Source organism: Mytilus edulis, chromosome 12 (genome assembly GCF_963676685.1).
Source record: "Mytilus edulis chromosome 12, xbMytEdul2.2, whole genome shotgun sequence".
Classification (NCBI taxonomy): domain Eukaryota; kingdom Metazoa; phylum Mollusca; class Bivalvia; order Mytilida; family Mytilidae; genus Mytilus; species Mytilus edulis.
The window spans coordinates 79,442,876-79,731,233 of record NC_092355.1 but is presented as its reverse complement, the minus strand read 5'-3'; the positions used below and the strand labels follow the sequence as shown (position 1 = coordinate 79,731,233).

The 288,358-nt window shown below is 32.9% G+C and overlaps 4 protein-coding genes across 4 annotated transcripts; 1 reads left to right on the top strand and 3 right to left on the bottom strand.

Annotated features, from left to right (window-relative positions):
- Window positions 1-26,965: 26,965 nt before the first annotated feature.
- Window positions 26,966-29,973, top strand: LOC139499195 (putative nuclease HARBI1). Its single transcript, XM_071287872.1, has 3 exons — window positions 26,966-27,709; window positions 28,731-29,020; window positions 29,777-29,973. Exons 1-3 carry the CDS (start codon window positions 27,169-27,171, stop codon window positions 29,969-29,971), a joined length of 1,026 nt encoding a protein of 341 aa, XP_071143973.1. The 5' UTR covers window positions 26,966-27,168; the 3' UTR covers window positions 29,972-29,973.
- Window positions 29,974-31,479: 1,506 nt separating this feature from the next.
- Window positions 31,480-33,238, bottom strand: LOC139499194 (myb-related transcription factor, partner of profilin-like). Its single transcript, XM_071287871.1, has 2 exons — window positions 32,567-33,238; window positions 31,480-31,653 (listed from the first exon to the last, which is right to left on the bottom strand). The coding sequence occupies exons 1-2, from the start codon at window positions 32,988-32,990 to the stop codon at window positions 31,511-31,513; spliced, it is 567 nt and encodes a 188-aa protein (XP_071143972.1). The 5' UTR covers window positions 32,991-33,238; the 3' UTR covers window positions 31,480-31,510.
- A 36,243-nt stretch (window positions 33,239-69,481) lies between these two features.
- On the bottom strand, window positions 69,482-285,408 carry LOC139497868 (uncharacterized). Its single transcript, XM_071286107.1, has 9 exons — window positions 285,319-285,408; window positions 284,699-284,770; window positions 132,575-132,605; window positions 128,378-128,689; window positions 118,960-119,808; window positions 89,268-89,455; window positions 83,986-85,221; window positions 72,546-72,998; window positions 69,482-71,289 (listed from the first exon to the last, which is right to left on the bottom strand). The coding sequence occupies exons 1-8, from the start codon at window positions 285,406-285,408 to the stop codon at window positions 72,546-72,548; spliced, it is 3,231 nt and encodes a 1,076-aa protein (XP_071142208.1). The 3' UTR covers window positions 69,482-71,289.
- Window positions 166,995-188,444, bottom strand: LOC139498140 (uncharacterized). The gene is made up of 4 exons (XM_071286470.1): window positions 188,196-188,444; window positions 174,137-174,367; window positions 171,986-172,127; window positions 166,995-167,861 (listed from the first exon to the last, which is right to left on the bottom strand). The coding sequence occupies exons 1-3, from the start codon at window positions 188,336-188,338 to the stop codon at window positions 172,034-172,036; spliced, it is 468 nt and encodes a 155-aa protein (XP_071142571.1). The 5' UTR covers window positions 188,339-188,444; the 3' UTR covers window positions 166,995-167,861; window positions 171,986-172,033.
- Window positions 285,409-288,358: the final 2,950 nt, after the last annotated feature.

Genomic DNA, 288,358 nt, shown 5'->3' with positions numbered 1-288,358 from the left:
CAACATGAACAGAACCCAATGAAAGGTATGTGTTTTCGCTTTCTACCTGGGTTTATTGATAAGATAATGTTCTTTATATATTAATAACAATTACTTAAATCTTTTTATAGCCATTAGTTTCGATGCCATATCGTATGCATTATGTTTTCATGTTTAGATACAGACAAACATTTACTTCGGTGCAAAAGGCCCATGATAACATTTATATATACCACAAATTTATTTCATTGCCATATCAAACGTTTTATTTCTGTCAGGCAAACGTTGTTAGCCGTGTATACAGAAACTTTTTGTAAGCCATTCCTATGATGGAGACAGTTAAATATCGAATACTGATGTTCCTCATTAGTTGATTATTATGTAGATATTCACTTTATCTTTTAGTTTCATTCTTGCTTGATCCAATTGTCCATAAAAAATAAGGCCAATTTAACCTAGAGATGAAGAAAGAAAGAGAAACTACTTACATCAAGGCATCTAGAATCTGCTTCCAATATTGGCTATCAAGTAACAACTTATGATATCTTCAAAACCACAAAAAATGTAAAGTACAAATCACACATATCATGAAACTTTTAAAACATATTCTGTAAAGTCAACCTCGTATGTTAAATGTCCGAGTAATACTACACAGCGCATCTTCTTACTAAATGATTGACAAGATATTTGACTTTATTTAAATCATTTACGTTCGGGTAGATATGAATGCCACTTCTTTATCATGAAGTATTTAACATATTGAATGACAGTTCTGTTTGTAGGACAAATAAAAAGTAGTTATAATATGCAATCTTCTATCAACTGGACACTATTGTGGGAAATCTATAACGGATCTATAAAACCTTAAAATAAAATTAAAAATGTAATGTCATGCATGTTTTTCATTTTCATAACATATCCAAACAAAAACTTGTTATAAGACTCAAACCTGCGGAAGCTGTAAAGCTTCGTCTGCACCTAATTAAAAATGATAGACTAATTGGAGGTCCAAAGTTGTGAGCAAAGCTCTCAAAATTATTCAACGCCCCTTTAGAAAATGGGTGGAAAAGGGGAAAAGATTTGACAAATATTAATGTAATCAATCTGAAAATCAAAATAGAAGACGTTTATGTTAACTTGATAACTATATGTTACACTGTTAATAAGGCAGCAATACATAACAAACAAAAGTACAAAACATCCTGTCAAAATTACGTCTGCAAAAAAAAAAAAAAAAAAAAAAAAGAAACACGTTCATGCGTCCGAAGCTTTTTTCTAGATTTATCTTCATCTATAACGCTGAAGCCGTATACTTTATAGTCAATGGTTTGCCGGTGCCTTAAGTGCTTCAGTATACAGACTAACAAATTCCACAGTCAACAAACAATATTGTAAAGGGAAGGCAAAATCAAATCCCTGTAGAAAAATCAATTATATTTCGGTTTTTCAAATTATAAAAAAAGATGAACAAATATGATCACGTACATCATGTACAGTGTGCCCACTGAATAATCCGAGGAGCGTGTTATTTTAGACAGGTACCACTTATTTATGTTATTTCGAAAAGACAGAAAAAAATATTTCAGTCATTCCTTTTATTTTAATTCCAAATATCACTTAAAATCATCAAGTCCATAATCTGATAAACACTGTCAGCCAACCAGAAAAAGCCTTAGTTTACAAAATTAAATAATTATAACATTGATCACAAATTGAACAAGTAAACTAAAAAACAAAAATCCAATTGCTCGATTTCGCTTTCTATTTCTATTTATGATGATGGAGGTGTTAAACGACCTTGACTGGCTTTTAAGCTCTCGCACGGTCGGTTTATATCTATAGTCATGTTTATATCGCTTATATGACCATTGGAGGTCTTTGGAGGTCAAATCAATAGTTAAATAGATGGCGTCAAGACACACAAAACGAAGCTACATTTTTCGGGCCGATGCCCTGTAAATTTCTTTATTTTAGTACGTTTTATAATTTGGATAAATGTTTTACATGGTTATAACTCAAATATGAGACATTGAGTCAAACCGGGGAACATTAATTTAACTCCTCAAAGGCGTTTTCAGTGCTGGTATCAAATTTTGTTCTGTATGCAAAATTACACATTCAAATGAAATTCACGGTACCAAGCCGCAAAAATACTTCAAAACAGTCTTTCGTCATCATTTGATATAACAGAAACCTGTGGAGAAATTACCCCTTGAGTAAACCTTCAGTTATCTTTATATACAGGAATAGAATAATGATAATATACTGTATGTTAATTATGCGTGTCATTAAATTACATTTCAAAGTAAACAATTGAAATTGACAAATTGGTGAAAATAAAATATTTGAAGAATTCAAAGAAAACATAAGTACAATTTTCGGAAACACGACATCGTCATTCATCCTTGTCAAACCACTCTATGTGCCCAACAATTAGATTATTTTGTCAACAATTAGCCCAAGGCTTTGTCATTATTCAAACTGTTAAACGGGATGCTTACTTTAACAAACTAACGAGATGTTACCTATGTAAATGGATTTAATTAAACCGGGAGGTACGACAACACGTTTCTCAGATTGAAACACTGTACAACGTATCTGAGACATCTGAAGACAATAACCGGTTGTAGACTTTGTCATGCACCGTGATCAATAATATTGTCATTTTCTGAATCTGAAGTGATTACAAAATATCATAGAAAATACCATAGTAGATATAGTAATGTTTGATTATCAAAAGTAAAACATCTCAGGGAATGTCACTGCTCAAAATCAGGAATGCCCCAAAAAATGATTATTAAAGTCCTTGTTCAAAGCCAAGAATGCACATAGACAAACATCGCATATCAATGCATCGTATCATATAATCTTGCATTTGTACTCTGCCAAATTCATTTAAACATCAACTGAACTACCGGTTAAGCGGTTAGTCGGTCGAAAGATTATCCAAGTAACCGCTTAGGCAAAACTGTTCTATTTGATAATTTTGAATATTATTTGTAATTAATTTTGTTTGCTGAGTTTCTATTTTGTATTTGTTTGGCTTTTTAACTATTTTGATCTGAGCGTCACTGATGAGTCTTATGTAGACGAAACGCGCGTCTGGCGTATAAAATTATAATCCTGGTACTTTTGATAACTATTTACACCACTGGGTCGATGCCACTGCTGGTGGACGTTTCGTCCCCGAGGGTATCACCAGCCCAGTAGTCAGCACTTCGGTGTTGACATGAATATCAATTATATGGTCATTTTTATAAATTTTCTGTTTACAAAACTTTGATTTTTTCGAAAAACTAAGGATTTTCTTACCTCAGGAGTAGATTACCTTAGCCGTATTTGGCACAACTTTTTGAAATTTTGGGTCCTCAATGCTCTTCAACTTTGTATTTGTTTGGCTTTTTAACTATTTTGATCTGAGCGTCACTGATGAGTCTTATGTAGACGAAACGCGCGTCTGGCGTATAAAATTATAATCCTGGTACTTTTGATAACTAACTACTAACTACTAACTACTATCTAGTTGAAGTTCATAAGTGTGATGAACACACACTTACTACAACTCTCGATGACACTTACACTTTTTATATATAGCTTGAAACCTGTAATATAACCATTTTAGATAACAGCAAAATGCTTATATCCCAGACTAGTTCACAAATGAAAGATTCACTACATTGTTCCAAAATTTGAGGAGCTAATGGAGCCTATTACTAGTACTTCTAGAATAACACGATCGAATACAGTTATCAACGAGGTGGCATTATTATCCATACAACAATGTTATTATACACAACTGCATACTTAATACCGGGATATCCGACCTAAGTATTAACTTAATGAACTAACAAATTCGAAATCCAACAATTACACAGTAGCGAACATAGATAGAGAATTTAATGCTCGGCATATCTAGAGAACGATCTTAAGATATAACACAAAAGGTAAAACAAATTTTTGTTGGTTCATGTCTGTCATACATGTCATATGTGTTTTTTGTTTTAAATTAGGCCGTTTGTTTCCTTAATTTATCTGTTTAATATGTGTTCATGGCAGTGCCTTATAGCTAACCATACGGTACGGAGTTTTCTCATTGTCCATACAAATTGCTCTCATTGCTTATGTCCACTTCGTTTGAGCTTGAGTGGAAAGTTGTCTAATTGGAAATCAGACCATATCTCCTTATGTGTATACCTTCACTATTCTATCACAACTTACCGACGACGGTATCTGAATAAAAACATACTCGCAAGGTTTTGGTTGAGTAGGATAGGTTATAAAAAACAACAAGTCTGTTTCTCATAACTGCTATCTGAAAAATCTTAACCTGTTATCAAAAAGTTCGATACATATAACCTAATTCAACAGATAGTATAAATAAAATGAATTTAGCTACACGACCATTACAAGATATAAAGGCAAACAATCAATATCTACAACATCAAAGTATGATCAGTTTAGTCCTAATAAAATGAAGGGTATGGGCAATAGCTTGAACAATGCAGCAGACAACCAATATTTGATTTATTTATAAACATGATAATTAGATTTTTGAATTACCATTAGCAGCATAAGAGCTTCTTAAACAGGAAATGACAATATTTGTTTGTTATAACCGTAGTAAATACAAAATACAGAGAAAAAACATGAGTAATCTGTTTTAAATTTTGTCATTGTGTTGTTTATATTTGATTTCCCTTGGTAAGTTTTTTCTCTCTTTTTACTCTCATGATGGCCTTCCGAATCACAACGCAATCTAATTAATTTATCATTTGTATGTGACGTTATTACAAAACGTTGATTACACATCAATGGTTAAATGTGTAAACTGTGTTAAAGTCTTCAAAAAGAGGGACGAAAGATACCAGAGGGACAGTCAAACTCATAGACTGAAAACAAACGCATGTCCAACAATAAAGAGACCAACAGACAAATAATAGTACATATGACACAACATAGAAAACTAAAGACTAAGCAACACGAACCCCACCAAAAACTGCGGGTAATCCCAGGTGCTCCGGAAGAGTAAGCAGATCCTGCTCCACATGTGGCACCCATCGTGTTGCTTATGTTATAACAAATCCGGTAAATAGTCTAATTCGGTAGGTCACATTCGTGCAAAGGTAAGGGTATTGTAGTTACGACATACAATGTAAGGAACACATCCGATATCATCTGTGAAACGGTTATTACATAAAGGTCAACCAAATCGTGATGACGTCCGTAAAATTTACGATGAGATGATTTTAACTGCACCATTTGGAACTCTTTGTTTGATAGCGAAAATTGATACCCACAAAACATAGAAACATAAACACGATAAACAAATGATGATATGAATTTATTGGAGGTTCATTTTCTTAAATAAATTTGAAATGTATTAAATATTTTTTTAATTAAATATACAAATGAAATGATAATATACTGTGAATTCATTATTATTTGTTTTATACCAGTTTTCGTGGTACAGATTAACCATGAAATTTAATGTTCAACGAATAAGAAATTTTCTAAAGGCTTGTATGCAGACTTTGGCAAAGGCACGAAATAAATTATCACAGGACATGCAATTTTTCCTTAATCGACAAAAATTGATACCAACAAAAATAAATGAATCCACAGTAAGTAATAACTCTATTACATTTGTCAAACCCCAAATCATATAAAGACACATCATTACATCTGTCAAACCCCAAAGCATAATTATAAAGACACACAATTACATTTGTCCTACCCCAAAGCATATAAAGACACACCATTACATTTGTCATATCCCAAAGGATATAAAGACACACCATTACATTTGTCATACCCCAAAGCATAAAAAGACACACCATTACATTTGTCAAACTCCAAAGCATATAAAGACACACCATTACATTTGTCATACCCCAAAGCATATAAAGACACACCATTACATTTGTCATATCCCAAAGGATATAAAGACACACCATCACATTTGTCCTATCCCAAAGCATATAAAGACACACCATTGCATTTGTCCTACCCCAAAGCATATAAAGACACACCATTACATTTGTCATACCCCAAAGCATATAAAGACACACCATTACATTTGTCATATCCCAAAGGATATAAAGACACACCATCACATTTGTCCTATCCCAAAGCATATAAAGACACACCATTACATTTGTCCTATCCCAAAGCATATAAAGACACACCATTACATTTGTCATACCCCAAAGCATATAAAGACACACCATTACATTTGTCATACCCCAAAGCATATAAAGACACACCATTACATTTGTCCTATCCCAAAGCATATAAAGACACACCATTACATTTGTCATATCCCAAAGGATATAAAGACACACCATTACATTTGTCATACCCCAAAGCATATAAAGACACACCATTACATTTGTCATACCCCAAAGCATATAAAGACACACCATTACATTTGTCCTATCCCAAAGCATATAAAGACACACCATCACATTTGTCATATCCCAAAGCATATAAAGACACACCATTACATTTGTCCTATCCCAAAGCATATAAAGACACACCATCACATTTGTCCTATCCCAAAGCATATAAAGACACACCATCACATTTTGATATCTGATACATATATCTTTATGAAAGTTTTTCTATAGTTTCAAAAATAAAACAGTGTTACTTTATTTAATTTGCTGTTAATAAATACATATTTTAGGGAATATTTCCGTATGATGTATCTATATTGAAATTTGATTATCATGTCTGGTATTATTTTAGGACAATAGCTTTAAAAGGCATGCCAATTTAAACAAAAATTGATTCAAACCTATGTACAAATAAATGGTTTCAGTTAGGAGTACAAGCTATTCAACTTTAATCGGTAATACTTGGTTTAGTTGGTAGTAGGTGACATACCCCAACCCGCTAAAAACGTTTAGAGAAAAATAAACCAAAGAACACGCATCTAGTTTTAGTTGTTCAAAAACGTAAATGTAGGTCATGTAATAATAAAATAAACGTAGGAGAGTATATGTTCACACAACACGAAGAAGCCAACTGGTCGGATAATAACTAGGCAACGAAGGACAGTATATGTTCACACTACACGAAGGAGTCAACTGGTCGGATAATAACTAGGCAACGAAGGACAGTATATGTTTACACTACACGAAGGAGTCAACTGGTCGGGTAATAACTAAGCAACGAAGGACAGTATATGTTCACACAACACGAAGGAGTCAACTGGTCGGGTAATAACCAAGCAACGAAGGACAGTATATGTTCACACAACACGAAGGAGTCAACTGGTCGGGTAATAACTAAGCAACGAAGGACAGTATATGTTCACACAACACGAAGAAGCCAACTGGTCGGGTAATAACTAAGCAACGAAGGACAGTATATGTTCACACTACACGAAGGAGTCAACTGGTCGGGTAATAACTAAGCAACGAAGGACAGTATATGTTCACACAACACGAAGAAGCCAACTGGTCGGGTAATAACTAAGCAACGAAGGACAGTATATGTTCACACTACACGATGAAGCCAACTGGTCGGGTAATAACTAAGCAACGAAGGACAGTATATGTTCACACTACACGAAGGAGTCAACTGGTCGGGTAATAACTAAGCAACGAAGGAGAGTATATGTTCACACTACACGAAGAAGCCAACTGGTCGGGTAATAACTAAGCAACGAAGGACAGTATATGTTCACACTACACGAAGAAGTCAACTGGTCGGGTAATAACTAAGCAACGAAGGACAGTATATGTTCACACTACACGAAGAAGTCAACTGGTCGGGTAATAACTAAGCAACGAAGGACAGTATATGTTCACACTACACGATGGAGTCAACTGGTCGGGTAATAACTAAGCAACGAAGGACAGTATATGTTCACACTACACGAAGAAGCCAACTAGTCGGGTAATAACTAGGCAACGAAGGACAGTATATGTTCACACTACACGAAGGAGTCAACTGGTCGGTAAATAACTAAGCAACGAAGGACAGTACATGTTCACACTACACGAAGGAGTCAACTGGTCGGGTAATAACTAAGCAACGAAGGACAGTATATGTTCACACTACACGAAGGAGTCAACTGGTCGGGTAATAACTAAGCAACGAAGGACAGTATATGTTCACACTACACGAAGGAGTCAACTGGTCGGGTAATAACTAAGCAACGAAGGACAGTATATGCTCACACTACACGAAGAAGCCAACTGGTCGGGTAAAAACTAAGCAACGTAGGACAGTATATGTTCACACTACACGAAGGAGTCAACTGGTTGGGTAATAACTAAGCAACGAAGGACAGTATATGTTCACACTATACAAAGGAGTCAACTGGTCGGGTAATAACTAAGCAACGAAGGACAGTATATGCTCACACTACACGAAGAAGCCAACTGGTCGGGTAATAACTAAGCAACGAAGGACAGTATATGTTCACACTACACGAAGGAGTCAACTGGTCGGGTAATAACTAAGCAACGAAGAACAGTATATGCTCACACTACACGAAGAAGCCAACTGGTCGGGTAATAACTAAGCAACGTAGGACAGTATATGTTCACACTACACGAAGGAGTCAACTGGTCGGGTAATAACTAAGCAACGAAGGACAGTATATGTTCACACTATACAAAGGAGTCAACTGGTCGGGTAATAACTAAGCAACGAAGGACAGTATATGCTCACACTACACGAAGAAGCCAACTGGTCGGGTAATAACTAAGCAACGAAGGACAGTATATGTTCACACAACACGAAGAAGCCAACTGGTCGGGTAATAACTAAGTAACTAAGGACAGTATATGTTACACTACACGAAGGAGTCAACTGCATTTAATTATCGACGAGAAAGAAAAAGAATACAATAGAAAGTGACAAGTTTATAAAGTTGAATAAAGTAATCTATATATTATATATATATGTATGGGGTAGTGACCTTTCGATCATACCTGGATTTCAAGTTGTAATAAAATGTGGTTTAAAGCATAAAATAATATGCCTACGCTAGGTCATTACTTACCATTATTTAAACTACAGATGATTCAAACCTTTAATTTGTGTTGTCATGTCAACACATGGTCAATTAGGGGTTTACTGTACAATTTTCTAATTTTTTTAATCAATAACAACTCTAGATCTTCGTTTATTAGAATGAGATAAATATCATTTACTTTTTTATTCCTTTAAATAAAAAAAAATCCTGTTCGAGATGGGGAAACAGCCTAGTTCTTTCAAATAAAGATTTTTGATTTTTGATAATGATTTTTGAGAGAGACATGCATTGCCAGGCATTTTTTATATAGATTAGACCGTGGGTTTTCCCGTTTGAATGGTTTTACATTAGTAATTTTGAGGCCCTGTATAGATAGTTGTTCGGTGTGAGCCAAGGCTCCGTGTTGAAGGCCGTACATTGACCTATAATGGTTTACTTTTTTTAAATTGTTATTTGGATGGAGAGTTGTCTCATTGGCACTCACACCACATCTTTCTATTTCTATATAAGAGGGGAAAAAAACAATTATTCTAAAAAAATTGTTAAAACGGTTGACTTTTTGAATAATTTGCTATATATATAAAAATATCGTGAAACAAAAGAACACAAATAGCATCCCTTTCATATAGCTAGACTCATACATGCACATACTTATATATGTCTCTGATATAGCTTATAGGATAAATTACTTACAAAGTGACTTGCGTGTTTTATCTTTACTTTATGCAATTATTGTGACATTTCCTTTGCAACTAGACTGTTCTTACGTTTATATAAAGAATACTTAGTGAGGTTTATTTCACGTTAAATATGTGCCAAATGCCGTGTTTATACCTAAACGCATCACAAAAGAATATTCATCTTCAATTGGATCGGTACAAATCCTAAAAATATCAGCAGAAAATTAACAATTTTGAAGGTAATTAAATTAGATGATGCACACTATAAGGTTATTCTTGGCGTATAAAACTTCTCGTGGTGTCAGGATTGACAAAAAGAAAGAAAAAAACCTACTATACCATTTATATTTATATATATAAGAAGTGATTATTATTCCATTGTTTACAGTAGTGTTTACTGATATGTTAAGTGATTATTATAGTCATGTCGCTCTCGAAACATTGAAGATGACTATGTGAAGCAAAGTACTGATGTGTTTAGTGATTATTATAGTCATGTCGTTCTCGAAACATTGAAGATGACTATGTGAAGCAAAGTACTGATATGTTAAGTGATTATTATAGTCATGTCGTTCTCGAAACATTGAAGATTGGACTATGTGAAGCAAAGTACTGATGTGTTTAGTGATTATTATAGTCATGTCGTTCTCGAAACATTGAAGATTGGACTATGTGAAGCAAAGTACTGATGTGTTTAGTGATTATTATAGTCATGTCGTTCTCGAAACATTGAGGATTGGACTAGGTGAAGCAAAGTACTGATGTGTTTAGTGATCATTATAGTCATGTCGTTCTCGAAACATTGAAGATTGGACTATGTGAAGCACAGTACTGATGTGTTTAGTGATCATTATAGTCATGTCGTTCACGAATCATTGAAGATGACTATGTGAAGCAAAGTACTGATGTGTTTAGTGATTATTATAGTCATGTCGTTCTCGAAACATTGAAGATTGGACTATGTGAAGCAAAGTACTGATGTGTTTAGTGATCATTATAGTCATGTCGTTCTCGAAACATTGAAGATGACTATGTGAAGCAAAGTACTGATGTATTACGTGATTATTATAGTCATGTCGTTCTCGAAACATTGAAGATTGGACTATGTGAAGCAAAGTACTGATGTGTTTAGTGATCATTATAGTCATGTCGTTCTCGAAACATTGAAGATTGGACTATGTGAAGCAAAGTACTGACGTGTTAAGTGATTATTATAGTCATGTCGTTCTCGAAACATTGAAGATTGGACTATGTGAAGCAAAGTACTGATATGTTAAGTGATTATTATAGTCATGTCGTTCTCGAAACATTGAAGATTGGACTATGTGAAGCAAAGTACTGATGTGTTTAGTGATCATTATAGTCATGTCGTTCTCGAAACATGGAAGATTGGACTATGTGAAGCAAAGTACTGATGTATCACGTGATTATTATAGTCATGTCGTTCTCGAAACATTGAAGATTGGACTATGTGAAGCAAAGTACTGATGTGTTAAGTGATCATTATAGTCATGTCGTTCTCGAAACATTGAAGATTGGACTATGTGAAGCAAAATACTGATGTGTTTAGTGATTATTATAGTCATTTCGTTCTCGAAACATTGAAGATTGGACTATGTGAAGCAAAGTACTGATATGTTTAGTGATCATTATAGTCATGTCGTTCTCGAAACATTGAAGATTGGACTAGGTGAAGCAAAGTACTGATATGTTTAGTGATTATTATAGTCATGTCGTTCTCGAACATTGAAGATGACTATGTGAAACAAAGTACTGATATGTTTAGTGATTATTATAGTCATGTCGTTCTCAAAACATTGAAGATTGGACTATGTGAAGCAAAGTACTGATATGTTTAGTGATCATTATAGTCATGTCGTTCTCGAAACATTGAAGATGACAATGTGAAGCAAAGTACTGATGTGTTAAGTGATTATTATAGTCATGTCGTTCTCGAAACATTGAAGATTGGACTATGTGAAGCAAAGTACTGATGTGTTTAGTGATCATTATAGTCATGTCGTTCTCGAAACATTGAAGATTGGACTATGTGAAGCAAAGTACTGATGTGTTAAGTGATTATTATAGTCATGTCGTTCACGAAACATTGAAGATTGGACTATGTGAGGGAAAGTACTGATATGTTAAGTGATTATTATAGTCATGTCGTTCTCGAAACATTGAAGATGACTATGTGAAGCAAAGTACTGATATGTTAAGTGATTATTATAGTCAAGTCGTTCTCGAAACATTGAAGATGACTATGTGAAGCAAAGTACTGATGTGTTTAGTGATTATTATAGTCATGTCGTTCTCGAAACATTGAAGATGACTATGTGAAGCAAAGTACTGATGTGTTTAGTGATTATTATAGTCATGTCCTTCTCGAAACATTGAAGATGACTAGGTAAAGCAAAGTACTGATATGTTAAGTGATTAATATAGTCATGTCGTTCTCGAAACATTGAAGATGACTATGTGAAGCAAAGTACTGATGTGTTTAGTGATTATTATAGTCATGTCCTTCTCGAAACATTGAAGATGACTAGGTAAAGCAAAGTACTGATATGTTAAGTGATTATTATAGTCATGTCGTTCTCGAAACATTGAAGATGACTATGTGAAGCAAAGTACTGATATGTTAAGTGATTATTATAGTCATGTCGTTCTCGAAACATTGAAGATGACTATTTGAAGCAAAGTACTGATGTGTTTAATGATTATTATAGTCATGTCGTTCTCGAAACATTGAAGATTGGACTATGTGAAGCAAAGTACTGATGTGTTTAGTGATCATTATAGTCATGTCGTTCTCGAAACATTGAAGATTGGTCTAGGTGAAGCAAAGTACTGATATGTTACGTGATTATTATAGTCATGTCGTTCTCGAAACATTGAAGATGACTATGTGAAGCAAAGTACTGATGTATTACGTGATTATTATAGTCATGTCGTTCTCGAAACATTGAAGATGACTATGTGAAGCAAAGTACTGATGTGTTTAGTGATTATTATAGTCATGTCCTTCTCGAAACATTGAAGATGACTAGGTAAAGCAAAGTACTGATATGTTAAGTGATTATTATAGTCATGTCGTTCTCGAAACATTGAAGATGACTATGTGAAGCAAAGTACTGATGTATTACGTGATTATTATAGTCATGTCGTTCTCGAAACATTGAAGATGACTATTTGAAGCAAAGTACTGATGTGTTTAGTGATTATTATAGTCATGTCGTTCTCGAAACATTGAAGATGACTATGTGAAGCAAAGTACTGATGTGTTTAGTGATTATTATAGTCATGTCGTTCTCGAAACATTGAAGATGACTATGTGAAGCAAAATACTGATGTGTTTAGTGATTATTATAGTCATGTCGTTCTCGAAACATTGAAGATTGGACTATGTGAAGCAAAGTACTGATATGTTAAGTGATTATTATAGTCATGTCGTTCTCGGAACATTCAAGATTGGACTATGTGAAGCAAAGTACTGATGTGTTTAGTGATCATTATAGTCATGTCGTTCTCGAAACATTGAAGATGACTATGTGAAGCAAAGTGCTGATGTGTTAAGTGATTAATATTGTCATGTCGTTCTCAAAACATTGAAGATGACTATGTGAAGCAAAGTACTGATGTGTTTAGTGATCATTATAGTCATGTCGTTCTCGAAACATTGAAGATGACTAAGTGAAGCAAAGTACTGATGTTTTTAGTGATCATTATAGTCATGTCGTACACGAAACATTGAAGATTTGACTATGTGAAGCAAAGTACTGATGTGTTTAGTGATTATTATAGTCATGTCGTTCTCGAAACATTGAAGATGACTATGTGATGCAAAGTACTGATGTATTACGTGATTATTATAGTCATGTCGTTCTCGGAACATTGAAGATGACTATGTGAAGCAAAGTACTGATATGTTTAGTGATTATTATAGTCATGTCGTTCTCGAAACATTGAAGATGACTATGTGAAGCAAAGTACTGATATGTTTAGTGATTATTATAGTAATGTCGTTCTCGAAACATTGAAGATGACTATGTGAAGCAAAGTACTGATATGTTTAGTGATTATTATAGTCATGTCGTTCTTGAAACATTGAAGATGACTATGTGAAGCAAAGTACTGATATGTTAAGTGATTATTATAGTCATGTCGTTCTCGAAACATTGAAGATGACTATGTGAAGCAAAGTACTGATATGTTAAGTGATTATTATAGTCATGTCGTTCTCGAAACATTGAAGATTGGACTATGTGAAGCAAAGTACTGATATGTTAAGTGATTAATATAGTCATGTCGTTCTCAAAACATTGAAGATGACTATGTGAAGCAAAGTACTGATGTGTTTAGTGATTATTATAGTCATGTCGTTCTCGAAACATTGAAGATTGGACTATGTGAAGCAAAGTTCTGATATGTTAAGTGATTAATATAGTCATGTCGTTCTCAAAACATTGAAGATGACTATGTGAAGCAAAGTACTGATGTGTTTAGTGATTATTATAGTCATGTCGTTCTCGAAACATTGAAGATTGGACTAGGTGAAGCAAAGTACTGATGTGTTTAGTGATCATTATAGTCATGTCGTTCTCGAAACATTGAAGATTGGACTATGTGAAGCAAAGCACTGATATGTTAAGTGATTATTATAGTCATGTCGTTCACGAAACATTGAAGATTGGACTATGTGAAGCAAAGTGACATTCTCGAAGCAAAGAACTGATGTGTTTAGTGATCATTATAGTCATGTCGTTCTCGGAACATTCAAGATTAGATTATGTGAAGCAAAGTACTGATGTGTTTAGTGATTATTATAGTCATGTCGTTCTCGAAACATTGAAGATGACTCTGTGAAGCAAAGTACTGATATGTTTAGTGATTATTATAGTCATGTCGTTCTCGAAACATTGAAGATTGGACTATGTGAAGCAAAGTACTGATATGTTAAGTGATTAATATAGTCATGTCGTTCTCAAAACATTGAAGATGACTATGTGAAGCAAAGTACTGATGTGTTTAGTGATTATTATAGTCATGTCGTTCTCGAAACATTGAAGATTGGACTATGTGAAGCAAAGTACTGATATGTTAAGTGATTAATATAGTCATGTCGTTCTCAAAACATTGAAGATGACTATGTGAAGCAAAGTACTGATGTGTTTAGTGATTATTATAGTCACGTCGTTCTCGAAACATTGAAGATTGGACTATGTGAAGCAAAGTACTGATGTGTTAAGTGATTATTATAGTCATGTCGTTCTCGAAACATTGAAGATTGGACTATGTGAAGCAAAGTACTGATATGTTAAGTGATTAATATAGTCATGTCGTTCTCAAAACATTGAAGATGACTATGTGAAGCAAAGTACTGATGTGTTTAGTGATTATTATAGTCACGTCGTTCTCGAAACATTGAAGATTGGACTATGTGAAGCAAAGTACTGATGTGTTAAGTGATTATTATAGTCATGTCGTTCTCGAAACATTGAAGATTGGACTAAGTGAAGCAAAGTACTGATGTGTTTAGTGATCATTATAGTCATGTCGTTCTCGAAACATTGAAGATTGGACTATGTGAAGCAAAGTACTGATATGTTAAGTGATTATTATAGTCATGTCGTTCACGAAACATTGAAGATTGGACTATGTGAAGCAAAGTGACATTCTCGAAGCAAAGTACTGATGTGTTTAGTGATCATTATAGTCATGTCGTTCTCGAAAAATTGAAGATGACTATGTGAAGCAAAGTACTGATGTATTTAGTGATTATTATAGTCATGTCGTTCACGAAACATTGAAGATGACTATGTGAAGCAAAGTACTGATATGTTTAGTGATTATTATAGTCATGTCGTTCTCGAAACATTGAAGATTGGACTAGGTGAAGCAAAGTACTGATTGGTTTAGTGATTATTATAGTCATGTCGTTCACGAAACATTGAAGATTGGACTATGTGAAGCAAAGTACTGATGTGTTTAGTAATCATTATAGTCATGTCGTTCTCGAAACATTGAAGATTGGACTATGTGAAGCAAAGTACTGATGTGTCAGTGGCGGATCCAGAACTTTTCATAAGGGGGGGCCCTCTGGTTGACCTAAGGGGGGGCCCGCTCCAGTCATGCTTCAGTGATTCCCTATATAATCAACCAAATTGTTCCCACGAAAGGGGGGCCCGGGCCCCCCAGGCCCCCCCCCCCCCCCCTGGATCCGCCTATGTGTGTTAAGTGATCATTATAGTCATGTCGTTCTCGAAACATTGAAGATGACTATGTGAAGCAAAGTACTAATGTGTTTAGTGATTGTTATAGTCATGTCGTTCTCGAAACATTGAAGATGACTATGTGAAGCAAAGTACTGATATGTTTAGTGATTATTATAGTCATGTAGTTCTCGAAACATTGAAGATGACTATGTGAAGCAAAAGACTGATGTGTTTAGTGATCATTATAGTCATGTCGTTCTCGAAACATTGAAGATGACTATGTGAAGCAAAAGACTGATGTGTTTAGTGATCATTATAGTCATGTCGTTCTCGAAACATTGAACATGACTATGTGAAGCAAAAGACTGATGTGTTTAGTGATCATTATAGTCATGTCGTTCTCGAAACATTGAAGATGACTTTGTGAAGCAAAGTACTGATGTGTTTAGTGATCATTATAGTCATGTCGTTCTCGAAACATTGAAGATGACTATGTGAAGCAAAGTACTGATATGTTTAGTGATTATTGTAGTCATGTCGTTCACGAAACATTGAAGATTGGACTAGGTGAAGCAAAGTACTGATGTGTTTAGTGATTATTATAGTCATGTCGTTCTCGAAACATTTAAGATTGGACTAGGTGAAGCAAAGTACTGATATGTTTAGTGATTATTATAGTCATGTCGTTCACGAAACATTGAGGATTGGACTATGTGAAGCAAAGTACTGATATATTAAGTGATTATTATAGTCATGTCGTTCTCGAAACATTGAAGATGACTATGTGAAGCAAAGTACTGATATGTTAAGTGATTATAATAGTCATGTCGTTCTCGAAACATTGAAGATTGGACTAGGTGAAGCAAAGTACTGATATATTAAGTGATTATTATAGTCATGTCGTTCACGAAACATTGACGATTGGACTAGGTGAAGCAAAGTACTGATATGTTTAGTGATTATTATAGTCATGTCGTTCTCGAAACATTGAAGATTGGACTAGGTGAAGCAAAGTACTGATATATTAAGTGATTATTATAGTCATGTCGTTCTCGAAACATTGAAGATGACTATGTGAAGCAAAGTACTGATGTGTTTAGTGATTATTATAGTCATGTCGTTCTCGAAACATTGAAGATTGGACTAGGTGAAGCAAAGTACTGATATATTAAGTGATTATTATAGTCATGTCGTTCTCGAAACATTGAAGATGACTATGTGAAGCAAAGTACTGATATGTTAAGTGATTATTATAGTCATGTCGTTCTCGAAACATTGAAGATTGGACTAGGTGAAGCAAAGTACTGATATATTAAGTGATTATTATAGTCATGTCGTTCACGAAACATTGAAGATGACTATGTGAAGCAAAGTACTGATATGTTTAGTGATCATTATAGTCATGTCGTTCTCGAAACATTGAAGATTGGACTATGTGAAGCAAAGTACTGATGTGTTTAGTGATCATTATAGTCATGTCGTTCTCGAAACATTGAAGATTGGACTATGTGAAGCAAAGTACTGATATGTTAAGTGATTAATATAGTCATGTCGTTCTCAAAACATTGAAGATGACTATGTGAAGCAAAGTATTGATGTGTTTAGTGATAATTATAGTCATGTCATTCTCGAAACATTGAAGATGACTATGTGAAGCAAAGTACTGATGTGTTTAGTGATTATTATAGTCATGTCGTTCTCGAAACATTGAAGATGACTAGGTGAAGCAAAGTACTGATATGTTAAGTGATTATTATAGTCATGTCGTTCTCGAAACATTTAAGATGACTATGTGAAACAAAGTACTGATATGTTAAGTGATTATTACAGTCATGTCGTTCTCGAAACATTGAAGATGACTATGTGAAGCAAAGTACTGATGTGTTTAGTGATTATTATAGTCATGTCGTTCACGAAACATTGACGATTGGACTAGGTGAAGCAAAGTACTGATATGTTTAGTGATTATTATAGTCATGTCGTTCTCGAAACATTGAAGATGACTATGTGAAGCAAAGTACTGATGTGTTTAGTGATTATTATAGTCATGTCGTTCACGAAACATTGACGATTGGACTAGGTGAAGCAAAGTACTGATATGTTTAGTGATTATTATAGTCATGTCGTTCTCGAAACATTGAAGATTGGACTAGGTGAAGCAAAGTACTGATGTGTTTAGTGATCATTATAGTCATGTCGTTCTCGAAACATTGAAGATGACTATGTGAAGCAAAGTACTGATGTGTTTAGTGATTATTATAGTCATGTCGTTCACGAAACATTGAAGATGACTATGTGAAGCAAAGTACTGATATGTTTAGTGATTATCATAGTCATGTCGTTCTCGAAACATTGAAGATGACTATGTGAAGCAAAGAACTGATGTGTTAAGTGATTATTATAGTCATGTCGTTCACGAAACATTGAAGATGACTATGTGAAGCAAAGAACTGATGTGTTAAGTGATTATTATAGTCATGTCGTTCACGAAACATTGAAGATGACTATGTGAAGCAAAGTACTGATGTGTTTAGTGAATATTATAGTCATGTCGTTCTCGAAACATTGAAGATGACTAGGTGAAGCAAAGTACTGATATGTTAAGTGATTATTATAGTCATGTCGTTCTCGAAACATTGAAGATTGGACTATGTGAAGCAAAGTACTGATATGTTAAGTGATTATTATAGTCATGTCGTTTTCAAAACATTGAAGATGACTATGTGAAGCAAAGTACTGATATGTTAAGTGATTATTATAGTCATGTCGTTCTCGAAACATTGAAGATTGGACTATGTGAAGCAAAGTACTGATATGTTTAGTGATTATTATAGTCATGTCGTTCTCGAAACATTGAAGATTGGACTAGGTGAAGCAAAGTACTGATGTGTGTAGTGATTATTATAGTCATGTCGTTCTCGAAACATTGAAGATGACTATGTGAAGCAAAGTACTGATATGTTTAGTGATTATTATAGTCATGTCGTTCTCGAAACATTGAAGATGACTATGTGAAGCAAAGTACTGATGTGTTTAGTGATTGTTATAGTCATGTCGTTCTCGAAACATTGAAGATGACTATGTGAAGCAAAGTACTGATATGTTTAGTGATTATTATAGTCATGTTCTCGAAACATTGAAGATTGGACTATGTGAAGCAAAGTACTGATGTGTTTAGTGATTATTATAGTCATGTCGTTCTCGAAACATTGAAGAGGACTATGTGTAGCAAAGTACTGATGTGGTTAGTGATTATTATAGTCATGTAGTTCTCGAAACATTGAAGATGACTATGTGAAGCAAAGTACTGATGTGTTTAGTGATTATTATAGTCATGTCGTTCTCGAAACATTGAAGATTGGACTATGTGAAGCAAAGTACTGATGTGTTTAGTGATCATTATAGTCATGTCGTTCTCGAAACATTGAAGATTGGACTATGTGAAGCAAAGTACTGATATGTTTAGTGATTATTATAGTCATGTCGTTCTCGAAACATTGAAGATGACTATGTGAAGCAAAGTACTGATGTGTTTAGTGATTATTATAGTCATGTCGTTCTCGAAACATTGAAGATTGGACTATGTGAAGCAAAGTACTGATATGTTTGGTGATTATTATAGTCATGTCGTTCTCGAAACATTGAAGATTGGACTAGGTGAAGCAAAGTACTGATGTGGTTAGTTATTATTATAGTCATGTCGTTCTCGAAACATTGAAGATTGAACTATGTGAAGCAAAGTACTGATGTGTTTAGTGATCATTATAGTCATGTCGTTCTCGAAACATTGAAGATGACTATGTGAAGCAAAGTACTGATGTGTTTAGTGATTATTATAGTCATGTCGTTCTCGAAACATTGAAGATTGGACCATGTGAAACAAAGTACTGATATGTTAAGTGATTATTATAGTCATGTCGTTCTCGAAACATTGAAGATTGGACTAGGTGAAGCAAAGTACTGATATGTTTAGTGATTATTATAGTCATGTCGTTCTCGAAACATTGACGATTGGACTCTGTGAAGCAAAGTACTGATGTGGTTAGTGATTATTATAGTCATGTCGTTCTCGAAACATTGAAGATTGGACCATGTGAAACAAAGTACTGATGTGGTTAGTGATTATTATAGTCATGTCGTTCTCGAAACATTGAAGATTGGACTATGTGAAGCAAAGTACTGATGTGTTTAGTGATTATTATAGTCATGTCGTTCTCGAAACATTGACGAGGACTATGTGAAGCAAAGTACTGATGTGTTTAGTGATCATTATAGTCATGTCGTTCTCGAAACATTGAAGATTGGACTATGTGAAGCAAAGTACTAATGTGTTTGGTGATTATTATAGTCATGTCGTTTTCGTAACATTGAAGATGACTATGTGAAGCAAAGTACTGATGTGTTTAGTGATTATTATAGTCATGTCGTTCTCGAAACATTGAAGATTGGACTATGTGAAGCAAAGTACTGATATGTTTAGTGATTATTATAGTCATGTCGTTCTCGAAACATTGAAGATGACTATGTGAAGCAAAGTACTGATGTGTTTAGTGATTATTATAGTCATGTTGGTCTCGAAACATTGAAGATGACTATGTGAAGCAAAGTACTGATATGTTAAGTGATTATTATAGTCATGTCGTTCTCGAAACATTGAAGATTAGACTATGTGAAGCAAAGTACTGATGTGTTAAGTGATTATTATAGTCATGTCGTTCTCGAAACATTGAAGATTGGACCATGTGAAACAAAGTACTGATGTGGTTAGTGATCATTATAGTCATGTCGTTCTCGAAACATTGAAGATGACTATGTGAAGCAAAGTACTGATATGTTTAGTGATTATTATAGTCATGTCGTTCTCGAAACATTGAAGATGACTATGTGAAGCAAAGTACTGATATGTTTAGTGATTATTATAGTCATGTCGTTCTCGAAACATTGAAGATGACTATGTGAAGCAAAGTACTGATGTGTTTAGTGATTATTATAGTCATGTTGTTCTCGAAACATTGAAGATTGGACTATGTGAAGCAAAGTACTGATATGTTTAGTGATTATTATAGTCATGTCGTTCTCGAAACATTGAAGATGACTATGTGAAGCAAAGTACTGATATGTTTAGTGATTATTATAGTCATGTCGTTCTCGAAACATTGAAGATGACTATGTGAAGCAAAGTACTGATATGTTAAGTGATTATTATAGTCATGTCGTTCTCGAAACATTGAAGATGACTATGTGATGCAAAGTACTGATGTGTTTAGTGATCATTATAGTCATGTCGTTCTTGAAACATTGAAGATTGGACTATGTGAAGCAAAGTACTGATATGTTTAGTGATTATTATAGTCATGTCGTTCTCGAAACATTGAAGATGACTATGTGAAGCAAAGTATTGATATGTTTAGTGATTATTATAGTCATGTCGTTCTCGAAACATTGAAGATTGGACTATGTGAAGCAAAGTACTGATATGTTTAGTGATTATTATAGTCATGTCGTTCTCGAAACATTGAAGATGACTATGTGAAGCAAAGTACTGATATGTTTAGTGATTATTATAGTCATGTCGTTCTCGAAACATTGAAGATGACTATGTGAAGCAAAGTACTGATGTGTTTAGTGATTATTATAGTCATGTTCTCGAAACATTGAAGATGACTATGTGAAGCAAAGTACTGATATGTTTAGTGATTATTATAGTCATGTCGTTCTCGAAACATTGAAGATGACTATGTGAAGCAAAGTACTGATGTGTTTAGTGATTATTATAGTCATGTTGTTCTCGAAACATTGAAGATTGGACTATGTGAAGCAAAGTACTGATATGTTTAGTGATTATTATAGTCATGTCGTTCTCGAAACATTGAAGATGACTATGTGAAGCAAAGTACTGATATGTTTAGTGATTATTATAGTCATGTCGTTCTCGAAACATTGAAGATGACTATGTGAAGCAAAGTACTGATATGTTAAGTGATTATTATAGTCATGTCGTTCTCGAAACATTGAAGATGACTATGTGATGCAAAGTACTGATGTGTTTAGTGATCATTATAGTCATGTCGTTCTTGAAACATTGAAGATTGGACTATGTGAAGCAAAGTACTGATATGTTTAGTGATTATTATAGTCATGTCGTTCTCGAAACATTGAAGATGACTATGTGAAGCAAAGTATTGATATGTTTAGTGATTATTATAGTCATGTCGTTCTCGAAACATTGAAGATTGGACTATGTGAAGCAAAGTACTGATATGTTTAGTGATTATTATAGTCATGTCGTTCTCGAAACATTGAAGATGACTATGTGAAGCAAAGTACTGATATGTTTAGTGATTATTATAGTCATGTCGTTCTCGAAACATTGAAGATGACTATGTGAAGCAAAGTACTGATGTGTTTAGTGATTATTATAGTCATGTTCTCGAAACATTGAAGATGACTATGTGAAGCAAAGTACTGATATGTTTAGTGATTATTATAGTCATGTCGTTCTCGAAACATTGAAGAGGACTATGTGTAGCAAAGTACTGATGTGGTTAGTGATTATTATAGTCATGTCGTTCTCGAAACATTGAAGATCACTATGTGAAGCAAAGTAGAGATGTGTTAAGGGATTATTATAGTCATGTCGTTCTCGAAACATTGAAGATCGGACTAGGTGAAGCAAAGTACTGATGTGGTTAGTTATTATTATAGTCATGTCGTTCTCGAAACATTGAAGATTGAACTATGTGAAGCAAAGTACTGATGTGTTTAGTGATCATTATAGTCATGTCGTTCTCGAAACATTGAAGATGACTATGTGAAGCAAAGTACTGATGTGGTTAGTGATTATTATAGTCATGTCGTTCTCGAAACATTGAAGATTGGACCATGTGAAACAAAGTACTGATGTGGTTAGTGATTATTATAGTCATGTCGTTCTCGAAACATTGAAGATTGGACTATGTGAAGCAAAGTACTGATGTGGTTAGTGATTATTATAGTCATGTCGTTCTCGAAACATTGAAGATGACTATGTGAAGCAAAGTACTGATGTGTTTAGTGATTATTATAGTCATGTCGTTCTCGAAACATTGAAGATTGGACTATGTGAAGCAAAGTACTGATGTGGTTAGTGATTATTATAGTCATGTCGTTCTCGAAACATTGAAGATTGGACTATGTGAAGCAAAGTACTAATGTGTTTGGTGATTAATATAGTCATGTCGTTCTCAAAACATTGAAGATGACTATGTGAAGCAAAGTACTGATGTGGTTAGTGATTATTATAGTCATGTCGTTCTCGAAACATTGAAGATTGGACTATGTGAAGCAAAGTACTAATGTGTTTGGTGATTAATATAGTCATGTCGTTCTCAAAACATTGAAGATGACTATGTGAAGCAAAGTACTGATGTGTTTAGTGATTATTATAGTCATGTCGTTCTCGAAACATTGAAGATTAGACTATGTGAAGCAAAGTACTGATGTGTTAAGTGATTATTATAGTCATGTCGTTCTCGAAACATTGAAGATTGGACTAGGTGAAGCAAAGTACTGATATGTTTAGTGATTATTATAGTCATGTCGTTCTCGAAACATTGACGATTGGACTCTGTGAAGCAAAGTACTGATGTGGTTAGTGATTATTATAGTCATGTCGTTCTCGAAACATTGAAGATGACTATGTGAAGCAAAGTACTGATATGTTTAGTGATTATAATAGTCATGTCGTTCTCGAAACATTGAAGATGACTATGTGAAGCAAAGTACTGATATGTTTAGTGATTATTATAGTCATGTCGTTCTTGAAACATTGAAGATTGGACTATGTGAAGCAAAGTACTGATATGTTTAGTGATTATTATAGTCATGTCGTTCTCGAAACATTGAAGATTGGACTATGTGAAGCAAAGTACTGATATGTTTAGTGATTATTATAGTCATGTCGTTCTCGAAACATTGAAGATTGGACTATGTGAAGCAAAGTACTGATATGTTTAGTGATTATAATAGTCATGTCGTTCTCGAAACATTGAAGATGACTATGTGAAGCAAAGTACTGATATGTTAAGTGATTAATATAGTCATGTCGTTCTCGAAACATTGAAGATGACTATGTGAAGCAAAGTACTGATATGTTTAGTGATTATTATAGTCATGTCGTTCTCGAAACATTGAAGATGACTATGTGAAGCAAAGTACTGATGTGTTAAGTGATTATTATAGTCATGTCGTTCTCGAAACATTGAAGATACTATGTGAAGCAAAGTACTAATGTGTTTAGTGATCATTATAGTCATGTCGTTCTCGAAACATTGAGGATGACTATGTGAAGCAAAGTACTGATATGTTTAGTGATCATTATAGTCATGTCGTTCTCGAAACATTGAAGATTGGACTATGTGATGTATGTGATGCCAAGATAATTACGATCACTTTTAATTCAAAGTTTTTTCTTTGGTATCTAATAAAAGACCTGAATTTGGTTTACTATTTTCATACCAGATGTCAACATATACATGCTTACATTAATAAGAGAAATAAATTGGATCGGTACAAATCCTAAAAATATCAGCAGAAAATTAATAATTTTGACGGTAATTAAGTTAGATGTTGCACATGTTAATGTTATTCTTGTCGTTTAAAACGTCTCGTATTGTCAGGATTGCCCAAAAGAAAAAAAACATCACTACTATACCATTGACATGCCACATGTCAACATACACATGCGTACATTATTAGGAGAAATAAAACAGACCAGCACAAGTGTTTGTATTATGAATGTTGCATCTATCACACAATTCTCATGCGTGTTTAAATTCTTGGTTTTACAGACATTCTGGTCTTGGTTATGCCCCCTCTGCGCCACGGAACCCAATGAATGTTGGCACTGATATACGATTCTAGCAAGAACACACCGTTGATGTTGGTATTAGTACATCTTCCATGCCACCAACCACTCTTCTTGTCGATAGAACACGACAAAGATGTATGTATGGCGTTTTACCTGTCACACTCTTCTTGTCGATAGAACACGACAAAGATGTATGTAGGTCGTTGTCCCTGTCACACTCTTCTTGTCAATAGAACACGACAAAGATGTATGTATGTCGTTGTCCCTGTCAAGTGTTGAAAACATCCTAATATTCGTTGGATTCTTCTGCCCATCTATCATTGAATCACCTGAAAAGATAAATTAATGGATGATTGTTTGGTGTTAAACGCCCCTCTCAGTGCTGGATTCGAATTCATAACCTCATGTTGACAGGCTTGTGATAAGTAATTTGACAATTTAGAACTCCCGGCGATCGATGCCCCTGTAAATATAGATGTAAAATACGTAAATTAAATCAACAGTACATTACCGATGCTTAAATAAGTCTGAATACAACAGTGAATTACATTGTTTTGGATTTTTTTTCTCGAGTACATCAACCTAATGTTCATGAACACGTATCGTCTGATGTGTCCTCTTATTACCAGACATTATCTATAAATCATTATAGCAATGGGAATAGCAATATTCTTCGTAAACGATCTTCAGCTACATGTCATTATGGCCCTCTGAACCTAGGAACCGTTAGTTTTTATATCTATTTCATGTGATATAGCAAATTTTACCGAAATTCTAACTAAACAGCAGTTTGGGTAAATGCTGGTGAAAAGTAAAACTAATAAATAAACCATATGTAAAAGAGGGACGAACGATACAAAAGGGACTGTCAAACTCATAAATCTAAAATAAACTGACAACGCCATGGCTAAAAATGAAAAAGACAAACAGACAAACAATAGTACACATGACAGAACATAGAAAACTAAAGAATAAACAACACGAACCCCACCAAAAACTAGGGGTGATATCAGGTGCTCCGGAAGGGTAAGCAGATCCTGCTCCACATGAGGCACCCGTCGTGTTGCTTATCGTGTTGTAAGGATCTTTATAAAGAAAGAAATCAAAACGTTATAAATTGCATGAGCGCTTCTTTGGATTTACCTTCATCAATAATGCTCAAAGCCGCAAATATGAAAGTCATTGATGTACAAGAACCGAAACAGTCAAATAGCTTTATGCCAAAAAGGGACCTAAAAATAGCTAAATCCATATATAAAGAAAATGTTCGAATCGTACCTAGAAATAAATCGTAGATAAAATGTAAATAGTATTACATGAATAGTTTATTGTGAGAATATAATACAATCCGTTATTATCTTCGTATAGTTGATGCGTTGTCATCGGTTTTAGTTTGTATCTCGAATTTGTTGTTCGCTTTATCGATTGATGACTATTGAATACCGATTCACTATTGTTGCTTTTATTTGATATTGAATAACAAAAGAGGTACACAACGGCATTATATTGGAAAAATTCTGAAAATGTTTTATTAGATTAAGAAAGGTATTAAGCAGATAAAGTGGCCTGCCAAGCACAAACAATATCATATAACTAAATCAATTGACATAGAAAGTGCACAATTAAGTATATGGTTAGAGGCTATTTTCTCTGTTTTTCTAATTCGATAGCTTAATTGTGATGATATGTTTTGATAATATTCTTAAATTAATTGTGTGAAAAAGCCTGCTAAAATACTTCACTTTTCTTGAATAACCCGATAGTCATTTAAAGTTATTAGGTCAATTCTACAATATTATGTAATTGTGATAATGTATTACTCATTTTTTTTACAAAACACTCGTATTGATACGATTTACAAACGGACAATATCATTTGAAGCCTTGTCCACACAAACAACAACATAATTATCTTGAAGAGATGATAGACATTTCATTTCCTCTATATCTCTGAAAACGGAATTTGGTCGATCATTCACACAGTTTTTCAACTCATGAATTCGATTTTTTATCAGAGACCTGATTGTTTTGACCCATTCTGACAAAGTATCCAGTTTGACAAATGTTCTGGCGTAGTCCTCAGTAGAATCCATAATTATCTTGAAGTAATGATTCGACTTGATGTGTTGGGCTTCTCTAAATTTAGGACCACAATATTTCACCTTTCGGAGATGTTCATGCTCAATAAATGTTTCGATCCCCAGTAATAACGTGCCCAGATGGGCTCTGAATATAAGTCAAGTGGAAACACCAGGGGTCTGTTGTTCAACTTGTCGTTAAATTAAACGAGTCGTTAAATTTTACTAATCACTGCGTTAAATTTAATCAGTCCATTATCATGTTGTTCAACTTGTCGTTAAATTTAACGAGTCGTTTAAAATTGTCAAAGTGTCGTTATATTTAATCGACCTCATTGAGGATGATTAAATTTTAATCAGTTGATTAACCTCAATCTAAGATGGCTGTCAATGTTTTGTTTCAACCACCTGTTGTAAGAAGAGAGCGACATTTTCGCGGTTTTGACCCTCTAGAAAGGGAATTTTCTGATGAGGAGCTAAGGCAGAGATATAGATTTGGCAGAGAGACCATTGGGTACCTGTCAGATTTAATGAGAGGGGATCTGGAGCGTGGGACAAACAAGGAGACAGCCCTTTCAGTGGAACAACAGGTTATGATTGCCTTGAGGTTTTATGGAAGTGGATCACACTTGCAAGTAGTTGGGGACACGATGGGATTTGACAAGTCAACTGTGTCTCGGGTGATTGACCGTGTGACAGATTCATTAGTTGCCATGAAGGATGACTTCATATCGTGGCCAGATAATCAGAGGAAGAATGTGATAAGGGCTGGTTTTTATGAAAAGGCTGGTTTTCCAAACGTGGTTGGATGCATTGACGGGACTCACATACGGATTACTGGGCCTAGCATTGATGAACCAGCATTTGTTAACCGAAAGGGGTTCCATAGCATCAACGTACAAGCTATTTGTGACCATGAAGGTAATTTAAAACACTGTATTATACCTATTTTATGTTTACAACATGCTTTGTGTGCGTCCTTTTTCTTGACATCTTCATTCGTCCTTGACCATATATACATGGCTGGTTTTCTGTTGAACTGGTTTTCAGCTTATATGAAAATCGATGGATAAAGAAAGACAACTCAATCTTGACATATACTTTCTATTGGATTTGTAGACTCGATCATGAGTTGCTTTTTACCAGAGACATATACATGATATACATGATATATACACATAATTTGTCTCAGTTTTTACCGTTTCACTTTTAAATATACTGAATCGAATGAACTGCTAAGAGTTTATGAACATAAATTTATTGATCAAAATAGTTATAAAGATTTGCCCACCCACCCCTTATCTGCTTTAGGTAGAATTTGTCACAGTCAGGCTTATAAACTTGTGAAACGTCAACAAATAGTGTGCCCCATGTAGTTTGAAGAAATTCTAGATCTACCTCAAAATGTTTCTGTGAGAAGCCCCCCCCCCCCCCCCCAAAAAAAAAAAAACCAACTAAAAAAAAAAACCATACAAAACTGAAAAACACAAAACAAAAAAATAAGTGTCCAATCTGTCATCCAAATATCAAGTTCGCCTACCCATTCTTTTCGGTTGGGAAATAGTGACCAGTCCTTTAAAAATAAGCCAGTCATTGTTCAATATATTTTTTTTAAATGTTAAGGGAGCATATTACTTCGATCCTCGATGTATTGTTTATCTGAATTGTTTATACTATACATATTTTGCTTTCATCACATTGCAAATTCGGCTAATATTTTAATGACTCGAACTATAATGAACAAACTACATGCATACACATAAAAGAAGAGGTGGTAATGATTGCTAATGGGACATATCTCCACAAGAGATTAAATGACACAGAAATAAACAGCTTTGGGTCACCATACTTATTCACAATCACTGACTCGCCGTTTGCCTTGACAAATGAATTATGGAACTACTTTTTTCCACTTTTTTAATTATCATATTTTTGTTTAAAGGTAGATTCACCAACATCAGTGCTAGGTGGCCAGGATCAGCACATGATTCTCATGTTTTCAGAACCTCAGCCATAGGACAACATCTTGAGAATGGATATCGAGGAATTGGACAAGGTGTATTGTTAGGAGACAGTGGCTATCCCTGCAGACAGTTTTTGCTGACACCATACAGACAACCAGCTGCTGGTAGAGGTCAAGCAAGGTTTAACAGAAGACATTGCTCAACAAGGTCAACAATAGAAAGGACATTTGGAATATGGAAGAAGCGTTTTCACATTCTAGGATCAGAGGTACAATTCAATTCTTTACAAATAAATATAGTAGTAATATGTAATATGCCCTTATATTTTAAAAGTCATGTTTTTTTTCTTGTGAGACTGCTGTCTACTAAATCTCTCATTAGTACATTTTTCGATTTCTCTTTTCAGTTAAGGTCTTCATAATGGTCCCCTTCTCTGTCTTTTGGTTATAGCTACTGTACGTTTTTTTTTTGCTGACCACAGTTTGGTTGCCTATAATTGCTTACATCCACTTCATTTTAACTTTGCAGGATACATACATTTAAGTTATAAAATTAACAATCACTCCAAATCTCCTTATTTTTATTACGTAATAAAACCCGAAAATAAAAAATGAAAAATCAGTTGTATATTAAAGGGCTGATAAAACTGACCTCAGTTAAATATCAAGCCAGGACAAGAACACAATGATCGACAATTTATCACACAGATCAAAACCCTAAAATTATACGGATAACAGGGATCCAGTTGGAAAATTGGTAATGTTAGTTCGGTTACTTCATGTAGTCCTGTTTGGGGTAACTGCTCCAAGTTAGTCATTACTGTAACTTTATTAAATCGTGAATGCTACAGTACATCATCAGTTGGACAGTTTGTTCAGCTTTATGTCTGATTTGGTCCTTTTTTTAATTAAATTATAGTGTTTTTGTAATAAATTTACTTATTCATGAGCAATGTTAATTCATGCTACATACAAATAGTAATTCTGTCACACTTTAAAATAAACGTTTTTAAATTGTATTCCAGATCCGAATGAAACCTGATAAAGCTTGCAGAATCATCATTGCTTGTGGTATTCTGCACAATATTGCCATCATGAGGAATGAACCTGAAGTTGCAGAAGAACAATTGATTGACAATCAACCTCAGATGCCACCATATAATGGTCCACAGGACGGAAAAGGCATACGGGACCATTTTGCTACCACTTTTTTTGCCTAATAAATTGCATGTTTTTATTTTTCCATATTTTCATAAATTGTCTTTCATTAAAAATATGAGGAAATTTGAAAATAGTAACAAATCTTTGTATGATCAGTTTGAATATGACCTACCGAATTAGACTATTTACCGGATTTGTAATCACTTAAGCAACACGACGGGTGCCACATGTGGAGCAGGATCTGCTTACCCTTCCGGAGCACCTGAGATCACCCCTAGTTTTTGGTGGGGTTCGTGTTGTTTATTCTTTAGTTTTCTATGTTGTGTCGTGTGTACTATTGTTTTTCTGTTTGTCTTTTTTATTTTTAGCCATGGCGTTGTCAGTTTGTTTTAGATTTATGAGTTTGACTGTCCCTTTGGTATCTTTCGTCCCTCTTTGACAATGTGTTGAGAGAGGAAGTGTGCATTTTCGCGACTTCAATACTGGTATAGTAAATGGTGAGCAGTTAGTCGCCTATGAAATCAAAAACCCAGTAGCCAGGAAACTGTTTTTCAGTACAAGAATAAGAATATGTGGTATGATTGCCAATTGATTATATCAATTACCATATGGAAAAAAAATTATTATTTAAATGCCCAAAAAAGGCACAAGCCATGGCCGACAGTGCAAGGACTGTATAGCCAAGCAAGGTCATTTAAAATTTTTTGATTCATGTATCACTTATTATTTTTTGAATGATGGAGGTGCAATATGTGGCTTAATTGTAATTACTGGTCTATTTTCTTTTACATAGGAGTGTGCACACAAAATTAAATGAATGTGTTGGCCTCATAGTAATTTCTGAAATACAAATCAACAATATAACAATGAATTTAATACATTTAATACATAGAGGCAAGTGCCTGAGAGAGTGTAACTGGTTCAGAATTGCCACCCACTAACTTCTGCAACAGCTCAATTTGTAGTTCCAGTTTGTTCCTCTCCAAGTCCATATGCACTTTCTGCTTCTCTTGGATTTCTAGTTTACCTTGCAGTGCACGATACTGCATGTCGTGAATATCCTGCACTGTTTCCTTTTTCAAAGGTGTTCTCACTGTCCTACAAATAATAAAAACATAATGAATTCTGTAAAAGATCGATTAATTTTACATCTCTTTTTATTGATCGATTCAACGTCATAGTTCCATCAAATAACCAGTCAGAATATGTCACGTTTTCCGGCTTGAAATATGTGAATAGGTGGGGGGAAACTGTCAGAAAAATATATGAAAATGTAAAAAAAGAAAACTTGAAGTATTGACCAAATAATCTAGCGCAACCTGTTTCCACAACACATTTTCAAAGAGTTCTTGTATACATCCCCATAGTACGGTAGAAAAATAATTTTTTTTAAATCTAAAATTTCGGGAAAATATTCATTCTACTTTTTTGTTCTTTTGTTTTTGTTGAAGGTGGCTTACGGTGACCTTCAGTTGTTAATTTCTGGTCTCTTGTGGGGAGCTGTCTCATTGGCAATTATACCACATCTTCTTTTTTTACATTTACAACTTACTTCTTCCTATCTGTTTGTTCTTGAATATGTGGAACGACTGTTTGTGTCAGGATGGGGTCATATCCTGAAAGCAGAGACGGACTTGGTGGACTGGAGGGGGTGGACTGTCCCTTATCAGAGATGCTGCAGATTCATACAAATCCTGGCTGGCATCTTCTTCCGGCAAAGTGGCATTGATAGATGGTTGATCTGTAATAAATGAGAACAAAATTATTCGTTGATACTGTGTTTGGGTATATTTTATTAATTCTAAAAAGGGGGGGGGGCAATTGAAAAGGCATACTATCATCATTCAATTAAATTCAGATACAATTACTTTAAATTTCAAGATAAAAATATTGCACAAGACTAATTAAGACCCTATTTCAACCCTTTTCAGATTATCAAGGGTCTCAGCTATAAACTAATATGTGTTCCTGTCTAGGTTCAGTCTGCAACAACAAATTGATCAACTTTATTCCGGATTTATGACAACCAGTCCGTATCTGTTTTAATATTATAAATCATGACTGGTTTTCGGTCGAAATTAGCTATTGCGGTTCCCTTTAATCAATCAACAGATACCAGTTTAAAGACGACTTGGCGGGCACCTGCAGCCACTTGTGAACTAATGTTGAAAATAATACTTTAAAACTGTTATCAGTTTAAGCAAATGCAATCTTTCAATAGTATATCAAGTGGAAAACCTTCAAACCAACAAGAAACACGTTGGCAATCATTTAATGATCGAAAATATTGGTTAAAATAAATTGTTATCAGTCACGTGATATCAGTTGGGAATTCCCCTACTTGTTGTGACGGCGGAGCAGACGAAACTTTTACCAAAATTTAAGAAAGGAAACTATGTATCCCGGTATTAAAAAGGATACAAATATTTGTGTTAATTTCATTGAAAATTAACAATAACAATAAAAAGAACCTTCAAAACAAAATTTAGCCAAAAAATGTTTGTTTTTATATGATAAATAAAAACATGTTAAGTGAAACTGATCAAGTTACTTTTTACAAAGTTCAATAAGAAGGGTAGAGCCTTGAGAAGTTCTAATTAAGGGGAAAACACATTTGGGGATTTATTTCAAAGTGTTAAAAAATATTTACTTACTTGTCTGGAATGATTCAGTTTCAAGTCCACCCTGAATCCCCCTGAAGCTGGTGGTGTCCTTCATAAGATCGATAACTTTTCCTACTGCAGAGCTAGGTTGTTTTGGAGCTGGTCCTCCCCCAGTTTTGAACAACTCACTCCTGTGAGTTGTGTACACAGCCTTGGCCACTCTTGTGGTATTCCTCCACTTGTTCCTAACTTCTGTGGCTGTACGGATGGCAACTCCAAGAGAATTAACTTTTATGGCTATGTCATCCCATACCTTCTTCTTCAACTGGTTGGTCACTGTATTAGTAAGTTTTCCATTAATTACACCAGAGTGTTTCTCTACTAGTTGCTGGATCAGGTCTTCCTCTGCCACAGTGAAGTTGGTCTTCTTCAGTCTTTTAAGTTTACTTGGGTTTTGTTCAGTAGATTCAGCCATTGTTGTACAGACAGGATGCTCCAGAACAATGCATGATGGGTTGGTTTTATTTAATCACTTGATTAATCAGTTGATTAAATTTTAACGCATTGATTAATCAGTTGATTAAATTTTAATTCATTGATTATTTAATCGACACGTTAAATATTGTTGAACAACAGAAAATAAACGACTCGTTATGTAACGACTGGTTAAAAGATTTAATGACTCGTTAAATTTAATCAATCGTTAAAATAACGACAAGTTGAACAACAGACCCCAGGTTTCATAGTTTTTTGTTATGTATTGGTTTTTTTTTTGTGGAAAATAAAGTGGAATTGTAGATGTTCAAGATGAATTTATTCAAGTTGATCAACCATGTTTCATTTGATGGTAACTATAAATGTGAGGCGGTTTCACATGAAAAAATATCGTTTCTGTACTGTTACTTTGTGTCAATTACTTATATGTTCGAGAATATTGTATAGTCCTTCAACAAATTAATACACAGTAGGATCAAAAGGAAAATATTTAACATGTTCGAACTACATGTAGTCCATATAGTTGACTATGCGGTAGGGTAGGAATGTATTCAGAAATATGCTTATGCCTTGGTCTTCATTCGAGCAGTTGTGAACATTATGCCAAGTTTATAGCGTTTATTTGGATGTATTAATTCGCGGATACGTCCGGCTAGAATGATAATGTTATCCAAAGCCTCGTATAGAAGGGAGGCGAAAGACACAAGAGGAGTATCAAACTCAAAAGCCGAAAATAAACTGACAACACTATGGCTACACAAGATAAAGACAAACAACATTAAACGAAACGAAACTAAAGACTGAGGATCACAAACCAACCAGAAAGTGTTATGATGCTCTCTGTGTGTTATGTCCAGATATACTAATTATTTCTTACTACTATATGAAATATTTGCCACTGGACGTCATGCAAAAACAAAATTTAACAATCAATCATTCAATTGATTATCAAATAATTTTCAAATATATTCCATTTACACATGAATTTACAATTTTATTGCATTCATCGACATGCATAAAACTACTGGTAAAGTAAACCTGGTTTTCTAGCTAGCTTAATATCTCACATGTATGACTGTCACATAAAGTTCTATTATATTGACAAAGATGTGTGAACAAAACAAACTGGCATAACAGGTAAAAATGTCAAAAAGTGGGGTACAGCAGTCAACATTGTGACATCAACTATATCACTTTAAAAAAATAATAAAATATGTATAAAAAAAAACACCAAAAAGGCGTAGCGACAAAGAACATAAGCAAACATGAGAGACAAGAATACAAAAATTTACCATGGCACCATAATACAATGATGAGATGTATAAGTAGAGAGCCACGTCAAATAGTAATTACCAAAAAAAAAGACTAAACAGTTAAGATGATGAACAACGTCAGTACCCAGAATCTATAATTCAAGACCATCGTCTATTATTTGTGAAGTTGATATTATATTTATTTATAAGTGCAAACACATCAAACAAATGGATAACATCTGACCTATTCCTGACTTTGTACAGGCATCTTATGTAGAAAAGGGTTGATAAAACCTTGTTTATAGCTTGATAAACATCTCACTTGTATGACAGTCGCATAAAATTCGTTTATATTGACAACGATATGATAACAAAACAAGAACTTAACCCTAGTCAAAAACTAAGACTGGGGTTAAGTTTGATTTATAAACAAATTCCACACAAGTCATGCAAGATGCTTAGATTACAAGTGCACAAGGGAACTTAATAATTTGCGAATATAAGTTATAATTAGGATGCTTAGATTACAAGTGCACAAGGGGACTTAATAATTTACAAATATAAGTTATAATTAGGAGTACCTGCGGTTCAACTGTAACCTGTAATTGTGAGTTGGTAGTTAGTGCTTTCATTCCCCACGCATATTGTATCATAGACGGCATATGCTGAAGTCCTAATAATATCTTCTAGGTCAAATCGGACTTTGTAGGAATTATGTTATCGAAGAATGTAATTGAGATTGTCATTTCCTTTTGAAATAGATAATAATTTACTGATTATAAGTGTAAATATTATAAACACGCTATTATCATGGATTTATTTTTGCGATTTTTAGTCAACATTGTTCTCGCTGTTTAATATTTGCATTTGAATTGTTCGTCTGTTATTTTCCTAAAAAAATAATTAAGCGCCAATAAGATATAACGGATGTTCATATTAAATGCAAATTAAGTCATGTAAGTCTAGAAGCAAAATAAGCTAACAATATTGATATTCTATGAAACTACTTTTCGAGATATTAAAAGATGAGAAAAAGCTGGCTCGAACTTATATTAAGCATTGGCTTTACTTGGGTTTCACATCGTAGAAATTTGCTTAAATATTGTAAAATATCCTTTTGTGATCTATTGAAGTCTTTTATGAAAAGAAAAGTGGGTAATATAGGTCAAAATTTGTAACCTACATAGTAGGGAAAACACAAGGAATCAACACATTTTACAAAAAATCCAAAATCTGACAAAATAACATAAAATACACATATTTTCGCCGAAAGTTTTTAATACACTTTTGGATGCTTCATTGTTGTTGTTTTGTACTTAAGAGAATGTTGTCTTGCGACCGTCCGTATTGAGATATTTTAAATTTTATTCATTTACCATTTTATAGACTCTTTTTGAGAATTGTTAGACTTACATCATAAAACAAATGTGTCAGTAGTTGAACACTTTTTTTTAAAAAGATTATCGAGGTTGTTTAACGTTCAATGACGTACATCCTTAATATGCTATCATTCACGCATGAACATTTGGTAAACTTAAGCTCTTTCAAACAATGTAGGATACGATAACGACTTTACTATGTGTCCAAGAAAAGCATATACCACTATAATACAAAACCATCCATGCAACAAAAAAAAAATGACAGAACAAACATTGTATCAAAGTTTTATCAACGCCAATACAAGAGTGGCAAAACCCATAAGTTGAAAATGAACTGACACCGCCATTACTAAAAAAGGAAAAAGACCAACAAACAAACACTAGTACACAAACATCATACAAAACTAAAGCCTAAGCAACACAAACCCCACCACAGCTGGGGTGATCTCATGGGCTCTGGATGGGTAAGGTGATCCTGTACCACATGTGATACCCGTTGTGATGCTCATCTTAGTACAAACTCGATTATCAGTCTAATTCGGTAGGTCACATTTTTCAAACGGACAGGATTGTAGTTACGACATAGGGAACATATCCGATGTCTTCTGCGAAGCGGATATTCCATAACGCATAACGGTGAACCAACTTGTGATTAGGTCCGTAAAATTTAAGAAAGGGATGATTTCGTCAACAATTGGAAATCTTGGTTCGATAGCTTCCTTGTGAACTGCAACCCTCTATCAAGGAAACCGTGATAAGAAATAAAAGACCGGGAAAATCGTGTCAATTGGAAGATATATACTCCGTATGCAAGCGCTACTTTAACGTTGCTACATAGAAATGGAAAGTTAAGAATTGGGAAGCTGTAATTATCTCTCTTGTCGTAAATATTTGTTTTTAACCGAGCCTCATTTTCAATTTGATATAAGTCAAGATATGCGGCAAACTAAACTGTTTCCTTTATTTCAAGTTCGATAGAATAGATACGTTCAACATAGTAATCAAACTTTGAATCATTTAATGAGAGAATAACAAAGATAAAGAATACTACTAACTTCTTTTCTTTTTTCCTAGGAAGTTCCTGTAAGAAATCAGCCTCACAAGAATAAAAGAACAAGTAGGCATGACGGGGGCACGGTTGGTTACCCATGAAAACACCGATTGTTTGTTGAAAAAAGCCATCAAAACGTTACAAATATGTTGTCAATAAAGAAAGAAATCAAGCATCTTAATAATTTCAGTTTCAGAAAACAATTTGTTTGAATTAGAGTGATTTTTACAAAGTAAGATGTTTCCCGCCATAAGACAAGATACTTGTATCTACACCTACGTTAACCAGTCTTTTTATGAAACAAAGCAAAACCAGCTCTATAGTATAGTATAGGTTACTTAACTACATATTTTAGAAAAAAAATTAGCATCTTAAAACATGCATTGAAATACAGTCTTCTTCAATGTCGCGAACATGACGACTAACGATAAATGAAGGAAATAATTAAGGTGCATTTAAGATTGGTTGTCCAACTACATGTATTAAATAGAAACAGATGAGTGACAAAAAAGTATATAATTAATCAGTATAAGTAATATAATGATCTTTATTAATAAGTCTTGTTAATGTTTCCAGTATTGTATCAATTATTTTGGGTTTTTAATTCGACAAGTTTTCGAGTGTCAATCATTTCGTTTTAAATGCAACACAAGTTTTTACTTATTTGGAAATGCTATAAATTATGTTCATTTGACGCAAATGTGACCTCATCATTTTCATTGTAATAGTTTGTTTTAGGGCCATGATTGTGCTATTGTTCAACTAGTTTTACGAATTTTCAATTACATGTTTAGCTTAGAGCGTTCATTACGACTAAATTCATGACAAATTTGTTTGACACATTGAAGGCTCTATGACTTAGTCTAATTAAGTTTTTGTGTAACTGTGTGATGTTGCTATAAATGATGAATTGTTTTTGTTCGTTGCCTTTGCAGTGTTTAAAGTCACGTTAAAACATGTTTACGACTAAAAGCAGGACAACTTGCATTGCTTGTAAAATAGATCAGGATCAAACGTACCTCGATACGAAAGAGGTTTAACACCTCAAAGTTGACAGATACAAGTGATCACTGCCGTATACGGTGCAGGGGTGTCATCCTGGTTTGCCCACTTTTAATTTCATGTATATGTAAACATAGAGGGAATTGTTGTTTTAACAATTATAGTTTATTTCTGAATTAAAGTCATATTTTTTACCTTTTATTTTACCTGTAAAATTAAAAAAGAATATTTATATTCTGCTATTTAATCAAGAAAAATGTGCAAAAATTTTCTATATTATATATATTTTTGGCAGGATAATGTATTTCATTAAAAAAATTAGGAAAAAATGTGTACTAAAATGAATAATCAACAAATAGTTTTTATTATTGGTACATTCTGAAAAAAAGTGAAAAGTAAAATAATGAAACTAAAGATTTAATAGAATAAATCTCATTTGAATATCTTTTGATTTATTCAACTTCATTTTTTTTTAAATTTCAATACAATACACTTTTTAAAAATTTAGTAAAATATAAAATTATCCAATTAAATTTAACAACTAGAATATAAATGCAACTGTTCAGTAGCCATTGATCAACAACACCAGTTACAACCAGAAACAATATATATAGACTAAGAGACAGCAATCAACAACGCAACACAGACAGTATGTGCAGGGGTAACCGTGAAAGGCTGCTTCTTCCACTTCACCCAGTGTATATGGCGAAAGGCACAGAAATATGGACTACAGTCCTATTATAAAGAAAGTGAAATCATTACTTAACTGATACGACAAGCTGCAGTACTATCGGTAGCTCTTGTTCCATCCCACCTTGTTGACGATGATTGGCTAAACACTTTAAAAGACATTGGAGAAGCTGAAAACATACCCTCTACAACTTCCTTTACAGATTACGTGACAGAGTTTTGGGTTGAAAACTACCGGTTTTTAAGGAACCACTATAACACAGAAGGACCCCGCACCATGCATAAATCACCTGGAAGGATGGCACACCAAACTTAAGAAGCGACTCAAACACGCCCACCCCAACATCTACGAGATCATTGAGCTACTGAAGAAGACAAAGACACTAACAGAATGCAACATTATCCAGTATGCAGCATGAGGAACCCGCCCACCTTAAAGACGACGATACAGAGTAATAGACACCAGACTCATAGACAGATACCAACAAGGACCCATCAACGTGGTAGATTACTCTGACACAACATCCCTTCTTCTCCATTTGAACTGAACAATGAAGTTACTCATTGTAAATTGTGAATTTGTAAATATTAAATGTTTTGTTACTTTTGATGTATATATAAAAAAGTGTATTCCTCATCATTTTACATATAGTGCCCTTGTTACTTATTTTGTACTTAATTGATTTCCCTATGCAATGCATTTATAAAACTTATTAATATATTAAATTATGTTTGCAATAAAAGAAACTCAGTGTACAAATATATTTCTATCTTGAAAATCATTCAGACACAGATTTTTTTTAATACTTTTCTATACAAAAAAAAACAACCTGAATATCTGAGAAAAAAATATCTGATTTTCTTTCAGTATTTTTCTATACAAAAAAACAATCTGAATATCTAGAAAACACTTACAAACTATATACCTAGGTTGGAACAGACTATACAATTGTATGCTCATTGAACATTTTGTCTTTGGTTTTATCAACTAATAGATAATTGGTAGAATTAACAGTGGGCAAACCAGGAGTAAACCGGTGCAGGAAATGCTTACATCTTTACAACTGACATTGCTTGTCGAAAAGACCAGGATCAAATGTTCCTTGATACGAAAAAAGTTCAACACGTCAAATTTGACAGATACAAGTGATAACTTACATTCAACCATTTAGACCACTTTGTTACCGAGTTACATATTGCCCAATCAGCCTTTATCTAGTAGCATGTGCTTGCTACTGACAATATACCAATTCTTCATTTCAATTGTGATTTTTTTATCAATCAAGAGAAACGGACGCATTGAATATATAGTATGTTATTTTAATTCAGAATGAATTTATAAAGTTTTAACTTTTTTTTTTGCGTTTATCACATGGTAAAGACTGAAATCTATGACGTGTTTGATTAACGTAAATAGAGAACAAGTAATAGCTTTTAAAAAAGCTAGTCGTCTTTTAGCTGATGAAAATGGAAAGTGTTCTCGCTTTGTAGATTAATTAATCCAGAATAGCCTTGCATATCAATCAACAAATTTACATGTAAGGTCACACGTTATAAAGTATTATATCGTTTAACATATGGTGTGTTTACAAAACTCCAGGAGATTCGGCTATTTATAGATAAAAGTATCATGATAAATGACCAGGCAAAATCGAATTGCTAAAATAGAGAGGACAATGCCGATACTCTACGGGATTGAAATACATTTACTAGGTTTGGATTGTCATAATCAATCAACGAATTTTTAATTATTCACGTCTCGTAATATCTTCCAATCAGGTATTAAGAAGAGTTTAGCCCGCAGACTGTTCATCGTTCAATTCTTAATAACATCTCCTAGGAGACGTTAATGATAAGCCATACCTATGGCAAGCCATTTTTGTATTTAATCTATTTTCAAAATATCTTTTAAAGTTAAAAAGATATCTTTAAAACTAAATAAGATATTTTGTTAAGTAATTGAGATATCTTCTAAGTTAACTAAGATATCTTATAAATCAAGTTAAATATATTATGTATTAAAGGCTGCATCCAAACACAAATATTTTTACACAGAAATTTTACACAATATATGACTATGTCCTTTAATCACCTGCTCCTGCATTTGGATAACTACATATTAATCTTATTTATGTGCTTCAGCCACAAGCAGGACTATAATATAGTAATTCTTGTTTAAGTATTAGTTTATGCTTGTGTTGTAAAATGTTTAAATTTTTCAGATTTCTTGAAGTGTCCTTTAAGCACCTGCCCTTGGTGACTCCTGCAGAGGTAAAAGGGGGGGGGGGGTTGATATCTCACAAACATGTTTAACCCCGCCGCATTTTTGCGCCTGTCCCATGTCAGGAGTCTCTGTTAGTCTTGTATTATTTTAATTTTAGTTTCTTGTGTACAATTTGGAAATTAGTATGGCGTTCATTATCACTGAACTAGTATATATTTGTTTAGGGGCCAGCTGAAGGACGCCTCCGGGTGCGGGAATTTTTCGCTACATTGAAGACCTGTTGGTGACCTTCTGCTGTTATTTTTTTCTATGGTCGGTTTGTTGTCTCTTTGGCACATTCTCCATTTCCATTCTCAATTTTATTAACAATACTATTTGCTAATATGCATCAGCCACGAGAAATGGACTTAACTCAAAGTTTTTTTTCTATAATAAATGCTTCTGGTGCACGGTCAATAATCACTAAACATACAGGTTTTGATATGTGACTACATGTATTATTTACTCAATTTATATTTCATGTTTTTTGTCAAACGTTTTTCTATTTTTATTTTTGTTTATTGTCTTAGCAATTGTGTGATAAAAAAATCAATGTACTGATTATGCCCGTAATGGGTCCACTATTGGAAATAAAATATATCTTATCTTATCTTATCTGTATTAGATAAGATATCTTTTACAAAAGTCTAATAATATATCTTATTTAGGTTATAAGATATATTATTTGTTCAAGAAAGATCTCTTAATTATATAAGATTTTTTGGATTCAAGATATCTTATAAACTAAATAAGAAAATTGAGAAGGGAAATGGGGAATCTGTCAAAGAGACAACAGCCCAACCATAGAACAACCAACAGCAGAAGGTCACCAACAGGTCTTCAATGCAGCGAGAAATTCCCGCACCTAAGGCGTCCTTCAGCTGGCCCCTAAACAAATATATATACTAGTTCAGTGATAATGAACGCCAGAAGAAACGACACAAGAAACTAAAATTAAAAATAATACAAGACTTATAAAGGCTAAAGGCTTCTGACTTGGGACAGGCGCAAAAATGCGGCGGGGTTAAATATGTTTATGAGATCTCAATCCTCCCCCTACACCTCTAGCAAATGTAGACAAACGCATAACAATACGCACATTAAAATTCACTAAGTAAGTTATATTTTCAGATAATTAAGATACCTTTATAGATAAATAAATATCTACCAAGGTTGATAAGATATCTTTTAAATTATATTAGATATCTTTTTTAATTATATAAGATATTTCATTAACTTCAAATTAAATAAGATATATCATATAGAATAAAATATATGTTATATTATTTGTTAGATATCCTATTTACTTACTAAGATATCTTGAAATTGAATAAATATAAAAACGTTTGACATACATACGTACTGAAATGTTTGTTCTTGTTCTGATTAATCAAACTATTAAGGTTCTTGTTCTGATTAATCAAACTATTAAGGTTCTTGTTCTGATTAATCAAACTATTAAGGTTTTTGTTCTTATTAATCACTATTAAGGTTTTTGTAATTTGACTTTTTACAACATAAAAAATGTAACATAACAAATTCTCTGAAAAGTTCAAGCTTCAAACTGAGATAATTATCAGTATGCAATTATCTGAGAATGTTAATTTCATTTCATTCTGTTGATAGTTAGAAAAAAATGCGAATTCAAATCCCCTACCAAGCAAATGTTCTCCTGCTATATATCCAAATCCAGTTTTGTATTCATTCCAGTCCCTATAGAAATCCACACTTCCATTGTATCGTCTTTGGATTGTCTATATATACAAGTTATTTTTAAACATAAACTAATCTCCTGAGACAACCACTTCTTTACAAATGTTGATCTGAATCGCTCTGAACAGATTTATCAGCAATATATTCAGTCATGTGCGGCAAATCAAGAACTGTTCGTTATTGTATTGTTTATTTATGTATTTCTCTGTCCTGAATGTTCCTGTATTTATTTGTACTGTCATGCAATGCTGTCTTTTTAGTGTTTTATTCAGCATTACCATAATAGCGCGACGTTTGACTAGACATAAAACAAGACTCAACCCACCATTTTTTTTCATAAAAATGTAGTACCAAATCAGAAAAATGTCAATTGTTATCATATAGTTCGTTTCTGTGTGTGTTATATTGTCGTTTGGTTTTTTGTTGCACTTCAGTGTTCATGTTGTTTTGATGTTTTCCTCATATAGTTTATGTGTTTCTCTCGGTTTTAGTTTGTGACCCGGATTTGTTTTCTCTTAATCGATTAATGGCTTTCGAACAGCGGTATACTACTGTTGCCTTTATTCTTACAATTTTTTGCGGATAAAATACCTAATAATTTACTGTTCGGACTTTTAAATGATGTTGAAATCGAAATAACCGAAGAAAACAATGCAGGACAAAACAAATCTGTTTTCGTAATCGGTGATCACGTAATTGATTTTCAAGAAAAGACAAATAGTATGCTTGGTAGTCTGTAGATTGTAATCGATTAACGTAGCCTTTGATAAAACTCAGAATAATGCTCTACATAAAAGACATACAGGTCAGCTACCCAAATAGAAGACAAACACGAAAACCAAAGTCGGGATAGAAAACACACATCGTAGATACCAAGCTTCAAATTGAGTACGCCGATAAAATGTTTTAATACAGCTGAGAAAACCAAGAATGACAAAAAGTATTGCCAACACCTTGGCCTTGCAATGATTCAAAAATGTGAATAATGGAGACACCTTGTGATTCATTACACTATTAGAACAAGTCTACTATTTAAATGGCGCTATTGGTGCCCGTATAAATACACACAACCCGTCGATTAACTTGTTTTCTTCCAGACATTAAGAAATGTATATGTTACAAAGGACAAACTTAAAGCTTACAAATGGCAAATTGAGGATAAGAAATGATCACATTACAATGTGGTGTCACATTGCATACCATAGGATCGGCATGTCTTGCTCCGCTAGTTAACATAATACCTCAAAGCTTTTGTAATAGTTTATAAATCATTCATTTTCTTATTTGTAGTCATTAGAAAATTACTTAAGGAATGACTGTAATATTTTTTTCTGTCTATGAAGATATAACATAAAAATAAATTGGTGCACACTGAATAACGCGCGTAGCGGGTTATTTAACAGCGCACCACATTTTTTATGTTATTTCGAATAAACAGAGATAATAATACAGTCATTTCTTATAATTTAATTATCAATTCCATTTTAAACCGTAGAAAACCATTAAAAAACGTTGATGACGTCACGGTCACACGACTAAATTATGTCTATGGGCTGATAACAAAATAACCTCAGCGCATCAGAAGACGTGTGTCATCAAAAATTAAAGTATTTCAAAATACTACATGAATCCGTAGAAAGAATAGTAAAATGACTGCATATCCAGGGTATATTGGCGATAAAATAAAGGAACCAGCAGGGATTTTCATGCTGCATTGAATTATATAATCATTTTTGGCCTCCGGCAGTTACCTGCGCTTTCCTTGGTTGTTATCTCTTTCACATATCCCCCATTTCCATTTTCAATTTTATTCCAAAACATATATGAATCGGCATTTCTTAGGTTTATACGACCTTTGAAATATATACAAATACAGGTACTCTACTACGTGTGAAGAGCTAAACGTTTTAACATGACCAAGTCTTCTGTTTTAACATTTTAGAGATTTCTCTAGAACTAAAACTAAAAAATTTCCAAGGAGATTTAAGTAAAACATAAAGGCATATACGGCTGTCAAAAGTCATAAATCGATTTATCTTACACAAATCCGAGTTACATGCCAAAAACTATGAGAAACACATCAACCATGCGAGGGGAAAAACAAGAACAATAAAAACACTGAACTGCTACAAATACAAACGCCAACATTCGTAGGACTATGTGATAACAACTGCCATATCTGTTACTTGGTACAGATACAATAGATATAAGAAGATGTAGTATGAGTGCCAATGAGACAACTCTCCATCGAAGTCACAATTTATAATTTTAAACCAGTATAGGTCAAAGTACGGTCTTCAACACGAAGCCTTGGCTCACACCAAACAGCAAGCTACAAAGGGTCCAAAACTGACTAGAGTAAATCATTCAAACAGGGAAACCAACGGTCTAATAAATACGAGAAACGAGAAACATTTATGAACCACATCAACAAACGAGAACCACTGAACATCAGGTTCCAGCAAACAAAGCCATATATTGATAAATAGACAAAGACATAATAGAGTACAAATTTAAATAACGAAAATACCGAATTTCTAGGAAAATCAAAAACGGAAAGTCCGTAATCAAATGACAAAATCAAAAACTTAAACACATCAAACGAGTTGATAACAACTGTCATATTCCTGATTTGGAACAGGCATCTTCTTATGTAGATAATGGTGGCTTAAACCTGGTTTTATAGCTAGCTGAACCTCTCACCTATAAATGACAGTCGTATTTTTCAAAATAGAAATGCAGTAAATTAAGAAATACTAGTAGATATGATAATTTTTTGTTTTCTTTATTTACAGAAAAAATTAGCTTATCGTCCACCCTCCGTGATCAGTGTCCATTTCACAAAAAACGATCATGGTAGGTCCATTTTAAGGTTGGATGGTATATACCCAACTACAAGTTCCCGGAGGTAATTTGCTGCAGTCGGCCAGTGTATTAGAAAAGAACATTTCTGTGAAAAAAGCAAATGACTATATACTTAAAATATGAAGATACGAACATTTTGATAACTTTGTATCTATTTTTAAAATTCTTTCAAAACTAAATCATTACACCTGTTTCTTTTATAATAAAACATTTAGATTATTTTCAAAAGTAGTGACTGTATATAAACTTCATCTTTATGTAACTGTAACTATAGTAATAAATGTTTCGTATATATGCATGGTTTATGTGTTTAACGCTTTATCAACTGTATTCAAGATTTAAAATATATAAAGTCAATAAATAAATATTTGCTATATAAATAGTTATAAGTTTGAACCTTTTACAAATGCCATGCCGATCTTATATGTTCCAACTGTCGTAACCGACCTTTGGTAGCAGTACACAGTTAGGGAAAAAACTTAAAATTGACACTCATAATTTTTAACTACCCTCTTCATGCTCTTACTTTCTAACAAATAAGGCTTAATATTTGTGTTATGCATGTGTCTATTTATGGAAAGAGCATCTTCCATTGATTTGATTTCAAATTTTGAATAGTTGTGATGGTGAAATATAATCTCTTTTTGTTGTCACTATGGCAACAATCTGCATTTAGTTGCTACAAAACATTGCCAAAAGGGGGAGGGGCGTGAAAATGCCATTAGAGACTCAAAAATTTGGTCCAAAGGAGAATTTCAATTCATTAGAGTGACACCTTTCCTGAAATTTAATTAAAAAGATCGAGGGTCAAATCTCAAAGGTACCAGGATTATAATTTAGTACGCCAGACGTGCGTTTTGTCTACATAAGACTCATCAGTGACGCTCAGATCAAAATATTTATAAAGCAAAACAAGTACAAAGTTGAAGATCATTGAGGATCTAAAATTCCAAATAGTTGTTCCAAATACGGCTAAGGTAATCTATGCCTTGGATAGGAAAATCATTAGTTTTTCGATAAATTCAAAGTTTTGTAAACAGGAAATAGTATTAGTATATGAACCGCTCCATGGTAAATGTCGTTAATGGAATATAATTACTTTGTGTAAACTCCTTTATGTTGGCGAAACTCGTCAAACATTATGTTAAAGGATTAATCAACAGATTAATCATCATCTAAGAGTAAAGATCCTCATTACTAACGTAAGACAAAGCGTAGCAATGGACCAAAACCTTACCATAGGTCCAATTTAAAAAGGTCTTCAAAACATAGAATGCATTCTGAGAGCTTTGATGACATCTGTATCATCCACTTGGGGTTTCTTTACAGTAGAACTATTCTTTTTACTGTCTGTTTATTGTGTAAAATATTATAAAGATTATGCATTCGTCAAAGGATGCATAAGTACATTTTATCAATTATAAAGACTGATCAGTATACCACATGATGCAGATCTTTTTTCTTTTTTTTTTCTTTTTTTTTTGTTGTTTTTTTTTAACCAGTAAGATCGGGATCTTTTACATGATTTAAAAAAGGAAATTCCTTCCACTTCAGTTTAATATAATAAATGAATCGGTTCTATCGACATCAGCAACATTCTTCATTACAAAAAAGAATAAGAAAAAATATGTAGAACAAGAATGTGTCCTCAGTACACGAATGCCCCACTCGCACTATCATTTTCTATGTTCATTGGACCGTGAAATTGGAGTAATATCTCTAATTGGGCATTAAAATTAGAAAGATCATATCATAGGGAACATGTGTACCAAGTTTGAAGTCGATTGGACTTCAACTTCATCAAAAACTACCTTGACCAAAAACTTTAACCTGAAGCGGGACAGACGGACGGACGGGCGGACGGACGAACGGACGCACAGACCAAAAAACATAATGCCCCTCTACTATCGTAGGTGGGGCAAAAAAAAGGAAAAAAAAACCCTTCAAGATTATGTTCAAATTAAATTCTGTCGATTTCATCGTTATACTATACTATAGATAGTTGATGTAAGGATAACTAAATCGTGTATCCGTGTAATATGAACATGCACGAACTTAAGGTATGAATTGAGATTTAGAAACGCAATTCGATTGTCAGAGGATATATAAAGGAGGAAAAATGGAAAGCTGACAACTTGGAAAGTAGAGAATATTACGATCGTAATACACTGTAATTTGTGTCAATATCGAGGAAAAGATAACTTAATGATGCTGACCACACTAAGTAAATAACTAAAAAATAATTATTATTTAAATAGATTGGACTAAATGCAATTTGGCATTTGCGTGTAAAAGACAATGATATTAGTTTGTTCAGATTTTACCTTTACAATAGTTTTATTGTTTGGCTTTCTAACTGTTTTGATCTGAACGTCACGAATGAGTCTTATGTAGACGAAACGCGCGTCTGGAGTATCCAAATATCAGCATGGTACCTTAGATAACTATTTATGATATTCAAGTGATATATTAAAGAAGGTAATAATTAGAATGATCAAAGAAACATTTTGAGCGATTAATTTAGTGATGGTTGGAAAAAACAGATGTGATCAATGTTTATAAAACAACCAGTAAAATATACGCATGAGAGTACTAATGGAAATAAGGGTGCGCTAAAATATAGTTAAAATAAAGACATTCTTATCATGAAACTCACATCATAGTATGAAATCATTCGAAAACAAATATGAACAAATATGAAAAAATCAAACAAATAAACACATCTTCCTTTAAAACATATAATTCTAACCGATTACAAGTGTGAGCAATCAGATACAGATTTTAATATCCAATTACAGCCTAATAGAAGCATATTGACCCCAACCAATGGCTGCAATTGTTATTTTATTAATCAACAACTGATGAACAATACAAAACTGGGTTTTTCTCGAATATACTTTAGTGGCATACTCTATGTTGTGTGCAATATGTGGTTTTTGACCCCAAAAAGTCAAACCCAACAGCATGTGTATGCAAGCAGAGTAAATACAAATCTACATGTGATAAAGTTTAAAAGAATCACAAATCCTAAAAAATAATCGATTAATAATCTAAACACATAACAAATAAGCGTTGAACAATAAAATGAAAAACCATGAAAGAGATACATGCTTATAAAAATGGCAGATAGACCCAAAAAATCAAATCTAAAAAAAAATATTCTATATGTTTATCAACTGAAAGAAGGAGCTTTAATAGAATTATTTTAGCCTTTTATTTCATTGTTCAAATTAAACAACCTTAGTGAGCACGCTCACATACCCCACGTCCCCACATTGTCATTGGAGAAATTAAATAAGTATAAGAAAAAAAAATGTATAAGAAAAAATATTGAATAATAATTTCCTGTCAATATACATAGTATGTCCTTATTATCTACAAAATTTCATGAAATTCTGTTGTGTGTTTTCAGAGGAGTTGAGATGACAAACTGTTGCAGAAGTACATTGAAGCAAATAAGTTCAAAGGGGCATAACTCCTAGAAAAAAAATTGAATCGCAATTTATCGTCGATATGCACAACTACATAGTATGTCCTAATTATCTGAAAAGGTTTCGTGAAATTCTGTTATGTGGTTTGAGAGGAGTTGCGATGACAAACTGTTGCAGTAGTACATTAAAGTAAATAAGTTCAAAGGGGCGTAACTCCTAGAAAAAAATTGAATCGCAATTTCCCGTTGATATGCACAACAGCATAGTATGTCCTTATTATCTGAAAAGGTTTCGTGAAATTCTGTTGTGTGGTTTGAGAGGAGTTGCGATGACAAACTGTTGAAGTAGTACATTAAAGTAAATAAGTTCAAAGGGGCGTAACTCCTAGAAAAAAAAATTGAATCGCAATTTCTCGTCGATAAGCACAACTACATAGTATGTCCTTATTATCTGAAAAGGTTTCATGAAATTCTGTTGTGTGGTTTGAGAGGAGTTGCGATGACAAACTGTTGCAGTAGTACATGAAAGTAAATAAGTTCAAAGGGGCGTTACTCCTAGAAAAAAAATTGAATCGCAAATTCCCGTCGATATGCACAACTACATAGTATGTCCTTATTATCTGAAAAGGTTTCGTGAAATTCTGTTGTGTGGTTTGAGAGGAGTTGCGATGACAAGAAACAGGACTGACAGACGGACGGACTGACGGACGGACTGACGGGTCAAAAACATTATACCCTCCGCAACTTCGTTGCTTGGGGTATAATAATATAATTATAGCCTGTGCACAATACAACATAAAGTTCATTTGATGTCATCAACATGTCTTAGTTGACAAATTTGCTAAGTTTACGACATAATAGATATGAGTCAAACGAATGAGACTGTAACTGACATCTGTTTTAATTTCGTATTTATTACAAGCAGACACATTAATGTTACAAACCCTATAACTAATGTCATACCATAACATCCGACACAGTGAGACCTGGTGTGCAAATTAACACTCAGTCAAACAGTCACAAACAGTAGAGTACAGATCAGAGGACTATATACTGGCATGTAAAGATCTACCACCGCTACACCATGTCATTCCTCAATCGATAATATACTAGCAAGTAAAGATCTACGACCGCTAAAACATATCACCCCTCAACCGAGTATGTACTGGCATGTAAAGATCTACGACCGCTAAAACATGTCACCTCTCAATCGACTATATACTGGTATGTAAATATCTACGACCGCTAAATCATATCATCCCTCAATTACACTCATTCAAGCAGTCACAAACAATAAAGAGTAAATATCAGACGACTATATACTGGTATGTAAAAATCTACGACCGCTAAAACATGTCAACCCTCAATCGACTATATACTGGCATGTTACACTACAAACCATTAAAGTCTGAAATGGCCTATATCTGTACTCGACTGTACTGATTTTTACTCGACCATTCTGAATTGGTCTGACTTTTACTTGACATTACTCGACCCCAGTATGAACCATTCTTGACTGTACTGAATCGTACTTGACCCTTATCTTTGCCGTTGAAAATAGTCTGAACTATAACTCGACCAGTCTGAAACAGTCTTTGCCCATTCTCGACATGTACTCGACCTATTTTTCCAGTCTAAACCATACTTAACCAAAGGTCTGAACAATACTCGACCAGTCTGAACCATACTAGACCAAAAAACCTCTACTTTTTTAACTGTTAAAATAAATTTCTTTTTATCTGACTTATATAACAACAGCCAACAAAATTTATAAAAAAATTTAACCTTATAAAAGAAATATATCTCTGATTATATTTAGGATAAAAAAAACATATATTATATATAACTTATATCAAAAAGGGATAAAATTAAATAAATAAATAAAATTGTTTTTCTGATTAGTGGTGAAATATAAAGTATAACCTCTGCTTGGGGGCAAACTCGAAAATAAGATCACACCTGGTCAGAGGTATTAAATTATAAATAACATTGATTCAAAATTGCAACATCCTGTTTATATTAAATAACAAGGCCTTTCGAATATACATGTATGTACAAATAAGTAATACACGAATTTAAGAAAATATGACTTTCTTTTTACCTGTAAAACACACATGTACTGAAGTAATTAGACCATATAAAAGTGCTTTATGTATGCCATGTTAATTTGACAAAAAAATACTTAATATTAATTGAAATTTTTTTTTACTGTTACTTTGGAATACATTTCAAGGATTGCTATGGAAATTCTATTATCATGATTATTTTAAAGTCTTGGTTTAATAAAACAAAACAATTAAGCTCTCATTTTTTAAAAATATATTAAGTTGTTTTATATACTATTTTATATATATCTTAATAAAAAAACATTCACTGCATTATTACCTGAACTCAACTGACACCATAAATCTATACTAGGCTTAAGTTAATGGTGAAAATAGTCCAGTTACCAAAAAATACTTCCGAAATATTCATAACATTTTGAATAAAATTGAAAATATTAATCACAATTAATTTTTTTAGATTATTTGATCAGCTTGTTTTATTTATATTTTAAAAGTTGATATATATTATTATGTAAGTGTTGATTAATATTGAGTTGAAGTTATATTATGATTGATTATTGTGAAATTTACAATACTGTATTGAATACATTTTTAATTTCAAGTTGTTGTTCAAATTTCATTTTTATTTTAAAAAATCCTAAATTGATAAAATTCAGTTGATAGATACATAGAATAGGTATAAGTTGGTTAAGACTTGGTCGAGTATGGTTCAGACTTGGTCGAGTATGGTTCAGACTAGGTCGAGTACGGTTCAGACTAGGTCGAGTACGGTTCAGACTAGGTCGAGTACGGTTCAGACTGGTATGAAATGTTATTTTTGCAGTTTTTGTTTTGTGTATAATCCTTGATAAAAGGATTTTTTCATTATAAAAACATTTATGATGTATACCACAGCATCAAAATGATCTGGAAGTAAATCTACTGCGCAATTTACTACAGCGCAGTAGCCAGTACTTTGGTACAGGCATGGAAAGTCGGATTTTGTGTTATTTAGATTTGCTGTTACAAAAGTTTGGAAATAATTTTGAATAGAGGAATATAGCCTCCCGATACAAAGTTCTGAATCCTTGCTCTGCTTTGGCTATACTTTGTTGCCCTTTTTGGTTTATAGCTGTCCTTTTAATATGCTTTGGATTTTCAAATGTTTTGGACTTAGAGACATAGATTGTCAAAATGCGAATCTGGTGCAGAATAATCGGTACCGTTTATGTTATATATAATTATTGCATTATTATACCACATCTTCTTATCTTAAAATTTCGTTTTCTTTGTTTTCCTTTTGTTGTTTTTCGTTTTTTACATGGCTTTCTCATTTTGTCTTCGACTAATGAGTTTGAATGTTCCGCCGTTCTGTAGCAATAATAGCAGTGATTAGAAAACATTGCAGAAATAAAATTGAAATAATGCGATAATAATGTGATAAACACTCTTGTATTACTAATTGTATACCACCTTAATATTTATCTTCCAAATCCTTCCGCTATTATTTTTTTTTGTAAAAATAATGTAATTTTTATACAGTTTTCAATGAACTCTCAGATACATAGAGTGGAGAAGAATGTATCGAATAGAGTCAGAATTCTACTTTGTCAAAATTATCACCCCATCACGCCACCGAATGTTTTCAATCTTGAAAATGGAAGCAATTGTAGAGATGATGCGCTGTCAATTTAGCTAATTAAAACCGAATAATATATCCACAGAGTTTCTGTACGATTTTTACATGAAAGTTGTCTTTTAAAAGACAAATGTATCTTCTAGCTTTTTAGTATCATCTAATGAACCTTATTAAAAAATCGTCGTAAATATTTCGTTGAAGGTCAGACTAAATGCTTTCAAAGGTTGAAGACTGATTATCCTACATGTAGATTCCACATACAAAAAATAAGTTATTCATTTTTAAGATCCACTTATATAATATATTTCATTTTTGCGTACTGTGAATTTTAGTTTACATATATAAAAATAAAAGAATCAGAACCAAGATGCTGTATCAAATATGTCAACTCAAACACGCTTGAACTAAAAACAGGTGTACTCGACTTTATATTTATCTTTTTCTTTCGATGACATTATTGCCCACTTTTATGAGTTTTTCACCAACACAATCCAAGCATCAAAAACATATATTTGTTTTCTTTCTGTGTTTTTTTTCAACAAAATTATGTTTATGGACAAAGACGATTCACATGTATTTAAACATACTTACCATCGATAGTTTATGAAAATTTGTCTTTTAGTTTAAAAGTTTATAAATATCTCAAAATAGTACAAAAATATGATTTAAGTACAAACACGTATATAAGATGAAAACAAATCCCAGTTTATGCTCCTTCATTAAACTTTTAAAGCTCATAGAAACAGATGTAAACAATTCAATTATATTAACTTTTTCGTCCTCTCTTATAAAAAGGTTAATTCCTGTTTAATTTCAACTTGATATCAGCGTGCATACATGTAGTATTATCGAAGGGAAGATTGAAATCATTAATAACCTATTGAATTTGTTCTGATTATTAATAATTTTTTTTCCGCCTAATTTTTTTTCTTGCGTAGTACATGCAGTAATGCTGTTTCAAAAGATGTCGCTTAGATATTTGGAATATGGTATCATATAGTTTATACGCTTTAAAAGAGGGACAAAAGATACCAAAGGGACAGTCAAATTCATAAATCTAAAACAAACTGACAACGCCATGGCTAAAAATGAAAAAGACAAACAGAAAAACAATAGTACACACGACACAACATAGAAAACTAAAGAATAAACAACACGAACCCCACCAAAAACTAGGGATGATCTCAGGTGATCCGGAAGGGTAAGCAGATCCTGCTCCACATGTGGCACCCGTCGTGTTGCTTATGTGATTACAAATCCGGTAAATAGTCTAATTCGGTAGGTCATATTCATGAAAGGGAAGGGGATTGTAGTTACGACGTAAGGAACATATCCGATATCATTTGTGAAACGGTTATTCCATAACGGTCAACCAACTCGTGATGGCCTCCGTAAAATTTACGAAGGGATGATTTCAACTTCACCATTTGGAACTCTTGGTTTAATAGCTTCCTTGTGAGCAGCAAACCTCTATCAAGAAAATCATGATAGGAAAATACAATTAAAAATTTACAACTGCGTAACAAAATACTTTACGTTGTAAGAGTTATCTCCCCAAACACTGTTTTTCTTGTGGCCACTACTCCTTCGCAACCGTAAAAGATTACGACAAATTTATTTTACCAAATTGCTCGTTTAAGGATTAGGATATTCATTGACCAAAGCTTTACGGAGACTCCATATGAGAGTTATTACCCTTTTTCATTTGAATTAAGTGATATGCATTTCTAAATGGTAAACCATAAGTGATAGAGACCAAGGGTCTTCAGATTTGAGGTCCTTGGTTAAAAAAAAAATGAAAATTAGGTCAAGGTCAAATGTCAAGGTCATATTCGAAATTTTGATTTTGGCTTTTTTTGGCTTATTTTCACACACTTTATAACATATCGACAAATTATTTTTACTAAATTATTAGTTGCGACATGTCGTTACTTTTATATATTTTGATTGAAAGGGTACGTAGACAATTAATGGTAATTTTCACCCATCCTTTATTTAGAATTAGGCGTAAAGTGATATTACTCATTAACCAAACATATTAAAGACCTAGGGTCTTTTTATTTAAGGTCCTTGGTTTGTGACCTTGAAATTAAGGACAAGGTCATAGGTTGATAGGACGTTCTAGATTTTGACCTTTGCTTCAAATTCATATTAATACATCATAAAGCCATAGGAACTAACATTTTAAACTTATTATTTCATATTTTAATATCAAAATAGATCTTTACTAGTGGAAAGACCTTCAATTGTTCTCTGAACAATTGGTATTTAACTGTTATATGTTCACTTTGGCACTGAAATCATTACAGATGAGACGGAGGTGGTTATTTTTTTTAAGTCTGATATTAACACAAATACAATTTTATGTTGTGTTATTTAGTCTCTCAATGTTGTTTTTTTTAGGGATTATGCTACAAACTCAAAGTTAATGAACCGTGAAAGAAGGAACAGGACCAAATAGTTTATGAGATACAAGATATGCCAAAGCTAACAAAAATCATCGAATAATCATAAGTGGTTCCCCTGAAACTCACATAATTACAAACTTTAATATGTAAGCTATGAAAAAAATTCATAGACAATAGACAATCACAAGGGGGCGGAACAAATAATCTCTATAAAAACAAGATATACCAAACAATCATAAATTTACCACTAGTACTCTCCCTCAAACAGACGTAACCGCAAAATTCAACATATAAACATGTTTACTATGAAATTTGTTTAAACGTCAAAAGACCTTGACTGAGGTGTTGGGCCATAACTATAAACTACATACCAACTATCATTGGCTTTTCACAAGTGGGTTCCCTCAAACCGACCTTATCCTAAATTTTAAAATATAAACTATGCAAAAGTTTCAAAGTCTATAAATCATGACTCAGGGTTGGGCACATAACATCTCCTTTAAAACGAGCTTATATAACTGCATATCAACTATCACTGAGTTATCCCTAGTAATGTTAGTGGTTCCAAATAAACTGACCTAATCATAAACGTTGACGTGTTATCATGCAAACGTTTTAAAATCAATATGTCATGACTGAGGGAGCACAGAAAAATACTCTCATGAGATGTGCTAAAGCTTTTACATCTTAATACCAAATATCATTGATTTACAGTTTTTGATAATCCCCTTAAAAAAAATTGAAAACACGTTAATTTTAATGCGTCCAAAGCGCTCGGGCAAAAATAATCACGAATATAACGCCTACCTGTGTTAAAACTACAATCAAGTATAGATCGCATCAATCAATTCTTAAATAAGTTCTTTTATGGAACGCAAAGCCAAACATTTGAAAACTGAGGATGTATAAGTACCGAAACAGTTGAAACTTAAATTATCACAAACTTTAACAAATTGTTTGATGCGGTCAGACAAAGCATACATCAGTATTAAACTACTTCAGAGCAAGAGAAAAAGAATCACAACATGAGAAATGTCAACAAAGATGAACCACTAAAGTATGACAAATCAAATGCATATACACTTTGTACCAGCATTTAATTATGGTATCAAAGTTTGTGAAGGGCATCCAAAGTGTAACAAAGTAGTATATTATACATTCTATACTCAGGCATGATATTTATTTTTATAACATATTTGTAAAAGTAGTAATATACACATATATAATTGATCTGAGAATCATAAAAAAAAAACATTTCAAAAGAATATCAGTATGGCTTAACAATACATCGGGTAAAAAATCTTTCTGAAATCCTTCAATACATTCAGAATTACATACATCTATTTACTAAGGCTGATTTTTCAAGGTGTATCTAGATCAAAAAGAAAATATAACAACATAAATTATATCAAATACATTCTTTTAAAGTGCCATTTCTATATATACTAAGCAGTATATTAGTTGTCTAATCCATGTGGGAATAGCTTATGGTTATATGTAAGAATGTGTTAAACCGTCAAATGACTGAAAAGCCTAAATAAAAAAATTCTTCCCTGAGCGCAGCCTGATACGACATTAGAGGTCGAACCCTGAACAGTTTGTGCAAGTTTGGAAACAATATTTAAGCTTGATACTGTCTGAATTTGGATTGTGATCAGATTATTGACATAATATAGGTTTCTGCCACAAAAAAGATGTGGTGATTTATCTTAAAAGTTGAAATGGGTTAAATGATTTGTATTAAATTTCAATTAAAAATTTCTTGCTATTGCGCAATACTGTGATATTGGACAATACTTTGCAAATGAAGATTTCTTGCTATTGCGCAATACTGTGCAATATGATGATTTTTTTGCTATTGCGCAATACTGTGCAATTGAATAATTCTTGCGTTGTGCAATACCATGCAATTGAAGATTTCTTGCTATTATGTAATATTGTGCAATAGCACAATACTGTGAAATTGGATATTTATTGCTATTGCTCAATACCGTACAATTGAAGATTTCTTGCTATTGCGCAATACTGTACAATTGGTGATTTCTTGCTATTGCGCAATACTATGCAATTGAAGATTTCGAGCTATTGTGAATACTCTGCAATGGAAGATTTCTTGCTATTGCGCAATATCTACTAGTGCATAATACTTAATATAATGATTTGCACATACTGTTTGGTGTGGATCTCCTGCCATATCATTATTATTTGCTTTTAAATATAAATCAGAAATAATTAATGTAAAAATGAACCATTTTCAGGAGAAAAAAATATAAAAAAAAATTGTGAACAAATCCCCCCTCAAAATTTTGAACCCCATTACATTGTATGAGTCATCACCGCCTTGTAGTACAATTTCAGAGAGATCTATACACTTGAACACAAGTTATTGTCTGGAAACTAGAAAAATGCTTGTTTTTTGGCCCCTTATTCCTAAACTTTTTAGGAAATTACCCCCAAACTCAATCCCAACTTTATCTTTGTAAAATGGAACCTTGTACAATTTCAGAGAGATCCATACACGTACACACAAGTTATTGTCCGGAAACTAGAAATATGCTTATTTTCCCCCCTTTTTGGGCCCCTAATCCCTAAAAGTTTGGTGCAATTACCCCCAAAAATCAATACAAGCCTTCCCTTTGTGATATGGAACCTTGAGGTACAATTTCAGAGAGATGCACACACTTACACACAAGTCATTGTCTGGAAAGTACAAAAAATGCTAGTTTTTGGCCCTAATTCCTAAAATGTTGGTATCATAACCCCCAAAATCAATCCCAACCTTTCTTTTGAGGTATTCAACCTTATGGTAAAATTTCATAGAGATCCATTCACTTAAACTAAACCGGAAACCAATGTGTCTTCGGAAGACGCCGACGATATACAAACGACCTAAAAAAAAAATCTGTTGTCGCAAAAAAAATTCACTGAAATATGAATCTAAATTACAAGAATCTGTCAAAATGACATAAAACTGAGTGCTCATTACATGTATAAGTGTTATTTTAAAAAGATTTTAGGGCATTACTGATCTGTAAAAATCCCCAAAAATAAAATATTCAATATCACACTTGACCTCAATTTTGTCACTATTAATGACAACATATCTTAAAAGTGTAAATTATTGAATGATTCTTCAGTTTTGAACAGGCCATACAGCTGCCTCCTTTTCGCCGTACAACCCAAAACAAGATTACCAGATTTTCATCATAAAACCCTATCAAAATTACCTTCACATCAGATGACTCCAGATGCTTAACAAAACTGCTCTAAAATTCCAAGTCAAGAATTTATATAAGAATGAATACATCATAATTTTGTTTGAAAATGCACTGGTCAATTAAATATCCAAAGAAAAATATATATAAACAATCATTTGATACATTATAAATCAACAGTAAAACTCACTGAAAAAAATAAAGACTCCAGATCATGCCTCAATGCACTGCACAGTCCAATGTCCGAATGTATATGGGACTAGTCTAGAACAATCAATCAATTCAAGTGTCTCAATTTTTTACATTAGAATGCACAGAAATGTTTCTTGTTTTTATATTACTTAATAATGAAATGACTTAAGAATATGATGAGTTATAAATATAAATCCAATGAATAATTAAATGACTAAATGATCTGCTTTTAAGATTGAAGCACTAAACATCAAATGACATAAATCTACATGATAACGCAATACAAACTCAAACTGAAATATCTACAATAGAATACAGTGACAATTGCATTGTCACAAAACTGCTTCAGAATGAAAGGAACAAAAAAAAAACATCAGTATATGTATGTATGCATTAAAAAATCAATTTATTATTATCTAAAAACAAACTAAATTCAGAACATACATACAATTGCTTGGAACATTTACATTGATCAATAACCACTATCAGACTAAAAAATTTGGACTAAACTGCACTAAATCACATGATTCAAGAATGTATAAATTACCGCTTGATTGTAATGATTTATGTAAAACTCTAAGACTGCAAATTCTAATTATTCATGCTTGCATGTTGAGAAAATCAAAAGGAGGTGATGTAGGTGACTCAACAATCCCCTAATATTCAGTTCATGTTTTAATAACATTTACGGTACCAATTTTTCTGCACCAGATGCGCATTTCGACAAATAATGTCTCTTCAGTGATTCTTATTTTATTTTCAGGAAAAACTTGCAATTTCAGAGTTCCATATACTTTAACAAAAGTTATTGTCTGGAAACTAGAACAAGAGTGCATACGCTGAAATGTCTCGCCTGTTTTACTTATCATTGAATTTATGTTGAAAGCCTGTAACATGAAGTATTTACCTTAAGTATCACATACACTTAACATTATCAATGTTCTATGATAATGAGGTCATGGTCGGATGAACCAGGCAAGACAGACATGTACACCTTACACTCATTCATTCGCCAGATATAGTTGACCTGTTGCTTATAGTATCTGATTGACTGACAAAATTACGAAAATGTATCATTGACCAATGAACCATGAACATGAGGTCAAGGTCAGATGATATATGACAGACAGACATGTACACCTTACAATTATTTCATTGACCGATAGTAGCTGACCTATTACTTAAAGAATTTGAAAAACAGACTGAAACACAAAAAATTACATTGACCAATGAACTATGAAAATGAGGTCAAGGTCATATAATACTGGCTAGAATGACGGGTATACTTTATAATCATTTTATACACTAAATATGGTTGACCAATTACTTACAGTACTTTAAAATCAGACAAAAACACAAAAACTTAACTTTGACCAATGAACAATGAAAATGATGTCAAGGTCAGATAATATCTGCCAGACAGACATGCTCATCTTACAATCATTTCATACACCAAATATAGTTGACCTATTGCTTATAGTACTTCAATTCAGACCAAATCACAAAAACTTAACACTGACCAATAAACAATGAAAATGAGGTCAAGGTCAGATGAAACCTGCCAGACAGACATGTATCCATTACAATCATTCCATACATCACAAATAGTTATCCTACTGCTTATAGTATTTGAGAAACGAACCTAATCACGTTACTTTAACCTTGATCACTAATCCATGAAATTAGGTTAAGGTCAGGTAAATCCTATATGACGGACATGTAGACCTTGCAAGGAACCCATATACCAAATATAGTTATCCTATTACTCATAAGTGAAAAATTCACATTACAATTTTTTTTTCATTTTTTTTTCAAGCATTCACTGAACCATGAAAATGAGGTCAAGATCATTAGACATATGACAGACGGAAACTTAGTAACATAAGGTATCTGCATACAAGATATGAAGCATCCAGGTCGTCTACTTTCCGAAATATAAAGCTTTATACCAATTGTTTACACCACCACCGCCGCCGGATAGTTATACCTATGTCTCGCATACTGCGACCTTCGTTGCAGGCGAGACAAAAATGATTGTTTTGTGATCTGTAGAACAACATAAAACAATCGAAAATTAACAGAATAATTGTATGAAACTTTTAAACGAAAACACTTGAAATATGCAGGGAAATTAACGCAGTGTCAAATTTTCGCGATTCTACAGCTGCCGCTAATAAAGCCAAAGTTAAACACACGCGAGAAAAAACCCGATATATGGTATATATTAATAGTGCTGTGATACATTACATTGCATCAAAACAGCACTGAACACAAACAAAAATGCTCAAGCTTAACTGTGCTTTTAGAAGTATCAATTAATCATTCAATCAATTAACTGGTAACATTGGAGATATTTTTCCCCCGAATATAAAAGTTACATTAGTTTTTTCTGATTTGATCAATGAATTTCTTTGATATACAGTCAATTAAGTCAGGAATAGGACAATTGTTTTCCGTTCATTTGATGTGTTTGAACTTTTGATTTTGCCATTTGATAAGTGACGTTCCGATTTGAATTTTCCTTGGAGTTCGGTATTTGTTATTTTACTTTTTTTGACACTAATTGGGTTAAAATTTTTAGCCACATTGGTAACTTACCGCTAATATTCCAGTAAAATAAGTGAATGACAATCATGAAATATTTTCAATCGTTTTCTTCTTTAAAACGCAAATGAGACCAAGATTTAATGGACAATTCGCCTCTTTTACCTTTCGTCCCCAAATAGTCTATTGGGTCTATATGAATGCCTTACTGTGACATCATATGTTTAAAATATGTATTCAACAGTATTGTGTCCTTTTAATCAGTTTAAATCCTTGTCAGTTTTGCTTTAACTGCTTTATTGTTAAGATTAAGCCAAAAAAATATGTATTTCACCCTATGATCTACTTTTTTCATCCGAGATGAATCAAATCACTAGATATAATTATCTACATTATTTTGATCATGCTGACTTATTTGTAGATCTTACTTAGCTGAAATTTTTCTCATTTAAACTTTCTTTCTATCTACTATAATTTTAAAGATAATAATTCAAAACCTGTAAAATGTCCTAAAAAAATAACTATATCTGACATTTACCCAACAATAGGTTGTTCAATTAGCCTGAAAATTACATCGCAGATAGATCTTGACCTTTTCATCATTTTGACTCCCTGTCACTTTTGCTCTTACTGATTTAGTTTTTGAGATATAAGCCAAAAACTGCATTTGACCCCTATGTTCTATTTTTCGCAATGGCGACCATGTTTGTTGATAGATCAAAACTTCGGATACAATTTATAAACTAGATACCCTAAGGAACATTCATTTAAAGTTTGGAAGTATTTGGCCTAGTAGTTTCAGGGAAGATTCTTGAAAAACTGCATTTTACCCTGTGTTCTATTTTTAGCCATGACGGCCATGTTTTTTGACGAAATAAAAAATAAAACACAAATTTTATTTTATACACCCTACTGATCATTCAGTTGAAGTTTGGTTGAATTTGTTTGAGTAGTTTTAGAGGAGAAGATTTTTTAAAGGTAGCAAATATGATGAACCAATTGTGAAAAATTGTCATTAAAGGACAATAACCCCTTAAGGGGTCAATTGACAATTTTGGTCATATTAACTTAATTGTAGATCTTATTTTGATGATCATTTTTGCTTTTTACAGTTTATCTTTATCTATAATAATATTCAAGATAATGACCAAAAACTGCAAAATTTCCTTAAAATTACCAATTAAGTGGCAGCAACCCAACAATGGGTTGTTTGATTCATCTGAAAATTTCACGTTGATAGATCTTGACCTAATGAACAGTTTTACCTCATCAGATTTGCTCTTAATGCTTTAGTTTTTGAGATATAATCCAAAAACTGCATTTGACACTTATGTTCTATTTTTAGCAATGGCGACCATGTTTGTTGATAGATCAAAACTTCGGATATAATTTATAAACTAGATACCCTAAGGAACATTCAGTTAAAGTTTGAAAGTATTTGGCCGAGTAGTTTCAGAGGAGAAGATTCTTGAAATAGTTTACGACGACAGACGACGACAGACGACGGACGACGACGGACGCCAAGTGATGGCATAAGCTCACTTGGCCCTTCGGGCCAGGTGAGCTCAAAAGAAGATGAATTCAAATTAAAACAGGCTGAACTTGAAATGAAGGAAAGGTTAATGATGGAAAAGATGAAAGAAAAAGAAGATAAAATCAAATCAAAACAGGCAGAACTTGAAATGAAGGAACGGTTATGAGTTTTGAACAGCGGTATACTTCTGTTGCCTTTATTTAGAGATGGAAAAGATGAAAGAAAAAGAAGATGAATTCAAATCAAAACAGGCTGAATTTGAAATGAAGGAAAGGTTAGAGATGGAAAAGATGAAAGGAAAAGAAGATGAATTCAAATCAAAACAGGCTGAACTTGAAATGAGGGAAAGGTTAGAGATGGAAAAGATGAAAGAAAAAGAAGATGAATTCAAATTAAAACAGGCTGAACTTGAAACGAGGGAAAGGTTAGAGATGGAAAAGATGAAAGAAAAAGAAGATGAATTCAAATTAAATCAGGTTGAACTTGAAAAGGGGGAAAGGTTAGAAATGGAAAAGATGAAAGAAAAAGATGAATTCAAATTAAAACAGGCTGAACTGGAAACGAGGGAAAGGTTAGAGATAGAAAAGCTGAAAGAAAAAGAAGATGAATTCAAATTAAAAAAGGCTGAACTTGAACCAAGGGAAAGGTTAGAGATGGAAAAGATGAAAGAAAAAGAAGATGAAATCAAATCAAAATAGGCTGAACTTGAAATGAAAGAAAGGTTAGAGATGGAAAAGATGAAAGAAAAAGATGAAAGAAAAATTAAAACAGGCTGAACTTGAAACGAGGGAAAGGTTAGAGATGGAAAAGATGAAAGAAAAAGAAGATGAATTCAATCAAAACAGGCTAAACTTGAAATGAAGGAAAGGTTAGAGATGGAAAAGATGAAAGAAAAAGTAGATGAATTCAAATTAAAACAGGCTGAACTTGAAACGAGGGAAAGGTTAGAGATGGAAAAGATGAAAGAAAGAGAAGATGAATTCAAATCAAAACAGGCTGAACTTGAAATGAGGAAAAGGTTAGAGATGGAAAAGATGAAAGAAAAAGAAGATGAATTCAAATTTAAAAAGGCTGAACTTAAAACGAGGGAAAGGTTAGAAATGGAAAAGATGAAAAAAAAGATGATGAATTCAAATTAAAAAAGGCTAAACTTAAAACGAGGGAAAGGTTAGAAATTGAAAAGATGAAAGAAAAAGAAGATGAAATCAAATTAAAACAGACTGAACTTGAAATGAAGAAAAGTTTAGAGATGGAAAAGATGAAAGAAAAAGAAGATGAATTCAAATCAAAACAGGCTGAACTTGAAACGAGGAAAAGCTTAGAGATGGAAAAGATGAAAGAAAAAGAAGATGAATTCAAATTAAAAAAGGCTGAACTTAAAACGAGGGAAAGGTTAGAAATGGAAAAGATGAAAGAAAAAGAAGATGAAATCAAATCAAAACAGGCTGAACTTTAAATGAAGGAAAGGTTGGAGATGGACAATATGAAAGAAAAAGAAGATGAATTCAAATCAAAACAGGCTGAACTTGAAATGAAGGAAAGGTTAGAGATGGAAAAGATGAAAGAAAAAGAAGATGAATTCAAATTAAAACAGACTGAACTCGAAACGAGGGAAAGGTTAGAGATGGAAAAGATGAAAGAAAAAGGAGATGAATTCAAATCAAAACAGGCTGAACTTGAAATGAGGGAAAGGTTAGAGATGGAAAAGATGAAATAAAAAAGAAGTTTTTTGAAAAAACAAGTTGATAATTTTTTTCCACAGTTTGAGAAAATTGCTCAAACTTTGAATCGGCTGAAGCTTATTGGACTACAGTGCTGCAAAGTGTTTTTAGGGCAAGGCGCGTTAAAATTTACTCAGCACTTTCATCAGATAAAAGTTCTGATTATGGCACTGTTAAACAAGACGTTTTGAAAGCTTATGAGTCAGTGCCAGAAGCATATAGACATAAATTTAGGTCTTATAAATAGTTTGATTCACAAACCTGTGTTGAATTTGCTAACAAATCTATTTGATAAATGGCTTACGTCAAAGAAAATTAAAATTTTGATAATTTAAGACAATTGATGTTATTAGAAGAGTTCAGGCAGTGTGTTCATTTAGACTTAAAAACACATTAAGATGAAAAAACTGTTGGGACATTACACGATGCTGCTGTTACCTTTGACAATTATACCCTTTCACATAAAAGAAGTTTCAAAGGTCAAAATTTTAATACTTCGTGTGGAAATTACAAGTACTGATAGTAAGCCTGTTGCACAGAACAAGAGTCAGTATAGTTATAATATGTCTAGCCCAAAATTTTATACTTTTGAGAAGTCACTGTCCTTGTGCTTATTGTAAGAAGAATAGTCACCTGATGGTTGATTGTTTTAGACTCCAGAAGAAGAATGAAAGAGATAATAAGCCCAAGACCAGTGCTTCTACGACACCCCTTGTTACCATAAGATGGAATGACCTGCGATTTAGGCTTTAAAGTCCAGTTTTTGTGATTACATTGAGGAATATAAATAAAGGCAACAGTAGTATACCGATGTTCAAACTCATAAATCCATGGACGAAAAACAAAATCGGGGTAACAAACTAAAACTGAGGGAAACGCATTAAATATAAGAGAACAACGATACAACGCTACAATGTAACACACACAGAAACGGACCAAGCAACAGACAAGATCCCTCGAGAATAACAAATATAACATCAAAACCAAATACATGAATTTGGGATAGACAAGTACCGTGACACGTCTTATCGCAATGTGAATTTATACTCAAAAAAAAAGAGAAAACAAACGACGCAACGGTAAAATGTAACACATACAGAAACGAACTATAATATAACAATGGCCATATTCCTGACTTGGTACAGGACATTTTTAAAGAAAAAAATGGCGGGTTGAACCTGGTTTTGTGGCATGCCAAACCTCCCCTTTTATAGCCATGTGAAATATAACATTAAGATGACAACTCAACACTACAGGACTACAATATAAATAAATTGGAGAATACAATTGACAAAGAAACACACGAACAACAGCCAACAAAAGGCAACAAGTTGAAAATTTTAATATACGCCCGAAGTGCATTTTATACACACAAGATTTACTAGTGATGCCCAGATACAAAAGTTTGAAAGCCGAAACAAGCACAAAGTCGAACAGCATCGAGGACTAAAAGATTAAAAAAGTTGTGCCAAAAACGGCCAGGGTTTTCTGTTAGTTACCAGAACATCCTTATCATTTAGAATAATTTATACTTTTGCAAACAGTAAATTTATAAAATTAATAAACAAAAGCTGTACATGACAGAACTAAAATATTAACTAATTACAGGAAACAACTGAAATACATAACATAACCAGACATTTGCAACACAATATGTAGACACATCCGAATATGTTTAAACCACAACGCCAAGTGACGTCATATTTGAAATTGTAAAAAATGACAAAAAAATGATGACGTCATTTGAATATGTAAAACAGATCATCAAAAAATGAAAAATGACATCATTTGAATGAATAAGATAGAACTAGGACTGACTCAAGAATACATTTGAACTAAATACTGATATTGCACTTAATAACAACGCACATTTCAATATTTATTAATAGCAAACTAAGGCAGCAGTTAACTATATTATAAAGCTATGTACGGTTTGTTTTGAATCTCACTTGAAACGTAAAATATCGCACTGATTACGTTGAACAAAATGAAATCTAATAAATGAATGCGGTGATTAATATTAATTACCATAACACATAAATATAATAGAAAAGAAGTCAACACATTTGACAAAATCCGATGAGAATTACAAATATAGCATTAAACATTTAAACTAAATACATGAATTTGGGATAGACAATTACCGTAACACGTGTTATAGTAATGCGAATTCACACTCAGCAAAACAGTCACAATCGGGAATAAGTCACGTTTGGTAATTAAAAGATTAGACGACATAATGACAAACAACAATCTACCATGTGGTAAAAATGTCCTTAGCTAGTTTGGTCAAAGATACATCGTATGGATCCACCAATTCTTGATGGTGTCCATAAAATTTACGGAGTGTCAATTTTAATCTGTCCTCCTCATAACTTTGTTGGAGCAGTTTCTGCGTAAGGGGCACACTCCTGTATATGAAGTCCGTATAGTGTGAACAAGCACGAGCATAACGTATCAATTGTGATATATAAACACCATACGAAGGGGCAGAGGGTATGTTACTGCTAAGAAATGGGAAATTGATAATTGGGAAGTTGAAATCGTCCCGTTTATCATAGATTTTTGTGTGAAGTCGTCCATCTACGTCAATATTGAGGAAAAGATCAAGGTATGAAGCAGTTCTTCTAGTATCAGAAGTATCCTTAATTTCAAGTTCACTGGGATATATGAGATGTAGGTATTGGCTGAAATATGGGTAATTCAATGATAGAACATCATCAATATATCGGAAAGTAAAAAAAAAATAAAGAATTTCGCAAGGTGCTTTTTCTTTTTGTCTTTTAGAAGGTTCTGAATGAATTCTGCTTCATACGAGTACAAAAACAAATCAGCCAGCAGGGGTGCACAATAAGTACCCATTGGAATACCGACTGTCTGTTGAAATATAAATCCTCCAAACTCAACAAATATATTGTCGATCAAAAAGTCCAGCATTTTGATAATATCATCTTCAGTATATTTTCTGGAAGATTCAGTGTGATTCTTCACAAAATATGTATTATTGTAAACCCGTTATGTCTGATGGGTTTGTTTCTATTGTTGATACTACTCAGTCTATTAAGATTTTACGGGACACTGGAGATTCTTAGACTTTATTGTTAGGTGCTTTTGTCTGAGGAGATAACACAGAGCTGTCAATCAATAGATACCAGTTTGATACTAGGAGCGGGATCTGCTTAAACATCCGAAGCATCCCTTTCAATAAGAAGCCTATAATTGAGACATCTAAAATTACATAGAGCTGTCAGTCAGTAGATGCCAATTTGGTAATTGATACTTAGAGCAGAATCTGTTAACCAGTCCGGAGCACCCATTTTAATAGGAAGACTATGATTGAGACATCTAAAACTACACAGAGCTGTCAATCAATAGATGTCAATTTGATACTTGGAGCAGGGTCTGTAAACCAGTCCGGAGCACCCCTTTCAATAGGAAGCCTATGATTGAGACATCTAAAATAACACAGAACTGTCAATCAATAGATGTCAATTTAATACTTGGAGCAGGGTCTGTAAACCAGTCCGGAGCACCCCTTTCAATAGGAAGCCTATGATTGAGACATCTAAAATAACACAGAACTGTCAATCAGTAGATGTCAATTTGATACTTAGAGCAGGATCTGCTTACCTTTCCGGAGCATCCCTTTCAATAAAAAGCCTATGATTGAGACATCTAAAATAACACAGAACTGTCAATCAGTGGATGCCTATTTGATACTTGGAGCAGGATCTGCTTATCTTTCCGGAGCACCCCTTTCAATAAGAAACCCCTGAAATATCATAACATCCTTTTCGGTTTGTCCATTGTTTTGTCTAACTCGACTCGCGGTTATTGAGTGGCTTCTTTATATCTTCTCCCTCTTCTAAAGTTTCATTTTTTTCACTGAATGTAATACTAATTTGTTCTAATGTACTGAATATGCATTACATAATTGCACTTGATTGATAGTTGTTTAAAGCCACTTTCAGCACTATTTTCTCTTTGTCAATTTTGTGGCGGTGCATTTTTTTCTTGGTTTGGGTGGGAGGAGGTAACAGGAATGCTCGGAGAGTAGCAACGACCTTAAAAGTGACAATCATTGTCAATTAAGATTCCAGTGTATCAGTCATGAGTGGGGTTTGAACTCACACCTCAGTATTGACAGGCTAGTGATACACTAGTTAGACTTATTAGACCGATCGGACTACGAGGCCCCTCTGTTTTCCAATGAACTGACACCCTCAATATTGACATGCTAGTGGTTCACTAGTAAGACTAATTAGACCGATCGGACTACGAGGCCCCTCTGTTTTCTGTGGTACACTGACCGATCGGACTACGAGGCCCCTCTGTTTTCTGTGATACACTGACCGATCGGCCTACGAGGCCCCTCTGTTTTCCAATGAACTCACACCTCAGTATTGACAGGCTAGTGATACACTAGTTAGACTAATTAGACCGATCGGCCTACGAGGCCCCTCTGTTTTCCAATGAACTCACACCTCAGTATTGACAGGCTAGTGATACACTAGTTAGACTAATTAGACCGATCGGCCTACGAGGCCCCTCTGTTTTCCAATGAACTCACACCTCAGTATTGACAGCCTAGTGATACACTAGTTAGACTAATTAGACCGATCGGCCTACGAGGCCCCTCTGTTTTCCAATGAACTCACACCTCAGTATTGACAGGCTAGTGATACACTAGTTAGACTAATTAGACCGATCGGACTACAAGGCCCCTCTGTTTTCTGTGATACACTGACCGATCGGACTACGAGGCCCCTCTGTTTTCTGTGATACACTGACCGATCGGACTACGAGGCCCCTCTGTTTTCTGTGATACACTGACCGATCGGACTACGAGGCCCCTCTGTTTTCTGTGATACACTGACCGATCGGACTACGAGGCCCCTCTGCTTTCTGTGATACACTGACCGATCGGACTACGAGGCCCCTCTGTTTTCTGTGATACACTGACCGATCGGACTACGAGGCCCCTCTGTTTTCTGTGATACACTGACCGATCGGACTACGAGGCCCCTCTGTTTTCTGTGATACACTGACCGATCGGACGACGAGGCCCCTCTGTTTTCTGTGATACACTGACCAATCGGACTACGAGGCCCCTTTGTTTTCTGTGATACACTGACCGATCGGACTACGAGGCCCCTCTGTTTTCCAATGAACGTTAAGCAAATAACAACTATAATCAATCAATAAATATATATGGAAACTTTCTCCTACATCTTTTCACCTATTCAACAAATGAATCATTTCTAAAAAGGTTCTACAGTATCACAGTGTCATGTGTCTAACTTGCTAATCAGCTTTATTCTATTAGATGCATGTTTCAAGAAATGCTTAAAAATCTTTAATGATTATGCCTAAAGAGACCTAGAAACTGATACAGTTTAATTTAACTGCAGATATTTCTTTTATTTTTTTTTGAAAATTGTTTGGAAAGGCATTATAAATAAGAATCAGAATGTTTGAGAGATTAACCTATGTAATGATTTTAAAATCTTAGTCACATGTTAATTGATTTTCTTTAACGATGAGTTTCGATGTAAATCTTAAAATTTCGTATTGTGTATTTAACAGTCGTCTATAACAATGTTACACACTGACAAACAGCCCAATGCTATATTTATATACGTACAATTAAACCCAAATCAAAACAATTAAAAGTATTCATAAGGAATCAACTTATTGTTTTGCTATGTTGACTTGATTGTTGATCATTTCTTGCTAATCGTTTTGATGAGAAACAATGGCGGATGACGGAATAGCTCACAAGGATAAGAACAAGTAAACAAATAGCAAACCTGGATGAAGGGCAACAAATTGGACCTCCACTGGAAAACAATGGTATGTTGGACAGTCAGTCGCTTTTCCCTTTCAACAGGCCAAGTACGATATCTACTGTCTCTATTCTAAATGCGTATTTAAACATCACACACAGCTATATGACCTAATATGGCAAGGGTTTTATTGCTTATCAGAAAATAACATATTTCGATACCTCAATTACCTCTGATGTTGACAAAATTGATTTGGGCCATTTATACAAAATGCTGTAAACATATTTAATGATGACAAAAAATTTGAACATCTACATTCGATTTACGAAAGGACAAACACATTAAAATAATGTATATATCTTTCCCATGAAAAAGGTACAACCATTGGTGGCCTTCGGCTGTTTTCTGCTCTTTGTTCGGGTTGTTGTCTCTTTGACACATTCTCCATTTACATTCTCAATTGAACCGGATGTTTTCCTTACTGTCTTCTTGTCATTCGTCTTTACTTTACACATTTACATGTAACTGGAAATTTCGTATTATTGATAATACGCAAACAACATATTAACAAACACTTTTTACGCTTAAAACATACTAATAAACACATTTTCAAAATAGTTCTGTACATAACGAGTGTAGTGTTAGCAATTTTTACATTACAGGTTTGCTGCAAGTACTGCAAAACTATAAAGAATACCGAGACAGTCCAATATTGGTTCACATTTTAAGTTGTGTCCACTATTTCGACTATGGTACACTATTACATCTAGACCATTACTTTCTATAACTTAACAAATAGACAGTTTTGTCCAATATTTAATCTTGACCATTACTCTATTTAACTCAACGAATAGCGTTTGATTCACTATTTCATCATATCCATTAAACATTCCATAACTCTATGAATATACAGTTTTGATCTCTGTGCCATCTTGGCAATCACATTTCATAACTCTATTAATAGACAGTTTTGTTCTCTATTCTCTTTTGGCAATCACATTCCATAACTCTATGAATAGACAGTTTTGTTCTCTATTCCTTTTTGGCAATCACATTCCATAACTCTATGAATAAACAGTTTTGTTCTCTATTCCATGTTGGCAATCACATTCCATAACTCTATGAATATACAGTTTTGTTCTATATTCCATGTTGGCAATCACATTCCATAACTCTATGAAACAGTTTTGTTCTCTATTGCATTTTGGCAATCACATTACATAACTGTATGAATAGACAGTTTTGTTCTCTATTCCATCTTGGCAATCACATTCCATAACTCTATGAATAAACAGTTTGGTTGACTTTTTCATCTGGTTCATTTATTTGTATAACTCTATGTAGAGACAGTTTAAGACAGACTTTAATTGGTAGCATTTTTTCTCAATACACGGATTTAGTCAAAACTGATCAGTCTAATGCCAAGAAGTTGGTATGGTAGGTAGTAGGTAAATTTCTTAAAAAGTTTTGAAATTACAAATTGCAATTAAAAACAGCATGAGCTTATTTCTCTATTGTGTTGGAATAATTTCAACTTCAATGTCCATTTCTGAAATGAAAACAAAATAAATCACAACTGCAAAGATAATTTTAGTGTCCGTTTTAAGTTCTACTTCAACAGTTTTATAGAGATATCCATTTTTTTTTGGACCAGTAGAAAAAGAAAATGATAGTGAATATCATGCAATGGAACATCTTTCTGGAAACACACTGTTCACTAAAAACTAATGTTTTATGTTTGCATACGTTCATGCTGTTGTAATAAATTGCTTCGCTGAGCGCAGAGGTCCAACCCTGAAAAGTTGGGGCAAAAATGGACACAATTTTTGCACTTGATACAAGTCTGAATTTGGATTGTAATAAAATATTTAATGCATAATAGGTTTTCGGACACAGAATAACTGTAGTCAAAGAATTTGTTATATGATTTGAATTTATATTATTTTTTTTGCTTTTGCACTATGCTGTTGTATTATTGACACCCCCACCCCCTTTTTGTTTGCAAATAAAAAAAAAATATTTGAAGAATTTTTCTTTTTAATTTCTGAAATCATTTTGAAATCAGTAAAAAATGTCTTTCCCCCACAGTTTCTTATTCCCCCCCCCCATTTTTTTCACCTCCCCCTTTCCCTTTTCCCTTTTTCCAAAAACAATTCTCTCCTTCAAGATCATATAGGCATAATCTCAATTCAAATTTCTAATGGAGTTTGCAACCAAAATTACCCATTTAGTTCCTTCTTATAAGTCTTAAAATTGAAAATGACTAAAATCATTATTAATTAATAGTAACTTCTAAAAATAAATTGACAGCTTATCACCTCAAGAAAATACAACATTTATTCAGACATAATTGACAAACAGTGTAAGGGAGGTAATCAAAGATACATAACATTGCTCGTAATATGTGATTGGATTACCTCCCTTACACTGTTTTTAAACTGTCTTTATTGTCCACTAACCAGGAAACCCTTGTTTCCCCCTTGTTTTAACCCTAATTCCTAAAAGTTTTGAGCCATTTGTCAGGAAAATACAAAAAATCCTTTTTGAGCCCCTAATTCCTAAACTGTGAAGACCATAATCCCCAAAATCAATCCCGACCTCCCTTTTGTGGTTATAAACCTTGTGTGTAAATTTCATAGATTTCTATTTACGTATACTAAAGTTATTGTCTTCGGACGACGACGACGACGTGATACCAGTATACTTCCGCAAAATGTTTTTGCGGTCGTATAATAAAATGGATAAAATCATAACGAACTTTGTGCACACATTTTGGTTTTAAAAAGGCTAAGAACTTCAACTTACCTAATGTTTCATTTTCATTGATTGAACTTCCTCAGCAGACATAGTTTTAGACAAAATTGTATTTAGTTGATCTGTATAAAGCCTTGCTGGTTTGTTAAGTTGATCAAAACGTTTTAAAAGATCACTTAATATGTTACACAACTCAATGAAACGTGTATCTCCAATTTCAGCTGCCGTTGAGTGTTGTAGTTCATTCCTTGTAAGTCTTATACGCTCAATATCATCTCCAACAGCTATGTCTGTACCCTGAATGGTTTGCCAATTCCCTCCCCATCCATTAGTTGGAATATGTTTTTTAAGTTTGAAATGCTCCTGGTACAAGTGTGTTATATCACAATCGCTTCTCGGACGTAGATTTGGTTTATCTGGTTTTAGAAGGTCATATGAAACATCAGCGAGAACATTCAACACGATCATTCCCATTTTTGTATAATTGATTTCCTCTTTGGTGAACTGAAAAGAAGATAAACGTAAACGTAAGGAATCGTAATGCAAAAGATGAAAAAGATATTATACAATTTGGTTTAACATAAGTTTTTCTTGAAATCAATTAACTTGGTCAAGTACTCATTGAAGTTCCTACAAGAAAAAAACTTTAAAGTAAAATCAATGACCTGGTACCTAGCATCTAAAAATAACTCTTGCTCCATGTTTTGGAACAAATAAAACTGGGAATGCTGTTTAAAATTATTATAAAAAACATCTTACTCAGAAATATTTCAGAACATACAGCGCAGGCTTTGACAAACTAAATATCCGAGGTTAATATGTTTATGTTTATTGTTATAAAAAATAATCATTATGTTAACAGACGTTTTTTGTTGACCAATGCGCTCTACGTTTCCGTTCCTAAAAACCAATGTAATGAAAATATGCTTGTGAACATTGAATTTTGTGGAACATGTTGATTTGTACTATTTGTGACACCAAGACATAATCTAAATGACATGTTTCATCCCGCTGCAAATGTTTGCACCTGTCCTAAGTCAGGAATCTGATGTACAGTAGTTGTCGTTTGTTTATGTAATATATACGTGTTTCTCGTTTCTCGTTTTGTTTATATAGATTAGACCGTTGGTTTTCCCGTTTGAATGGTTTTACACTAGTTATTTTGGGGCCCTTTATAGCTTGTTGTTCGGTGTGAGCCAAGGCTCCGTGTTGAAGGCCGTACTTTAACCTATAATGGTTTAGTTTTTGAATTGTTGTTTGGATGGAGAGTTGTCTCATTGGCACTCACACCACATCTTCCTATATCTATTGTTTTAGCTATGATTCATTGTGATATTGGTTAATACATCCATATTTGAAATTTGAAGCCATCTAGAACAGTTTCTTTTGAAACAAACTGATTGCATTTAATGAAAAAGTTGGGTTTTTTTTTTATTCTAAAATGCATAATATACAATATATAAATTACACATAGCTGAGAGGGTGATAGAGCAGACTTTTACTCCGAGAAAACATTGTCAACCGATGCAAGGTCAAGGTTAATAATGTTATTTTTAGCGTGCCAATCTGCTCTTTCCCCCTCTCAGCTATGTGTTATCTAATTTATTATACTGAACATTCTATGTGTTTGTATTATCCCGTCAATGTGTTTGTATTATATATAAACTCATCATAGATACCAGGACTAAATTTTGTATATACGCCAGACGCGCGTTTCGTCTACAAAAGACTCATCAGTGACGCTCGAATAAAAAAAAAAGTTAAAAAGGCCAAATAAAGTAGAAGTCTTTCATTTTTGCTGGTGTGTTTTGTACATGTGACTTTTAAAGATCCCGTCATTATGTTATAGTTCTATTATAATGCCCATAATGTTACTGTCCTATAATATCTTTGAAAATACTTTGAACGACAAAATTATTTTACTTGCGTAGTGGTATTAACCATATGTGGATTCTTAAAAATTCTAAAGAACTTCTGGATACTTATAAATCTCGGTCTTTTTCTGAACTAAGTTCTTACAATACTTTTGATTTTTTAACCCTGTATACCTCCATTACCCATGTGAAACTATAATTGTTTTGAAAATACTTGGAACGACAACATTATTTTATATTTTTCCTGTGTGATGTTTACATTTTCTGACGTCAAACACGCAAAGCAATTCATGTGGTTGTAATATTTGATAGATGTGTTTTGTGCTATTTTTGTTAAATATTTGTTTGTTTTGAGATTGTGACACAGTGATGACTGCTGTACCCATATTTTGACCATTTTACCTATTTTGTCTGTTTTGGTCACGCACCGTTGTAAATATAATGAAATTTGATGCGACTGTCATACATGTGAGAGGTTTGGCGCTATAAAACTAGATTCATAAATCCACCATTTTCTTCCTTTGAAAATGCCTGTACCAAGTCAAGAATATGACAGTTGTTGTCCATTCGTTTGATGTGTTTAATCATTTAATTTTGCCATTTTATTATGGACTTTCCGTTTTGAATTTTCCTCGGAGTTCAGTATTTTTGTGATTTTACTTTTTTTCTATCATTTTTGCCTTTTAATTGAAAACACTTAACTTTGACGTCATGTACATGATGTTACAGTTATTATCAGCTATTAGTGTATGTTTATGGACCTGATGAGAGTTATGTCCAATGTTGAACAAATAATACTAACTTCACATGCATTATAGTAAATTGCAGCTGTTAATGTATGTTTATTGACCTGATGAAAGTTTACGTCCAAAGCTGACCTTAATCCTACTCACTCAACATAATAATAATAGTTCATTTAAGTGTCTGTGTATGATTTTATCAACCATACGACAGTTGCTGAGTACACGGTACTCACTTCACATATTTGACAGTGAGAAAATGTTTACAATTGAGAATTGAGTCTACAACGGAGATATTTGAAGAGATCATCTTAAAAGTATGAATTTTGTGACTGATTTTACTAGGTACAGCTTTTGTTACATTGCTAACATTTAATATATAATTATTGTTGTAGTTAATATTTGTTTTAGAAAAAACAATTGTAAATAAAAGTCATTCCTATATATATTAATGATATTTTTAAATTAAAACATCATTATTAGTTGATTTCTTGCTTGCTTGGTTGATGATATCAACATGATCAATGAATAAGTTCTTCTTAATGATCCTGTGGTTGGTTGTTGGATGTAAACGTTGATTGGTTCCTTAGTTTATTTATTTATGAATTGATTATTGACAGTTTGCTTAATGTAAAGAAAAGTATTGTCCAATTCATTGATTGTTTAAGTAACAAATATTTAACGAATATTCTTCACTCCGAGAAACAGGTTAAATATCCCACTTTAAAAAAAAAAAAAGAACAAAACGGATACGTAGTCTACTTCCATGATTAAATTCAGTAAGACAACTCGAGAATCCTAGAACATGCGAAAAGGAAAATACGATGGAATTTTAAGATTTAAATAGACACGAAAAAAAAATTAATTAATAAAACATAAATTTAGAGTACTGCTAGAGAAAGGGAAATTGATAAGGGATGATTCAAGGATATTTTGAGGAAGTTGTCAATTATTGAAAGTTCCAATTGGAATTTATAAAATTCAAGAATATTTTAGAAGGGAACCAGATGCTCCGCAGGAAGCAGCTTTATACGACCTCAGATGTTGAACCCTGAACGGTTGGGGCAAGTATGGACACAACATTCAAGCTGGATTCAGCTCTAAATTTGGATTGTGATTAAATAGTTGACACAGCATAGGTTTCTGACACAGAATGAATGTGGTCTAATGAACTTAAATGGTTTTTGTTTGCCTTTGAGCAATTCACTATGCTTTTGAATATTAATCCTCTCAAAAAAATGTTTGAAGAAATTTTCTTTTTATTTATGAAATCTGAAATGAAAAAAATTGACCCCCCAATTTTTTTTCACATCCCCCTTTCCCTTATTTCAAAACTGATCTCAATTCAAATTTCTAATGAAGTTTGCAACAATAACTACTCATTTAAATACATCATAAAATATTAAAATGTAAAAAAAGTGCTTGTTATTACTGAATGGTAAAGATTGTTTTAATCTATCATTTGGTAGTAAAAGTGAATATACATTGTATATTGTATAAAACAATGATTTAAGTTGATTCAACTACTATTCTGGACAAAGAAAGATAACTCCAATTGAAATCCAATTGGAATTTCTTGCTATTGCACAATATTGTGCAATTAGATATTTCTTGCTATTGTGCAATACTGTGCAATTGAAAATATTTGCTATTGCACAATACTGTGCAATTGAAGATTTCTTGCTATTGCACAATACTGTGCAATTGAAGATTTCTTGCTATTGCTGAATACTGTGCAATTGAAAATTTCTTGCTAATGCACAATACTTAATATAATAATTTTGGATCCTGATTTGGACCAACTTGAAAACTGGGCCCATAATCAAAAATCTAGGTACATGTTTAGATTCAGCATATCAAAGAGGCCCAATAATTCAATTTTTGTTAAAATCAAACTTAGTTTAATTTTGGACCCTTTGGACTTTAATGTAGACCAATTAAAACGGGACCAAAAATTAAAAATCTACATGATTTAAGTTAAGTCTGCCAATTGATATTTTATCGTATGTTTTTATATGTTGTGATGGTATGCTATTGTTTCAGAAAAAGGGAGAAGGTTTGGGCCCATTAAAACGTTTAATCCCGCTGCAAATGTTTGCACCTGTCCTAAGTCAGGAATCTGATGTACAGTACTAGTTGTCGTTTGTTTATGTAATATATACGTGTTTCTCGTTTTGTTTATATAGATTAGACCGTTGGTTTTCCCGTTTGAATGGTTTTACACTAGTTATTTTGAGGCCCTTTATAGCTTGTTGTTCGGTGTGAGCCAAGGCTCCGTGTTGAAGGCCGTACTTTAACCTATAATGGTTTAATTTTTGAATTGTTGTTTGGATGGAGAGTTGTCTCATTGGCACTCACACCACATCTTCCTATATCTACATACACAGTTAAATTTGGCATATCAAAGAACCCCATTTATTCAATTTTTGATGAAATCAAACAAAGTTTAATTTTGGACCCTGATTTGGACCAACTTGAAAACTGGCCCAATAATAAAAAAATCTAAGTATATTTTTAGATTCAGCATATCAAAGAACCCCAAGGATTCATTTTTTGTTAAAATCAAACTAAGTTTAATTTTGGACTCTTTGGACCTTAATGTAGACCAATTTGAAAACGGGACCAAAAATTAAGAATCTACATACACAGTTAGATTCGGCATATCAAAGAACCCCAATTATTCATTTTTTTATGAAATCAAACAAAGTTTAATTTTGGACCCTTTGGGCCCTTTATTCCTAAACTGTTGGGACCAAAAATCCCAAAAATCAATATCAACCTTCCTTTTTATGGTCATAAACCTTGTGTTTAAATTTCATTGATTTCTATTTACTTTAACTAAAGTTATTGTGCGAAAACCAAGAATAATGCTTATTTCGGCCTTTTTTTGGCCCTTAATTCCTAAACTGTTGGAACCAAAACTCCCAAAATCAATCCCAACCTTTCTTTTGTGGTTATAAACCTTGTGTCAAAATTTCATTTATTTCTATTAACTTAAACTAAAGTTATAGTGCGAAAACCAAGAAAATGCTTATTTGGGCCCTTTTTGGCCCCTAATTCCTAAAATGTTGGGACCAAAACTCCCAAAATCAAACCCAACCTTCCTTTTGTGGTCATAAACCTTGTGTTAAAATTTCATAGATTTCTATTCACTTTTACTAAAGTTAGAGTGCAAAAACTAAAAGTATTCGGAAGACGACGACGCAGACGACGACGCCAACGTGATAGCAATATACGACGAAATTTTTTTCAAATTTTGCGGTCGTATAAAAAGTAGAAGGGTGATAAATCCTTAAATGTTTGACAAAGTACAATGATTTAGGTACAAATGTTGCACTGACCTGAAAACCTTCAATTCAATGGGAGCCAGTCCCTACCTTTTTTGTGTGTTCTTTGGACCCAAACCCTGTTTATTTATTTTTTTTAAATTAAGAATTGGTTCTTTATTTGGAGGATTTTTTTATCAATCTGTGGGTCAAGAATAAAAGTGAAGTATTTGTTACTCTACATCATAGAAACAATCAATCAATTAACCAATATACAATATGCGCTTCTGTAAAATGAAAATGTCGACCAATTAATATAAGCAAACAATCGACTAATGAATGCAATTTCTGTCAAATATCACATGAAGCAAAATGTCAATCAATGAAAATGGCTATCTCACAACAATCCACACCCAACCAATCTAAATAATGAAGTAACTGATGTTCTGCAAATATTTTTTTCAATTAACCAATCAACCAACTTAGTGATAGACGAGGTGGAAAGACTTCACTCGAAAGTTTTACTAACATCTATTGGAAGTTATGTTAAAAAACTATTGTTCTGCAGAGTAAATCAATAAATAAATTAACACTTTTGAGATGATTCCTTACTTAAATATCTGATGTAGACTCTTGACTCTCAGTTGTCTATTGTAAACCTTTTTTCTAACATGTCTATTACTATTCGAAGCTATTCATTTTGCTATTTGTGTATGTTTATCAACCTGACAAAAGATTAAGTCCAATTCTGCACACACACTACTCATTTCACGTAAATACTTGACGTTTGTGTATGTTTATCCATCCAACTGATGAAAGTTTACATAATACTTATTAAACATATTACATATATTGATACACAATTTCGTTCAGTAAACAGGTAAAGTTGTTTGTTTTTGTTTCCTTTGTATTAACTAAAATAAAAGTAAATATTTTTAGATTTAAAGAAAGCTTTTGATCTGGTTGATCATATAATTTTATGAAAAAACTTGAATATCCTAATGTTTCAGATTGTACACTAGACTGGTTTAAGTCATACTTGTTTGAACGAAGCAAACAAGTTAAGGTCAATAACGGCATGTCTAATACTAAGTGCATAAAAAACTGATGTACCAGAAGGCTCTATCCTAGGGCCTCTACTTTTTTTTTATATATCAATGATTTACCACTTAACATATAACATTCATTAATAGATTTATGTGCAAAAGATTCTACATTACATAGTAAAGGTAATGATGTACTTCAGTTAACTTTAACCTTCAAAATGATATTCATGTAATTGAAAACTGGTGTTCGCAAAATTGTATGAAATTAAATGCCAAAAAGATGCTCCGCAGGGCGTAGCTTTATACGACCGCAGAGGTTGAACCCTGAACGGTTGGGGCAAGTATGGACACAACATTCAAGCTGGATTCAGCTCTAAATTTGGATTGTGATTAAATAGTTGACACAGCATAGGTTTCTGACACAGAATGAATGTGTTCTAATGAACTTAACATTTTTGTTTTCTCTTAGAGCAATTCACTATGCTGTTGAATATTAATCCTCTCAAAAAAATGTTTGAAGAAATTTTACCTTTTATTTATGAAATTTCAAATGAGAAAAATTTAACCCAATTTTTTAATCACATCCCCCTTTCCCTTATTCCAAAACTAATCTCAATTAAAATATTCTAATGGAGTTTCCAACAATAACTACTCATTTGATAACATCATAAATATTAAGATGTAAAAAAAACTGCTTGTTATCACTGAATGGTAAAGATTATTTAAATTTATCAGTTGGTAGTAAAAAGTGAATATACATTGTATATTGTATATAACAAAGATTTAAGTTGATTCTGGACAAAGAAAGATAACTCCAATTAAAAAAAATTCTTGCAATAAGATATTTCTTGCTTACTATTCTGGACAAAGAAAGATAACTCTAATTAAAAAAAAAATTTGCTATTTTCTTGCCATTGCACAATACTGTGCAATTTAAAAGACTTGCTATTGCATAATACTTAATATAATAATTTTAGATCCTGATTTGGACCAACTTGAAAACTGGGCCCATAATCAAAAATCTAAGTACATGTTTAGATTCAGCATATCAAAGAGGCCCAAGAATTTAATTTTTGTTAAAATCAAACTTAGTTTCATTTTGGACCCCTTTGGACCTTAATGTAGGCCAATTTGAAAACCGGACCAAAAATGAAGAATCTACATACACAGTTAGATTTGGCATATCAAAGAACCCCATTTATTCAATTGTTGATGAAATCAAATAAAGTTTAATTTTGGACCCAGATTTGGACCAACTTGAAAACTGGGCCAATAATCAAAAATCTAAGTACATTTTTAGATTCAACATATCAAAGAACCCAACAGATTCATTTTTTGTCAAAATCAAACTAACTTTAATTTTGGACCCTTTGGACCTTAATGCAGACCAATTTGAAAACATGACCAAAAGTTAAGAATCTACATACACAGTTAGATTCGGCATATTAAAGAACCCCAAGTATTCAATTTTGATAGAGTCAAACAAAGTTTAATTTTGGACCCTTTGGGCCCCTTTTTCCTAAACTGTTGGGACCAAAACTCCCAAAATCAATAGCAACCTTCCTTTTATGGTCATAAACCTTATGTTTAAATTTCATAGATTTCTATTTACTTATACTAGCGTTATGGTTCAAAAACCAAGAAAAATGCTTATTTGGGTTCCTTTTTGGCCCCTAATTCCTAAACTGTTGGGACCTTAACTCCAAAAATCAATACCAACCTTTCTTTTGTGGTCATAAACCTTGTGTCAAAATTTCATAGATTTCTATTAACTTAAACTAAAGTTATAGTGCGAAAACCAAGAATAATGCTTATTTGGGCCCTTTTTTGGCCCCTTATTCCTAAACTGTTGAAACCAAAACTCCCAAAATCAATCCCAATCTTTCTTTTGTGGTCATAAACCTTGTGTCAAAATTTCATAGATTTCTATTAACTTAAACTAAAGTTATAGTGCGAAAACCAAGAAAATGCTTATTTGTGCCCTTTTTGGCCCCTAATTCCTAAAATGTTGGGACCAAAACTCCCAAAATCAATACCAACCTTCTTTTTATGGTCATAAACCTTGTGTAAAAATTTCATAGATTTATATTCACTTTTACTAAAGTTAGAGTGCGAAAACTAAAAGTATTCGGACGACGACGACGACGACGCAGACGACGACGCCAACGTGATAGCAATATACGACGAAATTTTTTTCAAAATTTGCGGTCGTATAAAAAGTGTAAATCAATGATTATTGGTTCAAAACAAAGGATTTGTTCAACTGGAAACAGTTTAGATATCACTATTTCAAATGAACAAATAGAGAATGTGGATTGACAAAAATCTTGAAACATAAATTTCCGTTATAATGATGCAAAATAAAGATAGGGTCACCGACTTCGTTTTTACGGTATACATCATTCAAAGTTGCTTTCTTTGGGAAAAAAAACAACAAAACGTCGAAATAATGTAACGTTATCGCGTTGCAGGCCGTAAAACGTTGATATTTGACGTTTTTCACTACCAACAAGGTAACAAATTGATTATTAGACAAAAAAATTCGTAAGGGTTCCGCGGAACCCAGTGTCTCGCCTACTTTTGCTGTTAATCACAGGCTCAACAAAAATGAGGAAAAAAATCAATAAAATTATTCCTGTTGATACTATCTTTTGTTTGTAAAAAGCTTCTGTCCAGGTTTGGTAAAAATCCAAGATAGTTTATGAATCTAATAAATGTTTTAAAACTTTAACTGCAGACTGTATGTAATGTTAACTGGAAGAAAAACTAAGTCCATTTATAAGTAAAATACAGATACACAGGTACAAAATTTTAACAAAATTTCCTTCTCGATACTAGCTTTTGATCATAAAAAAGCTTCTGTCCAAGTTTGGTACAAATCCAAAATGGTATAGGAAAGAAGAAAGTTATTAAAAAAATTCAAACTTTAACTACAAAGTGCATGTGTTGTTTCCTGGCAGAAAATCTAAGTCCATTTAAAAGTAAAATACTGAAAAAATTGAAATTTATTTTAAAAAAATTTACTTCTGGATACTATCTTATGATCATAAACAAGCTTCTGTCCAAGTTTGGTAGAAATCAAGTATAGTTTAAGAAAATTATTAAAATTTCAAAAACTTTAACCACAGAGTGAATGTATGTTTCCAGGCAGAAAAACTAAGTCCATTTATAAGTAAAATACGGAATAAATGGAAATTTATTTTTTAAAAAATTTACTTCTGGATACTATCTTATGATCATAAACAAGCTTCTGTCAAAGTTTGGTACAAACCCAGGATAGTTTACGAAAGTTATTCAAATTTTAAAAACTTTAACCACAGAGTGAATGTAATGTTTCCCGGCAGAAAAACTAAGTCCATTTATAAGTAAAATACTGAAAAAATGGAATTTTATTTTTACAAAATTCACTTCTGGATACTAACTTATGATCATGAACAAGCTTCTGTCCAAGTTTGGTAGAAATCCAGTATAGTTTAAGAAAGTTATTGAAATTTTAAAAACTTTAACCACAGAGTGAATATTTGTGGACGCCGCCGCCGACGACGCAGACGCCGACGGAAAGTAGGATCGCTATGTCTCGCTTTTTCGACTAAAGTCGAAGGCTCGACAAAAAGAAGTCGGTGACCCTATGAATATTTTATATCATTAAACCAGAAAGGAGTAAGTTTGATAACAGCCATATTTGGCCCCAATTATAAAGTTCAATGTTACAAGTCAAAAAACATTTTAAGTTGACTTAAAGACATGGGAGAAAGTTAAATAGAACAATTTTTGGCAAAGATTAATTCTGACACGTTGATTTTTACATCCCAAAAAGGTCAAAATAGGAGATTTTGATGAAATTTGACAAAATCGGCTAAATTTCAACCAAGTTTATGACCAGGAAACATAGAGTGCAGGCGTCGACAAACTAAATATTCAAATTAGACATGTGAAATGTCTTCACAAACATTATTTTAAAAGATCTTTGTTGTCGACGTATGCGCTCTATGTTTCCTGTCCAATAATCTATGGAAATTTACCCATTTTCTTTGATTTTTCGTGGAAAATCAATATGAGTACAACTTGTGACGTCATAATAAAACGCCGGAACGTGAATTTTCAACAAAATGGCTTATTTCCTATCTAGTCACTGTGTTAGCTATAATTTATTGTGATATTGGTCAATAAATCCTAAATCGAAATTTACGCTAATAAAGGGGTCCATTTTAGGACCTTACCGAACCTACTCCTTTATGTGTCAACAATATATAGTTTTTTAAGAAAAATCTATGGAGTAGAATTAGAGATTTGGCGATTTTAAGACAAATTTTAGAAGGTTTGTCGCCGATTTTATGTGCTTTCTATACAAATATTCACCCATATTAAAAGATATCAATCTGCAATTTTTCAGATAATAAAAGAGATAAATGTATTATTTTTTCGATTTTCAGTTGTAGTTCAACGAGCCAAGGTCGTATACAAATTTTTAGCAAAATCTGCGACATAGCCCATTTACTGTTCCTTGACCTTAATACAAATTTTCCATGTAAAACTCATCAAACATAAATAAATCTTTTACTTACATCAACTGTTCCATGTTGTAGTTCTGACCATTCACCAGTGAACTCGTGTGTAATTTTACATGTCTCACAATAATATTTTGTATCCTGATCTTCACAAAAGTCATTTGATCCTGTTACAGACTCTGGTTTTGTTTGGCCACATTCCCACTTTTTCTCAAATTTTACATTGGGCATCTTAAATCTTGTGCTTATTATCTTGATTATTTCCTCTGTCATAAAGTCAGCAATGTATTTGTACAAACCTCTTTCAATTTGTTCCCCAAATTGCAAAACCTGAATTTGAATAGCATTTGGACATTTTATAACGAGTAATTTTCTTAATTTTGTTATCATCTGTAACTCAAATACAGCAGTTCCACTGAAAAGGGCAATTTGCTTTTTATCCTGTTTAGTAGCAGCAACTTCTGCAACTCTATACTTCCTGCTTAGTGCAGCAATCAAATGATTAATTAGATGTGGTGGAAGAAACCTAAACTTGAAACATAACCAGGTGGATTTCTCACAAGTATCTTTGGTAACATTAAACATTTCATATATGTCATATTCTGGTTTTGATTTGACCATGCAAGGTACATAGTAGCAAGGTTTTTCATCAGCACCGTCAATGGTTACACATATGATAATATCAAACTTCTCCATAATATTCAGGATAGCATCTTTATGTCTATCATGTTTGTTCAAAATGTTTTTTTCATAGTTAAAAATATCTTCTAAAACTTCACTATGCAATATTCCTCTAAGATTTAAATCCTCCAATTTGTCCTTCATTCTATGTCTGCTGATATCTGATTGAAATTTCTCTGCTGTTACTATGCATTTGAAGGCATCAGATAACCACTGGGTATCTAAAACGATAAATTCGGGAAGATCCTCAAAATAAACTAAAGCTCTGATTTCGTGGTGAAATTTCAAAAACAACATTAGTTCTTCAGCATTCATTGGCATTGGTGTTTTAAGAGATATTTGCTCAAGTTCCTTTAAGGTTATAATTGGAATTGATAACAATTTCTTCCTCTCTTGAAGACATTTTTCCAGTTGAATAAATTTCAATGGATATTCTTTATTCCACGATTTCATTCCTCTGGCTAAGTTTAAGATGTCCTGTTTTATTTTCTGGAATACACCATCATCATCTTTTGTATTTGAAATGAAGTATTCAGATCGTATATGTCCACAGGCATCATCTGAAACATCTTTCACATAGCTTTGAATCTGCTTATTGCATTCGATCTCTATCTGTAATAAAAAAAAAATCTTTAATAGGTCTGACACAGGAAACTGTAAAAACATGTCAATACTAATTTATCATTGTTAAATTCATTTGAAACAAGTTACTGCTGTTAATGTTAATCCAATTCTTAAACCAAGGCATTATATATAATAAGTCTTCTGTGCACGATTTTTTAAATTTTTTACGCATCCATATCGTATAATCGTCAAAAAAAATTTCACTTGGTCAGTATTGTTGTGAAAATATCGCATCTAATTAATGGTCGTGTATTGAAGCCAAAGTTTACTGATTGTCACCTTTGTAACTAATTAACAAAGAAGCATGGATATTGAGGTAAGCATTTGTATAACATGTACAATAGGATATAGTTTATTTCGATGATTGAGCGATGTTTACGTTTGTTGACACTCTCTGCCAATTTGGTTTTCCCCTTCGCACTTGTGTATTGCAATCACCAGATTTTTACGAGAAAGGTCACGCTGAGGTAACTGCATATGGAAAACATGTCGGCCAATTATTGTCTTGGAAGCCAATAATTAAAAAAAGTATATTTCTTCTAAATTTGGAATTTTCTTCAGAAAAAAGTATAATACATAAGATGACATGGCAAACATTGACATGATAGATACAATGTGTCTTGTTTTAGGAAGGGATATTTTGCGTTTTGTAAAAAATCAATGATTCAAACAAAAAATTCACTGAAACTGACATTAAGATGCTTGATTTCTAAATTGACAACATATTTGTTACGTTTGATGGACATGTTTTTCAACATATAATTGGCATTCCCATGGGAACCAACTGAGCTCCTTTTCTCGCCAACTTGTTCCTTAATTCATATGAGGCAGAATTCATACCTGAGCTTCTCAGAAAGAATGAAAAGAAGCCAGAAATATTCTTTAACTTCACTTTCCACTATATAGATTGATTATGTCCTCTCAACGGAAGTTTAATGATAAGGGTCTCTCATGAATTTCTCTATATACAATTTCTCCGAAGTTTAATGATAAGGGTCTCTCATGAATTTCTCTATATACAATTTCTCTTTATCAGTTTTTTTCCCCAAAAAATACACAACAAGAGCGCACACGCTGAAATGTCTTGACTTCTTTACTTATCATTGATATTATGTTGATAGTCCTAAATCTAAAGCTTTATTACAACTGTCAAACAAACTTAACAGTAACCAAGAATTGACCAATGAACCATGACAATGAGGTCAAGGTCAGATGAACCATGCCAGGCAGACAAGTACAGCTAAAAAAATGTTCATACAACAAATACAGTCGACCTATTGCTTATAAATTAAGAATAAAATGCTCTGCAGGGCGCAGCTTGATATGACCGCAGAGGTCGAAACCTGAACAGTTGGGGCAAGCATGGACACAACATTCAAGCTTGATACAGTTCTGAACTTGGGTTGTGATTAAATAGTTGACACAGAATTAATGTGGTCTAAGAACTTAAAATATTTAAATTGGACATTTACCTTTTATGGTCTAATATCCAAAATCTAAATACATGGTTAGATTCATCATATCAAAGAACCCCAAGAATTCATTTTTTTTATATAATCAGATAAAGTTCAATTTTGGACCCTTGAGACCTCAATGTGGATGAATTGGATAACAGGACTCAAATATCAAAAATCTAAATACATGGTTACATTCAGCATATCGGAGTCCCAATAATTCAATTTTTGTTGAAATCAAACAAAGTTTAATTTTGGACCCCGATTTGGACCAACTTGAAAACTGGTCCCATAATCAAAAATCTAAGTACATGTTTAGATTCAGCATATCAAAGAACCCTAATAATTCAATGTTTGTTAAAATCAAATTTAGTTTAATTTTGGACCCTTTGGACCTTAATGTAGACCAATTTGAAAACAGGACCCAAAATTAAGAATCTGAATACACAGTTAGAATTGGCATATCAAAGAACCCCAATAATTCATTTCTTGATGAAATCAAACAAAGTTTTATTTTGGACCCTTTTGGACACTAATTCGTTGGGACCAAAACTTTCAAAATCAATCCAAACCTCCCTTTTGTGGTCATAAACCTTGTGTTAAAATTTCATAGATTTCTATAAACTAATACTAAAGTTATTGTGCAAAAACCAAGGAAAATGCTTATTTGGGGCCTGTTTTGTGCCCCTAATTCCTAAACTGTTGGGACTTAAACTCCCAAAATCAATTCCAACCTTCCATTTGTGGTCATAGACCTTATGTTAAAATTTCAAAGATTTCTGTTTACTTATACTAAAGTTATTGTGCGAAAACCAAGAAAAATGCTTATTTGGGCCCTTTTTGGCCCCTAATTCCTAAACTGTTGGGACCAAAAAAACCAAAATCAATCCAAACCTTCCTTTTATGGTCATAAACCTTGTGTTTAAATTTCATAGATTTCTATTTACTTTTACTTTTAAGACAAAGGTTGTTGTACATCAAATGAAAGGTCATAATGTATACATTGTATGCTTGTCGTATATCAAACGAAAGGTTGTACAAATTACATTACGAAAACATTTCAAACAAACAATTGAGATACTAGTTTATATATTTATTTGTATAATCCAAGTTATTCTTGTATAGAAACAAAATGGAGCCATAAATAAACAAAATTCCTAAGTAAGAAAAGAGTGAATTTTATTTGATATCTTCTTTAGGCTTTATCAAGTATGAATCGAAAAATTATTTTAATATATATTTCTAATTCCTGAAATAAACCCAAAAGTTATAATATTAAGACCATATATATATAAGCACTTTTCAGGCTTAAAGCATCATTATTATTGTTTGTTATGGATATTTATTAACCAACTAAGTACATTATTGCCAAAAATTACTATTTATTAAAAATTACATATTTTCTGTAATAGCCCAGTTTTTTTCTATAATGGCCCTATTTTTCTGTAATGGGCCTCTTTTTCTGTAATGGCCCTGTTTTTTCTGTAATGGCCCTGTTTTTCTGTAATGGCCCTGTATTTATGCCCAGTTTGTCTGTATTAAGCCCAGTTAGGGACTGGGTTTTTAAAAAAGTTAATAAAATTGAGTTGTAAAGAGTATGATACCTTTTTGTATTTTGTGTAATTTAGTAACCAGCAACAAACATTAAAGAGTCATAAAGAACCATATAAAGGGATCACTGTTCGTCCTGTTTTTCAACACATAACTTCTTTCAACTTTATATCTTGGATATTTGGTATATTTAAAGCTTTATCATGGTGAAGTACAAATTATTATTTTTAAACTAAACTGTCATTAAAAGAGTAAGAGGGTACATCAAGTTGGTAGCAACACATATACTTTTGTTCAGTTGGTTAATAAATCGGTCAGTAATAATGGCCTCGGATGTCTGTAATGGCCATCGGCGTTGCCTCGGGCCATTACAGACTTCCTCGACCTTTATTACAGACCTTGGACATATAACAGGGCCATTATAAAAACACCCATTCATTAATACTATAATAATCAGGACTTGTGTTCGATGGGTGCAGTTTTTAATTATTTTGTTTATATGTCTATCGTTAGTAACAAGAGTGCAGATCCTGAGATGTCATGCTTATCTTACTGACGATTAAAGATAGGTTGAAAGCATTTAAGATCAAGGGTTTCATTACAAATATCATGCAACCCTTACAAAAGTAGATCCAGTAAAATATAGACAGCCGATTCCATTATGTATGTTTTATTGGATATTAATTGAATTACAATTTCAATGAATTTACCCCTCCTACTGATGGGGTCATATTGAGTTCAAAGTTCTGCCACCATGGCAATCTAAATCTTGTTTAATCCTGTATACTTAACTCTGTTTTTACAGTAATAACGATTTCTTTCTGCCTTCGCTTGATATGGGTAAAATTTTTTACATAAGGAAATGCCTGTACCAATTCAGAATTAAGACAGTTGTTTTCCATTCGTTTAATGTGTTTTAGCTTTTGATTTTGACATTTGATAAAGAACTTTCAAATTTGAATTTGAGCTCTGTATTTTTGTTATTTTACTTTTTATATTGTATATATTTTGAACAGTGTCTTTACACACCTTTTCTCCCTTTGAAAGCCTGACTTCGTCTTTATGTGAGCCAACAAGAATCACTGGTGGATCGAGAATATTTGTTTCCTGTGTCTCAGTACTTTCATCTATTTTAGCAGTAAAACTTTCAGGTTTATTTTGCTGATCATCAAGTCTACAGTAGCAATGTATTGAATTCATCCACAACTGAAACATTTCTACAAAATAATGATTGCAGCATGTATATCAATGTTCATGTTTCAATCTATCTAAAATGCATCCTGTATTGGCCCCTGCATCAATTTCAATTGTTCTAAAATAAGATTAACACTTTCAAATGTGTGCTACTGCTCACTAATGATATCCTGCTATAAATAAGATGATGTGGTATGAGTACCAATGAGACGTCACAACTCTCCATCAATTTGCCATTTCCCGTAATCAACCCTGTAATTAGAGATCCCTAAACAAGTTGTCTCCCTTATGAGGGACATTAATTTTGATTTACAATGGAGAGCTAACAGAAAGAGCAAATCTACCTGTGCGTAATGTGAGTAATCTATAAGGTTTTCAAATCTTTTAATGACATTAATTTGTTGTTTAACTAAACTTTTGACATCAGAAATTATTTTTCGTGAAAAATTAGTTAAACCGCCGATACATCACTTTAGGGAGCTACCATTTGATTTTTATGGGGGGGCTAGGATGAAAAATTTTGTCCTGCCTTTTTTTTTAGCTGTAATCTCTGTCCTGCCTTTTTATTTTTCACTCTGTTCGGTCCTGCCTTTTTTTTTTTAGTTTATCCTGATTTTTTTTACCTAAAATGTTGTCCTGCCTTTTTTTTTTTGCAAGTGTCTCATCCTGCTTTTTTTTACTCAAAACTCCTGTCCTGCCTATTTTTTTCAAATTTCTTCCTAGCCCCCCCATAAAAATCAAATGGTAGCTCCCTTAAATTCATCATGCTTTGCATTGGCTAAAGCCAATTTTGTCCAGTATGGAACCAGTCTACGATTGATAAAGGGAAGTAATTTGTTTAAAAAGTGTGTAATAACAGAATCAAATCGGTAATTGGCAAATGGACTATTCACAATGTGTACAAAGTAAACAATTATAGGTCAAAGAAGGGCCTTCAACACGGAACCTTGGCTCACACCAGCAGCAAGCTATAACGGCCCCCAAAATTACTATATATATGTATATATAGTGTAAACAATTCAAACAGGAAAACCAATGGTCTAATCTATTTAAAAAAGGAAAAACAAGTGAAATTGCGAGCTACTGCTCACTGATGATACCCCAGCCCAAATATTTCGGTAAACAAGAAGTTGTTGAGTGATGAATCTGAAAACGCATCACATGGTATATCTTACTTATATAAACCCTGAAACCAAATTTCAGAAATCCATGTATTGTAGTTCCTAAAAAAAATGTGACGAAAATTTTCAACTGGGCTATCATGTGTAAAATGATACAAGTGTTCGGTAAACAGGAAGTTGTTGAGTGATGACTCTGATCATGAATCTGAAAACGCATAACAGGGTATAGCTGACTTATATAAACCCTGAAACCAAATTTCAGAAATCCTTATAATGTAGTTCCTTAGAAAGATGCGACGAAAATATTGATGGGATGGACCTACGGAATGACAGAGGTAAAACAGTATACCCCCACTTTTTTAAAGCGGGGGTAAAACGAGAAACACTTATCAACCACACCAACAAACGACAACTGCTGAACAACTGAGGCTCCTGAATCAGGACAGGTGCATACAAATGTATAAGCCACTTTATAGTCTATCATGTGTAAAGTTAAAAAGCAATAAATATGAAAAGACCTCACATATTTTAGCATGCTCATGTAAATGTTGATTGAAATTTTCAGAGGGCTATTAATTGTAATTTCTGAGATAAATGAGACAATTTCTTTCATGGTCATCATATATAATTATGTGTAAGAAAACCTGTATTAAGGTATGTGTTATACAGGAAGTTTAAAATCAACAAATGGGAAATACCTCACACAAAATACCGTAAATTTTTGTGATTAGAGGCAACAAAGTATACGAAAAAAAATTGCGGCTTTTATTTTCATGATTTTGTTGGATTCTTAAATCCCCAATTAAATATTTTGGGGCATACTGAAATTGTTGCAGATAAAAAGCTGTAAAAATTGAGAAGCAAGTGTCTATATTTGATGGTTATTTTTCGTACCAGAATGAGGTCTTATTTATTGATTATATTCTGATACAGTTAATCAATAGAATACAGGTAACTTAAATATTTGTCACAGGTATACACACTTCTTTAAATTTTACGGTTGATTAGTTAGGAAATTGACCGGACCTATGATGTACTCACTAATTAGGTTATAAAATTATCAAGAGTGACTTACAACTCGTATGCAATTTGACACTAATTAATAAGGGTAATTACCTGATACTTTTAATCTATTTGACACTAATTGATAAGGGTATACATACCTGACAGCCATTTTATAAACTACATGTATGTTCAATGCCCTTTGGCATTTATGTTGTTAAAACTAACCTATACAGCATAAATTTCGCAGAATTTATTTTCGAGATTTTCATTTATACGCCAATATAAGCAAAAATAAAAACCTGCGAAAAATAACCCGCTATACGGTAATGTTTTCACATGAAGCCTGATAACAATACCAGGAAGCACTGACTTGCATTTCCCGCAAAAAAAAACCCAAAAAAAAACGAAAATTCCATTACACATGAACAGTATATGTAAGAATATATGACAATTTTGTTAACAGGAAGTTGACGAGCAAAGATTGTGAAAAACATCACACAGTATATCATGAATGTGAAATATATTTCGCAGTAAATCATTCACGAATACTGAAGTCTGATACCAAATTACTGGAACCTTATGAAAATGCAATGGAAATTTCAAGGGACGATTAACATTGCGACAGGGAATACACCGTATACATCCACTCTTTCTGAGTAGGGGTACAAAGATGGATCAAGGTTCTCTTGTAGAATGCAGAAGTTTCAAGTTACCGCCAAGTATCTTCAATACAAGAGTGCACACGCTGAAATGTCTCGCCTTCTTTACTAATCATTGATATTATGTTGATAGTCCTAAGTATAAAGCTTCATTAATAACTGTCACATAAACTTAACATTAACCAAGATAACTAAACAAAGACCAATGAACCATGGAAATGAGGTCAAGGTCAGACGAACCATGCCAGGCAGACATGTACAGCTAACAATGCTTCCATACAACAAATATAGTTGACCTATTAATTATAGTTTAAGAAAAATAGACCAAAACACAAAAACTTCACACTGAGCAATGAACCGTGAAAAGGTCGAGGTCAAATAAAACCTGCGCGACTGACATATAGATCATAAAATATTTCCATGCACCAAATATAGTTGACCTATGGCATATAGTATTAGATAAAAAGACCAAAACTCAAAAACTTAAACTTTGACCACTCAACCATGAAAATGAGGTCAAGGTCAGATGACATCTGCCCTTTAGACATGTACACCTTACAATCATTCCATACAACAAATATAGTAGATCTATTGCATAAAGTATGAGAAAAACAGACCAAAACACAAAGACTTAACTATAACCACTGAACCATGAAAATGAGGTCAAGGTCAGATGACACCTGCCAGATGGACATGTACACCTTACAGTCCTTCCATACACTGAATATACTAGCCCTATTGCTTATAGAATCTAAGATATGGACTTGACCACCAAAACTTAACCTTGTTCACTGATCCATGAAATGAGGTCGAGGTCAAGTGAAAACTGTCTGAGGGGCATGAGGACCTTGCAAGGTCCGCGCATACCAAATATAATAATCCTATTACTTATAATAAGAGAGAATTCAACATTACAAAAAATCTGAACTTTTTTTTTCAAGTGCTCACTGAACCATGAAAATGAGGTCAAGGATATTTGACATGTGACTGACGGAAACTTCGTAACATGAGGCATCTATATACAAAGTATGAAGCATCCAGGTCATCCACCTTCTAAAATTTAAAGCTTTTAAAAAGTTAGCTAACACCGCCGCCGTAGCCGGATCACTATCCCTATGTCGAGCTTTCTGCAACAAAAGTTGCAGGCTCGACAATAAAAACTAGAGGCTCTGAAGAGCCTGTGTCGCTGACGCTCACCTTGGTCTATGTGCATATTAAACAATGGACACAGATAAATTCATGACAAAATTGTGTTTTTGTGATCATGATGTGTTTATACTACTTTACAGGACTTTTTTCTTGCTACAATTATCTCTATCTATAATGAACTTGGCCCAGTAATTACAGTGGAAAAGATATTCTAAAAATTTACAAAAATTTACGAAAGTTGTTAAAAATTGACTATAAAGGGCAATAACTCCTTAATGAATCAATTGACCATTTTGGTCATGTGACTTATTTGTAAATCTTACTTTGCTGAACATTATTGCTGTTTACAGTTTATCTCTATCTATATTAATATTCGAGATAATAACCAAAAACAGCAAAATTTCCTTAAAATTACCGATTCAGGGGCAGCAACCCAACAAAGGGTTGTCCGATTCATCTGAAAATTTCAGGGCAGATAGATCTTCACCTGATTAACAATTTATTTAAGTCAGATTTGCTCTAAATGCTTTGGTTTTTGAGTTATAAGCCAACAACTGCATTTCACACCTGTGTTCTATTTTTAGCCATGGCGGCCATCTTAATTTGATGGCCGGGTCACAGGACACATTTTTTAAACTAGATACCCCAAAGATGATTGTGGCCAAGTTTGGATTAATTTGGCCCAGTAGTTTCAGAGGAGATTATATTTGTAAAAATTAACGAAGACGGACGCAGGACGACGACGGACGACGGACGCATTGTGATGGGAAAAGCTCACTTGGCCCTATGGGCCAGGTGAGCCAAAAATCAGTTGAAAAGGGCTTAACTCATCAGAGACTCTGATACAAAGCAAAAACAAGTAACAAAAACACAGAGTGGACGTGGCAGGGTACTTGCACATCCAAACAACAAAAAGACACTATAAGTACAGATCTTAGAGTACTCACAGTTACTGAAAGCTAGTTCAAAGCCAATAACAACTAATAAAATCAAAGCATCGTGGATGTTGTGATTCAGCCAATTTTTATAGCTAGTCTGACAATTTTTCTGACCATACTTTCAATATTATTTTGTTCTTTTCATTTCCTTAATCTCACTTTAAAATTTCTATTCTATTTCCCAAAGATGAAGTTTGCAATATTGATGCAAGTTATTTTGGTATTTCACTTCACTGTCAAATTTTTTTCCATCTTCTTTTTTTTTTAATTTGAAATTCAATGATTTTGACAAAAATGTTAAGGCAAATCTTCAAACGTGTAGCATATTTTTTTATATGCCATTGATAATAATTGGCTTAATGATTTCCAAAAAGAGGCATTAAAAATGCCCATTCTCAACAACATCAAAAATAAATAATTAATTTTTATCTAAATTCTTCACTAAGGAAAAAATACTTTTCCTTTATTCAAATATACATGTACAAATACATAACACTGAAATAATCCCAATAACTGTTAAGGTTAAGGGGGTCGTCTTAATAAAAATCCATAGAATTTTTAAATAATTTGTCAAAATGTAGTTTGTATCATGCTTTTTTTCAAAATATAATAAAGAGTATTGGTCACCTGACTTTTTTTCACGCTACAGGTTGTGCAAAATTGTCAGATTTTGTATAGATTATGCATGGAAAATCCAGTTTTGTGTGATAAAAAGAAAACTCCACCATAGAATTTTAAGATAAAATGTGAGAAGATAGCTCTTTTAACATGCTTTCAGATCAGAAACAGAAAAAATGGGGTCACAGGACTTGTTTTCTTGCTACATAAACTAGAGGCTTTAAAGAGCCTGTGTCGCTCACCTTGGTAAATGTGAATATTAAACAAAAGAAGCAGATAGATGCATGACAAAATTGTGTTCTGGTGATGGTGATGTGTTTGTTCATCTTACTTTACTGAACATTCTTGCTACTTACAATTATCTCTATCTATAATGAACTTGGCCCAGTAGTTTCAGTGGAAAATGTTAGTAAAAATTTACAAATTTTATGAAAATTGTTAAAAATTGACTATAAAGGACAATAAATCCTTAGGGGGTCAATTGACCATTTCAGTCATGTTGACTTATTTGTAAATCTTACTTTTCTGAACATTATTGCTGTTTACAGTTTATCTCTAAACCAAAAACAGCAAAATTTCCCTAAAACTACCAATTCAGGGGCAGCAACCCAACAACAGGGTGTCCTATTCATCTGAAAATTTCAGGGCAGATAGATCTTGACCTGATAAATAATTTTACACATTGTCAGATTTGCTCTAAATGCTTTGGTTGTTGAGTTATATGCCAAAAACTGCATTTTACCCCTATGTTCTATTTTTAGCCATGGCGGCCATCTACATTTGATGACCGGGTCACAGGACACATTTGTTAAACTAAATACCTTAATGATGAGTGTGGCCAAGTTTGGTTTAATTTGGCTCAGTAGTTTCAGAGGAGGAGATTTTTGTAAAAGCTAACGACGATGGACGACGACGCCGGACGCCAAGTGATTGTAAAAGCTAACGACGACGGAGGACGACGACGGACGCCGGACGCCAAGTGAATAAAGAGTTGTTCGCCCAACCTTTTCTTAGTTTAAGGACAAATAACATGTTAAAAGTTGGCAGTTGATGATTAAATTGGTATTTAAAGTTTCGCTCAGTCAAAGAAACACATTATTATTTACATGATATGTCTGCAACTTAGGATTTTGCACAGGAAGACCTGGATGCGTCATACTTTGTATATAGATGCTGTATGTTATGAAGTTTCCGTCTGTCATATGTTCATTGTCCTTGACCTCATTTTCATGGTTCAGTGACTACTTAAAAACCAGATGTTCCGCAGGACGCAGCTTTATACGACCGCAGAGTTTGAACCCTGAACAGTTGGGGCAAGTATGGACTCAACATTCAAGCTGGATTCAGCTCTAAATTTAGATTGTGATTAAATAGTTGACACAGCATAGGTTTCTGACACAGAATGAATGTGGTCTTAATAACTTAAAATTTTTGTTTTGCCTTTGATCAATTCACTATGCTGTTGAATATTAATCCTCTCCAAAAAATGTTTGAAGAAATTTTCTTTTTATTTATGAAATCTGAAATGAGAAAAATTGAACCCCCTCACATTTTTTTCTTCACATCCCTCTTTCCTAATTCCAAAACTGATCTCAATTCAAATTTCTAATGGAGTTTGCAACAATAACTATTCATTTAAATACATCATAAAATATTAAAATGTAAAAAAAGTGCTTGTTATCACTGAATGGTAAAGATTGTTTTAATTTATCAGTTGGTAGTAAAAGTGATTATACATTGTACATTGTATAAAACAATGATTTAAGTTGATTCAACTACTATTCTGGACAAAAAAAGATAACTCCAATTGAAAAGTCTTGCTATTGCACAATATTGTGCAATTAGATATTTCTTGCTATTGTGCAATACTGTGCAATTGAAAATACTTGCTATTGCACAATACTGTGCAATTGAAGATTTCTTGCTATTGCGCAATACTGTGCAATTGAAAATTTCTTGTTATTGCAGAATACTGTGCAATTGAAGATTTCTTACTATTGCTGAATTCTGTGCAATTGAAAATTTCTTGCTATTGCACAATACTTAATATAATAATTTTGGATCCTGATTTGGACCAACTTGAAAACTGGACTCATAATCAAAAATCTAAGTACATGTTAAGATTCAGCATATCAAAGAAGCCAAAGAATTCAATTTTTGTTAAAATCAAACTTAGTTTAATTTTGGACACTTTGGACTTTAATGTAGATCGACCAATTTGAAAATGGGACCAAAAATTAAGAATCTACATAAACAGTTAGATTCGGCATATCAAAGAACCCCAATTACAAAATTGTCGATGAAATCAAACAAAGTTTAAAAAAAAACCTTGTGTTTAAATTTCATAGATTTCTATTTACTTAAACTAAAGTTATGGTGCGAAAACTAAGAAAAATGCTTATTTGGGCCCCTTTTTGGCCCCTAATTCCTAAAATGTTGGTACCAAAACCAATCCCAACCTTCCCTTTGTGGTCATAAACCTTGAGTTAAAATTTTTATAGATTTCTATTAACTTTTACTAAAGTTAGTGTGCGAAAACTAAAAGTATTCGGACGACGACGACGATGACGACGCAGACGACGACGCGAACGTGATACCAATATACGACCAAAAATTTAAACTTTTGCGGTCGTATAAAAAGGTTAAGATTTTTTGTAATGTTAATTTCTCTCTTATTATGAGTAAGGCCAACTAAAATTAATTAGTAGATTTTCATCCAAATTTTTAAAAAAAATGGGGCGGGTGGGAGGATTTTAATTTTTAAATTTTATTTCATATGAAACCCTTGTCACAAGTTCTTCATACCGCGGGGTATATGCTAGTGGAAAACAAGCTTGTATAATGTAAATACATGCTGTATAAGGAATCCGACACTATTTTTTAAACTCTTAAATTAAAATTTTCTGATTAGCAACCACTGTTATACAGGTAATTGCCGCTTTAGAAACCTATTTAGAGTATACATCAAAGAGAAGAGAAATGCTCTCCTTAGTTGGACTAGACCTACACCAAATTAATTTTGCTTTCTAAGCAATGGTTTGTAGTCCACATAAAATCAATAAAATGTATTGGTAAAATTGTATGCAACACAAGTATTATGAGTACAAAATAAAATGTTAACTCAGTGTGGAAAGTAATTATGATGTAAAACATGAATAAAACATCATAAGGAATTGAAAAATATGGCCGTGTTTACCTCACAATTTTTTCTCCGAGTACAGACAAACCTATGCACTTGCGAACTAGATATATAAATTCTAAATGCATTTTATGTTTAAGCAAATTATAAACTGTACTAGATTTTGCTATCCAGTTTTTTCGTTCCTGCAGAAGGTGCTAAAATAAACTAAGTTGGGAAAGTGGTTTGAGAATCTTCCTTGGTATAATACGTGTTGTGAGTAGTATTGATTTAAATGGACAATAGACATCTACAGAAAAAAAGTAATTTAAACTGTGTAACTGAGTGGACCGTATCACATGAAACTCGGGTGTTTGTTTATTTTGCTATCTTCGGCAGACTGGAAAAAACTGGACATCAAAATCACGGTAAGTTTTTAATTTTCTGAAACGTAGACTTTACTGTTTGCAATAGCATGAATTGTTCTATATAATAAGAATGTTCTTATCCCGGGCATAAAAACAATGCCGTATTTTGCGAAACCTTTTCAACTTTTGATCTTCAGTGCTGTACAACTTTGTACTTTTTTCACTTTCGATCTTTTATATCTGGGCGTCACTGGTGAGTCTTGTGTGGGCAAGGCGCGTTTTTGGCGTATTGAATTTTAAACCTGATGCTTTTTGTTATCTATTAATCATGTTTTTCTGTGTCTAATATGTTCTCCTATTTATTTGTATTGTAGTCCTGTAATATTATGTTGTCATTTCAATGTTATATTTAACTTTGCCATTAAAGTGCGAGGTTTGGCATGCCTTAAAACCAGGTTCAACCCACCACTTTTATTCCCCTTTAAAAGTGTCCTGTACCAAGTCAGGAAGATGGTCATTGTTATATATTGTTCGTTTCTCTTTGTGTTGCATTTTAACGGTGAGTCGTTTGTGTTTTCTCTTATTTTTGAGATATTGAGATAAGACGTGGCACGGTACTTGTCTATCCCAAATTCATGTATTTGGTTTTCATGTTACATTTGTTATTCTCGTGGTGTTTTGTCTGATGATTGGTCTGTTTCTGTGTGTGTTGCGTTTCGATGTTGTGTCGTTGTTCTCCTCTTATATTTAATGCGTTTCGCTCGGTTTTGGTTTGTTACCCCGATTTTGTTTTTTGTCCATGGATTTATGAGTTTTGAACAGCGGTATACTACTGTTGCCTTTATTTATATAACTTTTATATATCTAGTTCCTGCCATGCCTTAAAACTTTCCTAGATGTACCAGTTTGTCTGTACTCATAGTAAATTTTGAGGTGTAAACACGGCCATATTTTTCAATTCCGTATGATGAACCTTAACCAAAAAGTAGTTGTTGTTTAATAACTAAATTTAGGGTATTGGGACAGTTACAGAGGGTGTTTGCTGTTTGTCAACAAAAACAACAGCCATGGGTAAATATAAGGGAATTAAAATGCGTGTTTGTCGAATTTTTTCTCTCAATATACAGTCATAAATCAAACAAACTCGTGCTTGTGTCAATTTCTTTAATCCAGTCGTTTTTTGTACCAATTTGTTCTACGATTTTTGCGCTTTGGATATCTTTCACAGTCCAAATTTCCTGACACAAAGTAATCGTATAAATAAAGAAAAAAACATGGTTTTCGATTCACTTGTGACTACCGCAATTTGCGTTAAATGACAAGGCGTTTTACTCGTTACTCGAATATTTCATGCCCTTCTCATTATCAATCTCTATTCTCGGTAGATGATGTTGTCATCATAGAGCAGCAGAATATGTCGACTCAATCATTTCGTTAGATTACTCGAAGAAATACAATTTAAACGAAATTTGAAACAGGAAATGTTGAATGAAACGAAATTATCGATGGTTTCCGGTAACGGACATGAACAAAATTCGGAAATCGTATTTTTGTTAAATAAAAAAAAAATCAGGGCGGGACGATTTCAGAGGGGCGGGCGGGGATGAAAATCTAGCAATTTATTTTAATTGGCCTAAATGGATAACTATATTTAGTATGTGCATACCTTGCAAGGTCCTCGTGCCTGTCAAACTTTTCTTCCTAACGTTTCATAACAAACTTTAAACATCTATAGGTTAAAAATTGGCATGTAGAAAAATGATACATGTGCAATTCAGGATATTTCTGGTTTCTTTGAAGTTAAACTTACCATGCTTACGGAAAATATTTAGAAAGCTGTGAAATTAGCATAATTTGGTTGAATAGATAGATTTTGAATTAGTTTTCTGATACTGTGGATTCATTTATTTTCGTGGGTACCAATTTTCGTGGATTGAGGAAAACTTACATGTTCGTGGACATTTAATTTCGTAGTTTTGGAGACATCTGCATACAAGCCTATAGAAGATTTGGTATTCGTTGAACATTTAATTTCGTGGTTTGTCTGTTCCCACGAAATCAACGAATATTGGTATCCAACGAATAATAATGAATCCACAGTACTTTAAATTTCATGAAGGTTTGACAGTTATTGATGTTTTAGAACATTGCAAAACAGACTGTACCTAAATGTTGACAACGCTGACTCTGAGAGAATCTAGGATTGATAAGTCTTGTTTTCGCAACATAAATGTTGCAGGCTCAATTAAAATGCAAACCACATAATGTATCTCAACAGATAAGGAATTGTTTTGAACAATAGGAAACTAAGTAAAATTCGCAGTAGATTCAGACTGCCAGAAAATAAACAAATATATAATATGATGCAATTTGATTAAAAAGTAAATTTCGTCACTTTATCTTTACTACAATCCATTGAAGAAAGAATTACAAGACTCATGTGCTTTAACCATTTCTTTTAATTTATCTAGATTAAACTATTGATTATACACCAAAGATGATTGTGGCCAAGTTAGGATTAATTTGGCCCAGCAGTTTCAGAGGAGAAGATTTTTGTAAAAGATATATAAAATTTACGAAAAATAGTTAAAAATTGACTTTAAAGGGCAATAACTCCTAAAGGGGTCAACTGACCATTTTGGTCATGTTGACTTATTTGTAAATCTTACTTTAATGAACATTATTGCTGTTTACAGTTTATCTCTATGTATAATAATATTCAAGATAATAACCAAAAACAGCAAAATTTCCTTAAAATTACCAATTCAGGGGCAGCAACCCAACAATGGGTTGTCTGATTCATCTGAAAATTTTAGAGCAGATAGATCTTGACCTGATAAACAATTTTACCCCATGTCAGATTTGCTCTAAATGCTTTGGTTTTTGAGTTATAAGCCAAAAACTGCATTTTACCCCTATGTTCTATTTTTAGCCATGGCGGCCATCTTGGTTGGTTTGGCGGGTCACGCCACACATTTTTTAAACTAGATACCCAAATGATGATTGTGGCCAAGTTTGGTTTAATTTGGCCCAGTAGTTTCAGAGGAGAAGATTTTTGTAAAAGTTAACGACGACGGACGACGACGACGACGGACGACGCCGGACGACGGACGCCAAGTGATGAGAAAAGCTCACTTGGCCCTTCGGGCCAGGTGAGCTAAAAACCAATTGTTGATAATTCAATATATTTTTCAAGATAACAAACAGGTGTTTCCCCCTTCAATTCAAGTTACTTTTACCAGGCTACACCTCTGTGACTTCAATAAATAAATAAAGAAGCAATCAATTCATTCCTTGCTTTAAATCACTATTAGACTACAAAATTATTTTTTATTTTTTATTTAACTTTGAGTAAGATAATCTTCAAGTCTATGTTGATACATTTTTTTTTCTGTTGTGTTTTTTTTTTTTTTATTAACTTTTAAATATTATACGGTTCATAATTTACGCCAATACTGTGAAACCAATCTGATGTGTTTTGTACATTATCACCAGTGTCATTTTATTGTATGTGTGTTGTGTGTATGTGATTACAATATGTACTTTATTACTGTTTTACAATTAACTTATTTGCTCTCCGGTTTATGTTCTATCTGTTATATATACATAACCTATGGGAAAAGATAATAATATTACTATACTATGTAATATATATGTTCAAACTCTTTTAGGTCATTTTTTAGTAGCAATAAACAAAAAAACTATGTTAGTTGGACATGCTTTGATACTATATATGCCCTTGAATTTTTACTAGATAACATTTTTGTTCGCTTTGGGGATTCCGTATATCGTCAGATTATCGGAATTCCAATGGGGACTAACTGTGCACCACTTATTGCGGACCTGTTTTTGTATTGTTATGAGTTACAATTTATGACAAAAATAAGCAAAGACCCATCGAAACAACATCTGATAAACAAATTTAATAATACTTTTAGATATTTGGATGATATTTTGGCTCTCAATAATGACGACTTCAGTATGTATATTAATGAAATTTATCCTGTTGAACTTACTTTAAATAAAGCTAATACTAACAATGACCACTGCCCTTTTCTCGATCTTGATATCTATATCACTAATGGAAAGCTGAATACTAAAATTTATGATAAAAGGGATGATTTTTCATTTCCTATCGTTAATTATCCGTTTTTAGATGGTGACGTTCCCTTGTCACCATCTTACGGTGTTTATATATCTCAACTTGTACGATTCGCTCGTGTATGTAACAATGTTTTAGATTTGAACTAGAGAAATTTATGTATTACTCAAAAATTATTACACCAGGGTTTTCGATATCACAAACTAGTCAAAACATTTACTAAATTTTATCATCGGTATAAAGACATTATTCGTAAATATAGCTCAACATGCAGACTTTTAATATGTTCAGGTATTTCACATCCAATTTTTTATGGTAATATTCTTTAAAAAGCACAAAGGTGTCAGTATTCACCTCAGAAACTTACAAAACCTTTGAATAGACTTATTAAGAAGGGATATAATTACGATACTGTTGTCAAGTCATTAAAGATTGCATATTTTGGCGTTAATATTGAGTCGTTGATAAGGTCTTTGCATCGGAGCTAAACACATTTATTCTAAAAACAGTTGTTGGCATGACACGGGTTATGTTCTTCTCATATATGTTATGATGGTATGATACTAAACCCCTAACGGGAAGGATTGTGCCTGATGTTCATATGATGAAATCATAATCTTTCAGTCAGTTTAGTTGAAGTCTGGAGCTGGCATGTCAGTTAACTGCTAGTAGTCTGTTGTTATTTATGTATTATTGTTATTTTGTTTATTTTCTTTGGTTACATCTTCTGACATCAGACTCGGATTTCTCTTGAACTGAATTTTAATGTGCGTATTGTTATGCGTTTACTTTACTACATTGGTTAGAGGTATAGGGGGAGGGTTGAGATCTCACAAACATGTTTAACCCCGCCGCATTTTTGCGCCTGTCCCAAGTCAGGAGCCTCTGGCCTTTGTTAGTCTTGTATTATTTTAATTTTAGTTTCTTGTGTACAATTTGGAAATTAGTATGGCGTTCATCATCACTGGACTAGTATATATTTGTTTAGGGGCCAGCTGAAGGACGCCTCCGGGTGCGGGAATTTCTCGCTACATTGAAGACCTGTTGGTGACCCTCTGCTGTTGTTTTTTATTTGGGCGGGTTGTTGTCTCTTTGACACATTCCCCATTTCCATTCTCAATTTTATCTATGAATGAAAGGGGTTTATTTTCTAATAAAAAGAAAAGATTGGATGTCTTTGATTGGGCAAAGGGCAAAAATGCTTCAATTATATGTTTTCAAAAAACACATAGCAGTAAAGATGTTGAAAAAATATGGGAAGATGAATGGGGCAATACTTGCATTTTTTGTCATCATAACAATAGAAGCGCTGGAGTTAGTATCATGTTTAAAAAGGGTTTAGATTTTACTATTCATGACACTAAATTTGACCAGAATGGTCGTTATATTGTTATTGATATCACTTTATTTGAACAGAGATTGACTTTAGTATGTCTTTATGGATATAATACGGATGAACCATTATTGTTTGATGATATATTATATAAAATAGCATTGTATGCTTATACTAGTATTTTATTATGTGGTGATTGGAATGTTGTCCAGGACTGCAATTTAGATACATATAACATTTTACATAAAAGAAATCCCAAATCTCGTGAAAAGATTGAAGAAATTATTGAAAAATTAGAATTATTAGATCCTTGGCGAACATGTCACCCTACTGACAGAAAATTTACTTGGCGTCAACCATCTCCTATTAAACAAAGTCGACTAGACTATTTCTTAGTCACTGAGGACATATATTCTCTTATGAAGAACATGAAGATTATACCCGGTTATAAGACGGATCATTCTGCCATTGTCTTTACTTTTTCTGCCAGTCCTGCTAAGCGGGGAAAGGGGTATTGGAAATTTAATTCACAACTTGTAAGAGATGTTGAGTATGTTGAGAAAATTAAGACATGTATAAAAGACACTATTTCTGAGTATTATCTTTCAGGTGACATTCAAAATTGTCTCGATGTTAAACTTACATGTAATGATCAATTATTTTTTGAAATCCTGAAGATGAAGATCAGGACTTTGTCCATTTCTTATAGTATTGAAAAAAATAGAGAGGATAGAGAACATACATCTAAGCTTGAAAAAGAGGTTGAACAATTAGAAAATATTATGAATATGTCACCAAATGTTAATGTTCAAGCTACTTTATATGAGAAGAAACTAGAGCTAGAAAATAAAAGGGAACAAAAGATTGAAGGTTTACTCCTCAGATCAAGAGCAAACTGGCATGAAAATGGAGAAAAATGCTCTGAATACTTTTGCAAATTAGAGAAGAGTAATTTCATTAAAAAGACAATGGCTGAATTGATTGATGACCAAGGTAAACATATTTCTGAACAGTCAAGCATTCTTTTTGAACAACAGAAATTTTATAAAACTCTGTATTCAAGCAGAAGATCTGACAGGGAAGACAACTCTTTTTATAACCCATAATGTTAAACTCACACAGGAACAAAGTGATCTGTGTGAGGGTAACTTGACATTTGATGAATGTGTTCTGGCACTGAAACATATGACAAATGGTAAGAGTCCTGGTTCCGATGGATTTACAGTTGATTTTTATAAATTTTTTTGGAGAGATCTCGGTCCATTTGTATATCGATCTTTATATTTTGGGTATGAGCATAGAAATTTTTCTAGTTTTCAATATCAGAGTGTCATTACTTGCCTTCCAAAAGATGGAAAAGATAGGAGATATATGAGTAATTGGCGACCCATCAGTTTACTGAATACTGACATTAAAATAGCTTCAGCAGCTATAGCTAACAGACTCAAACCAGTATTGCCATTTATTATAAGTGACACTCAGAACGGGTTTATTAAAGATAGGTTCATTGGGGAAAACATTCGCTTATTATATGATCTTATGCACTATCTGGAAGAGCATAATATGACTGGTTTACTGTTACTTGTTGATTTTGAGAAAGCATTTGATTCTGTTGAGTGGGATTTTCTAGTAAAAGCTCTAAAAAGCTTTAATTTCGGACCATCTATATGCAAATGGTTTGAGACTCTCTATTCAGAAGCTAAAAGCTGTGTAATAAATAATAGTAATTTGTCAAGTTTCTTCAATCTTGAGCGAGGCTGTAGACAAGGTGACCCCCTATCCCCATATTTATTTATTATAGGTGTTGAATTATTAGCTCTAAAACTAAAATCTACATCTGACATCCATGGTATTCCTATTCACAACAAAGAATTATTGTTGAGCCAGTATGCCGATGACACATTTCTTGTTTTAGATGGAAAGGAAAAATCTTTAGAGGAGACTTTAAAATGTTTTGATTCTTTTAAAAGGGTCTCTGGGCTTAAAATGAATGCATCCAAGACCAAAGCTGTTTGGATTGGAACCAAAAAATATTCAGACCATATACTTTGTCCTAATTATAATCTTCAATGGACAAAGTCAAATTTCAAACTTTTAGGAATAGATTTTTCATTAGATTTACAAGCTATGTTAGATATAAATTTCACAAAGAAAATCAAGGAAATGTCATCAATACTTAAGGCTTGGGAACACAGAAAACTTACATTACTTGGTAAAATTACTGTTGTAAAGACTCTGGCATTACCAAAGATAATTCATTTGCTCACAGCTTTACCAAATCTATCCCAGATTAAAATTAAGAGTTAAATACTCTCTTTTATAACTTTATTTGGAATTGGAAATTAGAACGTATAAAACGCAATACACTAATTGGGGATTTTATGCAGGGAGGTTTGAACATGGTGCATTTGTCATCTTTTAGTACATATCTAAAAATAAGCTGGGTCAGAAGACTTCTTTTGAATTTAGAGGGATCATGGCAGACATTATTACTGTCTGAATTAACCAAATTTGGTGGTGACAGAGTCTTTTCTTTACAAAAAGAACCAGATGCTCCGCAGGGCGTAGCTTTATACGACCGCAGAGGTTGAACCTTGAACGGTTGGGGCAAGTATGGACACAACATTCAAGCTGGATTCAGCTCTAAATTTGGATTGTGATTAAATAGTTGACACAGCATAGGTTTCTGACACAGAATGAATGTGTTCTAATGAACTTAAAATTTTTGTTTTCTCTTAGAGCAATTCACTATGCTGTTGAATATTAATCCTCTCAAAACAAGAATGTGTCCTCAGTACACGAATGCCCCACTCGCACTATCATTTTCCATGTTCAGTGGACCGTGACATTAGGGTAAAAACTCTAATTTGGCATTAAAATTAGAAAGATCATATCATAGGGGACATGTGTACTAAGTTTGAAGTCGATTGGACTTAAACTTCATCAAAAACTACCTTGACCAAAAACTTTAACCTGAAGCGGGACAGACGGACGGACGAACGGACGGACGCACAGACCAGAAAACATAATGCCCCTCTACTATCGTAGGTGGGGCATAAAAATGTTTGAAGAAATTTTCTTTTTTATTTATGAAATTTCAAATGAGAAAAATTGAACCCAATTTTTTTAATCACATCCCCCTTTCCCTTATTCCAAAAGTAATCTCAATTAAAATTTCTAATGGAGTTTGCAACAATAACTACTCATTTAAATACATCATAAAATATTAAGATGTAAAAAAAACTGCTTGTTATCACTGAATGTTATTTATTATAATTTATCAGTTGGTAGTAAAAAGTGAATATACATTGTATATTGTATATAACAAAGATTTAAGTTGATTCTGGACAAAGAAAGATAACTCCAATTAAAAAAAAATCTTGCTATTGCACAATATTTTGCAATTATATATTTCTTGCTTACTATTCTGGACAAAGAAAGATAACTCTAATTAAAAAAAAATTTGCTATTTCACAATATTGTGCAATTAGATATTTCTTGCCATTGCGCAATACTGTGCAATTGAAAAGACTTGCTATTGCACAACACTTAATATAATAATTTTAGATCCTGATTTGGACCAACTTGAAAACTGGGCCCATAATAAAAAATCTAAGTACATTTTTGGATTCAGCATATCAAAGAACCCCATAGTGTAGACCAATTTGAAAACAGGACCAAAAATGAAGAATCTACATACACAGTTAGATTTGGTATATCAAAGAACCCCATTTATTCAATTTTTGATGAAATCAAACAAATATTAATTTTGGACCCCGATTTGGACCAACTTGAAAACTGGGCCAATAATCAAGAATCTAAGTACATTTTTAGATTCAGCATATCAAAGAACCTAACTGATTCATTTTTTGTCAAAATCAAACTAAGTTTAATTTTGGACCCTTTGGACCTTAATGTAGACCAATTTGAAAACGGGACCAAAAGTTAAGAATCTACATACACAGTCATGACAGTTAGATTCGGCATATCAAAGAACCCCAATTATTCAATTTTGATGAAATCAAACAAAGTTTAATTTTGGACCCTTTGGGCCCCTTATTCTGTTGGGACCAAAACTCCCAAAATCAATACCAACCTTCCTTTTATGGTCATAAACCTTGTGTTTAAATTTCATAGATTTCTATTTACTTATACTAACGTTATGGTGCGAAAACCAAGAAAAATGCTTATTTGGGTCCCTTTTTGGCCCCTAATTCCTAAACTGTTGGGACCTAAACTCCCAAAATCAATACCAACCTACCTTTTGTAGTCATTAACATTGTGTTTAAATTTCATTGATTTCTATTTACTTAAACTAAAGTTATTGTGCGAAATCCAAGAATAATGCTTATTTGGGCCCTTTTTTGGCCCCTAATTCCTAAACTATTGAAACCTAAACTCCCAAAATCAATCCCAACCGTTCTTTTGTGGTCATAAACCTTGTGTCAAAATTTCATAGATTTCTATTAACTTAAACTAAAGTTATAGTGCGAAAACCAAGAAAATGCTTATTTGGGCCCTTTTTGGCCCCTTATTCCTAAAATGTTGGGACCAAAACTCCCAAAATCAATACCAACCTTCCTTTTGTGGTCATAAACCTTGTGTTAAAATTTCATAGATTTCCATTCACTTTTACTAAAGTTAGAGTGCGAAAACTAAAAGTATTCGGACGCCGGACGACGACGACGACGACGACGCCGACGCCAACGTGATAGCAATATACGACGAAAAATTTTTCAAATTTTGCGGTCGTATAAAAACTGCTAGAAATTCATGGCTATGTTAAGAATCCTTTTTGGAAAGATGTTTTATTTTGCTTACATACTGCAAAGCCTTATACTAAGGCTTGTACAAATGATATATTATCGCTAGATATTTTAAATTTTGTGCCACTTTCAGATTACACTATTTATATGCAATGGAAGGACTTTGGTGTACAGTATATAAAAGACATTGTAAATGGTCAAAACAAGGACTTCTTTACATTTGAAAAGATTAGACATAAGATTCTTACAAATAATTTTCTGAAATATTACAGTCTAATCTCCAATATTCCAAAATTTATTAAAGATCACATAAAAGAATATTGTGATTCTCAACAGATTGAAAATGTCAACATCTCTGATGCTTTTTGTACTCAGATTATTAATAATAAGAAACCAAAATTTGTGTATAAGAGTCTTATTGATCATATATTTCAACCTCCCCTTGAAAAATTTCAGAAATGGGAGCAGTTGATAGACTCAGAAATTGAAAATTGGCAAAAATATTTTATGCTACTAAGGAAGTCTTGCAAAGATACCTATTTAAAAAGCTTTCAATACAAAATACTTCACCAAATAATTCCTACAAACTCTTTTTTGTACAAGATAAAGAAGAAAGATTCTAGTTCATGTACTTTTTGTAAACTTGATGACGAAACTATTGTACATTTTTTCTATGATTGTCCAATAACATATCAATTTTGGTCATCATTATTACAGCAAATAAGATTGTATAGCAGGGATTTTGCCATCAGTAAAAAGCAGATATTCCTTGGTTTCTATTCAGAAAGCTTATTCATGAATCTTTTATTTTTAGTAGCAAAAAATTATATATATAAATGTAAGTTTAAGGAACTTACTCCTAATATTTTTGGTTTTAAAAATAGAATAAAACAATATCAGTCATATGAATATTATATTGCAAAGAAAAATAATAATGTCGATGTATATGAAATATTTTGAACCCCATTACAATATATATTTCCACCATAGAGTATGATATTAATCTGTGAGCAAATGTTTTGATTAGATTTTGTTTATTCTTTGATGCATATAATTGTAAACAATAATTATGTACATAATTAAGTAATGTATGTGTGTATGTAAGTAAGAATTGTGTGACTGAGAGAAAGTGAAAGTGAATGCAAGTGGTTCTCATTTCTTTTTTCTATTTACCTCTTTACATTGGTATTTCCTGATATTTATTTATATATTCATAAATTTCTACCCTTTCCGTTTTTTTGTTTTTGTCTTTTTTGGCTTTCTTATTTCTTAATTACTTTTAGTGTGTTTTAAAGCTTATCTTAGTTATTTATTTATTTTTATTTTATCTATTTATATTTTTTTTTCTTGTGAGGGAGGAGTTAAAATTTAATCAAATCATTTAAACATTTATTGCTTTAAAAAAGGGAGGAAAGAGAGAAAAAAGAGAAAAAAGAAATGAAACTACTCTTGATTTATAATCTTTGCTTGGTTCCTTAAAATCCAAAACTAAATAATATGTCACTTATGAAGAATTGTTTATTTTTTGTTTGTTAGACATTAGACATTTATGTCGAACCATCTTTATATTTGTTAGCATTTATAACTTACATGTATTTATACCGGTATATTATATATATATATTTGGTGAATATTACTAACAACCACTAACTCCTGTATATATAAATATCATTACTAATGTTAACGAGGCCGGGATAAGGTACCGGTAATCGATGTTTTAAACTAACAAATGTAAAGATTTCAATAAAATATGTAAACCTTAAAAAAAAAAAAAAAAAAAAAACAATTGTTCTCTGAACAATTGGTTTTTTTTTCTTTCCATCAAAACAATGTATTTTGATATGAAAAGTTGTGAAACTAAGTTTAAAATGTCATTTCAATCGTCAAATGATAGTTCCTAGTAAGCTGATTCCAAAAATATATTGTTTCCATACTTTTTTTTTTAAATAAGGGAGATAATTTGTTACTTCCGGTTTGAAAAATGTTACTTCCGATTATATTTGAATATTTACTTGACACTGATTCCAAAAATATCTGGTTCTATATACTTTTATATTAATAAAGAACAAAAAAATAGCTACTTCCGGTTTACAAAAAGTCACTTTCGGTTGGTTTTTTTCAAGGTTAAGGTGGTATGGGTGTCTTTCGCCATCTTGGATTGTAAAAAACAGAGAATCTAAGTTCCATATTTTCTATCAAGTTAGCAAAATTTGATGCAGGAATGCAGAAATTTCATGTGAATTTTCATTTAAAAGAACCAATTTATAAGAATATAACTTAGAAATAATAATATTTTTACAAGTGTAGATTAATTTTGGTTGTTTTTGAATATTTTCAAATTGGCATTTTTAGGGGAGATAACTCTATAACAGTGCATTTTCTGAAGGACTCTACGTGAAATTTTCCTATTTTTTCATTTAGCCGGAAAAAACATACGGTGACCCTATCTTTTCTTTTGATATTCTCAAAGCATTGTCTGAAAGCAATCTTTTCCTAATTTATTTTACAATTCCATCATTTTGTTTATTTGCAATTCACAAGATGGGGTTATTTTCTGTATAATCCATACAAAATTTGTCATTTTGTCACAACCTGTAGTTTGAGAAAATGCACGGTGACCTTTCATTTTTATAATATTTTTGATCATGTATCAATAGATACTACATTTTGACAAAGTATGAACAAATTCTATCATTTTTATTTTAGACTCCTATACCACCTTAAATGGTTTGATACCTTTTTCTAAAAGTTGTATATCTTTATCATGTATACATATAGAATAAAAGCAAAGGTCAAAATCTAGAACGTCAAATTAAGCTATGACCTTGAGATCAATTTCAAGGTCATAAACCAAGGACCTCAAATCATAAGACCATAGGTCTTAATTATATTTAGTTAATGAGTTATATCACCAAACGCGTATTTTTAAATACAAGAGGGGAGAAAACTCCCTTTTACATTCAACGTACGCTTGCAATCAAAATTTACATCTTACGACATGTCGCAACTAACAATTTAGTAAAAATAATTTGTTGATATCTCATACAGTCTTTGGATATAAGTGAAAATAAGCCAAATTCAAATATTAGAATATGACCTTGACCTTTGACCTTGACCTAATTTTCATTTTTTGGGACCAAGGACCTCAAATCAAAAGATCCTAGGTCTCTATCACTTATGATTTATAAGATAGAAATTCATATCACTTATATCAGATGCATAAGGGGAAATAACTCTCATATGGAGCGGTCATATAGCTTCGGTCAAAATAGGACAAATCATGCGAAGGATATAACAAGCAATTTTGTAAAATAAATTTGTCATAATCTTTTACGGTTGCGAAGGAGATGCGATAACAAGGAAAACAGTGTTTGGGGAGATAACTCCTACAAAGAAAAGTATTCGTTTACGCAGGGTAAATTTCAAAAGCGCATAAACTGTTCGATATCATATACAAAATATCTAAGCGACATATTGCGAAACAAATGTTTATCGCAAGAACAAAATTAGGCGGAAGAAAAAAAAAAAATAATCAGAAGAAAAACAATAGGTCTTTCCACAGAAAAGTGGAAAGACCTAATAATCAGAACAAAAACAATAAGTCTTTCCACAGAAAAGTGGAAAGACTTAGTTATATATTATAAATTAATTTCATTAAATGGATTGTTTGGACAATTTTTACCAATCAGCTATTCACAGTCTACTGGTTTATCTCCCCCTTTTTTCAACTCTTGAATATGATAAGATTGTTTTTTTAACAAAATATTAGATTAAAATAATATTCATATCTTTTTTTTTCAAATAACATCTTGAGCTGTAAGTATATATTTATGCTAACATTCTATTACAATCCTGTCAACATCAGATATTCTATTTAGAAAAACAACAATCCCCCTTTTTTGGGCTTTCTGTATGATTTCTGTTTCCCCCTTCAAAGTTATGCCAGAATTGAGAATATACACAAGCATTAACTATAACTGTCAACTTACTGTACTGCAGGTGTGTAAAAGTATTCAATTCATCCAAAATTAAGCTTATATTGACAAAAATACACTTTTTCACTATCAAGTATTTCTACACAACATGGAGCCAAAATGCAAATTTTAAAATGATCAAATTATCTTCAAATAAATGTTTAACTTCAAGCTGAAAACATAGCCAGATCCAAGCATTTTTATAACAAAGATTAATAGGTCAACTGCTATCGAACTGCTGTCATAACTGTTGTCCAAACTGCTAAGAGGAATGCTAAGATGAATGCTAAGACGAATGCTAAGACGAATGCTAAGCCGAATGCTAAGAAATGGTGAAATGTGGCAGTTTTTCAAACTGCTATTAGATTGAATGCTTAGAACAGCTAAAGGACTGCTAAAAATATGAAAAAACTGGTAAATAACAGCTAAAAAACAGCTAATAATAGCAGTTCAGTTTGACTTGGGTAGATATAGGAAGATGTGGTATGAGTGCCAATGAGACAACTCTCCATCCAAGTCACAATCTATAAAAGTAAACCATTATAGGTCAAGGGGCAGTCTTCAAAACCGAGCCTTCGGCTCACACCGAACAACAAGCTATAAAGGGCCCCCAAAAAATACTAGTTGAAACCATTCAAACGGGAAAACCAACGGTCTAATCTATATCTAAACTAGAGGCTCTCAAGAGCCTGTGTCGCTCACCTGTTACTGTATTTACTGATGTCGGTCATCTTGGTTGGTAGTTGGGGTCTTTAGACACTTTTTTTAAAAAGATACCTTAGTAATGATTGTGGCCAAGTTTGTTTAAATTTGGCCCATAGTTTTAGAAAAGAAGATTTTTGTACAAGTTACAAAAATGATGAAAAGTTGTTCAATATTGACTATAAAGGGCAATAACTCCGAAAGGGGTCCTTTAACAATTTTGATCATGTGACTTATTTGTAGATCTTACTTTGCTGAACAGTATTGCTGTTTACAGTTTATCTCTATCTATAATAGTATTCAAGATAATAACCAAAAACTGCAAAATTTCCTTGAAATTAACAATTTTAGGGCAGCAACCCAACATCGAGTTGTCCGATTCATCTGAAAATTTGTGAGGGGATAGATCTTATTCTGATGGACATTTAAATCTTGAAAGATTTGCCCTAAATGTCTTAGTTTCAAAGATATAAATCAAAAACTGCATTTTACCACTATGTTCTAATTTTAGCCATGTCGGCCAATTTGTTTGGTAGGCGGGGTCATCGGACACATTTTTTAAACTATATACCACAATGATAATTGTGGCCAAGTATGGTTAAATTTGGCCATGTAGTTTCAGAGAAGAAGATTTTTGTACAAGTTACAACCAGTTGCTTCGCAGGGCGCAGCATTATACGACCGCAGAGGTTGAACCCTGAACGGTTGGGGCAAGTATGGACACAACATTCAAGCTGGATTCAGCTCTAAATTTGGATTGTGATTAAATAGTTGACACAGCATAGGTTTCTGACACAAAATGAATGTGGTCTAATGAACTTAAACAAAAAATTTTGCCTTTGAGCAATTCACTATGCTGTTGAATATTAATCCTCTCAAAAAAATGTTTGAAGAAATTTTCTTTTTATTTATGAAATCTGAAATGAAAAAAATTGACCCCCCAATTTTTTTTTCACATCCCCCTTTCCCTTATTTCAAAACTGATCTCAATTCAAATTTCTAATGAAGTTTGCAACAATAACTACTCATTTAAATACATCATAAAATATTAAAATGTAAAAAAAGTGCTTGTTATTACTGAATGGTAAAGATTGTTTTAATCTATCAGTTGGTAGTAAAAGTGAATATACATTGTATATTGTATAAAACAATGATTTAAGTTGATTCAACTACTATTCTGGACAAAGAAAGATAACTCCAATTGAAATCCAATTGGAATTTCTTGCTATTGCACAATATTGTGCAATTAGATATTTCTTGCTATTGTGCAATACTGTGCAATTGAAAATATTTGCTATTGCACAATACTGTGCAATTGAAGATTTCTTGCTATTGCACAATACTGTGCAATTGAAGATTTCTTGCTATTGCTGAATACTGTGCAATTGAAAATTTCTTGCTATTGCACAATACTTAATATAATAATTTTGGATCCTGATTTGAACCAACTTGAAAACTGGGCCCATAATCAAAAATCTAGGTACATGTTTAGATTCAGCATATCAAAGAGGCCCAAGAATTCAATTTTTGTTAAAATCAAACTTGGTTTAATTTTGGACCCTTTGGACTTTAATGTAGACCAATTTTAAAACGGGGCCAACAATTAAGAATCTACATACAAAGTTAGATTTGGCATATCAAAGAACCCCAATTATTCAATTTTTGATGAAATCAAACAAAGTTTAATTTTGGACCCTTTGGGCCCTTTATTCCTAAACTGTTGGGACCAAAACTCCCAAAATCAATACCAACCTTCCTTTTATGGTCATTAACCTTGTGTTTAAATTTCATACATTTCTATTTACTTATACTAAAGTTATTGTGCGAAAACCAAGAATAATGCTTATTTGGGCCCTTTTTTGGCCCCTTATTCCTAAACTGTTAGAACCAAAACTCCCAAAATCAATTCCAACCTTTCTTTTGTGGTCATAAACTTTGTGTCAAAATTTCATAGATTTCTATTAACTAAAACTAAAGTTATAGTGCGAAAACCAAGAAAATGCTTATTTGGGCCCTTTTTGGCCCCTAATTCCTAAAATGTTGGGACCAAAACTCCCAAAATCAATCCCAACCTTCCTTTTGTGGTCATAAACCTTGTGTTAAAATTTCATAGATTTCTATTCAGTTTTACTAAAGTTAGAGTGCGAAAACTAAAAGTATTCGGACGACAACGACGACGACGACGACGCCGACGCCAACGTGATAGCAATATACGACGAAAAAATTTTCAAATTTTGCGGTCGTATAAAAAATGACGTAAAGTTGTTAAAAATTGACTATAAAGGGCAATAACTGCTTAAGGGGTTGACTGACAATTTTGGTCATGTTGACTTATTTGTAGGTCTTACTTTGCTGAACATTATTGCTGTTTACAGTTTATCTCTATCTATAATAGTATTCAAGATAATAACCAAAAACTGCCAAATTTCCTTAAAATAACCAATTCAGGGGCAGCAACCCAACAACAGGTTGTCCGATTCGTCTGAAAATTTCAGGGCAGATAGATCTTGACCTGATCAACAATTTTACCCCATGTCAGATTTGCTCTAAATGTTTTGGTTTCAAAGATATAAGCCAAAATATACATTTTACCCCCTGTGTTCTATTTTTAGCCATAGCGGCCATCTTGGTTGGATGGCCAGGTCACCGGACACATTTTAAAAAAAAGATACCCCAAGGATGATTGTGGCCAAGTTTGGTTAAATTTGGCCCAGTAGTTTCAGAGGAGAAGATTTTTGTAAAAGTTTACGGACGACGGACGACAGACGCCAAGTGATGAGAAAAGCTCACTTGACCTTTCAGGTCAGGTGAGCTAAAAATGGGAAACGAGAAACACTTATGAACCACATCAACAAACGACAATAACTGAACACCAGATTATAATGAGTTCTCCTAAATTCATGTGCACGCCTGGGCGTTTTGATGTAAACCTAGCTACGCACCTGCATTATATTGTATGTTTGATTTAAATGTATATGAATGTATCAATGTTATACAGGCTGAATATTGAATCTAGATAGGTTAATACTGCATATCTAGAATATTTATTGATTTGAACTTGGCTGCAACACTTGTTGCTGAGTAGCCATTTTCTGAAGGGTTATTGTATAGTGAAATAAAATGACAAATTAAATCAAATTTGGTGGTTTGACAAAAAATGACCATATTGCAGGTTATCCGTTCAGAAAGTTTGGTCAAGTTCAACTTTAACTATCATTTGAAACCATAAAAGAGTGGAATGGACGAGTGACAGAAGGACATATACTTGCTTTACTATATTCCTCCTTCTTATCAAAACAATTTACATCCTAAAACCTTCGACTAAAGACAACATACAATAAGGGGGGGGAAATTTGATAATCTTCAATATACATCATTGAACATAATTTAAATAAATTGTTCACACAGATATATATCTCAACTCTTTGTAATTTGAAAGTAAAATGCAAATGTGGAAATGAAAATAGCAATAATTTTTCATGTAAAATATGCAAAATATGAACTATGAATGAAGTTACAGAGCCAAATGATTTTCCTTTAAACTTTGACATAAGATATGACAATGCTAATACAACTGTGCAACAAATATAAATGACTTATCATGAGTGATTCCCCTTTAACAAACCTGATTAAAAACTTCAACATGTTAAATGAGCAAAGGTTTCAAAGTCAATAAACCATGACTGAGGGGGAGGGGACATATAATCTCCATATAAATGAACTGTGCTTAAACTGACATAATTAGTAAACTATGCAAAAGTTTCAAAGTCAATTGACAATGACTGAGGGGGTAATGCTAATAATCTCCATGGAAATGAGATGTGCCAATGCTTATTAAAGATATACAACTACATACCAAATATCATTGATTTCCCAATAACCTGACCTAATCACAAACTTTACATAGTGTTAATGCTGCCGCCACCGTTGGAAACAGCATACCTTGATCTCAACTTTTGACTCTGTCAAGTCGAGGCCATATAATCATGAAATATTCCCTCTTGTAACATCTGTAAATTTGATCTTTAACATCATGAACATGTATATATTAAAGAGGTTAATTCTTCGATAATAAAAATTAAAATACTTTAAAATGGATTATTTATAAAGCTGTATTTAACAGAAATTTATGTGTTTATCTCAACATGCTCAAGCTTAGAAAATAATAAATAAAATGCTTCGCTGAGCACAGCCTCGTCAACCGCAGAGGTTAAACCCTCAACAGTTGGGGCAAGTTTGGACACAATATTCAAGCTTGATAATGCTAGAATTTGGATTGTGATCAAATTTTGACATAATATAGGTTTCTGACACAAAATAAATGTGGTCAAAGATCTTAAAAAATTTGAAATGGGACATTTAATTTACCTTAAATGGTCTGATATCCAAAATCTAACAACATGGTTAGATTCAGCATATAAAAAGACATAAAAAATCTAATTTTAATTGAAAGCAAACAAAGTTTAATTTCGAACCTTTCAAACCTTAATATGGACTAATTTGAAAACAGGGCACGAACTAAAAAATCTAAATGCACAATATGATTCGGCATATCATACAGCCGCAATATTTCAGTTTTTGATGAAAATAAACAAAGTAAATTTTATACCCTTTTGACCTCAATGAAGACCAATTTAAAAATCGGGCCCAATATCCAAAATATTAATACAAGGTTAGAACCCCCCATAATTAAAGACTTTAAATTAATTACATTGAAATTGGGTAAAAAAGATTTTTATTTATTTTCAATTGAATACTGTGCAATTGCAGATATCTTGCTATTGCGCAATACTGTGCCATTGAAGATTTCTCGCTATTGCGCAATACTTTGAATTTGAAGATTTCTTGCTATTGCCCAATACTGTGCTTATTGCGCAATACTATGCAATTGAAGATTTCTTGCTATTGCCCAATACTGTGCAATTGAAGGTTTCTTGCTATTGTGCAATACTGTGCTGTTGCGCAATACTGTGCTATTGCGCTGTACTGTGTAATTGAAGATTTCTTGCTTTTGCGCAATTATGTGCAATTGAAGATTTCTTCTTGAAACTTTTCAAAAAATTTGAAATTTCAAAACTTTTGAAGAAAAAAAATATGAACCCACAAAAAAAAATTGAAAAAATCACCTTGAAGTAATTACCCCCAAACTCAATCCAAGCCTTCCCTTTGTGGTATGGAACCTTGTAGTACAATTTTAGAGAGATCCATACACTAAAACACAAGTAATGGTCTGGAAACTAGTAAAATGTTTGTTTTTGGCCCCTTGTTTGCCCCTAATTCCTAAATGTTTGGGGCAATAACCTTCAAACGCAATCCCAGCCTTTCCTTTGTGATATGGAACCTTGTGGTACAATTTCAGAGAGATTCATACACTTACATACAAGTTATAGTCCAGAAACTTCAAAAATGCTTGTTTTTGGCCCCTTTTTCCTAAACTGTTGGTACCATAATCCCCAAAATCAATCCCAACCTTCCTTCTGTGGTATTGAATCTGCTGGTAAAATTTCATAGAGATCCATTCACTTAAACTAAAGAAACTGTCCGGAAACCAAATGTGTCTTCGGACGACGCTGACGCAGACCAATGACGACGATATCATAGCAATATACGAACGCAAATTTTTTTTGCGGTTGTATAAAAATTAAAATGTATCAAACATCATATCAATACTTACCTTGTGCATTTTTGTCATCAGCCTCATTAAGTTTTGTCACAACAAGATAAATTGCATCTTGGGACAGAAATGTTTGATGTGTGTGGTAAAATTCTTCATCGCCAGCAAAATCCCACAACAATAATGTGGCATACTCCTCTTTGTCATGTAAATCAACTTTCAATTTTTCTATCATTGATTTGATATCTTTATGAGCTTTTTCTAATGATAGGCTTTGCTGTTGTTCAAAATAAATATTGGCTACTTGAGATGCTTGGGGTTGAACTTGAGTGACTACTGGAGGTTCAACTTGAGTGACTACTGGAGGTTCAACTTGAGTGACTACTTGAGGTTCAACTTCAGTGACCACTGGAGGTTCAACTTGAGTGACTACTGGAGGTACAACTTGAGTGACTACTGGAGGTTTTATTTTTTCAGGCTGCTGAGATAAAGTCTTTGATTCCTTTGATTCATCAACACGTCTGTACAAAATAGTTATGAGGGTGTTGTCTTTGATAGTGTCATGAGCTCCATCTGAGTAGTTAATAACTTTAGTGTTTTGTGAGGTTTTTTCTTTATATTCAGTGGCTACTCCGCGTATACTTTGAGTGCATACTCGAGGTTGGTCTTTATATTCAGTGGCTATTGGGCGTTTATTTTGAGTGACTACTGGAGGTTGTTCTTTATATTCAGTGTCTACTGGATGTTTTGGTTTTATAGGCTGGGATTCATCAAAACCTGTCGATGAAGTGGCATCGGTAATTGTCTTGTGAGTGGCTTCTTCAATGATGGCTGAGCTATCCACACTGGCTAGTTTTTCTTCGTATGGTTTTAATAATCTTGCATCAAGTTCAGTTTCTTCATAGTTACCTATAATCAAGAAAAGAAATGAAACTACTATGTGTTACCCTTAAAACTTGTTAAAAAATATGTGAAATACATTTTTCGTTAAACAGTGTAAAAGAAGAATGTGTCTCAGGACACAAATTCCCCTTCTCAAGCTTTGGAATTGCCCAAGTCAAAAAGGACCATAACTCTTTTACAGTCAATGACTCATTGCCCCAATTCGAACTTTGTTTGCGTGTTGGGGAATTTAGCATTAGTTTCCTTAAATTTGCATAAGGAAAACTTAAGTAAGAGTGTGGAAACAAAAACAAAAATGCAATTGTCCTAGTTATCAAGGAGCAAAACTCTAGAACGGTAAGTGACTCACTGCCGAAAGGCGAGTTTTGCTTCATAGCATTGTGTATATGTTTCTTAAAATTCATAAAAGACAAACTTAAGTTAGAGTGCGGAAACGAACAAAATTGCAATTTGCCAAGTTATAAAGGGCATAACTCTAGAAGTTACTAGAATGGTAAGTGACTAACTACCTAAATTCAAACTATGTGTGCAAGTTTTGGTTTTTACCATAATTTATGAGTTTGATAAAATTTGAAATATGAAAACTTACGTTAACGTGCGCAAACCCAATATCTCTAAATGCGCCCTTGCCCTAGTGGCAGGGGCTAAAACAAGAGGCTCAAAAGAGCCTGAATCGCTCAACTGTAATTTTTTGTTAAAATCTTTCATTTATGATTATTTTTGCTTTTCAATATATATTAATGATTGGCTTAAAAATGCCATTTAAATGTGCTTTGTATTATTCTGTCATATTTTCTTCAAAAGCAAAAAAAAGCATTTTACCCCTATGTTCCATTTAAGCTGTAGTGACTATGTTTCTTGACAACAGGGAAATGAAATACAAAAATTATACTAGATATTCTGAAACTCATTCAGCCATAGTTTGGCTAATATTGATTCAGTGGTTTCAAAGGTGAGGATTTTTTTAGTAAGCAAACTAGATGAACAAATTGTGAAAAAATGTCTTCAAAGGGCAATAACTCCTTAAGGTCAATTTACAAAATTTGTCATATAAACTTATTTGCAGATCTTACTTTGCTGAACATTTTTGCTGTCTACAGTTTATCTTTATCTATAATAATGTTCAAGATAATAAAACCGAAAACTGCAAAAAAATTCGGTAAAAAATCATCAATTCACGGGCAATAACCTAAAAATCAGATACCCGATTCGGCTGGTAATTTCAGGGCAGGTAGAGCTTGACATAAGAAATACTGCTATGACATGTTTTTGATGAAACAGAAAATAAAACACAATATTTATTCTAGATACCCTAAGGATCATTCAGCTTAAGTGTGAATAGAATTGGTTCAGTTGTTTCAGAGGAGATGTGTGAAATAGTTTACCCTGGACAGACGACGACGTACGCCAAGTGATGGTAAAAGGTGAGCTTAAAAGTATTTAAGAGCTCCACGATATATTTATCCATTCAGTTTAATTCAGTAAACAATCCCACAAAACATCCTCCAGATCTATCGGAATCAGAAGGTTTGAATACTTATTCGCTTGTAGGATTGATAAATTTTTTGATAGAATATGGTATAAGGAGTGAACATTTGTGCATTATTGACACATACAAAACATTAGTAAGCCTGGCAGTGATTGTCGTTTATTGGTGTAGTTCATAAGGGTTTCGAATTCTTGTTGCTTGTATATATATATATAGGTTAGATCATTTGTTTTCCTGTTTACGCTAGACATTTGGGACCCTTTATAGCTTGCTGTTTGGTGTGAGCCAAGGCTCTGTGTTGAAGGCTGTACCTTGACCTACAATTGTTAACTTTTTATACATTGTGACTTGGATGGAGAGTGGTGTCATAGGTACTCATACCACATCTTCATATCTTAAATTATAAGTTATAACAGAAAGTTGTTTCAAAATCTTTAAAACAAAGTCACATGCCTCTGTTACCCTGGGGCTCATCCTACATATTATGCAGTTATTTTTTATATGATAAACAGGAAAATATATGATTGAGGGCGGAGGATCTCAGATTGTTAGAAGATATTTAAACATTTACAAATGTAGAGGTCGGCAAAGTTTGCAAATCAATATGTTGCTTTCAATTAGGTATCAAATAACTAATTTGTGAACAAAAATTGATATTGACCTTAAATCAATAGGGAACATTCAATCATTATTGGTGTCAAGTAAGGCTGAAACCCAATATAAAGTATTTGAGTTAGCATATCAAAACAAATCTGACTGAAAGACTGGTCTCTAAACATCGTCGGGGCAAACACTATATACAAAATATTTTCTAGAATGGGGTATGATAAATCTCCAAACTTCGTTGGTATAAACACTATATACAATGTATTTCCTAAAATAGGGTATGATAAGTCTCCAAACTTCGTCGGGTCAAACACTATATGTACAGCCTACTTTCTAAAATGGGGTGTGCTAAGTCTCCAAACTTCCTGTTTGTGAGACTCAATCATTTATATATAAAGAACAATTACTTCTACAAGGAGTTGTCTAACACATTTGGTTGGTTGTAGATATATCTCTTTGTATTGTGAGCATATTTTTATTTCAAATATTTTCCCTAATAATATAAAACTATTACTTGTATATAACATTTCTTGACTTATGATACTCCATTGACCCCTTGGTAACATCTCTTTTTTTTTTTTGTTATATTCTTAGTGACTGATGCCATGTAGGTTGGAGGGAGGGGGGAAGTCATTCTTAAAATTAAAATGTACAAAAACAGCTTTTTCTCTCTTCCTCTTGAATCTCGAACAAGATTGTAAAGTGAACAGAGTTAACACCCTAAGATAAATAAAAAGGATTATTTTAAATATTAAAAAAAAGAAAACATTTCTATACGCTGTTTACATAGTCAAACTATTTGAGGCAAGAGGCTCCCAAGAAATTAAAACCAAGAGCCCGGTAATCACTTGGTAAAACTAGAGCTTCTGCATAGTGGGACTAATACCCCCTTTACATGTTTTTCAGTTGCTACTGTTAATTTCAGTATTGATCTGATTTATTTAGTGTATAGCTTCTATATTAAATAAAGGCAACAGTAGTATACCGCTGTTCAAAACTCATAAATCCATGGACAAAAAACAAAATCGGGATAACAAACTAAAACCGAGGGAAACGCATTAAATATAAGAGGAGAACAACGACATAACACTAAAATGTAACACACATAGACAAAATCCCACGAGAATAACAAATATAACATATAACAGACGAAAACACAAACAAATTTGTAAGGGTTCCGCGGAACCCAGTGTCTTGCCTACTTTTGCTGTTAGTTGCAGGCTCAACAAAAATTATTAAAAATTATCAAAAATTTTCCTCTAGATACTATCTTTTGATAGTAAGAAGCTTCTGTCCAAGTTTGGTAAAAATCCAGGATGGTTTATGAATCTTATAAATGTTTTATGAACTTTAACTGCAAACTGTATGTAATGTTAACTGGAAGAAAAACTGAGTCCATTTATAAGTAATATACGGAAAAACAGGAAATACTTTTTTTTACAAAATTTACTTCTAGATACTGGCTTTCAATCATAAACAAGCTTCTGTCCAAGTTTGGTACAAATCCAGGATAGTTTATGAAAGTTATTAAAATTTTTAAAACTTTAACCACAGAGTGAATGTAATGTTTCCTGGCAAAAAAACTAAGTCCATTTATAAGTAATATATGGATAAACAGGATTCATTTTTTTACAAAATCTTCCTCTGGATACTATCTTAATCATGATCACAAGCAAGCTTCTGTCCAAGTTTGGTACAAATCCAGGATAGTTTAAAAAAGTTATTATAATTTCCAAAAACCACAATGAATATTGGTGGACGCCACCGAAGCCGGAATGTAGGATCGCTATGTTTCGCTTTTGCGACTTTTGTTGCAGGCTCGACAAAAATCATATTTACCAGTTAACCATTAAAATAAGGTCAAGGTCAGAAATCTGCCAAACGGACATGTACACCTTAATATTTTTCCACACCAGATACAGTTCAACTTCCAACGATCTGCTTATAGTATGAGAAACATCCATGAAATGAGGTAAAGGTCAGGTGAACCCTGTCTGACGAACATGTACACCTTGCAAGGATCATTTACACCAAATATCATTATATTATTACTGATAATAAGTCAGAAATTCACATGACAAAAAATGCTATAATTTTTTAAGCAGATGTTAAAACATAAAAAATGAGGTCAAGGACATTGGCCATATGAAATACAGTAACTTCGCAATATATGAGGCATCAATATACAACCTTTTTCAACTGATTTTTATAGTTCGTTCTTATGCTGTACTGTTATGCCACTGTCCCAGGTTAGGGGGAGGGTTGGGATCCCGCTAACATGTTAAACACTGCCACATTATTTATGTATGTGCCTGTCCCAAGTCAGGAGCCTGTTATTCAGTGGTTGTTGTTTGTTCATGTGTTACATATTTGTGTTTTCGTTCATTTTTTTTTATATATAAAAAAGGCCGTTGGTTTTCTCGTTTCAATTGTTTTACATTGTCATTTCGGGGTCTTTTATAGCTGAATATGCGGTATGGGCTTTGCTCATTGTTAAAGGCCGTACGGTGACTAATAGTTGTTAATTTCTGTGTAATTTTGGTCTCTTGTGGAGAGTTGTTTCATTGGCAATCATACCACATCTTATTTTTTATATAAGGTATGAAGCATAAGTGTCGTCTACCTTCTAGAATATAAAGGGTCACACAAATAGTTTGACACCGCACTAGCATCACTATGTCTCTAAATTGAAAACTTTTTTCTCAAGGCAAAACAAAAATGTTGAAATTGGATAATGGTGGTGATGATGATTGTGATGATGATGGATGGCTGCTTTACCTTCAGCTGCAAATCAAATGCATGTTCGGGATGAGAACATGTTAATATAATTTGAATATTAACCCTGCTTTGTTCTAGACCGACTTGCTGAGCTGGATTGTTAACATGCTAGTTCAAAAAGTACACAGGAAGATATGTCACCCTAACCAGACACATAATTCTTATTCAGAGTTGATCAGTATTTGCTCTTGCTTCTTAATGCTACATAATCTTACAGAGCAGCAGCAAATACCAATTTCAACGTCTTTGATATGTTAAGGCCGGTGTTTGAAATCTAATACTGTAAATTCAGAAATTATTGCAAGTTTTGTTTTATCAAAGCGAATATTGCTACTGCCTGAGTATCGCAAAAACTAAAGCTTTTTCCTAAAACTGAGGTGCACAAAGATCTAGAAGGAGTCGTCTTAAACGTTAAACTTGGATCATGTGGATAGTGGGTAGTGCATTACATTTTAAGTATTTTTTCGAATAGATAAGGTCACTTAATAAATCTGAAACTAACATTAGTCTGTTTCATTTTGTTTCAGGTTGAAACCTTACTTCCACAAGTGTTAATTAGTGATGTAATTTGTCAAAACAACTCTGATCTTAATCAAAGAACTGTAAGTGCTGTAGACAGTTAACCAAAAATCAAGGCAAATGTAATTATGAAAAATGTGGCAGTGTTGCTTCAATTTTTTTTAAGATTTGAAAGAACAAACATTAAACATTCGTATATTGTACATTTATGTTTAATAAATGAATTGATTATTAAGGCAAATTAATAGACCACTTTCGAGTTTGTCCGTCAACGGAAAAACTCGTCAATTATGCCAGATAGAAGGGATCGCCTGTATCCCTCCACAATTAATGTTCATTAAGCGTCTTAGTGATCGTCATTGTGCAGGCTAAACTAGAAATAATATTTGTTCTGTAGGTAATTAATCACAATTTCCAAATGACAGCACTGCAGAAAGACAATTCTGAAAATTCAATTTGCCGAATAATTCATGCAATATAGCTTTATAGTTTTCCAACCACTCGCACAACATGGGAACGGAAGTGACGACGCCCCTAAACGCACGAATGATGTTCACTAAAACCAGAGTTTTTGACGGAAATGCATTGAACTCGAAATTTGTCTATTTTATTTTTAAAATATTTCATCAAGGTTTTCAAAAGCAACTCATATATCAATGTAAATGACACCCATCTTCACCCCTTAACAGTTGGTCAAACATCCTTGGGCTTTACACATCTTGAAAGATGTATATATGTTTTCTTTAAAATTAGCCATAAATGAAAAATATTATAGGCCCAGAAATAATTCAATAAATAATTAAAGTAAATTCAATTAACCTAGACTCACTTTTTGCATCAATAAAAATTTATAATAAACAAGAAATAATTGTAACAAGATGCCATTACGAAGTCTCCCAAACAAAGCCACCATAATTCATCATTCCCATGGTCGCCTGACATTGGGCAAATTCCAGTTCATATTGGTTTGGTCTAGTAAAGTGATATGCATATGTGACACGAAGGAGATTTACACTGTATGTCATTCAAATCTTTTTGAAATGACGAACAGGAATAGATATGGTTTAGGTGTGGGTGTCTCAACCATTTACCAGTTCTCAAACAGAAGGGGGTGGGTGACCCCAAGGACTCCCTCTATATTTCATTTGATTTGTTTTATTGTCCCATACATGAATACATATAGTTTAGGGGTGAGGATCTCAACCATTTTCAAGTTCTCAAACAGGAGGGGATGGGGTGACCCCAGGGACTCTCCAAATATTTCATTTGATTTGTTATAATGTCCCATACATGGATATATATGGTTTAGGGGTGGGGTCTTGACTGTTTATATGTTCTGAAACAGGAGGCACTGGAGTGTCCCCATGGACTCCCCCTAAATTTCATTTGATTTGTTTTATTGTCCCATACATGAATATATATGATTTAGGGGTGGGGATCTCGACCATTTCCAAGTTATCAAACAGGAGCGGGTGGGACGACACCGGGGACTCCCCCAAATTATTTTAATTTGATATGTTTTATTGTTCCATACAAGAATGTATATTGTTTAGGGGTGGGGATCTGGACGGTCTACAAGATAAAAGTACATTTTCAAATTGAAGGGGGTTGGGATGATTGACCTGACTTTAGTAAATGTAAATGACCCGCCCCCTCCGCACGTTTTTCCCAAATTACATTTGCCCTTTTTTGATTTTCACTGATTTTAAACATTTTTCAGACATCCTTACCTGTATACAGTGATATATGAATGGGTTTTCTACATTTTCATGTGATTTTCTATTATCACACCATCTTTCTGAGTCTAGAATCCATATATATCACATACTACTGTCATTCTCGGTAAATTTAACATATTTACAAGGTCTCATTAATTACGGAAAAGAAGCGTCAAGAAACGTTAAACGTTTATTAAGGGCTACTAAATGTTACATAATTTTAAACTTCACACAACAGAAAATTATCAACTGTAATTAATTACTTTTCTATAAATTTATTATTCTAATAGTGTATAAACTTTCTTGTCTCTAGATTTATCTTTTTGTCGCAAATTCGTTGTTACTGTCGCTAAGTGGCCTAAGTTTTTTTCTACTTGTCGCTTATTGTCTCTACAATCTTCTTGTTGGTAATTACTGAGACCTTCTAGATTTCCGGTTTTATTCTATTGTAAACACGTACCATGCATATGTTGGTGCATTACTTGACAAGGTCATTTATATGTGAAAAACGGAGTAATATAAATAAATGAAATTCAAATGTGAATACACAATTTATTAACATTCATCTCAAATAAAAAGAATATCATGATTAACAATAATTACCTTTCTATCATCAGAATTCTCCAAATTTGAACGGTATGTAAATTTCGTCTTCGAATTTGAAATTGCCGCCAACTTATATAGATATAGGAAGATGTGGTGTGAGTGCCAATGAGACAACTCTCCATCCAAATAACAATTTAAAAAGTAAACCATTATAGGTTAAAGTACGGCCTTCAACACGGAGCCTTGGCTCACACCGAACAACAAGCTATAAAGGGCCCCAAAATTACTAGTGTAAAACCATTCAAACGGGAAAACGAACGGTCTAATCTATATAAACAAAACGAGAAACGAGAAACACGTTTATATTACATAAACAAACGACAACTACTGTACATCAGATTATACAATTATTAATAGACTACTGACGTATTTAGTACGTATTGACAACAAACAATATTACTACGACTTTTGCCATTTTGGGAAATATAAACGACTTGTCTTTAGAGATTTTCGGCGATTAAATATTTCATACAATTGTTCTTTGACATCTTAGCCAAAGGCACAGGGGAAAATAAACTACATAAGGATATCTATTGAGCACTACTTCCCATGTGCAACTTCAAAACTTTTGGGTGGTTCGCCAATCATTTAAGGTTTTTCTGGTCATATTTTTTGTAATTCAGAATTAAAAGTATGAAAAAAGTGTCCAATTAGTTATAAATAACATAATAGCCAGCTAGATAATAACAATGGCACGTATTTCAGCATTTATTGGGTAGAACACAAATCTAGGGTGCTCGTATAAGGCAGCTTAACTGCCTAACAATGATGAAATGGTTAATTCATAGACTTAAACTACCTGTCTGTTGTAGAGAAAGGAAAAACAGTAAAGTTAAACTGTTAAGAATACCATACATACCTTCTAATCTATTCCAAATGCTATCACCAGATTTTGTTTTGCATTTTATCATATGAATTTCTATTCCATTTGTGCTTGTAACATCTGCACTACTTCCTCCAAACCATCTTTTAAAAAATGATGCTAGTCCAGAACCTTTCTTTCCTTCGTTGAATAATCTTTTAACCAATGAGGTCTTACCCGCACCTTTCTTCCCAACTATTACTAAACGTATGTCTCTCTTTTTCTCAGAGCCTGATTCAAGTAATTTGAGGTACAAAGGTACAGATCTTTTGTCAGCCATTAATTTGATTTCAGTTGGAACTTTATTATCTACAAAGATATTTGAAAGACCTATTCTCTTTATTCTTTTGTTTATCTGACATAATCTGTTATCACTGTATGGAAATATGAAATATATGTCAAAGGAACAAAAATAAAGCCGCCTATGATATCTTATTCACAGGTAATTGTGTGCAGTGATTCACTGTCAATTTATCCATCATATATATCTTGACATACCATGGATTCATTATCACCCCTAGGATACCATTTTTTGTGGAATTCATGGGTACAGGGAAACCACGAATTTAAATGTTCAACGAATTACAAATTTGCTGTTTAATTATATGCAGATTTTTAAAAACCCATGGAATAAATTATCCAAGAAAATACAAGTTTTCCTCAATCCACGAAAATTGGTACCCACGAACATAAATGAATCCACAGTATAAGCTTTACTTAAGGATGTAGTCAGGTCAGGTTTATGATTTTGTGTCAGATGTTCTGACTCCTTGGGGTTTTTCATATGAACCACTTTAAAATATTTTGGCCCATATCACTTACTTTTCTATTCATAGAAGACTTCAAAAACTCATAAAAAGGTCATTACCAAAATGTAAGAAGATTCTAGACTTTTTTTTTACAATTTGAGACCCAAATAATGCCAATGCTAAATATAAGTTTAAGTCAGCATTTTCCTCCCATTTAAAAAAAAAATTAAATATCCTAAAAAAGGAGCTCCATAACTTACCAATATTTTTAGCTTCTTTTGTTCCTTAAATAATGCTTTTCTGAGTCTGATTTAATGTCTTCAATATTCTGTTAAATTCTTTCACCAATTTCAATATGATTACAAAGGACAAATACTTCTGGTAAGGCTTTATTATGATAATTTATTATAGATAATATATGGGGTATCAATTCAAGACACAAAATCATAGCACACTTGAAAATTTAAAAGCAAAGAAGAATGGTTGTTATGCAACTGCTGTATCGGAGGGGGCATTAAGGTTAAACCTTGTATGTATGTCTGTCTGTCCGTGCGTACGTACGTCCCGACATTGGTTTCGTTCTTTTACTTAAGCTAGGATTAGTTTCGGCTGTTGATGGGATTAATTGAAGAACATGTGAAGTAAACTCCCTCTTAATTTGAAAAATTGTTATGTATGATTTTTTTTCTTTAGAGTGATGTGCTTAACTGTTAAATTTAAGGCAATATTTCACATGTCATGCATTATCTTAACTAACCTTGGATCAATATAAAGATAAGAACATGTGGTATGATTGCAAATTTCAATCAAAGATCAAATGACATTGAAGTCAATGTACATTAATAAATACTGTCCCATCAGGAAAATTCAAAACGGAAAGTCCTTAATCAAATGGCAAAATCAAAAGCTCAAACACATCAAACGAATGGATAACAATAAGTTTTGATATCCTTTGTATCTCATAAGGCCGTTACACACATAAACATAATTGATTTAAAAACGCAGTATCTATGATTTTCACAAAATATTAAGACAACAATTTTTTCAAGAACATATATATGTAGTACATTTTGTACATAAAAGACGAATGACATATAGTTTGATGCCAATCTTAGCCATTTGTTAACATTCATGTAACAACGTATTAGATTTTAGAGAGAGAAATTTATGTATTACTTTAATACTGAAAAATTATTACACCAGGGTTTTCGATATCACAAACTGGTCAAAACATTTACTAAATTTTATCACCGGTATAAGGAAATAATTCGTAAATATAACTCAACATGCAGACATCTTATACGTTCAGGTATTTCACATCCAATCTTTTATGGTAATATTCTTTACAAAACACAAAAATGTCAGTATTTACCTCAAAAGCATACAACACCTATAAACAAACTTATTAAGAAGGGATATAGTTACAATACTGTTGTCAGATCATTAAAGATTGCATATTTTGGCTTTAATATTGATTCACTTATAGGGTCTTTGCATCTGAACTAAACACATTTTTTTTTAAACAGTTATTGGCATGACACGGGTTATGTTCTTCTCATATATCTTATGATAGTATGATACTAAACCCCTAACGGGAGGGATTGTGCCTGATATTCATATGATGTAGACATAATCTTTCAATCAGTTTAAATGAGGTCTGGAGCTGGCATGTCAGTTAACTGCTAGTAGTCTGTTGTTATTTATGTATTATTGTCATTTTATTTCTTTTCTTTTGTTACATCTTTTGACATCGGACTCGGACTTCTCTTGAACTGAATTTTAATGGCGTATTGTTATGCATTTACTTTTCTACATTGGCTCAAGGTATAGGGGGAGGGTTGAGATCTCATAAACATGTTTAACCCAACCCCGCCGCAATTTTGCGCCTGTCCCAAGTCAGGAGCCTCTGGCCTTTGTTAGTCTTGTATGATTTTCAATTTTAGTCTCTTGTGTATAATTCGGAGTTTAGTATGACGTCCATTATCACTGTACTAGTATACATGTTTTTAGGGACCAGCTGAAGGACACCTACGGGTGCGGGAATTCTGGCTACATTAAAGACACATTGGTGGCCTTCGGCTGTTGTCTGCTCTATGGTCGGGTTGTTGTCGCTTTGACACATTCCCCATTTCCTTTCTCAATTTTATTATTAAGATATTATTATTTTTATATAGAAATTGAATTTTTATTGGTCAGACAAAAACTTCTTTTAAGACTTGCCCATATTCATATATTCCAAAGAAAGCGCACGAGTACACACTATCTATTTAATGATATCAACACATTTACCAAAACATCACTGAATAGTGATAAACCGACAATTTTCTTGAATTGGGCTCAAAAAAGACATAGAATAATATAGAAGTTTTAGCAAGATGAGCAAGAAACCATGATTAATAAAGGGAAACAGTGGTGTAAGTAAATAAGTCTTAATGCCTGAGTAAGGTTTTATTGGGAACAAAGTTGCGAAAGCCCAACAAGCACGGGGGAAATCAGAATTTACCTATAAACAGCCTAGAGGCCCAAAAAATGGTACACAACTGAATAAAAACCACAGCAAAAACAAACATAAACAACAACAACAACTGCCACAACAGACAGAAAAATAAATTAGAAACAAACATTGAAAGAAGTAAAATTCAAAAGTTATCAGAAAATCGTCATTAAGGGTAATTACTCCTATAAGTTGTCAACCAATTGGTTTATATATTTGTTGAACCATGAAAATGTTGTCAATGCCAGAGGAATCCTGCCAGACAGACGTGTACCCCTTACAATCATCCCAAACACAAAGTATAGTTGACCTATTGCTTACAAGTTCCCAGAAACGAATTAAACACAAGAACTCAACATTGACCAATAAGCCATTAAACCGAAGAGAAGGTCAGCTGCAAACTGCCAGACAGACGTGTTCACCGTACAATCATTCTATACAACAAATATAGTCGACCTACTGTTTATAGTATCTGAGATATTGACATGACAAGGAAAACCTTGATCACTGATCCCATGACTGGATTGTTATCCCTATGTCTCACATAAAAGAACTTTTGTTGCAAATGAGACAAAAATTAATGGTTTCTAACAGCTATTGTGTCAAAATGTCATCTATACAATGGCTACTTTTTGTCTTGGGGAAATATTTCTAGCATAGTAGAATATTAATTGCGGTTGCAGAGTATGGATAAACATGTACTACAGCATCCTACAGAAGACCATGATGATACTAGCTATGTCATGTATTTCTTATATGTGAAAACTGATAATGATATAGCACACTATACTAGTTTGTTATTATTTATTATAGTGATTAATCTCATCAATACATTGAATTTAATTCCATGACTTCATACAGAAAATATCTTGTTATTCTACAATTCCTAGAGCGAAGATATTACATATAATGTGTTTAAACTAATAATGAAATAAAGTTATAGAAAATTACCTTCAATCTCGAGTCTAGCCGTCACACCTGTCTACAAAAGGAGGAATATGCATTGTAAATATATCTTCATTCATGTCACTTGTAAAACTATTTAATTTCTAAAATATAAACTCCCAAAAATTAACATATAATACAAATGTTTCACATTATATAAAATATATTGAACAAATTCTCACGTTTTTCAGGAAAATATGTGGCCCAGAATAAACAGAGAGATTTGGTTTAAAGTGTACAGGTTATTTTTGCATTTGTAAAATACCCTTGCAGGTATTTTTTGTCAAAAATATACAATGCAACAAGAATATAATATTTGTGTTTAATGGAATCTGTGGTCCAAAACCTGTCCTGCTGATCATTTTGGCTTGACCAAGTTTTATAGTTTTAACAACTACAGGCAACCAAGAGCCTGTGTCGCTCACCTATATCTACAGTGGTTTTGGAAATCATGTAAAATAAGGTTTAAATCATAACAAATAGTATATATTACCCTAATAATGATTGATGGCAATTTTGGTTTAATTTGGCCCAGTAGTTAAATAAAAACAGGTCATCCCATTGTAATCTTACAATAGTAACTGAAGACCCCTTATCATTATTTCAAAAAGTAGTGACCATTTGAAGTTGTTTTTTTACAATTTTCCTATAGACTGCATTTTACCCCTATGTACTATTTTTAGCCATGGTGTTGTCCGTTTATTTTCAATCTATGAGTTTGACTGTCCCTTTGTTATCTTTCGCCTCTCTTCTATAGTTAACCCCTTTAGATGTTCTATTTTTAGCCATGGCAGCCATGTTGGTTGGATGGCAGGGTAATCCGATACATTTTTCAATCAAAATCGATACCATGTTGAAAATTGTGGATAAGTTAAATGCTATTTGGCCCAGTAGATTAAGTGGAGAAGATTTTTGTAAAAGATTACAAAACTTATCGAAAAATTGACTATATAGGGCAATAACTACTTAAGGGGTCAATTGACAATTTTGGTCATATTGTCTTATTTGTAGACCGTAATTTTCTAAACATTATTGTTGTTTACAGTTTATCTCTATCTATAATAATATTTAAGATAATAACCAAAAACTGCAAAATTTCCTAAAAATGGGGCAGCAACCCAACAACGGGTTGTCTGATTCGTCTGAAAATTTCAGGGCCGATAGATATTAACCGGATTAACATTTTTGCTTATTGTCAGATTTGCTCTAAATGCTTTAGTTTCAGTGATATAAGCAAAAAAATGCATTTTACCCCTATGTACTATTTTAAGCCATGTCGGACATGTTGGTTGGCAAAAGGGGGGGGGTCAACGGACACATTTTTTATTTTTTAAATTTGTCTAAGTAGTTCCAGTAGAAGATTTTTGTAAAAGATTGCAAAAATTTACAAAAAAATGTTAAAAATTGACTTTAAAGGACATGCAATAACCCCTTAAGGGGTCAATTGACAATTTTTGTCATGTCTGACTTATTTGTAGATCTTACTTTGCTGAACATTATTGCTATTCACAGTTTATCTCTATCTTTTATCCTTAAAATTACCAAATCAGGGGCAACGACCCAACAACGGGTTGTCTGATTCCTCTGAAAATTTCAGGGTTGAGATATTATTGTCAGATTTGCTCTAAATGCCTTAGTTTCAGAGATATAAGCCACAAACTGCATTTGACCTCATGTTCTATTTTTAGCCATGTCAGGCATGTTGGTTGGCAAGCAGGGACGACGGATGCCAAGTGATGAGAAAAGCTCACTTGGCCCATTGGCCAGGTAAGCTAACATAAAGTGGAAACTTGTATCGTTTGCCTTGGCATTTTAACCAACACTAAATTTGTTATATCAGAAATTAATAAAAAAAAAACTAAAGGGAGGTTATCTTAATAGATATAAATCAGTCATCAAAGTTTAATGAAAAATGCTCTAAGCACTTTAAGGATATTGTCCAAAAACTTGAAAATCACCCTTTTTTATGAATAAAATCTTATAACTCGGAAAAGTAAAATCTTAAATATATAAAAATCAAATGGGAGTTTACAACAATAGATATAAACAATTTACCAAAGTTTAACGGTTCTCGAGAGGTAGAGCGGACACAATTTGTTATGAACAAAGAACGGATGGACAGACCGACGGACTGACCTTTGACCTAAGATGCATACATTATGACACATTCTCTGGTGTTGGTTAATATATATGTTAAGTTGAAAATGTTTGTCAGGTATAAAGTATGAAATAATAACAGCTGTCCTCTCAAAATATAGTGTGGATCAAATTTGTTAGCTATGGACAGACCAACAGACAGACAGACCTTTGACATAGGAAGTTGTACATACATCATGACACACCCTCTGGTGTTGGTTAAAATGGATGTCAAGTATAATATTTGAAATCATAACGGTTATCTAGATATGGAGCGAACACGATCTTCACCACAGGACACGGGGTTGTCAACTGAAACCAAAGTTTTTGACCTTGACCTTTGACCTAAGAAGTTGTACATACATCATGACACACCATCTGGTGTTGGTTAATAAACATGTTAAGTATTAAGTATAAAATCATAACAGTTATCTAGATATGGAGCGGACACGATCTTCACCACAGGACACGGGGTTGTCAACTGAAACCAAAGTTTTTGACCTTGACCTTTGACCTAGGAAGTTGTACATACATCATGACACACCCTCCGGTGTTGGTTAAAATGGATGTCAAGTATAAACTTTGAAATCGTAATGGTTCTCAAGATATAGAGCTGACACGATCTTCACCACAGGACACAGGGTTGTCAACTAAAACCAAAGTTTTTTTTACCTTGACCTTTTACCTAGGAAGTTGTACATACATCATGACACCCCCTCTGGTGGTGGTTAATAAACATGTAAGAGACGGACGGACGGACAGACTGATCACTATAGGGCGACCCGCCTAAAGGCGGGGCCCTAATTATCAAAGCATTTAATTATCAAAATACTGTCGGTGTAAGAATCTCATCAATCGAAATTTAAAAATCTTGCTCTAGTCTCTTTCACTCTTGAATGAAATAGAAGACATCTGCTAATTTAGTTGATATTGAAGAAATCACATAAAAATAAATTCCTGAATTCAAAAAATGACGGCTAAGCTTAGTTAAATGCCAGGAAAGCTTGGAATATAGCACCTCAAATATTTGATGTTTGTCTCTCCTGAAGTATCTTAGTTTTGCAGCATTTAATCTCTTAGAAACAAGATTGTTTCCATAGTACACAAATGCCCCACTCTCACTATCATTTTCTATGTTCAGTGGACCGTGAAATTAGGGTCAAAACTCTAATTTGTCATTAAAATTAGAAAGATCATATCATAGGAAACATGTGTACTACGTTTCAAGTTGACTGGACTTCAACTTCATCAAAAACTACCTGACCGAAAACTTTAACATGAAGCGGGACAGATGGACGGACGAACGGACGAAGGGATGGATGAACGGACGAACAGATGCACAATCCGAAAAACATAATGCACCTACGTGCATGGAGGCATAAAAAAGAAAACAACATGTTAAATATTTGCATGCGCCTGAAGAGCTTTTCTGGATTTACCTTCATCAGGAATGTTCAAAGCCAAATATTTTGAAATCTGAGGTCAGAATGTACAAGAACCAAGACAGTTGGAGAGCAATATGACTAGAAGCTTTCAAGAGCCGGTGTCGCTCACCTGTTTCTACTGTGGTTTTGGAAATCACCTTTTTAAATAAGGTTAAAATCATAATAAATAGTATTAGATATCCTAATAATATTTGAGGCACAAGTTTGGTTTAATTTGGCCTAGTAGTTAAATTAAAAGCAGAGGATTTTTAAAAAAAATTACAAAAAATTGCAGAAAATGACTTTATAGGACAATAACTCTAATAAGATGTCAATTGATGATTTTGACTTATTGGTAGATTTTACTTTGCTGAACATTATTGCTGTTTTCAGTTATCTCTATCTAAAATTATATATAATATTCAAAATAAAAAAAAAACTGCAAAATTTCTTTAAAATTTTACTAAATTTAATAGGAAGATAGATCTAAACCTGATGAACATTTTTACCCCCTGAGTCAGATTGTTCTATTTTTAGCCATGTTAGCCATGTTGTTTTGCAGGCGGTGCCATCGGACACATTTTAAACTAGATACCCTAATGATAATTGTGGTCAAGTTTGATAAAATTTGTCTCAGTAGTTTCAGAGTAGAAGATTTTCAAGACGGACGACGGACGCCAAGTGGTGATAAAAACTCACTTGAGCCTTGGGGCCAGGTGAGCTAAAAAGGACCTAAAACGTAGTCAAATCCATCTAAGGTCAACTATGCCTAAGAGAGTTGAAACCTTAGTTTCTTTATAATTTCAAAATTTATAAACGAACAATTTTGGAAAGGTTTGTTATAAATCATGTTACTGTTACTACCGAAGTAATGACTACTGAGATGATGATACGCTCAGGGACTGATAGTCTACCAGCAGAGGTATTGACCAAGTGATGTAAAAAATAAAAACAACAGGTAAATAATTTCATGCGTTTGAAGCACTTTTCTAGATTAAACTTCATCATCAATGCTCAAAGCAAAGTATTTGAAATATTTCTTTAAATTTTGTAACTTATTTTCTACTTAAATCATTATAAGGTGTAAACATGTGTAATTCAACACCATATCTATCACTATATGTACCTTTAAGTATTTCATCACATCTTTATACTGCCTCAGTTTCTCTTTTGCTGCCAGATCGTATGGAGTTTCACCCTGAAATACAGATACATATATATATATTGCCTTCATCTGACAGAGAAGGCTTCTGTAACGTATATCTTACAATAAGTGAGACCAGTAGCAGTGTTTTATTTTATTTTTACAGATGCTAACCGTTTCATTTTCATTCTTACCATTCAGATTATCTTTACTTTTCTTTATAAAGCATATGAATAAAAATTCCATCTGTCACCATTTGGTCTTCGTTATTTTCTTTACAGTTTAAAGACTGGCAAATGCATCCTTTATAATGTCTACATGAGGGGTGTTGGATTCTGGGGGTCTTCATTTTTAATTATAAATCTGTATATCCAATCAACATCCACCTATATCTGTATACCCAATCCATACCCTCCTAAATCTGTATACTCAAGTCACACCCTCCTATACCTGTATACCCCATCAACATCCTTCTATATCTGTATACCTTATTCCCACCCTTCTAGATTTGTTCACCTCATCCACTCTCCTACAAATGTATACCCCATCCAAACCCTCCACAAATCTGCATAACCAATCCATACCCTCCTATATATGCATAACTTATCCACACCCTCCTATATCTGTATACCCCCTCCACACCCTGACAAATTTCAGGTTTTAGCAGTTGGGAAAAAGACATATAACAAAAATCCATGTATATGTATACAAAGTGCTGATCTTTCGTGTGAGTCAACTGTCAAACTACTCGGCATTGACAGAGATTAGCAGCCAAAATTTGATAATCATATTGGTAAAATATGCAGGAAGGCATCTCAGCAACTAAATATTTTGAAACGTTAGGGAACTTATTTGAACAAGCTAAGTAAGCTTACTATTTTCCATACATTTATTTTGTCAAATTTCAATTTCTGCCTTTTTCTGTTGTACCGAGAAAAATTTCCAAAAATTTAAGAAAGTACAAGAAAGAGCACTAAAGTTTGTGTATGAAGATCATTCAAGCTCATATCAACAGTTGCTTGAAAAGGCTAAGATGTTTTCACTGCATATTAAAAGACAAAGATAAATGTCAATTAAAACTTTTAATATAGTTAATAAATTAGCACCTGTCTGTTTACATGATTTATTTGATGTAAAAGATTGTAAATATTCTTTCAGATATATACTGGATATTCCACATGTAAAACTACACAGTTTGGTAAGAAAAAATTTAAATTTGCAGCTGTTACTCTATGGAACAACCTAACTGATCATTTCAGGACTGAACATAGTTTCTCTCAATTTAAAAGACTTATACAGTCCTGGAATGGTTCAAAATGCTGTTGTTCTGGATGTAGGTAAGCTTTTTCATACTTAAGTAATTGCTCTAAATGTTTGCATTATGCTTTAAATTTTGCATGTATGCTGTATTTTTATTTGTGCTTAATTTAAGTTGTGCTTGAATTTTAGTTGTGCTTCAATTTTCAATTATGCTTCAGTTCTGGCATGTTTAGATGAGTTGTTTAGTAATGCTTTGCATGTATTTTAATATGCCTGTGCTTTCTCTATGCATTTGAAACCAGATGCTCCGCAAGGTGCAGCTTTATACGACCACAGAGGTTTAACACTGAACGGTTGGGGCAAGTATGGACACAACATTCAAGCTGGATTCAGCTCTAAATTTGGATTGTGATTAAATAGTTGACACAGCATAGGTTTCTGACACAGAATGAATGTGGTCTAATGAACTTAAAATTTTTGTTTTGCCTTTGAGCTATTCACTATGCTGTTGAATATTAATTTTCTCCAAAAAATGTTTGAAGAATTTTTCTTTTTATTTATGAAATTTCAAATGAGAAAAATTTAACTCCCCCCCCCCATTTTTTTTCCACATCCCCCTATCCTTTATTCCAAAACCAATCTCAATTCAAATTTCTAATGGAGTTTGCAACAATAATAACTCATTTAAATACATCATAAAATATTAAAATGTAAAAAAAGTGCTTGTTATCACTGAATGGTAAAGATTTTTTTAATTTATCAGTTGGTAGTAAAAGTGAATATACATTGTATACTGTGGATTCATTTTTATTCGTGGTATACCAATTTTCGTGGTTTTCGTGGGTCACTTCAAACCACGAATTTAAGAATTCCACGATGAATAATTCCGAAAAAAATGTTTGGAGTCGGATGTTCATTTCCGATTATGTTATGCAGTTCTCGTATAGTGTTGACTGGCGATAAACAATGCAACACGTGTTTTTATTGAAAGAAGATAAAAGTATTTTGATTAATTTAATATATAAAAAATATCAAATGTCAGTGATAAATTACTTTTTAAAATTAGATTAAAATTGTTCATGGAAAATAACTGCAAGTTGTTAATTACCGTGTCATAGTTTGGATTACTGGTGATTAAAAATCAATAGGATTAAGAACGGGGATATTGCCCGTAGGTAATATTGTTTATGACAGGAACATTTATTTTCACACCTTTTACTTATATGCCTGTTTATTATATGTGATGAGGGAAATAAGCTTTCAATCATATCACAATCATGGAGTTGTGAATGCCTCATTAAATTCCGACAAAAAGTTATAAATTGTAAAACAAACAAATAATTAGTTGTCTCTGTTCACGATTATAATCGAAGTTTTCAATGAACACTTTAACCTAGAATGATCAAGCGAGGATTTTGACAATTCAACGTGACTTTTTTAATGAATTCCTTCTTTTTTGTTTTATTATTGACCAAACCAAGGAGTTATATCACATCCTAAATCAAACAGAAATTCACGATTTACGTATCTGAATTTTTCATTTTTTTTAATCAGTGATCCACGAATTTATGTTTACCACGAAACGTCTTTTTTTCTCTATCCACGAAAATTGATACCCACGAAAATAAATGAATCCACAGTATTGTATAAAACAATGATTTAAGTTGATTCAACTACTATTCTGGACAAAGAAAGATAACTCCAATTGAAATTTCTTGCTATTGCACAATATTGTGCAATTAGATATTTCTTGCTATTGCGCAATACTGTGCAATTAAAAATACTTGCTATTGCACAATACTGTGCCATTGAAGATTTCTTGCTATTGCACAATATTGTGCAATTGAAAATTTCTTGCTATTGCACAATACTGTGCAATTGAAGATTTCTTGTTATTGCTGAGTACTGTGCAATTGAAAATTTCTTGCTATTGCACAATACTTAACATAATAATTTTATATCCTGATTTGGACCAACTTGAAAACTGGGCCCATAATCAAAAATCTAAGTACATGTTTGGATTCAGCATATCAAAGAACACCAAGAATTCATTTTTTGTTAAAAACCAAGTTTAATTTTGGACCCTTTGGACTTTAATGTAGACCTAATTCCTAAACTGTTGGGACCTCAACTCCCAAAATCAATACCAAACTTCCTTTAGTGGTCATAAACCTTGTGTTTAAATTTCATTTATTTCTATTACTTAAACTAAAGTTATTGTGCAAAAACCAAGAATAATGCTTATTTGTGCCCTTTTTTGGCCATTTCTATTTACTTAAACTAAAGTTATTGTGCAAAAACCAAGAATAATGCTTATTTGTGCCCTTTTTTGGCCCCTAATTCCTAAACTGTTGGAACCAAAACTCCCAAAATCAATCCCAACCTTCCTTTTGTGGTCATAAACCTTGTGTCAAAATTTCATAGATTTCTATTTACTTAAACTAAAGTTATAGTGCGAAAACCTAGAAAATGCTTATTTGGGCCCTTTTTGGCCCCTAATTCCTAAAATGTTGGGATCAAAACTCCCAAAATCAATCCCAACCTTCCTTTTGTGGTCATAAACCTTGTGTTAAAATTTCATAGATTTCTATTCACTTTTACTAAAGTTAGAGTGCAAAAACTAAAAGTATTCGGACGACGACGACGCCAATGTGATAGCAATATACGACGAATTTTTTTTCAAATTTTGCGGTCGTATAATAATATGCATCTGTATAACCCATCCACACCCTACTATATCTGTATACCCCCTCCACACCCTCCTATATCTATATACCCCCTACACAACTTCCTATATCTGTATCCCCCATCTATACCCTCCTATATCTGTATACCCATCCACAAACTCCTTTACTGTGTAACCCATCCACAACCTCCGATATCTCTATGACCCCTCAACACCCTCTTATATCTGTATACCTCATCCTTACCCTCCTATATCTGTATACCCCATCTACACCCTCCTATATCTGTATACCCCATCTACACCCTCCTATATCTGTATACCCCATCCACAACCTCCTGTATCTGTATACCCCATCCACACCCTCCTATATCTGTTTACCCCATCCACACCCTCCTATATCTGTATACCCCATCCATACTCTCCTATATCTCTATACCCTATCCACATCCTCCTGTATCTGTATACCCCATCCACACCCGCCTGTATCTGTATACCCCATCCAGAGCAACCTTTATCTGTATACCAAATCCACACCCTCTTATATCTGGGACAATATCCCTAATGCGCATGAGAAACACAAAAGTTGTTTGTAAACAAAAAATCTCTGTGAAGTGATATTGGACATGTTTCAATTTTTAACAAGTGACTGAGCTTAACCATTTGTGTTGATCTGGAAAGAATATGACCTTAGAATAAATGTGTAAAAACTATGGAGTTATTATATGTATTCAAAGTATAAAATTTTCAAAGAAATTATTGTGTGAAAAAAGGGATTTTTTACCATGAAGAGCCGCATCACGAAAGGATTTTCAGGGTATGCTAATTTACCGAAAAATGAATCACACTTTGTACCTCGAAAATTTAACCACAGATGTGAAAATGTCTCAGCTTCGAAACAAGCCATCATACATATACAAGTTAATGATATGGGCTGAGCTATAAAAGAAAACGTTACCATTACGGCCTATGGAGAAACAATTGCGCATATTTCCCCATCTTGAGAGATGGATCTGAGAAGTTGTCTGACTGATTTATCCATAATTTCATCTTGTACACCAGAGAAAATTGTGAAAATGGAAGGTAAATTGTCTTTTATAATCTGCAAATTATCACTGCTGCTTCTAGATTAAGATTATTTATAAAGATCTGCATCAATTTTTGCTTTTGAAATGTATTACTGGCACGGGGCTGATGCATTTCTTTTTAGCAGTCTCACTAATTAGCAACAACATTTTTTTTAGCGACATGAAGCGTCAAAAAGCGACAAGAAGCGACAAGAAACTATAAAGCAACAAGAAAATATATTTTTTTAAATTAAAATTACTTATTCCAAATAAATATTAAAAGAATATGCAAAGGAAAACAATTTTAGCGACAAAAAAGTTAATATTGATAGAAAAATCTTTTAAGGTGGTACCCAACACTTTCACTAAAATTAATTTGGCTCGATTAATTTTCACAAAATTTTGACAAAGTATTTAGTTTGATCCTGACAAAAATATAAAAATTTCAAAAATTTTGAACCAAGCATTTTATCAGAAAAATCACACTGGTTAAATAGCAGTTTAACAAACACTAATTTTGATCATTGAGAAGCTGAATATTCCCTTAACAAAGCAACATAATTAAAACGTTTAGCTGATTTTACAGAGTTATCTCCCTGTAGTGAAAGGTACCACCTTTTAAAGAGCTGAAAATTTTGATAAAGTACAAATCGTGCAGATTAAAAAGAATGTTCTACATAAAGTCAGCATGAGGAGGGATTCTTATAAAATGTCCCAGGCTTAAAAATAAGAAGGGTTTCTTTGACAAATCATTTATGTGTACTATACATGTATATACCAAAATGACATCAATTTAGGTGTTGCCCAACATCTTGACTAAAATTAATTTGGCTCGTTTAATTTTCATAAATTCTTTTACAAAATATTTATTTTGATCCTTTGAAAAACAAGAATATAATATTTGTGTTTAATGGAATCTGTGGTCCAAAACCTGTCCTGCTGATCATTTTGGCTTGACCAAGTTTTATAGTTTTAACAACTACAGGCAACCAAGAGCCTGTGTCGCTAACCTATATCTACAGTGGTTTTGGAAATCATGTAAAATAAGGTTTAAATCATAACAAATAGTATATATTACCCTAATAATGATTGATGGAAATTTTGGTTTAATTTGGCCCAGTAGTTAAATAAAAACAGGTCATCCCATTGTAGTCTTACAATAGTAACTGAAGACCCCTTATCATTATTTCAAAAAGTAGTGACCATTTGAAGTTGTTTTTTTACAATTTTCCTATAGACTGCATTTTACCCCTATGTACTATTTTTAGCCATGGTGTTGTCCGTTTATTTTCAATCTATGAGTTTGACTGTCCCTTTGTTATCTTTCGCCTCTCTTCTATAGTTAACCCCTTTAGATGTTCTATTTTTAGCCATGGCAGCCATGTTGGTTGGATGGCAGGGTAATCCGATACATTTTTCAATCAAAATCGATACCATGTTGAAAATTGTGGATAAGTTAAATGCTATTTGGCCCAGTAGATTAAGTGGAGAAGATTTTTGTAAAAGATTACAAAATTTATCGAAAAAATGACTATATAGGGCAATAACTACTTAAGGGGTCAATTGACAATTTTGGTCATATTGTCTTATTTGTAGACCGTAATTTTCTAAACATTATTGTTGTTTACAGTTTATCTCTATCTATAATAATATTTAAGATAATAACCAAAAACTGCAAAATTTCCTAAAAATGGGGCAGCAAAACAACAACGGGTTGTCTGATTCGTCTGAAAATTTCAGGGCCGATAGATATTAACCGGATTAACATTTTTGCTTATTGTCAGATTTGCTCTAAATGCTTTAGTTTCAGTGATATAAGCAAAAAAATGCATTTTACCCCTATGTACTATTTTAAGCCATGTCGGCCATGTTGGTTGGCAAAAGGGGGGGGGGGGGTCAACGGACACATTTTTTATTTTTTAAATTTGTCTAAGTAGTTCCAGTAGAAGATTTTTGTAAAAGATTGCAAAAATTTACAAAAAAATGTTAAAAATTGACTTTAAAGGACATGCAATAACCCCTTAAGGGGTCAATTGACAATTTTTGTCATGTCTGACTTATTTGTAGATCTTACTTTGCTGAACATTATTGCTATTCACAGTTTATCTCTATCTATTATCCTTAAAATTACCAAATCAGGGGCAACAACCCAACAACGGGTTGTCTGATTCCTCTGAAAATTTCAGGGTTGAGATATTATTGTCAGATTTGCTCTAAATGCCTTAGTTTCAGAGATATAAGCCACAAACTGCATTTGACCCTCATGTTCTATTTTTAGCCATGTCAGGTATGTTGGTTGGCAAGCAGGGACGACGGATGCCAAGTGATGAGAAAAGCTCACTTGGCCCATTGGCCAGGTAAGCTAAAATAAAGTGGAAACTTGTATCGTTTGCCTTGGCATTTTAACCAACACTAAATTTGTTATATCAGAAATTAATAAAAAAAAACTAAAGGGAGGTTATCTTAATAGATATAAATCAGTCATCAAAGTTTAATGAAAACTGCTCTAAGCACTTTAAGGATATTGTCCAAAAACTTGAAAATCACCCTTTTTTATGAATAAAATCTTATAACTCGGAAAAGTAAAATCTTAAATATATAAAAATCAAATGGGAGTTTACAACAATAGATATAAACAATTTACCAAAGTTTAACGGTTCTCGAGAGGTAGAGCGGACACAATTTGTTATGAACAAAGAACGGATGGACAAACCGACGGACTGACCTTTGACCTAAGATGCATACATTATGACACATTCTCTGGTGTTGGTTAATATATATGTTAAGTTGAAAATGTTTGTCAGGTATAAAGCATGAAATAATAACAGCTGTCCTCTCAAAATATAGTGTGGATCAAATTTGTTAGCGATGGACAGACCAACAGACAGACAGACCTTTGACCTAGGAAGTTGTACATACATCATGACACACCCTCTGGTGTTGGTTAAAATGGATGTCAAGTATAATATTTGAAATCATAACGGTTATCTAGATATGGAGCGAACACGATCTTCACCACAGGACACGGGGTTGTCAACTGAAACCAAAGTTTTTGACCTTGACCTTTGACCTAGGAAGTTGTACATACATCATGACACACCATCTGGTGTTGGTTAATAAACATGTTAAGTATTAAGTATAAAATCATAACGGTTATCTAGATATGGAGCGGACACGATCTTCACCACAGGACACGGGGTTGTCAACTGAAACCAAAGTTTTTGACCTTGACCTTTGACCTAGGAAGTTGTACATACATCATGACACACCCTCCGGTGTTGGTGTTGTGTCGTTTGTTTTCTCTTGTTTTTGGGTGTGGGTTCGCATTGCGATGGGACGTGTCACGGTACTTGTCTATCCCAAATTCATGTATTTGGTTTTGATGTTATATATATATGTTATATTTGTTATTCTCGTGGGATTTTGTCTATATGTGTTACATTTTAGTGTTATGTCGTTGTTCTCCTCTTATATTTAATGCGTTTCCCTCGGTTTTAGTTTGTTATCCCGATTTTGTTTTTTGTCCATGGATTTATGAGTTTTGAACAGCGGTATACTACTGTTGCCTTTATTTGGTTAAAATGGATGTCAAGTATAAACTTTGAAATCGTAACGGTTCTCAAGATATAGAGCTGACACGATCTTCACCACAGGACACAGGGTTGTCAACTAAAACCAAAGTTTTTTTTACCTTGACCTTTTACCTAGGAAGTTGTACATACATCATGACACCCCCTCTGGTGGTGGTTAATAAACATGTAAGAGACGGACGGACGGACAGACTGATCACTATAGGGCGACCCGCCTAAAGGCGGGGCCCTAATTATCAAAGCATTTAATTATCAAAATACTGTCGGTGTAAGAATCTCATCAATCGAAATTTAAAAATCTTGCTCTAGTCTCTTTCACTCTTGAATGAAATAGAAGACATCTGCTAATTTAGTTGATATTGAAGAAATCACATAAAAATAAATTCCTGAATTCAAAAAATGACGGCTAAGCTTAGTTAAATGCCAGGAAAGCTTGGAATATAGCACCTCAAATATTTGATGTTTGTCTCTCCTGAAGTATCTTAGTTTTGCAGCATTTAATCTCTTAGAAACAAGATTGTTTCCATAGTACACAAATGCCCCACTCTCACTATCATTTTCTATGTTCAGTGGACCGTGAAATTAGGGTCAAAACTCTAATTTGTCATTAAAATTAGAAAGATCATATCATAGGAAACATGTGTACTACGTTTCAAGTTGACTGGACTTCAACTTCATCAAAAACTACCTGACCGAAAACTTTAACATGAAGCGGGACAGATGGACGGACGAACGGACGAAGGGATGGATGAACGGACGAACAGATGCACAATCCGAAAAACATAATGCACCTACGTGCATGGGGGCATAAAAAAGAAAACAACATGTTAAATATTTGCATGCGCCTGAAGAGCTTTTCTGGATTTACCTTCATCAGGAATGTTCAAAGCCAAATATTTTGAAATCTGAGGTCAGAATGTACAAGAACCAAGACAGTTGGAGAGCAATATGACTAGAAGCTTTCAAGAGCCGGTGTCGCTCACCTGTTTCTACTGTGTTTTTGGAAATCACCTTTTTAAATAAGGTTAAAATCATAATAAATAGTATTAGATATCCTAATAATATTTGAGGCACAAGTTTGGTTTAATTTGGCCTAGTAGTTAAATTAAAAGCAGAGGATTTTTAAAAAAAATTACAAAAAATTGCAGAAAATGACTTTATAGGACAATAACTCTAATAAGATGTCAATTGATGATTTTGACTTATTGGTAGATTTTACTTTGCTGAACATTATTGCTGTTTTCAGTTATCTCTATCTAAAATTATATATAATATTCAAAATAAAAAAAAAACTGCAAAATTTCTTTAAAATTTTACTAATTCAGGACAACAACCCAACAACGGGTTGTCTGATTTGTCTGAAAATTTAATAGGAAGATAGATCTAAACCTGATGAACATTTTTACCCCCTGAGTCAGATTGTTCTTTTTGTAGCCATGTTAGCCATGTTGTTTTGCAGGCAGTGCCATCGGACACATTTTTAAACTAGATACCCTAATGATAATTGTGGTCAAGTTTGGTAAAATTTGTCTCAGTAGTTTCAGAGTAGAAGATTTTCAAGACGGACGACGGACGCCAAGTGGTGATAAAAGTTCACTTGAGCCTAGGGGCCAGGTGAGCTAAAAAGGACCTAAAAAGTAGTCAAATCCATCTAAGGTCAACTATGCCTAAGAGAGTTGAAACCTTAGTTTCTTTATAATTTCAAAATTTATAAACGAACAATTTTGGAAAGGTTTGTTATAAATCATGTTACTGTTACTACCGAAGTAATGACTACTGAGATGATGATACGCTCAGGGACTGATAGTCTACCAGCAGAGGTATTGACCAAGTGATGTAAAAAATAAAAACAACAGGTAAATAATTTCATGCGTTTGAAGCACTTTTCTAGATTAAACTTCATCATCAATGCTCAAAGCAAAATATTTGAAATATTTCTTTAAATTCTGTAACTTATTTTCTACTTAAATCATTCTAAGGTGTAAACATGTGTAATTCAACACCATATCTATCACTATATGTACCTTTAAGTATTTCATCACATCTTTATACTGCCTCAGTTTCTTTTTTGCTGCTAGATCGTATGGAGTTTCACCCTGAAATACAGATACATATATATATATTGCCTTCATCTGACAGAGAAGGCTTCTGTAACGTATATCTTACAATAAGTGAGACCAGTAGCAGTGTTTTATTTTATTTTTACAGATGCTAACCGTTTTATTTTCATTCTTACCATTCAGATTATCTTTACTTTTCTTTATAAAGCATATGAATAAAAATTCCATCTGTCACCATTTGGTCTTCGTAATTTTCTTTACAGTTTAAAGACTGGCAAATGCATCCTTTATAATGTCTACATGAGGGGTGTTGGATTCTGGGGGTCTTCATTTCTAATTATAAATCTGTATATCCAATCAACACCCACCTATATCTGTATACCCAATCCATACCCTCCTAAATCTGTATACTCAAGTCACACCCTCCTATACCTGTATACCCCATCAACATCCTTCTATATCTGTATACCTTATTCCCACCCTTCTAGATTTGTTCACCTCATCCACTCTCCTACAAATGTATACCCCATCCAAACCCTCCTATATCTGCATAACCAATCCATACCCTCCTATATATGCATAACTTATCCACACCCTCCTATATCTGTATACCCCCTCCACACCCTGACAAATTTCAGGTTTTAGCAGTTGGGAAAAAGACATATAACAAAAATCCATGTATATGTATACAAAGTGCTGATCTTTCGTGTGAGTCAACTGTCAAACTACTCGGCATTGACAGAGATTAGCAGCCAAAATTTGATAATCATATTGGTAAAATATGCAGGAAGGCATCTCAGCAACTAAATATTTTGAAACGTTAGGGAATTATTTGAACCAGCTAAGTAAGCTTACTATTTTCCATACATTTATTTTGTCAAATTTCAATTTCTGCCTTTTTCTGTTGTACCGAGAAAAATTTCCAAAAATTTAAGAAAGTACAAGAAAGAGCACTTAAGTTTGTGTATGAAGATCATTCAAGCTCATATCAACAGTTCCTTGAAAAGGCTAAGATGTTTTCACTGCATATTAAAAGACAAAGATAAATGTCAATTAAAACTTTTAATATAGTTAATAAATTAGCACCTGTCTGTTTACATGATTTATTTGATGTAAAAGATTGTAAATATTCTTTCAGATATATACTGGATATTCCACATGTAAAACTACACAGTTTGGTAAGAAAAGATTTAAATTTGCAGCTGTTACTCTATGGAACAACCTAACTGATCATTTCAGGACTGAACATAGTTTCTCTCAATTTAAAAGACTTATACAGTCCTGGAATGGTTCAAAATGCTGTTGTTCTGGATGTAGGTAAGCTTTTTCATACTTTAGTAATTGTTCTAAATGTTTGCATTATGCTTTAAATTTTGCATGTATGCTATATTTTTATTTGTGCTTAATTTAAGTTGTGCTTGAATTTTAGTTGTGCTTCAATTTTCAATTATGCTTCAGTTCTGGCATGTTTAGATGAGTTGTTTAGTAATGCTTTGCATGTATTTTAATATGCCTGTGCTTTCTCTATGCATTTGAAACCAGATGCTCCGCAAGGTGCAGCTTTATACGACCACAGAGGTTTAACACTGAACGGTTGGGGCAAGTATGGACACAACATTCAAGCTGGATTCAGCTCTAAATTTGGATTGTGATTAAATAGTTGACACAGCATATGTTTCTGACACAGAATGAATGTGGTCTAATGAACTTAAAATTTTTGTTTTGCCTTTGAGCAATTCACTATGCTGTTGAATATTAATCCTCTCCAAAAAATGTTTGAAGAATTTTTCTTTTTATTTATGAAATTTCAAATGAGAAACATTAAACCCCCCCCCCATTTTTTTTCCACATCCCCCTATCCTTTATTCCAAAACCAATCTCAATTCAAATTTCTAATGGAGTTTGCAACAATAATTACTCATTTAAATACATCATAAAATATTAAAATGTAAAAAAAGTGCTTGTTATCACTGAATGGTAAAGATTTTTTTAATTTATCAGTTGGTAGTAAAAGTGAATATACATTGTATACTGTGGATTCATTTTTATTCGTGGTATACCAATTTTCGTGGTTTTCGTGGGTCACTTCAAACCACGAATTTAAGAATTCCACGATGAATAATTCCGAAAAAAATGTTTGGAGTCGGATGTTCATTTCCGGTTATGTTATGCAGTTCTCGTATAGTGTTGACTGGCGATAAACAATGCAACACGTGTTTTTATTGAAAGAAGATAAAAGTATTTTGATTAATTTAATATATAAAAAAATATCAAATGTCAGTGATAAATTACTTTTTAAAATTAGTTTAAATTGTTCATGGAAAATAACTGCAAGTTGTTAATTACCGTGTCATAGTTTGGATTACTGGTGATTAAAAATCAATAGGATTAAGAACGGGGATATTGCCCGTAGGTAATATTGTTTATGACAGGAACATTTATTTTCACACCTTTTACTTATATGCCTGTTTATTATATGTGATTAGGGAAATAAGCTTTCAATCATATCACAATCATAGAGTTGTGAATGCCTCATTAAATTCCGACAAAAAGTTATAAATTGTAAAACAAACAAATAATTAGTTGTCTCTGTTCACGATTATAATCGAAGTTTTCAATGAACACTTTAACCTAGAATGATCAAGCGAGGATTTTGACAATTCAACGTGACTTTTTTAATGAATTCCTTCTTTTTTGTTTTATTATTGACCAAACCAAGGAGTTATATCACATCCTAAATCAAACAGAAATTCACGATTTACGTATATGAATTTTTCATTTTTTTTAATCAGTGATCCACGAATTTATGTTTACCACGAAACGTCTTTTTTTCTCTATCCACGAAAATTGATACCCACGAAAATAAATGAATCCACAGTATTGTATAAAACAATGATTTAAGTTGATTCAACTACTATTCTGGACAAAGAAAGATAACTCCAATTGAAATTTCTTGCTATTGCACAATATTGTGCAATTAGATATTTCTTGCTATTGCGCAATACTGTGCAATTGAAAATACTTGCTATTGCACAATACTGTGCCATTGAAGATTTCTTGCTATTGCACAATACTGTGCAATTGAAGATTTCTTGTTATTGCTGAGTACTGTGCAATTGAAAATTTCTTGCTATTGCACAATACTTAATATAATAATTTTATATCCTGATTTGGACCAACTTGAAAACTGGGCCCATAATCAAAAATCTAAGTACATGTTTTAATTCAGCATATCAAAGAACACCAAGAATTCATTTTTTGTTAAAAACCAAGTTTAATTTTGGACCCTTTGGACTTTAATGTAGACCTAATTCCTCAACTGTTGGGACCTCAACTCCCAAAATCAATACCAACCTTCCTTTAGTGGTCATAAACCTTGTGTTTAAATTTCATTTATTTCTATTTACTTAAACTAAAGTTATTGTTAAAAAACCAAGAATAATGCTTATTTGTGCCCTTTTTTGGCCATTTCTATTTACTTAAACTAAAGTTATTGTGCAAAAACCAAGAATAATGCTTATTTGTGCCCTTTTTTGGCCCCTAATTCCTAAACTGTTGAAACCAAAACTCCCAAAATCAATCCCAACCTTCCTTTTGTGGTCATAAACCTTGTGTCAAAATGTCATAGATTTCTATTTACTTAAACTAAAGTTATAGTGCAAAAACCTAGAAAATGCTTATTTGGGCCCTTTTTGGCCCCTAATTCCTAAAATGTTGGGATCAAAACTCCCAAAATCAATCCCAACCTTTCTTTTGTGGTCATAAACCTTGTGTTAAAATTTCATAGATTTCTATTAACTTTTACTAAAGTTAGAGTGCAAAAACTAAAAGTATTCTGACGACGACGACGCCAATGTGATAGCAATATACGACGAAATTTTTTTCAAATTTTGCGGTCGTATAATAATATGCATCTGTATAACCCATCCACACCCTACTATATCTGTATACCCCCTCCACACCCTCCTATATCTATATACCCCCTACACAACTTCCTATATCTGTATCCCCCATCTATACCCTCCTATATCTGTATACCCATCCACAAACTCCTTTACTGTGTAACCCATCCACAACCTCCGATATCTCTATGACCCCTCAACACCCTCTTATATCTGTATACCTCATCCTTACCCTCCTATATCTGTATACCCCATCTACACCCTCCAATATCTGTATACCCCATCTACACCCTCCTATATCTGTATACCCCATCCACAACCTCCTGTATCTGTATACCCCATCCACACCCGCCTATATCTGTTTACCCCATCCACACCCTCCTATATCTGTATACCCCATCCATACTCTCCTATATCTGTATACCCTATCCACATCCTCCTGTATCTGTATACCCCATCCACACCCGCCTGTATCTGTATACCCCATCCAGAGCAACCTTTATCTGTATACCAAATCCACACCCTCTTATATCTGGGACAATATCCCTAATGCGCCTGAGAAACACAAAAGTTGTTTGTAAACAAAAAATCTCTGTGAAGTGATATTGGACATGTTTCAATTTTTAACAAGTGACTGAGCTTAACCATTTGTGTTGATCTGGAAAGAATATGACCTTAGAATAAATGTGTAAAAACTATGGAGTTATTATATGTATTCAAAGTATAAAATTTTCAAAGACATTATTGTGTGAAAAAAGGGATTTTTTACCATGAAGAGCCGCATCACGAAAGGATTTTCAGGGTATGCTAATTTACCGAAAAATGAATCACACTTTGTACCTCGAAAATTTAACCACAGATGTGAAAATGTCTCAGCTTCGAAACAAGCCATCATACATATACAAGTTTATGATATGGGCTGAGCTATAAAAGAAAACGTTACCATTACGGCCTATGGAGAAACAATTGCGCATATTTCTCCATCTTGAGAGATGGATCTGAGAAGTTGTCTGACTGATTTATCCATAATTTCATCTTGTACACCAGAGAAAATTGTGAAAATGGAAGGTAAATTGTCTTTTATAATCTGCAAATTATCACTGCTGCTTCTAGATTAAGATTATTTATAAAGATCTGCATCAATTTTTGCTTTTGAAATGTATTACTGGCACGGGGCTGATGCATTTCTTTTAGGCAGTCTCACTAATTAGCGACAACATTTTTTTTAGCGACATGAAGCGTCAAAAAGCGACAAGAAGCGACAAGAAACTATAAAGCAACAAGAAAATATATTTTTTTAAATTAAAATTACTTATTCCAAATAAATATTAAAAGAATATGCAAAAGAAAAAAATTTTAGCGACAAAAAAGTTAATATTGATAGAAAAATCTTTTAAGGTGGTACCCAACACTTTCACTAAAATTAATTTGGCTCGTTTAATTTTCACAAAATTTTGACAAAGTATTTAGTTTGATCCTGACAAAAATATAAAAATTTCAAAAATTTTGAACCAAGCATTTTATCAGAAAAATCACACTGGTTAAATAGCAGTTTAACAAACACTAATTTTGATCATTGAGAAGCTGAATATTCCCTTAACAAAGCAACATAATTAAAACGTTTAGCTGATTTTACAGAGTTATCTCCCTGTAGTGAAAGGTACCACCTTTTAAAGAGCTGAAAATTTTGATAAAGTACAAATCGTGCAGATTAAAAAGAATGTTCTACATAAAGTCAGCATGAGGAGGGATTCTTATAAAATGTCCCAGGCTTAAAAATAAGAAGGGTTTCTTTGACAAACCATTTATATGTACTATACATGTATATACCAAAATGACATCAATTTAGGTGTTGCCCAACATCTTGACTAAAATTAATTTGGCTCGTTTAATTTTCATAAATTCTTTTACAAAATATTTATTTTGATCCTTTGAAAAAGGTATAGAAATTTCAAAAAACTTGAACCAATCACTTTCCTGGGGAAAAAATGGTTAGATATTTAGTAGTTTGACAAACACTAATTTTGATAATTAAAAAGCTTAATATATCATTAACAATACAAGGTGATTTAAACGTTTAGGTGATTTCACAGAGTTAATCCCCTGAAGTGTTAGGTACAACCTTAACTTCCAATAAAATATTTAAAAAAATTATGCTTAAACATCCTGCAAACAGATTTCTATCTTAAGAAACAAAGGTTGAATTCATTAAAAAAAACTCACCCTGAGCACTTTATACACACTTATTGTGCACACAGAAATATAACATTAAAAAAGGTTAAAAGGAATTTGTGCTATAGTCTGGAAACTGCACCCCTTTTCTTGTAACGAACAAGTGTGGACACAGATCAGCATAGATAGTATCCATCATTCTGAGAGTATTGCATGGCAATACAATGGAAATAGTCCCTTACCGGTAAAAATGCATTGTTCCCAAAAACAAAATTTGAACTTGATATGTAAATTGTCATATTAAAAAACTTTAGATACTAAATATCAAATCAACACAACGGATGTCAGACATCACTAAAAAAAAGTGCAGAAAATTGATTAATTAGGTGATTTTTCTTAGTCTAAGGATCATAAAACTCTGCAAAATATCATCAAATCAGAACAAAATTTAAACTTGATCTTAAACTTGTAATGGTAAAACTATAAACCAAATAACAAATCAAAATCCTTTAGTATGACAAATCAATAGTGGAAAATTTATTTCTTGCGTGTATTTACTTAGTCCAAGGACCATAACTCTACAAATCAAAGAACTGAAAGCTCTGAGGAAAAATGACGCCACTGCCTCTAATATTGGAATATTTTTTATGCAAGTCTTGATTTTCACATACCGTAATAAGTTGAACATTGCAACATGTCTCGTAAGCATATAAATGATATTCATATATGAGTGTGTGAAGTGAAGATGACAACTGACTGGTTTTTTTTTTAAATACAAATGAATAGGTTAAGAGTCAAGACTACCTGAATGATCTACAATATCCAATGACTACTGGTCTGGTTTTTTTTTTTTTTTTGTACAAATAAATAGGTCAAGACTACCTGAATGATCTTCAGTATCCAATGACTACTGGCTGGTTTTTTTTGTACAAATAAATAGGTCAAGACTACCTGAATGATCTACAGTATCCAATGACTACTGGCTGGTTTTTTTTGTGTACAAATAAATAGGTCAAGACTACCTGAATGATCTACAGTATCCAATGACTACTGGCTGGGTTTTTTTGTACAAATAAATAGGTCAAGACTACCTGAATGATCTACAGTATCCAATGACTACTGGCTGGTTTTTTTTGTACAAATAAATAGGTCAAGACTACCTGAATGATCTACGGTATCCAATGACTACTGGCTGATTTTTTTTTGGTACAAATAAATAGGTCAAGACTACCTGAATGATCTACAGTATCCAATGACTACTGGCTGGTTTTTTTTGGTACAAATAAATAGGTCAAGACTACCTGAATGATCTACAGTATCCAATGACTACTGGCTGGGTTTTTTTGTACAAATAAATAGGTCAAGACTACCTGAATGATCTACAGTATCCAATGACTACTGGCTGGTTTTTTTTTGTACAAATAGATAGGTCAAGACTACCTGAATGATCTACAGTATTCAATGACTACTGGCTAGTTTTTTTTTTTGTACAAATAAATAGGTCAAGACTACCTGAATGATCTACAGTATCAAATGATTACTAGTTATTCTTTTGTACTAATAAATAGGTCAAGACTATTTATATCATGATCTACAATATCCAATGACTACTTGCTCTTCTTTTGTACGTACTAAATAAAGACTACCTGAATGATCTAAAGTATTCTAAGTAATGTGGGTTTTTTTTCTTGCAATTACATTTTTCTAAATCAAGAATACAGACTACTAGTATCCTTTCAAATCAAATGATTATGAAGAGCCTGTTGTAATAAGCTCTTATACCCCACTAGTCCTATAACATATGACTTCACATTCTTATTAAATTTTTAACGTTTTTATACTAATATTTTCATTTTTTTAAATTTTTGAATGAAAAGTATGACACATTGATAGTAATTTTTTTTTTATCAGAACAGTAAATAGAAATAGTAAATAATGCTCCTGAATGACCTGAGGTAATATGTTATAGGACTAATTAATACCCACACACTCATTAAATAAGTTACGATTGACATACACAAATGTAGTTACTTCTGTTACTTGAAGCAAATTCTATTTCTGTAGATTTACACAATATTGTTATACTTGTTTTATTTCACATTGAAGATTAGACAAATAGGGATACTCCTTTGATTTTTCCGACGTAGTCGGTATAGTTTCGGTTTGTGCACTTTGAACTTAAGGACGCTTGAGACGGTGCTTTTTGTCCGCAATTCGCTTTTTGTCCGCTTTTGCTTTTTGTCCGATAATTTTGCTTTTTGTCCGAAACTTTTGCTTTTTGTCCGTTTTGCCTTTTGTCCGATTATTTTGCTTTTTGTCCGAAACTTTTGCTTTTTGTCCGTTGCTTTTTGTCCGTTTTGCCTTTTGTCCGATTATTTTGATTTTTGTCCGAAACTTTTGCTTTTTGTCCGTTGCTTTTTGTCCGTTTTGCTTTTTATCCGATAATTTTGCTTTATGTCCGATATAAAATGTGTATATTTTTGGCAGGTTTCATTTTGAACTTCAAAATACCATGTCCTTTTAGGAGTTAAATACAGACCATACTCACATTATAAATGATTTGTACATGCAATTTCATGTCTTTTACAATATATCGCATTACCTCTAAAATGGCTCGAAGCACTAATATCCTACACCCGTAGGTGTTGGTCAACAGAGGGCAAGGGGAATACTCTTGTATATCCCTAAGTCTAAAAAACAACTATTGAAAGCTGGCTTAACTAAGACACACACCAGGTAGGCCATTATACCAGAAGTAGAGGTAGTCAAACCCTTATAAATGGCTTATAGCACTTATGTCCTGGATCTACACGAGTTTATCAGCAACGAATTAAAGGGGCATGAGTTTCGCCGGTATATCACGAAGTAAAAATAAACGTCATTATTGCCAGCTCTTCAAACTAAGAGATTCTCCACGTTGGCCATTATACCAGAGGTATAGGTAGGCAGTGCCTCTTAAATGGTCCATTGGCCATGGCACTTATGTCCTCGACCCGTACGAGTTGGTCAGAAGAGGGTAAGGGGAATACTCTAGTACATCACACAGTCCACCAAAAATAGTGACGGCTGCCCAAACTAAGACATTTTTAGGTGCGCCCTTATACTAGATGTTGGAGTAGTCATTCTCTTAAAAATGGCTCATAGCACTTATGCTATAGACCCGAACGAGTTTGTCAACAACTTGTTAAAGGGGGGATGAATTAGCCCGGTATATAACGAAGTTGAAATAAACTGTTGCCCGCTGGCTAAACTAAGAAATTATCCACGCGGGCCATAATATGAGAGGTAGAGGAAGGGATTGCCTCTATAAAATGACCATGAGCACGTATGACCTAGACCCGTACGAGTTAGTCAGCAAAGTGTAAGGTTGGTACCCTAGTATATAATAAAGTCGAACTAAACTATTGCTGGATGGCTAAGAGATTCTCCGCGTGGGCCATGATACCAGAGGTAGAGGTTGTCATTGCCTCTAAAATGGCCTAAATCACTTATTCCCTAGAGAAGTACGCGGTATCATCAAAGGGTTTAACAGGGTGTTGGAACCTGTTTACAAAGAAGTCGAAATAAATTATTGCCGGCTTGCTTAAGTACGAGATTCTCCAAGTTGGCCATTAATCCTAGGTTAAATGTGTGCATTGCCTTGTATATGGCTGATAAAACTAACGCCCTAGACCTGTACGAGTTTGTCAGCAAAAGGTTAAAGGGGGGATGCGATGCCTCTTTTTACAACGAAAATATAAATTAAGCCGACTGGCCTAACTAAGAGATTCTATACGCGGGGTATTATATCAGAGGATGAGGTAGGCATTACCTCTAACATAGCCATAACACGTATGTCCCAGACCCGTGTAAGTTAATCAGCAAAGGGTAAACTATTGCTGGCTGGCTAAACGAAGAGATTCTCCACATGGGCCATGATACCAGAAGTAGAAGTGGCCATAGCCTCAAAAATGGCCACTTATGCCGTAGACCCGTACCAGTGCTTCAGCAAAGTGTAAAAAGGGGGAGGTGGTATCTATGTTTACAACGAAGTCGAAATGAATTATTGCCGGCTGGCCAAACAAAGAAATTCTCCACATAGGCCATTATAACAAAGGTAGTGGTCTGTACGAGTTTGTCAGCAAAGGGTAAGGAGGGTACCCTGGTATATAACAAAGTCGAAATAAACTATTGCCGGATGGCCAAAAATAAAAGATGATCCACGTTTTTCATGATACCAGAGGTAGAGGTGGGCCTTGCCTTTAAAATGGTTTATAGCACTTATGCCAGCAAAAGGAAAGGAGGGTATTCTAGTATATCGCAAAGTCGTTATGAAATATTGCCGGCTGTTCAAACTACGAGATGCACCACATGGGCCATGCTACCAGATTTATAGGTGGTCATTGCCTTTAAAATAGCCTATAGCACTTATATGGCATATACCCGTACGAGTTTGTCAGTAAAGAGCTAAAATGAGGAGGTGGTACCTCTGTTCACATTAAAGTCAAAATAACTGTAGCCGGTAGGACAAACTCCAGGATTCTCTACGTGGATCATTATACCAGAGGTAGAGGTTTATTTCGACTTCGTTGTAAACAAAGGTAACACCTTTTATTTTTAACCCCTTGCAGGCAAAATCGTACAGGTCTTTGGAATTAGTGTTATATGCAATTTTAAAGGCAATTACCATATCTATCTCTGGTAAAATGGCCTACGTGGAGAACTTCTTAGTTTGGCCAGCCGGCAATACTTTATTTCGACTTTGTTGTAAACAGAGGTACCATCTCCCCCTTTTGATTCATTATTGTCAAACTCGTACGGGTCTAGGGCATAAGTGCTATAAGAAATTTGTATGGCAATGCCCTCCTCTATCTCTGGTAAAATGGCCTACGTGGAGAATCTTTTAGTTTGGCCAGCCGGCAATTATTAAAGTGTATTTCGACTTCGTTGCAAACAGAGGTACCACCTTACCCTTTTAATTCATTGTTGTCATTTTCATGGTTCAGTGGTCAAAGTTCAGTTTTTGAGTTTTGGTCTTTTTAACTTATATTATATGTCAAAGGTCACTATATTTGGTGCATGAAAATATCTTATGATCTTTATATAAGTCTCCCAGGTTTTATTTGACCATGACCGCAATTTCACGGTTCATTGCACAGTGTTAAGTTTTTGTGTTTTGGTCTGTTTTTCTTAAACTATAAGTAATAGGTCAAGTATATTTGTTGTATCGAAGAATTGTTAGCTGTTCATATCTGCCTGGTATGGTTTGTCTGACCTTTACCTCATTTTCTTAATTCATTTTGTCTTTGTTTAGCTATCTTAGTTAATGTTAAGTTTATGTGGCAGTTGTAATAAATCTTTATACTTAGGGCTATCAACATAATATTAATGATGAGTACAGTAGGCGAGACATTTCAGTGTGTGCACTCTTGTTTAAATGTGCTTATTTATCCGAGTCCTGGACTGCATTCCAGTGGCTTTCATTCGTTTACTTTTGTGTAAATTTTATACAGATCAGTATTTTTTCAAACGTTTTTCCAATATTTTAGCTGCATGTAACATCTTGAACACTCAGAACAGCAAAACAAAATTTAGATTTCAGAAATAAATAGCCTTTAGTCATCGACGAATAGCCGATGATTTCAAGAGTTGTTTCCGTTAAAGGATGATTCCTTTTTTTTGTGCAATACTTGCTCTTTCGGAGGCTCGAGGGTAATTTCAGCAAAAATTTTATCATTTTTGTTTTCATTACAAATTCTATTTATTACACTATTAGTTATAACTTTATGAATTGGCTCAAAAATCAACCCAAAAAATCGAATGATTTTAGCCTCAGATTTATTTTTCAAATGTTTATATCACTGTAATAGCTCCAAATTGTCTCCCTTTAGTGCAATGATGACATTTTGTTTTGGCATTAGAATTAAAATGTCTTTTTCAACTCATCGGTGACCTATAGATATTTTTCAAATATGCTTTACGTAAACTAAACAGTTGTAAAAATTAAATCGATTTCTGTAATTTAGTTCTTTTTTTATTTCGATATATATATCTCTCTATTTCTCCTATTAGTTCAACTTAAAAAAAGTACCTTAACAAAAATGGTTGCTTCTTTCGAGGGCAGATTGTGAGCTTAAGTGAACGATAACCCCATGTTTTTATTTGATTTTTCTATTTAGTATATGATAAAAATTCATCTATAGAAAAACAAGCAAAATCCTACATGTATATTTAAAAAATAATGGATTAATACCCTCCAGTCCCCTTAACGACAAAAAAAATAAATAGAACATTACGTTTAAGTATCACCTACAGTATTTTACAACCTCCATTGGTGATACAATATATGTATTTCTGCTGTTGTTTTATATAAGTTATTGTCCTGAATAAACATCTTTATGCGTTTTTGCGTTTTTGCGTTTCAGTTTTTATTGTGAAATTTCTTCAATCAGCCAAGACAAACTTTAAATTTCGCCTTAACGATGTTTTCGCGAGAAATCCATGTATTATTATCGAATTACTACAAATTTAATCATTGTCTAGTGCCCTAAAATGAGATTTTCCGAGACGCTGGGTTTGAAATTGGATACCCTATTTAATTTAAACAATATTTGCAATCTTTTCAAAAAGATGCAGATGGGAATTTTCGTTCCTTATGAAAGTGTTTAAACTCCTTATAGGATTATCAAAAAGCAACTATTAAGGACCCCCTTGGAATGAAGATCTTCCAAGACAACGTGTTCGAGAGTTTGAGTTTAATACATGACTTTTTAAAACTTAATGGACGGAGCAGGATTATCTTACTCTTCCAGTTAACCATACATCATCACAGTTGCATTGTATTGGTTCTTGTTGCTCAGATTTTAAATTTCAATGATTTCGTCCGAGACCACAATTGTCGTTCCTTGATTTTCGTTATTAGTCCCTAGTGATAACAGTGGGTTACTTGCCAATAATTTTTATACCCCTTCCAAATTTATTTCTCCTTGTTTAATGCCTCAAATTGTAAGTAGGGTGGGGAGGGGTGAAATTACACTGTAAAAAGAATTGGGTCCAGAATTTTACAGGAAATTAGTGATTTGGTCCAGCTGAAAAAGGTTAAAAATTAGCACTTCGGAAGCTGTCAAAAGATTTCAAGACACCCTAAACACAAAATTGTCCATATTTTGAGTTAGACGCGATGAAGTTTTCTATAATTTTGATATAATTTGTCCCAAAATTAGTACAACACACTGTAAAAGTTTCATTGAGAAAGCGCAGGTGGGATTTTTTTAATTTTCATTTATGTTCTAAAAGAAATGCACTACGAATTAATGGTGTTCTCGGACCATTTGTTTTGTGGACTGTTGTGTATCTTGTTGTTTTTCATTCAGCTGCGGCTTTGTTGGTTTGTTTCAACCCTTTTTAGTGTGATTACACTTTGGTACACTTTGCCTCTCTCTTATATATGATATCGCAATAATTATATATATGTTAGCGTTCATATACATTTATATGGATACAATATTGAATTAAAATAGACATAATAATTAGATGAGTGAAAAAAAGAAAATGAAGTAATAATTGTACGTGTGATAAGTTGGCATTCTTATAAAAAAGAAGATGTGGTATTATTGCAAATGAGACAACTATCCACAAAAGACAAAAATGACACTGACATTAACAGCATTAGGTCACCGTACGGCCTTCAACAATGAGGAAAGCCCATACAGCATAGTCAGCTATAAAAGGCCCCGATAAGACAATGTTAAACAATTCAAACGAGAAAACTAACGGCCTTATTTATGTCAAAAAAATAAATGAAAAAACAAATATGTAACACATAAACAAACGACAACCACTGAATATACAGGCTCCTGACTTGGTACAGGCACATACATAAATAATGTGGCGAGGTTAAAGTCTTTTACACTAGAAATATTTTAGATCTTGTTATATAGACTATTCTTATTCATTCTGGTCGTAAGTTAGTCTGTCATCCTCAAACGTGTGAGCAATGGTGTACGTACACCAATTTGTAGAATACATGGGATATTCAAAGACTTAAAAGAACGTTAAGTCTCAGAGGCATGACTTTTTATTAGTTGTTAGTGGCTTTGAAATAGCTGTCAGATAACTGCGAGTACTCTTAGATCTGTTCATTGTGTCTTTTTGTGTCGGGATGTATAAGTACCCGGCCACGTCCACTTGTATTTGTGTCTATCTGATGAGTTAAGCCTTTTTCAACTGATTTTTATAGTTTGTTCTTATGTTGTAATGTTATACCACTGTCCCAGGTTAGGGGGAGGGTTGGGATCCCGCTAATATGTTTAACTCCGGCACATTATTTAAATATGTGCCTGTCCCAAGTCAGGAGCCTGTAATTCAGTGGTTGTCGTTTGTTTATGTGTTACATAAAAAGTAAAATCACAAAAATACTGAACTCAGAGGAAAATCAATTCGGAAAGTCCATAATCACATGGCAAAATCAAATAACAAAACGCATCAAAAACGAATGGACAAGAACTGTCATATTCCTGACTTGGTACAGGCATTTTCAAATGTAGAAAATGGTGGATTGAACCTGGTTTTATAGCTAGCTAAACCTCTCACTTGTATGACAGTCGCATCAAATTCCATTATATAGTCACCGATGCGTGAACAAAACAAACAGACATAGTAGGTAAAAATGTCAAAAATAGGGGTACAGCAGTCAACATTGTGTTATCATCTTAATCATATTTGTTTTTCGTTCATTTTTTTACTTAAATAAGGCCGTTAGTTTTCTCGTTTGAATTGTTTCACATTGTCTTATCGGGGCCTTTTATAGCTGACTATGCGGTATGGGCTTTGCTCATTGTTGAAGGTCGTACGGTGACCTATAGTTGTTAATGTTTGTCTTATTTTGGTCTTTTGTGGATAGTTGTCTCATTGGCAATCATACCACATCTTCTTTTTTATATGCTCGAAACTTTAGAATAGTTTAGAAATTTATCAAATCAAATAATCCTTGAGTGATGGTTTCGTTATTGAAATTCTAAATTGATGTTTAACTGCGCTAAATAATATATATGATAATCATACGAATAAGCCAGGAACGGAGTTTCAATCTGTAATTCAATAGTTGTTGTTTGTTTCTGTATTTGTTTGTCGTATAGTGTTTTGTAAATCAATGGTTTTCTCGTTTGAATAGTTTTATCATTATGTTAAATGGTGTCGGCGTTTGCTACATGTGGAAGTGCACACATTTACGACATGTTATTGCTTAAACGCACAGTTTCTCCTTCCCGCTAATAATATATAGTCACCATTTGCACTTATATGCGAATGGCCGATTGACAGTCGCTCCAAAATATTTTGCAACATTTCAGTTAAAAAAAAACTTTTTTAAGTCTGGTAATATTTTCGTCATATTTCCAACAACTTTATTTTTCTTAAACATTACAAATATTACAAATATAACAAACAAACAAACTTCATTTTTGGAACACTATCACAAAGTTTACGTAATACATGTGTAGCGATTTATTTAGATAAACTATATTAATCCATACATTTCGGAATTATTTAGCAACTATATCCAAATGACGAGGAAGTTCGAGGTTATTCAAGTAATAAGATTAAGGAAACTTTGGTTAACACAACAGCATTTTCAACAAAGTAGTTTATTTTTGTTTGACAAACTCGAAAAGAGGGGGAAAAGTAATAAAATGGTTACTTAAGCATTTACTTAATTTCTATAACGAAATAAATGCGTTTAATATTTTAGATACAGATACAATATAGTGCATTCGTAAATGTAAAACACTTTTTAATAGAAAATTTAAAAGAGATACATCAACAGTGTTTATTTTAGAATTGCTCAAGTTTGTAGGGCTTATTCCCGATTGTCCCACTTTTTTTTAAATTAAGAGCTCATATTGTCCCACATGAAAAGTTCTGACTGGTCCACATTATTTTATGAGGTGAAATGTTCTTATCCCTTGTTAGATTGTCTCTATGGTTTTGTTTCAGATATATAAGCCAAAATCTACATTTTATGCGATGTTCTATTTTTAGACATTGCGGCCATCTTAATTATTGGGCGGGGTCATCGGATACTTTTTTGAAACTAAATACCCTAAGGATGATTTTGGCCATGTTTGTTTTAATTTTGCCAGTAGTTTCAGAAGAGAAGATTTTTGTAAAAATTAATGACGACGACGAATAATGAGAAAATGAGAAAAGCTCACTTAGTCCTATGGTCCAGGTGAGCTAAAAAGCAAAACGGACAAAAAGCAACGGACAAAAAGCAAAAGTATCGGAAAAAAAGCAAAATTATCGGACAAAAAGCAAAACGGACAAAAAGCAACGGACAAAAAGCAAAAGTATCGGACAAAAAGCAAAATAATCGGACAAAAAGCAAAAGCGGACAAAAAGCAAATTGCGGACAAAAAGCACCGTATCAGACGCTTCACTATGGCAACAGACTACGCATGCTCGAAAATCCTTTCTGTGATTGGACAAAATGCTGTTTTGGTGGGTGATTTGGTTGTGTTTGAAAAAACGTCTCGAAAATTATATTGTGATGGAAAGCAAGTGAAAATCCATAAATATTTGAACTAGATCTTACAAAGATTTATTTTTTTATTAAAATAATTGTTTCTCCAATAGCCCTTTGCATCCATGACAGCTGTTTATTCGGGACAATTATATAATTTTTTATGTAAACTTTGTTGTACGAACGCACCTACGCATGTGAGATTTCCGCGGGGTTTTGGTGAATGTAAACAGAAATATACTACTTATACTACCAATAGTTTCTAGCTTTGTTAACCATGAATTAAGTTTAATGTAAACAGTAGTAAATGTATATTTGTTTCTTTTTATTTGCACTAGATTATTTGACAAATAAAAATTTTAGGTGTCATCGCAATATTCTTATATATTATTGCCTTAATATAACCAGGCTTAGTCAAGAATTTCTTGTAGTTACATTTAGATGGAGATTTTATTAAAGAGGTCCTGCATCATTAAGCCATTGTGGTTCTGACGGTTATCGAAATGATAGTTTTAAACATATACTCAAATTTAAATACGTCGGATATCTTTTTTAAAGATAGTTCTTGTTTTATTTCATGTCACTCAGGTCCCTTTATATGAAACTTGAAACCACTTCTCTGTCATATTGATATTTTATAACAACTCTGCCCATGACCCATATAATTTGATATTCATTCTTTAACCATATATCATAGTAAGCTAGTTTTTTATTTTACACTAATCCACAACCTTTCATGTTAAATTTTGTCTCCATTTAAGTTTATGCCATTGAACCATCATGGTATTAAACACAATTCCAAGTAATTATGCTGTTATAGAGGGTCACCATATATTCATCTTGGGTGGCATTCCAGTTATTGAAATTTGTGTCAGATTGGATAAGGAACTAGCTAGACCTTTAGGAATTGATCTCACAAATTAATATGGATCTATCGTATTCGACCCCTACTCGGTAACAAAAATAAACATGTCAAGCAGCAAAATTTATCACCAGAGATTACAAGTCAAAAGAGGATGGATAAGTCTCCAAAATGCTTGTCAAACTGGAACTACAACAAGATCTCCAGACAAGGACGAACAAGGCTTTGAAGCCAATTTAAAGTTAGTATTTATGTACAAAGAAGTTGAGGGGCTGATTCACGCTATTGAACCAGACGAATTCCTCTTAAAAGCATGTTCAAAGAGAACCATATCTGCCGAGAAATTCAAAGAATACCATGCAACAATTATTGTGGAAAAGCAAGTAAAGAATAACTCTTACTGTGAGTGTATTGACATTCCGCCAAGTAAAACACCGTACAATATTCAAACTCACTGTAGGGCCTTAATAATAGGGTACAAGTCAAATCGGTACCTGGTCAAATCGGCACCAATAGAAAAAGTCAAATCGGTACCTGGTTAAATCGACATCTAGTCAAATCGTAAGACAGTGATCGCGCCAAATCAGCTAGACAACACTGTTGTGCACGCATCAAACGTAGAGAGCTTCAAATCTGTTCTCCCGCCCCGCCAATAAAACCGTTGAATTAAAGCCAGCATCGATATCGACAATTTATTCACATATCATACAGATACAGTCTGTTACAGACTCTACTGTTGTAACTTTGTAAACAAAGATTGAGTCGGGTTTCCGGTACTTCGATCTGTCTTATAACCAGTAGAAAGTGGACCGACACAGACACCTTACATTTTCTTATAAAAAAGGCAGTTGTTTGTAAAAAGAAAAGACTATCAAGTTTTCCCCGATTAATTTTATATCTTTAATGTTTTAACAATGTTTTAATTTTACTTCACATAATCAATAAAGTTATAAAAATAGATTTATGAGGATCTTAACAACATTGGTTGGTACACTTCGATCTTTCTGGTAATAAGAAGCACCTGAGGTATGTAAACTGGTTCCCAGTTGATTATTACACAAAAATTATAATACAAGCAAATTGCAGTTTGTATGTGAAATAGTAAATATGAAAGCAAGCGTGGTAGACGGAGAAATGTAATGGAAAGTAAATACGAACCAAGTGCGGAAGACAGAGAAATGTAATGGAAGTTCGATTCACTAATATCGGAAACATGCCGCTGAAAGCGTCAATTTTCCAAAAATCACCATAAAATTTACTAGGGTGAGATTTTTGGTTTTACACGTCAAATTTTTGAACGTCTTGCGTTTCCCCTTAGACACAGGGTTAAATATTTTGCCCCATCACACCCACTTTTCTTTTCACAGAAATATTTTAATGATCATTAACAAAATCTAAGCAACCTGAAGATTTCTATTTGTGACCCAAATAATATTCATACCAAATATATAAGGTAAAAGTCAGAGAAATCCTTTCCCTGCCATTTTTTTAACATCAAATATCTTGATAAGGAGTTCTTAAACATATACAAATTTTCAGCTTATATTTTGTTCCTTAAGTAATGCTTTTCTTATTTATTTTCTGATTTATAAATTGTACATTTTTTTTTTCACCTCATACATTGTAAATAAATAAGAAGATGTGATATGCTGCCAATGAGACAACTATTCTTATAAATGATTTTTTTTTGTCAAACATGGACTGAATTACCTGCAAGAAACTTCTTACACACTGAATCAAATTATAAATGTACATGCATAAAATAAAAGTCTGCAAATTTATTAAGAATGTTTTGCATTACAGCTTTGTCTGGATAAATTCTTTTAATATAGATGTCCTTTTTTTGTATGGACTACAAAATCACAAAATTGAGAACCTGTTACAAGTAATTGACCTTCTGCCTGAATAAAATAATCATGATTGATTTTTAATCTAGGTCCATTTTCAGACAACTCTAAACATAAGTCTGCACCATGCATTGCGTCAGTGATTAGGTTATCTCTTTGGCTAAATGGACATTTAATCTCCATAATTCCAGTTACACCATTCTCACATATTTTGGCATCTGGAGTGGCACCAATAAAAGGGTACCTCGGGTTAACTACAAACCCACAATCATGAACATGATGGCCAGCAGTTTGAACATATAAGTTTCTTGCTTTTATTTCATTGTTTCTTCCGTACGATGTTGTTTTACTAGTGAAAGGCTTTGGCTTCATTATGGAAAGAATGAACTTGTCATTAATTGCAGCTTTTCTTTTGACAATTCTGTGAAAGTTTGATGCTGTTATTCTCTTTTCTCTTTCCTTGAACCTCTTTTCACATTGAGATTGTTCTCTGGTCTGTTCGTCTTTATTCTTACTTCATCATTTGAAATAGTGTCTATCAAAAGGTGGTATTTTTCTGATAAAACAGATTGACCATTTTCTTTCAGAAAAACTTAATCTCCACAAACGGTTTCCACTGGAACTATCTCTCTCTGAATAAAAGTCTGCCTAAAAAGAAAGGGGATTGTTAAAATTTTACTAATTTTAATATTTAAGGAATAACTGCAATAATTTTTCTGTCTATGAAGAAATAACATAAAAAAAATGGTGCACACTGAATTTTTTATTTTTAAGTGCACCACATTTTTTTATGTTATTTTAAATAGACAGATAAAATATATCAGTTTTTTCTTATAATTTAATTCTAAATTCCAATTTAAACCGGCGTAAACCATGAAAAAAAGTTGATGACATCACGCTCACATGACCAAATTATGTCTATCATTTGAGCTGATAGACAAAACACCGTCATCAAATCAGAAGACACGTTACATCCAAAATTAAATTATTTTCTGATCTGTGTGAAACTAAAAAAAAATCCAAGAAATTCATATTCCAACTTTTTTTTCAAATAAAGAAAATATATGCCCCACCACAACATATGAATGGTTGGAGCCTTAGCATGCGACAAACACAAATTTTGTTTTCCTTTAACAAACATATTTAAAACTAATAAGAATCTATTGAATTTTTTTGATATTTCAGGGGCTGACCCAATTGATAGTTTGTCTCTAACAGTGCAAAAGGAGATTTTGGAGAGAGACCTTGCAAGAAAAATATTAGATAATGAAAAGCTAACATTACATAATGCACCCAGGAAATCACATAACATTTATCAACAGAGGGAAAGGTCGATCTTTTCAGCAGAAAACTTCACCAAAGATGATAAAATGCTGAGATATAACTGTGGCTTTAACAATTCTGAATTTAATGCAGTTTTTGCAATATGAAGATAAAGATTAAAATCAAGGACCAACTATTTTTTACATTATGTAAATTGAGAAATAATTTGGACTTTACAGATTTGGGATACAGATTTCAAATATCTACACAAGACGAGTTCACTTTTTTGTGACTGGATAAATTTCATGTACTTAAGGTTTGGAGCAGTATGTATTTGGCCGCCACGTGACATAATTATTTAAAATATGCCTGAAAATTATAACTAGAGGCTCTAACGAGCCTGTGTCGCTCACCTTAGTATATGTGAACAAAGGAAGCAGACAGTTCATGACAAAATTGTGTTTAGGTGATTGTGATGTGTTTGTACATCTTACTTTACTGAACATTCTTGCTGCTTACAATTATCTTTATCTATAATGAACTTGTTCGTGTAGTTTCAGTGGAAAATTTTAGTAAAAATTTACAAATTTTATGAAAATTGTTAAAAATTGATTATCATGATTATAAAGGACAATAACTTCTTAGGGGGTCATTTTGACTTATTTTTGAGTCTTAAATTGCTGTACATTATTGCTGTTTACAGTTTATCTCTATCTATAATAATATTCAAGATAATAACCCAAAACAGCAAAAATTCCTTAAAATTACCAATTTAGGGGCAGCAACCTAACAACAGGTTGTCCGATTCGTCTGAAAATTTCAGGGCAGATAGATCTTGACCAGATAAACAATTTTCCCCTTTGTCAGATTTGCTCTAAATGCTTTGGTTTTTGAGTTATGAGCCAAAAACTGCATTTTACCCCTATGTTCTATTTTTAGCCATAGCGGTCATCTTGGTTGGTTTGCCCGGTCACAAAACACCATTTTATAAACTAGATAGCCTAATAATTATTCTAGCTATGTTTGGTAAAATTTGGCCCAGTAGTTTCAGAATAGAAGATTTTTGTAAAAGTTAACTAAGATTTTAGAAAAATGGTTAAAAATTGACTATAAAGGGCAATAACTCCTTAAGGGGTCAACTGACCATTTTGGTCATGTTGACTTATTTGTAAATCTTACTTTGCTGAACATTATTGCTGTTTACAGTTTATCTCCATCTATAATAATATTCAAGATAATAACCAAAAACAGTAAAACTTCCTTAAAATTACCAATTTAGGGGCAGCAACCCAACAATGGGTTGTCTGATTCATCTAAAAATTTCAGGGCAGATAGATCTTGACCAGACAAACACTTTTACCCCATGTCAGATTTGCTCTAAATGCTTTGGTTTTTGAGTTATAAGCCAAAAACTGCATTTTACCCCTATGTTCTATTTTTAGCCGTAGTGGATCTTGGTTGGTTTGCCCGGTCACAAAACACAAATTTTAAACTAGATAGCCTAATAATGATTCTGGCTATATTTGGTAAAATTTGGCCAAGTAGTTTCAGAGGAGAAGAATTTTGTAAAAGTTAACTAAGATTTACGAAAAATGGTTAAAAATTGACTATAAAGGGCAATAACTCCTAAAGGGGTCAACTGACCATTTTGGTCATTTGACTCATTTGTAAATCTTACTTTGCTGAACATTATTGCTGTTTACAGTTTATCTCTATCTATAATAATACTCAAGATAATAACCAAAAACAGTAAAATTTCCTTAAAATTACCAATTTAGGGGCAGCAACCCATCAACAGGTTGTCCGATTCGTCTGAAAATTTCAGAGCAGATAGATCTTGACCTGATAAACAATTTTACCCCCATGTCAGATTTGCTCTAAATGCTTTGGTTTTTGAGTTATAAGCCAAAAACTGCATTTTCCCCCTATGTTCTATTTTTAGCTATGGCGGCCATCTTGGTTGGTTGGCTGGGTGAAAAAACACAAATTTTAAACTAGATACATCAAGGATGATTGTGGCCAAGTTTGGTTTAATTTTGCCAAGTAGTTTCAGAGGAGAAGATTGTTAACGACAGACGACAGACGACGGACGACGGACGCCAAGTGATGAGAAAAGCTCACTTGGCCCTTCGGGCCGGGTCAGCTAAAAAGGATTTTCCTAGTAATTTGGCAATTACTGATGGTACTGAAATCAAAATACAGAAGCCTTCTTCTCTGCATGCACAGTCACAGTCATATTGAAATTACAAGTCTACAAACACTTTAAAAGCTTTAGTTGCAGTAGATCCAAGAGGGTCACTTTTATTTACATCATGTTTATTTTCTGGTGCTATATCAGACAAAGATATATTTGAACAATCGGGATTAAAGAAGATGTTACAAAACTTAGTACAGCATGGTCATATCAAGGAAGGTGATGGTATTATGGCAGACAAGGGTTTTAATATTCATAAAGAAGTTGAAGATTGCAAACTAAAGTTAAACATCCCACCTTTTGCTAATGCTGGATTACAAATGACTCAAGCAGATGCACTTTTAACAAAGAAGATTGCTGCACATCGAGTTCATGTTGAGCGTACTATAGGTTCTGTGAAGAAGTTTAAAATAGTTGGACAAAAAGTACCTTTATCCTTGTTTGGACATGTGAACCAGATTTGGAATGTTTGTTGTTTTCTGACAACTTTTCAAAAACCAATTTTTTAGCCGAAAATAATAACATGTATTTTAGTACAATGAACATGTGTCTGTTTCTGTTCATATTATCAATTAAATTAAAATTTAGCTAATTCATTTACTTTAAATTCAGGACCTAGGGATTTCATGTTTTTAATCCTAGGATTTTCAGGATCAGGACCCCTCCTATCCTCCCTCATTATCATATTGCATTAAACATTTAAGTATAGTATGCACTAGTTCAACCAATAACTTGAAACAAAAGACATGTACAGATTACAAGTATTTAATTCACAGTCACAGTGGCAGAATCAGAGTGGGTTTCTGGGGGTCAGTTATATTCAGCATATCCAAGAACCCCAGAAATCAATTTTTGTTGAAGATTAGTTTTCGACCTTAATTTGGACCAACTTGAAAACTTGGTTCATAATTAAAAATCTTAATACATGTGTTCATGCAGCATATCAAATAACTCCCAAGAATTCTATTTTTGTTAAAATCAATCCAAGTTTAGTTTTGGACCCTTTGGACCTTAATGTAAACCAATATGAAAATTGGACCCAAAATTAGAAATCTAAATACACAATTAGATTCAGCTTATAAAAGAACCCCAAGAATTCAATTTTTGATGAAATCAAACTAAGTTTAATTTTGGATCCTTTGGACCTTAATTTACATGATGTAGACCAATTTATCAAAACGGTACTTAAATTTAACCTTTAGGCACACCGTTGGATTCAGCATATTAAAGAACCCAAATATATCAATTTTTAATAAAACCAAACAAGATATACAAATTATTAGAAAAGTATTGTTTATAATTTAATTTAACTTACTTGAGTACTTAATGCACTTCCAAGTGGAAAGGGTCCATAACTTATGTCCTACATGACTGCTGTGTTGTGTGCTAGGTAGCTGATAGGATAACCTGTTAAGCTGTTCAGATATGAAATATCTGATTCTTTTACTTGGATCTTCCTGCAATCATAGACATTATTTTATAAATATTACTTATTGTACTTCGAACAAACAATTTAAGACATTGTTAATTAAACTTACATGTACATTTAGGAGCACATCTATGGCATTTAGAGGAGCAGTTTTTAACCTACTTAATAATAATATGATCAGACTTAAGAGAAGACAATCAAGTTACACTATATTTTGTTGTTGAAAATGGAACATATATATATAACCTCACAGAAAATGATATGACATACTGTAAAGTGCCATTACAGCTGTTCTATAAAAGCCTGCAAAGCAAACCTTTGATTAACTGGCTTGCTACATTTGTTTGGATCTTGGTACACCAAAGTTAGGTAGTCTGTTTCAGTCTGTAACTATATACTTGAATTTGATTGGACAATAAACATACACTTCATTTTAAGATTAAGTTCCACATTGCATGTCAATTTTAATTTAGCATAGTTCGCAAAATCTTTTTTCCCTGGTGGTCCTTGAAGAAAATCTGCTGGTCTTCACTATTAACTCTATTGAAAAATACTGAAATTGTGTCAGTACTATGCAAAATTTTGGTGGTAAAATCCGGAGGACCACCACTTTTCGAAAACTCTGTAATTGTCCAATGAAATCCCAATAAATATAAAAAACAGACTGAAACTACATCTACCTATTGTTTGCAAACAGCCAAGCAAACATAGCAAGCAAGTCAATCATAGTTTTGTTTTGCATGCTTTTATAGAAGAGCTATATACATTTTGTACATGTTATATATATACGTAACATTAATGAAAAAAAATTCTTGTAATTAAATGTAATATGTTATTCCATATTTATTAAAAAGAACACACTACATTGTATTTTACCATGTCAAGTCTATAAAAATAAAATCTGTGCTTTTCATTTTGATTTTATGGAAAAATAAATTATGATCATCCCTTTATACAATGTAGTATGTAGTCGTAAAATCTTCTGATGGATTTTTTTTTTACATGATTACAGAAATAAAGTTTATTGAAATTTTACACTTCTTATTTATGTCAGTTTTAAACTATCTTACACATGTGGAGCAGGATCTGCTTTATACCTTTCAGGAGCACTTTAGTCTTAAGTTTTATATGTTGTGTCTTCTGTACTTTTATTTTTCTGATATCTTTAATTTTGTTTTAAGCTATGTCTTGTCAGTTTATTTTCAAACTATGAGTTTGACTGTCCCTCTGGTATCTCATTCCCTCTTTTGCAGACGACATTAAATTATATTGCAAAGCATGGTAAATAAACTGTACAGATATTATCCATATATCATAAGATGACAGATTTATAAATGTGTTTACATACAATGTAATGAAGGGCCAAAAATCAAGAAAATTAAAAGTGACACAATCCAAACTAGAACTTCATCTGTGTTAACTTTTGTGAAAATAAGGCTAAGCATCATGTTTGAGGTTCATAATACAATATAATGCTGAGGGAGACTTAAGTTTATGAACAGAAACAACAGATTTTGCAATCTCTCTATCAATAAAGGGGTATAACTCAAGAAAGGGAAAAGTGACACCACCTAGTTCGAAACTTTTTGTTTTGTGATAATGATTTGATTTTTTGTGTTTTAACGCCACTTTTAAGCACCACATTAAGGCTATTTCGTGGTGGACAATTTTGTTGGTAGAGGAAGCCGTAGTGCCCAGAGAAAACCACCGACCTTCAATAGGAAAACTGACATCATAGTCAATAAGATTGGAGTCAAGTGCACCCGTACGAGCGGGGTATAAACTCACAACCTCAGTGTTGACTGGCTAGTGATTACAGTAGTAACTACTTAAACCACTGAGGCCCCTTCTGTGATAATGAGCATTATGTATAAGTTGTACATAATATTTGGTTGATGCTAACTAGAGTCAGAGAATAGAAACAATATAAGAGTGTGGACAAAGGTAGACTTAATTCCCCCTTTGCATAGCAGGTAGTCATTAAAACAATATGTAATTTTCACACTACATGTTTGTTTTTTATTACTTTGCTCTTACCTATTGTCAATCAATGAATTTTTCAATGGCTTTCTTTTTCTGTCCATCTTTGGTTTGACAATAATCATGCTTGGAGCAGGAACAGCTTTAATCTCTTTCCCACGTGGCTTCCCCCATTGCTGTGGTAAACTAGTGCAGCATAATTCTGCAGGTGGCTCTGAAAGACCCATCATTTGCCATTGAACTAATCCTTGGATTAAGCCCACAATTTGGGAACAGCATCCACTCAAACTGTAATAAAATACAGAAACATGAAATGTGTTATTTTCATGACAAAATATACAAGAGTGCACAACCTAAAATGTCTCGCATTCTTTACTATTCATTGTTATTATGAAACTGTCACATAAACTTAACATTTTAACCAAGAAAACTAAAGAATGACCAATGAACCACGAAAATGAGGTCAAGGTCAGATGAACAATGCAAGGAAAACATGTACAACTAACAATTCTTCCATACAACAAATATAGTTGACCTATATGTATTGCTTATAAATGTAGTTTAAGAAAAATGGACCAAAGCACACAAACTTTACACTGAGTAATGAACCGTGAAAAGGGGTCTTGGTCAAATAGAACCTGCATGACTGACATAAAGATCATAAAATATTTCCATACACCAAATATAGTTGACCTATTGCATATGGAATTAGAAAAAAAGGCCAAACTCAAAAACTTAACTTTGACCCCTGAATTATGAAAATGAGGTCATGGTCAGATAACACCTGCCAGCTAGACATGTACACCTTACAATCATTCCATACACCAAATATAATAGACCTATTGCATACAGTATAAGAAAAACAGACCAAAACACAAAAACTTAACTATAACCACTGAACCATGAAAATGAGGTCAAGGTCAGATGACACCTGCCAGTTGGACATGTACATCTTACAGTCCTTCCAAACACTGAATATACTAGACCTATTGCTTATAGTATCTGAGAGATGGACTAGACCACCAAAACTTAACCTTGTTCAATGATCCATGAAATGAGGTCAAGGTCAAGTGAAAACTGTCTGACAGGCATGAGGACCTTGCAAGGTACGCACATACCAAATTATAGTTATCTTATTACTTATAATAAGAAGAGAATTTAATATTACAAAAAAATCTTAACTTTTTTTCAAGTAGTCACTGAACCATGAAAATGAGGTCAAGGACATGTGAATAACGGAAACTTTGTGATATGAGGCATCTATATACAAAGTATGAAGCATCCAGGTCTTCCACCTTGTTAAATATAAAGCTTTTAAGAAGTGGGCTAAAGCCGCCCCCGGATCACTATCCCTATATCGAGCTTTCTGCGATAAAAGTCGCAGGCTCAACAATAAATACATGTACAAGGTTGGCAAAAAAGAGGTCAATACTAGTATTGACCATGCTAGTGGTAATTACTAGTCAATTGAAATTTTACTATAAAAACCACTCTCTACCTGGTCAATTACTGTCAGTAATGAAATAGTGAAAGTGTTCAAGTCATATTCAATGCATTCATTTCTATTTTTATTTTAAATTCATATTTATACATATAATGAAAATTGATTTAAATTGATATATTAGAACATAAATTCATAAAATTAAAGTTAAAGATAAAAACTGTTTCGTCCCTGCCAAGGGTACTCATCACGTGGCTTTTAAAAGGCTACCACTACAGTTTTCTTTTCTTATTTTCTGATTCAAATATTTATATACCAATGTATTATGTATATTTAAGGAATTTAGTGGATAATCTTGTTTAATCCTACAATTTGATTGTTTGCCTTGACAAGGATATATATGGGTCCACATGCATGTACCCTCAACAGTCCCCCCCCCCAAAAAAAAACCCCCAAAAAACAAAAGGTTAAAAATTTTGAAATCTGGACACCAAACCAAATCTAATAAATTGTTATAAATCGTTTCGAAACCTGTCCAAAATGGATCATTAGATATATAACACTGACAGGAAGTATATTGAGCCTACATCATTATGATATATTGCATGTGAAGATATTGAATATAAAATATATACATATTATACAAATGTATGTCTCAATGCATCGTTCCCATCTTACACCAGATTATGAACAAACATTAATATTGTAAATAAAAAAAAACATAAATGCACAAGATGTCTCATAATATTAAACTTTTAGGCTTTTTGAACATGTTTTATCATTGATCAAAACTGAATTAATTTTTTCCTGAATCCCAACTCATGATTATATAACAGATTATGAAAATATAAAAAAAATACCCCAAAATAAATAATAATCATGGAGATAGGATGAAAATTGTAAACAAGGTAGCACAGGAGTTGTGATAAAGCAAACAGCAGACTGGGCATGCCAAAAATGGTAAAAATTGTCTCTCCCATAGACATGATGGACTCCATGTAAAACCCTAAAAAATTGGGAGGGGGAAATCCCTCCCTGCCCTATAATTTTCGAAGAAGTAGGAAACAAGCATATAACTTGGTTTTGACCGCAGGGATGATTCCAGTTGTTTTCAAATGGGTCCCTTGACCATGAAATTTGGGAATTTTCATCCAATTAGGATTTTTTTCCGCATACAATCTATGATGAAATAATATTATTTTCCTGGAAAAACGGAAATTGTATCAAGTTTCACCTGTTCCATAATGTGTGGATATCCTAGTGTTGGATAATCGGTTGAAATTACCAACCGATTATCTATTACAATCGGTTGACAGCAACCAACCGACTATCGGTTATAATCGGGTCATAACACCTTGTCCTCTTTTTTTAAAGGAAATCATGCATTTAGTCTCATTGTACTTGTCTAATGTGTATATCCATATCATTACAGAGTTTATATATTCATATTTGATCTTTTGTTTCCATTTCATATTCTGGTGTACTTACTACTATATTATAATTCTGGTACCTTTGATAATTATCTATTTAGCAGTTAAGTACAGCTCTTTGTAAAATGCAGGCAGAGGGTGATTCATGACCCTTTCAAAAAGACATGAAATTTTATCACAGTAGTAGGATTAACCTCTGAAAAAAAAATTTGGAACTTTTTTTCCAAAAATTGTACTGGTTGCCATGGTAACCAGGGCAGTACTTTTACCTAAAATGGAGGGCTAAATATGTCAAAAATCAACAAATTTCAAATGTCAATATATTTTATTAGGATTGACAATAAAAATAAAACAAAATATGTTTTGAGCAAACCAATTCATACATTTTCATATCATATTATCAACATTTAAGTAATCGATATCAATAAAATGAAATAATAGATGTGAAAATGTGAAATAAATGCAAATTTGCTATTTCTCAAAAACTGTGATTTTTTAGGCTTAAGATCGTTTAATTTCTTCAGTTACCAGATTCAATTACTTAATTGATGCTGTGCATGATACTATCCAAAGTATACTTGTTTAACAAAAACTTTTAAAATTTTGGGATCTGCGCCCATTTTTTGTTGCAATGGCAACAAAAATCTCTTATTTTAGAAAATCTCAAAAAATGTGAATTTTCCAAGAAAACCTATATTTTGTCACAAAATAATAGTATAAAAATAAAAAGTGTGCCTAATAATAATTTAAATATAGATATCACAGAAAGCTCTTAAAAAATGTGATATATTACAAATTTCTGTTGCCGTGGCAACAAAAAACTCATATTTGAAATAATTGTAAAAAAGTGAAATTCCCTTCTATTTTCAGTAAGATTATATTTTGTCATTAGATTATATTATGCAATTGGTGGTGTTCATAATAATGATATAAGTACAGACATTATTTGAAATTTATTTAGAAAAAATAATTTTAGAACCATTTCAGTTTCCATGGCAACAAAATCTATGTTATCAAATGTTGAAAGACACATGAATAGCACTACTTTTCCTGGTAAGATTTTACTTTGTCACAAAATCATAACATGAAATTGGTGTTGTGCCTTAAATTGATTAAAGTTTAAGACATATATGAACCCACTACAAAAGGTAGAATATAAAACCTGTTTTTGTTGTCATGGCAACAAAAACCTTAAATTTTAAAAATGTAAATGAAATGAATTTAACTGCTATTCCAAGTCACTAATATTTAAAACTATGCTTAATGACAATCAATATAATAAACAACAACGGTTTCAAAATGATTTTTGTCTCCTACTGATACTTTAAGAGCTTCTGCTCTTCACAAAAGAACCCCTAAGGGTGACTGGGGAATAGAAATATGGTCACTTGGTCTACTCCCGAACTACTCTTACATTATATACAAGCAATTATATTTCTCTATATTTACATTTGATTTCATGGACGGGTCATTTGGCAGGGGCGGATCCAGCCATTTTAAAAAGGGGTTTCTAACCCAGGACAAAAAGGGGGGGGGGTCTAATTGCATGTCCCCATTCAAATGCATTGATCGTCAAAAAAAGGGGGTTATATCATAAGTTTCACGCATGTCTGTCATTTTCTAATTTTAGTTTGCCTCAACCAAATGTTATGAAACATATACACAATGCTTATTACCACAAAACAGAGATCAAGTTTGAATTTAGTTGGCGTCACTTTAAATGTTCCCGAGATATGCCCGTTATGCGTTACTTTTCTTTGTTTGATACTTTAAAAATTGTTTAATTCGAGAAACAGATCAGTTTCATAGGCGGATCCTGGGTGGCCCGGGCCCCCTTTTGTGGGAAAAATTTGGTTGATTATATAGGGAATCACTGAAGTGTGGCTGGAGCGTCCCCCTTACAAAAAGTTATGGATCCGCCACTGAGTTTAGAACTCTATAGTTTACCTTAAGGGCATACGATACAGTTACAGGAAAGGTAATGGCGTTGCTAACGTAATTTGTTATTTTCGCGACGTCAAACTGTGAGATATCGGGAAAAGATGCATTTTTCGACTGATTTTTAGCTCACCTGGCCCGAAGGGCCAAGTGAGCTTTTCTCATCACTTGGCGTCCGGCGTCCGTCGTCCGTCGTCCGTCGTCCGTCGTCGTCGTCCGTCGTCGTTAACTTTTACAAAAATCTTCTCCTCTGAAACTACTGGGCCAAATCAAACCAAACTTGGCCACAATCATCATTGGGGTATCTAGTTTAAAAAATGTGTGGCGTGACCCGGTCAACCAACCAAGATGGCCGCCACGGTTAAAAATAGAACATAGGGGTAAAATGCAGTTTTTGGCTTATAACTCAAAAACCAAAGCATTTAGAGCAAATCTGACATGGGGTAAAAATGTTTATCAGGTCAAGATCTATCTGCCCTGAAATTTTCAGATGAATCGGTCAATCGGTTGTTGGGTTGCTGCCCCTGAATTGGTAATTTTGAGGAAATTTTGCTGTTTTTGGTTATTATCTTGAATATTATTATAGATAGAGATAAACTGTAAACAGCAATAATGTTCAGCAAAGTAAGATCTACAAATAAGTCAACATGACCAAAATGGTCAGTTGACCCGTTTAGGAGTTATTGCCCTTTATAGTCAATTTTTAACCATTTTTCGTTAATTAAAGTAATCTTTTACAAAAATCTTCTCATCTGAAACTACTGGGCCAAATTAATCCAAACTTGGCCACAATCATCTTTGGGGTATCTAGTTTATAAAATGTGTGGCGTGACCTGGTCAACCAACCAAGATGGCCGCCACGGCTAAAAATAGAACAAAGGGGTAAAATGCAGTTTTTGGCTTATAACTCAAAAACCAAAGCATTTTGAGGAAATCTGACATGGGATAAAAATGTTTATCAGGTCAAGTTCTATCTGCCCTGAAATTTTCAGATGAATCGGTCAATCTGTTGTTGGGTTGCTGCCCCTGAATTGGTAATTTTGAGGAAATTTTGCTGTTTTTGGTTATTATCTTGAATATTATTATAGATAGAGATAAATTGTAAACAGCAATAATGTTCAGCAAAGTAAGATCTACAAATAAGTCAACATGACCAAAATGGTCAGTTGACCCCTTTAGGAGTTATTGCCCTTTATAGTCAATCTTTAACCATTTTTCATAAATCTAAGTAATCTTTTACAAAATCTCCACTGAAACTACTAGGCCACAATCATCTTTGGGGTATCTAGTTTGAAAAATGTGTCCGATGACCTGGCCATTCAACCAAGATGGCCGCCACGGCTAAAAATAGAACATAGGGGTAAAATGCAGTTTTTGGCTTATAACTATGAATTCATCTAGAGCAAATCTGACAAGAAGTTAAATTGTTAATCAAGTCAATATCTATCTGCCCTGAATTTTTCAGATGAATTGGACAACTGGTTGTTGGGTTGCTGCCCTCCAATTGGTAATTTTTAAAGAAATTTTGCCGTTTTTGGTTATCTTGAATACTATTATAGATAGCGATAAACTGTAAACAGCAATAATGTTCAGCAAAGTAAGATCTACAAATAAGTCAACATGACCTAAATGGTCAATTGACCCCTTAAGGAGTTATTGCCCTTTATAGTCAATTTTTAACAATTTTCATTAATTTGGTAAATATATGTAAATTTTTACCAAATATAGTTCTCTGTTACTAATGGGCAAAGTTCATTATAGATATAATTGTAAGAAGCAAAATCGTTCAGTAAAGTAAGAACTTCAAACACATCACCATCAGCAAAATACAATTTTGTCATGAATTCATTTGTGTCCTTTGTTTAATATGCACATAGACCAAGGTGAGCGACACAGGCTCTTTAGAGCCTCTAGTTATCATTCAAACTGATTTAATTTGAAAACGAGTTCATGGACCCCTATTTTTCAAAACGGCATTTTGTTGCATTTTGCAGGGAGATTATGTGACCCAAATTTTATAAAACTGTAAATAGAGGATTTTTTTAAATTTTGATAAACATGCAGTAAAAAATTACGTTTTTTCCTCAATTCATGAACATTTGATAAATATGAGTTATTTCTGAATAAAAAAATGCATATTTTGTAGGATATTTATAAAATACAGAAATTACCGATTATTTAACAAAAAAACAATTTGTGTTTATCTTTTATAACAAAAAAGTTATGTCTTTCTTTCGAAAAAGAAATTACGGCCACAAATCTGAATTTTGGGCAAATGTAAAAAATGTCGACCTCATTTTACTCAAAAAGTAGCACATGAAGGTATATTTTTTTATTACATATTTAATTTAATCATGTAAAAAATAGCCTATATGCAAATTTTCATGAACTAAATACAGGATCAAAACTGTATCGTATGCCCTTAAATGACCTGATTAAGTGAAAAAATTTCTAAAAGTGACCATTTGATCTTGAAGGAAAAACTTTCATGACAACGATTTGGACTAACTTGAAAACTGGGCCAATAATCAAAACCTAAGAACATGTTTAGATTCAGCACATCAAAGAACCCCTAGAATTCAATTTTTGTTGAAATCAAACAAACTTTAATTTCGGACCCCGATTTGGACCAATTTGAAAACTGGGCCAATAATCGAAAATTTAAATACATGTTTAGATTCAGCATATCAAAGAACCCCAATTATTGACTTAGTTTAATTTTGGACCCTTTGGACCTTAATGTAGACCAATTTAAAAACGAGGACCAAAACATTAAGAATCTACATACACAGTTAGATTCGGCATATTAAAAAGAACCCCAATTATTCAATTTTTGATGAAATCAAACAAAGTTTAATTTTTGGACCCTTTGTGCCCCTTTTTCCTAAACTGTTGGGACCAAAACTCCCTAAATCAATCCCAATCTACCTTTTATGGTCATAAACCTTTTGTTTAAATTTCATAAATTTCTATTTAAGTTATGGTGCTAAAACCAAGAAAAATGCTTATTTTGGCCCCTTTTTTGGCCCCTAATTCCTAAATTGTTGGAACCGCAACTCCCAATCAATCCTAACCTTCCTTTTGTGTTCATAAACCTTGTGTTTAAATTTCATTTATTTCCATTTACTTATACTAAAGTTAAGGTGCAAAAACTAAGAAAAATGCTTATTTGGGCCCTTTTTTGGTCCCTAATTCCTAAATTGTTGGGACCTCAACTCCCAAAATCAATCCCTACCTTCTTTTTTGTGTTCATAAACCTTGTGATTAAATTTCATTGATTTCCATTCACTTATACTAAAGCTGTTGTGCAAAAACCAAGAATAATGCTTATCTGGGCCATTTTTGGTCCCTAATTCCTAAGCTGTTGGGACTAAAACTCCCAAAATCAATCCCAACCTTCCTTTTGTGGTCCTAAACCTTGTGTCAAAATTTCACAGATTTCTATTCACTTAAACTAAAATTATAGTGCGAAAACCATGAAAATGCTTATTTGGGCCCTTTTTAGCCCCCTAATTCCTAAACTGTTAGGACCAAAACTCCAAAAATCAATCTCAACCATCTTTTTATGGTCATAAACCCTGTGTTAAAGGTCAAAGACTTCTATATACCTATACTAAAGTTATAGTGCGAAAACCAAATGTCTTCGGAAGAAGACGACGCCGGACGACGACGCCAACGTTATACCTATATACGACCAAAAAATTTCAGTATTTGCGGTCGTATAAAAAGGGAGGATATTCCAGTTTTCAGACAATGTTTTGAACAGTTATCAAACTTTGGTGACGGGTGTATATCTTAAATCATAACCTCCCTTTAGTTTTCATGAACTTGTGATACTAGAACACAAACGTGAAATCGTGGGGAAATATACTGACTGGAGAATTTCAGGAGAGGTATCAAAAGTCAAAAGGTACTTAGGGACTGGGAACATTTTTTTCCCTCCCCCTATTTTTCAAATACCGGTTTTTATACCTTCTGTTTTTCTGTACTTTTTGAACATATTATAGATAACCATTGGAATTTATAGTAAATTATAACAAATACAGTTATTCATATTATTCATAGTAAATGTATGTAAGCATACAGAAATATATCCACAGTGACAGCCGTTGATAGTAAACCATAGGCGGATCTCAGGGAGGCCTGGGGGCCCTGTTCCCATTTCGTTGAAAGAAAATTGTTGCTTTTATGGGGAATCACTGAAGCATAAGAGGAACGCCCCCTCCCTCTTAGGTCAGTCAGCGCCCCCCCCCTCCCGTATGAAAAGTTCTGGATCCGCCACTGTATACTAATTGATAGTGAATAGCAAATATTATTCATTTTCGTTTCCCTCCTAAAATAACCCAAACTGAAACACATTAAGCAAGGATGATACATGCTAGAACTCAAAATGATAGCAGAAAGCAAATTTATATACTTTATTCATAGTCTTTGTATGTCAAAGAATATAAAAAACCAAAACTGGAAGTCTAATCTGGCTTAAAGTTTTGTCAAATGACGGGAAAATATTCGGACGCTTTCTTTTTCGTTTTTATCCAAAATTACCCAAACTGAATGATCATAAGAATGGATGACAAATGCGACTATAAATGTTACCTTTAGGACACCGAGGCATGATGATTAATTTATTGTGGAAGGAGGGGAAGCAACACACGAAATGAGGTATTTCGTTTAGTAGTATAGATGACACTGAGAAGTTATTATTCTTAGAAAAAGCGACGGGCGTAACATGCGCTGTTTATTTTAATTTTATGGAATTACACTGTTAGGATCAGTTAAGAGTACATTTGAACTTTGCAGTATATCTGAGGTAGTTAATGATTATTATGTACACCTTAGCTGTGCATGATCCTGATCTATAAAAGATTCAAACAAAAACGACTCAACCTCCACTCCTCCCCCAAAATGCAACAGGGTATATATTTAAATTTGTTGAGTCTTTTCAATAAGCAAAGACAGTGATGACAGTACTGAGAGTGAAACAAAGCAAAGCATGCAGTTATATTCCCCTTAGAAAACTGAATACTATTAACAGAATTATATGTAATTTTTTACATAAACTATATGATTATAATTTGATTGACTGGTATGGGTGATATGTGTTACCATGACAACTGTTGTAATACTACTTAACGTTTGTAGTTTATAGCTTTTATATGCTTCAATGCATGTCTTTTCATAAAGGTTTGGAAACAGTTGAGAACATTGAATTCTCTATCCTGCAGAATTCAACAAATAATAACCAAGGAGAAAATACGTTAACATGGTGATAAAATTTAAGAGAGCACCACGCAATGTTTTTTTTTGATCAGGTAGTATTCAAACTTGTAACTACAATGCTAGCCATGATTTACATATTTTCAATTTTTGGAAAAATGCATGAGAAAATTTGACAATTCCTAAATACCCGTACTTCATGATTCCGAAAAAAATGAATGTTTTTTTTAATTATTTTTTAACAAAAAATCTAAAAGTCGGGGTTGAACTGCAACATTAACTAAGCTCTGAAGCTAAACCAAAGCTATATGGATGAATTATTCATGTATATGAAATTTCTGAAAATAAAATTGATTCTATTCATAATATAATCATTATTCTATTCATAACCAGGCTTTCCGACAAAACGTTATCTTTTCAAAAATCTACATGTATGATTTTTTTTTAAATAAACCTACCCCCCCCTTTTTTTCCCTAACCTTCGGTTCTAATCTTAATGTTTCATTATATATTACATATGTTGAACCTTCTGAAAAGAACAGACAAGACTGTGAGTGAAGCAAAGCATGCAGTCATATTCCAACTTGATAATAAACAGCGTCTATATATAATATATGTATTTTTTTACATAAATTTCTATTGATACATTTTAAAATAGATGTTTCTATGGGTAATGTGCATTTCCATGGTAGCTTTTGAAGTCAGCAACTATTAACGATGGTAATTTAGAGTAAGCTTATGCTTAAATGTAATTTTTTAATCAGTTATGAAACAATTCGGTACATTTAAGCTCTAAAACTGCAATATTTTGCAAATAATAAGTCCGTTTCCAAGGAAAAAATCGGTTGCTATGGTGATAAAACTGAAGAAAGTCCCAAGCTTTTTTCTATTTAATTTGGTAAAGTAGTATCCAAACTTCATAACTATAGTGCTAACTATGCTATACACAGTTGCTCTTTTCTGAAAAACACCATAGAAAATTTGATAATTTCGCAAAAATCCCAAATTCAGAAAAGTTGAAAATATGCATTTTTTGACAAAAATTTTCAAAAAATTTACAAATTTAATTTACATGCAATCTTAACTAAAATGATGCTTAAACAAAGTTGTATCAATGTTACATATGAAAATTAATTAAAAATGCTTGATTCTATTCCTAATCAGGCTCTGAATTGTAGTGATCTAGCTGATTTTTGAAAGATTTTACTATGTCTAACAACCAAAAAATGGAGTGTCCGTTACCATGGCAACCACTCGTTTTTTCCCACTCACATTTATTTTTTGAGTAGTATTTAGTTACTGCTTCTTCTAGGCCATTTATAGATAAAATCTGAAACCCTCATAAATCACATGTATATGGCACCCTGCCTGGTTCTTACAAAGAGCTGTACTTAAAACAATGAATTAATAAGAATCAAGATTCATATTGAACATATTTTATCTCATAATTACAACATTAATTACCATCAGTGACACTAACATTTCTAAATTTAAATGGTGAAACTCACAAAAAAAAATCAATGACATAGCTGTATGAATATTTGAATGCTTCAAATTAGGAAAAGGTATATAAAGTTTTTTTTAACATTAAGAAATTTAAAATTAACAGAAAAAAAATAAAACAATACATTTGCATTTTACAGTAAACATGGGTATTAAGCCAATGTCTGTTAATTCGTGTACGTAGAACGCTTTTATTACTTTTGTAATCATTATTTTCTTTCAATTGTGTCATTCATGCGTCTGAACTTATAATTGCGAGAAAGCGGAATTTTTACATAGTTGAACCATATCCGATTCGTGATTCTTATATTTCTATAAATGGCGGACAAATTTCGGAAAATTTACAAAAGTAAACGATGTTTGGCAAGCAATCTGGAAAGGAATATGACGTTTTTTATGTTACAAATGGATGACACATTAATAAAAGGCAACTTGCAACACGTTTTAATGAAGCAACGGAATTATTTTGTCTCAAATCAGAATTATTTGTACGCTCTCAAGTAACAAGTACCGGTATTGACAGAAAGTATTTCATACAAAGTTATTAATCTTAAATACCATTCCATCAATCTGCAAATGCTTTTTGTCACGTTTATAAAGAAGGAAATTAGTTATTTCTTTAATTATAGGATGTTTGACATTGTTACTGTCATCGACTGATATTTTTTGTAAATATTGTTTGACTGCGCATATGAAATGCAAACAGTAAACGGACCTGAAGTTGACAAGCTCAAAGTCCGGAAACTTAAACGACAATCGATTGAACAAAATCCCAATCGATTATCGACATCGCCAGTCCCAACCAACTGATTTCCGACTTATTCCGATCATCGGAACAACACTAGGATATCCTATTTCATCATGCATGACTCTATCAACATGTATTTTCTAAAATGCTCAGACAGTTGGACTTTGATTTGAGAGCCAGGCAACAATTTTGATTTATATTTTTTATAAACATATTATAGAACCGGTTCTGTTGGGCGATGTGCTTTTACGAGATCGGCGCCCATTAAATTTATCAAAATTTACAAGTTTTACTCCATGCCGAGGTCTGCTTTTAAACGATCCATTTTGACAAAAAGCATCTATCAGTCTATTATCGATATGCTTTTACGAGATCAAATACTCCCATAGCATTTTCTTCAATTTAATTGAAGGAAATGCTATGGGAGTATTTGATCTAGTATTTTACAAGCATATTTAAGTTGAAGGTCTGCTTTTACGAGAACAAAGTTATTGAGAAAATCTGAAACGTCTCAGATAACCACATATAAAGGCAGCAACCATTTGATTTTCTGGGGGGGCTATGGTTTTTTTTCTGTACAAACTTTTTTTTTCGCTATCGGCGAAAAACAATCTATTTTTTTAGCGACAAACCGAAAACAAATTTTTCCTTTCAATTTTAGCATTACATAAAGTGGCAGCTGAGGGTGAAACAAACAATTTTGTTTTCTCAGGGTCCAAAACAAATTATTTTTTTCACCAAAAACTGGAAACAAACTTTTTTTTCCAAAAAAAAACATTGCCCCCCCCCCCCCCCCCGAAAATCAAATGGTTGCTGCCTAATAACAATTATGATAACATACCTTATCTTAGCAATCTTCCATTTACCATCATTTTTATTCGGATCTTAAAACACTTTGAAGACAAATGGGGAAAATTGTAACTGCCTGAATCGGTGACGAAAACATTTCCGGAAAAAACGATTTTTAAATAATTTTGAATTGGGAATTTGTTTTCACACATTTTTTTGGGGCCGCTGGACGAATTGAGGGCCGCTAAGCGGCCCTAAACTATATAGTAGAATCATCCCTGCTGACCTCTGGATAAATTAATACAGAAAAGGGGAGCTCTAAAAGAATTGAAAAGCTAGCCACACACCCAACCCCACCACCTAAAAAAATCAAATGGTATTTCCTTTACAATAGACAAAATCAATGTCATGCATAAATAAGCAATTTTTTTTTTATATGGTACTGTTTCTTAATTATTATAATAATCACAAAGAAATAGGACAGTTCCCCTTAACCAAAAGGAACATACTTCTTTGTGAAAAAAAGAGACAGACCATTTTTATAATTTCAGATACTTGATAGTTTCAAAATATAATATACAACTGAACCACAGGTATTTGGGGCATGAACCCCCCTTTTTTTGGACCTCACTAAAAAAAAATTGTTTTGTGTTTTTTATTTATTTACAGTTTTTGACAATGTATAAACATATATTAAGTCTCAACAATCCATTGCTAGTCGATTACAATACCTTTTTTACTATCCATACGAGCCCCAAGTGAAAAAACACTTGCAGCTCGTATGGATAGTGAAAAAGGTATTGATATATATATACATGGTAGAAAATTGTAAATAAATAAAAAACACCAAACAATTTTTTCTTATTGAGGTCCAAAAAAGGGGGGATTCATGCCCCAAATACCTGTGAACTGAACAGAGTTACAGACAGAATCATGATGTGGTTATGGCCTTGGAGTAAAAAAAAGGGGGCGTCACCTTTTAAGGTTGAGAGGAACATGATTACAGCTGAATTGACATTCAAATAAAAATCATGATTGAAATAAACCTACCCTACAGTGCATGAACAGTTGGAAAGTTCTATCTGTCCTCCATTTATATCGATCTCAACACTGTGTGGGATCTCGTTCTTCCTCTGACTTCTGTGACATTTCGCGGAGATGTTAACTGTCTGCTCAGCGACGTGTTTTAACATTTTCACATTATGAATGTATCCCTCGCTGAAATATTTGAAACCAGTCTGCTTGCATTTCAAAGAAATTTCACAACTAAGATACCCCAACTGAAAATTGTTTGGCAGATCAGACAAACCATCTTTTTCGCTTTGTTTGTCTGAGTCTCCGTGGTAATAGCTAATTAGCATAAATGGGCGGAGCATAACCCAATATGGGCGATAGGCGAATTGTCAGCATTTCAGTCTTATTCTCGCAAAATGATGTGCCCTCTGCAGTTGCTAGAATCTGAAACGCATCTCAGTTTACCTTTGATTAATAAATCAGTATAGTTTGTACGTCTTTGGTACTGCACGGTATCAAACGAACCCTTTGGTACAGGGTTTCAATTTCCATGTACAAAATGTATAAATATTATGTTAGATATGAATATACATATTACTATATAATGACTAAATTTTTTATTTTTAAAACAAAAAGAAAACCAAAATATGGACCCCAAGGTAGAACCACGTCCTCGTCAGATTTGCTCTAAATGCTTTGGTTTTAGAGTTATAAGCAACAAATCTACATTTTACCCCTATGTTCTAATTTTAGCCATGGCGGCCATCTTGGTTGTTGGCAGGGTCACGCCACTAATTTTTCAACTAGATACCCCAATGATGATTGTGGCCAAGTAGTTTCAGAGGAGAAGATTTATGTAAAAGAGTTTATGGATGAAGAACGAAGGACGAAGGTCGCCGGACAACAGACGCAAGGTGATGAGAAAAGCTCACTTGACCTTTCAGGTCAGGTGAGCTAAAAAAAACCATTAAATACAAATTTCTTTATATCTATTAAAAAAAAATGTTTTCTTGTTGCTAAATAGTCTTCTTGTCGCTAAATAGTCTTCTTGTCGCTAATTAGTGAGACCCCTTTAAGGCACTATAAAAACTATGTTTAATGTAACGGTACCCAAATTGCACCGAGTACCCAAATTGCACCTATTTAGCAAAAATAGCAGCTGAAATCTTACAAGATATCCTAGAGACTAATCCATTTGTATTTTTATGATTTGATACTATGCACATCTTTCAACATAGGTAAACATATTTAGATATGCACAAAACATTTACAGTATTTGTCAACAGATAAAGTGTTTACTGAAAAAGCAAAATGTACTGAAACATCGCGATGCGACGTCATCAAAACGTCATCTTTTTAAAATGAACAAATACAATATGTTACAAGTATCAATTTTTTTTAAAACGACAAGTAAGCAGGGACTAATATCCAATTGTTCAAAATATTTGAAGAAATTAAACAAAAGCTCTGATATTAGACTTTTGACGATGCGAATTTAAGCATAGATGCAATTTGGATACTCCTCATTTCAGAATCATTGATGGTTTGGAGGTCAGTTTAGACTAATTTTTCTATGATTCCATATGGATTAAAAATCAAATTGGTGTTACCCCGAAAGATTCTGAAAGTGTCAGTGACTGAAAAAGGCACTCACTTCAAATTATGATTTTATTATGATTATGGGAACATTTAATATTGTTAAATTGTAAGTGAATATAGCACACTAAAGACAGTTTTGAGTCATTATCGTTCCAGTCACTACACACGTGTTTAGGAATAGCTGATAATCAAGGGAAATAACACTTTGCATGAGTATAATTTGACACATGTGTTTTAAACCATTATATGATCATTATTTAGCAGCTTGTCACTAAAGTATGGAAATAAACAGACAAATATAATAAAGAAAAACATATTTTTACATTTTAATGTACATTAACAAATCACAAGATAGAAGGGGGAGGGTCAAACCTTTCCACCTAGTAAACTATAAAGCTACTATTGATTGTTCCTCATTTAACATGTTAAAATTTAAATTGTAAAACCACAAGGGAGAAGCAATTTGCTTTTTAGTGAAAAACTTCCAAGAGTGTGTTTTTTTCTCTCTATAAATAATACTGTTTTGTATTAAACAAAATGATATCACAACCTGAGGTTATTTTTGGTCTTATTTCAGTTTCAGACGTTTCGTTCCAGTTTAGCCTGAGACAGCAAATTAGAGGTTTTAAAAAGTCTGAATTACATGTGAGCATTAAAATGTATTAGGCAAGTTTTAAATTTTTTTTATTTTTTTATTTATGTCAAAGTTTTGAATATATGCTGATATGTAAACTGTTGCTATGGTCTTGCTATCATATTAAAATCCTTAGTTACTGATTTTTTCTACTCGACATTTCAAGTTAAACCATGAAGCAACTGTTGGTTACATGTATCTTGTACTTACAAATGTAGCATTATTTTAATCGATCGTTATTCAATGACATCATTATACATATGATGTCATTGTATTGTCTTAAAAACTTAAAAACTCATATGCATTTCTTATTAATAAAAAAGGGTGTCACTGTGAGCTGTAAAACATTTAAAAAACACTTTTTTTAAATAGATTTATGTAAAAGGACAAGTTTTGAAAATTTGCACTTCATTGCACTTTAATTATATGATGAATATGACATTCACAACAGAAAATCAGTATTTTAGTGAGAGTATACCCTCTCCACAACCTACCATATCAGGGGCGGATGCAGGAATTAAATTAAAGGGGGGTGCGCACCCCCGGAACCCCCCTCTGGATCCGCCACTGCATATCTGTATACCCAATCCCTGCACGCCTATATCTGTATACCCCCTCCACAACCTCCTATATCTATTTAACTAATCAACATCCTACATATGTACACCCCCTCCACAACCTCCTATATCTATTTAAGCAATCAACACCCTCCTATATCTGTATAACCAATCCACATATTGCCCCATCTGTATAAAGAAGACCTTTTTGTTCAATAAACTCAATGTGACTTTTTCCCTTTGTAATACTGGTTATTTCAAGCATTTCTGTCAAGTTTTGTCAAAATCAGTTCAATAGTTTGAGAAAAATCTAGTATAATGAAAGACGACATCTACAGCGATTCGAGCAAAATTTCTTCGACAAATCAAAACCAAGCTGCATCAAGATAGAATAGAGTGTGGACCAATAAATGATCAAATATCTATCTTATCTGCCTACAAACAGTTGCAAATGATACACAAGATGATTTTAGGAAGATAAAATACCACTTATTCACCTCTTTGTCTTCTTTATAAGGTCTCTTTGGATCAATTTATACCTCTCATTTCCTCAAAATTTCAACTTTTCAGGCCAATAAATAAAAATATTGGGATAACTTTCACTCATTTATGGTAGAAATGTTATAAGAAATGAGTAATTGAAGCATTTTAGCAAAATGAACAATCCATATAAAAGTTTGCTGTCTCCAAGGAGGTTTCAATAAGTCCTTACGTAAAAATTAAATTTACACTGCGTTCCAAAGAGGGACATAAAAGGCTTCTCTTTTAGTGAATAACTTGTCGTTGCAACATTAAAAATAATTTCATCTACTTATTACTATGTATTTATTAAAGTATTACCTAGGAAAATGTTATATCATAGCAAAACATAAGAAATAAGGAGAAAAAGCCCACCCCCTCCAACAAAATAAATATATGCACTTAGCATGGCTTGTTCTGTCAACTGAATATTCATAGTACAGTCCTATTTCAATACAATTTTCTCATAAAATGTGTTTCGAAGACTCAATCCACTCAGAATATTTCATTTTTTGTATTATTTCACCTAAATAGCAAGAAATTTTAACACATGAGATTACTCACAAGGCCATATGTGCATGTACAGCTTCCCATATTAGGTGTAATACCACCATTGATTTTCCCCTATTAGTCTTTGTTAAATTTGCACTTTTCAAAAAAATGTGCAGAATTTATCTTTGTTTCAAATAAAGAAATACTTGGCACGAGTAAAGTTTTATCCTGTCCAGTTCTATAGAAAAAGTTTCACATAACATTTCATTGCATATAAGAAAATAACCAGCATTGGAAGTTAACCAATCAAATTTCTCCCCTTATTCTATTTGTGTACAAGGTTTAGTCACCATGTAACCTCAAGATTACAAAATTTTCTATACAAATCACAAATAAAAAATAATGGTGTTTTGAAAAACCCAAGACATATGTTTATGACACAGAAATAGTTTTACTGCAATAAAATGTAGGATTAATTACCTACAACGGTCAAATTCAAGGGAATATTTTTTTAGACCTACTTTCGTATGCAACCGGATGTGACGTACCATGATTTGGTGGTATTACACCTATAACCAATCCACCCCCTCCTATATCTGTATACCCCTCCACAACTTCCTATATCTGGATACCCCCTGCACAACATCCTATATCTGATAATCTGCATACCCCCTCCACAACTTCCTATATCTGCATACCCCCTCCACATACTCCTATATCGGTATACCCCCCACAACCCTCTTATATCTGTTTAACCCCTCCACACCATCCTATATCTGTATACCCCCTCTACAACCTCCTATGTCTGTATAACCCTTCCTCAACCTCCTATATCTGTATACCCCCTTCACACCCTCCTATATCTGTATAACCAATCCATCCCCTCCACAACCACCTATATCTGTTTAACAAATCATAACCCTCCTATCTCATGTATCTCTGTATACCCCATCCACAACCTTCCTATATCGGTATATTCCCTCCAAACCCTCCCATATCTGTAAACCCACTCCCCAACCATCCTATATCTGTTTAACCCCTGCACACCCTCCTATATCTTTTTAACCCCTCCACAACCTCCTAAATCTGTATAGTCCCTCCACAACCTCCTATATCTGTATACCTCATCCAAACCCTCCTAGATCTGTATAATCCCTCCAAAACATCCTATATCTGTATAACCAATCCACCCCTTCAATATCTGTTTACCCCCTCAACAACCTCCTATATCTGTTTTACCCCTCCTCATCCTCCTATATCTGTATACCCCTCCACAACCTCCTATATCTGTATAATCAATCCACCCCCTCCTATTTCTGTATACCCCTCCAAAACCTCCTATATATGTATACTCCATCCACATCCTAATATATATGTGTACCCCATCCACACCCTCCTATATGTGTATGCATTATTTCTACCCTCCTACATCTTTATATTGTTATTTTACAGCAGTTTATAGTTTTTAGTGTTATCACTGATATTGTTAAAATTATATATAAATATACTAAATAAATAAATGATTTGGAAAATACATTGAAGGTATAAAAAGTCATGAGAATTCCGAATGCAATAAGGTTATATCCGGGCACTCTGGTTCTAAACCTTGGTTCTTTGGTTCGAAACCATGGTAACCCAACTTCTTGGTTCCATCTGGGTTCTATTCTAGATCATTCTAATGTTCCCGTTGAAAATAACAGAACAGAAGATAACCACAAGTCTCCGAATAAAAGGTAAAGTAGGTCAAAGACGCTAAAATTATTTTATAACATTAAACATTTTAGCATCGACGGTAAAGGAAGCTATAAGGTATTTATCTTCTCATTTTAATTATTTTGATAAGGAAACTAGATAAAAATAAAAGCATCGTATAGATTTTTAAAACAAACCGAAGCAACAGCAGGAACATATATATGTTAGATATACTGTTCCCAGGCTACATCGAACATCCTTTTATTTAATTCAGTCGGTTTTTTTTTTGTTTTTTTTTCTTTACTCATCCCTTATTTATGTAAATATGTCTAGACAGTGGCGGATCCAGAACTTTTCCAAAGGGGGGCCCGCTCCAGTCATGCTTCAATGATTCCCTATATAATCAACTAAATTTTTCCCACGAAAGGGGGGGCGGGGGAGGGGGGCCGCCCCCCTCTAGATCCGCCTATGCTAGAAGTTTTAAAACCACCCAATTAGGACATGTTGTTTATATGGCTAACGATATGTGCATCTAGCCACTTGACCAGTTGACAACTTGCATACATATTTGATTGCACATTTATTATCAAGTTCGACTGAATTTTATTTAATGGCTTTTTAATAATGTCAGATTTGAAAGAAATACATGTGAAGTATATGTAACAAATCTTTTTGTTCAAAACAGAATGTTAAAAGACATATAAAGGAAAGTGATGATCAATAAGTTGGTAAGCTTTAATTAGTTGGAAAAAAAGTTATAAAATATAATAAAATGTATAATTATGTACATTAAATTTGTCAAATTTGATACTCATTCAGTCATTGTGAAGGGCATGCATATAATCATTCTGCAAAAAATAAAGAAATCAAATTTAAGATTGAATATTTTTATAATAAAATTAAAGAACCTTAGTGAGCACGCTCACATACCCCACGTCCCCACATTGTCATTGGAGAAATTAAATAAGTGTAAGAAAAAAAAATTGTATAAGAAAAATTAATTTCCTGCCAATATGCACATCTAAATAGTATGTCCTTATTATCTACAAAATTTCATGAAATTCTGTTGTGTGGTTTCAGAGGAGTTGAGATGACAAACTGTTGCAGTAGTACATTAAAGTAAATAAGTTCAAAGGAACGTAACTCCTAGAAAAAAAAAATTGAATCGCAATTTCCCATCGATATGCACAACTACATAGTATGTCCTTATTATCTGAAAAGGTTTCTTGAAATTCTGTTGTGTGGTATGAGAGGAGTTGCGATGACAAACTGTTGCAGTAGTACATTAAACTTAATAAGTTCAAAGGGGCGTAACTCCTAGAAAACAAATTGAATCGCAATTTCCCGTCGATATGCACATCTACATAGTATGTCCTTATTATCTGAAAAGGTTTCGTGAAATTCTGTTGTGTGGTTTGAGAGGAGTTGCGATGACAAACTGTTGCAGTAGTACATTAAAGTTAATAAGTTCAAAGGGGCGTTACTCCTAGAAAACAAATTGAATCGCAATTTCCCGTCGATATGCACAACTACATAGTATGTCCTTATTATCTGAAAAGGTTTCGTGAAATTCTGTTGTGTGGTTTGAGAGGAGTTGCGATGGCAAACTGTTGCAGTAGTACATTAAAGTAAATAAGTTCAAAGGGGCGTAACTCCTAGAAATAAAATTGAATCGCAATTTCCCGTCGATATGCACAGCTACATAGTATGTCCTTATTATCTGAAAAGGTTTCGTGAAATTCTGTTGTGTGGTTTGAAAGGAGTTGCGATGACAAGAAACAGGACTGACGGACGGACGGACGGACGGACGGACTGACGGACTGACGGACGGACTGACAGACGGACGGGTCAAAAACATTATACCCTCTGCAACCCGTTGCGTCGGGTATAATTATGTGAACATGTGTTAATGACAGTGCTAGTGGGATGTGTATCACCAGCACAATAGTCAGAACTTCTGTGTTGGCGCCATGATTTAGGGGCATAAAGAGTTACACTAGTCCGTCTGTCCCGAACGTCCCATAAAAACAGGTTTCAGCTCTCCTAACTTTAGTTTGCCTCAACCAAATACTACAAATCTTATACAATATATAAAAGAAGCTGGTGCATTAGTGCCAATGAGAACTCTCCACAAGAGACTAAATGACACAGAAATTAACAATTATACAATGTAGCCTAGGTCACCACACGGTCTTCGTCAATGAGCAAGGTTCATACCGCAAAGTCAGCCAATAAAGGCACCGACATGACAATGTAAAACTATTCAAAAGATAAAACATACGGTCTAATTTATGTACAAAAAATAAACGAAAAACAAGATAGGCACGTGCATATGTTCCGGACCATATGAGTATTTGGACCATATACGTATGGTCATGACCGTATGCGTATACTCATATGGTCCGACCATACGCGTATGGTCCGACCGTACGCGTATGGTCGGACCATTTGAGTATAATACTCGTTTGGGTATTAACGGGCCGGACCATATGAGTATTTGGACCATATAGGTATATATACTTTTTTAAACTACATTATAAACGTTTCAATAATACAAAAACTTTATCTAAAAACACAGTGATGGTTTAAAACATGACAATTTTTTTAAATTTTATAATCCAAAAAACTACGTAAAAATTTAATATTGATGCCATAGTTAGTTCTCATCGCTAGTTACATTCGTGCATATAGGTTTGGATGACATTCACTTCCACACGGTATCATAGCTTTTTTTGCATTTGCAAGAATTTGTGCACGATCTTTTTCATTTACACATTTTCTTTGCGAGTGAAAAACAAGCCTTTTTTTGCAGCTGCGTTCAGTGATACCGAGGTCTTTGGCAATTCTGATGTCTACGGTGTTTTTAAGAAGCTCTAGATCTCAAATATCGTAAAATGACTGCAATACACCATCTTCACAACACAACTTAAATAAACTAATAGTATGCTACTTTCCAGTGACTTCTTATGTAACAGTTCATTAAGAAATTTTTGGAATTTAATTTTTTAGTCGACATATTCATGATATTGCCAATTACTCGTAATATCTAATCGGTAATGACCATCGGTATAAAATGTGTTTACTTTAAATTCGACAATTAAGTAAAATTAACTATGTGAAACTGCTTATTTTTATTTAGCTTATCTTTTTATTATAATATAATGATAGAATTACCTATGTGATAGCGTATTTTGAATGAACGGTCATACCATATGAAGAGTTTAGAAGTATTAAAAGTAAACTGTAACAGAGTGTTAATTACCCCGACCATACGCGTATGGTCCGACCATACGCGTATGGTCGGACCATATGAGTATATACCCATATGGTCATGACCATACGCGTATGGTCCAAATACTCATATGGTCTGGAACACATATAAAATAAGGAGGGGTTAAACATGTTAGCGGTATCCCAACCCTCCCCCTTATGTGGCATGAGTGCCAATGAGAACTCTCCACAAAAGACCAGATGACACAAACACTAACAACTATAGGTCATATACAGCTTTCAACAATGAGCAAAGTCAATACCACATATAGTCAGCAATAAAAGGCACTGAAATGACATTGTAAAACAATATTCAAACGAGAAAATAAACGAACAAATTTATGTACAAACAAGAATGTGTCCATAGTACACGGATGCCCCACTCGCACTATCATTTTCTATGTTCAGTGGACCGTGAAATTGGGTAAAAACTTTAATTTGGAATAAAAATTAGAAATATCATATCATAGGGAACATGTGTACTAAGTTTCAAGTTGACGTAACTTTAACCTCATCAAAAACTACCTTGACCAAAAGCTTTAACCTGAATTTCGCACTATCATTTTCTATGTTCAGTGGACCATGAAATTGGGGTCAAAACTATAATTTGGCATTAAAATAAGAAAGATCATATCATGGGGAACATGTGTACTAAGTTAGAAGTTGATTGGACTTCAACTTCATCAAAAACTACCTTGACCAAAAATTTTAACCTCAAGAGAACGAACGAACGAACGGACGCACAGACCAGAAAACATAATGCCCCGCTACTATCGTAGGTGGGGCATAAAAATGAACGAAAAACAAGTATGTAACACATAAAAATGACATTCATTGAACACAGGCCCCTGACTTACCACAGGCACATACATACCGAATAAGGCGGGGTTGAACATGTAAGCGGGATCCCCACCTCAACACAAAATCAAATTTGAAATTTTTAAGTGTCACTTTTACTGTTCAAGAGTTATATCCCTTTAAAAACATAAGAAGTGCTGACTCTTTCGTTTCCTTTCTCTTAAATAAGTCTGAATCAATCAAATGTTAGCAACCTTATACGCGATTCACATTACCCCAAAACACAGATCTATTAAGTTCGATATTGGGTCCCAATGGTGTCACTGTTCATGAGTTTTTAGATGTAAAAAGTTGTAATAAGAGTACCAATGATACAAATGTCAACCCGGAGCCTTGAGATAGGAAAAACTGCTAAATCTATTGTTTCCGTTCTTTAACTTACATTTGCCTCAACCAAATGTTTTTAAACTTAGTCACAATGCTTATGGTCACAAAATGGTCAAAATTACGCGAATCCTGCATCTATATGTGGAAGTTTACTAATTTTTTTCACAAGCAATTCAGTAATCAGCTTATTTACTTCCATTGAATTCTGCTTTAAAAAGACTTAACTTGCACATTTTTTTTCAGGATCTCGGTGCAGTTTGGTAACAGACAGTGATATTTCAAGTTAAATGTGACCAACTTAACAAAGTATTTCACTAGATTGAGCTCTCTGTCTAAGTGTACTTTAAAAGTTCTTAGCATTGAGTTCAGTTTATTGATATGCGTATACCTTCTGTGTGAATTTTTATGATGTAAAAGCAGACTATCCATACCTACATGTCCATGAAATGAAATCTAAGGTAAAATGATTGAAACATTTTGCATTATCTATCACAACTGGCAGCACACGATGCTACTGAAGCAGTTAATTTTCTTACTTGATATTCACGGAAATTAAAGGATTTAGTTTCATCTGAACCAAACATTCTTAAAAATTGAGAATGGAAATGTGGAATGTGTAAAAGAGACAGTAACCATGTCAAAAGAGCAGAAAGCAGTCAAAGGCCACTAATGGGCCTTCATAGCTGACTATGCGGTATGGGCTTTACTCATTGTTGAAGGCCGTACGGTGACCAATAGTTGTTAATGTCTGTGTCATTTTGGTCTTTTGTGGATAGTTGTCTCATTGGCAATCATACCACATCTTCTTTTTTATATCTTCAACAAAGCGAGAAAATCCCTCACCCAGAGGCGGGCTTCAGATGGCCCTTAACAAAATGTGTACCAGTTCAAACTCCAAATCATAAAATAAACTTACAATTAAAAACATACAAGACTAACAAAAACCAGAGACTCCTGACTTGACGTCAAGGTAATCATACCAAGAGACACACCCAATATGCAAAGGTCAAGAGTCAAAAAGTCATAGTCTGGTCAAGAGATCCTTTAAAAAAAAAAACACAAAGCGGATTTTGAGAAAAGGGTCATCGTGGTACACAAAACTAACAAATATATCTATATATTTTATAAAGATGTTAGAAGATGTTGTATGAGTGCCAATCAGACAATTCTCCATTTAATTGAAACAAAATATACAAGTTGTACATTGAGGGCAAAGGTCAAGCTCACATGAAGTTTCTCGTGCCACTAGACTCACCATCTTATGACAATAAATCATTATGCCACATATTCAGAAGCAAGGTCAATTGAAGTTATATTTTGAGGTCAAGGTAATATACAAAAGAACAAACTGTATCATGATGACAAACCCAACGTGCAAAGGTCAAGAGTCAAAAAGTCATAGTCTGGTCAAGAGTTCCATGTCAAAAATACACAGCAGTCCTGGACGAAAGTTCATCATGTTATGGTACATAGAACAATGTATTATGTCATGATGCACTACACATGCCAAATACAGAAAACCTAGGTCAGAGACAGAAACACAAGACATATAACTAAACTCAAATGAACGGTACTTGTATTGCAGGTCACTACAATTGCCTTCAACATAGAACATAAACCTCTCGCAACACTGCAAAGTTAAAACCGTTTTTCACAAAAGTTTGAGCAGTATTCTTTGCAATGGTTATCTTACTACAGTATAATTGTTAATTGAGAATCGAGTCCTGCAGTTATGTCAATAAATTAAAACGGTAAGATTAGACATTAAACACTTAACACTAGGGTTTACCATTAATTTCTAACCTAAGCATGTGATAGTACTATGGTAAACTGTTAGAAACACATGATACAGTCATGAAATTGAATATTTGCAGTAGTACGACCAGAACAATGCAAGACAGAGTTGTAAACAAATGAAAGTAATGATACATACGAATTTTTAATCGCAATGCACAAATAAGGAAATGTAGTTTTCATTCAATTTATTCATCTAAAATGTACGCTTGCGTTAAACATTGGAAATTAACACTGTATATTTATATAAACGATCAATCTTGTAAGGAAATAAATAAACGATGACAAAGATGATAGGTATCTCTGCCACTACACAATTTAAATACAGGAATTTGAAAAAAAAATATAGTCTTTATAGGATCATCTCTTTCAAATTATTTTCAAAGTGCCAACTCAATATAAAATTATTAAACAATTTTTATTTCCTCCTTATTGAACATACAGATATTGTCTAGTTATTAGTCTTTGTTATAACTGTCATGACAACGGATTGGTGTAAGTTTTGTTTGACAATTTGTTTGTTTACACTGACTTTAATTACAGCCAGTATGATAGTCTATTTGTTTTATAGTAAAATTTAGCCATTCAAGGCTATATAACTTTTTCATATTTTAAGTCCAATTTAAATAATCATATGACTTTTAACTATCGCCTTTAAATAGAATCCAACCATATCTTATACATCATTTTAGTGATTCATTACTTAATAGTTGAACACTGGTCATATACTATAAAATATTACCTCATGTGTTGTAACCAAAGGACTGGCACCTCTTTCTACCAGATATCTTGTGATCTGTAGATATCCCCACTCAGCAGCATAATGTAAAGCTGTGTATCCACCGTTCTATAATATAACCAAATAACATGTAACTATAATGTACAATACTTTGTTATCAATATCAATAATATACAACATATCCTACAACTGACATTAAAACTTGTCTGATAAACTGGACAATGTTGTGTAATAAATATAAACTAAATATATATCACATGAATCAGTGGTCAAAACTGAATAAAATGACCAGTCTTACTTGTATTTATATTGTATATAAACAATAAATAAACATGTTTTGTTGTGAAATGTCAAAACTTCCATTAAACCTGATATCTTAAAAAAATATTTTTTTCAAGAAATGTGTGAAATAATTATATCAATGGATTCAGTAGAACAAAACAAGTAAAATGAGACCCCACTTTATATGATTATTACAAATATTTGTCCAATTAACAACATGATTTTGTGTAGATTAATAGTAATGTGATCAGACTAAGTAGATAACATACTTGTGTGATGTCGATCTTACATCCTGTATCAATGAAGAGTCTACAGACCTCCAGGTTTCCTCCCTCGGCAGCAAACATTAATGCTGTCATTCCTCTACCCTGGAATAATACAACTGACATCAAAACTTGTCTGATAAACTGGACAATGTTATGTAATAAATATAAACAAAATATAGATCACATGAATCAGTGGTCAAAACTGAATACAATGACCAGTCACACTTGTATTTATATTCTATATAAACAATACATAAACATGTTTTGTTGTGAAATGTCAAAACTTCCATAAAACCTGATATATTAAAAAAATATTTTTTTCAAGAAATGTGTAAAATAATTTTATCAATGGATTCAGTAGAACAAAACAAACAAAATGAGACCCCACTTTATATGATTCTTACACATATTTGTTCATTAAAACTGTCTAATTACCAACAGGAATTAGTGTAGATTCAGTATAATTGTTCATTTTAATAAAATATTTTTTTCAAGAAATGTGTAAAATAATTATATCAATGGATTCAGTAGAACAAAACAAGTAAAATGAGACCCCACTTTATATGATTCTTACACATATTTGTTCATTAAACCTGTCTGATTAACAACATGATTTTGTGTAGATTAATAGTAATGTGATCAGACTAAGTAGATAACATACTGTTGATGTGATGTCGATCTTACATCTTCTATCAATGAGGAGTCTACAGATCTCCAGGTGTCCTCCCCAGGCAGCAAACATTAATGCTGTCCATCCACTACCCTGGAATAATACAACTGTCATCAAAACTTGTCTGATAAACTGGACAATGTTGTGTAATAAATATAAACTAAATATATATCACATGAATCAGTGGTCAAAACTGAATAAAATGACCAGTCACACTTGTATTTATATTGATCATAAACAACAAATAAACAACATGTTTTTGTGTGAGATGTCAAAACTTTCATCAGAACTGTCATGTATTAATTTTTTTTTAGTTTTTTTTTAAGAAATGAATTAAATATTTATATCAATGGATTCATTAAAATTCTCTGAGTAAAATAACATCTCACTTTATATGATCCTAACAAGAATTTGTTAATATAATGACTAAATCTGTCTGATTAACATGATTCAGAATAATGATCAATTTTTTAAAAAGTAACTTTTTCAAAGAAATATGAAAAATAGTTACATTTCCTGATTTAGTACAAGGAGACAAACAAAATGAGACCCCACTTTATATGATTCTTGTCTAATTAACAATATAATTTTGTATATATTAAGGAATGTGGTCAAAGTGAAGCAATAACATACATGTGTGATATTTGTTTTACTTCCGCTGTTAAACCTTGGTGTAAAAAATGGTCTTGTAAAGAACTTTATCAACTATAATTCAAAACAAACAAAGACAATTAACGAGAGAAAAAAAAAATTCTCTCATTAAAACTGTTAAATTAAAAACAGATTTTGATTTAATATCGAATTCAGTATAATGATATAAATATCAGTTTCCATACAGATTTATAGATTATCGTTGGTTATCTCAACAAGATTAATTTTCTCGCTTGAGCCAGTCACGGCGAAAGCGAGAAAAGCAATCGAGTTGAGATGACCAATGATAATCTGTTTATCGCTATTTTACCTATGACAACGTTGTCAATTTCATGTCAATTTCATTAGCAACGCCACGTGGCTCCTTAGTTTCTAGCAATACATTTCCATCTCAAGTGAGTAGCATGGTATGAAAATTATCACAAAAAAATATCAAAGGAAAAATGCACAAAATAGCGATAAATATTATTATATTATTTCAGAAGTAACTTGTAGTTATGTGTTTTATACTGCTAATGTACAATCTGTTATGTTCTGGAGTAACATGTAGTTGTGTGTTTTATACTGCTGGTGTACAATCTGTTATGTTCTGAAGTAACTTGTTGTTATGTGTTTTATACTGCTTGTGTACAATCTGTTATGTTCTAAGTTAACTTGCAGTTGTATATTTTATACTGCTGATGTACAATCTGTTATGTTCTGAAGTAACCTGTGGTTGAGTGTTTTATACTGCTTATGTACAATCTGTTATGTTCTGATGTAACTTGTTATGTGTTTTATACCGCTAATGTACAATCTGTTATGTTCTGAAGTAATTTGTAGTTGTGTGTTTTATATTTCTTATGTACAATTTGTTCTGTTCTGAAGTAACTTGTAGTTGTGTGTTTAATACTGCTTGTGTACAATTTGTTATGTTCTGAAGTAATTTTTAGAACTTTGTTTGTTTTATACTGCTTATGTACAATCTGTTATGTTCTGAAGCAACTTGTTTTTTATTTTTTATACTTCTGTTATTATAGTTCTAAAGTAAATTGTTGTCGTGTGTTTATGTACAATATTCAACATTTTGAAGTTACTTGTAGTTTTCTCTGTTTCACTGTGCTTTAATTTTAAGTTACATGTAGTTTTGTGTCTTTTTTTTGTTCATGTACCATAAAATGCTGTATCTTCAAATGATTTTTCTATGAATTATTAAAATAAGGTAGTTTTGAATGTGACTATTTTACTTACATCTCGATAATCAATGTCTGCACCATTCTGTAGGCTTAAAATTAAGGCTTCTATATCTCCATCCCTAGCAGCTGTAGTTAGTTTCTGTAAGTATAACATAGGAATTACATTTAATCTTGATAATCAATGTCTGCACCATTCTGTAGACATAATTTTAAGGCTTCTACAAAATGTATATCTCTATTCCCAGCAGCTGTAGTAAAATTCTGTCAAAAAACAGACAGAGAGGAATTCTTTAAATATCATATAATTGTTGGGAATTTGCATTTTATGTTATCAAGAAAAACACCAAGAGTGCACACACTGAAATGTCTCGCCTTCTTTACTAATCATTGATATTATGTTGATAGTCCTAAATAAAAAGCTTTATCACAACTGTCACATAAACTTAACATTAACCAAGAAAACTAAACATTGACCAATGAACCATGAAAATGAGGTCAAGGCATGTACAGCTAACAATTCTTCCAAACAACAGATATAGTTGACCTATTGGTTATAGTCTAAGAAAACCAGACCAAAACACAAAAACTTAACACTGAGCAATGAACCGTGAAAATGAGGTCAAGGTCAAATAAAACCTGTGCCATTGACATATACATCAAAGAATATTTCCATACAGCAAATATAGTTGACATATATTGCATAATGTATTAAATAAAAAGACCAAAACTCAAAAACTGAACTTTGACCACTGAACCATGAAAATGAGGTCACGGTCAGATGACACCTGCCAGCTAGACATGTACACCTTACAATCATTCATACACCAAATATGGTAGACCTATTGCATACAGTATAAGAAAAACAGACCAAAACACAAAAACCTTACTGTAACCACTGAACCATGAAAATGAGTTCAAGGTCAGATAACACCTGTCAGTTGGAAATATACACTTTACAGTCCTTCCATACACTGAATATATACTAGATCTATTGCTTATAGTATCTGAGATATGGACCTGACCACCAAAACTGATTCATGAAATGAGGTCGAGGTCAAGTGAAAACTGTCTAACGGGCATGAAGACCTTGTAAGGTACACACATACCAAATATAGTAATCCTATTAATTCTAATAAGAGAGAATTTAACATTACAAAAAACATTTTTTTCAAGTAGTCACTGAACCATGGAAATGAGGTCAAGGACATTGGACATGTGACTGACGGAAACTTCATAACATTAGGCATCTATATACAAAGTATGAAGCATCCAGGTCTTCAACCTTCTAAAATATGAAGCTTTTAAGACATTAGCCGCCGTCGGATCACTATCCCTATGTCGAGCTTTCTGCGACTTAAGTCGCAGGCTCGACAAAAATTGTTAACCTTCAAATTTTTTTTTTTTATAGAATCATGAACTAGATTTGGCATATCCTTGATTTTTCTTTCTTGTAGTGTTTTCTGGACTTTGACCTTTGTCCTTTTAAAGACATGTAATACACTTAGTCCTTTAGTTGCCCCTACTTTTGTCCTTTTGGAGACATGTAGTTGTGTTTCATTCACTTAGTCCTTTAATTGCCTTTTGAAGACATGTAATTGTGTTTCATTCACTTAGTCCTTTGATTGCCTTTTGAAGACATGTAATTGTGTTTCATTCACTTAGTCCTTTAATTGCCTTTTGAAGACATGTAATTGTGTTTCATTCACTTAGTCCTTTAATTGCCCCTTGGTACTGACTCATCCTTTTTTATATCAACTAGTAGAAATCTCTCTATTAACTTACATAAAGAGATACATAATAAATGTATGTAGACTGAATAAATGTAGATGTGGGATATAATAAAGCAATGAGACTGTAATCTAACAAGACAAAAAAGTGTGTTGTATCAGTCGGCTCTTTATACCATAAAATAGATTGGTCTTATTCAACTCACATGAACTTAACAATGGCAAGGGGAGATAACTTCTGTATTATTTTTTTTTATGTAGAAAAATTGTCCCAATATTTTTTTCAAATAACTCTACAGACCTACTTAGAGTTACAAATAAACAAGGATTATGAAGGTACTACATAAATAATACACAATCTCCCACCACTCACTTTTAGAATCTTTTTTTCACCTTCCACCTTGCTTTGTCCCAGTTTTGTATTTTTTTGTTTTTGGAATTAGTTTGGTAGTTCACTTAGAATTCTACTAGTTTTTACTTGTATCTAATTGTACACTAATGGGGAACAAAACTACAAATGACAAGAAGACTATTAAGTAAATCTTACCTCATTCCAGCTTTCCATTATAGCCTAAAAATAGAAAAGTAAAGTTATATTTAATATATACTGTTGAGTTTTAATTGAGGTATTTGTGTTATTGTCAATTGAAAAAAACATGATCACTAAAAAATACTGACCTAATATTTCTATCTTCTTATTTCATTCAAATAATATATAATAGCATTGAAACAGTCATTTATCTCAACTTGTCTGCACTATTTAAAGTTAATGAACTGAACTACCTTAAAAATCTAATCACATACCTGAATGAGGTACAAATGTATTCTACAAACAGGGTGTGACTCTTTCCATCGAACACCAGAACATCTATTGCACTTTCTTTCAAGTTTTATTTACCAGCATTAAGACACACATAAAGAACAATATTAAATATCATATTGCAGCTTCTCAAAACACTGTCTATGATCAACTATTCCAGTCACATTAAATTCAATCATTTTTTATTCTGTATGTGCCTGTCCACAGCCAGGACCTATAATGTAGTGGATGTAGTTAGAAGCTGTGTACCATATTTGTTTTTCCTTCATTGTTGTAGTACAAAGTAGGCTGTTGATGTTTTCTTTTGAAATGTTTCACATTTTATCATACAATGTCTTTTTATAGATGATTATATGGTATGGGTTTTGGCTTTTGCTCATTGTTGAAGGCTATTGGACGACCTGTAATTGTTTATATCTTTGTCCTATGGTCTAGGAATAATTGTATCATTGTTAATCATACCACACCTCCTTAGGTAACTTCAAACTAGACAAATAGACTTGTGTCGCTGCATGCAAGTGATAGGCCATTTCTGGAATCATGTCTTTCACCGGAAAATATCCTCAATTTCGCACCCTTTTGTGACATCATTTACCAGATAGAAGGTGGGCCTGTATCCCTGCTCTATTAAAGTTTCAAGCATTTTCAGAATCGTCATTCTGCAGAGTAGTTTAGAAATACTTTATTTTCCGTAAGGACGCAATCTTAATTCCCATACCACTTAAGGAGGGTCACAAACTTATTAAATTTTAATTCTCCAAATATTTTGTGCAATATACGATCAAACTTTTTCACCCGTTCGCTCAACATGTGTTGGAAGTGACGATGCCTACATTTTAGTTATGTGGTGATGGAAGTCATATGACAGATTCAACTAACTACCGTATCCCGGAACTGGCCTATTGAGGCAACATATTCACTAAGGCATAAATGATCACTCCCTTAAATCTTTAATTATAAAGCCAAGAAAACTTTCATGAAAATTTTCTTTGTACAATGCACAACAGAAACTACAAGAATGTGTCAATAGTCATGATAGTACATGGATGCCCCACTAACACTATCATTTTCTATGTTCAGTGGACTGTGAAATTGGGGTCAAAACTAGTAAGCAACATGTGTAAGAAGTTTCAAGTTGATAGGACTTCAACTTCATCAAAAAATATCTTGACAAAAAGCTTTAACCTGAAGTGGGACAGACGCATTTTCTATGTTCAGTGGACCGTGAAATGGATTCAGCTCTATATTTGGATTGTGATTAAATAGTTGACACAGCATAGGTTTCTGACACAGAATGAATGTGGTCTAATGAACTTAAAATATTTGTTTGCCTTTGAGCAATTCACTATGCTGTTGAATATTAATCCTCTCAAAAAAATGTTTGAAGAAATTTTCTTTTTATTGATGAAATCTGAAATGAGAAAAAAATTTAACCCCATTTTTTTTCACATCCCCCTTTCCCTTTTTCCAAAACTGATCGCATTTCAAATTTCTAATGGAGTTTGCAACAATAACTACTCATTTAAATACATCATAAAATATTAAAATGTAAAATAAAGTGCTTGTTATCACTGAATGGTAAAGATTGTTTTAATTTATCAGTTGGTAGTAAAAGTGAATATACATTGCATATTGTATGAAACAATGATTTAAGTTGATTCAACTACTATTCTGGACAAAGAAAGATAACTCAAATTGAAAATTTCTTAATTAGATATTTCTTGCTATTGCACAATACTGTGCAATTGAAAATATTTGCTATTGCACAAAACTAAGTTTCAAGTTGATTGGACTTCAGCTTCATCAAAAACTACCTTGACCCAAAACTTTAACCTGAACGGACGAACGGACGCACAGACGGACGAACAAACGGAGCCACAGACCAGAAAACATAATGCCCCTCTATTATCGTAGGTGGGGCATCAAAATCGAAGTACATGTTTAGATTCAGCATATCAAAAAAGCCCAAGAATTCAATTTTTGTTAAAATCAAACTTAGTTTAATTTTGGACCCTTTGGACTTTACTGTAGACCAATTTGAAAACGGGACCAAAAATTAAGAATCTACATACACAGTTAGATTTGGCATATCAAAGAACCCCAATTATTCAATTTTTTATGAAATCAAACAAAGTTTAATTTTGGACCCTGATTTGGACCAACTTGAAAACTGGGCCAATAATCAAAAATCTAAGTACATTTTTAGATTCAGCATATCAAAGAACCCCAATGATATCATATACCGAAAAAGTAAGCGACATCTTGTGAAACATTTTTACACCGCCAGAAAAAAATTAGGCGGAAGAAAAAAAAAAAAAATAATAATCAGAACAAATCCACCAGGAAAGGTGGAAAGACCTAATAAATTAACAAAGAACTACTATATATAAAGCTAGCAGTTACTGCCATACGCCAGCTCCAGACCTCAATTCATGAAACTGATTGCAAGGTTATGTCTTCATTATGCACACTCTCTCCCTGTTGTATTTATTGCTAATTTATTTCGGAACATTCATGAAATATGCGTCACTGGCAAACAAAAATCGATAATTTAAAATAGGTTGTTTACGTTCAAATTACGAAGAAACTTAGGATTCAACTCCCTCGGACAAAGTAGCCCTTATAGATGGATTTTGATATGTTTTAACTTCACTTTGACCAAACACCTCTTCAATTGTTTTCGGTTCTTATTTTTCTTGACTTTCAATTTCAGTTTTCAGCGTTCCGTTGTTGAATTCTTTACTTAAAATTCAGCGTTTTACATTGTACTGGTTTTTCGAGAGCAACATTGGTGTACGGCCAAATATGGAAAAATCCATCATGCAGCTGACACTGTGCCTTCTCTTTACACGCCCCTTTCTGACTGAATGTACCTGTGTTCTTTTAGTTTGCTAAAAGTCGATTGTCGTACGATAATTCAAAAATGTTCAAATAACAAAATGCAAAACGGAACAAAAATATCCCTTATTACATAAAAGTCCCTTTCCTTTTGTTTACTATTTAAAAACAGTGGTTGATCTAGGACCCATAATGGAGCTACATGTACGTATATAGGATAACCAGTCCAAATGTGTATATAAGGGAGCAACCATTTAACTTTAAAAGTGGGTGTGGTTGTTTTGTCGAAGTGCGAACAATTTTATTAAGTTTATCGCTGATATCAATTTTAATTTGAGAAGAATTTTCAATTTTCAAAATTCCGACACCTGCAAATAGATAGATGGGCGCTTAATGTAGTACAGCGGCAACTATTACATACATATGAATGCTGAAAATAATGTTTATGGTATATGTTTATATATGATATGAATGGTTTCAACTTTTATAAAACCAGAGCTATAAGTTTGATATAAACGTTTAATTTATTTGGCCTTTGATGACAAATTATCAGTACCACTCCACATAAAAAGCAAGCAAATTAAGTTCATGTACGAAAACCTGCATATTTGTATTTCTTTTTTGTTATTTCAATTGAAAAGTTCAAAACAAAAACTACCCATATTTTACTTATACTCTTTGACCTGACAGACAGGAATTAAGGTGTCGTAGCAAATTAGCACTTGCTTTGAATCTAACAAATCGTACAAAAGGCTCACAAGAACAATTGCTTTGGATCGAACAAATCGTACAAAAGGCTTACATGAACCCTTGCTTTGGATCTAACAAATCGTACAAAAGGCTCACACGAACCCTTGATTTGGATCAAACCAATCGTAAAATAGGCTCACATGAACCCTTGCTTTGGATCTTACAAATCGTACAAAAGGCTCACACGAACCCTTGCTTTGGATCAAACCAATCGTACAAAAGGCTCACATAAACCCTTGCTTTGGATCTTACAAATCGTACAAAAGGCTTACACGAATCCTTGCTTTGGATCGAACTAATCGTACAAAAGGCTCACACAATCCCTTGCTTTGGATCGAACCAATCGTACAAAAGACCTACACGAACCCTTACTTTGGATCGAACCAATCGTACAAAAGGCTCACACGAACCCTTGCTTTGGGTCGAACCAGTCATACAAAAGGCTCACACGAACTGTTGCGTAACGAACCTAGGTATCAGTACTCTATCAAAATGTAGCGTACATTACTGTCAAAGTTAAACCTATTTAAAGGACCACCTAACAAGAATTAAACATAACTTCCTTATTCATTAGACACGCAAACGTACCATTGATTATAACATTTGAAGGATCGAGTCATGTGGCCTAGATATAAATTATTTTTCTGAATGTGACCTACCAAATTAGACTTATTACCAGATGTGTACTAACATGAGCTACATGACGGATGCCAAATGTGGAGCAGGATCTGTTTACCCTTCGGAAACACCTGATTTCAACCTCAATTTTATGGGGTTGCTCAGTCTTTAGTTTTCTATGTTGTTTCTTGTTTACTATTATTTGCCTGTTTGTCTTTTTCTTTTTTAGCCGTGGATTTGTCAGTTTGTTTTCTGCTTATGAGTTTGAATGTCCATCTTGTATATTTCGCCTCTCTTTTATTGATTTATTTCCTCTGGATGACAACACCCACACTAAAACAACAATTTATGCACAAATCATTCGTCATTTTTTGAGGTATAGTTAAACATTGTTCATTAAAAAAAATATTTAAAAAAGTAAACAACATTGACATGACATAGTATGCGTAGTAAAGACGGAAAATTAGCATCTATCTAGAGTACTATTTTTAGTAGCAGACGCCTTCCAGAGTGTCATTGAACTTATAGACAGGACATTTTTTATGCCCTCCTCCTTATTTAAAAATCCCTTATTTTTTGTTTTCTTCTAATTGCTTGAATTATTTATTTTTTTTGCATTTCTGTAAAATAATTTCATTAGATGTATGTTTCATTATGATACTTTATTCTGTTTGGCTTCCGCGCTTCATACAAATTGTACTTCGGTCAACGCTTGTACACCCCAATAAAGTTACAAAAAGAAGCATTCAATTCTTAAGCAAATAATTTTTTGAATGCAACATTTTTTGTTTTCTTTCAAGAAAACTGTTCACATGATCACATTTAGTACTAGTATCAGACTTGGATTTCTGAGTTATATGGTCTGTTGTTTGACTGTTATGGTTGGACTTAATCAACAGCACACCTTACGGACTTAGGGAGATGAGTAAGAGCCTGAAAATAGTTATAACAAAAACAGTGAAGTAGGTATTAGATCTTTTATCTTCAAAAGCGCATGAGAAAGTCTAATAATTAATAACAATATAATAGCATATAATGCAAATAAAAGAAACATATAATTCATATAATTTTCCAATATAAATGATCAAATAATATCTATAGTATACAAACTTTACGTAAATGCATGAGCATATGCATTTAAACTGACGAACACGTATGCTTACAATATTATTTTAAATAAAAGCTTATTTAGCATTCGAATATATGAGCAAGATGCGGACTAACTCTTAAATGTATCAGTCTATGGAAGAAGCGATGCGATAAAACATTTTCTTATATCAACGAGCGATATTGTCTTATATCAACGAGTTGCATTGTGGGAAATTTCAGAAGAATGTTAGCATTTGTACGAAGAAAGGCAGATTTCTTGGTATAAAGTAATGACTATTTTCTTCAAACAGGGTGATATTTAACACGACATACGTCTGTTGTATAATTTCCATGAATTATTTCATTTAATAACAAGCAAGGTTTATTTAAACAAGAAAATTGAATTGTTGAATAAATGCATCATAATGCACGATTTATCATTTGTAGATGTACACATTCAATCAATGTCACGTAGCAAATTTAGTGGAATGCAATTGAGATGAATTCAATTATTTGCTTAGCCAAAATCACCTACACAGGCAAATTTCACTCACATCAATTTCACGTGAATTTAAATTCATGTGAATCTCACGTGAAATTCACATTAATTTCACCTCAAACGAGCTTATACGTGAAACTCACGTGAAAACAGTTTTTGTGAGTTTCACGTGATTCTCATGTGAAACTCATGTGAATTTCACATGAAAAGCACATAAATTTTTTTTATGAATTTATGAATATTTAAAATAGAGAAATTCAAATAACATATAAATTTTCAAATTTAATTAAAATCATGAAAAACATCAAATTTTGTTGTTGTAAATTTCACGTGAAATTCCTGTGAAAAATTTCACATCAATTTCACGTGAATCTCAATTCCTGTGAAATTCACATGAAAATTTTCACGTGAGTTTCATGTACACATAAGCTCGATTGAGGTGAATCTCAAGTAATGATTTGATTGCGGAATTTAAATGCGGTTGTAAATAGTCTACCGACCTATTAGATTCTAATATAGGTCCAGTGGTGGATCCAAAAGTGGGGGTAGTTCCGGCGGTTGGAAACTCCCTTTTTTTGGCCGATCAATGCATTTGAATGGGTACATATGGTTGGACCCCCCTTTTGACCTGGGTTAACCCCCTTTTGAAAACGGCTGAATCTACCATTGAGGTCACACTGCTATAGCCTTTCTACATGGGTAATATCGAAATAGACAAAAAATGTCATTACTAAAAAGATTTAAAAAAAAAACATTCATTCAAACAATCCAATCAAATACAGCTCCAAATAACAATCAATATTCAAATGGTAAAATAAATATTTCATACAAATTAAAATGTGCAAAATTAATGCTTATTTTCCGAACTTTCAAAATACCATCTGAGTAGCCTCAGACTATAAATTGAACAACTTCAGATACAACGAAAATCAAAAATCTTGTCAAACAGAAAATGTGTTTATTATTAACATAGAAAAAAATATTGACAAGGAAAACAGTTCTTTTTGGATATCAAAGACTTTTCCTGTTGGTAAATCGATATCTCTATGAACATAATCAGCTCGCCACAAGGACGCTCTTTTACATCGCGATGACCGTGAGGGCATTCCGATGTATTGTTGCCACAGAGATTTGACTTTCGTTTTTGACTAGAAACCGATCGTATAAATACGCGAACATTTCTTAGTGCAAAATAACAATCCGTATCTTTTCTTTATTAATCAATTTAGATCGTTCAGTGCTGTTTATTTGGTCATTTTATTGACGTAATCGTTCTTGAACCATCATAACTGTCGTTACCGTTAAAGCTTTAGAATTGTGCTAGTTGATATTTCACTTCACAAAAGATTCAGCACCCAAATGAAGTTTTTGGAGGACTGGAAAGCAGTTGTTTATAAGGGGAAATTTTAAAGATTTATAAACATAAGAAGATGATGCATGAGTTCGAATGAGACAACTTTCCATAAAAGTAATGATTTGTTTCAAGTAAACCATTATAGATCAAAGTAGGGCATTAAACACGGAGCCTTGGCTCACAGCGAACACCACGCTATATAGGAACAAAAACATTACTAGTGTTAAACCATTCAGACAGGAAAACCAACGGTCTAATCTATACTATTAAACGAGAAGACCTCATTTTGTGTGTCGCTTCTCTTCCTTCCACGATAAATTAATCATCATGCCTCTGTGTTCTATAGGTAACATGCATAGTCGCATTTGTCATCAATTCTTATGATTATTCAGATTGAGTTATTTTTTGGAGAAAAACGACAAAAACGGAGTCCGGATATTGATTCCGTCATCAGACTGAATTTTAGTGACTGTCATAGATAGACTTCCGGTTTAAACCATGCACACATACAACCAATCGTATGATTGATAACAAAAATGGAAAAAAAAAGAAGCCAATCAGAGCGTTCTCAATATCATGGTGTTTAGATCGCAAGAATCACAACTATTATACCTCCTTATAGAGGACAATTATTTTTTGCGTTTATCTACATGTAAACTACGATTATACTACTTCAATATATAGAGACTCTCTGTATTCTGTCTACTGTTTTATTTGAAATGTTAACGTTTACTATCTAAGGGGTCATACCAGTTGTGTATATATTAAAATAAGTAAAACATGTGACACAAGTTCAACCAATCGTATTATAGATAACAAAAATGAAAAATAAATAAGCCATTCAGAGCGTTTTCCATATCATGGTGTTTAGATCGCAAGAATCACAACTATTATACCTCCTTAGAGAGGACAATTATTTTTCGCGTTTCATGTCATGGTGTTTAGATCGCAAGAACCACAATTATACCTCTTAGAGAGGAGAATTATTTTCGCCGTTTATCTCAAGTAAACTACGATTATACTACTTTAATATATAGAGACTCTCTGTATTCTGTCAGGGACTTTCTATGTTAGTATAGAAAGTCCCTGATTCTGTCTACTGTTTTCTTTGAAATGTTTACTATTTAAGGGGTCACACCACTTGCAAATATATTAATAAGTAAAACATGCTCAACTTCATCTAAAACTACCTCGACCAAAAACTTTAACCTGAAGCGGGACAGACGGACAAACGGACGGACGGACGACCGAACGAAAGAAAGAAAGAACGCACGGATGCACAGACTAGAAAAAATAATGCTCATAAATGGGGCATAAAAACTTATGGTTGAAAGGGAAATTTAGTTAGTGATTTGGCAAAAATGAAAGTAAGGTAGAGATTAGAGGGAGGCTAGACCTTTTTCGGGCCGTCGGGATCGGGTGTTTTTAAGCTCGGGATTTGGGGATTGATCCTTACGGAATCTGGGAATATGTTTTTCTATTTCGGGATTTCGGGATTTCGGGATATGAATTTCTTTAAATTCTGCATTTCGGGATTTTATGATTTTAAGCCCGGAATTTCGGGATCAGGACCCCTCCGACCACCCCTCAAATTAGCCTAAGTCGGTCTTAGTCATTTATACATGATTCATATCCTACCATTGGTATGTTAATAAGGCTCTCAAAAGAAAAGGCACTGATGGGTTGTCCTATAAGCATATTTTATTAGACTAATAATGGTCTATATATATAAGCAGTTACATGTATTTCATGTTTGAAGCGGTTCAATTTGATTTGAGTTTTACTGAAAGAAGCATTGTAGCAAAGGAGAAGAATAATTGTGGTCTGAGGCCAGAAGCACGAAAATAATTGAATTTAACAGAAAGGAAACAAATATCGGACTTTGGAAAAAGGGAGAGGGCTTTTGATACCTTTTATGAAATTCTCCATACATAATATCTTTTACAAAAAATCATCCTACAACAGTTCACAAGCTGTATATGCCCGCGATTACGCGGGTGTGTTCTAGTTTGTATACAAAAAGGAGATTCAAAAGTACAGGTCAGATATTGTCGAATCAATCTGAACGAGGACAGTATGATTCATCTCTGTCACAAGTTAGTTTTATTGTTTTCAATAAAGAAAGCCTTCCATGCGTGCGTTGCGAGCATATCAGATATATGTTATTTTGGTGCGTTCATTATAAAACTTGCTAAATATTGTATATATGTGAACAATAATTTTGATACTTCGCTATTTGATTACGACATTGTTTATAAAACCCTATCGGTACTGGCATTTCATTGAAAATGTTGGATTGAACCTGGTTTTATAGCGCTTAACCTCTCACGTGTATGACAGTCTCATCATGCAAATTCTGTCATACTAGAACACACCCGCGTAATCGCGGGCATATACAGCTTGTGAACTGTTGTAGGATGATTTTTTACAACGATGTGTGAACAAAACAGACATAATAGGTAAAATTGTCAAAATATGGGTACAGCAGTCAAATAGTAATACTAATAAGTACTAATATTGATATAAGAAAAAGACCGCTATGATTTTTTAACGAATCGACAAAAACTTTTTTTATATCACAAAGCGATATTGTCTAATATCAATTGTAAATATGCAGACATTCCATGCGGGAAATGTTGTTTTCGGCAAAGAAAGAGTAAGAAAATATTAATTTTAAAACGTATTAATCAAATATAAACAACAATTGAGTCTAAATATACATTCAGAAGTTAGTTAGAAGCAAACGTTTCTGTCCGTGTAAAATTTGAAGTGCTGTGTTTTTCTTATATACATAAATATACAAATGCTATTATTTCTAATATCAATGCGATATTTTTAAAAAAATCATAGCGGTCTTTTTCTTATATCAATATTAGTACTTATTAGTATTACTATTTGACTGCTGTACCCATATTTTGACAATTTTACCTATTATGTCTGTTTTGTTCACACATCGTTGTAAAAAATCATCCTACAACAGTTCACAAGCTGTATATGCCCGCGATTACGCGGGTGTGTTCTAGTATGACAGAATTTGCATGATGAGACTGTCATACACGTGAGAGGTTAAGCGCTATAAAACCAGGTTCAATCCAACATTTTCAATGAAATGCCAGTACCGATAGGGTTTTATAAACAATGTCGTAATCAAATAGCGAAGTATCAAAATTATTGTTCACATATATACAATATTTAGCAAGTTTTATAATGAACGCACCAAAATAACATATATCTGATATGCTCGCAACGCACGCATGGAAGGCTTTCTTTATTGAAAACAATAAAACTAACTTGTGACAGAGATGAATCATACTGTCCTCGTTCAGATTGATTCGACAATATCTGACCTGTACTTTTGAATCTCCTTTTTGTATACAAACTAGAACACACCCGCGTAATCGCGGGCATATACAGCTTGTGAACTGTTGTAGGATGATTTTTTGTAAAAGATATTATGTATGGAGAATTTCATAAAAGGTATCAAAAGCCCTCTCCCTTTTTCCAAAGTCCGATATTTGTTTCCTTTCTGTTAAATTCAATTATTTTCGTGCTTCTGGCCTCAGACCACAATTATTCTTCTCCTTTGCTACAATGCTTCTTTTAGTAAAACTCAAATCAAATTGAACCGCTTCAAACATGAAATACATGTAACTGCTTATATATATAGACCATTATTAGTCTAATAAAATATGCTTATAGGACAACCCATCAGTGCCTTTTCTTTTGAGAGCCTTATTAACATACCAATGGTAGGATATGAATCATGTATAAATGACTAAGACCGACTTAGGCTAATTTGAGGGGTGGTCGGAGGGGTCCTGATCCCAAAATTCCGGGCTTAAAATCATAAAATCCCGAAATGCAGAATTTAAAGAAATTCATATCCCGAAATCCCGAAATCCCGAAATAGAAAAACATATTCCCAGATTCCGTAAGGATCAATCCCCAAATCCCGAGCTTAAAAACACCCGATCCCGACGGCCCGAAAAAGGTCTAGCCTCCCTCTAATCTCTACCTTACTTTCATTTTTGCCAAATCACTAACTAAATTTCCCTTTCAACCATAAGTTTTTATGCCCCATTTATGAGCATTATGTTTTCTAGTCTGTGCATCCGTGCGTTCTTTCTTTCTTTCGTTCGGTCGTCCGTCCGTCCGTTTGTCCGTCTGTCCCGCTTCAGGTTAAAGTTTTTGGTCGAGGTAGTTTTAGATGAAGTTGAGCATATTTTACTTATTAATATATTTGCAAGTGGTGTGACCCCTTAAATAGTAAACATTTCAAAGAAAACAGTAGACAGAATCAGGGACTTTCTATACTAACATAGAAAGTCCCTGACAGAATACAGAGAGTCTCTATATATTAAAGTAGTATAATCGTAGTTTACTTGAGATAAACGGCGAAAATAATTCTCCTCTCTAAGAGGTATAATTGTGGTTCTTGCGATCTAAACACCATGACATGAAACGCGAAAAATAATTGTCCTCTCTAAGGAGGTATAATAGTTGTGATTCTTGCGATCTAAACACCATGATATGGAAAACGCTCTGAATGGCTTATTTATTTTTCATTTTTGTTATCTATAATACGATTGGTTGAACTTGTGTCACATGTTTTACTTATTTTAATATATACGCAACTGGTATGACCCCTTAGATAGTAAACGTTAACATTTCAAATAAAACAGTAGACAGAATACAGAGAGTCTCTATATATTGAAGTAGTATAATCGTAGTTTACATGTAGATAAACGCAAAAAATAATTGTCCTCTATAAGGAGGTATAATAGTTGTGATTCTTGCGATCTAAACACCATGATATTGAGAACGCTCTGATTGGCTTCTTTTTTTTTCCATTTTTGTTATCAATCATACGATTGGTTGTATGTGTGCATGGTTTAAACCGGAAGTCTATCTATGACAGTCACTAAAATTCAGTCTGATGACGGAATCAATATCCGGACTCCGTTTTTGTCGTTTTTCTCCAAAAAATAACTCAATCTGAATAATCATAAGAATTGATGACAAATGCGACTATGCATGTTACCTATAGAACACAGAGGCATGATGATTAATTTATCGTGGAAGGAAGAGAAGCGACACACAAAATGAGGTCTTCTCGTTTAATAGTATAGATTAGACCGTTGGTTTTCCTGTCTGAATGGTTTAACACTAGTAATGTTTTTGTTCATATATAGCGTGGTGTTCGCTGTGAGCCAAGGCTCCGTGTTAAATGCCCTACTTTGATCTATAATGGTTTACTTGAAACAAATCATTACTTTTATGGAAAGTTGTCTCATTCGAACTCATGCATCATCTTCTTATGTTTATAAATCTTTAAAATTTCCCCTTATAAACAACTGCTTTCCAGTCCTCCAAAAACTTCATTTGGGTGCTGAATCTTTTGTGAAGTGAAATATCAACTAGCACAATTCTAAAGCTTTAACGGTAACGACAGTTATGATGGTTCAAGAACGATTACGTCAATAAAATGACCAAATAAACAGCACTGAACGATCTAAATTGATTAATAAAGAAAAGATACGGATTGTTATTTTGCACTAAGAAATGTTCGCGTATTTATACGATCGGTTTCTAGTCAAAAACGAAAGTCAAATCTCTGTGGCAACAATACATCGGAATGCCCTCACGGTCATCGCGATGTAAAAGAGCGTCCTTGTGGCGAGCTGATTATGTTCATAGAGATATCGATTTACCAACAGGAAAAGTCTTTGATATCCAAAAAGAACTGTTTTCCTTGTCAATATTTTTTTTCTATGTTAATAATAAACACATTTTCTGTTTGACAAGATTTTTGATTTTCGTTGTATCTGAAGTTGTTCAATTTATAGTCTGAGGCTACTCAGATGGTATTTTGAAAGTTCGGAAAATAAGCATTAATTTTGTACATTTTCATTTGTTTGGAATATTTATTTTACCATTTGAATATTCATTGTTATTTGGAGCTGTATTTGATTGGATTGTTTGAATGAATGTTTTTTTTAAATCTTTTTAGTAATGACATTTTTTGTCTATTTCGATATTACCCATGTAGAAAGGCTATAGCAGTGTGACCTCCATGGTAGATTCAGCCGTTTTCAAAAGGGGGTTAACCCAGGTCAAAAGGGGGGTCCAACCATATGTACCCATTCAAATGCATTGATCGGCCAAAAAAAGGGAGTTTCCAACCGCCGGAACTACCCCCACTTTTGGATCCACCACTGGACCTATATTAGAATCTAATAGGTCGGTAGACTATTTACAACCGCATTTAAATTCCGCAATTAAATCATTACTTGAGATTCACCTCAATCGAGCTTATGTGTACATGAAACTCACGTGAAAATTTTCATGTGAATTTCACAGGAATTGAGATTCACGTGAAATTGATGTGAAATTTTTCACATGAATTTCACGTGAAATTTACAACAACATAATTTGATGTTTTTCATGATTTTAATTAAATTTGAAAATTTATATGTTATTTGAATTTCTCTATTTTAAATATTCATAAATTCATAAAAAAAATGTATGTGCTTTTCATGTGAAATTCACATGAGTTTCACATGAGAATCACGTGAAACTCACAAAAACTGTTTTCACGTGAGTTTCACGTATAAGCTCGTTTGAGGTGAAATTAATGTGAATTTCACGTGAGATTCACATGAATTTAAATTCACGTGAAATTGATGTGAGTGAAATTTGCCTGTGTAGGTGATTTTGGCTTAGCAAATAATTGAATTCATCTCAATTGCATTCCACTAAATTTGCTACGTGACATTTATTGAATGTGTACATCTACAAATGATAAATCGTGCATTATGATGCATTTATTCAACAATTCAATTTTCTTGTTTAAATAAACCTTGCTTGTTATTAAATGAAATAATTCATGGAAATTATACAACAGACGTATGTCGTGTTAAATATCACCCTGTTTGAAGAAAATAGTCATTACTTTATACCAAGAAATCTGCCTTTCTTCGTACAAATGCTAACATTCTTCTGAAATTTCCCACAATGCAACTCGTTGATATAAGACAATATCGCTCGTTGATATAAGAAAATGTTTTATCGCATCGCTTCTTCCATAGACTGATACATTTAAGAGTTAGTCCGCATCTTGCTCATATATTCCAGGGGCGTAGCTACCCGGAGGCACGACAGCACGTGCATCCACGTCGTTTTCACAAATAAAAAAAAAAATAAAAAAATAAAAAAATAAAAAAATAAAAAAAGCAGAAGAGAGAGAGATGAGTTGGTCAATCGGAATCGGAGACTGTTGGTGTCTTTCCGTCTCCGAAGTTGCGTGCACATTGATTCGGCATGCAAAAAAAGAAATCGCAAAATAAAAATTTATAAATTGAATGTTAAAGGAAACGCCTATGTTGTCAATTTTTTAATTGATCATTAAATAACGACATTTGGTTTCAAAATAAAAAAAAATGAAGATTATGACAAAATCGGAAGGTTAATTGTATTTTTTACAAGATTTTTACTTTTGAATTTGTAATACTCAGTCTAAGATAATGTAGTTTTGGAGCACATTTTACAGTGAACAGTTCATCAGTTTGGAATGAGATGTACCAATCGACATAAGAATTGTCAGATCCCTTCGATATCGTTGAAAATATGCCGAGGCGATGTGGTTGACAGACTACCGGAGCCAATCACCCTGCAACCACGCCAAAACAGTATTGGAAAGTCTCATTATTTTTTGCGTTCATAGACCATATGATAAGGCAACTGGAGAGTAGAGTCGCATCAGAAAATCGCTTCTTTGTGCTGTATCTGCTTCATCGTGTTGTAGGAAATATCACAAACGAACAAATATCAATATTGTCTGAAACATACGAAACTGACCTAGCATGTAATTTTGACGAATTCAATTGGGAGATCGCTCGATGCCGAACACGAACGCTGGTTTATAACATCTCGCGAGTGCTACCATGCCATGATGGCCCTGAGATCTATCAGTCACGGTACTATGTATGTAATTGAAAACAAATGTACGATCAACAATGAACAACGAAAGATACATAGCATTACTGCATATTCATCGGGATTTCAGTGTGAATGTTGACAAAGTAATAGAGAAGTGTAAATTGTTTCTGCCCAGACCCGAAGAGCAGATTTCGGACAATTTTGAGTAAATTCTGTATCACAAATATGTGTTGTTTATGTATTACTATATTCAGAAGATTTATTAATAGTTTTACATTCATAAATTTTTATCTACATATAGCTCCTCTTTTAACCGTCCTATGACCGAAAACCGAAAAAAAAATAATTGCATAATAGGGTCCCGCTCGGCAGTAGTTGCTTCCACATCGTTTCTTTCTAGCTACGCCCCTGTATTCGAATGCTAAATAAGCTTTTATTTATAATAATATTGTAAGCATACGTGTTCGTCAGTTTAAATGCATATGCTCATGCATTTACGTAAAGTTTGTATACTATAGATATTATTTGATCATTTATATTGGAAAATTATATGAATTATATGTTTCTTTTATTTGCATTATATGCTATTATATTGTTATTAATTATTAGACTTTCTCATGCGCTTTTGAAGATAAAAGATCTAATACCTACTTCACTGTTTTTATAACTATTTTCAGGCTCTTACTCATCTCCCTAAGTCCGTAAGGTGTGCTGTTGATTAAGTCCAACCATAACAGTCAAACAACAGACCATATAACTCAGAAATCCAAGTCTGATACTAGTACTAAATGTGATCATGTGAACAGTTTTCTTGAAAGAAAACAAAAAATGTTGCATTCAAAAAATCATTTGCTTAAGAATTGAATGCTTCTTTTTGTAACTTTATTGGGGTGTACAAGCGTTGACCGAAGTACAATTTGTATGAAGCGCGGAAGCCAAACAGAATAAAGTATCATAATGAAACATACATCTAATGTAATTATTTTACAGAAATGCAAAAAAAATAAATAATTCAAGCAATTAGAAGAAAACAAAAAATAAGGGATTTTTAAATAAGGAGGAGGGCATAAAAAATGTCCTGTCTATAAGTTCAATGACACTCTGGAAGGCGTCTGCTACTAAAAATAGTACTCTAGATAGATGCTAATTTTCCGTCTTTACTACGCATACTATGTCATGTCAATGTTGTTTACTTTTTTAAATATTTTTTTTAATGAACAATGTTTAACTATACCTCAAAAAATGACGAATGATTTGTGCATAAATTGTTGTTTTAGTGTAGGTGTTGTCATCCAGAGGAAATAAATCAATAAAAGAGAGGCGAAATATACAAGATGGACATTCAAACTCATAAGCAGAAAACAAACTGACAAATCCACGGCTAAAAAAGAAAAAGACAAACAGGCAAATAATAGTAAACAAGAAACAACATAGAAAACTAAAGACTGAGCAACCCCATAAAATTGAGGTTGAAATCAGGTGTTTCCGAAGGGTAAACAGATCCTGCTCCACATTTGGCATCCGTCATGTAGCTCATGTTAGTACACATCTGGTAATAAGTCTAATTTGGTAGGTCACATTCAGAAAAATAATTTATATCTAGGCCACATGACTGGATCCTTCAAATGTTATAATCAATGGTACGTTTGCGTGTCCAATGAATAAGGAAGTTATGTTTAATTCTTGTTAGGTGGTCCTTTAAATAGGTTTAACTTTGACAGTAATGTACGCTACCTTTTGATAGAGTACTGATACCTAGGTTCGTTACGCAACAGTTCGTGTGAGCCTTTTGTATGACTGGTTCGACCCAAAGCAAGGGTTCGTGTGAGCCTTTTGTACGATTGGTTCGATCCAAAGTAAGGGTTCGTGTGAGTCTTTTGTACGATTGGTTCGATCCAAAGCAAGGGATTGTGTGAGCCTTTTGTACGATTAGTTCGATCCAAAGCAAGGATTCGTGTAAGCCTTTTGTACGATTTTTAAGATCCAAAGCAAGGGTTCATATGAGCCTTTTGTACGATTGGTTTGATCCAAAGCAAGGGTTCGTGTGAGCCTTTTGTACGATTTGTAAGATCCAAAGCAAGGGTTCATGTGAGCCTATTTTACGATTGGTTTGATCCAAATCAAGGGTTCGTGTGAGCCTTTTGTACGATTTGTTAGATCCAAAGCAAGGGTTCATGTAAGCCTTTTGTACGATTTGTTCGATCCAAAGCAATTGTTCTTGTGAGCCTTTTGTACGATTTGTTAGATTCAAAGCAAGTGCTAATTTGCTACGACATCTTAATTCCTGTCTGTCAGGTCAAAGAGTATAAGTAAAATATGGGTAGTTTTTGTTTTGAACTTTTCAATCGAAATAACAAAAAAGAAATACAAATATGCAGGTTTTCGTACATGAACTTAATTTGCTTGCTTTTTATGTGGAGTGGTACTGATAATTTGTCATCAAAGGCCAAATAAATTAAACGTTTATATCAAACTTATAGCTCTGGTTTTATAAAAGTTGAAACCATTCATATCATATATAAACATATACCATAAACATTATTTTCAGCATTCATATGTATGTAATAGTTGCCGCTGTACTACATTAAGCGCCCATCTATCTATTTGCAGGTGTCGGAATTTTGAAAATTGAAAATTCTTCTCAAATTAAAATTGATATCAGCGATAAACTTAATAAAATTGTTCGCACTTCGACAAAACAACCACACCCACTTTTAAAGTTAAATGGTTGCTCCCTTATATACACATTTGGACTTGTTATCATATACGTACATGTAGCTCCATTATGGGTCCTAAATCAACCACTGTTTTTAAATAGTAAACAAAAGGAAAGGGACTTTTATGTAATAAGGGATATTTTTGTTCCGTTTTGCATTTTGTTATTTGAACATTTTTAAATTATCGTACGACAATCGACTTTTAGCAAACTAAAAGAACACAGGTACATCCAGTCAGAAAGGGGCGTGTAAAGAGAAGGCACAGTGTCAGCTGCATGATGGATTTTTCCATATTTGGCCGTACACCAATGTTGCTCTCGAAAAACCAGTACAATGTAAAACGCTGAATTTTAAGTAATAATTCAACAACGGAACGCTGAAAACTGACATTGAAAGTCAAGAAAAATAAGAACCGAAAACAATTGAAGAGGTGTTTGGTCAAAGTGAAGTTAAACATACCAAATCCATCTATAAGGGCTACTTTGTCCGAGGGAGTTGAATCCTAAATTTCTTCGTAATTTGTACGTAAACAACCTATTTTAAATTATCGATTTGTTGTTGCCAGTGACGCATATTTCATGAATGTTCCGAAATAAATTAGCAATAAATACAACAGGGAGAGAGTGTGCATAATGAAGACATAACCTTGCAATCAGTTTCATGAATTGAGGTCTGGAGCTGGCGTATGGCAGTAACTGCTAGCTTTATATATAGTAGTTCTTTGTTAATTTATTAGGTCTTTCCACCTTTCCTGGTGGATTTGTTCTGATTATTTTTTTTTTATTATTTTTTTTTTCTTCCGCCTAATTTTTTTCTGGCGGTGTAAAAATGTTTCAAAAGATGTCGCTTAGTTTTTTTGTATATGATATCATACAGTCTTTACGCATTTGAAACTGACCCTGTTTAACCGAACACTTTTCTTTGTAAGAGTTATCTCCCAAAACACTGGTTTTCTTGTTATCAGATCTCCTCCTCTTGAAATAAATGAAATAAATTTGCAACTGGAAAACCATAAGTGATAGAGGCATAGGGTCTTTTGATTTGAGGCCCTTGGTAAAAAAGTATGAAAATGAGGTCAAGGTCATAGGTCAAGGTCATGTTCAAATTTTTGATTTTGGCTTGTTATCTCTTATTTTCAGAAATCATACAAGATATCGACAAAATATTTTCAGACAATTGTTAGTTGCGACATGTCGTAACATGTAAATTTTACTTAAAAGGGTACGTAACATTTAATGCGAGTTTTGCCCCCTTTTATATCTAATATTAGTTGAATGGTAATATAACTCATTAACAATATAAAGTAGAGGCCTAGAATCTTTTGAATTGAGGTCCTTGGTTGATGACATTGAAATTGAGCTCAAGGTCATAGGTAAATTTAACGTTCTAGATTTTGACCTTTGCTTTTTCCTCTTAAATATACATGAAAAGCCATGGGACTTTTGGCAAAAGATTGCAAGCAATGTGACCTTGAAAAATCCAACCGGAAGTGATCTTTTGTAAACCGGAAGTAGCCATTTTTTGTACTAATTTATTGTAAAAGTATATAGAATCATCTATTTTTGGAATCAGTGTCAAGTAAATTATCAAAACATACCGAAAGTAACATCTTTTAAACCGGAAGTAAAAAATGATCTCCTTATTTATATCTTTTTGTATAGAAACCATACATTTTTGGAATCAGCGTTCAATAAGCTGTCATTTGACGCTAAAATTGACATTTAAAATCGAATTTTAATATTTTCATATAAAAAAGATCCTTACTGGTGGAAAGACCATCAATGGTTCTCTGAACAATTGGTTTTTAATTATCATTGTCATTTTGACTAGTTTCGTTTGTTTCCTATTTTGAAATAGGACTTGCATTTCTTTCCAAGTGCGTTTTACTGTTCGTATTACTGTGTGTTTTTCATTCTTTATTGGCTAGAGGTATAGAGGAGGGTTGTGATCTCACGAAACATGTTTTACCCCGTCGCATTTGTGCGCCTGTCCCTATTCAGGAGCCTCTGTCCTTTTAAGTCTTGTATGATTTTAATTTTAGTTCATTGTTATATTTCGAAGTTTAGTATGACATCTATAATCACTGAACCTGTACACTTTTTTGTCTAGGGGCCAGCTGAAGCGCGCCTAGCACAACGTTCATTGCGACGCTATACATTAAGTATTCCTTCCGTGTTATTTCTTGGAACTGAAATAAATCAAAACAGGCAATATATTATCGTCATACAATCGATAAAAAAGAAAACAAAACGTTTAAAGTTGCATGCGACCGATGCGCTTTTTCTGGATCTACCTTCATCAGGAACGTCAAAAAGGCGAATAATACTATTTGGTTCACTGCGAGTTGGTCAGTTTTCACTGTTACTTCTAAATGTTGGGCACTGGGAACACTAAATAGCTCTTAATTATTTATCTCAAACGCTAACCTTATATGAGAGATTTAAATCAACTTATTTAATTCCAGTTTAAATAGGTTTAAATTTTTTTTTTTGATAGATGCACAACCTTAAAATTTCAGGATACTGTTATCCCATGTGATGTCTAATATGTTTTATATAAAAAAAAAAAAAAAAGGCTTCTTCTTTCCATTATTTATTTTGTAATTAAAAATGATTTGATACATGTATATATTCGTGCTATTTATTTATAACTAAGAATGATTGTTATCAGAGCCGTGTTTACATCAGTGTTTACAGGTACCCCTCTTTTCGCCCCTTTTCTATTTTTGATATTTTAATCAAAAATTTAAAAAATCAAACTTTCAAAAAGTGAAATAATCAAAATTGCACGTTAGGTTTAGTATTTTAAAAGTTTGATCAAATTCCTAAACTTCTTCTGACATCAGACTCGGACTTCTCTTGAACTGAATTTTAATGTGCGTATTGTTATGCGTTTACTTTTCTACATTGGTTAGAGGTATAGGGGGAGGGTTGAGATCTCACAAACATGTTTAACCCCGCCGCATTTTTGCGCCTGTCCCAAGTCAGGAGCCTCTGGCCTTTGTTAGCCTTGTATTATTTTAATTTTAGTTTCTTGTGTACAATTTGGAAATTAGTATGGCGTTCATTATCACTGAACTAGTATATATTTGTTTAGGGGCCAGCTGAAGGACGCCTCTGGGTGCGGGAATTTCTCGCTACATTGAAGACCTGTTGGTGACCGACTGCTGTTGTTTTTTTATTTGGTCGGGTTGTTGTCTCTTTGACACATTCCCCATTTCCATTCTCAATTTTATTTTATTTTATCAAATTTATAAACGATATTTAGAATTTTAATATTTTAATAAATTGGTTAAAATTTAAAAATCTAAAGTTTCAAAACTTTTTAAAACTTTGAATTGATAAGTGTTACACGGACCCTCATAATACTGATCCATTACAATAATTAATGATGGGTTGCACATTCCTCTTTTATTATTTTCGTGCTACACACAGTAGCTAAGCGTTTGGTCATTTCAGAAATAACGTATCATAAACAGAGAAATGTCTTAGTTTATAAGGAATACTACAAATGTATTGTTTTCGATTTTATTGGATGACCAGTTATCTTTTAATTTCATACCGTAAGAATAGAGCTTCTGTGGGGCTTATTTCTACTGTATATGGATCAATCACGGAGTAAAATTGAAAAATTGTCGAAACTTATTGGACTTTTATGTATAGCATAGTCCGAATTATATACTTAATAGGATACAATTCAGATAATAGTTATTTTGCACTAAAAATTGCTGTGCCATGCCTTTTTCAAATAAGATTAAAACTCGTATATGTTTAAGTAAAACTATATTTCGAATAACATCGCTGACCAACATAAATTAAAAAAATCCAAAATGCAATGAACGGTTTACTCCTGACAGATATTTTGTTCTCCTTGAAAAATACTGGGTAATTATATGTCTAAATTTCAGTCCCGAGTAATCTGATGATGTTTATTTAGAGTTAAATGATCAGAAATGCACAATAACATATATGTATAAATATATATGTTTTTAGATACTTAAAGTATATATGTAATGTTACAGGGAATTTGTAAAATCAAGGATTTTGTAAAATCACTGAAATTTCAGGGAATTTGTAAAATCACTGAACTGATTTGTGATTTTATAATATCCCTGATTTTGACCAGTGATTTTATAAAATCCCTGATTTTGACCAGTGATTTTGTAAAATCCCCGATTTTGACCAGTGATTTTGTAAAATCCCTGATTTTGACCAATGAGTTTACAAAATCCCTGAAATAATTAAGATCTTTTTTCACTGATTGTTTTCAGGGAATTTGTAAAAATAAATTCATTCTTATTGATTGAAAAATTTCTGTGAAAAAAGCCTACAGCAGTAACACTCAATAAGTTTAAGGTTAATCTAAGTGAGAAGTATTCATGCACTTTACAACTAACACACTGTAGAAAAATGGCTCTGGCACAGATGTCTTTAAATCAAAAGCAAACATACACACAGAAGTTACTCCAAATGATTGAGGGAAAATTAAAGTGCAACATATGGCACAGGGAAAAATATGATGAAATTTTAAAACTTATTGTCAAAGAGCCACAGAAAGAAGACAAAACAAGCTCTTATTACTACCTGGTTTTAAAAAAAGTAAGTTACTGTTTATTATAGTTTTTTTCTGTAATTACTATAAAAAACGTAATTATTTCATTTTTTTAAAAATAATATAAAAATCAAATATAAAAACGTTTATATTCACAAAATGAAAATAAAAAAGACAACAGAGAATAAAGGTAAGAATACGGATTTGCATGTCAACGTTTTATTTACTTTGGTCATATCTCAAATACATGTAACCTATCACAAAGTGATAAAAGTTTAAATAAATTTCTAAACTTTCTCATCTCTTTCAATCCAAATAAAAGTAAAGTAAATATTTGTTTAATGTAGGTATGAAGTTCTTCAATGTGGAGATGTGAAAAAAAATCGTTAAAAACGGTATTCATCAGATGAAAATGTAAAATATTATGTATGTCTTGAAGACATGTACAGCATAGTGCAGAAAATTTACATATCAATAGGTCATGGTGGTAGGGACAAAATGGGAAAGTACGCAAATGTTTGATTTGAAGCTTTAGAACTTTACAAGGAACTGTGCGAGGAATGCCAACTTGAAAAACGTAGAACTGCTAGTAAAGGCATTGTCGTTAAGCCTATAATAAGCAAGAGTTGAATTCCCGAGGACAGGTTGATTTGATAGACATGCAATCATTCAAATACAACGGTTATAGATTTTTAATTGTATACCAAGATCATTTAACAAAATTTGTAATTTTACACCCACTTACACCAAAGCGTGCATATGAAGTAGCAATACAAATACTTGATATCTTTCTTATTTTTGGTGCTCCAAACATCCTTCAAAGTGATAATGGTGCCGAATAACTGCAAACATCATAAGTGAGCTTAAAAACTTATGGCCAGAATGTAAAATTATTCATGGTAAAATTCGACACAGGGCAGCATTGAGCGAGGTAATGCTGATGTCAAGGATATGGTTATCACATGGATGCGAGATAACCTTTGTAAAGACTGGCCTGTCGGTGTCAAATTTGTACAATTTGAGAAAAACAGAAGTCATTATTCAGACATAAACAGAGCTCCCTACAAAGCTATGTTTGGGGTAGACGCAAGAGTTGGGCTAACATCATATTCACTCCCTGATAAATGTATAGCTAAAACTGACAGCGAAGAACATTTGTCAGATTTAGCAAACATGGCGCTTAATATAAATACTGATGACGAAAACATATGCACAACTAATGATGAACAAATGGAGATTTCTGAGCCACAACCTACTGAACCAAAAACTGACCTGTGTGTTGTATGTGAAGCAACTGCATTGAATGCAACTTCTTGTGCTTCTGGTAACAAAACTGTACATGTTTTATGTGGAAAATCTATCATAACAGAAGACTTTCTGTTAAAAGTAATTTGCTCTCTGTGTGATACAGAAACAGTCATTGAAAAAGAACGTGCAAATGCTTCCGAGTCAATGGTAAAACAAGCCAATTGTATGTTAAGTCGGTCTAATAGAGTTTTAGAAGAAGTAGACATTGGATGTAATGTTGTTATTCCTATCCCAGTCGTTGATCGTGGAAAAGGTTATCCCCGAAATATAATGGCTATTGTCCAAGGAAAGTCAGAGAAAGGCTATCGTCTTGCTACCAGGCATAATATTCTGTTAGGGTTATACACAAGAAACAAGTTTAAACCCACTGATTTCTTGTTTTTGAGTCCATCAGCTGTTTCAATGGAAAATTTTACATTTTTTCGACAAGCTGTTAAACTCTCTTCTATTTGTGATGGACAAGGATTTTTTAAATGTGGATGTTCTGGAAAGAACAGATGTGAACAAAACAGGTGTGCCTGTAGAAAAGCAGGACAATTATGTAATAGTAGAAGCATCAATAAAACTTGTCATGCAAAAATAAGTAAATTGTGGTCTAAATATCTGTCTATATGCCTTTGAGCCATTATCAATATACACTAGTTTTAGCTCATAGTATTTACTAAACAAATGCATTTCAAATTATTAATCTATTTTTATATTAAGAAAAACACATTTCTAATAGCAAGTTAAACTTGTAATCAGGGATTTTACAAAATCCATAGCTCTATTTTCAGTGATTTTGTAAAATCTCTAACAATTTTAGGGATTTTACAAAACCACTGAAACTGTTAGTGATTTTACAAATTCCCTGTAACATATACATAATAAGTTTTGAATATGATGAAAGTTATCATCAAAATGAGATCAAAATAAGAAAAAAATGCCTTGGTGCGGAAAATTTTGTGGTAAATTTATCATACTTCTTAATTTTCTTATTTCAATCAGAGTTTTAAATATTGTATATTGCCTTAATGATAACATGACTTTTTTAACTGTTCTAATTTGTTTGCTGGGCATTACCAATTATGACTGGATTCGGTAATTTCTGCTAAAAAAAATCCGAAGTTAACTGAATCTGAACCACCACCATCACATACATCAAGCATCATCATCACCATCACTGATCATCAACTTCATCAACAAAAAACGTATAAATGTTGTGACCACTGCATATAATGTTGTGACCACTGCATATAATGTTGTGACCACTGCATGTAATGTCCCGGCAACTGCACATATTGTTGGGACTATTGCGTATGATATTGTGAGCACTGCATATGATGATGTGACCACTGCATATAATGTTGTGACCACTGCATGTAATGTTGTGACCACTGCATGTAATGTTGTGACCACTGCATGTAATGTTGTGACCACTGCATGTAATGTCCCGGCAACTGCACATATTGGTGGGACTATTGCGTATGATATTGTGAGCACTGCATATGATGATGTGACCACTGCATATAATGTTGTGACCACTGCATGTAATGTCCCGGCAACTGCACATATTGTTGGGACTATTGCGTATAATATTGTGAGCACTGCATATATTGTTGTGAACATTGCATATAATGATGTGAGCACTGCATATAATGTTGTGAGCACTGCATATGATGATGTGACCACTGCATATAATGGTGTGACCACTGCTTATAATGTTGTGACCACTGCATATAATGCTGATCATGAACATAAGGCAGTCATGGCGTTCCATACATATTTGTACGAGAACATGTTAATGTGATACGAATATTAACCCTGCTTTTTAGCTCACCTGGCCTAAAAGGCCATGTGAGCTTTTCTCATCACTTGGCGTCCGTCGTCGTCGTCGTCGTCGTCTGTCGTCGTTAACAATTTTTCAAACATCTTCTCCTCTGAAACTACTGAATGGATTTGAATGAAACTTAGCATGATTGTTCCTTTGTATATCCTGCACAAAGTGTGCGCTTCGATTTTTGATCCGTCAAAAAACATGGCCGCCGTTAATTAAAATAGAACATAGGGGTCAAATGCAGTTTTTGGCTTATATCTCAAAAACGAAAGCATTTAGAGCAAATCTGACATGGGGTAAAAATGTTCATTAGATCAAGATCTATCAGCCCTAAAATTTTCAGATGAATCAAACAAATCATTGTTGGGTTGCTGACACTTAATTGGTAATTTTAAGGAAATTTTGCAGTTTTTGGTCATTATCTTGAATATTATTATAGATAAAGATAAACTGTAAACAGCAAAAATGATCAGCAAAGTAAGATCTACAAATAAGTTAATATGACCAAAATTGTCAATTGACCCCTTAAGGGGTTATTGTCCTTTAATGACAATTTTTCACAATTTGTTCATCATATTTGCTAACTTTAAAAAATCTTCTCCTCTGAAACTACTGAATGCATTTGGATGAAACTTAGCATGATTGTTCCTTAGAATATCCTGCACAAAGTGTGCGCTTCGATTTTTGATCTGTCAAAAAACATGGCCGCCGTTACTTAAAATAGAACATAGGGGTCAAATGCAGTTTTTGGCTTGTATCTCAAAAACGAAAGCATTTAGAGCAAATCTGACATGGGGTAAAAGTGTTCATTAGATCAAGATCTATCAGCCTTAAAATTTTCAGATGAATCAAACAAACCACAGTAATTTTAAGGAAATTTTGCAGTTTTTGGTCATTATCTTGAATATTATTATAGATACAATAAAACTGTTAATAGCAAAAATGTTAAGCAAAGTAAGATCTACAAATAAGTCAATTTGACCAAAATTGTCAATTAACTTCTTAAGGAGTTATTGCCCTTTATAGACTTTTTTTCACAGTTTGTTCATCATGTTGACTTACTTTAAAAAATCTTCTCCTTTGAAACTGCTGTATCAATTTCAGCCAAACTTAGGCTAAATGAGTTTCAGAGTATCTAGTATAAATTTTATATTTCATTTCCTTGTATGTCAAGAAACATAGCTCCTATGGCTAAAATAGAACATAGGAGAAATTTTATTTTTTTTTGCTTTTGAAGAAAATAGGACGGTTCAAAGAACATTTAAATAAATTGAAAAGCCAAAATAATTATTGATGAGAGATTAAAGCAAAAAAATTCAGGTGAGCGATTCAGGCTCTTGAGAGCCTCTTGTTACTAGACCGACACCCTGAGCCGGATTTTTAATATGCTAGTTCTCAGGGTAACAGTCCGAAGGAAGACATGTCACCTTGACCGGACTCATTATTCTGATCCCGAGCCGAGCAACCTTTGGCTTACTCTTTAATGTAGCGTGCTTAGCAGGGAAGCAGCAAATATCAATTTGAAAGTCTTTGGGTTTTTTTCCGGCCAAAGTTCGAAACCACGACCTCCTGCACTCGAGCCAACCATTGTACCACGAAAGGACTGTCAATAGACAGTAACCCGTAATATAAAAGGTTTCGTGGGAAGCCGCTCACATATACACCTCCAGTCTCAAGTAAACAGGGCTAACGTACCAACTATTTTTTTTTTGTCATTGGGCGGAATGTTTTTTTTTTTTGTAAATGTTTGATTCCAAATTTCTTGAGAGAGATTTTATCTATTTCAGAAGGGAAGCGAAATAGTTTGTGTCCATTTAAAATGAGGGAAAAAATAAAACAATAATGAAATTAAAAAAAAAACACATGTTATTTTTTATTAAAGTCGAAATATTTGTTTGTCATGAGCACACGGAAATACAAGTGCTCCTACGCACAATAAATGAAGAGTCGGTACATAACCAATCTGATTAAGATACAAATGTACAGATCATCTGTCTAAGCTTTGGTTACAAGGATCTGACGGTTCATTTTACTTTCTGTTCTGGTAAATATAACATCAGCCAATGAAATTTCAGCCTTCATATTTTTGAAGGTGCGGATCAATCCGACAAAACCAGAGAATCCCAAATGGTCTTAAAAACAGAAAATAGAATGGAGCGTCTTCCGATCGGCGTAAGCAAAGCTTGAACATATAATTTCTATAATTCATTTAGATTGATGTCTAAATGAACATGAAAAACTGCATTATTTTATTGTTTACTGAGACCTGTTGGTCTCTTACAGATAGAGAGTTGTGTTTCAAATTAAAAAAAGTGAAGATTTACTGCAGCAGCTTTTTACATTTTGCGTTTATCCTGGAAACTTCAATTGATTGCAATGCGTCTGAATATACTCTATAGTAATTTCATAGTAATCTTGATAACTTATCTATAGAAAAACCTTTCCTTGCAAAATAGTATAGACAAGAACAGATTTGAAAATAAATAATTTATAGTTATGGTCATTTCCTTTATTTAGGGGTTGGGACGTGTTGTTCAAGTTGCCTACTGTGAAAACGTTTACAAAATGGGGAGTCCTTAATAAATGTAAACACAATACGATAGAGGAAAAGTTACTGCTGTTAAAATCGAAATTTATAATTAGGAGGTGGGAAGAAACATTGGAATTTCTCTTATTTGTTTCAAGTCTACACCTTGAAGAAGGAAAAATAATCAAGACCCCCCTTTCCAAAGACATAAGTATTTCAACCCCTCCGCCCCAAAAAAAGGCCACCACCGAACAATCACACACACACACATCCACACACATTTCCAATACTTTTGTTTGTAATAACAACAAAAAAACCAACGCATTAAGTTTCTATTGCATTATAAGTTTAAAATATCGCGTCAGTAGTTGATCTAGAACTTCAAGCGTGGAAGTTGTTTGCGCCTTCAGGGAACTTAATTTGTATATGCCGGTTATGGTCTTATTGATATTTTCCACACCACCTTCATTCAATATTAGCTTCAGATGAAAAATACTCTGCTAGAAGAAATTGTTGAAACTAAGGATTTAGCTGCGTAACAATTGATGTCTACGGATATGCTGGATGACGAAGATATCACCATAACATTATACGGTGGCAAAACTATTAATAATTGAATACCACCTTTCCATTCTAAAAAATAATAAAATTAAAGGCCCCCTTTATTTCTCCCTTTTTGGGTTACAAATGACCGGTCCTTTATATGAGCCATTACTCTACCAAAGTCTGATTGTTGCCCATTTTTTGTGTCTGACTATCTTGAGAAAGTAATATATAAAGAGAAACTTGAACAGCTAAAATGATCAGCAAGGCAAAATTTACAAAAATGAACATACTGGAAATTCATGTATTAACTTCTTATAGAAAAAACACTAACGCTAGGTTTAAAGATATTGACAAATATAATGTCTTCCCGTGTTTCTTAATCCACGAAAATTGGTACCCACGAAAATAAATGAATCCACAGTAAGGATACTTGCACATACTATGAAAATATTTGCACATCATATATAAAGGTGTTTGAACGTCATGTATATAATGACACGTGCACATCATATAGAGGTAAATGCACATCATATAATGACAAGTGCACATCATATAATGACAAGTGCACATCATATAATGACAAGTGCACATCATATAAAGGTAAATGCACATCGTTTAATGAAAATGGTCATAACAAGACACTGTTGGCGTTCCATACTATGGACATGTGCATCAGTGTTAATCTATTAAGTCATTTCTGTCCTATTTTTTTAAGTTAAAAAATGTTCAGAAACCTGAGCTTCATATATAAACACTGACATTCTCAACTGCATTGTTACACTTATCGTGCTCCCAAACATTAAAAAATGGCAGATGTTTAGAAACTCAAGCGTGTTGTTTTTTCTGAAAACTTTATTGCTTTGACTTTGGTTATAGTGGTTTTGAATTTGGCCAAGCACACCATACTTTTACTTCGAGATTCACTTCTTCTCGAGTATCGAGTTGCGAGTTACAAAAGTCGAGTTGCGAGTGACGAAAGTCGAGTTGCGATTTACGAAAACGGGGATAACTATTTTTATTTTTGGTGTACCTCTTTAACATTTTTTAATGACGATTGCTTATAGCATTGTATACAGTATTGTTGATTCTTTTTGTTCTTTGGACTTAATCGGAGTCTTGTGTAAAAAAAAATGAATAGATTGCTTACATAATCACTACGCAAAGTATTGTTATTTTCTGAAGAAACCGATAGCCTTTTGAAATACAGTAGATGGCTTGTAGTTTAATTATTATTAAATTTCATAGTTAGCACCGTCATATTAAACGTAAAGGGAGATTGCAGCTAGCCTATAGTACATATGTAAAATACCCCTTCTGCAGATTTAGTTAAGAGTGGACTTTTTGGGGCAGCTGCAGAGGCAATATTTGTTAGGGACCCCGAAATTTATTCTTTGGCAGTGACACTCAAAGTTGTGGACGTTTAAGTTATATATGTCTACATTGGCTAGAGGTAAAGGGGGAGGTTGAGCCCTCATAAAACCTGTTTAACCCCGCCGCATTTTTGCGTCTGTCCTAAGTCAGGAACCTCTAGCCTTTGTTCGTCTTGCATATTTTTTAATTTTGGTTCATCTATATGTTTCGGAGCATATACTGGCGTCAATTTTCTTTATCTAGTGAATATAGTGTTAAGTGGCCTTCTCATATAGTCTTTGCATATCGTAATTAAACGCATTTATTCTTAAGCCAGTGTTTAGCATAATACGGGTAATGTTTGTCTCGTATTATTTATGAGGGCATGATACAAATGGAATTTAGATTGGAATTATAAGGAAAGCCTGTAATAGTTGTTCTGTCTATTCGAAATAACCTAAAAAATGTTGTGCACACAATATTTTGAAGGCCGTACGGTTGCCTATAACTGCTTACATCCACGTCATTTGAACTTAAGGGAATAGTTGTCTCATTTGCAATCATACCACTTCTACTTATTTTATTTTAATATTTATACAGTAACGAATATGCATACACTCTTACGGTTTGCATTTAGCAAGGATGTGTAATGGAACGTGTATATTGATAATGTTATGTCACTTGTATAATACATGTTATACGGACACCAATTATGTATTTTAAACAACACATATAGTTTTATTTTTTTAGTTAATGAAGTATGTGGTACTGGTCATTGTGCGTTTTGACTACTCAAAGTCGATCAGTATGGTAGACGTATGTATATTACCACTGCTTTTCAAATTTTCAAAGCTTATTTCAATGGAAATTCGCCATACAAATGTTATGCTGTATTAAAAGAGTTTCTACTCCAGTGTTTTTCTTTCGAATCAACAGTTCACTATAAACAAACTCAACGAATATCTTTGAACGTTCACGATGGTTACCGCTAACGAAAATAATGGTACTGCAATATTCTTCAACTTTAAGTGATTTGGTTGATTGATTGATAATTGATGAAAGTCCAGTGGCAAATATATCATTCATATTTATGAACGTTTTGTGTTTTTTACTTTTGCTGTGTTATTTGTATAACCATGTCAGGCCAATAACTTTTTTTATATATCATTTAAACATGTTTGCTTTCAACATTTAAGTCGTGTATATTTTTAACTGTTTTAATTTATAACTGTTATCAAACTCGTGGAGAAGAGGTTTATGTCAGTGAAATTGCGATGTGGCAAAACAAAATAAATATAATATCTTGCATACGGTCTACAAAAATGTGAAATTTCGTAAAGAAAAATAAAAACTCTTCACTTCAGAATATAGGTACTTTACTCTGTACATGATAACAAAAAATCAAGACAATTACTATGTGTTACAGTAAAAGTATAATCAGTAATACGGTGTCTAAAGAATGCTCGTCGTTTAATGATTATTGACATTAAGCAAAAAGAAGTATAAATGGAACACTACTAAGAAGAATCAATTTTATTAGAAGCAGGTTTGATCCATAAATAAACTATATATATAGATATTTTGACATAATTTTACATGCCGTTAAGTTGTTTTTCGTGTCCTTGGGTTATTATCAAATAGATGTATACCCCACATCCCAAATCATACTTAATATTCAGGGTATTAAATACAGATCAGAATCATTATATTATATGTTCCCAGTTCCCTTGTTATAACAAGAAAACTTAACATCGTTCATGACCGAGAGTTGAAATCGTTCCTCAATAAAGGACCTAAATATCGTTCCCCGTCACTTATTTAGGGGAATAAGTGTCGTAACATGATCCACGACTCACTCCATATTTACAGCTCGAAATGGATAAAACGAGAAAAAGATGACAAAAAATCCTTAGATTTTTTTTTACCGAATTCAGTGATGAACATAGTTGATATTCGTTTTAATCATTTCAAAGATCATTTTATTCCCAACAACAACCATAATAGTCGTATTTCTCGTATCAATAATAATCTAAAGGAACTCGCCAAGGAATTGGTTTTTTTTTTGTCTCGGCTTATAAGGCTACTTATAATACCATTATTGTATGACGTGAATTTTACATTGAGGTTCTGTAAAAGGAAATCACCAATTCACCAACATTCTAACTGAATCCATTTTCGGAAAATGACATTTATAACAAACAAGCTTTTAGCTACCTCTTTACAGGCAGAACCAAATGCAATGAAAGTTCAAACTATGTACTGGCTTCCGAAGCTGCACATAACATCTTACAAGTAGAGATTTATTTCGTCTTCAGGCAATTGTTCCACTACTAAACTGTCTATTCTACTTACTAGTACGCTTGGTACAATCCAAAACCTGATAATAAATTGTTCAAATAAGGCCTTTGAAAATAGTGGAATAAAATACTTTTGGAGTGTTAAACATTCGTTGGAAGTACTTGATACATTGCATGCTTATATTGCTGATTTCGAATCTGTTCACAATTTTGATTTTCTACACTATATACTTCTTTGCCTGATAATCTCGTTAATAAAAAAAAAGTCACACACCTACTTAAATAGGCATCTAAAAATTCAGAATGCGAATATATATGTTCAAAGTCTTTAATGTCATTTTCTAGTAACAACAAACAAAAAAACTATATGTCACTGGACCTGTTTTGATACTATAACTGCCCTTGAATTTTTACTAGATAAAATAATTGTTTGCTAGGGAGATTCCTAATTCCATCAAGTTATCAGAATTCCAATAGGGATTAACTGTGCACCACTAATTACAGACCTGTTTCTGTATTGTTATGCTTTACAATTGATGACTAAATTCAGCCATCGACGCAACATCCGATCAAAAAATTTAGATACTTGGACGATATGTGGCTCTCAATAAATATGACTTCATTTTAAATGCTAATACTAACAGTGAAAACTTCCTTTCCTGGATCTTGATATCTATATCTTTAACAGGACGCTTAATACCAAAATTAACGACAAAGAGATGATGTTCATTTTCTATTGTAACTTATCCATTTTTAGATGGTGACGTTCCCTTGTCACCATCTTATTGTGTTGATGTATCTCAACTTGTTCGATTATCTCGTGTTTGTAACGACGTATTTAAGTTTACTGAAAGAAATCACCGTACTACTGAAAAATTATAACACCATGATTTTCGATATCACAAACTAGTCAAATATTTACTAAATGATATCATCGGTACAAAGGACATTATTCGTAAATATAAATCAACATGCAGACATCTTATACGTTCTGGTATTTCACACATCCAATATTTTATACAAAGCACAAACATGTCGTCATTCACCTTAATAGCTAACCAAACCTTTAAACAGACCAATTCAGAAGGGATATATTTACGATACTGCTGTCAAGTCATGAAAGATTGCATATTTTGATATTACTATTGATTTATTTTTGCGCCTGCCCCAAGTCAGGAGCCTTTTCCCTTTTTTTAGTCTTGTATGGTGTTTTTTAAATTTTGTTTCATTTAATACCTGCAAATGTTTAACCCGAATAATTCAGTGATTAATCCGGTGATCTACGATTACACTTTTAGTACACAATCAGTCCTAAACTGAGATACTGGTGTTGTATTTATTCATATTTCATCATATAATTTATCTGGAAAAAATCAGATTTGACCGTTATATCATTATAATAACTGTTATATCATTATAATAACTGTTATATCATTATAATAACTGTTATATCATTATAATAACTGTTATATTATTATAATAACTGTTATATCATTATAATAACTGTTATATCATTATAATAACTGTTATATCATTATAATAACTGTTATATCATTATAATAAGATCATCTGATTTTTAAATCATGACTGAGTGTAAAGTTCAACAATTTGTTCAACTGATAAACGACCTGTATCATATATGTATAATCAATATTAATTTCTGATTAGTTAAACGCGCTTATAACAGCTTTAGTCATACAAATAATTTCACGTTTGTCATGTTCTTTGAAAAACATTCTTCAAAGGACTATTGACCTCCTCCCTAAGTATCGAACATCACTAGCAGTCGTTATAAGAGTTCATGAGAAGGTATTTACATTTTTTTCAAAATTTCTCAAGATGATAAAATAAACAAGCACCTGAATTGTACTTGACTAATAAGTTACACAGTGTTAATCACTTACTTTTCTACAGATGTGTATTTCCGCTCTATCGAATACCAATACAGTTCATAACAACCATTTCATGACGGGAACCTCTCATAAATTGCTGTAGGAACACACAAAAATGCACATCAAAATGAAGGAAAAAGTTTATAAATACATCTAAAAGTTTTATACCGAGGTTCTGTTATGCCTTTTAATATTTCCTGATGTAAGAAATTGTGTGCACAGTTAAACACGTGTATCAATATATACGATAACAAAACCTGTTACCATTCAATACTAACGTAGATAAACTGGATCTGTGTTCCCGATTGCGAACATTACACAATTGTTGCTATCGTATTGTTCCTGCTGGTCCGATTGCCATTGTAGTACAAAGATCATAAAAACGTCTAAGTTCGATTCCCGGTACTAGTGTGTTTGTGTGTGGGTTCGTTAGTGTATTATGTATTGTTTTAAAACTAGATATTTGCATGTGCACTTTATGCATTTATTACGAATCATTCCTTAAAGTGTTATTAATTAATAGGCACAATAAGTCTTCGATTACACAAAATTTCTATGTATCCCCAAAATTGATGGTGAGATCATGAAATACGCCCATCGATATTCGTTGACTAGGTACAATTGTTCACTTATCAATAAAGTGGGACAAAATAGTATGCTTTATTTGCGACAAGTCTGATGTATTCTACAAAAGTCTTTTAACTTACCTTATAAGCTTAATAAGTCTTGTTTACATAACCACATTTTCTTGATAATGATCATACGAAGTTAGAAGGACTAAAACGATTGTCGACACGTGATGTATAACATACGGGTATGATTATATAATTGGACTTTATTACTTTCGTCAATCTTACATTATCTCCCCCGTTAGATTTATGTATATTTATATATTTCGTTCTAATAACCGATATAATATATATTATGACACGCACATCTGTCGAACACTATTCAAATCCTGGTATCTATAATTGATGTTTTTGCAAATTCTGAGTCGATGACACTGTGGATGTTTCCTTTACGAGGTATCAAATGCCAATTGTCAAAATTTCTGTCTTCCAATGAATCATCATTGATATGGTCAGAATTATAAATTTATTATTTCAAAACACTTAAACTTTTCTACCCTAGGAAAAGATTAGCTGATCTGTTATTGGCAAAACTTTGTAGAATGTTTCATTCTGAATTATCTCCTACTTCGTACTCTATTTGGCCTTTTGAACTGTTTTTATTTGACGTCACAGATGTGTCTATTTTAAACGTGACCCGCATCTTGTGTTTAATTTGAGCTATTGTATTTTTTTTTATATAAAAACTAGAATGTTTTGTTTAGTTGTTTTTAAAGCAATATTTTTTAAAAGCTATAAACAATTTATATTCATTAATAATCAATATTACGCAAAAGGTTACTATACACTGAACAAATTTGAATAGCGAAATGAGATTTTTCAATATCTATTTTATAAAATGTACAAGGGTAAAATATTAACAAATTGAAAAAAAGTATTTAGTGTGTTCTGATGCCTTTTTTGTCAAACAATTATCAATGTTAATTAAATATATATTTAGCATCAACTTCAATTTACCTCATCAATTAACTTTGATTATTTTTGAAATTAACTTAAAAAAGTTAGCTTTTCAAAATAATAGACTTAAGTATAATGATCATGATAATACATTACATAACAAGTCTGAAAGGGTACAACATCACCAAAAAACACAATAAAACGAACAATATGTTAGATATTTCGGATAACAGATATCCTTCTTCGGTATAGCACGATGTCAAATGAATCATGTCAATTCGAATTAAGACTCTATCAAAAAGTCCATAATCACATGGCAAAATCAAATAACAATACGCATAAAAACGAATGGACAATAACTGTCATATTCCACTGACTTAAAGTTATTTCTTGACACGTATATTTACCGATCCTTTTTGAATTTCGTTAGCTGTGAAAAAACTAACTGAAATTATAAAAGTGTACAGCTATTTCAAACCAATGCTAACAATTTTACAGATTAAGTGATGACAACAACATGGTTATTGATAAGACATTTAAGATTAAATGTTCGTCATTCTTTGGTATATGATAAGTCCCTGTCGTTAAAGTTGAGAATATGAATGACAGGTTTATCCAAATTCCAACTGTGAATAGATCCTTCTCAATTGACTTGTGTTATCAAAGTAATAATCTAGTAGGTATTAACCTTGTTGACAAAGTGAAGTGATCGTATTATCTCCGTTGTTTACACCGATCATAACAGCTTTATAAAAGTCGAACAATACGATACAATGTTCAAATCTCGTTAGTTTGTCTATATTGTAAGGTACTTTTTTATATTGCTCTTTAACTGTGTGTGTTTCTTTTAATCTATATGGCTTTCTTTAACAATTCGTTGAGCGTTCCTGATAAAGACAAATTCAGTAAGCGCTTTGAACACATTGTATTAATACCGTTTTGTTTTTCAATTTTTTATGCCCCACCTACGATAGTAAAGGGACATTATGTTTTCTGATCTGTGGGTCCGTTCTTCCGTCCGTTCGTTCGTTCGTCCGTCTGTCCCGCTTCAGGTTAAAGTTTTTGGTCAAGGTAGTTTTTGATGAAGTTAAAGTCCAATCAACTTGAAACTTAGTAAACATGTTCCTTATGATATGATCTTTCTAATTGTAATGCCAAATTATAGTATTTATTCCAATTTCTGCGTCAACTGAATATATACAATGATAGTGCGAGTGGGGCATTCGTGTACTGAGGACACATTCTTGTTAAATGAATAAATGGAGTTTAGAAAATTATCCAAAAAAGTTGGGATTCCAATTTATGCATCGGAAAGTATGTAACTAAGTAACTTTATTAACTTTTTCGTCGATTGTGTTGAAAAAAAAATGAAACGTCAGTTTTATTCGTTCCGATTTGTAAATTTGCTTTGAAGAACATTAACCAATATGTAAAACTACTCTTGCACAATAGAAACATACAGAAAACCGAAACAAATAATAAATAATTGAAACAGTAAATACTTACTCAATTAAAACTTTTATTTATTTCAGCTGTTTAAATGTTCTCTATCAAAAGAGCAGTTTTATCGAATGAATTATAAAATTGAGATGATCAAGTGATGCAATGTGACATCTGTGTTGATTGCTACTTCTCACAATCTTGGTAAATTGTACAACATTAACTGAACATCATTATTCGGTTTCACAATAGAAACATACGGGAAAAACGGAACAAATGATGAATAATATTTGGGAGAGTTCAATGAAACAGTTAACACTTACTTAAATTATTGTTTATACCATTTAATTCAGAAATCAATTTAGAAGTATATTTGCAGAGTAATAAAAAGATATCGGAAATAATAACTGTTCATTATGACAACAGCATATTTACGGATAAGGGTTTAAAGATAAAATGTCCTGTGATGAGACAGTTATGTTACACTGGAGAATATCAAAGTTTAGGATGTTTAAATTATTGCTATTAAAAGAACAGTTTTATCGAAGGAATTATAAAATTGAGATGATCAAGTGATGCAATGTGACAATTGTGTTGATTGCTACTTCTCGTAATCTTGGTAAATTGTACAACATTAACTTAAATTGTCCTTACTATTGCTTGAGTCTAGTTGTGTCAATTTCAGATTTATTAACATTAACACTTCAGTTTTTCCTAAACGAAACACCAATGTCATCTCTACAATACCTATTGTTGTGGTCCAATGAATTCTCTTTAAATTGATCCAAAAACAAATAGCAATGACATTGATGTGTTTTCTTTTTTGATTTTGCCATGTGATTATGTACTTTCCGAATTGATTTTCCTCTAAGTTTTGTGATTTTACTTTTTCCTCCTCCTTTTCCTCAAAAATCTCATTTTGTCAATTTTAGTTGTCAATCTTAACTACCGATTTTTGGACATATACTTTGACAATATAATGTGAAGCGTTTCTCTAAAGACCGTGGCCTACCTGATTAATGGACTTTTCTTCTCTTTTTGTCAATGTAACTGTATTTAAACTGTTGGTTGCCCCTGAAGTGGTGCATGTTTAGTAGGGAGACTATCAGAAATCAAAGACGGGCTTCAAAGTTATTGTGAAACTGCCTATTCTAGAGGTGGCGTGAATCAGATGTGGATACTTAAAAATTCCAAAGATCTTTTAGAATACATTCAATCTAACTCTATTTCATCTTGTAACAGTATTAAAACATTTGACTTTTTCTACTCTTTACACAAGTATTCCACATTCCAAACTAAAGGACAAATTAAAAGAGTTGGTATTACTTTGCTTCATAAAAAAGAAGGTCAACGTAGATACAAGTATCTTGTCTTAGGGAGGGATAAATCCTACTTTGTGAAGAATCACTCTGATTCAAACAAAAAATTCTCTGAAACCGTTATTATCAAGATGCTTGATTTCTTGATTGACAACATATTTGTTACGTTTGGAGGACGTGTTTTCAACAGATTGTCGGCATCCCAATGGGAACAAACTGTGCCCCTCTACTTGCCGACTTGTTTCTTTATTATTATGAGGCTGACTTCATGCAGGAACTTCTTAGGAAGAAAGATAAGAAGTTAGCGATATCCTTTAACTCTAATTTCCGCTATATAGATGACATTCTTTCACTAAACAATTCAAAATTTGGTGACTATGTGGATCACATGAATCCCATTTGAAGACAAAACTTTACGACAAAAGAGATGATTTCAGCTTTCCAATTGTGAACTTTCCATTTCTAAGTAGCAACATTCCAGCAGCACCTGCATACGGGGTATATATCTCCCAATTGATACGATATTCCCGTGCTTGCATTTCCTATCATGATTTTCTTGATAGAGTGTTACTGCTCACAAGGAAGCTATTAAACCAAGAGTTCCAAATGGTGAAGTTGAAATCATCCCTTCGTAAATTTTACGGACGCCATCACGAGTTGGTTGACCGTTATGGAAAAACCGTTTCACAAATGATATCGGATATGTTCCTTACGTCGTAACTACAATCCCCTTCCCTTTCATGAATTTGACCTACCGAATTAGACTATTTACCGAATTTGTAACCACATAAGCAACACGACGGGTGCCGCATGTGGAGCAGGATCTGCTTACCCTTCCGGAGCACCTAAGATCACCCCTAGTTTTTGGTGGGGTTCGTGGTGTTTTTTTTTTTAGTTTTCTATGTTGTGTCATGTGTACTATTGTTTTTCTGTTTGTCTTTTTCATTTTTAGCCATGGCGTTGTCAGTTTGTTTTAGATTTATGAGTTTGACTGTCCCTTTGGTATCTTTCGTCCCTCTTTTTTTAACAAAGCATTTTCTGATAAGCTAAACTTATGACAGCTTTACTCGTGCAAATAATTTCACGTTTGTCATGATCTTGAACAAAATTTGCTTTGAAGAGCTCTTGACCTCCTACTTAAGTATTAAGTATTGAATATCACTAACAATCGTTATAAGAGTTCATGAGAAGGTGTTGACAATCCTTTTCGAAACTTCTCAAGATGGTTAAATACACAAATACCTTGATTGTACTTGAATAAACAGTTACACAGTGTTAATCATTTACTTTGGTACATATGTCTATTGCCTCTCTATCGAAAACAAATGCACTTCATAACACCCATTTAATGACAGGAACCTCCCATAAATTTCTGTTGGAACAAACAAAAACATTTAAAGGATTTATACCTAAGCACTGTAATGCCTTACAATTTTTCCAGATATACGGGTGTGTCATCACTCCAAAGTAAATGCTGGGTACAGTTTATCACGTATTTCAATATATACAGTATAACGACTATCGTAGATAATCTTCATCTGTATTCCCGATTGAAAATAGAAACAACTGTTTCTATCTTATTTTTCCTTTTGCCGTTACAGTACGCTGGGCATAATAAAGCCTGTTTTCCTTTACGGAAATTTAATTTCTGTGTTAAACCTATTAAAATCGCTGAATCAACTTGTCATCTTATGGGAGTCATTTCGCTTTGAAAATTTAAGATATGTTGGATACATTCACACAGATTTAATTCGTATAGGTTTAAATTATTTTGATCTGGAGTCCTTGGTCCATTTGGCGGAAATTGAGGTCAAGGTCAGGGTCATGTTCTAAATTTTGAAATTTGCTTGTTATTTTTATTCAAAAGAAATTGTAATAGTTAATGATATGATGTGTTTTCCAAATAACTGTTTACAATAAGGCGCAAATTCAACCCAGTAAGTCGAAGCGTTTTGATCAACCCTTATATGAGATTTCTCCCTTATTGTATTTGCAATTGGTATTTCTCCACAATCATACAAGTCATTGACCTGAGGTTTTTAATCAAATATGTGTTTATAATTAAAAGTAAGTAACGTGCTCAAAAAAGAGTCTTGTTGAGATGATTCGTGCGTCTGGCGCACAAAATGTCAATCTCCTGGTATCTTGGAGTTCATATACAACCAATCAGTCAAAGCCACTGCTGGTTGAGTTTTTTTTTCTCCTCGAGGGTATCCACAGCCAAGTAATCAGATCTTCTGTCTTGTCATTAATCTTTGTTGATATTTCCTTGATTATAATTTAACTGTTTACGAAATACTTAATATGGAAATGATAACCGTAGCTGTTTTTTGCAAAATTTTTAAGAATGGTTTGTTCTCAATTCACTTCAATCGCGTATAATGTTTGGTCTTTTTTTATTTAATTTGTGTGTCTTTCTTTAACGAAATGCGCATCTGACATGTCTGATGTACATCTCGAGTTACTGTCTAAAATATAAAAGGTTATATGTCTTGTTTGGGTTTATCTGAAAGGAAATATATAAACCACGTATCTGTCGAATCAAACACTATGACTGGCATCTCTGACAAGTTTTATTTTAGGTAATTACATTTGTTGTATTCATAGATATATTTTGAATTATTTTAGCTTCTTTGGTCTTGTTCTGTGAAAGTGAAGCGTTGTGAATAAATCAACGTTCGGTTTTCTTGAGAACTATAAATCGAAGCTAATTTTGTGTTCCATAAAGTTAGTTTAAGCGTATCTTTCGTAATGCTAACTCGCTTGCAAACATTTAATTTACGACGTTTTCTTTCTAAATTTCTAATTTGCTGGAATAAAGTAATTTTGTCCAAACCATATAAACGTTAAACCCATATTACCCCTTAACTAATGTTTTGTATTCGAAAGTAATTTTTTAACAATAATCTTTTGTTAAAAGATTATATACTTACTCCCAGAAATCATGAGAAAGTTTTAACCGGTTTGTCAGGTCTTTTTGCTGCCCTTAATTCAGGGACGATCTCATCGATTTGACCTATTTTGGGGCTATTATTGTGAGAAAAAAAATCACAGTTCCACAATTAAACTTGTTTTCATACTTTCTATAATGATGAAGTGGATCGATCTGAAAAAAAATTACTGAAAAGAACTATAGGAAGTTATTAATATAAGACAGTTTTATCATATTTTGACGTTTTTTTGTGTAAAATTTACCATGCAGTCATTTTTGTATTTTTTGTGATTTTTCTCAGTTTTAAGAACAAAATGCATATTATTGATTTGTTTTATATAAATGATTGAAAAAAAAATATCTAAGAAATTTGAATAGACCAAAATTATATGGGATGTACATGATTCTTTCAAAATCATTTTTTGTATCCCTCACCCATTTTCTCAAAATTTTGGCTAAAAATACAGACTCGATTGGTCGTAAAATTTAAAAACTGAATTACTCAAAAGCCATTCATTGTAAATACACAATATAATGTTTGATTATCATATTTTTAAAATTCATTGATATTTTCCACTTGTATTACATGTTTTGGAAATCATTTAAGAACGAGATTTCAACGAGACGGAACGAGACTTAAAAGTTAGACGAATACATATGTAAGGTGATCCTTGAAAGATTCCTCTGATTTGTCAAAAATGTTAAATACTCATCAATCATTTATTTCAATAGTCCAAATAATTATGACGTCTTGAAAGGCTATTATATTTTTTTTTCTTTGACGCCTTACTTCGACGTCATTATGCTGAAGCCGCCATTTTCGGTTGGACTTTGAGAGCATATTTTGCTCTCAACTTTGAGACCCAATTAAGCCATCAAATTTTCAAAGAAGGCTAAAACAAAATGCATATATAAAAATTCTTACCTTTTATGTGTTTGTTTTACGAAAATATTTCCAATTAATCCCTACAGAAATAATAATATAAGTAACAATTCCATCCGAGGCGGGAACATGTCGACTGCATTTTTTAAAACGTTTGTCGGATTTCTTTTTAGGAGATTATAAAATAATTTTTACACCAAACTCGGTAAAAACCGAATTTCCGGAACAATTGTTTTACATTATCCGGAAATACAGGTTGGTCAAAATGTACCGAGTTTGGTTCAAAAATATATTTTATACACCTTAAATGAAGCATCTTGAGGAGAAATCAGCTAAACGTTTTTATAAAGCAGTAAATTCCCTTTCAAAGTCCAACTGAATATATGAGTTTGGCGTTATGACGTTGATGTAAGGCGTCAAAGAAAAAAATTATAATAGCCTTTCAAGACGTCATAATTATTTGGACTATCATTTCAAGTGTTATTTCCTAATACCATGTAATAAAGTGGTGTCAACCATTATATTGATAATTCATTTACACCAAAAGGCTTTAGAATGCTAAACGTGAGATCCAGTTACAAAGAATCAACAACATTAGTTAAATCGTCAAACATAATAGTTATATCTACATTGTGTGATTCTGCATATGAAATTATATTTTCGGTTTGCCTCTAGCATATCTTTGTACCAACACATATGATAGTATTTTCAAATCTACGTGTGTACGTAATTGTAATTATCGATTCGACAAAAAAAAATCATGTTCAGCTATTTTTACCCGCTGTTATCAACTGCCAGTACTCTCAAATCGAATCGTCTTGTTAATTCGACCGGTTGATACTGCTTATAATGCTATTATGTCTTCTAATGTTTACTTTTTAGAGTTATATCTGGTCTATATACAAGCTTTAATAAGTGTGTGGTATTACTTTAATTTTTCACTTCTCCGGACAATAAACTTTTGTAAAAATATTCCCTTTCTCCATTAAAACTGTATAGCTAACAACAAAAGTATTTGATTTTTTTCGTGTATTATATTATGGTAATTGGCGGATTTTTTTTTCAAGTTATTTTTGTTTGTCTGAAACTTTTTAAAATTCACAGTGGTATACTACTGTTTAATTAGTCATGACTTTGTTTTACTGATTTTGTATTTACATTGTATTATAAATTAAATGTATTTTTTCGGTATATGTTCACTTGTGCTGGTATGTCTTTTGGTTGATTTCACTCCCGGCTTTTAGTGGAGTTCGTGTTGTTTCTTAATTATTATTTATAACTGTTGATGTAAATGTTTTTGTTTACTCCTTGGTTTTGATTGCTATTGTCTAAATTGATACTTCTGTACCCATTTTTTGACTTTTTTATTCATTATGTCTGTTTTATTCATGCATTGTTTAAAATATAACGAAATTTGATACCACTGTCATACAAGTGAGAGGTTTAGTGCTATAAAACCGGATTCAATCCACCATTTTCTACATTTGAAAATGCCTGTACCAAGACAGGAATGTGACAGTTTATGGGCACAGCAGTCATCACAGTTTTAAAGAAACAATCTTACAAAAGAGCACAAAAGCATCTATCAAATTAAAAACACATTCTTCATTGTGTCGCATGCCCGACGTCAGACAGGATTACATTTTGTCGTTAAATGTTTATACCAAACTATTTAATAGTTTCGCATGGGGAATGTTGGCATACAGGGTTAAAAAGTATGTTATAACTAATTTCAGAAATAGACCGAGATTTAGAATTGTCCCGAATTTCTTTGGAATTTCTAAGAATCCACAAATGGTTAATACCACTACGCGATTAAAAACAATTTTGTCGTTTGTCGTTCAAGGTATTTTCTAATTTATAATAGAACTATAACATAATGACGGGATCTTTTAAAGTACTGATTCATACAAGCCCAATCAAGGCTAGTTGCAAGTATCTGCTCTGAAATTTACTTTTAGTAAGATGCTTTTGAAAAAATGATATTAAGGGTACCTTTTTTTCGGCAACAAATCCGCGATTCGACAATTAATATATCTTCAGTGATGCACGATGTCAAAATATCAAAAAAAGTCCATAACGTACAACAATCGTCGAAGAGCGAATCAGACTGATGGAAACTGAACAAGTAATCAGAGGTATACTTAAGGGAGATACATTTCTTAAGTTGATACATATTATGACAATTCAGTCAAGCTTAACACAGACAAATTAGAAATTGGAGCAATACCTGAGGTAGTTATAATCCTCAATTGTAATTCAATTCTAAATTAATAACGGCAGATTTAAAAAAGACATAGATATAATCATAGGTACCTGTGTTAATGAATAAACAATTTGTATCTTTAAGATTTTGTATAATACTAAAACATGTAAGATAAAGGCCTTTTTGTGATCACAAACAGTTTTGGTTGGTTGATGAAAAAAATGAAACAATGATGAATATATAGTGTGATGTAGCAAGTAGTGATGTTAATTTCCATACATTTATTGGTTAGAATAGATATATACATAGACATAAAAGATAATATGTCTTGCTTCATAAAAATATCTTTCAAATGCAATCTCTACGCGGTTAAACTGAAGATCAAGTTAAAAAATATATACATATATACATATATAAAAAAATACTATTTGATAAGGCTGAGTTATAGATACTCACATCTTAATTATCTATATAAGACGAATGGCTCGCATGCATATTTTACTTCATAAAATAAATGTATTTGCATGCGCCTATACCGAACAAATAAGTGTCTGATCTATCTATATGACTCATTACTAATACTTTTAAATTTCTTAACAAATAATTGTATTTACATGCGTCTATACCGAACAAATAAGTGTCTAATCTATCTATATGACTCATTACTAATACTTCTAATTTCTTAACAAATAAATGTATTTACATGCGACGATACCATATAATCAAGTGTCTCATTTATCGTAATAAGACTAATGACTCACATTTTCATATTACTTTAGAAATAAAATGTATTTACTAATAATAAAGAATAACATACCTCAATACTATATATAAAATGGAAGGATGAACTATTGAATGATTTAAGAATCTGCATGTTACAACTCTTTGCAATTAAATTACCCATAAATTTCAAAGTTGAAAATTAACCCAAGTATTTAAATTAGAATACACTGACTAAATCCCAAACTGTGTAAAAATTTACGGATTAAAAGAGTAAACCATCAATCTTTTGCATGATGAAGAGAGCAATCAATTGATTGACGAATCTTTAAATATTCATTGAAAACACAATAATAATCAAACATCTAGATATAAGTTAACACCAAGCAAACCCACAACTCATGATTCAGGACAAGAAAACACTGTACAATACAAATAAAGTACATTTCAAAACACTTATAAGTTAGTGTAAAAGTCCAAGATTGCAGTTTCGAACTGTTTATTCTAATTTGGAAGTCAACCAATTTACCCCTCATTCAATATTAAGACCATTGTTTGGGGGTGATAAAATAAATACACTTATATATCGATATATACGAAAGAGAAAAAAAAGATTTTTAAGTGATCCATTCGTTCAAAGGAATGCACTGTTACTCCAAAAAAGGCAATGGATTTTCCATTTGGCAGAACTGAAGAAAAGAGTCCTTTTATAAAATATAGAAAACTAAAATATGCTATAAAAAATGTCTGTTCACATTAAAGAACTAGCATTTACCATAACATGTTACTTCCAATTATATTTATTTATTTATTTATTTATTTATAAATCAGATAAATGTATGGTATATTTTTCAGCAAGTCTTTTCTTGATGTAATTCATTTGTTTTTATTTACTTTGTATACATTTTGAATACCAGAATGTGTCTATTGAACTCGGGTGCCCAAATTGCTCTTGCTATGTTTAGTGGACCAGGAAATTTGGATCAAAACTCTAATTTGCGTTACAACGAGACAGATAATAGCATAGGGAACATGTGTACAAAGTTTGAAGTTGATTAAATTTCAATTTCTTCAAAAACTGCCTCGACCAAAAACTGAAAACCTGAAGCATGACAGACGGACGGACAAACGAACGGATGGACGAACAAACAGACATACTGAAAACATAGTGCCCTTCTTCTATCGTACGTTTGGCATCATCATATATCAGTAGATTTGGAAAAGTAAGTTAATATTTTATCCGTTACGAAAAAGTGTCTGTAGTTTTTCACATGTTCATATGCATTTGACATTCTACTGGTCGTTGTGTAGGTTGTATTTTAACGTCTTGATTATTTCTAAGTAATTCTTCTGTAGACGTATTTTGTAATCTGAAACATCTTCTAATCCTACACATATAATTGTCTGTTAAAAATAGTCCACTCTGATCATTACATCTAAATAATTTTACTTTTATATTAAATGTATAATGATCCTTTGAATTAATTTGCCTAATTCTAATATATTTGTTTGTCTTTACTCTATGACTTTTAAAGGACGGAATGTATGTTTCAGTCCGTATTAACATTTGTTAACATGTTTAAGGTAACGTTTTCTTAACCATTTTTGCACTTTTTTCTTCTCTGTTTCAGGAATAACAATCATATATAATATATAATACAAACATCATACATTTTTTTGGGAATCAACCATCCATAAATTAACGTTTTAATGAGATTAATTAGTGGTTGAACTTTATAGAACGGTTTCGGAAAAGATCCTTATTGACAAAAAGCTTTAGATGGGAGATGCATAGGCCAATATAGACTGGAGTAGATAACAAGTATTGAAACTATAAAAAAAAATACATAAATATCAAATTCCAAAAACAGTTAAAATCGGAAAACAAATGCTCAGATAGATAAAAAAAAATGAAACAACTGTTTTATATCTGACTTGGTATAGGCATTTCCTTATGTAAAATATAGTGGATTAAACATGGTTTTATACCTAGCTAAACCTCTCATTTGTATGTCAGTCGCATACAATTCCATTATATTGATATGTGTGAGCAAATCAAACAGACATCAAAGGTGGAAATGTGAAAAATTGGTATGCAGCAATTAGTACCACTCTACAAAAGAATTTTCTACTTCATAATTCTCTTTCTAAACTCTTGCATTTGATGATGTTAAGTAATACAGTTGCATCAAAATATGTGAATGACAAATTAACATGACTCGGAGAACAGTTGTGTTAAACAGTCATCAAAATAATTCGCTTATGAGGTTGATGGAATCATTGTTTCACCTATGACCATTTTTTTACTAATTATTCAGCACTTAGCAATCATTGATATTGACCTAATTTTAGATTAATAGTTTTCAAAAATTTTCATTTTTCCGAAAACTTAAACTTTTTGAGCCCAGCAATATAGCATGTATAGTATCTTAGCTGTATTTAGCAAAAACTCTTGGAATTTTGGGTCCCAAATACTCTTCATCTTTGAATTTTATTTGGCCTTTGACACTGTTTTGAGTCGAGCGTCAGTGATAAGTATTTTGAAGACAAATCACGTGACATTCATACAAAATGTTGATCTTTGTTATTTAGACATGTATGATGAGTTTATTTTAAGTATTAGAAAATTCATATATCTGATCGTTTAAGAATCATATGACGTCTAAGGGACAATGGGGGTTATACCAATTCGCTATTGCGTGCTGCCTTAACACATGGTTCTTTTTGATATATATATCTATAGCGTTTAAATGGCCAGGGGGTTAAAATAAAACCATTGGGCTACAAATTGATGGAAAATGGTTCAACAATATGATAGTGCAAACAAAGACCTCATGATAATGGTATATTCATATAACTGTTTCTATATTAAGTTAAAGCTAAATACCCTAGGATTTACAGCTGACAAACGAAATTACGAATGTTCAATTCCAGTTACAACTGTTTTTAAAAAAGACATTTATTATCATAGGTTAATGACATTAAGTTTCACATTTTAATAGAAACTATGCACACATACATATCATACCTATTTTTGAACTTTCACTTTTATTCTCGGACTCTTTTTTCAAATTGTTTGCGAGTTCGTTGTAATCACATTCTGCTAATGCATCAATAAACACATTGTTGGTTGTACCTCCCTTTTAATCACCATATCTAGCAATGGTTTGGTCTGCTCATCTTGCCTTTTGTTATGATCAATGCAGTGTCTGTCTTTGACTTATACTACCAAATGTGTCATCATTCGATCTAATATATCAATTATATCTAATCGTTGCTGCACGATGTAGTCATATTTATCTGCGATGGTGCCTTAAATCAGATTGTATAACAGTTTTAATAAGATACATTTCACAACTGTAGTTGTATCATCACTTTTTTATTATACTGTTTTTTTTATTGTATTTTTATACTAAAGTAATACAAGGCAATATATTTCATTGAGATTACTCGTAATTGAAGAGATTATCACGTTTTTCAAACTTTTGTCATCTTTTTCAAACTTTTGTCATCTTTTTCAAACTTTTTCAATTTTCTATAAAATGTAACTCTTGGTTGGTAGGCGGGGTCATTTTTTTTTAAATAGATACCCTAGTAATGATTGCGGCCAAGATTGGTTAAATTTGGTCCATAGTTTTAGAAAAGAAGATTGTTGTACAAGTTACAAAAATGACGAAAAGTTGTTCAATATTGACTATAAAGGGCAATAACTCCTTAAGGGGTCTTCTAACAATTTTGATCATGTGCACTTATTTGTAGATCTTACTTTGCTGAACATTATTGCTGTTTAAAGTTTATCTCTATCTCTATCTATAATAGTATTCAAGATAATAACAAAAAAACTGCAAAATTTCCTTAAAATTACCAATTTGAGGGCAGCAACCCAACAACGGGTTGTCCGATTCATCTGAAAGTTTGTGAGGGGATAGATCTTATTCTGATGGACAGACATTTAAATCTTGAAAGATTTGCCCTTAATGTCTTAGTTCTAAAGATATAAAGCAAAAACTGCATTTTACCACTATGTTCTAATTTTAGCCGTGTCGGCCATTTTGTTTGGTAGGCGGGGTCATCGGACACATTTTTTAAAGTTTATACCACAATCATAATTAGCCAAGTAGTTTCAGAGAAGAAGATTTTTGTAGAAGCTACAAAAAAAGACAAAAAGGTGTTAAAAATTGACTATAAAAGGCAATAACTCCTTAAGGGGTTGACTGACAATTTCGGTCATGTTGACTTATTTGTAGGCCTTGCTTTGCTGAACATTATTGCTGTTTACAGTTTATCTCTATCTATAATAGTATTCAAGATCATAACCAAAAAACTGCAAATTTTTTTTTTAAATAACCAATTCAGGGGCAGCAACCAAACAACAGGTTGTCCGATTCGTCTGAAAATTTCAGGGCAAATAGATGTTGACCTCATCAACAATTTTACCCAAAATCAGATTTGCTCTAATTGCTTTGGTTTTTGAGTTATAAGCCAAAAACTGCATTTTACCCCTATGTTCTATTTTTAGACGTAGCGGCCATCTTCATTAGTTGGCCAGGTCATAGGACACATTTTTAAAACTAGATACCCCAAGGATAATTGTGACCAAGTCTGGTTAAACTTGGCCCGTTTAGTTAAACTTGGCCCAGTAGTTTCAGAGGAGAAGATTTTTGTAAAAGTTTACGGACGACGGACGCCAAGTGATGTAAAAATGTGAATTAAAAATGACACATAACATGATGTGAAAATGTGAATTAAAGTGAGAAATAATATGATGTGAAAATGTGAATTAAAAGTGACAAATAACATGATGTGAAAATGGGAATTAAAAGTGACAAATAACATGATGTGAAAATGTGAATTAAAAGTGACAAATATCATGATGTGAAAATGTGAATTAAAGTGAGAAATAATATGATGTGAAAATGTGAACAAAAAGTAACAAATACCATGATGTGAAAATGAGAATTAAAGTGAGAAATTATATGATGTCATCCCTTAAATGTTAATCACACAATGAGAATTAACAAGATATGGACCATAACATGTAATCATACAGTAACAAACAAAACGATTTTGAACACTGAAATGTAATATTGAGACAATGAGACGATGTCAGGAAAATACGAACTAACATCAATATAATTTGACCCACCATGTGTGAATTCTAACGTAAATTATGTTATGACAAAAATACATTATATGAACGCTAAATATTAGCAGTTCCGTGTCAAAAGTACACAATATGACTTCTAAAATGAGAACAATAAGATGGCAATGTAATATGATGTAAACTCTAAATGAAAATTGTCAAAATTATACAATATAAACCTTTAAATGTGCGGCGAAGTAAACGTGTTTCACTGTGTTTCACCCTCCTCTGACCTGAACTTAAGGTATCCGTAGTAGTGTGAATATTTTATAAACATACCGAGAAAATTGCGACCTAGTGCGATGCCAAGTTGTAAGTATCTGCAGGTTGTAACATTACTAGTTAGTATCATTTCTACTTATTATACATTAAATTAACAATTTGGAAATCTGCCAAATCAATAAGGACGAGAAAATCGATATAAAACAAACACAAACATGGAATCACATTAACTACAACAAGAGAAAGACCGACTGCCTTAACAAGATAATATATAGTTGATAGACTATTATCTAAAACTATAAAACGATTCATAACACAATTCATTTAATAACAATTATTACAGAAAATCAACGTGTTTCTCACATTTAATTTTATTACAGTTTGAGTACTGGCAATTGTTGAAGAAACTGTAAACATTTTCTACCATTTGACAGTTCTACTTTCAGCATATTTGCAGTCCGAAAAGTAAGCACTATTCTTCCTGTTTCAGTTCTTTAGATCGTTTAGGATTTAAGGCTGTCATATGTTTATAACATTGGAGTTCAAAACATTTGATCATCAAAATGTATCAGATACATATAGATTTCTACACTGCAACAAATTTATTTCGATATTTCTCAACCCGAGACAGTTAAATTTTATTATTCAAAGCGCGACGCTTGCCGAGCTTTTTAAATAATTTAAATGTAACTGTCGAGAGTGGAGAAATATCGTATTACACGTGTTATAGTGTAGGAATCTGTTGCTCTGATGATTTTTATCCTTCTTTTTCAAAGATTTTTAGAAACTTGTGCTCTTTATAAGCGACGTCATCAGACATGGTTGCCTATTTTCAAAACATCACAATAGGAAAATTTAGAAGACAACAAAACATTTTGACGACATTATCAAATTTTGACTAATCATTTGCCGAGAACAGATATTTCACTAGTGCGGAGAAATATTTTTTTCACACCGATCAAAAAATGTGAAGATAGCACAAACATTAGAGAAAGGATATTGAAGCATCTACCTAAGTTCCAAAACATTGTTCGACTTCTTGCAGTCAGGTGCAGACTTGAAGTTAACTACATTGTAATGTAATGCATTACATTACAATTACTTGAAAAAACATGCATTCAATTACAATGAAAGAGGGGCGAAAGATACCAGAGGATCAGTTAATTGCATGCATTAATGAATCAAAGTAATGAATTAAATTGCAATTACTTTTGCGAAGTAATTTATTGAATTACACATTACATGTAAATAGTATCATCAAGTGAAAATATCAATCAAACATTTTGAAAAACAAGGTAAAGTCTCAAAGATTGTATCATATGCAGTATCTGTTTCATGTATTGAATTTAAATATACATGTACAAGATCTGTTCAATTAGAACTTCACGTTTAAACATTATGAGGGTTTAAGCCTGTACCAAGTCAGGAATATGACAGTTCTTGTCCATTCGTTTTTGATGTGTTTTGTTATTTGATTTTGACATTTGATTATGGAGTTTCCGAATTGATTTTCCTCTAAGTTCAGTATTTTTGTGATTGTACTTTTTTTTTAACCTTCTATACTTTTTTAACTTATTGTTAACAGGTTTACATGTATAAATATATATTTCTTTCCTAATAATATGATAAACATAGAGCATCAACAAGTGTCAACATGGTGAAAAGAATGACTGTAAAACAAACTTATTGGTGTTTGTTTTGACAATGTTCAATTATTTGTTAATTTATCATGACAAGGTACTGTACCTATTAAGTGCTTGACAACAGGCACACTTTTACATTTATGCTTTTCAAATGTTTATCTTGTAATGTTAGAAAATATATGAAATAAAGAAAAAAACTGATATACAGTGTAGTGTCATTGATTTAGAATCATATTTGGTCATATTTATAAAAAATTATTGTAATCAATCACACTTCAATTCTGCTTTAGTTAAATAAACAACAATCTATTTAACATAATAATATTTGAAAAAAGTAATGCATTGAAACGCATAAAATTAAATAACATTTCATCTGAAGTAAAACAAACATTGCTGCATTACACAATATATTTAGTTACTTGGATAAAGGTTATGCATTACCTTGCATTACAAATACAAGTAAACATTACTCCATACCTGGTCAGGTATTTAGAGTACTGTCTTTTAAAACATTGAAGCCACAAAAACAAGTTCTCCCAGTGACATTTATATGCATGTTTGCTGTTTTAATTGAGACTTTTAGTGTTAATATACAGTAACATTTTATATGAGTAATATGATGTCAAAACTAGATTTAATATTTTATCACATATTTGTTACGAATACGTCTGGTTTTGCATATGCAATAACCTCAAAATTGCCCGGGGCAAAAAAGAGCATATTGATATTGTGCCCTGATTCTAAATGACGTGACGTCACTGCGTCCTTAACGACACGTTTGTGATAAAATGTTTAAGATTTTACCTTTTATCTTTCATTAAATTGTTATAATTGACCTTTTTTTCTCTTTTCTGCAGAAATTAAATATATGATAAAAATATTATAACATGTCTTTTCCTCATTGGCCCTGGTATCATCCCTCGACCCATATCGGCCCTCGGCTAAAGCTTCGAGGCCGATATGGGAGTCTCGGGATGATACCAGGGCCCCTATGGAAAAGGGCATGTTATAATCTATACATATAATCAAAAAGCAGTTAGGTGAAGTTATCCATTAGTTAAGCTTTCGTTCAGTTTTTGAAGTGAAACTAAAATTGTAATTCCAGTTAAATACCTCAACTTTCACTGGAAACACACATATTACATGTATCATATCAGTATAAAACTTCAGTTGTTTGGGTTGGAGCGGAGTTGGACCGTTCATAGGAAAGGTTTATCCAGAAAAGACGAACCGAATCTATGATTTTTTATTTCAATATGCTATCAATATCTTTGTTGAGGAGAATTTCAACTCAGTAGTTAGTGTTCAAGTATTGACATAATTTAAAAAGGAAAAATAATTCTAAATTCTGTATATATAAATTCAGACATCATTAAAAAACTAAGGTTCTAACTCCATCAGGCAAAATTGATCTACATGATTTGGCCAATTTTTATGTCACTTTTGCAAATATAGCCTAGGTTTGTGTAGGAATCCTACATCATCGGTTTTCATTATTTTTTTAGTTTGTTCACTGACTAAAGTATGCCGTTTCTTGCTATAACAGTTACCTGCCTTCAAGAGCAGTTTTATACAATGGTGATTACGAGTTAATGTTCTCTTTTTGTGATACATTCATTGTTGTTCAATTTCAATATCAATTGCCATTTCTGAAAGTAAATTAAAGTAACAAATCAACAATGTATACACGATTATACAAATTACATTCATTGTTGTTCAATTTCAATATCAATTGCCATTTCTGAGAGTAAAGTAAAAAAAACTTATACAAATTACTGTTCAGGATAATGGGTTTGCAGTACACTAATCCTGCCTACACTATCACATTCTAATGATTAGTGAACAGTGAAGTTAGGATCAAACTAATCGTATACATTTAATTTGACTGTTGACCATACTAATCATGTCTACAAAGATATGAGCTAATGTGACCACAATTTCATTATTATATACTTTAACATGAGAATGTACTGGTTTTACATTATCAAATTTCAAATGTCACTGAACCATACAAGAGAACACACAGACAAACAATAGTACACATGACACAACATAGAAAACTAAAGAATAAACAACATGAACCCCACCAAAAACTAGGGATGATATCAAGTGCTCCGGAATGGTAAGATCCTGCTCCACATGTGGCACCATCGCGTTGCTAATGTGATAACAATTTCTGTCAAAAGCTTAATTCTTCATTTAGTGTCGTTGTTATATATTGTTGACATTAGTTTTTCGGGTAATGTGGGAAATTTGTATTTTTGTGGATATTTAACTTTATGGTTTTTAGTATTCATTTGTTTATAAAAAGTTAAGATATTCAAAATACTTGTTCTACTGCAGGGTAACATTGTCTAAGTTATTTTAGGCACAACATTCTGAAATTGTCAATTTAATAGTATTTTTGAATCCCCTTCCCTTGTCACGAATGTGACCTACCCAATTAGATTATTTACCGGGTTTTTAATTAAATGAGCATCACGATAGGTGCTAAATGTGGAGCAGGATCTGATTACTATTCCGGGGCACTGGAGATCAACCCCGTTTTTGGTGGGGTTCGTGTTGCTTAGTCTTATGTTTTCCATGTTGTGTCTTTTGTACTCTTATTTGTCTGATTGTCTTTGTCTTTTGTAGCCATAGCGTTGTCAGTTTATTTTCGATCGATGAGTTTGATTGTCCCTCTGGTATCTTTCTTTCCTCCTTAAATTTGTAATTATTTTGTAATTCCAAGAAAATTTCTCATTCGAGCGCTACTGGTGACTTACCAAATTATAAGTATCGTATCTTTAATCGATTTTTCGTTTTCTTGTGACTTGAGTAACACCAGTATCACTCAGATTACAATTCTACCTTGACAGGTAAGTTTGTATTTAGCCTATATAATACTTTTGGAATTTTCATAGCTCATGTAGCTTAATTTTTGAAAGTCATTAATGTATACGAAACAAACATTTGAAACGGTATACATGTCTGACCAAACAAGTCATAAAATTTACAGCCAAATTCATCTGTCATTTTGTCAAGCAGTTGGGTTTCTCTAAATAATACTTGGCTATCGCATTTGTTCTCTGAGTTTTTGTTACCTCTAAGAATATTCTATGAAAACAGTTTAAAGGCTTGTAAATGTTAAGTTCACATTTTTTTTTACTATAGACATGTATATCAAGAAGTCAAGAACTGTGACAATATACCAATCAACAGTTTGTTTTTGTTAGTGAGCTTTCTTGAAATGAAAACATGTACTGAATGTATTACCATAAAAAGATATAAGTAAATATACTAGATCAAAGTCTAGAACTCTGTCTCAAAATACTGATTCAACATGTTAGATATCAAAGAGTGAGTATTTGTTCATAATTTAATACATCTGTTTATTTATTGAGTTACTGCAGCATAAATCACTGATAGTTTTTTAAAACAAAATCAATCATGGCTTGTTACCTTCGTGGAAAATGTTTTTACTGGACGTCTCTGGATGAGGATTTTGGTGTTGATCATCGTCAGAACCCGGAAGCAACTGAAATGATATGCAGATATAAGAGTAAAGTAAATCCGGTATTTCAATGTCAACAAATGTCTGCAATGAATATATGTACAATCAAAACTCTTTAAACTGTAAAAAATTGATGAATTATTCCTCTTGCACACTAAAATTGGTCACAATGGCACTTCTGAAACATTAGTTTTCTCCATGGAAGATTTTTTTTGGTCTGTAGGCTTTCGCATTGTGTTTCCCTTGTTGACATACCAACGTTTTTCGGCAATACTTCATACCTCAACCTATGTAATCTAAACGTTAGAGGTTATGCTTTCAAAGGTATGTTTTTCATATAGTTGTCTCTCTTTGAAAGATAATCTAACGAGACCTGATACATGTGATACTGGCAAAAAATATTGTTTTAATATAGATATCAATTTTTCACTTACACATAGAGATGTCCTTTGTAAACCTGACCATTCATGCATGAACTTGTGGGTTTTTATACATGTTTCACAGTAGTATTCTGTCATCTGCTCTCCACCAAAGTAATTGATACCTGTTACAAACTCTGGTTTTGTAAGACCACATTCCCACTTTTTTTCAAATTTTACATTTGACATGTTGAATCTCGTATGAATTATCTTTTCTAATTCCATCTCAACAAAGTCAGCGATGTCCTTTAACAAACCTCTTTCAATACCTTTCCCAAATTCTAAAACTTGTATCTGTATTGCATTTGGACATGTCGTTACCAGCAATTTTCTCAATTTCGTCTTTTGTAACTCAAAGACCACAATGTTCCGGAAAATAGCAATCTACATTTTCTTCTGATTTGATATACCGACTTGTGCTATAGCATACCTCCGGCTCAGTGATGCAATTAAATGAATCATAAGATGTGGCGGTAGAAACCTAAATTTGAAACACAACCAAGTGGACCTATGATGTGTATCTTCTGGCACTTTAAACATTTGGTAGATGTCACACGGGCATTGTTCTTTTATCATACAGGGTACATAGTAACAATGGTGTTCATCAACATCCTCTGATTTGTTTGGATGTATAATTATATCAAATTTCTCCATAACTTTCAAGATAAAGTCTGTATGTTCATACACAATTGTTGTTTCATTTCTAAATATATCTTCTAAAACTGCATTTTTTAATTTGCCTCGATGGAAAAAATCATTTCATTCTGTTTGATTTCTGATATTAATTCGAAATTTCTGTGCTATTACTATACATCTAAAAGCATCAGACAACCATTGTGTATCTAAAATGATATATTCGGATAGATCCTTGAAATACACTAAAGCTCTGAGTTCATGGTGAAATTTTAGAAATAATATCAGTTCTTCCTCACTTAAAGGCTCTGGTGTATTAGTTGAAATGTCTTTAATTTCATGATAGGAAATTATTGGTATCTCTTCTTTCTTCTTTTGAAGTCGTTGTTCCAGTTGAATGAATTTTAACGGATATTTTATGTTCCAGGTTCTCATTCCTCTGGCTAAATTTAGAATGTTCTGACGTATCTGCTGACATACAATGCATTCATCGTCTTTATTGGAAATGAAGTATTCATACCTTAAATGACCACGTTCATCATCTGCTAGTTCATTGGTGTATTTTAACAGGCTTTCTTTGTATGCTTTCTCGACCTACAAAACATAATATTAGCATTCTTGGTATTTTGTGTGGTTTTCTATTGCTAAGTTTTTAAAGAAGAATATTATACAAATGAATCTTTGAAAATATCGTAAATATAAAAAAGAACATGTGGTATGATTGCCAATGAGATAACTGTTTTTGAAGCTCAATGTTAAGAACATATTACAATAATACTTATAAAACACATAATAAAAGAATTCAAATAGAGAAAAAGGTCAACAAGTGACCGAACAAAACATTTTTTTTTTATTAAGGTAGATTATAGGTAAATATTTCTTAAAATAGAATTTTCTAATACGTTGTCAAAATGAAGTTTTAACTATGGTTCTTTCCATAATTATAATAAAAAGTATGGTTTACCGTGCTTTTTTCCAAGCTATGAGTCGTGGAAAATTGCTTAAATTTGGTTAGACTATGAATGAATATTTGTGTGCATAAACAGAATTTTTAAATAAATTGTGTGAGCAGATAGGTTTCATAATACGTTTAAAAAAAATAAAGAGAAAAATTGTGTCATCAAACTTGTTTTCTTGCTACAAGAAAAAATATTAAGATTTCTTATCAAATCAGTATGTATGTTTTACTAATGGAATTATCTCCCCTTTAAAAACACAAAGTTTGATATTTGTTTAAATATTTTAAGTTAGTATACCACCAAGTATTCTTTATTTAGATAAGAATTCTAACCAATAAATTGCAAATCTGTCTTCAATTTTGCAGATTTGGACAAATAACTAGACTGATTTTGTACACAGATTGTACAATCCAATATGTCAGTATAACATGAATCTACTCTAATTATTCTTTATATTATAATTACATAGGCAAATGGCGTTTTCTGAAATAATTAGAAAATGCAAGGCACTCACTATCTTTTTCTTTGCATTCACATTTTTATCCGACGTCATGGCAACGCCTGTTGTTGTATGACGTCAGAGTAGCGAAATAACCACGTTTATTTCACATGGTAAATTATCGGTTTTCATTTCACTGGGAAATCAATGTAATAAATACATACACTGTGTGTAAAAAAGGTGAAAAACTATAACTGACATGCAGTGTGCGTAATTAAGATGAAATAATATAATTTACAGCAATCTCTTTAGTTCGCCAGAAGACCTGAAATGAATTCACCAATGTGGACCGCTATCAGTGACCTTCGGAAAACAAATGTTCACATTTGCCGCAATCTCGTAGCCGATTTTCGGAAAAGGCAGATCTTGAATTATTGCTTCTGCACGATTTACAAAATATGTTTTATACCCTTATAAGAGGGATGAAAGATACCAGAGGGACAGTCAAACTCATAAATCGAAAATAAACTGACAATACCATGGCTAAAAATGAAAAGGACAAACAGAAAAACAATAGTACGCATAACACAACATAGAAAACTACAGGTTAACAACACGAACCCCACTTAAAAAACGCAAACACTTCTTACATAAAATAATTAATCATTTAAAAGCAGAACAAACACAATACATGAAACAGTGGCGAAGTGTCTTTATCTTTACAAATTTGTAAACATCATATACCGTTTCTGCTTCTGAGGCATCTACAGCATCTTTCCATGTACCAACAATAACTATTGGTGGATCAAGATAACCTGACTTTGTAGTCTTGTCATCCGATATGATATTTCCCTCTTCTAGTCTACTGTAGCAATGTATTGAGTCAATCCAGAGTCAGAATAAAGCTACAAAGTCATAGTACAACAATTTCATATCAGCATTTATTCAAGTATAATTGTATTGACATGAATATTAATTATATGGTTATTTTCATAGATGTCCTGTTACGAAACTTTACATTTTTTTTTCGAAAAACTAAGGATTTTCTTATCCCAGGAATAGATTACCTTAGCCATATATGACACAACATTTAGACTTTTGGGTCCTCAATACTCTTCAACTTTGTACTTGTTTGGCTTTATTACTATTTTGATCTGAGCGTCACTGATGAGACTTGTGTAGACGAAACGCGCGTCTAGCGTATCAAATTATTAACCTGGTACCTTTGATATTTAATTAAATAAGACTTTACCTCAGAGTTCAGTATGTTTGTGCTTTTACTTTTTTGTTCATACTAAATCTAGCATATCTGTTTTCATTATACATCAAACTCATCCGAATTTGACCAGATAAAACTTCTCAAAACCCTAACACTATAACTATAACTATCATCATAAGTATGTTTCGAAACAGGTTTATTATTGACATTCCTGAATGTTGATTTCTCTGACCAATCTGCCACTTTTAAAATTGTATCAATTAAAGTAGCACATGTACTGGCTGATCTAGTACTAAGTGGTTTATATATAATTATGTCTACATCAGCCATTTGCAAAACATTTTTAACCCAAGGTCAAAGAGTGTTATAGACTCATTAGAATATGGTTTTATACAGCTCAAGATTATTTTTTTCCGAAAACATGATGTTCTAACTAAGTACTCTTTTAGAACATTTACAATACACCTCCTCTGTCCTCAATAAAAGCTGGCAACTCAATTGCTGGTACATGCCTCCCTGGCTTCGAACATTTCTATAAACTTTCAACATCTATATAGATGTTACTATCTGTAACAGATATGACAGTTGCTATCCATTCGTTTGATGCGTTTGGACTTTTGATTTTGCCTTTTGATTTTGGACTTTCCTTATTGAATTTTCCTCGGAGTTCAGTATTTTTGTGTTTTTACTTTTTATATCATCTAAATCTAAAGTATGATCTAAAATTAAAAACAAATAACATGTATATAAATCACAGAATTACATGCTCTTGATTACTTTAGACAAGTGAATTAGTGACATAGTACACTCAGAGAGTTGATATGAAAATGTTAATAAAAAAAAACAATTGTTGATAAATATATTTTCAGTGTAACTTTTCCACTTCTGTTCTGTATAAACAATTAAAGAAACAGGAAACAAATACTGGCAAATAAACTTACCTTACAGAATGAGATGATGATACCAGTTTCTTTTTACTTCTTAGTCAGTTAGTGATCTTCTGAGATTTCTTGTTCAGTTATATTACGTTTCATGTTTCCGGTACTCACTTTTTAAATCATCATGCAATCCGTGAATTAAAGGTGTAAGCGATATATATGAGATATAGAAGTAAAAAAAAATCTTCCAGTTAATCAAATTAAGAACTCATTTTATGGAATGTCAGTTCCTGATCCTAATAATAGAATCAAGAAGTCAGGAAGACTCAACTTGCTTATTATTCCCAAATTTCTATAAAATTAAATGGTTTAATAAATAAGAATTTAAAAAGACCCTTCCACCCATCTGATGTTAATATTTCCCTATTGTGGCTAACATTGGACACCATCTAAAAAAGGGAGATAATTGAATCTTTTATGCAATAAGATAACAGTTATCATTATTGTTATTTTAAAAACCTTTGTTGTTGTTAACAGTTCAATATTTTAAGTTATATACTAGTGAAAGGGTGTATTATAATGCAGCATATTCTGAAATGTTGGTGCATTAGTCATAACAGCTAAAACAAAATAATAACATTTCAGATGCCGAGTTAACTATATAAAAAACAAATTACTTATAAAAAGAAAATCGATCTGTATAAATATTTACAAACTTAGGTTTATAGAAGTACAAAGATACTAATTATTTATTTTTTTATTTCAGAGAGTTAGCCATAGCGACTGGCGGTAGTGTTAGACAGTTGCAATGGAAGAAAGCCAGAGAGGCAGTAATACCACCAAAAAAACCCAGGGCATCCGTCAACCAAAGAAACATTTCTATTGTGAGTTCCTCAACAACATCACCGATATCTTCTCCTGCCGCATCTCCTGTATCTTCTCCTGCACATACTCCAGAAACTTCACCCACTCAACCTCCAATGATTTCTCCTGCTTCGTCAGTCACTTCTGATACACCAGTTTTGACAGAACAACTTCCACAGACCAACAGTATAGGAATTCATTTTAAAGTTGGAGACAATGTCTGCATTGCAAGTGGCGGCAAGACTTATGACTTTGCAACCGTGGAAAAGATATGGAGCTCAAGAGTGGACATTACCTACGTAAAAAAAGCCGGGCCTAAGCTATCAACATGGAAGTTAGGTAGTGGTAAATCCTACAAAGACAGTATCCATAAGAACAGTGTCTTTCATTGCTTGGGCAAAGTAGATCAAGTAGAGGTTCAGCTAATGCAGACAATAAAGAAAAAACTAAATAGCCATTTTTAGTAGACAATTTGGTAAAAACATGTAAAGTTTGACTTTTGAAATATGTTATCTTATTGTCATTGAAATTTTATTTTCAGATTTTCTCAAAATTTACTAGTAATTTAGGGGCCCTTTATGAGTTAAGGCTTCGTGTTGAAGGCTTTTCATTGACATAAAATGGTTTACTTATTTAAATTGTTATTTTGATATATAGTTAAGTTGTCTCATTGGCACTACCGCATCTTCCTATATCTATAAATTAACAGTTTTAATTATAGGTTAAGCTAGCTGATTGTTTTTTGTATATATTTATGTAAATATTTCAGGTTCGATTAGATATATAATATAAAGTACTCATTGAATTAAAATATATTTAATTCTTTAAGACTGTTCTCTTCTCTTCTATCTTAAAACTTGCCAGTAATTGGGATCCTATAGCTTTGTTTAAAGTTTATCCATGAACTATCATTTAAAAATTTTGCACACTAACTTTTTCCCCTTAATTGTATCACATATAGTTAAAAATGTCTTGTTTAAAATCTATGAAAACCTTGTTATTTTTTCATGGTTTTTGAAAGAAAAAATGTGCCAATGTTAAATGTAGGAAAAGTTGAGAACAATATTTATTTTCTGTCAAATTTTCTATGTCTTTATCTTGAAAAGACGCACACAGACCAATTATTTGTTTTCTGCTTTTTCAGTTCCTTTATTTATATTAAATCAATTTGTAATAGTATTGTAAAAAGCTGGTTATTTCTACATAGAGTAGAAAATACCCTTAATGTAAAGAGATAAGAAATACAAAAAAATACTTTGTTTATTGTTTAACCTAATTGTCTTGTATTTTTATTGTTGAAAGGCAAATATGTTTTGAATGATGAATTGTCACTTTACTGTTTGTCATCTTGAAGGATAAAATTAAATTTCTTTTTGTTGAGACTTGGGATTTTCCCAGTGTTATTGTTATAGTATTTATGTTCAGAGTGAGAGTAGTTGTATAATAGGTTCTTGTTTTGGGGTAAATATATATAGGTAAAATATGCAAAGACATACTTTGGCGGTTCAAAAGGTGGGGTTCAGATATGTTATATTATTTTTTTCACAGAAAGTGCACGGAGTAACTTAAGACAGTCAGTTCACATAATAATGTATGATTAAAATATCAAATATGACTTCAGTTTATTTAAAAAATGTATTGGACATTTTGTAATTTGTTTTGTTTAAATATTGTTCTATAATATATTTGTTTATTTATAATGTTATTAACATGATTAAAATTGCTAGCTAGAAAAGAGAAATGTTATTGCTAGCAAATAAACCTATACCTAGAGTTTTGTTTTATTCATTATACTGAGGATTAACAAATGCCGAAAAAAAACTGTATATAGATTTACATATTACTGTCTACACTTACACTTCCGAAGAAAAAATAATCTGCTTTAACTCATTAAGGGGAATAACTCTAACTAAACAATTGGACAACTAGTTTGACCTAGTGTTAAGTACATTCAAGACAGATTTTAGCATGTTGAGAATATATCAAGAAAAATTAAGACACAATTCAAAATGTTCAGAATGTGTCGAGACATAATGAGGAAAAAAAAGAATGTCGAGAATCCGTCGAGACATAATGAGGAAAAAAAAGAATGTCGAGAATCCGTCGAGACATAATGAGGGAAAAAAAGAATGTCGAGAATCTGTCGAGAAATTTTAAGACAGTATTCAAATGTCGAGAATTTGTCAAGAATTTTTTAGACATTATTCAGAATGTCGAGAATATGTCGAGTAAATTTCATACTTATTTAATATAAGTCAGAATTTGTCAAGAAAAATTCAGACATAATTCATTCTTTTTGAGATTGTCGAGTAAAAGTTCATGCAAATCGAGACAAAAACTGGTCTTTTCAGACTTTTGGACTTTTGTAGTGTTTGTAACCTTTGAACTGTTAACAAGTGTAGCTGGCTTTATGATCAAACACGTAAATACAACATATACACTGGTGTCAATGTCTTTAAGCACGACTTCAACGTCTAAGGTTATCTGATATCTTGGTAATGATGGCTTAATATTGAATATATCTTTAAGAACTCGCTTCATAATAAAATTAACGGTACCAACTTTCTTGCACCAGATGCGCATTTCGACAATACATGTCTCTTCAGTGATGCTCGTAGCCAAAATATTTGAAATCCAAAACTTATACAAAAGATGAAGAGCTATAATCCATAAGTGGCAATTGACCAACAATTTTCTCTTGATTCAAACACATAAATGAAGATACCATACTTCTAGCAGTGTTAATAGCACTGTTTTCTAAACCTTTGATATAACGAAGTAAAAAATGATTGGCCGTTAATGAGTGAATTTTCCTTCCACTGCAAAATAACAACAATCTCTTGCAATATGTCCTAGTTTGCGTTTTACACCTCCCAATTTCCCCTTTCACACTGGATTTTTTTCAAACACTCGCCGGGTATTTAAATAATCCAAGATTTCAAGCCCTGAAAATGCAAAACTTAATCACCTATAGAGGCTATACAGCATACCAGTGACCTATGGTGTACTGATGGCATGGCACCCTAGACCCCAACCCAGGATTTCATAGGAAAGTGGGTGAAACAAAGGGTACCAGTAGTTAAGTGTTGGTAAAAAGTTCTATCTTTACACGTACTAAGTCTGCGGTTCATTCAAAAAATGTAAACTATCATGTCATTCTTCTTTTAATTTTTATTGTTGAATCCATCGGCATCACACATAATCATTGTTTATCACTATCGTTAGTTTTGTTGGATAGTAATTGAAAATACATTTAGGCTATCTCCTAATGCTAGTATGAATGATTGAAAACCTTGACGCTTACTAAATATTTGTCACTTAAATATTGCTATCAATGTTAACAAAGTTAATATAAAATTACAGAACAATCAGTATTTTAAATTGAATATCACATATAACTAAAAGATCGATTTAAGGGTGATAGGGCAAACTATTAAATGAATGACAAAGACACATATGCATTATACTCCTTTTAAATATATGAACTAATAACCATTTTGAAACTTCAATCAAGCTTTCCATATCAACCAATTTTGTAGAAGCTAAATTGCAATTAACAAAATTTAAAATTACAGCAGTCTGCTTGAGGACAAGAGTTTTGGTAAAAGTATCTTTAAAGCTAACAACAATATGAAATCTAATTGTAAAACTTACTCATTGATCAATATGAGATATTACCTTGTGCATTAGAATCATCTGCTTCATTGAGTTTTGCTACAACAAGATAAATTGCATCTTGGGACAGAAAGGTTTGATGTGTGTGGTAAAATTCTTCTTCCCCTGCAAAATCCCATAGCAAAAATGTGGCATATTCCTCTTTGTCATGTCTATCAACTTTAGACTTGGCGGTTAGCATGGTTTCAAAATCCCTTGCTGCTTGTTCAGAGGATTGGCTTGACTGTTGAGGTGTTACTAGAGGTTCTTCTAGAGGTTTTATATTTTTAGGTTGCATGGATACTGTCTCTGATTTCATTGATTCATCATAAAATATTGCTTGTCTTTTTCCCTTAATGGCCATGTGTGATTCTACTGGTTTTTCATTAGTTCCTTTGTCCTGAAGTTGTTCCTCACATTCTTTCAATAGTCTTCCAAGAGTTTCAGTTACTTCATATTTGTCTATCATTAAAAAATAAAAATATCAGTTTATTTCTGAGTCAGTAGAAATAAGGAAACGTTTAGTACAAAGGAATAAAAAAAGCAATAAACCGTTACACAGTGGACTTTGTCTATCCTAATATATTCAAACTTTAAAAATACAACTGAAAGTTGTACATAGTCAACATAATAAAGGTGTACATAGTCAAAATAATAAAGGTGTACATAGTCAAAATAATAAAGGTGCACATAGTCAAAATAATAAAGGTGTACATAGTCAAAATAATAAAGGTGTACATAGTCAAAATAATAAAGGTGCACATAGTCAAAATAATAAAGGTGTACATAGTCAAAATAATAAAGGTGGTTTCTGTAATTGGTTGTTTAAGAGAGGCAAAAGATATCAAAGGGAAAACATGAATTTTGAAAACAAACTGACAATGGCATAAAAAATAACAAACAACAGTAAACCAAACACAGCATAGAAAACGAGACTGAGCAACATGAAACCTACCAAAAACCAGGAGTGATCTATAGAAGGATAAGCAGATCCTGCTGCACATGTGGCAATCACCGTGATGCTTATGTAAATACCAACCCTGGTGACAAGTAAAACTATCTCCAGATACATCACTGGCAGAATCATTTTAATTCAGATTTCAGGTGCTCCGGAATTTTGTAAGATTAATGAAGAAATTGGTTGGTTTGGTGAAAAACAAATAAAGCTAAATGCAAGTTCACACATACAAAAATTATCAATATCTAGAGTAATACAATTTCATACTGCTGTGAATAAATACATGTATTTCAATAAGCATCCACATTAAACGTTAGCTTGTCTTCGGCTAAGGAGTGTGAATACCACTCTGATATAATTTTGCGTCTTTTCTTTAGAGGTCTAGTCTTGCTCATCATGTTTGCTGTTAAACTTGATCATTACCTTTGATAGTTTTAAGGGAAGAAGAGACATGTATTGTCGAAATCCGCATCTGGTGCAAGAAAATTGGTACCGTTAATTTTTTTTTAAGATAATTGTAGAAAAACCTATTGATTAACATCGTTTTTTAGGGTAAATAATTCAAATGAGTAGTCTTCTGAAAAAAATTTGTAGATCTTTCTTTGCTGCCAATTATTGGTATTAAACGTTTTTTTCTATCGATTATAGTTTTCAAGACCATATGTAAAAAAAAAAAAACCAAGAGCTTGTGTTCTTGTATGGGTCAATGTGCACCAATGAACATTGTAGACTAGCTGGATGGATGTTTAATGTCCAGTGGCAATAAAGTGCATATCCAGGACGAGAACATGATTAAGTATCAGATATGAAATATAAACCGTACTTTGTACTTGACTGACATGCTAAGCATTGAGTCCAGTCTTTGCTCTTATCTTAAATGCTGTATAGCTTAGCGGAGAAAAGGCAAATACCAATTTTCAGGTCTTGGGGGAACTTACTACTATGCCACTGAGGGGGGTTTGTAGTCTAACTGTGAATATGTTAATCAATTGTTTATCCTCCACACATAAAAAGAGTAAAAATTGTCATTTAAATGCACCAACTCATATAAAGGGTTGAGACAAACGATTTCAATGATTCAACTTATTTGTAGATGTAGATATTGCCTTGCGGATCATTTTTGCTCTCTAAAATCCTTTCTTTCTATCATATTAACAATATAATATAAAGAGTCCTTATTTATGAGCAATAAACCCTATTAGTAGTCAGCGTCCACAGTTATAATTGACAAAAAAATCACAGAGTAGGTACACATTTACTATAAAATAGAGGCAAAGGATACTAAAGGAATATTCAAACCCATAAGTTAAAAAAAATCGCCATGGCAAAAAAAACCCAATAAATTATTAAATAACAAATAATAATATACACAATATATCATAGAAAAACTAAAGACTAGTCAACACAAACGCCACTGAAAACTGGAGGCGATCTTAGGTGTTCAAAAAGGATATGCATAACTACTCTAGATATCAGCACAACAATGTTAAATCAAATTGTTGTTCTTCCCTCACCGGGATTTGAACTCATACTATTGGGATATCGAGACAACACGGCCTGCACTGTGTCCATCACTAACACTACGCTATGTAGAGAAGTTATGAATATTATATGTGTTTGAGCCATGAATTACCTTCATTGATGATTCAATGGATGGATGTGTCGTAGAGTTGTCACTTGTTTAGACGTACTTTATTTATGTGACTGTACATGCTGTATCATACAATCCTTTATTATAGATATTTTGCTAATCTGCAATCAATTCCATCATCATGTCTTATATATCATGTACTGTGTTACAACTCTAGATTCTACTGACGAGGAAAGATAACACTAGGCCTCCGAAAGCTAAATTATTAAGTTCAGTCTATATGGCTGAGTAGTCTATAGCGATGGACAAAGTGCAGGCGGTGTATAGTTTTAGTAAAGAAGATGTTCGGAAATAATCACAGATGATGCTGGATGCGAAGTAATGAGATTAAATCACTTGATCACATGGGTCAGGCGGGCTAAAATAAATAGGGGGTCTAGTTTAAAACTCTAAATTTGCACAAAATCAGCCATTTACAAGAAATCACTCTACTACTGGGTCATTATATGATTTTGTAAGAAATTAAAAGGAGGTAATGTTTTACCCAAGTAGTCAGATGAGCTAACAAGAGTGCATACTAAAATATCTAGCCTGCTGAATTGATAGGATTGTATTTGAAGTTGAATGCCTCAAAGATTTATGTCTTGATACATGTATTAAATAAACTTAGCACAATAATAAATGATCCACTAAATAAGGTCAACATTGTTTAACCCAATTATATTGAGATGTACACACCACAGTTGTTCTATACAATAAAGTTGGCTCATCAGTTTAAGTAACTAATAACAGACCTAATCACGATAAGTACCGATTAGCAGGTTATCTGCATGTTGATATCGTAAAATATCAGCTGTGAGACATAATATGAATCTTTTTGTCGAGTGAGCGTAGCGAAAAGCCTGCATATGATGTCAAGCAGCTGATATTTTACAATATCAATATGCAGATAATCTGATAATCGATTTATCGTGCTATATTTACGTGTTTCGGAAGTGTTTTCTTTGTTTCGCCAGCACACAAACGATGACTTGATAAGTTCGGGTCAAAGTTATTAACGTCGGTACAAACATTATAACGTCGCTGATATGTCCGGGTCAAAGTTATAAAGGCCGGGTCTATGTATTTGACGTCACAAAGACATGATACGGAATAATATTAAGAGCTGAACAGAGGGATATAGACAGAAGGACGACCGATAATATCAATATTGACCAAAGAATCATGATAAGCTGAGATGAACCCTGTCCCCAAAAACGTCAACCCCTATATGAGTCAATTTCCATAATGCGTCTAGAACTTGAAATAGAGCTAAACAAATGCATGTAATGATATTTGACATGATGCTATTTTAGTAGCTGACTGAACTTTACCATTTTAGTCTTGTTTTCGAAGGTAGGGCAGTAAACACTGAACCCGACATTGGCGTTTACAGGGTTTGCTCTTCTTCATATTTAAGATCACTGTTTGTCTGATCCTAACTTGCAATTAATAAGGGATACCAAAAGGAAATTCAAACTCATAAGTCGAAAATTAACTGACAACAGTACACAACACACAACATAGAAAACTAAAGGCTTATCAACACGAATTCCACCAATAACTGGGGGTGCTCTCAGGTGCTCCAAAATGGTAAGCAAATCCTGCTCCACATATGGCACCCACCATGTTGCTTATATTAATACAAACCCGGTGATAAATGTAACTCAGGTGGTAACATTCAAGGAACAAGGGACGGGATTGTAGTTACGAAAATAGGAACAAATCCGTTGTCAACTAAGAAACAGATCTTCCATAATTGTTAACCAACTCCTCATGGCAGTCTTAAAATTTACAAAAGGACGATTTGAACTTCACCACTTGGAACTCTTGCAATAAGTCGGAAAATTAAAAACTGTAAATATTTTCTTTTTTAAGAGTTAACATCATACCATCTAATTTATTCCATATTCCATCATCAGACATTGCTTTGCATTTTATTTTGTGAATTTTGATTCCATTTGTACTGGTTATATCTGTAATGTCTTCACCAAACAATCTTCTAATCAATGATGTCTTTCCAGCACCTTGTTTTCAAACAACTACTAAACGTATGTCTCTCTTTTTCTCAGATCCTGAGTCGAGTAATTTGAGGTACAAATCAATAGATCTTTTGTCAGCCATTAATTTTATTTCAGTTGGAACTACATCATCTACAAAGATATGGTATAGAGTTTTTCATAAATAAGAACATTATAACTTCACTTTTTTTTAAACTAAGTTTACACATTTCTCTTATTCTTACACAGTTTATCCTTTGCCTGACCTATTAATTATTTTTATTTAGACCACCTAAAAGGGACAACTGCTTCTTGTCAACATATACATTTGGGTACAGACGTGCGGCTGGGGTTTGATTAACACACCCAATGCATGTATAGATTTATGCTAAAATCCCTACCCATTCATGCATTTCATAAGAAAATCACAACCCATTTATATACATTTTTAAGCTATCATGCATGCATGAGTCATCTTATCTTAAGGCCATGGGATCCCTGATTTATATTAAGAGATAAACAGATCAGAACACTGTTTTTACAGACTTCAGAACAGAAGATTAACATGTATGACCCATTGACATATAATAAATGAGGGCACCTTGATGTATTACCTCCTTAAAATAACACACCATTGATATATTTGACATTCCAAAAACAGTGACCCATACCGGCATTTTGTGCGTGTAAACCTTTATATAGAATTAGATCCCACGTGTTCTGTAATCTTTCTGCATGTGTCTGTCATCATGTCAGGAGCATATAGTTCAGTGGTTTTCCTTTATTGCTGTATATTATATCTGGGTTTTTTTGTTGTTTATTTTGCTGTACATTAATCAGGCCATTAGTTTTTTCCTTTGAATTATTTAACATTTGTCATTTCAGGACCTTTTATAGTAAACTTTGTGGTATTTTTGTTTGTTGTAGAAGACTGTAAGGTGACCTGTAGTTGTTTAACTTCTACGTCATTTGTTATCTGGTAATCATACTGCATCTATATATTAACTATATCAACAGCAACAGTATGAATGGTAATACTTAAATGACTCTCGTTGGCAATTATACCACATCTTCTTATTGTTGTACTAATCACATTTTTAACAAATTGATGACACCACCAATACCAGGCCTAAGTAACAACGCCTTGACTTTGCCAAGGCAAAACAAAAGGTAAATATGATCTTTTCACACTTCAGAATACATTGTTTTCATATTAAAATATATCATAAATATTAATCTGATAACAATAAACATTTTTACAAAACCAAATACTTGAGTTCTCAAAAGAGAGAAAGTGGGCAAAACACAAACAAGAAAGCACACAATGTTGTGCTAAGCACAGTCGGAAAGCTGACCCCGGTTTGACCCACTTACTAAGAAAATAATGGAAATCAGGTGTTTGCCATATTTGGGCATTTATTTTCATTTACTACTAAACTGAAACACGTTGGTTTCATTAAAAAGGTCATAGCAAATGAAACCAAAGCATGCTGTTCGCTATAAATGACAACTGCGTATTTTCATAAGTTCTAACATAACATATGTTTTAATAAAATTTAATAATAAGAATACAACGCCTTCAAACGCGAGCTCGTCATGATCTGTCGAGGAAATATTTTTTCTGCAAAGAAAGTTCTTTCTTAACTTATGAGCTATGCTGAATTTAAATTATGTGGTTAGACTTTTTTCTGAACTGGCCAGTGTCAAAGTGCCACTTAATACGCTGTAATACGCATGTGCCACTTCAATCACCCAAACTTTCTTACGAAGCGGTTGCAATAGTTATTTACGAATTACATCCCTTTAATGACATTTCAAACAAATTAGAATAATTATTATCTTAGCACTATATGCCGTTATTTACAAATATTATTCGGAGTTTAGTATGATGATCATTGTCACTGAACCGGTATAGATATTTGTTTGGGCCCAGCTGAAGGACACATCCGGGTGCAGGAATTTCTCGCTGCATTGAAAACATGTTGGTGACCTTCTGCTGTTGTCTGTTCTATGGTCGGGTTGTTGTCTCTTTGACACACTCCCCATTTCCATTTTCAATTTTATAATTAAAATTATTGATTGAAACACGGTAAATGTTGTGTACATTTATTCACATGCATATTGACATCCATGTTTGAGACAAAAAAAATACAATGTCAAAAAATGTCTTTCTTTTGCGTTAAGTTCAAATAGGGTTTCATAAGGGGTGACAGATCTTTAGACTTTAAATAGTGTTTTTTTTTACTTTGAGATATGTATTATTTTCAGTATTTCTGTTTAATTTATTTAATGCAAGTTTATATTTGAAAATAGAAGAAAAAACTAAGAGACAATTCGCATAATTTTGAATGTATTTGTTTTAGGAAATCCAATTCGAATTATATTTTCTAACAAGACACATGCTTAAGACATTAATTTCTGACTCCAACAGAAAGTAAGAAACAGAAAACAGAAAATTTCTAAATTGCCGCCAATTTCATTTTCCTGCAGAATAAGGCAATTTCAGAATGGCGGGTGTCATGGATTTTGAAGAAGCAAATAACAATTGGTCTAGATCTTTAATGAAATGTACAAATTTTGAGAGTAGTGTGTAATACATGTGTAAGACTTTTCATGTTGATATAGAAAATTATTAATGTTTGATTCAGTTTTATTCAACTTTGCCACATAAGATACTTAACTCAGATAGTAGGGGAAACACCTTGTTTAAGTAGTTTTCATAATAGAAAGTGTTGTGAATTTACGTATTTTAATATGTAGCAAGAACACAAGTCTGGCGATCCCATTTTTTCTGATCTAAAAGCATGTTATTAGAGCTATCTTCTCACATGTTATCTTAAAATCATATGGTGTTGTTTTCTTTTTATCGCACAAAATTGGATTTTCCATGCATAATCTATACAAAATCTAACAATTTTGCACAACCTGTAGCTTGGAAAAAAGTCCTGTGACCCATACTTGTTATAATATTTTGGAAAAAAAGCATGATTAAAAACTACATTTTGACAAATTATAAAAAAATTCTATGGATTTTAATGAAGACCCCCATCCAGCTTAATATCAGTCCCATTGTTGTCTTTAGAAAGTAGTAACAACGGTCGTCTCTAGGGGCTTGCTTTTCGACTGAGTATACCTCCACTCTTAACTCAAAGTATTGGAAAACAAGAAGTAGGTGTCTGACGATCAGAAAAGTGCAAACACATTAGAACTTTAAAGTTCATTCAAAATATTGAAAAATCAAGTATCTGCAAGCAGGTAGTAAATATCTGCCATGTAAGCCTTACAATCATTCCATAAAAATATATAGTTAACCTTTTACTAAAAGTATCTGTGAAATAGAACTTACCAGGAAAACTAAACTTGAACCAATAAACAATGAAAATTGAGGTCAATAAAATAAAGGAGATGTGGTAGGATTGCCAATGAGACAACGATTGGTCACTGCAAGTCATTCAACGATGAGAAAAGCACACACCATATATAATTTGGCACAAAATACCCTGACATAAAAAGTTTAAATGAACTCTGCCAGACATACATGCTCACCATACCTTATTTTAAATACGTTGTATCAAATATAGATGACTTAATGCTTATAGTACCCGGAAACAGACCCTAGAATGAAAAAACATCGATAAAAGAACCATAAATATGAGGTCAAGGTCAGATAAATCCTGCCAGACATACTTGTACCTCTAACAATCATCTAATTTAAAATATATAGTTGACTTTTTGTTTACAGGATCAAATAAACAGACAAAACACAACTTAACATTGACCAATGAACCATGAAAATGAGGTCAAGGTCAGTTGAAAACTGCCTGACAAACATGTTCACCTTACAACTATTCTATAAATCATATATAGTTGACCTACTGCGTACATGATTCGAGTAACAGACTTAACACAACAACTCAACATTGACCAATACACGATGATAATGAGGTCAAGGTCAGATAAAAACTGCCAGACAGACATGTTCACCTTACAATCATTTTATACATCAAATACAGTTGACCTTCTGTTTATAGCATTTAAGATACCGACTTGACATCAAACACTTAACCTTGATCACTGAGCCATGCCATGATTGGAGTGTGATCCTTATATCTCACATTCTTAGACTTTAGTCGCATGTGAGACATAATTATTGATTTCTAACAGCGTTTATGTCAGCGTGTCATCTATACAATGGCTACCTTTTGCTTGGTGAAATAATTCTATCAAAGTGGAATTTTGCTTGTACTACAGCATTCTAAAGAAGACCATATAATTGGTGGTACTTACTATCTCGTGTATATCATATATTTGGTGTTACTTACTATGTCTTGTATATCATATATGTGGTGGTACTTACTCTGTCGTGTATATCATATATGTGGTGGTACTAACTATGACCTGTACATCATATATTTGGTGGTACTTACTATGTCGTGTATATCATATATGTGGTGGTACTTACTACGTAGTGTATATCTTATATTTGGTGTTACTTACTATGTCGTGTATATCATGTATGTGGTGGTACTTACTATGTCGTGTATATCATATTTGTGGTGGTACTTACTATGTCGTGTATACCATATATGTGGTGGTACTTACTATGTCGTGTATATCATATATTTGGATTGTATTTACTATGTAGTGTATACCATATATTTGGTGGTACTTACTATGTCGTGTATACCATATATTTGTTGGTACTTACTATGTAGTGTATACCATATATTTGGTGGTACTTACTATGTCGTGTATACCATAAATTTGTTGGTACTTACTATGTCGTGTATACCATATATTTGTTGGTACTTACTATGTAGTGTATACCATATATTTGGTGGTACTTACTATGTCGTGTATACCATAAATTTGTTGGTACTTACTATGTAGTGTATACCATATATTTGGTGGTACTTACTATGTCGTGTATACCATAAATTTGTTGGTACTTACTATGTCGTGTATACCATATATTTGGTGGTACTTACTATGTCGTGTATACCATATATTTGGTGGTACTTACTATGTCGTGCGTATCATATATTTGGTGGTACTAACTATGTTGTGTATATCATACATTTGGTGGTATACTTACTATGTCGTGTATATCATATATGTGGTGGTACTTACTATGTCGTGCATATCATATATTTGTTGGTACTTACTATGTCGTGTATATCATATATTTGGTGGTACTTACTATGTCGTGTATATCATAAAATAACTGTTACTTACTATGTCGTGTATATCATATATTTGAAAGGTGCTATAGCTCCATAGTTTATTATCTATTATAGTTATTAATCTTATTTCCAATGTTTTGATTGGTCTAACTGTATGATATTTTGTCCTTTTAAGTAGTATTTGGGGTATAAATAAACTATTTCGGGTCGAAGGAGCCTGTTTATCGCTAACCCAGCAAAAAATTATGCAATGCAACAAGAATATTTGTGTTTAATGGAAACTGTGTGCCAAAACCTGTCTTGCTGATCATTTTGGATCTACCATGTTTTAAAGATGTAAACCAGAAATGAAAAAAAAAACAAGATACTCAAACAAGAGCGTATCACTCGGAATCACTTATCATAGTCCGAGATAGGTCTGACATCCAACGGCTGTTTTGCCAGACGAGCTGGGTGGTGAAACAGCCGTTGGACGTCAGAGTAATTTCGGACTACACCTCGCAATGTTGGCACTGACATGGATATTTCTGTGTTGGGAGATTTAAACTGTAAATTTGTGACTTTTGAAATAGATAGAAGAACACCCTCCAATTCAATGTGTTTGCAGTGTTAATGAAAAAAACAATAAAACTTCCTAATAAAAACTAACCCAAAATCGTGTAAACAGGGCAAGGAGAAATTGATAGGCCCAGAGAAACTGTTGTTCGACCTTATTGACCTGGCTAGTACTATAGAGTGTTGGTGGTCTTCAGATCCTTTAGAATCAGGGACAATTGTGCAGAAAAAACTTTAAAATACTTTTTGGTATATAGACTGCATCCATAAAAGACTGCAATTTAATGTGAAATATGTCAAAATCCTACTATCAAAATAAAATCTATCCGATATTAAAATGTATTCATTCCCAGAGTGCATCTTAAAATTCACAGTAGTAGCTAGTTTTGATGAGAACGCATATCTGTCTGTTTGTCTTTAAGTTTCCAAGCACAGCTCTTAATATAACAATAAGGAGATGTGGTTAATTGCCGATGAGACAATTATCCACCAAAATTCATAAGAAGTAGATGTAAACAATTATAGGCAACCAAACATGCTTCAGCCATGAGAAAATGCCATGTTTTTTTAGGGAATTTCCAAAATTAATTGTATGGGGGGAGGAAGGCACCTGTATTCAAATTTGATGGGTTGTGGTTATTTAAGAAAGATTGCTTGAACATTTATATAAAATATCCAATTTAAAATGTATGCATGGTCATGATGGTGGGGTCAAATAAAAAGTGCCTTCCTTTCGTACCCCCATACATGTACATTCATTTTTGGAACAGTCGTTGGTGGAATTTAATTAAACTTCAAACATTGTCAAAAAAGTCTGTTTACCAAAAAGTTACAAACTGAAAGTATCAATTTAATAATTGTCATGTGTTTTGTAGGATCTTTACATTTATGAAGGTCACTAGTATATTGCCATTTTTAAGTCACATTTAACAGTTTTTTTTTTAATATTTGCTGCTGCAAGGTGAAAGAGTCTACAGTCGTATGCTTAGAGTCAGAATAATATATTCAAATGGGATAATAGGCCTTATGCATCAAAACATCTGTGCTTGTCCCTTTTATTTTGTTTGATAAGCGTAGCATGTATCACTTTTGAAAAAATAGATATCGCTCGCTCCTCTTGCAGACCACTTGCCTGTCAAAAACTCATTTATCAAGAATTTTTAAAAACAAAAAAAAAATCGCTCGCTCGCCCCATTTTTGTTAGAGCAAATATCCAAAGAACAATTGATCAAATTGGTGTGGCCTTAGACTGCGGCATTGATTTTATTGTGTCATTGTGCAATGCTGAATAAAAATATGAAATAAAAAAAAATATATATAATACCTGTACAGGTGCAAATAAAGATATACAAAGGTAAACATTTATGATTTAATATATTTCAACAATTCAATAAACATAACACTTTGTAAAACAAGAACATTTGTAATTATTAGATATTTGTAAAAAAAATATTTGGCAAAAAACTTGTAAAAGTCACAGTTAATATTGCAGGTATCACACAGGTGAGTAAAAAAAAACTCATTAAGGACAAAAAACACATTAAATTGTAATAAACAGTATGAACATAACACAATGAATGTTACTAAATTAAATGTTCAAAATAACTGGTCAAGCAACTATAACAACTGTTTATCTAGAATCTGCAGAATTTTTACCGGCAGGCAAGAGGATTGCTCAATAGTTCTGGCGTGTATGGTACACCTGAAACATTTTCGTACACACAATTCAACTTTGCAGTCGGGGAGCACTCATAGTCTTCTAAATGAGAGCATTTACTGCAGATGTTCTTTTCTGGTTTTATTAACTGGTGGATACTTTTTGTTCAAAATAAAAGTATTGATAAGACATAAGTTCAGCTTCAGATTGTCTTTTTTCAGGGCATCGGGTACCCCCAAACAATTGTTTCTCAATGTGCCACAGGAATAAGTATTTAATACTCCAAGTTCTGTAAATAGTTCTGGCGACACGTAATAATTGTCCATGTATACATGGTGACCATTTTCCAAAAGTCCATACCGGCTCAACAAACCAATAACCACTTTTGTGCAGGTTGTATTGCATTAATTCTCGCTAAGAATAAGGTCGGCTTGTTTAGAAATCTGCCCTCAAATCCTATGGAATATCCCCTCCTGGCTTCACACACTTGATAGAGTTTTATACTGAATTTTGTGGGCTTTGACGGATTATATACTTTAAATCTCAAGTTGCCTCATCAAAGTCGAGTTCTTTTATAGGCCAATACACATTAGCTAACCTTTCCGTAATTGATGTAACAATTTACAAATGGACAAATTTTGATCAAAGGGTCAAATCCTACCCGTCCCCTTTGTACCTGTCTCTTGTTATCAACCAGGTGCAAGTTGCTGTGGATAGCAAGAAAACAATCCCTGCTCATATAGTTCAGGAAGAATGGAGTGTCCATGACTTTGAATTTGACCAATATTGTTGGATATTATTGCGATGATTAGGGATAAAAAAACTCATTTCGTCGAGAGTGACCGGTTGCCATTTTTTTATGCGGCTATTTACTTTCAGACTTTCATCGTCATTGGCTTTAACCTTGGCAAATTTATTGGTTTGAAATACAAGTTCATTTATAAAATCATCATTTATAAATAATTTTTAAAAATCCAAAGGTTCATTACTTTGCATAACATTGTTTAATTTAGATTCATATGTAAACGGGGCAATGATTACATCACTGTCCTGACATGAGTCGACCATCCATTTTCGAGATTGTCTGGAAATTCCCTCTCATTCTCAGGTGAAAAGTCAAATATTGGCAGGTTTGCAAGTATGTTACGATTAATATCGTAAAACATTCAGGACTGAATCCCTCAAAATTGTCTTCACTATCGCCATCATCTGTATGCTGCAATCCCACTGACCCCTACATGGTAACCGCATAAACAGGCAAGTCACGTAAACAACAAAAGACGCGCATAGCAATCTAAGAGTTAACTGTACTTGCATCACTATTGGTTACATTGTGGCGGTCAGTTTTTATTGGACTGGAAAATGTCTGAGTGCCCTCAGGGAACCACCAACCTTCGGCAGGACAATTAAGATTGAAGTTAAAAGCACTTCACAAGCTCACAATTGGATGCAATGTAACAAGATTGTTTGGTGAAAATGGAGGCAGGTAGATCTTAACAATCAGAGCATTATTAGTCCTGAAAGTTTTTTCAGTCTATTGTGGTTTTCAAGATATAAGACAATTAATGTAAGTTACCCGTATGTACTATTTTTAACTATGGCAGCCATCTTTTGTCGTTTAAGGCAATGACTCCTTAAGAAGTCATCTTTTTTTTTTATTATTTCTACCCTGAAGTATCTTGGTTCTGCGGCATTTGATTTGTTAGTTTTATATTTCTTTACATTTTGTAAATTACTTTCTACTTGATTCATTATAAGTGTAAGCATTTGCAATTCAACACCATATCTCTCACAATATGTACCTGTAAGTATTCCATCACTTCTTTATACTGCCCCTTTTTTCTTGCTGCTGCTAGATCGTATGGAGTCTCACCCTGAAATACAGATAAATCTTTATATTGCTTTCATCTGATAACTACAAAGAAGACTTTTGTCACACATATCTTACAATTAGTATTGTAGCAACTGAGTGGTGTTTTTTTTTATAGACGCTAACCAGATTATATTCCTTCATTAAATATAACTGATGAGACGACATTCAGATATTTTTCACAATTGTTTGAAGACTTTAAATAGGCTTTTTACTTTTGTTTATAAAGTATATGAATAAAAGCTTCATTTGATCTTTGTAGTTTTCTTTCCAGTTTAAAGATCGGTAAATGCATCCTTATGTCTACATAAGGGGTGTGGGACTTAGGGGGTCTTCATTTTAAACTATCTTTTCTAATTTTTTAGACAAATTATTGATAGTCCTTTATATTTCAACACCCAAATATTATTCTCTAATCTTTATATTTTTGCACCCAATTCTTTTCTATTCATAAATTTGTCGCCCTTTTCTCACTATTTTCAATGTTTTTTTATTTCCATTCAAGATTTTCTAATCTGCATATCCCATCCAGACCCTCCTATATCGTTATACCCCTCCACAACCTCCTATATCTGTATATCTAATCCGCACTTCCGATATTTGTATAACCAATCCACACCCTCCTATATCTGTATACCCCATCCATATTACCCTATATCTGTATATCCCATCCACATCCTACTATATCTGTAAACCCCCAACACACCCTCCTATATTTGTATATCCGATTTACACCCTCCTATATCTGTATACCCCATCCACACCCTCCTATATCTGTATACAACATCCTGAGCCTTCTATATCTGTATACCCTATCCACACCCTCCTATATGTGTTTACCCATCCACACCCTCCTATATGTGTTTACCCATCCACACCCTCCTATATCTGTATACCCTATCCACACCAAACTATATCTGTATACCCCATCCACACCCTCCTATATATGTATACCCCATCCACACCCTCCTATATCTGTATACCCAATCCACATCCCCCTATATCTGTATATCCCATCCACATCCCCTCCTATATCTGTATACTCCATCAACCCCCTCCTATATCTGTATACCCCATCCTTAACTTCCTATATCTGTATACCCCATCCACACCCTCCTATAAAACTTATTCATATTTTAAATTCAATTCAAATTATCATATGACTTACACTATAGTCTTGAACAAAATCCATTTGACCAAACATACATCATTTTAGTGATTTATAACTTAATAGTTGATCACTGGTCATATATTATAAAATATTACCTCATGTGTTGTAACCAAGGGACTGGTACCTCCTCGTTCTACTATACATCTTGTGGTCTGTAGATATCCCTCCTTAGCAGCCCAATGTAAAGCTGTGTATCCATCTCTCTATAATATAACAAAATAACATGTAAATATTATGTACAATACTTTGTTATCAATATCAAAAATATACAACATATCCTACAACTGACATTAAATCTTGTCTGATAAACTGGACAATGTTGTGTAATAAATATAAACAAAATATATATCACATGAATCAGTGGTCAAAACTGAATAAAATGACCAGTCAAACTTGTATTTATATTGTACCTAAACAACAAATAAACGAAATGTTTTTTTTTGTGAGATGTCAAAACTTCCATCCAAATTGTTTTTGAAGAAATAAATAAAATATTTACATCAATGGATTCATTACCACTCTCTGAGTTAAATGACGTCATATAATCCTGACAAGTATTTGTTGATATAATGATTAAATCTTTTTGATTAACATGATTCAGAATAATGATCAATTTTTTTAAAAGTAAATTTTTCAAAGAAATATGAAAAAAAGTTACATTTCCAGATTTAGATTGAGGAGACAAACAAAATGAGACACCACTTGATATAATTCTGACAAATATTTGTTGTCAATTAAACCTGTCTAATCAACAACATAATTTTGTGTAAATTAAGGAATGTGATCAGAGAGTGAAGTGATAACATACATCTGTGATATCTGTGTTACACCGGCTGTCCAGGAGTAATCGGGTAATCTCCAGGTGTCCTCCCTCGGCAGCCCACATTAATGCTGTCTCTCCTAAAACCTGGAATAATACAACTGACATCAAAACTTGTCTGATAAACTGGACAATGTTGTGTAATAAATATAAACCTAATATATACTAGTATCACACGAATCAGTGGTCAAAACTGAATTAAATGACCAGTCACACTTTTAGCTATATTGTACATAAACAACAAATAAACAACATATTTGTTTGTGAGATATAAAAACTTCCATCAGAATTGTCATGTTAAAAAAAATATTTTGTAAGAAATGAATACAGTATTAACATCAATGGATTCATTACAACTCTCTTAGTAAAATGACATCTCACTTGATATAATCCTTATAAGTATTTGTTGATATAATGATTAAATCTCTGAGCAAAATGACATCTCACTTTATATAATCATAACACGTATTTGTTGATATGATGATTAAATCTCTGAGTAAAATGACATCTCACTTTATATAATCCTAACAAGTATTTGTTGATATAATGATTAAATCTGTCTGATTAACAGGATTCAGAACAATGATCAATTTTTTAAAAAGTAACTTTTGCAAAGAAATATGAGAAAAAGTTACATATCCTGATTTCGTACGAGGAGACAAACAAAATGAGACCCCGCTTTATATGATTCTTACAAATATTTGTTGTCCATTAAACCTGTCTAATTAACAACATAACTTTGTGTAGATTACTGAATGTGGTCAGAGAGTGAAGTTATAACATACATCTGTGATATCTGTGTTACACCGGCTGTCCAGGAGTAATCGAGTAATCTCCAGGTGTCCTCTATCGGCAGCAAACATCAATGCCGTCCATCCATTACCCTAGAATAATACAACCGACATTAAAACTTGTATGATAAACTGGACAATGTTGTGTAATAAATATAAACAAAATATATATCACATGAATCAGTGGTCAAAACTGAATTAAATGACCAGTCACACTTTTATTTATACTGTACATAAACAACAAATAAACAACATACTTTTTTGTGAGATATCAAAACTTCCATCAGAACTGTCATGTTAAAAAAAATATTTTGTAAGAAATGAATAAAATATTAACATCAATGGATTCATTACAACTCTCTGAGTAAAATGACATCTTACTTTATATAATCCTAATAAGTATTTGTTGATATAATGATTAAATCTCTGAATAAAATGACATCTCACTTTATATAATCCTAATAAGTATTTGTTGATATAATAATTAAATCTCTGAGTAAAATGACATCTTACTTTATATAATCCTAATAAGTATTTGTTGATATAATGATTAAATCTCTGAATAAAATGACATCTCACTTTATATAATCCTAACAAGTATTTGTTGATAAAATGATTAAATCTGTCTGATTAACATGATTTAAAATAATCAGCAATTTTTTAAAAAGTAACTTTCTCAAAGAAATATGAGAAAAAGTTACATTTCCTGATTTAGGTCGAGGAGACAAACAAAATGAGACCCCACTTTATATGATTCTTACAAATATTTGTTGTCCATTATACCTGTCTAATTAACAACATAATTTTGTG

What these genes read in the sequence shown, in the direction of transcription:
- LOC139497868 (XM_071286107.1), bottom strand. Translation starts at nt 285,408, where the DNA reads ATGGGGTATACAGATATAGGAGGGTGTGGATTGGTTATACAAATATCG. An exon ending in ATATAGGAGGTTGTGGAGGG is followed by an intron (nt 284,771 to 285,318) that starts GTATAACGATAT and finishes TCTGTATTTCAG; the next exon opens with GGTGAGACTCCATACGATCT. An exon ending in GGCTTTCAAAGGGAGAAAAG is followed by an intron (nt 85,222 to 89,267) that starts GTGTGTAAAGAC and finishes TTTTTATTACAG; the next exon opens with ATAGAGATCGAATGCAATAA.
- LOC139499194 (XM_071287871.1), bottom strand. Translation starts at nt 32,990, where the DNA reads ATGGCTGAATCTACTGAACAAAACCCAAGTAAACTTAAAAGACTGAAG. An exon ending in AACTGAATCATTCCAGACAA is followed by an intron (nt 31,654 to 32,566) that starts GTAAGTAAATAT and finishes CATTTATTACAG; the next exon opens with ATCAACCATCTATCAATGCC.
- LOC139499195 (XM_071287872.1), top strand. Translation starts at nt 27,169, where the DNA reads ATGGCTGTCAATGTTTTGTTTCAACCACCTGTTGTAAGAAGAGAGCGA. An exon ending in AGCTATTTGTGACCATGAAG is followed by an intron (nt 27,710 to 28,730) that starts GTAATTTAAAAC and finishes TTTTGTTTAAAG; the next exon opens with GTAGATTCACCAACATCAGT. An exon ending in TTCACATTCTAGGATCAGAG is followed by an intron (nt 29,021 to 29,776) that starts GTACAATTCAAT and finishes ATTGTATTCCAG; the next exon opens with ATCCGAATGAAACCTGATAA.
- LOC139498140 (XM_071286470.1), bottom strand. Translation starts at nt 188,338, where the DNA reads ATGTTAAAACACGTCGCTGAGCAGACAGTTAACATCTCCGCGAAATGT. An exon ending in AACTGTTCATGCACTGTAGG is followed by an intron (nt 174,368 to 188,195) that starts GTAGGTTTATTT and finishes ATTTTATTACAG; the next exon opens with TTTGAGTGGATGCTGTTCCC. An exon ending in AATTCATTGATTGACAATAG is followed by an intron (nt 172,128 to 174,136) that starts GTAAGAGCAAAG and finishes CTATGATTGCAG; the next exon opens with GAAGATCCAAGTAAAAGAAT.